The sequence below is a fragment of the Leguminivora glycinivorella genome, chromosome 5, assembly GCF_023078275.1.
Source record: "Leguminivora glycinivorella isolate SPB_JAAS2020 chromosome 5, LegGlyc_1.1, whole genome shotgun sequence".
Lineage (NCBI taxonomy): Eukaryota > Metazoa > Arthropoda > Insecta > Lepidoptera > Tortricidae > Leguminivora > Leguminivora glycinivorella.
This window is the reverse complement of record NC_062975.1, coordinates 23,570,094-23,858,451: the sequence shown is the minus strand read 5'-3', so window position 1 is coordinate 23,858,451 and position 288,358 is coordinate 23,570,094. Positions and strand designations below refer to the sequence as shown.

At 38.1% G+C, this 288,358-nt stretch overlaps 13 protein-coding genes and 1 long non-coding RNA gene across 26 annotated transcripts; 4 read left to right on the top strand and 10 right to left on the bottom strand.

The window, feature by feature from the left end:
* Positions 1-5,912: 5,912 nt before the first annotated feature.
* On the bottom strand, positions 5,913-22,433 carry LOC125226530 (antichymotrypsin-2-like). Of its 5 annotated transcripts, none has more exons than XM_048130517.1 (9): positions 22,264-22,433; positions 21,775-21,935; positions 21,161-21,304; positions 20,750-20,953; positions 20,355-20,453; positions 19,436-19,567; positions 17,944-18,156; positions 17,333-17,477; positions 5,913-6,075 (listed from the first exon to the last, which is right to left on the bottom strand). In XM_048130517.1, the coding sequence occupies exons 1-9, from the start codon at positions 22,283-22,285 to the stop codon at positions 5,948-5,950; spliced, it is 1,248 nt and encodes a 415-aa protein (XP_047986474.1). In that variant the 5' UTR covers positions 22,286-22,433; the 3' UTR covers positions 5,913-5,947. The 5 variants fall into 5 exon arrangements, with proteins under 5 accessions (XP_047986474.1, XP_047986473.1, XP_047986477.1 ...); XM_048130516.1 differs by lacking the exon at positions 5,913-6,075 and adding an exon at positions 10,991-11,145; XM_048130520.1 differs by lacking the exon at positions 5,913-6,075 and adding an exon at positions 12,174-12,368 and having other exon boundaries at positions 22,264-22,431.
* A 1,994-nt stretch (positions 22,434-24,427) lies between these two features.
* LOC125226080 (protein anon-73B1) lies at positions 24,428-30,318 on the top strand. 2 transcript variants are annotated; one of them, XM_048129931.1, is made up of 3 exons: positions 24,428-24,797; positions 25,092-25,192; positions 30,173-30,318. In XM_048129931.1, the coding sequence occupies exons 1-2, from the start codon at positions 24,651-24,653 to the stop codon at positions 25,185-25,187; spliced, it is 243 nt and encodes an 80-aa protein (XP_047985888.1). In that variant the 5' UTR covers positions 24,428-24,650; the 3' UTR covers positions 25,188-25,192; positions 30,173-30,318. The 2 variants fall into 2 exon arrangements, with proteins under 2 accessions (XP_047985888.1, XP_047985886.1); XM_048129929.1 differs by lacking the exon at positions 30,173-30,318 and having other exon boundaries at positions 24,430-24,797; positions 25,092-26,852.
* Positions 27,730-44,630, bottom strand: LOC125226078. 2 transcript variants are annotated; one of them, XM_048129926.1, is made up of 6 exons: positions 44,392-44,630; positions 39,822-39,967; positions 33,309-33,459; positions 31,080-31,211; positions 30,328-30,433; positions 27,730-29,821 (listed from the first exon to the last, which is right to left on the bottom strand). In XM_048129926.1, the coding sequence occupies exons 1-6, from the start codon at positions 44,613-44,615 to the stop codon at positions 28,190-28,192; spliced, it is 2,391 nt and encodes a 796-aa protein (XP_047985883.1). In that variant the 5' UTR covers positions 44,616-44,630; the 3' UTR covers positions 27,730-28,189. The 2 variants fall into 2 exon arrangements, with proteins under 2 accessions (XP_047985883.1, XP_047985884.1); XM_048129927.1 differs by having other exon boundaries at positions 39,822-39,963; positions 44,392-44,530.
* A 129-nt stretch (positions 44,631-44,759) lies between these two features.
* On the top strand, positions 44,760-63,810 carry LOC125226079. The gene is made up of 5 exons (XM_048129928.1): positions 44,760-45,002; positions 50,395-50,507; positions 60,898-61,058; positions 62,024-62,210; positions 63,291-63,810. Exons 1-5 carry the CDS (start codon positions 44,967-44,969, stop codon positions 63,436-63,438), a joined length of 645 nt encoding a protein of 214 aa, XP_047985885.1. The 5' UTR covers positions 44,760-44,966; the 3' UTR covers positions 63,439-63,810.
* A 2,825-nt stretch (positions 63,811-66,635) lies between these two features.
* On the bottom strand, positions 66,636-74,874 carry LOC125226401 (cuticle protein 19.8). The gene is made up of 5 exons (XM_048130378.1): positions 74,732-74,874; positions 72,274-72,372; positions 71,780-71,941; positions 69,052-69,231; positions 66,636-67,506 (listed from the first exon to the last, which is right to left on the bottom strand). Exons 1-5 carry the CDS (start codon positions 74,825-74,827, stop codon positions 67,375-67,377), a joined length of 669 nt encoding a protein of 222 aa, XP_047986335.1. The 5' UTR covers positions 74,828-74,874; the 3' UTR covers positions 66,636-67,374.
* A 14,017-nt stretch (positions 74,875-88,891) lies between these two features.
* On the bottom strand, positions 88,892-96,480 carry LOC125226686. The gene is made up of 3 exons (XM_048130747.1): positions 96,410-96,480; positions 91,648-91,780; positions 88,892-89,173 (listed from the first exon to the last, which is right to left on the bottom strand). The coding sequence occupies exons 1-3, from the start codon at positions 96,425-96,427 to the stop codon at positions 88,977-88,979; spliced, it is 348 nt and encodes a 115-aa protein (XP_047986704.1). The 5' UTR covers positions 96,428-96,480; the 3' UTR covers positions 88,892-88,976.
* Positions 96,481-105,805: 9,325 nt separating this feature from the next.
* LOC125226685 (putative mediator of RNA polymerase II transcription subunit 26) lies at positions 105,806-112,457 on the top strand. Of its 2 annotated transcripts, none has more exons than XM_048130746.1 (4): positions 105,806-105,900; positions 109,300-109,415; positions 110,738-110,855; positions 111,463-112,457. In XM_048130746.1, the coding sequence occupies exons 1-4, from the start codon at positions 105,877-105,879 to the stop codon at positions 112,387-112,389; spliced, it is 1,185 nt and encodes a 394-aa protein (XP_047986703.1). In that variant the 5' UTR covers positions 105,806-105,876; the 3' UTR covers positions 112,390-112,457. The 2 variants fall into 2 exon arrangements, with proteins under 2 accessions (XP_047986703.1, XP_047986702.1); XM_048130745.1 differs by lacking the exon at positions 110,738-110,855 and adding an exon at positions 110,177-110,300.
* An 8,655-nt stretch (positions 112,458-121,112) lies between these two features.
* On the bottom strand, positions 121,113-124,314 carry LOC125226383. The gene is made up of 4 exons (XR_007177079.1): positions 123,907-124,314; positions 123,307-123,444; positions 122,719-122,861; positions 121,113-121,979 (listed from the first exon to the last, which is right to left on the bottom strand). It is a non-coding gene; the product is annotated as an uncharacterized LOC125226383 (long non-coding RNA).
* Positions 124,315-155,624: 31,310 nt separating this feature from the next.
* Positions 155,625-158,673, bottom strand: LOC125226660 (arrestin homolog). The gene is given in 7 exon segments (XM_048130708.1): positions 155,625-156,144; positions 156,615-156,809; positions 157,123-157,221; positions 157,224-157,473; positions 157,666-157,797; positions 157,887-158,093; positions 158,434-158,673. Coding segments are annotated over 7 exon segments (1,197 nt in total). The 5' UTR covers positions 158,599-158,673; the 3' UTR covers positions 155,625-155,995.
* A 246-nt stretch (positions 158,674-158,919) lies between these two features.
* Positions 158,920-173,013, top strand: LOC125226661 (peroxisomal targeting signal 2 receptor). Of its 2 annotated transcripts, XM_048130710.1 has the most exons (9): positions 158,920-159,058; positions 159,133-159,346; positions 163,018-163,200; positions 165,034-165,216; positions 165,422-165,539; positions 167,817-167,901; positions 170,183-170,245; positions 170,379-170,476; positions 172,663-173,013. In XM_048130710.1, exons 2-8 carry the CDS (start codon positions 159,146-159,148, stop codon positions 170,473-170,475), a joined length of 930 nt encoding a protein of 309 aa, XP_047986667.1. In that variant the 5' UTR covers positions 158,920-159,058; positions 159,133-159,145; the 3' UTR covers position 170,476; positions 172,663-173,013. The 2 variants fall into 2 exon arrangements, with proteins under 2 accessions (XP_047986667.1, XP_047986666.1); XM_048130709.1 differs by lacking the exon at positions 170,379-170,476 and having other exon boundaries at positions 170,183-170,343.
* A 6,723-nt stretch (positions 173,014-179,736) lies between these two features.
* On the bottom strand, positions 179,737-227,299 carry LOC125225978 (titin-like). The gene is made up of 47 exons (XM_048129793.1): positions 227,220-227,299; positions 225,901-226,005; positions 224,926-225,045; positions 224,119-224,217; positions 223,144-223,221; positions 221,868-221,960; positions 221,373-221,447; positions 219,835-219,921; positions 218,312-219,088; positions 217,912-217,989; positions 216,418-216,501; positions 215,801-215,887; positions 214,771-214,887; positions 214,252-214,335; positions 213,893-213,976; positions 212,763-212,807; positions 204,274-204,357; positions 203,921-204,004; positions 203,568-203,651; positions 203,215-203,298; positions 202,869-202,940; positions 202,501-202,542; positions 201,619-201,675; positions 200,751-200,834; positions 200,136-200,222; positions 198,229-198,312; positions 197,150-197,236; positions 196,303-196,389; positions 195,242-195,328; positions 194,516-194,602; positions 193,868-193,960; positions 193,405-193,485; positions 193,188-193,271; positions 192,378-192,461; positions 191,537-191,620; positions 190,055-190,141; positions 189,339-189,449; positions 188,647-188,745; positions 188,161-188,235; positions 187,864-187,959; positions 187,577-187,696; positions 183,475-184,119; positions 182,768-183,016; positions 182,379-182,441; positions 182,109-182,174; positions 180,938-181,084; positions 179,737-180,153 (listed from the first exon to the last, which is right to left on the bottom strand). The coding sequence occupies exons 2-47, from the start codon at positions 225,983-225,985 to the stop codon at positions 179,846-179,848; spliced, it is 5,595 nt and encodes a 1,864-aa protein (XP_047985750.1). The 5' UTR covers positions 225,986-226,005; positions 227,220-227,299; the 3' UTR covers positions 179,737-179,845.
* Positions 227,300-229,407: 2,108 nt separating this feature from the next.
* LOC125225977 lies at positions 229,408-259,049 on the bottom strand. Its single transcript, XM_048129792.1, has 9 exons — positions 258,938-259,049; positions 251,657-251,710; positions 244,893-244,982; positions 244,406-244,459; positions 242,879-242,968; positions 236,290-236,403; positions 234,324-234,458; positions 229,972-230,073; positions 229,408-229,538 (listed from the first exon to the last, which is right to left on the bottom strand). Exons 1-9 carry the CDS (start codon positions 259,047-259,049, stop codon positions 229,408-229,410), a joined length of 882 nt encoding a protein of 293 aa, XP_047985749.1.
* A 10,564-nt stretch (positions 259,050-269,613) lies between these two features.
* Positions 269,614-272,625, bottom strand: LOC125226725. 3 transcript variants are annotated; one of them, XM_048130807.1, is made up of 5 exons: positions 272,472-272,625; positions 271,666-271,842; positions 270,842-270,961; positions 270,194-270,577; positions 269,614-269,826 (listed from the first exon to the last, which is right to left on the bottom strand). In XM_048130807.1, exons 2-5 carry the CDS (start codon positions 271,733-271,735, stop codon positions 269,684-269,686), a joined length of 717 nt encoding a protein of 238 aa, XP_047986764.1. In that variant the 5' UTR covers positions 271,736-271,842; positions 272,472-272,625; the 3' UTR covers positions 269,614-269,683. The 3 variants fall into 3 exon arrangements, with proteins under 3 accessions (XP_047986764.1, XP_047986766.1, XP_047986765.1); XM_048130809.1 differs by having other exon boundaries at positions 270,842-270,931; XM_048130808.1 differs by having other exon boundaries at positions 270,842-270,931; positions 271,765-271,842.
* A 1,791-nt stretch (positions 272,626-274,416) lies between these two features.
* Positions 274,417-279,302, bottom strand: LOC125226723 (mediator of DNA damage checkpoint protein 1-like). Of its 3 annotated transcripts, none has more exons than XM_048130803.1 (5): positions 279,124-279,302; positions 277,401-277,546; positions 275,939-276,122; positions 274,950-275,182; positions 274,417-274,545 (listed from the first exon to the last, which is right to left on the bottom strand). In XM_048130803.1, the coding sequence occupies exons 1-5, from the start codon at positions 279,170-279,172 to the stop codon at positions 274,516-274,518; spliced, it is 642 nt and encodes a 213-aa protein (XP_047986760.1). In that variant the 5' UTR covers positions 279,173-279,302; the 3' UTR covers positions 274,417-274,515. The 3 variants fall into 3 exon arrangements, with proteins under 3 accessions (XP_047986760.1, XP_047986761.1, XP_047986762.1); XM_048130804.1 differs by having other exon boundaries at positions 274,950-275,179; XM_048130805.1 differs by having other exon boundaries at positions 275,939-276,113.
* Positions 279,303-288,358: the final 9,056 nt, after the last annotated feature.

The window sequence follows — 288,358 nt, the reverse complement described above, 5'->3', positions numbered from 1 at the left end:
ACCATATCGGAACATCAACAAATATTCCAAAACCAAAATTATCCATGTTTGGTTACCGGTTTGCTCGTAAAGATAAATAATTGAGCAAACCGGAGTGAATCTAGTAGTGTTTAGTTTAGTAGGGGGTAGGGCATAGCGAATGATATTCCGCTTTGTGTGGTAGGGCACAGCACAGCGGATATCGTCTCGCTCGAATCTAGAGCAGAGCCCAACTGGGGAAGTACCTCCGCCTTACAGAAGACCGCAGCCAAATAGCACTAGACCCTACTCATAGTGTTGTGTTCCTGCCGGTGAGTAAGGCTGCCAGAGCTCAACGAGGGTGCGGTGTGCTGATGACGGGAGGACTTACGGAACTAACTTGTTCCGTCTATTGTCCTTTGAGTCGTCGGCAACCCGAACCCTCCTTGGAACTTGTACACTCCTTTTTGCTGTGTACTTAACACAACACACATTGTACTTAACACAGCAAAAGGGAGTGTACAAGTTTCTAATGGGGTGGCAACGCGCATGTGACACTGTTTGAGTTGCAGGCGTCCATAGGTTACGGTGACCGCTTTACATCAGGCGGACCGTATACTTGTTTGCCACCGACGTTGTATATAAAAAAAAAAAAAAAAAGTGTTGCTGCTCCCACTTACCTCGATAATATGAATCCGAGGATTTCATTTAGAGATTAATAGGGAAAATTCCACTTATAATGGCTTTAGACCTTTCAGTTTTTTAACTTAAGGGAATATTTAAGAGTAGGTACCTACCTTGTTATATTTTAAGTGTGTTCCACAAGATTTTACTAAATTAGATGCCACTCGCTCGCGGTTCAATATTGGGATCTTTGTTAATTGTATTTTCCCCTCACTAGCTCGGAAACACGTGTTTTGTCCTTTAATACCAGCGGGTAAAAACGCATTTTATCCACTAGTGGGTAAAGTAATTTGACCTTGAATAAAGTCAAATTAACTGCTTTAAAATTGATAAAAGTAGGTGAATATAGTAATAAAGATATAATATTGGCTTGGCACGTGCGGTTAAACAACAACTGCTTTAGCCCCCTTGTAGAACGAATGACCACTTACCATCTACGTACAAAGTGTACAAACCACTTTTATACTACAAAACTCTTTATATCATTTAAATTCATTTCTAAAAATTGAAAATCTCCAATATAAGTGCGTTTTCAAATTAGAGTCTCCCCAAACACATCGACGTGGAATCGGCTTTCGTCGTTTGCGAGCGGTTTGGGGTAACCCTTAATACCCTTATCCGATATCGGATGTAGGACGGATGTCAAAGATTTCCTTCCTCCTCCTTCCTTCCTCCTTTCCATCCTTTAATATATAGGATATCCGTCTTACTACATCCAAAATCGGATCGGATAATGTGAAAACGTACTAGGGGAAAATCTAACAAAAAGAAAACTTCATCATATTTGGAGCCTTTCACTACTTTATCCTCCATACACTGCCATTGTATTTTCATAAAGGAAACATCTTTAATGTTTCAATCTATCCCCAACATAAAATATTGTTATTGAATAGCCCACAACAATACAATACTGATTCATGTCCCACGCTTCTATAAATTGACAATCAGGTCGCAAGGGTTCTGTACTCAACGCTATATATGGCCCCTAAGGGAGCATTTTACTTAAATCAATGTTGTCTTAAATAGAGGGACTGCAGTTTGCATTTATTTTAGATGTTGACTAGTGAATTTAAGTAGGACATTTTTCGGCGCGATTCCTTTTTTTGGCTAAGCATATAATTTACCAATCTTATATCCTATACACCGTGTTTTTTTGTGTTTTCCGTCAAATTCGACACGCAGTTAGGTTCATCATTAGGAATCACCCTGTACCTGTATATCGCTTTTTGTTAAATTCGAAAAAAAATAAAAAATCCATACATAATAAATGGATTAATTAATGTGAGGGACCTTAATCATAACATTAAAGTCATTGTCAAGTGTTTGACGGCACATGTCAAAACAAAATAACATTAGGAAGTGGTAAGAGATGCCACACACGTGTTCAGTAATTAAATTTATTTTGTTAATAATTCGATAACCGTAAGTCCGTTTTCACATTATCCGATCCGATATCGGATGTCGGAAGATTTCGCGCACTAAGAGTTAAGTCTTATAGTTTCTTAGAAAATTGATTGTATTTGAACTAAAGCATCTTCCCTTAAAGTTAACGGAATTCAATAAAAACGGTGTATAATAATATTATAAATGGGAAAGTGCGTGTGTCTGTTTGTTTGTCCGTCTTTCACGGCAAAACGACGACGAATTGACATTTTTTCATTAGTAGTGACAGTGTTTCTATCAGTGACAGCTTTTATAATATTTCACCATAATCACCAAATGAAACGAACATCAAATCAGCGGCCCCGGCTCCGAAGCGATCTCATTTCGATGAATGGACCCCTCATTAGGTGCATTTTGATTGATGCGATGACGGGGGCTCGGACCCTAGGATTTTAGTCACAGCTAACACTGTACTACAGTAGCACCATCATACAATTATGGATTAAAAGCTCTTCATCTTAAATTTGTTTGACGAGAGTCTGAATTCAAACTATACGCTAGTGGTGCTCTCACACTGGCTGTTATTCATTTATTTATTTAATTTATTTGTAAAAACATGTTTACATGACATTACAGTAGGGATGTACCGACTAGTCGCCGACTAGTCGGGAAAGCCGACTATCCGGCCACATTTGTAGTCGGCGAATAGTCGGCAAAACAGGCCGATTAGTCGGCACTTTGTAAGTCATAGAAAAATAGTACAAAAATAAATTAACAGCTGATATAATTGTATCATTACAGCAAAACCAATGCGTCACGCCGTCACGAAACTTAGATAACAAAAAATTGTTCCAACACCATACACAAAGTTTGTCTTGTCTTAGTGGACCTAATGGACACAATTTATATTATAAGTACTATGACATCGATACCTCTGCCACATATTGCATTTTTTCTGTCATTTACTTTCACATCTCAGATAGGTACACAATATTTTTATAATCTTAGTGGACCTACTGCTACTGGTCTAAACAAACTATGATTATACCATAACAGGATACCTCCAGCATACCTATCCTCGTAAGACCCAATGTACATTACAATGTACATATTGTTGCAATCGAATTTGAATCTTTCATAACCCAAATAAAGTAGAATTTCTGTTGATACGTTGATTTTTGAAACAAACGAAATTCTTACCAATTTACTTATAGAACAAGGTTCAAAATTCAAAATGGAAAAACTAACTATGGTGGGCCTTACGAGGCTATAGCAATTTTCGTTATTTCAAAATTTGTAATATCGTAGTTGACCTACTGGACTCAAACTAAGTTTATACTGTGACACACCTCTACCTACATATTGCGATTTCATGTTTGTAATACGCGTCGGTTGATGAATGACTTTGAAGATCAAATAATATTCTAGTCACTATTTCTATGCGGATTGGCCGATTGCATTTCCTATCTGAGCATTTTTTTTTGCCAATAAAAAAATTTTGATTGTTTTAGGGAATTTTAGGTCAATTGTACTCAAAATCACGAGTACTTTTAATCTCACTGGGAGACAAAAAGTGTCCCAGAATTTCCATACATTTTTTTTACTTTCCTCTTTTGTTACCCCATACAACATGTACGGAAAATGGTAACAAAATAAGAAAATTGTATGGGACAATTTTTTTAACTATTAGGATTGAAAAAGCTAGTAATTCTGAGTAGAAATAGCATTTTTTTTTTCAAAAATATCACACTTCATAAAAGTGGCAAAAAAAAAAGAAATGCTCATCTCCGTCATAGACCTATTTAAACGAATGTGCAGTGTTGCCAGATTATAATTCTGTAAATCTGCGGCCAAAATATCCGTAGAATTCCGTAGATTGCAATTTAAAAAATCCGTAGTTCTACAGACTTTTCTTTTAAGTTTGTATGGCCGATTCCGTCTCTAGAAAAAGCGGAAAATTAAAAAAAAATTGGATATTAAAAGATACGAAGAATTAAAATTTCGCGCCTTTTTACTGTGACACACCTCTGTTTGACAGACTATATTGAAGCATAAATAATGAGTAATGAAAAGTAGAAGTGTATGTAGCACTTCTACTTTTTCGCCATATTATTACAGTGCGTACCTACCAAAGGTACGCTTCAATTCCGTTCCCTTTTACTACATTAGTGTAGCCTTAGAAAGTTAGATCTTGTACAGCGTGATAACGTGTACAACGAAAAACGAAACGAAACGCAAAAGTATAAATAGTCGCTATAGTCCGAATTGAGTCCGAAGCACATCCGAAGCGTGACAGACGGGAATCACGTTTCGTTATTAGCAATAACTCACAATATCTTTATTGCTTACATGTATAATTTAGTAAAAAATTGTGTTTATTGGAATTCCGTAGAAATTTCAAAAAAATCCGTAGGTCTGTGTTGAAGCCCCGAAATCCGTAGATCTACAGACTTTTCCGTAGATCTGGCTACGCTGCGAATGTGTACATTATTGGGCAATAGCAATATGCTGGAAGTAGACCTAATTATGTATATGTAGGTACTAATATGTCTACATGTAGTCAAGTAAAATTATATAAAATTATATTAATTAATAATTATACACGGTGAACCTGAGTAAGCCGACAAATAACTACGCATTTCTGAGGCGGTTAAACAACTACTTAGCGCCTTTGTAAAACAAATACCTGTTATTCAATTGGTATTAACACTATTAAATCTGAAACTAGGCGAAATCCAGAAAAGTTTATACGACATTTCAGTCTTGAAGTGGGATCAGGAATACGATGTTAAAACTTGTTGGGTTCACCGCGTATAATTTAAGCAGTTCGGTGCACCTCCTAATTAGTTGAGTTATAAAAATTATGTGTTTAAGGAAAAACATGAATTTATGGATGAGTATATTATAATATCATAACTCCACGCCATCTACACTGAAGTCCTTGGCTACTGAAACAACTTTACAAAGCTAACTACGCTGTTTGTTTGCAATGATGACGTTGAGCTTGCTACCTAGTTGCTGTGGTTTCACAGAGATGGCGCTGTTTTTATTTTAAAACTGCAAATAAGTACAAAATAAATATAATTCAGATTACCATAATAATTGCCATCGACACAAAAAAACTGCATACTTTAACAAAACAATAAAACGGTTTATTCATTTATTAAAATATCAAACAGCATGTATGTATTTTGAAACTTTGAAGGTACTGTAAACTGTAAGATAAAAGTACCAGTGTTCGACACACTAAAGACCAATAGATAACACTCGTCTAACAACACCTTGAAATTGGCATTGCACCAACGAAAATGGTGGGTTAGCCCGAGGGTTAACCCTCCATTTTATATGATATGGAAATTGACAGATGACAGCCCACTAACCCTGAGTTAAGTGGTTGGTGCAAGTGGGCCTAAGTGAGTACGGGGACTATTTATTACCATACCAATATCTGGGCGACCGAGCTTCGCTCGGTTCTATTTTAATATATCACGTCTTTAGATAAAAAAAAACTTATAAATACAAAAACAAAAAAAAAAGACAAAAAACAAAAACTTAATTTCTGACCGGGATTCGAAACCCTGACACCTACGATCTATCTGCGTACATTAGACCGACCTCGTGCGACTGAGCTAAGCGGAATCGATGCGCGCGCGGCGAAATTAAGGACCATATTTTACGTTTACAAATGCGAAAGAAAAACTCATGAAAACTCGAAAATTCGCGTTTTCCGGGATCTAAGGCTACGCTAGATCGATTTTTCACCCCGAAAACCCCCACAAAACAAATTTCAGCGAAATCGTTAGAGCGGTTTCCGAGATCGTCGGTATATATAAATAAATAAATAAATAAATATACAAGAATTGCTCGTTTAATAGTATAAGATATATCCTTCGCCAAACATTTTTTTTATTGTCAACTTCCCTTATACGTAAATACCGTTAAAAATAATCTCCTTTTTAGCTTTGACCATGTAAATAAAAGGTCGGTCGGCGGTGAAAATTATGCTCTGTATTTGAACGTGAACGCCCGCTGATCCGACCATCATTGTCACTGAAAAGACATTCTAAATTTTTTTGATTGCAAATGAATAGTCATTTCGGTCCCCCCTCCAACTGAGGGGGGACTGAAATCTTCTCAAGGCTGAGGCGTAGGGTTAGAGCCGGCGTAGCTTTATTTGACGTTCATAAGCGCATTGTAATATACCTACTTGGTAAATAAATATTTCATTTCATTTCAATACAAACACAAATTATCTACCGGCTGATTGAAACCTACGCTGACTTCAGTTCAGTGTGCGTAGCAATGTCCAAACGCTTCACGATTCGCTCACGATTCGTGAGCGTATCGTAAAGCGTTTGTGCGTTTGGCTACGCACACAGAACGCTAACAAAAAGATGTTTTTTGCTATCGTGCGTCTTACGCCGTGGCTTGCGTGGGTGACGGTCGCGCGATGTTCGCGCGACGGCGATGCGACGCATACGAAATCAAACCTTATCGATATGGAAGTATGAGACGCGACGGCGACGGTCGCGCGACCGTCGCCCACGCAAGACACGGCGTTACTCCCGCTAACATTAACTACGGGCAAGCGCGAGCGAAATCCACGATATTTGAAGATATTCTGAGATCAACTGGTTCTGAAATAAGTCACACACTAAAGAAAAAGCGATCTCACTACTGGCGAAGCCGGGAATCAAACCCGTGAATTCGGGGATCGGAACAATATTTCATAAAATAGTTCGGTATTCTATCTGAGATGTTTTAAAGATATTAGTGTAAGTTGGAATTGCTCCGCTTGTTGTTATTCTGTTTCGTAAGTTTGGGGCAGAGTACTGACTCCAGCACGGGAAGCATGGTCGCGCGATAGACGATAAAATAGCAGGCCGTCCCTATCGCACTATTTGTAAGTGCGAAAGGGACGGCCTGATATTTTATCGTCTATCGCGCGACCATGCTTCCCGTGCAGGGTTCTTAGTCATATTTATTACCTCTATAGTATTAATAGCTTTTATTCTTCTTCCTCCTACCCTTATCCCACGTTATGTGGGGTCGGTACAACACACCTTCCTCTTCCATTCTCCTCTATCTTTCGTCATCTCAACACTCACATCTTTCTTCTTCATATCCTCTTTCACACAATCCAAGAAGAGAAAATTTTCAAGGTTTTAGGTGACTTCAGACTACGTGCTTTGACGATGTGTCTTGTCAACCATAATAGTTATGAAATATTTAGATTCTCTGACTTAGGACCTGGCCACATATGTACACGGCGCGGCGTGACGACGTGAAACGGTGAGAAAATATAGGTATACTTTTTCATTAAGAGATTTTTATACGAATTTTGGCATGAGGAGTTATGGATTTATAGCCCAGGGTGCGTAGCCGAATGACACAAACGGTCACGAAACGCTTACGAAACGAAACGCTCGTAGATATCTATCTCTATCGCTCTAGCGTATTGGCGCGACAGAGCCAGACAACCTTTCGCGGCGTTTCCTTTTCGTTTCGCGTCGTAGAAATGCCATTCGGCTACAGGGCCAGAGCCGCCAGACCGTCCTCATTTTCTCAAGGATGAAGGAAGGACTGAAGGAAGGACTTTGGGATAATGTAGAGTTCGTATCGACGTTTAATGTCAGCATATAAAAACCGCCAATTATATTAGTTAAGTTTAGGTGAAAAATTAAAACCACATTATAATGTAATATAATATTATATTTTACTTGGCATATCAGTTGATTCTAACCATGAAAATTCACGGATTGCTTTAAACTTTTTAGTACACTGAGAGAAATTTGCATTGTGAATTTAACAAGTTCGACTTGTTGCGGTTTATCCGTTTGAATCAGCCAAACGTATGTTTAAAACAATATGTGTCAGGTTGTTTTTATAAAATCGACTTGTTGATTCAAATATATTGCCGATTCAAATGACAAGTAGCTTGTTGTTTGAACCAAAGAGCACGTAGGCGCTATTTTAACCAAAAAAACTTGTTGAACGAACATGAAAACTGGTTGTATTTTCTCTCAGTGTATGATTATATTCAGGTTATTACTTAAAGAACCAAGGGTTAGCACCCTTGGTGTAAAGCCTAATTGGACGCTTGGAGCGAAGCGTTCGTCTTGGATACATTTCGGTTGTTCTGAAGGAGAGATGCGGAGACAAAGGGTCTTAGTGGACTTTGTTCGCCGCGTCACAATAAGTAAACTTCTAAATTCATATAAACATGTATTAATTGTATACACCTGTGAAAATCTTCTCCTTCTTTACTTTAACGAAGTAATAAAAAGGTATGTTAGCTTCGAATTTTTTGTTGTACCTCTATATAATAGAAGCCCAGAATGCACCTTCCACCACTGGAACAAACGGCAGTTAGCAAATAAATACTAAATTTTCATTAATACTATTGATTTAAAAAAATAAGTAACACAGAAGACAGAAAAATGCTAATAAAAAAGTCGTCTTTTTAATTATTATTTCATTGTGTTTTAACATGAAAAACTTAACACATACAATGTCGTGATAAAATTGTTGCATGTATATTTACGACGTTAGTGATTTGAGTCAATAGAACATTAATATAACTTTCCTACTCCTAATTATTGTATTTTTAACCGTCGCCTCAAATCTCTCAAGAAGGACGGTTCTCAAGTCGTCTGTATGTTTTTTTTTATATTTGTTCCTCGATATCTCCGTCGTTACTGGACCGATTTTGAATTTTTTATTTTTATTGAATGTATATGCATACAGATTGGTCCCATTTTCTTTGTGATGTAGATCTGATGATGGGATCCTGGAGAAATCGAGGGAACTCCTCGAATCTGAAAGGCATATATGGTGATTTTTGTGTTTTTAAAGGATCAGCATGCATTTAGGTACGGAACAGTGACATTTGGTGCAGTGAAACTGCTGATGATGGCCAGAACGGAACTCTTCAAATCTGAACGGCACGCTTATAGTGACTTTGGTATTTTTATAAGAACAGCATGCACTTACGTCCAGAACAATGACATTTATTTAGTTATGTTTGTTAAGCATATTGAGTTTTCAAGTCAAATTTTGTCAAGATTTGATTTCTTATAATCGGATTCATGAGGAATTGAGGAAACTCCTCAAACCTTAACGTTATACGTATATATTCATTTGTGTTGCCATCAAATAATTAAAGCATTAAAAGCAGTTTTAAAAAATACCTACACATTTCTACCTAATCCAACATTTACAAGTAGCTTTCACCAGAAACTCAAAGGCGGCGGTTTTTTTTTCTTAAAAATTATTTTTAATTACCTATGTCTATTAATTTAAGTCAACGGGCCTCGTTAATGTACTTGTATAAACTCGTCCTTAAAATAAAGCTTTTCTAGAGGTAAATGTTAAGTAGTTTAAGTTATATTAAGTTTAGTTTATTATGTACTAGCTTTTGCCCGCGGCTTCGCTCGCGTTAGAAAGAGATAAAAAGTAGCCTATGTCACTTTCCATCCCTTCAACTATCTATAAAAAATCACGTCAATTCGTCGCTCCGTTTTGCCGTGAAGGACGGACAAACAAACAGACACACACACTTTCCCATTTATAATATTGGGTTGGTAAGAAAGTAATGAGCGAATCATAACCAATATTGTAATTTTTATTTAATTTATTATTTTAATCATTTATCAAAAATATAACGGCCTTCGTTATCTACTACTTGTCTCCATCGTTCTGGTAAAGAATGAATAGCATCGGCGAAGAAGTTCTTAGGTTTAGATTCAAAAAACTCAGCTATGTACTGTCGTAGATGGGCTTGATCATCGAACTTTTTTTCATTGAAGGCATTGCTTAGCGATCTGAACAATGTGTAATCCTTAGGTGCCAAGTCTGGAGAGTACGGTGGATGAGGTATCACTTTCCAACCTAGCTCCAATAGCTTTAGCCGAGTCACTTTTGCAATGTGTGGGCGAGCATTGTCGTGTAAGAAAAAAACTTTAGCATGCTGTGGACGATTCTGACAGATTTTTTGGTTTAAATTTTCAAGCTGATTACAGTATACTAATGCGATAACAGTCATTCCACTTGGTAGGAGTTCCCAGTGAATAATACCATGAATATCCCACCAAATTATACCCATCCCATAAAATATTTTTCGGGTGAGGCTCTGTTTTTGGTGCCTCTATTCCTTTTTCGTTTGGAGCTAGCCACTGACGTTTGCGTGTGTGATTTATATATAAGACCCATTTTTCATCTCCAGTGATAAGATGGTCCAACCAGTTGAATGTGCGGCGAAAAGACAGAAGTTGTATGCAGATATCGGCACGGCGGTTTAGTTGATCTCTATCAAGTTCATGCGGTATCCAAACACTGTATTTGTAGTTTTTTCCCAACTCGTGTAAATGTGTTTCTATGGTGACATGAGAGCAGCCTAACTCAGTAGCAAGAGTACGACTCGTTAGCCTCGGATCTCCTTCAATTAAGGTTTTTAATTTGGCTACATCAATCTTCACCGGTCGACCAGACTTAGGTTGATCTGATAATGAAAAGTCGCCACTACGAAACCGCTGGAACCATCGTTTCGCCGTGGCCTCAGACACAACTTCAGGAGCAACACGCTGACATATATTACGCACTGCTTCGGCGGCTGAATGGCCAGACTGAAATTCATATAGTAAGCAATGCCTTACATGCACTTTTAATTCGTCCATTTTCTTCCTTATATTAGCTCGGCGACAGCTAGTGAATGACTGACGAGAAACTGTGCGACTCGTCCTTTATATACTTTCGACCATAGAAGATTCTAGAACTCTCTCAAAATTTTTATGTGGAATTCAATCGATCGCTCATTACTTTCTTACCAACCCAATATTAGAATGAATGAATAAAATTAGACTACATTAAAAGGTACGGTACACAGTTCAAGGAGGTTCTTAGGACCATATCTATTATAGTATAGCGTTTGTATTATCTTACCTTACAAACTGCCCACAAATAATGTCTTCATAAAATGTCACTTCATTATTTATTCAACATAAATACCGCTAAAGAATAACTCCTTCTTAATTTTGACGCAGAACACGAATGACCGGTTGGCGTTGAATATAATTGGTTTTAATGGCGGAAGTGCCGGTAGTGCGCCTAATACGGTCACAACTAAAATCATGGACTACAATCAGTGTTTTGATACCATTTTTGAGGTTTTAGAATACGTTACTACTCGTTAGCAAAAATTTCACTTAATTTTATGAAGATGTGGAACTGCGCCCCGGGTTTCAATTTATAACCAAAAAATATTACATTATAGGCGGTCAACCAAATTTTGTCACTAAAAAGATGGCAAATATTAAAAATCGCGAGCTAGCAACACTGGGTTTTATATTGTTCAAAATCTTGTCATGTTTATTGAAAAATTTAAAGATTAAAATAAAAATTATTGCCATAACTACGAACACAAATATATGAGAAAAAATTAATTGCGCATGAGAATTTAATGCGCTTGTGCGTCTTTGAATAATACCTACCTTGGCAGGCATATTTAATGTTTCAGCGATGTGTAACTTTGATGATGATAATTATTGTGTTTGCGGCTTTTCTCTGTTTTATAAGGATACCATACTTTAGTTTGCTGTACATTGCTACTGTCATAATCCGATTAACAGACTATATATTTTCCGCGGTCACGGAGTGACCGATTTGTCGAATAACGTATTCAAAAACATCAAAAAGACTGGACTATCAAATAATTCTAGTTGTTATTCTGTCCCGTCATCCAGGGGACAATGATGTCATATTACTAAAAATGTTGTAGGTACTTAACACGTTTACTAACATAGTGCGTAGACAGGACATTATCAAAAGATAATATTACCACAAAAATGTGTATGATATACATTTAAGCCTTTAACTAGTTCTCTAGGTCCTAGGAGAACGAGTACCAACTTCGAGTACCAAGAAAAAGCCAATTTACTCTGAAATACAAGAAATCAGAATTTATGAGTCATAGTTATAAAAAGCTAAGGTAAGCTGCCCTAATTCTCACGTGAAGAATTTAAAAACGTCAGTTTTAACGAACCAAATAAGTAAATTAATCTAATCAATTAAAACAAGAAAAAATTATTACTTGAAAATCTCAATAAATCAGTACAGTTTTTAAGAAAAAAAAAACTACATTTTATAATGTAAATCAACATTTACTTGATATTAACTTCGGTCGTCACGTCATAATACGTAAGTTAATTGTACAGCTGCTTATACACATTAATTGTATACACCTGTGAAAATCTTCTCCTTCTTAACTTTGACAAAGTAATAAAAAGGTCTGTTAGCATAGAATTTTCTTTTGTATACAATATACGACAATAGTACACTTTCTATCGCTGGAACAAAAGGAACTTTATTAAAATTTTCAATGATATTAATTTAAAAGAAAGTTTTAAGTAACGCAGGAGACAGGAAAATGCTAAACTAAAATTGTCGCATTTTCAATAATTATTTCATCTTTTTTAACGTAAACAACAATGAAAATATACATTAAAATTAGCACATAAAATGACTTGCCATGTAAAAACATCTAGTTTGGAATTGGTTCATATCGCACCACTTTGTAAAACAAATAAAATTATAGAACAAAAATAAGTTTAGTAAGAATCTTGCTTTACTGAATCTATTATATTTAACCATGATTTTTTAGGCTGAGGCTACATAAAGTATGTTTAAAGAGTATACAGACTTGCACATACCTTATCCTATTATGTACAAGGTGCAGATCCATCAAACCAGTCGTTTCAAAAGAAGAGTGAAATTATTTTAAAGGAGAACTCGGCTTACTGTAGATCCTATATTTAATTCAATTATAGGAAACAGGAAAAGGTATTTGACAAATCAACTACCAAATGTTAAACAAAATTTCATTCGTGTTTTGTGTCAAACTCGCATATTAAAAAAAAGCATCAGTAAGATACCCTTTCATTTTATTAAAAGTATAAACGTATAACTACATGAAACGAAACTTATAGAAATTTATAATTTCTTTTTATTTTATTTAAAACAAAAACCTTTCAGGAGCTGTAAGTACCCGTAAAAATCTTTTCTTTCTTGACTTTAATAAAATAATAAAAAGGTCTGTTAGCCTCGAACTTTATATTGCCTATAATTAATGACAAGAATGTCATTTCCATTACTGAAACAAAAGATATTCAATAAAACAACTATTGATATATATTTTTTTTTCAAAGATCACCTAATGTAACGCAGGAGACAGGAAATGTTGCATATGTATTCCTTTAAGAGTAACATAAATACTAATACATAAAAACCTAAACCCTAAACAACGATATTAAACTCTTTTTAGTTTTCAATAATAAGGTTTTTGTATTTCAATTGAGAACGACGAGCCTTATCCAGCTGTAATATGCGATATGTTTTGGCAACTTTTGAAAAAATAAACAAACAATACATTTAATTACAATTTTTGGAAAATCAATCAGTAATAAACATACGTAAAAATTATTGTTCTTCACTTTCATAAAATAATAATTATTTAATTATTAAAAGGCTTGTTAGTATCGAACTTTACTTTTTTAAGAGTTATAAGAGACTCTTCATAATATGTATTTTATTTGATGTAAACAGTTTTATTGCCTAAAAATGCTGTATTTGAAAAATAACTCCAAAAGTAACGCAGAAGACAAAACAGAAAAAAACTAATTACAAGCGTGTTCAAAGCATTTTAACGTAAATTGTGTGGGTGAATCCACCTAAAAGTAACGTGAGTCACGACTCCATTGAGTAATTACTTTAACTACAGCTGCCAATGAAAGGATCTAATCTATGCATATATCGAAAAAAAACACTTATTTAGAGATACATTATCACTACTATGTTACTCTTGCCGCGGTTTGACCCGCGTGCAAGTTCTTGCTAGTCTAGCCACACTTAAGTCTCGATGTAAGTAGTTAAAATTATTGCAATAAATAAACTAATTGGTGGATTTATCGCCTGGGTCTGAAGATTTGGTGTGGGTTAGAATCTGACAATTCTGTCATTTTGTATATCCATAAAAGTTTTAGTTTTACTAGTTCAATCTTGAAATTTATGACTTACCTCTTACTCAGTAGTCTCAGTACTAAAGGAAACTCCAACTCATCTAAATAATCGCACTAAAAATTCCATAGAAAAATCAAGCATTTTTTAGTTTTAAAAATTGATCAATATTTATGTCATTATAAAAGCGGAACTTGTCATTAGCAGATCAAGCCTTGCACGCGCCGGCTGTGAACTCGTTAGCAGTAAATAAATGAAGTGCATATTTCGTTTTCCAATTTTTAATTACCCAGATATGTACCAGTAAAGATTTTTTCTTTCTTAACTTTAATAAAATAATAAAACGGTTTATTGGCGTTAAATATTTTTGTTGTTAAAATCTTCATTACTGATGCAAGTTCCATTACTGAAACAAAATAATAGTACATTACGATACAAGTGCGGGAAAGAGGAAATTCAAAACGAGTGGTGTTAAATTTAAACACGACTGACGAGAAAAACTACGAGTAACGCAGGAGACAGGAAAAATCAGGCTAAACCTATTGTTTAATGGATTAATCAACTTTTTGTTGCATGTTATTGACGTGGTTACGGTCCCCTGGGTCACGCTGGTTTTATGCAAAATTATGCTACTTAAACTATGCAAACATTCATTTTTCTCCTTAATTTGCCACCTACAAACATGGACTACATGCATGCTTGCATAATTTCAGTAGCATAATTTTGCATAAAACCAGCGTGACTCAGGGGACCGTAACCATGGCAATAACAGGCAAGAAAAAGTTGATTCACCTTAATACAATATTATTCAATTTTATCCCGTTCAGGCTCTGTCTGGGTGCCAAAATTTACAAATCATGGCTTTTTAATTATTTAACTTTATATGTTACTAAGTGACTCAATAATATATTTTTAAAATAATAAACCATGTTGAACAAAATTATGCACTTACCTTTTAAAGCGGGTAGTTAAAGACTATTAACTACAAAACAAAACACAATTTGAGCACTAATTTGAAACCGGGAAATATTTATCGATTAAAATATTTAAAGTCCTTAGTAAACTACTTTGTGAACCATGAACCAAGAACTCAATCAATACCTACACGCACAAGAAAAGAAAAAAACAGAAACAAGAACTGTTTTGCCACTTTACCGTTGAGTTTGCCTTCGAGTTTTATATAAATTGAGCTTAACGTAGTATGATTATAAACAAGATAAAGGAATAGTGTTAGATAGGCTATGTCATAGCTAGGTTTTCAAAGCGTCGCGATTTCATCTTTTTTAGTTTACGTAACTTAGCTACTCAGCAATTCTAATAATGCTAACCCGTTATACTTTACATACGTAGTTACGGGGTACCGAATGAGCTGTCTGAATTTAATGATTATTTGATTAGGCGTAGGTATTTATATTTAGGGTGTAAAAATAAATATGCCTAACCGTGTTAAGTATATTAGGCCTAATTTAGGCGGCGTTCGGACTCGCATGCGATTTTAGTTACTTTGCGGGCTGTTGAGGTTACTATAATTTTGCACAACCGACAAATACCGCAATATAATAAAACTCGTATATGCGTTGTCATTTTTAACTATAAAACTCCCGTGAGACTCATACGAACATGTCGAACGCTATATCGACTTAATACGTGAGTAACCCGCTTAAAATATTTTTAAATATGCGTTGCCATACCGTCTAAATGGGCCCTTATTTTTCGTTTGCGAACAAGTCACGAACGTGAAGCGGTGCGGCGCGAATAAAGCTAGGAACATACTACGCGGACGTCCGTCGTCGATCGACCGCGGACGGGGATCTGGACAATGAATATACACTTAACCGTGCAAACTATCGGTCGACGGACGTGGACGTGGCCTTGAGCGCATGGACGTCCGATCGAAATCTGGCTCGCTGGATGTTTTGTTCCGTGCACACTGATCGGTCGCGGTCGCGGTCGATTTACGACGGACGTCCGCGTAGTATGTTCCTAGCTTCAATCAGTTCTTTGATACCTGCACAAGTTGCTCTCATGACAAATCTCGTTGCGGGCGAGGTATAGTGACTGTGCGGTAAGAAGCAGGCGCAGTGCGGAATAATCAAAATGACGTTTTTCTACTCCCAAACTGTTTTCGTCATTTACAGGGTCGTACATAGATCTTTAAAACCCTACACTAAAATCAATTCCCCAAAGCCAGCGTCCGCCGGCTTTCCGCGCATGCGCGCAGTATCGAATAAACCGAAAACCGCATTGTTTGGCTCTGCAACCATGGCAACGCATTGTTATAACGATACTGCGCGCATGCGCGGGAAGAATTTGGGCAGCTGAGCTGACAGTGCAAACCTTTGCGTCAAAATACATCAGAAAACAGTGTGAATTTCACAAAAGTTATTTTAGTAAACTACCTATTAAAAACTAAGTGCATGGTCGTAGAAAAAGTATTGTATGCAACGGTGTTTAACTGAATCAAAAAATACTCGTGGCGTCTTAATAACAATTTTCGACTTCAAATTGTTACCCACGCCACTCGTCTTTTATGACCTCCTTTAAACGCCTGTTGTATAAAATAAATGAATATGGAATGTGAACGATTTTAACACTAACGACATCATGCGACCGCCGGTAGCGGCAGCGATTGACCATAACATAAGATAGAAATAAATTTACAACACACAAATACTATACAGAAGCATTCTGTTTGACATTTATACACACATTAGTTGCTATACACAATGTTTAAAATATATGAAAATGTCTCCTGCGTTACTTTACTGTAGACTGTTATGGTTTTAAGTAATTACGGACTCAGAATCAGCACAGACTTTTTGAAAAAAAAAATCTGTTGTCTCCTACGTTACGAGACAGAATAACAACATAAATGTAAAGACTGGCCAGAAACATAATTATGTTTCGGAATTTCATTAGTACTATTTTCTTCATACTGAACTGTCATCGCATGTACCAGAATAACAGCGACCTCTTGACAATACTTAGGACCAGTTGCATCAACCACATTTTACAGACACTTCATCGTCACGCAGCAGACGACTCCGAGCTTCTTATGCGATAAAATTTTACGAATGGTTTGGTGCAACCGACCCTTAGTCATATATTTCTGATCAGGCTTTATAATTTGTCTTTTACTTATTTTACACTTTCTATTCTTTTTGGACCAATATTTCGGCAATCGAAAGTCACATGCTTGCCTATTCCTTGGTCCACCCTGTATTACTATTCCCTGGTCCACCCTGTATAAATACTATTCCCTGGTCCACCCTGTATAAATAAACATAAAAGTACTCACCAGAAGCAGCGGCGGCTTCCGTACCATTCTCATTCACGTCTATAACTGCCTTTTGTATGGCTTTCGATACGTACAAGTGACTATCTCCGGACACTATTTTATTTAAACCGGATTTTTGAGTTTTTAACAATTGATTTAATCCCAGCTGAAATGAAAAAAATTTCAATTGGACAATGAAACAATAAAATCATTTGCATTTTTTTCACGATCGCTAGTCGGTAGAGTAAGGGCATTATTTGTGTGATCAACACCGATATTTGTTCCTGAGTCATGTTTTCTATATATCTATCTATATATTATATATATCGTTGTCTGAGTACCCACGTCACAAGCCTTCTTGAGCTCACCGTGAGACTCAGTCAATCTGTGTATATCGTAACGTATGATATTTATTTATTTATTAGCGGCTCCGCTCCCGTTACAAAGAGACAAAAAGTAGCCTATGTCACTCTCCATCCCTTCAACTATCTCCACTTAAAAAGTCACGTCAATTCGTCGCTCCGTTTTGCCGTGAAAGACGGGCAAACAAACAGACACACACTTTCCCATTTATAATATTAGTATGGATTTAATCATTTTGATTTCACCTTTTACGAAAAACACCTACTTACCTTTTCATATGAAACCTTCAGATCTAACTCCGTAGTAGTTTTAAATTTCGGAATAGACAATATTACATTCTCTTCTCGCATTTTATTAATAGCAGATTGCATCAAATCAGGGGCTAGTTTTAGTTTGTACAGCAGCATTGGTAAACCATCCCTTGTGTTTGGCAGGAAAATAATAAATGATGCGTGACCGCCGACGTACGGGATTTCTATCATCTGAAAAGTAAAATTTCATTTTCAACCGTTATCCAAAGTAAACAATTTATTGAAAATAACTCACACCCATTTTGTCAGAATCTGAAGACCAAAGGCAACCATTAGATTTTTTTTACATTTGCCGCTTTTTTTTCTACTGACATAGTTTCATTTTTATTATGGCCTGGCTACAAGACTTTTAAGTGTCTCCACACTCGTGCGCGTATCGCGGCTATTATACTACGCTTTGATCGCGGCGCGATGCCGTGAACGCGAGTGTGGAACTTTCTGTATCCACGACACGAACGTGCGCGAGGGTGGTGCGCTTTAAGCAAAAGTCCAGAAAAGAAATGTCACGTCGTTTGTGAGAAAGGCTATTTGTAATAGAATAAGTCAATTGTAAGACAAAAAAATGTATGTTGATTTTTACGGAGCGACATAATAATTCACTTCGGTGAAAAGCTCTTAAATAAAGCTAGGAACACACTACGCGGACGTCCGTCGTGAATCGACCGCGGACGGGAATCTGGACAATGACATTACATTACACATAACCGTGCAAACTATCGGTCGACGGACGCGGACGTGGCCTTGAGCGCACGGACGTCCGATCGAAATCTGGCTCTCTGGATGTTTTGTTCCGTGCACACTGATAAGTCGCGGTCGCGGTCGTTTTACGACGGACGTCCGCGTAGTATGTTCCTAGCTAGCAGATTGAAAAAAATGTCACATCGTGTGATGCCTGTTTTTGGAACGGTTAGTGTTGTGCTACAAACGTAAAAAACGATTAACTAATAGATTATATATAATTAACACTCCGCCACGGGTAGGCCACCCATATATTACATAAAATTGTACAATTAATTTGGAATTAAAAAAATTGGGAATTGGGATTGGGAATTTAAAAAAATAATAATTTATTGTTGCCAATTTTCAATATTTTACGTCATAAATGTAACAATTACCTATAATATGGCCCCACCTTTAATTTTCTTAGTTTTTATTTGGCACCAAGTATTACAAAGGCGTCTAATGTATAAAATTAAGCGTTAAGAGTTATGGAAGCGAAGGAGATGGCAGCACGATCTTGACGTCTTCCGAAAAGATTGCCCAAACATTACCTCAGACCGAGACGCGTGGAAGAAAGAGAGGGAGGCCTTAGCTCAACAGTGGGACACAAATTTCTAACAAATAAAATAATAAATAATAGTTATCCTCTCATAGCCAAATTGAATTATGTAACTTTTCCTACTGGCAGCGAGTATACAATATGAACAATATCTAATATTTTGATAGTTACCTGACAATCGAGTGCATCGTTTTTAGTGTATTTATATTTGCCCTCCCGTGTCATCATAGGAACCTTGCGGACGCTAGTAGCTGTGTAAAAGTCTCTCATTTGAATGTCGCGGAATTTGTGTTTCCAGTTACCCTGAAATTGAGAAAAATCACATGTTTCTGTTCATGTCACTAGCAGGAAAATGAAGATAAATAAATATACTGAGAACTAAAAATGAATAATACTATTATATTGTCTTCGGACACCGCGAGAGCGGGTGACTCATGAAATAAAACTATTTAGGTAAACGGATTATATCGCGAATATTAACTACGAACGAATGTTCACAGTACCTATCACATTGTTCGAAATGTCGAGACATATTGTAAATTAATTATATGAGTTATAATATATTTTCATACTTAAATGTATCTATTACAAGTACACTTAAATGACGTAGGTAGGTAGTACTAAGTTCCAACTGAAAACATGTGATTTTTTCACGCCTTGCCTTTACAGTGGCCATAAAGAAATTAAATTAACTGCGTCTAAGAAAATAACAGCTCTTAGGCAATTTTAATATCAAAGTTAAGGTAAGGTATGGAATTTAAATTTGAACCAATAAAAAAATTACCTATTTATTTCTGAAATCCTGATAAAAAGGAATTGTTGCTTATGAATAGTAAAGATCCTTTAGACGTAGAACTCCACAATTGTCTATGTCTACCTATGTCATTTTCGTAAATACACTTTTGTAACTTAATTATAAAATCTTTAAGGATATAATGACTAAATTGTGTAGGCACTAAATAAGAACCCCATTTAACCACCAAATTATATCAAATTTTGTTAAAAAGAAAAAGTGTTGTGTTTGAAAAAGAAAAAGTTATAAATTGCGATGCGATATTCCGATTATCAAAATTAATAAAATTATACAAACCGAAAAATAGACCGCGTTGACTAGGATAACCGAAGCTGCCGGGGATATACTATTAGGCGTTATTATTTCCTTTATCAGGTTTTTTGTTTTATCTCTAACCTGTAAATAAAGTCAGCGTTAAAACTATATATTATTATTTTATTTTGTTAATCACACAATGGTGCTACTTTTTAATTTCTGCTCTTTTTGTCAGACTGTTGTACAGCTTGGTAAAACGGAGTAAAAACTAAAAACCGTCGTCTAATTTTCTGACAGGTACTTATTGCCTTGAAATAAACGACACTATACCTACCTACTACGTGGAACTTTTTTTTAAAATTTCTATTTATGCAAGAGCATATAAGTTTTATTAAATAATGATATAATAACACTAAAGTAAAAAAGTGCTTATTTACCCATCTATTAATTCTGCGGGCCACTTTATCGGGTTTTTTCATGTTAATTCTTTTGATGGTGGATTTAAAAATTTCTCTAGCGTCGTTTTTGTAAGAGGTCCTTAGCGAGTACTGTTTGGAAACGTATATTCTGCTACAAACTGTTAATTTCACTCCCGACAATGATTTCAGACCACGCAGTAAGGATGTGAAGCTCTTTTTCAACTGAAAAACACACAATTTATTATAATTATGAACCAGTAAAATAAAAACCAGCGCACGATAGGTACTTGAATTGTAATTTAAAAAAAAAAACCATGTTCTTTTATTTGTTTACCGAACAAAAATATTCGGTTTCCTCATGATACACTTTGTATAGGTACTTAATATAGAATTGGACAGTACAAAAGAAAAGTCAATCAAAATAGTTACCTCTGACTTCGATCCTACGCCGATGGCCTCCTCCAACTGTGATTTACACGTGCCCGTTGCCCCTAAAGCCAACTTCCCTAATGGCATCAAGGCCGAGATGGGTGAACAGACAAAGCTGTTTCCTGGGTCTGCAATCGCACCATTCTGCAATATTTGTATAAATATTAGCCACTCTCCATTAATTTGTTGACAAATTATTTACATACATATATCGAAAAGCGTTCTGGGCCTATAATAACTTGATTCTGTTTTAAAATATACCTACATCTTGAAATGAACAGATCTGGAGGGCTACCAAACCTTCAATAATAGAGCGGATTCAACGTCAAAGGTCAGTGACGCACATTTCACTCTGCAGATGTCCATAGGCGATAGTAATTGTTTATCGTTAGGGGATCTGTCTTCTGGCGGCCTAGCTGAATGACAATCGTTGACGATAGACGCCATTCGAAACAATGTCTGGCTCTGTCGCGGCAATATGGAAGAGCAATACAGATAGCTATGATAACGATATTATCGTAAGCATTCATGCATTTGGCTACGTACCCAGGTATGAACTCGAACTCGTATGGCCTCGAAATCAATTCGCATAGATAAGGTTTTAAGTTACTCACCAAAGCCAAGCGTTGTCTTAAAGATCCATCCAAATTTAGAGGATAGTCTTTCGTGTCATACAAGGTATCCTGATAATTGATTTCATCCTCGTCTGAAGTACTTCCAAGATAGTCATCATCTTCATCACATATTACTCTACTTACAAGTACCAACAAAATACCTGAAATGATTATTTGTCAAGTAGTCATGTCTTCCTTTTAAGTAATTGGAATTTGGAAATGAAACTTATTGGGGCTACTTAGGTAATTCAATTACCTCGCGATCTTTTTATTTTCTTACTGAAAACTGTCTCTAATTCGCCATGGCCTGCACGGGTAGCCGAGCACATTGGGCAACTGCCGCGAATGCATAGGATACTGATTCGATGCCAGCCCTGGGCATTAGAAACCTTGATCATGGTCTTCTGATTCATGATCTCATTGTAGGTATGACTCTTTCAGTCAATAGAGAGTAGAAAAAAAGTATTTACAAAACAGTTTTTTCCTTACCGTTGATTAAAATGCGTATCATTTTACGCTGCAATTAATGTAATATTATGTCCAATAAAAAGTAATTACTTGACTACAATAAAAACCCCATACTATATTCTAAGTTGAAAAAACTAAGTTGAAAAAAAATCCTGGAGTTTTTTTTTCGTTACTTTCAGTTATTTATTGAGCAGTATACGATCAAGTAGGTAGGTAAGTTACAATTGGAAAACCATTTTATTATTCAATTAATTTGGCTGGTTATAGATTTTGCGTGATAAAAATAATTGAGTTTAACATCCAGTGAAAGTAACGGATATAATTGCATTAGGGACAAGTACTTTGTTGTACTTAGGTATAGTATTTTTCAAATTGGATGAGTTCTGTGACGCTTGAAAAAAATCCAAATTACAAAAGGCATAAACTAATTTAAATTAATTTATATTTTTAACGCAACATAAATAATTTTTTTTAAAACTATGTTTAGTTTTATATTTTTCCCATCACGGAACAATGGTGTTCCGGACCTTTGGTCCGGTCCGGAACACCATTGTTCCGGAACACCATTGTTCCGGACCTTTGGGAGGCGTGCGCGGGGCCGAAGCCAACGCGTAGAGGCCCTTTTGACACTTTAATGAAATGTAAGCGGGTATATCTTATCGTATCTTATACTTTTAAACGAGCAATTCTTGTATATTTATTTATTTATTTATATATACCGACGATCTCGGAAACCGCTCTAACGATTTCGCTGAAATTTGTTAGGTGGGGGTTTTCGGGGGTGAAAAATCGATCTAGCGTAGCCTTAGATCCCGGAAAACGCGAATTTTAGAGTTTTCATGAGTTTTTCTTTCGCGTTAGTAAACATAAAATATGGTCGTTAATTTCGCCGCGCGCGCATCGATTCCGTTTAGCTCAGTCGTACGAGGTCGGTCTAATGTACGCAGATAGATCGTAGGTGTCAGGGTTTCGAATCCCGGCCAGAAATTAAGTTTTTGTTTTTTGGCTTTTTTTTTGTTTTTGTATTACGTGTAAAATATTACTTTCTTTGATTTTTGTAATTTTTTTTTGTTTTTGTATTACGTGTAAAATATTACTTTCTTTGATTTGTCAGTGATTACATTGATCAGGCACAAAAATATAATTTATCTTACCTACTAACGGTAGAAAAAGACTGTAAATAAAAAATTTACAGGTCACTGTAGTCATATTAGATCCTATATTTTCAAATTTGCCGCTTTTTAGGGTTCCGTACCAAAAAGGTACAACAGGAATCCTTATGGTGCGACTCTGTCCGTCTGTCACATTCCTAAATATCTCGAGAACTACTAATGCTATCAACTTGAAATTTGGAATACTTATGAACATTGTAAACCTCTACAAATAGAAAGTATAATTTTTTTAAATATATTAATTTTAATTGTAGAAAATGGCCAAAATGAAAGGGGGGCAAACTGTAAATTTCAAGTTACTAGGTCAAGTGGGGTATCGTTGGAAAGAGCTCAAATTGAACGTAAATAAGCTATTTTTTATAATTTTTTTGTTGTGGAAAAAAAAAGAATTTTGAAGGAAAATGTAAAAAAAAATACCGTTCCCCCCCCCTTATCTCCGAAATTTACCAACGAAAAATTATGAAAATTTTAGTAAACATTGGTTTTATGCTATATATTACAGGAAAAATATAATCGTGTTTGTATTTTGAATACTTTTTTTTTTTAATTCACAAAAAACTTTTCAGATTTTTACTTTCAATTTACCCACCCTTGCGGATGTATATTGTACTTCAAATTAATACGAGATGTTACGTAAACCATCTTCTGTCCAATAAAGTAAAAACTGTTTAAATCGGTTAACATTATAAAGAATTATCCCTGAAAAACCAGGTCGCGCAAATTAGTTAGCAAATTGACCGGGAGATGGCGCTATACACTATAATACTCATTAGTGCCTATACTTTTGTCTTCTAGTCAAGTCATTAGAGTTATATGAAAATATGAGATTATTTTTACTAGGTAGTTTGAAAGAAAGTTTGTACGGAACCCTCGGTGGGCGAGTCCGACTCGCACTTGGCCGGTTTTTTATAGTGGCGGAAACAACATGACAGACTTTAGATCGACTTATCAAGCTTAATTTACCGGTTTACCGGTTGACAACACTATTTACTATTTTCGTTTGAAACGGCAACACTGCGGATATCCGCCATTGTCCCGGTTAATCAATGTCAAATTCGTAAAATAATAATTTGCGAGCAGAAAAAACAAAACAGCGAATCAAAAATAAAATTGATTTGATTATCTCTCTGAAGATAGTTATACTAATCAGGAACCTGAATTTCCCCTCAAGTGCCTAAGGCACTTCGTGCGATTTCGACAGTTTGTTTTTATTGATCGTTTCATTAAGAATCCACGATGATACCAAGCGAGATTTTTGCTGAAGATTTGATGAGTACGATGATAAGATATGGCTTGTACCTTGGTGCAGCTTTTCAGTTGATGTGTCTACTGGCCTGTGTTACTTTGACCGACGAACAGTGTGAGCCGATTGTTTATGAAAAGGTAAGAAATGTAATGCTGAAGGCTATCCCTTAAGACTGCCTTAAGGTTCGTTTTCTAAGATGACTCTATATTCAAAAAATGCTAATTAAAAAATGGAATAAAGTTATTACAGTCTTAGGTGTAAACTACTCACCCACTAACATAAAAAAGTTCAAGGCAGAAGTTCCCATACTGTGTTCCCATTCCAAATGAATATTGATAATTCTATATCCTAGAGCTCTATCATAGAGATATATAGGGCAGTAATTGTTGTTTTTGTCCACATTAATCTAATTTTAGGCATTTTCTTTACAGCCATACACAGACAGTGATGAGTGCAGCTCCGAACAGTCTTCACCAGGGCACCGAGCGAATCGCGCACGACGTCAAGACAAGAAGAAGCGACGCTAGTTTAGGTATAATGCTTAAAAGTTACTTAGTTTGTAGCTATTGCTTAGTACTATTAACATAAAAATACAGTGGAGCCTTGATAAACCGAACTTCACTACTTTTTACTAGCAGTTTTTCTTCATGATTTTTCTTAGTAAAGAAAGTAACAAATGACTGACTTCAGTCATTTATTACCTTTTGTTCATTTTACTAACTGTTCTTTGGATTACCATGACAGATTATCAAGGCCCTACTGTACTAGTATAATATAGACCCAGCTACTTTACATTCCATAAGTGCAACATTGTTAGATATTATGTAGATCCATCATATTGTAATACAAATATGCCCCATTATGATCACCAGAAGTTAGACAGGGTGAGCTATGTAATCAACTCAGTTGACTATTTAGCCAGGAGGAGGTTCAATGGTTTTTTTTTTATGTATGCTCACCAATTACGCTGACATTCGTAATCCGATTTCAACAATTATTTTTTAATTTATTTTATTTTACATGCCTTACGACATATTATAAGGCAAAATGCTCACCCTATCCGGAGCGTGAGAGATAAACACCAATTAGAGTAAGCAACTACTTATGTGATGCACCAAATGTTGGACAGTTTCTCCATTTGTTTAGATGAGCTTATATATAAGGAGATTTGTTCTAATTTCCAGTACCTCTCTTCAGTGACAGATGTCCAAATTATATACAAAGAAACAAAAAATTAAAATGAACTGGTGCATATTGGCTGGTGGCAGTAAGGTGGCATAGTGGGACAAAGTAGCAACATGCAATATTAACAATATCACAACCAAGACCCCCGATGGGCACTCGTGAACTTTGCTCAGATGCCAATCAAGGGTAATTTTATTCATTTTACATAACATTAACTAAATAATTAAGAATAAATATTGCTTTTTAGGTTTTTCTTTCCTTTATTATTCTGCACAAGTTAAATGCAGACAATCAATACTTGGTCTCTAATTTTATATTACATTACACATCACATGTTACAATACTGTACAAGAATTAAATTGAAGTATTATCAAAAAAATTGTTAAACATTACAATATGTATATGTACATATTTCCTTTAGAATTAATTTTTATGAAGTATGTTTGTTGTCATAGTATTGTGTAGAAAGATATATTTGTTATGTAAGTTATATTGTATTTAAACGTAATTGAAAAAGTTGTTATAAATAGTTTTGGCACACTATTTGGCATCCATTTTTTAAGTAAATATGTAAGTCTTCCAGTGTAAGAAGTATGGAAACAAAAATAATTTTCTTTAGCGGCATCTCCGATTTTGTTTCGTGTCTTGATTTTAATATGATATTTTTTGTTCTGTTTATTAGCATGTGTGTTGCCATATAACTGTTTTGGTTGTATTACACTAAGCTTATATGTGAAATAAATGGAATTTAAATCTCCAGTCAAAGCAAAACTGGCTAGTGGGTGCAAAAATGTGTGCATCTTATACATTAAGTATTACAAGTTTTGTGATGTGAGATATTTAATGTCATTTCATAATGTTGACTTAAAGTACAGTACAATAGTATTTACTAGAAAAAGAACATAGTGAATCTCATATTTATTTGATCTCTTAAGTTTTATTATAAATATATTGTAGTTGTAACTTTGTACTTCTTTATTCGTAAATAAAACACATATTTCTAAAAAGCGTTTATTTGCTACACAGACTAGAGTTATGGCATTATTATTGCTTGTTAAACTTAAATTATTAAAATCTCATAAATCCAACACAGTATATTTTTATACACAACAATTAAGTACAGTAACAACATTTAGAAGGCACCATTTTGTGGCATATATTGAGTACAAATATTTATATATGTCATAAAAAACTAGGTACAAATAATATATTATACAATAATATATTGTGTACTATAAATATATATTAAGGGCACGTATTTGGCATTCATATAATAGATACATATTTATTAAGGACTTTGACAAGGCATCTTTGGATATTATTGCACTTAATATCACACCATTCATGTATAAAAACCACAGTTTTTTTTTCTAACAAGTCATACAATACTAAGGCCAATACACATCGAAAAATAAACATATTTAAATAATAAAAATTAATAAAATCGTAATTTTAGGCCAATAATATTGGCCTAAAATTACGATTTTATTCTACCAAAAGTAAATACCAGTTACAATGATAGTGTATGACCCTATTTGCGGGATGATGGTTAAAAAAGCATAGTTTTACCTAAAATATATATTGCATTGTTAAACGTAAGCAATAATAACTGAAAAGGAGCCCACTGGCGATCAATTCACCATTTATTTCTAACCAAGGCTTTGGGAAAACACCTGTCCTTTTGCAATCATAATAAGCGAGACGACTAAAAAAACTAATTAGTCCGTCATTTAGATTATCAAATAATTTTAGACACGTATTTTTTCTTTTTTCTTCTAAACGAAAAATGACGACGGTACAGTTGATGTTTCGCGTGACGTCACGCCTAGGTACAATTTTTACTTAGAAGTGACTTCACAAGCCCCCTACTCCGGAACTTTGATGCTCTATATCTTTGTATTTTTTCATTAATTAGAAAAAGCGAAAAATATGTGTTCAGTATTCTTGGACGATCTAACTGACGGACTAAACAGAATGCCATTTTTTTATGTAGTCGTCATCCCTATTGTTAATTTGGATACATGATTCGAATTTGTTCATACAGTGTAAAGCCGTTATCGGGCATATTTAAATAGGAAGTCTAAGTTAAGGAACAGGATAAATTTTGTTCAGTGAAGCCAAGAGCATTCTTCCGAGGCTTGCTTCTAACTGACTGTCCCTTAGGGTTTCTCCAAACCTATCGACGCAAAACGGCTTTCGCCGAAATCGCCCCTTAGTATGAACATGCGTACGGATGCGTTCAGCGATAGAGCCGATTCTGCGTCGACAGGTTTGGGGAAACCTTTACCGTCCTGTGGACTGATCGTCAATGGCACGAACTGGTAACAATGTATAATTAAATGCATCACATTGAAGTCAAATCCAAATTATGTGCTTTCAAAGCACCCAAAAGTTCATGGTCTGACAAAAACTGCTTGAATGCTTCTAACTTCTTAATACATATTGTAACACAACACTTATCCTTGGAATCTTCTGAACAACATTTGCCTTTTGAAGATTCTTTGACACAAGAACATTTACTTTTAATATTAGAATCTTTCTTACCCTGGCAAGTAGATTCTTTCTTGCCTTGACAAGCAGATTCTGTCTTGCTTTCGCAAGTGGATTCTTTCTTACCTTGGCAAGTAGTATCTTTCTTTGCTTTGCATGTAGATTCTTTTTTACCGTGGCAAGTAAATTCTTTGTTATCTTGGCAAGTAGATTTTTTCCCTTGACATCCAGTTTCCCAATTGCTACTTTCTGAAAAGCCTTCAGATTCCTTATTAACGGAAGAAGTAGGTTCTTCACAAGAACAAGATAATTGCTCAACAAATGTTGATGTTGGTATATCTTCTTCGTGAACAGTGTACACTCCCAGTTCTTCCAAACTTGTGAGTTTGTGTCTCCGATGGTAGTCTAAGAAGGTATTATGGTTTGTGTCAGTAGCTTTACCGCAGCCAACGGCACATTTCATAGCTTCATGATCACATTGGCAATCTTCATCACAATCACACGTGTCTACTGGGCATTTACCTTTTTCTGGTGGTTTTGGCTCTGGTTCCTTGCTTTGACAGTCGCCCCTACATTCTCCAGATGTAGGATCACACTCGCATGTCATACAATTGCAAATTCCTGCGTCTGCTGCTAACTGTGCCAATGCATTTCGTTTTGCTATCTCTTTCCCGAATATGTTCTCAGTTCTTACAACATACATGTCTGATAAAGGCTCATTGTCAAATAGCAAAGTGTCTTCCAGATCTAAATCAGAATTGAAGAGTACTGAATTGGCTGGATTTATTTCGATATTCTGATGAACTCTGCAAGGTGGTGGAGTATTTAAAGATCTGTCATCAGTTTTTAAGAAATGTTCAATGTCTTCTTCAATTTTGGTCGAAGATAGATTGGAAACTAGCTCGCTATCATTAAATACTTTGTCAGCTACATCCAAAATGTTAGGTGAAGCTAAATCAAAGGCACTTTGAGTGATCACATTAGCAGTTTCAGGATTCAAGTCAATATAACTCTGCATATGAGTTGGTACAAAAGTTGCCATAGTGAAGATGCTTTCAGGAGTTTTTTCTTTAATGCTAACTGGAGTTTCTGAAATGGATGCTGCCAAAGCGCTCACATCGACCCATGGGGCTTGTACTTCGATTTCGTTCGCTAAAGCAAGTTGCATAGCTTTTCTTTTGCCGTCAATTCTTCCATCAATGAGCGTAGGTTGTAGATTAGTCCAGGAGTTTTCCTTCTTTTTGTCAAATTGTAAGTTAAGTTCGTAATCTAAAGTGTTAGGGTTGGCGTTGTCAAATAGTAAGTCAGTTATATCTACACTAGTGGTCGTGAGAGGGTCGACCGTGTTGATATCTTCGAGGCTGCCGTCGGTAGAGTTGGATTCGGTGGTGATTTTGCCGAAGGATTCGAGGAGGCCTTCCCAGTTCATAGCATCGGTAGTCGTTTGCGGTTTAGCGGGAAATTCTGGAAATGGCTCCGTAGCAATCTGTGGATAAATAGTTTATTACAAATTTTCATTGAAAACAAGGTAATACAATTTTTAGGAAACGTTTGGTAGTTTTTTATGGGTGGCGGTAAATTGTTCCAACCTTTTGTTGTAGCATATCGGAAGTCGCTATGAAAATCGACAGCATCGGGTCGAATTGGAATACATACTATTATTTCTAGGAAAGGTCAGTGAAGCTGACTCTATTATAGGAGATCGGACAATTGGGCGACATCTGTATGACCTTTTCAGAATAACGAACCTTATTTTGTTAGAAATGACGCCATGAGTCCGATCACTGTTTATTATAGATGGTGGCAGTCGGTTTCATTTTTAAACGTCATATTTCAGGCCGTCGCGCTAAACGAAGTTACCGCTCCAGTGAATAGCAACATAGAATACATATTTTGGCAAGTAAATAAGAAAGCATCCTTATGTTCGGCAAGCGGGGAACATAAAGAACAAACACTTGTGTGGCGAGAGGAGTGGTTATAAGAGTGCATCACCTGCGCCGGGCGCGGCGCGGGCGCGGGCGGGCGCGCGTGCGTGCGCGCGTGCGCCTTGAGGTGGTGCGACGCCGTGAACGACTTGCCGCAGCCGTCTCGCACGCATCTGCAACCATGTTACTCGGGTATGATGACACTTTACTAGCTAAGGGTCTCCCCAAACCTACTGGCGCGGAGTCGATTTTCGTTGACCAAAATTTGCTCGTTATTATAAACGATTGAACTTGCGTACCCATTGCGTTCAGTGCCGATGACGCGTAAACATCTTTTTTTTTTATTGAAAACATATGTACAGTTTCTAATGTTTTCGCCAAACTTACGTTTAATGGCGAAATGAAGCACTCTTTTTTAACCTTAAATGAAATTGAAAGACTTATTCTAGTGTTAATTCAAAATAACGAGTGATGTTTAGTCGACTAGAACCGATTCCGCGTCGATAGATTTGGGGAAACCCTAACTTGTCAATTTACCAAGTTAAAAAAAATATCCAACTATTCAAGAGACACAAATACTATTTGAATGACAACATTTCTTAAGCGTTCTTCCTAAACATCTTCATGCGGATTAAAATCAACAATTTGCCGACACCTGCACACTTGCACTAGGCTAAATTGACACCAAATATGTGACACCATAAGGCCTGACTGAGCCTAGAAATATTGAATGAAAAAGAAAACCCCCAAAAAACAAAACACCATATGAAGTGCTTAAAAGACGTGTGAAAAATACAACCCTAAATATTTGAAACTCACTTGTAGGGCCTTTCTTGAGTGTGCGTCCGTATGTGTTTCTTCAAATCGCTGAGTGTCGTGAAAAACTTCGTGCATCCTTCCGCTTGACAGTTGAACGTGTCGCCGCTGTGCAGACGTTGGTGAGCTCGCAATCTGAAATGTACACCGAATTAGCCATATTTTCCCATTAAAAAAAATAATGAAAAGGCTTGACATGCATGTAATCAAAAGTAGGGACCGCTCACTCCGCGATTCTTTCAGTGGTGACGGCCTCCGGCGGCGCAATAGAACTGAATGTCGGCTGCTCGCGTGTGGTCCGTTTGTTAATGTAAGTAAGAATTATGAGAGGCGGCATTTTGTGAACATCAAAGCAGTGAGTCTTCTGTATTTGTAGTATATATATCATGTGCTCTGCCAAAAGCTATAAAGATTAATATCGCCTTTGTACAGTCAAAGGTACTCAATATAAATGCGGACAGTGTCAAATGTATACGCGACTTTGTTGGCTTACGTTACACGTTAAGGTTGTGGATAGATATTTTTGGCACTTTGTCAGCATCTATATTTAATATCTTCACTCCACGATACGATGTCTACACCAACAGGCTTCACTTATCTTTTGCGTCGACTTTAGACCATGATTCTTTTACAGATTTCCATCGATTAATTTGATTTCTACTAGTTGTTTGTCTACCATCTATTTTCCTCTCTCAGTTATTCTAAGGTTAGCTGGAAGAGATCCCTTCCACAAAATATTATTAATTATTCTCTGTACATGTAATTTGTTCTGTACAATAAAGTGTTTACTACTACTACTACTATTTCTTCCACAAAATATTATTTCCGCTCTGTATAGCGAATATTAAAAAAAAACTGACCCATACCAAAGAAAGATTCAGAACGTAAACATATCGTTAACATTTGAGTCACAAACTAAAATAAAATATGATTCTGTCTCGTTCGAATGGTTAGTCAACAGGATAGACATATATATAATCTATTCGATATTATATATGAAATGAAATGAAATGAAATGAATGAAATGAAATGAAATGAAATGAAATGAAATGAAATGAAATGAAATCCAGAGTAAAATTCGTATCGTTGAGACATAAATCAACCTTCTTGACTATGAATAACATTGCATTGTGATCCGTATGTCAAAGGACATAAAGCGAAATAGGTACAGTAACGTCTAACGCCGTGTCTTGCGTGGGCGACGGTCGCGCGACCGTCGCCGTCGCGTCTCATCGCATCGTCTACTTCCATATCGATAAGGTTTGATTTCGTATGCGTCGCATCGCCGTCGCGCGACCATCGCGCGACCGTCGCGCGACCATCGCGCGACCGTCGCCCACGCAAGCCACGGCGTAAGAATATCGATACGAAGTGCCAAAATATGTTTACACGATCTCATTGCCAGTAATTAAGGTGTAGTACTTACTGTATACGTATTTTTGGCATTTTGTCATGTTTCTAACCAGTCTAAACCTTCAGAAATATTTTATTTTTAAAAGCCGCCGTTAAAAGGTGTAAGGCCTGAATGGACGGCTTGGCGTGCAGCGGGGCCCGCGTGCACGCTATGCAGCGTCGACTCAGGACACTTATATGAGCTTCAATAGTTTGACAAGCACGCCGCCGGCCCGCTCCGCTGCACGCCCAATATGAGCGTGCACTCAGGCCTTAACACTAATCAGAGCCTCTTAGGGGTGGGTACACTTATTAGGTAGGTACTATTAGCGTCTCAGAGGCGTGTAAATATATTTATGGAATGTTGGCTTTTAAAGATGTTTGTGGTTGTGAACTGGACTGTACGCATGCTTGGCCATGGTCCAAATGGACGTAAAATGTAGTGATTTGTGCGATTTACAGTTGTTTTGTCATTATCCCGATACTGTTGTGATACTATGGTAAGAACGTGATTAAGTGTGGATGATTTCATCAATTTTCTTTCTTCTGGTACATTTTCGTTATTTTGAGAATTCTCATTAGTCATTGGGTTAGTCTTGAGATAACTCAATAATTACCTAAACTAACTCGAAGTTAGAGCGATGGGGCGGCAGTAAAAAATGTCAAATAGTACATTATGATACAAGTGCCGAAAAAGGAGTTCGAAACGAGTGGCGATAAACTAAAACATGACCCTCAATCTGAATTGTCGACCTGACAAGTGTCGCACTAGTTTCAAACTTCTTTTTCTCCGCACTTGTATCGTAAATATCGTAATGTACTATAATGGAATATTCTTACCTGTACAGAGTGTTAAACGCCTTCCTGCAGGCGCTGATGTTGCATGCGAACGGCTTCGCCTGCGTGTGCGCACGCACGTGTATCTTCAGACTGTACGACGTGAGGAACGCCTTGTTGCACGACGGCATGGAACATTTGAATCGGTATTCACCTGGAAATTACAATACACTCTTTACGCACAGTACAAAGTACAATCCAATATACTGGAGCTGCAAAATTTCTCACAAATATCAAAACACAGTCTACCCGCTTGACAATAATGTGCCGTTACAATTCTGATATTTGCGAGAGTTTTGGCAGTTCCGATATATTTGGCGACAAAAGGAGACTGTACGACACTGAAAATGATATTCATTGCATTTAGCAGCACTCCCGAATGGTTACTATTAGAACCAAACATTACATAAATTTCGCGGTGGCTATTGAGTCACGTGAAACTCATGCTAGCCTCTGGCTACCATCTTCATGAAATTCTTCTTTCATCTTTGATGAAAGTATCCCTACTTTCATCAAAGATGGTAGATGTAGAAGGTTTTGGGTATTTTTAAGGCTACGAAGTTCTAATATGACATGAAGACTGGAGAATCATGATTTTCATGAATATCATGATTCAAACATTGTTGCACATCAACAATCTGGCAATTTAGTAGTTCATAAATGGCCCTAAGACCAGGGGCCTATTGCATAACAATTTACAACTTGTATTACAAGTGGAACTCTCTTTCTTATAAAATGAATTGGAGGGGGACTACCGCTTGTAATATGAGTTGTAAATTGTTATGCAATAGGCCCCAGACACTCATTATTCAAACGTTGAGAAAAGTACACTCCTGTCAACCACGTTTATATGTTAGGAGAAACAATATTCCATCTATGAAGTATAGGTAAAATAAACTAATATTTTAAGAAATGCATTATACCTACTATTTTTCATTTTAGATTAGTTCGGTGACACTTCCAGAAATTTTGAATTACGCATAATATGAAAAATAGTATAGAAAAATAAACACAACCATTATCTTCAAAGATTAATCATACGGGAAAATTACCATGATAAGAATTTGCTATAGCAATAGATCGATCGTTGAAAATTGGATTCGATTTTCGTAAAATCGTCAGTGGCTCTGGTAGAACACGAAGAAAATATATAAAATATTACATGTCATATATTAAATTCTCAACACATTTGGGCCTAAAACCGATTATTACCAGTTTACCAAATCAGATGCCATGAACCGAAACTGGTGATAACTGGTAAAACGCGCAACCTATGTCAAACATTACATGCCCACACCAAATAGTTTTGTATTTCAAATGCTAAATGCCAAATAGGTATTTTCAAAATACTTTTTGAAAATAAAATACCCTTTGACCAAATCTCAGATATTTTTATTTATTTTCTGTATTAATAATCATGAGAAATAGAGTCACAATGCCGAACAAAAACGTCTAATAACATGGCACCTAATGAAAGTAATGAATGACATTTTGGTCATATTTATCAGTAGGCAATCAATAATAGTTATTTGTTATACAAGGGGGCAAAGTTGTATTTGAACGTCGAGTGTGGAATTGAAAAACGAGCAAGTGAAAGGTTTCTATAGTTGAACCACGAGCGAAGCGAGTGGTTCGAGAATAGAATCCTGAACTAGCGAGTTTTTTAACACACGAGAAGTAAAATACATTTGCACCCGAGTGTAACACAAAACTTTTCCCCTCACTATAGCGAGGAAACTACAACGCAAAAAATGCGTTTGTCACTGCTTCCAGTAGTTCCACAGGTGGTAAATCATCTTTATTACTAGATTAGCCTACTTTTATCAATTTTAAAGCAGATAATTTGACTTTATTCAAGGTCGAATTACTTTACCCACTAGTGGATAAAATTCGTTTTTACCCGCTGGTATTAAAGGACAAAACACGTGTTTCCGAGCTAGTGAGGGGAAAATTATGTTATGTTATTTTATTTATTAATAACATAACAGAATTTATTGATCGCCTACTATTTTTAGGTACTATTATACCTATAATACCTATTATACCTACTCACTTAAATACATACATACATACATACATACAATCACGCCTGTATCCCATAAAGGGGTAGGCAGAACACATGAAACTACTGAAGCTTCAGTGCCACTCTTGGCAAATAAGGGGTTGAAAGAAAACGAAACTGTGACATTGCAGTGACAGGTTGCCAGCCTCTCGCCTACGCCACAATTTAACCCATATCCTATAGTCGCCTTCTACGACACCCACGGGAAGAAAGGGGGTGGTGAAATTCTTTACCCGTCACCACACAGGCTACTCACTTAAATAATGTAAAAAAACTAGACTAACGAAAAGAGAGCCATGGCTCCATTTTGTTGATTGTGCATCTAGTTCTTATATTTCACACCTGTATCACCTAAATGCTCTTTATTTATTTTCATTCTATAGCTTAGGATTTTTACAATAGGAATAATAACTCAACACTTAAAAGTAGGTAGGTAATTAAATCAAAATCAGTCATTAGCGCTCAGCACCAGCAGTCCAGCAAACAATACATCCGTTAAGGCGAGATGATCTGTCAAACTAACCAATCCAAGGGGGTGAGGTGCGCGGTGACCGGGCAGCCCCGCCCGCGCGGCTTTTTCATGAAATAGGAGGCAAATGAGTAGCTGTACCTATCGCCTGATCACCGCCCGATTACTGCCTTTATTTTCTTTATCAGGTTTCATCATTTGTGTAAGTAATACTAATGATTTATAGTTACAGTGTGTTTGGTGACGTACCTAAACTACAATCAATTTTATCGATTTTTTCGGATTCTCCAACTGCCATCATTCAAACTTTGCATAGTGACTTATGAGGTCATTATGAACAACTTTTATTAAGGGTCCAATGCTGAAACCACGAAAAAAATTGGATGTTCCATAGAAATGAGCTGTTCATGACAGTCAAAGATATTTTTTTTTGCGTTTTCAGCATTAGTCCCATAGTAAATAGGAGCACAATTTGAAAATTACGAGTTACAACTATTTACCTGCAAAGATGTGTGTAGAGAATTTTATGGAAATATACCTACTTCCCCTAAATATCATAACTGTAGCTTTTACGGTTTTCCTGAATATATAAAAAAACTGAAAATGAATATAATTATGAAAAACTGAAGGGAGGAGGGGAAAGATTAACATCTCGCCGAGTTTTCTACTTCATGTAGAAGTTTTTTCTTATTAACATATTGTTAACAGAACACAGTAACCGTCAGCTTCTTTGACCATAGACTTTATGTAAAAAGATTATTATGGCATGTCAGTGTTGTTTAAAAATACACATTAAATTTGTCAGTCGTGAATAAATAACGCTTTTTTCATTTTCATATTGAAAGCTCTTAAGCTGTATACATGCCAAAGTTTCGAATTGTATTATTGTTATTTATGAAACTACTAATAGCAGGTTACTTACTTGTATATTTTGATGACCATCATTCAAACATGATGAAATCACTCATCCAGTCACTGACGAAATCTATGCTATTTATATTAAGATATGAATAAAATCTAAAGTATGAAAACTATGCAAGTGAAACTTTGTCTATTTAATAAAGTTGCTATTGATATCATATCCTGACAATTATATTTATCTGGTTTAAACCAGACCCAAAATTCGAGGATTCAGAAGACCGACAAAATGCTTCAAGAAAACAGCTTTTCTCTTCGATTGACTCGTGTTGGCAAGGGCACTACCGCCACTCCCGTACCTCCAAATAAAATACAACCCAGCACAAGATAAAGTATCAATACCATTCTATGCCTACCTTGAATTCTTAAGTATATTCATATCAAGTATCAACTGTTGTCAAAGGAGTCAGACAGCTTGTTGAAGGATTTATATAATCTTGCAAATTAGACAAATATCTGTAAATATAAAGTACCGTAATCATAACCCAACAAATAAAAATAAAAAAAATTGTCCAGCTTTATCAATGTATGATTATGGACTATCATCAAAATTTATTGAGAAGTTAAAATACTGAAATCTCTTAACTATTGTGGAAAAATGTCGACAGTTGTCAAACAAAATTTCTGTAGCTGGCCACATGTTTGGCATAGCATAGACACAGGAAAAATATAGACTGAGGGTAGCACGATCTAATTAACCTTATACCAAAATTTGAAAGACAGAAATACCTACCCTACCTGATCTTCAATCAGTACTGTAGCTACCGCCGCCTTTTCTTTCGAACTACTCAATATTTTTATGAAAATTATACTTAAGTTTCTTCACTAGCTGGACATCAGTCATATATTTTCCAAGTAGAAAAGTTGTGCTGTAATGACGTCACAGACGCGTCATCTAGGGGTTTCATTAATCTATGATGTAAAGATATCATAAATGTCACTTGATAACATTATCATATGAAAATGAAATATTTACGAGTATATATAAATTATCATTTTCCTCCCTTTTCACAGTCTTTGATTAGAATTTTCTTTATTTATTTGTTTTCTAGCACGCAATTATTTTTTCTGCCTCCTCAAAGCTTTGTTTCCCATTGTTTCAATGACACGTGACCACGCGGAGAAAAATGACACAGGTCCGTCCTCTGAAAGCGCCGCCGCGCGACTGAAGAGGCCATAAGTGCCATCGAAAATGTTTTGAATTTCAAAAAATTTTTGAAAAATTTTTTTTTTTGCAAAAACAGGATTAGTAACAGGTCTTAAAATTGGGTTCATAGTTGTTCCATCTTTCCGTTGCGGATTTGGTAGTATTTGGTAAATATTATATTATTTTAATGACGCTACCGGCACAAACTCATCAGATTCGTCTAGATAATCTTATTAGCTATATATTGAAGTAAAAAACAAGTCAAAAAAGTTTTTATCCTAGCTATGGGAACGATTTATTGTTAAAAGAAGATGTAACTTTGGAGTCATTTTCTATCGAGCGAAGTTGTAACATTCATGTTGTTCAACTCCATAACATACTCACCAGATCCTGAAATTTAACATATATCGTTTTCAGATTTTTCCATTGCGATTTCCTATGTTTTTAACGGCTTCAAAAAACGAGTGCGCGCAGCGTCTACGGAAATATATCGCCTTAAATCGTCGGCGTCAGTGGCGTCGCTTTCCATAGATAATATTCGTTTTCGTTTGACATTGACAGTGTCAAATTGACACTAGTCAGTCAGGCGCGTATGGCTAGCAGGCGCCTCTATCGGTCAAATTCGGCAATACAAGCGTCATTTGTTCACATTTTGTTTGACTGGTAATGTTGGCTAAACTTAATCATAATAATATAAAGTATTTTGCATTTTGAAATGCATATTCAAAATGCAAAATACATCTCAAAAAGTATTTCAAATAAAATACAAAATGTTTTTTACTAAAAGGCATTTAAATGCAAAATACAAAATAGGTATTTTGCATTTTGTATTTGCATTTTAAATAGAAGTGTTTCAAATAAATCGCATCTCTGATGCCCACTCACGGCGCTGTTAGCATAATAAAATTATCTTATTCAAAACAATGTAATTCATAAACAATGTGACATTTTGTCACCTCTCATATCTCCGCAGAGACCAAAAATAGAATAAAAATACTGAGTTGTTTCAATGCCTGTTACTTAAAAAAACCACGGGTCTCAACTCAACTCCCCGATTTCCTGCGTCGCCAAATCAATTTTTTTTTGGATTTTGGGGTTTAGCCTTACTTTAAGAGTTGTTCCGACCAAATATGGCTACTATGTTAATCAGTACGGCTACTTGACACTAGATGTCGCGATCGCGAACGTGTCTGCCGTGCCAATACGGAAAAGCGATAGACAAAGTTAACTAAATATGCGCCTATGATCGGCTACGGAGCGTGAACGATCGTCACTTCAACTATGCCGACAGTGCTGCTACATCGCTACTTGCCGCTAGAAGTAGCCTATTTATGTATTAAGATAATAAGTTTATTGTATTGGTATGAAAACCGCGTGTCTGGAGTGAGCATTACGGTGAAGTCACATCTATGAGCACCGAGCCGCATTTTATGTATGAGAAATCGCTCGTTAGTATGACCGTTTTTTTTTCAAAGTTGGCCATCCCATATTTTTTAACATAGGTATTTTGTACGCTATTCATACTCAGAATCGCGCGGTCTTTCGATCTTGATAGGAGAAAAAAAAATGTCCCAAGATTTTCATACATTTTTCAAACCTTCCATTCCGTTAATGTATGAAAAAATGGTAACAGAATGGGAAAAAACCTTGGGACACTTTTTTTCTCCTATTAGGACTGAAAGAGCTCGCGATTGTAAGTGGAATCCACATAAATTAAAAATTTATAAATCGAAAAAAAGTGGGCTTTGAAAAAATGGCTCATTTATAGAGCTGTAGGGTAAATAAGTACTTTTTTAGGGATTTTATGCAGGCTGCAAGTAAAGAGCGTCACACTCCCATTTGTTAACAGATTTTCAGCCCGTTTGGTGCCGGTTAGTATGTTTTTTTGCCTTCGATACCCTAAAAAAGTTACAGGTTTACCTTTGTGCGTTTTCATGTGCGTGCGCAAATTCCCGACGGTGCTGTAAGTCCGCTCGCAGCCATCGTATTCGCACTTGTATCGAGCGTCGTCTGATTTCCTCTTCTTATCCGGGTCCATTTCGACTTTTTTCTCCGTCTCATTCTGGCTGTGAAGACAAAATGGTTAATATTATTATCAGGCCTCGGATTATTTTTCGCATGGTAAGATGAAAGAAAACTATGGAGTCGATATTAAAACTAAACTTTAATTCATATTCATACTCATACTCAATAATTATCTTAGTCCCGTAATACTTTTGTCCCTTGTGCAGGTTGACAGATCGAAAATGTTAATCGAAAATTAATCTTACTGAATGTAATTAAAATTATTTATGTGGTGTGATTTGGGAAGCCTTTTGCTTGGTAAAGGGTTACATTTACCCTGTAACTATATCAAATTAGTTACTATTTTGTTTGGTTCAGACTACTTTGTTGCGGTAAACGTAATGCTAAGTACTAGCTGATTTATCAAAAATCATTTGCATGTCAATGTCATGTCAATCATTCACGACGCGATGTGTCACTTAATTATTTATTGCAATCGGTGCGTGCAATAATTACGTAAACAATTATGTCTGATCCGCAAGTTTCTGCAATTTTATACTGGATAGAACCTTACAAAGATCTAAAATACGATCATGAGAAATGTGTTACTAGTACTTAGCATTACGTTTACCGCAACAAAGTAGTCTGAACCAAACAAAATAGTAACTAATTTGATATAGTTACAGGGTAAATGTAACCCTTCACCAAGCAAAAGGCTTCTCAAATCACACCACATAAATAATTTTAATTACATTCAGTAAGATTAATTTTCGATTAACATTTTCGATCTGTCAACCTGCACAAGGGACAAAAGTATTACGGGACTAAGAAAATTAGTGAGTATGAGTATGAATATGAATTAAAGTTTAGTTTTAATATCGACTCCATAGTTTTCTTTCATCTTACCGTGCGAAAAATAATCCGAGGCCTGATTATTATCTATGAGAAAATTTACACATTAAGTGCTAGTTCAATTCCGCGCGGTTTCCGCTGTGTCTGAACTAGCGTGGAACTAGCACTAAAACTAAGACTATGCAGTATAGTTCTAGACTTTTCGAGCGCCCCCTTGAGGAGGGGACTAAGAAATTACGAATTTGCCGTCCTTTGTATTTGTCGAAGTTCGAATTTGACGCCCGGGGCATGGTCCCCGACTCGCCCTAAATTCGGCTCTGATTAGTGTTAAGGCCTGAGTGCACGCTACTATTGGGCGTGCAGCAGGGGCGGAGCGTGCAGCGTGCATGCGGTGCATGTCAAACAATTGAAGCTCATAAAAGTGTCCTGAGTAGACGCCGCAAGGCTACTCGCAGCATTTGATCGCAGTATGGCAATTTCAGTAGGAAGCTGATTACATGATTTCATCATCATCGGCCTTCAAGTCTCTAACAGACTATTCAAGCAGTTTCAGGTAGGGCAACAACGTTTTTCGTGGCTGTGTAAGCCAATACGGGAGCGGCAAACACGACCACAACTCTGGCAGGTGTAGACATGATTTACATGTCATGATAAACTGTATTGTTATTGTATACAAAATAAAATATAAAAATGCACGAAGAGACCACTTCGTCAGCATGAGTAGCATGAAGATAAAATTAGACTACAAAAACTACTCAAATATGCACTCTACTGTCTTGACAATAGAGGCGTGTTCCGATATTTGTGAGCATTGGCAGATCCAATATTTTTTAATATAGGGAACTTGACTGTAATTAAAATAAAATATATTATACCATGCACGAAATAAAGCATCAGATAATTATAAGAAAAACATGGACAGAAGTTATTTTTAAATCCAATATCTATTTAATAAGTCAGGTAGAAATACAGGGTGGCCCATTCAAATCGGTCAGTATGGGAAAGTCTGAAACTATAAGACATACGAAGATTTGTTCTTAGGAACCATGTCACCGATTTTGATAAAAAGAAAAACTGCATTCATACAATTAAAAAAAAAAGTGTAACCAGCTGGGGAATCGAACCCGGTTGTTTTGAAAAAATAAACTTACACTATTTCTATTCAGATATCGTTTGTAGGTCTTAAGCAGTAAATATCTCTAAGAAACATAATGTCTAAAATGAATAAAATGCATTTTTTTCACATACTTTAATTTATCATAGTAGGTGTTAAAAGTGACCACCGTTACAATATTCAGCAAGTTCACTTCATCTTTACAACAGTGTACAAAAATAGCTATAACACCGTTGAAGACCTTAAGATCGTTACCTAGACGTGTTGACAAAACAAAACAAAATCATTTATTCAGCAAATAGGCCACGGGGGCACTTTTACATGTCAACATTACAGAGTATTCATTAAAGTTGAATATTGTATTGAAAAAGACGGTGGTCACTTTGAACACCTACTATGATAAATTAAAGTATGGGAAAAAAAATGCATTTTATTCATTTTAGACATTATGTTTCTTAGAGATATTTACTGCTTAAGACCTACACAAACGATATCTGAATAGAAATAGTTAGTTTCTGAATAGAAGTAGTTTATTTTTTCAAAACAACCGGGTTCGATTCCCCAGCTGGGTACACTTTTTTTTTTTAATTGTATGAATGCAGTTTTTCTTTTTATCAAAATCGGTGACATGGTTCCTAAGAACAAATCTTCGTATGTTAGTTTCAGACTTTCCCATACTGACCGATTTGAATGGGCCACCCAGTATACAAAGTAACTCACTTGACCGTGACGTCACTCAATTTGATTTCATATAAATTCCATATTAGCAAGTCATTCAAATTCGTTTTGACAGTTCTTAAAAAGAAGCTGATTTGACTAGGAGGCAAGTAGCTTATTGGAGGACCCTTACACTAGATCAGTGGTTCTCAAACTTATTTTCCCATGGAACCCTTTTGGAAAGCAGAATATTTGGAACCCTTAAATTAAATAAATCTTTTAATAAGTCTTAAACATAATACATAGTAAAGTCTAATCATTAGATTCTAATGTGAGGTATTACATGAAACTGTTTTTATTTTTACAATTGGGGAATCTTTGGTTTTATGGAAGAGAGTTGAAGTCGCATATCAGACAACCAAAATTCACACGGAACCCCCAGAGAGAGAAAGGCTGCACTAGATCAACCTAGCCCCAATTTAAGCAAATTTTGTACTATGGGTGCTAGGCGACGATATACTTACTTACATACATAAATACATACTTAAATACATAGATAACATCCATGACAGAGGAACAAATATCTGTGTTCATCACACAAATAAATGCCCTTTCCGGGTTTCAAACCTGGGACCGCAGCATAGCTGCAGGGTCACTATGCGCTAGGCCAAACTGGTTGTCATAATATTTGATGATGACTGTACTAGGACAGCCTTTACTAGTTCAATTGACTGTCCCTGGCCAATAAATACACAACTTGCCAAACAATAAAGCTAACTCCCTTTAAGCGTTTTTAAAAGGTATGTCATACTTTTAACTCCCTTCAATAAAATCAAATAATTCTCAGAATGGCAAAATACACTATATTGTTGCCATCTGAACAGAACTACTTTTATTTCAAATTTTAAGTATAAAGTTTTGTTCATCCAAACAATTTACACAGGCAATAAAAAAAGAAATATGTGTTAACATAAAGTACAGTTGGTATTTTTATGGCCCTGTTAGGTAATACATATTTTTAAATGTTACGCATAGGTCATTGTCACATAATTTGTGCCTTTAAATTTCAATCAATCAAGGTTTCAAGGTCAATTTTGTTTGGCAAGGTTGTATCCTTATATGAATTTCTTTTTATGTACATCCATATCATAAGTTCCCTATAATATGCTTAGGAGCAATGAACAAATGGCCTATATTAAGATATCTGTGTGAGTATCTGCTAGTACATTTCAATTTTTATCTTACAATATCAGCAACCAATACTTTACTTATTGCATTCATCAAATTCATTGATCAGTCATTTGTTTAGTTTCAAGTATTAATTGTTTTTAAAGTTTAAAGACTGCAACTGACAGTCAATTTTAACAATAAATAAATCATGAAGGTACAATACAAGTATATGCTTTAGATCAGTTATTTTGTTGTAAAAAGCTGCATTTCACCACATTATCTACAAGTACAAACCACAAGGATAATTATTTTATCAGTATTTGTGGCTAAGAGTATCAATTCAGTTGTAAAAACAAAGTTTTAGGTGAAAATAGCTAACTAACAAATTTTAATAGTTAGAACCCTGAATTGTATGCTAACAAGCCCAATATTACAAGTCTCTAACTCATACAACACTTTAGGATATTAGTATCATGTAGATGGTAATGGACCAAAATAGCATGCCCAAAATTGAAATTGTCGAAAAAGGTTAGATATACGCAAACGTACGAGTGCGAGCGAGACGAACACATATTGACAAACAGCTGATTGAATAATGAGGCACTCAAACAAAAGGCGGCAAAGCGGTAGAAATCAATCTTATTATGGGAAGACATTCGAACGGCTCTTAATAAAGTTTATAAAATAACTTACGGTAACAATCTATCATATTTCTCCGAATTCCCGTCCTTGGAAACTATTGCGCTTTCGGATGCCACATTGTTTTGAATCACTTTATCGTATTTTAACTCTGGCACTTCACACGCGTAGCTACCATTATTGTTACTTAAATTAAATTCTACGTTTATAAAACTTGTTAATTTATTGTTTTGAGTACGGTTATCGAATGCGATGCTGTCACCGGGCCATGCGGCCATGTTTGTTTCGAAAGTAGTGTTGTATTTCCGCCATAACAAAAACCGGTAATCGGTAATTTGAGTCGTGTCAGTTACCGCGGCTGTTGATAGATGGCGCTTTTATCAATTTAGTTTGAAGAGAGAGCGACCGCTTTGAAGGCGAAGTAGGCGCCCGCAGTGAAGACTCCTGGCCGAACTCCCGTTATAATGAACACCACACTTGTTGTCTTGTGCGGGCAGTGCGCCGACCGCACGCCCTTCCATACGCGCGAATGTGTCATACCACATTCAAACAATTTCGAATATAAGAAGTGTGCCACTGAATTTAATTATCATTATTGCCGGTGCAATTGTTATTAATTAATATTTAAAATGTGCTCAAAGAATTTATTAATATATTTGCAATTGGTAAGTTTTGGTATTTTATACATTTACTTTAATTTTAAGAAAATTGGTTTTGGTGGGTATTTAAAAGGAATTAATTGAACTACTCGATTAATTTAACTTTGACGTTAGTCTATCATACCAACTTCAACTTGTAAACAAACGGGTGGCTGTCAGCTATATGTGGGTAGTAAAACATTTTAAGTATTGCAATCAAATTTTAACTCGCATTATTATTTATTATATTTTATTTTAGCTATACCTAGAGGCACTCGGATAATTACCACATTCTCTAAAAAAAAAAAACTTAGGGTCCTCTTGGCAATCAAACATCAAGAATTCTCAATTAACAACATATTCACTAAGTATTAGGTACCTATAGGTACCGGTACCGGTAGGTACTATAGAACACAGTAGGTATGTAGATAAATAGTACCCTCTCCATATGGGTATTAATATAATTTTAAATGTTATACATATTCAGTATCAAGGAATTTTCTTAATTAATGTGCTTGATAGTAGCAAATTACCAACTCCTTTTTTATCCGACAGTTTCTAAACCAAAATGTAAAGAGCAATAAATAATTCTTCCAATATCCGTTCCGCTGACAAGAAAGTAGTGTAAAAAAAGTTAAATATAATCAATTTAACAACGTTGAAGATAAAATTATACTTAATAAGGCACTGGTTGACTGACTCATTGCCTATGCATTCGGAGTAAACGGACCGTTCAGAGAAAAAAGGTATGAAACAGTGGGCAAAGTTTTATCTGTATTTTACTGTTAGCCAAGGCACCCGTTGGTCGTCTAAGCGCATTAACGTGTCATTAGATGAAGGTTGCTGACCGACTCTTCCATATTCATGCGATCATACGCAGCCAGAAGCTATTTTGGTTGCAAATCCTTTAGCCTTACGAACAGCAACGCATCGAGCCGGCATGGAATCTACTAACTTCGTGATACGTTCGTAAGGGATCTTTGCCCACTCCATCTTAAGTGCTTCGAAAAAAGCCTCTTTGTTAGAGTAGTTTCTGCACCTTACTCTGCGGTCCAGTTCTTCCCATAAATGCTCTATAGGATTTAGATCAGCACTTTGGCTAGGCCACTCAAAAACCTTCACTTTTTTCCTTTTCAGGAAAGCCTGGATGTGCTTGGATTTGTGCTTAGGGTCGTTATCGTGCTGAAAAATCCAACGAGGTGGCATATTCTCTCTGGCATATGGTATCATGTGTGTATTAAGTATGTTTTCATACACGAAACGATCCATTACCCCGTCAATCCTTACGAGAGGGCCGACACCGTGGCGTGAGAAACATCCCCAAACCATCACACTACCACCACCGTGTTTTACTGTGGGTACCTGGTATCGCACATCGTGACGTTTATTGTGTGGACGACGTACATACTTAATACCATCCGAAGACATCAGATTGAATTTGCTTTCGTCACTCCATAAAATTTTTGACCATTCGGCACTTGTCCACGATTTGTGACGAACTGCGAACGCCAATCTCGAAGCTTTGTTCTTCGCCGAGATATGCGGCTTTTTAGATGGACGTCTACCGTGTAATCCTTGCTCTATCAGACGTCGTTTAACAGTGGAAACATGAACATTTACATTGTAGTGTTCTTTTAATTCATCGTTGATCGTTATCGCGGATTTCCGTGGGTCTTCAGCGGACAACTTTTTAATCAGGCGATCAGTTGTTAAAGTTGTTTTTCGAGGACGACCGCTTCTAGGCTTATTTTCGACACTGTTTCGAGCCTTGAATAATTTATTCCATATACTAATAAGCTGCCGTGATAGTCCAAACCTTCTTGCAACTTCAGCTTGCGATGTACCCTTCTTGAGTGCTGCTGCAACAGCTTCCTTTAAATCCTTCGAATATTCTTTTCGTTTTGGCATATTATTAGAGCACCTCTGCTAATTTATTTATAAATAAAATAGTGATCCTACGTTGGCCCGTTTGTAATTACAATGGAACGAAAAGTATTGTCAAAATAATTTTGAGCTTGTTGAATTGCTTTTTTTTGTGGCCAGTTTGATTAAGGCTTAGCAAGATAAAACTTTTTGCTTGTTTTGATAAGGTATTAGGCTGTTAATTACCTACGCATAAGTTTTATTTGGATAGCTAACAATTTATACTAAAATTTCAAAGTTATACTGTTGTTAAAATAATTTTGATCGCTACTGTATAAACATAACAGCACAGTACGAATTCGCAAGGCTTCAGTTAGCACTTAAATGTTTGCTTATTTCACTGGGTCTTTCACCGTTACGTTTCGACGTTTTGATGATAGGGACCAGTTATACGTATGGAAACAAGTGGAAAGAAATTAACATGTTTCCAAAAAGCAAAACTTTGTGAGAAATAAATTACAAATTTCTTTGTTATTACAATAGACTAGTAACAAAACAATTAAAATAAGTATGTAACTTCTGAAAGCGGGAGCGCTTTCCATATTCTTATAAGGCACCCATACCAATAGGTAGGTACCCAAATAATCTATTTTTAAGTCCTGTTTCATTGATGTGTTAAAAGTATCTGATGTTAATTTTGCGATATCGTAGCACTTGAAATTAACTTCATTATTAGAAGACTTAAATAAGTATGTAACTTAAACATTGCCTGATATGGCGTCTTGTGTTCCTGGTGGTAAATAAGGGGGTCACTGTTTCCTGTATTCCTAGGCTCCATTAGTCCCTCAGGTACCCATAATTGCATAACAAGCTTGGTTGATCAAGAGATTTAGGGCACATGTAGACGGTACGAGAACTCGCATACGAATTTTATTACACTGCGGTATTTAATAGATGTGCAAATTTGTATGTAACCTCAAGAGCCCGCAATGTAACTAAAATCGCATGCGAGTTCGCACGCCGTCTAAATCAGGCCTTATGCTTTACACACAAGCTTTCTTAAACTTACTATGGTACGGTAAATCTGTGTAAACAATGTCCTATATTTTTAGTCATATCATCATACTGCTATATTTCACGGTTTTATGGAGGTTTGAATTGCAATATCATAAAGTCCATATATTAGTAATAACGTCCTTTTGTAGTCTGTCTGGTTCAATAATTTAATATTTAAGTTTACAAAACCTCGATGAGACTCCCTTGTAGGGAGTCTGCGGGAGGTAATTTCTATTTGCGCTAATTTTAAGGTGTAATATGTGTGATCAGAAACAACCTCCTTAGTTGACTTCTTTCAAGCTTTTATTTTTGTAGCTAAAATTCTTTATCATATGAAGTATACAAAAATGGCATAACTTTCCTCGGATTCGTTATAAATTCGTGTTGCTATTGACCGTGACTTATATTCTCCGCTGTTATTGTTGTAAACAACAAAAGTTTTCTCCGTTTACCTAAAATCACGTACTATGTGATCATTGTACCTCGGAAATCGAGTATTTAAATGTCGTCCAAGAACGTGATGCTCATACAATGGACCTTTGAGACCACTGAACACTTTCGCTGCTTTTTCTTATACAATTTCACTTTTGTATTATTTCCTAGATAGACCTTGGAGACCAATGACTGGACAATGTAATTGTTAAATAATTTATGCATCCCTTAAGACGGTGTTGCGTCAAGTAATGATTGAATCATACCTACTATACTTTTATACAACATTGATAAATGACTATAATCTACTTATTGAAATTCCTTACCTAATAGGCATGTTTTAATTAATCGTAAATGAAGTGTACCAAGTGATAAATATTGCTGTTAAAGCGTTACAAAAACTTAAAATGCATTTTCCGCCTCATAAATATATGAAACTAGATAGCTCTTGCTTTAGTAGCTCTTTGTGTTGTCTCAACTAAAGTAAACTGGAAAAGCAAATGTTTTAGCTTAGTGGAAAGTAGCTTTCCCTCTATTTAGCCCGTATTGAGTATCCTATAATATAATAGAAAGCTTTAAAACAGATGACTAAATTACACCTGACGGCCTGACACCCATCTGTTTAAAGGTTCCTACAAAGTTCAATGACAGTTATGCGCGAATGACCCAGAAAGTTGATACTGACACTTTCTTGTTGAGGATCTTTCCGATTCTCCACACATCACTAAATTAGCTTTCCGTGTATATTTGACAAAGACCGGAAACAGAATAAATTATAGTTGAACCCGTAAATGACTTAGTATTTTCTTATCAGTTAAATAAAAAAATCACGCTACCCAAGATGTATGCAAAGAAGAGGTTAAACAAGTTTGTAAATATTCTAGTCCGGCTTATCTGTATTTATAACTGATTCGCCAGTTCGTGACCAGGGAATGCCGGATCAGGGGGACTAGATTCGTGCAAGAAAGGGGCCAGGTTTCGTTGTTGTAGTACCAGTGGCCACGGAAACTATGTCATTCGGCCACGCCGCGACACACATACCGCTCACGCATTCTATGAAGAGTGACAATCGATCATTTTTGTCGGTTTATTGTCCTACATAAAGCTTTATTATATTATATCTAATGCAATCATGATCGCTCGAAATCGATTATTGATCGGATCGATGTAGATTATTGGCAGACTGTGGTGAAGCTCAATAAGAGGATTATGTTCGTGTCTATTACTATGTTCTCTCGGGACGGGATTCTCGAGTCATTGGAGAGACTTGGTTTGGTTGGTTTTGATTTATGGTATACAATGTCACTGTTTTTTGACTGGATATTTGTATTTGAGAAATTGTTGAGATTTTAAATTGTATAAATGTCATATACTTAATACTTACAAAGAAATAGTGACCAGGGTCTCCAAATGTACCGAGCTGGATTTGAACCAGCGTCCTCCGTTTGCCGGACGAATACCTTAACCGCTCGACCATAGATTCAGGGACGTTAGGGTGGTACGGGTCGAAAATATCAAGTACATTATATGACACAATTCCTGAAAGTTTGTGGGAGGGTTTTTTTATTCGGAAGTTTTATTTTGATCCAGCTTGTTTGTGAAGTTTTTCAAATAATAGATCATGGAAATACGGACAGATAGATAATTAATAATGACGAACCTACCCCTACCTTAACCTACCTACGAACCTACGCCTTGTCGATTATAAATTCAGAAGACTAAAAACCGGAATCTGCGGGCGTAGCACACTAGTTGGATAAACTTTATCGCATCGGTGCGTCCCTATCGCATTTATAAAAAATAGTGCGAAAAGGACGGCCTGACGTTATATCGTTTATCACGCGACTGTGCTTGCCTGCCTTTAAGCACGGGAAGCATGGTCGCGCGATAGGCGATAAAATAGCAGGCCGTCCCTATCGCACTATTAGTAAGTGCGATAGGGACGGCCTGATATTTTATCGTCTATCGCGCGACCATGCTTCCCGTGAAGAACTATTTAGTACCTAACCTAGGTACTTGTTTTCTCATATCCTTATTTTAGTATAACAAACCCGTTCCCTTGTTTCAGGCTATATTGGCCGGGTTCGTGTCCGCTGATTGCGGGCCAAGATTAAAATACGCCTGGGGCGACGCTCTACAAGGCACAGAATGTCCGGGACCGGACGGCTCTCCTTATCCAAGGTAGGGATGTTAATGCTTCTAATAATAATCGGTTTACCGGTTTTTCATGCGAGGAAGATAAATTAGACTTCACTATTTTCATAATGTAATATTGATATTAACATGAATTTCGTGATTATGTTTGGACATATCGCTCCTTGAAAAACATAGTGTCATTAAATGAAAAACGTCTTTTTTGGGTACAATGGTTTAAAGTTTTGAAATTTTTGAATTGTCAAAAATTGCAATTTTTACAACAAACTTGTAATTTTTTGGCAGATCTTGTTAGTTTTGTGACTAAACCTGATAGATATAATAGTAAATTGTATATTTTTTATTTTGTTTCTAAGATAATTAAGCTTAAACAAAATGGTAGTGACACTTTTCCATTTATTTTTGTTTAGGGACACATGACAATTTTATATCTTCGTTTTACTTTGTGGAAAAATGACACTATAGCCATTTTTTTATGAAATTTACCTTTTATTTCAATGAATAATTAGCAATCAAACCACCTTTTATGTATATACATTAAAATTTATTGAATTAAATGACATTCGGTCTCAAACCCTGTATCTTTTTAGCATTACTGCCCTTAAAAACTAGTGTAAACACTCCTGGCTTGCCCTCTTAAACAATAAAATATGACTAAAAAAATATTAGAAACAAAAATCACTTTAAGTCTTGACATTTGCGTTAGTAATACAACATTTATTTTAATATCCATAAAATTCATGACATTTTATACAAAAAATTAAAATTGTCAGGAAAAAGTAACCAAAGTGCATTCAGGTTAAAATTTAAAAAAAAATCAAACGCAATAAAATCAACAAATATCGAAAAAAATTACTTAAAATTAACCTTAAAACCCAGTGTTCCTCCCTCTGGCCCTTCCTGTAGCTTCCATGCGATCAGTTATGGAATATGGACCTGATTAGTGTTACGATCAGTTTTTGAGGAATATTTTCCCATTCCTCAATAACTACGGCTTCCAGCTCGTTGACGGTGGCTGGAGCAGGATCCCGTGACGAAACAAGCCGTTTTAACTCATCCCAGAGATGTTCGATAGCGTTCAGGTCGGGGCTCGTTGCTGCCACTCCATTACGGTGCATTCCGACCTCATGCATCAGGGAGTCCCGCACTATCAAGGCAGTATGGCAACGGGCGTAGACGTGCATGAATTGGAAATCAGGTCCAAAAAACTCAGCGTACGAGACCATACGTTCTTCTAAGATCTCCATAATGTAACTGCCTGCAGTTAAGGATCCGTTTTGCCGTCGATGGAAATGCCGCCCCAGAACATGCACGAGCCGCTCCCGTAACTGACTGTTTCTTCGGTGAAGACTGGTGTAACCTGCTCTCCTTGACTCCTGTACACCCTTTTGCGTCTATAGTTGGTGTAAATGATCTCCTTCGTCTCGTTGGGGAACAAAACTTTCCTCTATTGCTGCAACGTCCAATCCTTAAGCCTTATAGCAATTCGATTGGCTCTGGCTTCAATTGGTAGCCTCTGTCAGCTCTTCGGGGTAACATTTTCTTCTCCCTCAATCTTCTTCTGATCATGGAGACACTCACTACAGTCCTTCGAGCTGTTCTAAGCAGTATCTGCAGCTCAGGAGCGATTAGAAAGCGGTTCCGCAAAGAGGCTGATAAAATGTACCGGTCGTCTCTAGCGGTGGTGCAGCGTCTTCTCTCAGATCCTGGCCTCCTGATGTAGCTACTGGTCTCCAGAAACCGCAACAAGACTCGTCGCACCCGGAAACGGATTATGCTTAGGCGTTCAGCAACTTGCTATTGCCGTAGTCCGTTTAGGAGCAGTACCACCACTTGAGCTGCTTTTTTCTGGTGTTTTACCCCTATTGCCTTCAAGGCTTTTTTTCTGCAGGCGTTCGTCCTCGGTGACTTTTGGAGTGCAAAAGATCCACATGACACCTTTACAGCTCCTTCTAAAACCGTCTGGGGTAGCACGCCTAGAGTCCCATTAAAATCGCATCAATACCTTTTTTTAAACCACGGCAGATTGGCGATTATTGTTTTTAAGAAAGTTGTACACCTTTTCTCTTAAAGGGCTTTAATTGTACTTTGAAATGATACAAATTGATAGATTACAGTCAATAAGATTAGAGATATTTTTGCTTGAAACGATTTTGCGCGAGGTGCGATTTTTTTTTGACGACGTGGTATTACCCTAACTTATGCGAAGTTTAGTCGGCCGCTTGAAATGTGCATGCTCGTGGCGATGTAGCAAATAGGTGATCTGTAGATGCTGGTGTGTTTATACTATTGATGATTGCTTTGAATTTTTGAGCCTTGAATATCGTTGAGCCATTTTTTACTGTAACAAACAAATATACTTATTTATGGCTAATAATTTAGTTATATTAATGCACAAGAAATTTATCCACTAGCAATCATAGTTTTTAAATTGTAGGTATCTTAAATTAGTAATTGTGTCTTGTAGATCACAAAAATAGCAATTACTTCGTAAAAAATAACCTTCATTTTTATTAGCGCTGTTTATAGGTATTTTACAAAAAAAATAGAGTAAAATGTCTTTTTCATAGAATTTCATCAAAATTGTGTAGGTTTATGTGCTAAACTTAAATGAAACAATGGTATTAAATGTAATATGTCTAGAAGGTAATTAATCATTAACTGTTTTGTAATTTTAATTACCGCAAAGCATGACATAAAACTTAAAGTGACAATAATCAGTCAACGCGCTTAAAGCTACCATTACCAGTTAAAGTGGCTTTAAACTCATAACAGCGGTAATCCATTTCTTTGCAAGCGTAATTATGGTAATTCATACAATCAAAAATGACACTAAACAGATAATGACGATTCATTCATGCAAATTCTTTTTAGCGAGTTAAGACCATAACGTCATTTTAAGTAAAAGTACAGTACAACTTTATTTTTAACCTGCATTAAGCCTAATAGTTTAAAGCCAAACCGTCATTACGTGCACAGTGTCACTATACCTATCTCAAAACGTTTAGAATTGTTAAAGTACTAGTGTCATTATAGCAAAAATGACACTGTTACTTTAAAATGAAACTCAATATTGAATAGTTATTACAAGTTCAAAGTGACACTTTAAGGATTGATACAATGTTCCATAAGAAAATTGTCATACTTACCATTCAATCCCGCGGAACACCGTCACTAAACACAAAACACAGAGAACCTCCTATAGAGTGGCAGTCTTGTCATGGCCGCTGTACACACATGGCCAACAGTTCCACCAACCCCCTTGGCCATGTGTGTAGAGGGCTACTTGGCCGTAAGTTTGCAGTTGGCGCTTGCGCTTGCCGGCCAACCGATTCGTGTCGGTTTTTTGTCCACACATCAAAGGATCTTGGCGCCAATGGCCAACTGCGTTTACACGTTGGCGCTTCATTCAGTTGGTCGTCAGCCGTCAGAGAGGACAGTAGTGATATATTTACGAAAATAATAAGTTTATCTATGCCAATAATAGTGTAGATTTTATGAAATAAAATAACCTTGCAAATGTTTAATATATTTCCTAAAAAAGATAAATGTTCTTATCAGAATATTCAAAAAATTGTTAATATTGCAAATAATTTAATTTTACTACGGGGTTATTATTTTTTAATATTTTTTTTCTGACAACGTCTATGACCAAGAATTTCCTAGATTTTTTCATTACACGTCCATCTTTCATGAAGAGCCAATGCCAAGTGATTGGTTCGCCAATGTGTAAACAGCGGCTCTTATCTTGGCCAAGGGGTTTCACAAAGGGCTGGTGGAACCGTTGGCCATGTGTGTACAGGGGCCATCATATTTGGTTCGCGATACGAGTCACCAGTGTTTGGGGTGCGAGGAGCGGGCGGGGAATGTGTTAAGCGCGCTGTGATTGGCCGTTTCAAGGACGGCGGGCAGTCGCGCCAGATGAAAAGGGACAGAAGTATGACTGTCCCTCTACTGACGCGTAAGTGGCCAATGTAAGTTGACCTATGCCGGCTCTGAATAAATTATAAATATGACTTATTTGTGGAATGTAATGCCGTCTGTTTTTAAATTTGAGCTTCTTGTTACCTTTTCACACCATTTCACACTACAGGTGGACATCTTTAAGGCATCAAAATACCCTTTTCCAATTTTTTTGTGCGAAAAACACGCGCTGCTTTCGGGTCTGTTACTTGGTCGATACTGATCGGGCACGGCGAGCGCCCGCGCTTATATCAGTGCAAATACTAGGAAGGCTGGCCACAGCGAGTCGTCTTGTAATAGATGTCTATAGGGGTTGGTCTGTGACACAAAATGACAACTTTCGTCTTACAGTTCACTACATTTTGATCGGCGTCCAGGTCATTAATGCAAACATGACATTGTTCCCGTCCGCCACGCGTCTATTCCCACTATTCGCCATAGTGACATTAGCGCCCCCTGTCGCTTCTAAGCGAGCTAAATCGATAGGTGTCTTTGCATTGCGTTCGTTATGAACGCGCGACCTAGATGGCGTTGTTAACTAAAAACCTATGTTTTTTGGATAGTGTCACTATGTTTTTCAAGGAGCGATATAGAATATTGGATAAGACGACAAATAAAGACAATATGTATACTGTGAAGCACAACTAACTTCTCGGGGGATAAATATTAAATAGGTGCCTAAAAGAAAAAAAAAGTATAAGGACATTAAGGACTCTCAACTTTTCGCGCCAATTTTTATTTTATTTACCATTTATTTTATTTTATTTAGCATCTTTCTACTGACAAGAGTGACAAGATCGGCTCGCTGGGCCAGAAGTATAAAAATATAAATCTCTCAGAAAGTATATAGAAGAAATGACATCAATAAATTATAATTTCATTTATTATTCATACATAGCCGATATGTAATTATTATAAGGGTTCTAAGAACAAATTAAATTATTTTTCATAGAAAATATTTTAACTTGTATTCTTTAAGTAGTAACACTACTATTATAAAAAAAAATAATAAAATAAATATTATAGGACATTCTTACACAGATTGACTGAGGCCCACGGTAAGCTCAAGAAGGCTTGTGTTGTGGGTACTCAGACAACGATATATATAATATATACATACTTATATACATAGGAAACATCCATGACTCAGGAACAAATATCTGTGCTCATCACACAAATAAATGCCCTTACCGGGATTCGAACCCGGGACCGCGGCGTAGCAGGCAGGGTCACTACCGACTGCGCCAGACCGGTCGTCATCATATTATGTTATTGGAAATTTCGACCTTTGCCTTCGTGCACCGATGGCCGAGTGGTTCAGGCATTCGCCCGGTAAGCGGAGTACGCTGGTTCGATTCCAGCTCGGAACACTGGAGGCCTTGGTCACTTTTTCTTTGTATATGACATTTATTTAATGTTTATTATAAGGGTTGTTTAAAAATTAATTAAAAAAAAAATCTTTTTCATCGTGGAATATTCATTGAACATTCATTGTATATGTTTGTATCGAGATTGTGAACACTTGACCTGCGTCCCCGAACGGTTACTTAGGTACTAGAATGAAAAACTCCATTATATTTTCTGTAACGTTAATTTATAACTTATTCTAAAAAAAGTCATAAACTCATTTGTGGAGGGCTCATTTAATCATCGATTTCTGTACCGTCATTTCCGTCTCCCATGTAGGTACAGCTACTACAGATAAGCAAAAAACAATTGAAAATAAAAAATGGCAACATCGTCGTCCCTTTCTTATTTTGGGAAAACGAGACGACACGAAGATGTTGCCACTGTTTAATTTCTACTTTTTTGCCAGGCTGTAAATTGATATCAACAGTAAATTAAATAGAGACTTCTTTGTTAAAGACAAGATATTCCTTTTATCGAGGTCGCCTCGTGGGAATGCATTTTTGTAAACAAAGACATCGTGTGTTTTAGTGAATTTGAAACTGTTCGTGATTTATTAATTATTGTTTTATTCTTATCTGAACTTCTTACAGCAACTCGTTGATTGTTTAAAAGTTTTTTTTAATAAAATAGTAAAACAAAGTAATACCCAAGTCGGTAACTATTTTTATAGGCCCGCCTGTGAAGGGTGAAGTATCTAAATTTTTATATTTTGGTAGAAGTTTGGCTTTAAAACTACACTTGTACCAACATAATTGTGTGAACCGTCTGCCAACTTAGCTTGGTATTACTTCTACAAAGAAATAAATAGGTGATGAATTGATGATTTTAAGATTTCATCTTGAGTTTATGGTACAAATGGCGCGTACATACGTACGGCGGAGCGAAATGAGGAAATTTTACAGCACTTACAGCAATTACTGTAGTTACTGATGACATAATAAATACAGGTGCTGAAGATACGATATATTTAAAAAATAAGAGGTTAGTTTACAGGTTAATTGCTACTAATCCTCTTCCACTTGAACGTTTAGTAAAATCAAGGTTTTTTATTCTATACACTATTAAGCTGCGACTCCACGGCGATGAAGGTGGCAAACAAGTATGCATCCCACCTAACAGCACAAACAACTTAAATTTGATTGTTTTTATTAAAGTTATATGTTTATATAACTACATATTATTAATATAGACCTATTAATTAGAAGAAATGCTAACTTTTATGTTCATCACAAATATCTCTTTCGATGAATTAGGTTAGGTGTAGTACATACCTATAGATAGTTTTATTTTACGCAAAAATCAATGAGGAAAGCAAAAAACATGAATGATAAAATTTACCGTTTACTTGTTATACATAAGTATTATTAATGTAATAATCCATAGCTATTTATATAACTACATGAAGGGTTACAAGATTAGTGATAAGCGTCGTTGACCTTAGTGCTCAACGTACTTCTATAGTTGAGTTAGGTTCAGGTTCGACATAATCGATAAAGTACGCGTCTATCGAGTTCGTAAACAAATACGGAATCGGCGAATCGGTAAATGTGACGAGAGCGCGGTTCAACCGGACAACCGGTTGGGCGACGACGCGACGCGGGCAATCTGCGCTTCGGCTGTAGCGGCTAGAGTGAGACGCGGCGATTATTCGGCTTTGTCCAATGCCCGTTCGGCCAACATCGGACATTTCCGTTACATCGTCGTCAGTTCTCGACGCCATATCTCTCCGGGCGTAGTGTAAAGTGTTTATTTGTGTAATACGTAGACGCATTATTGTTATTGTACATACGTATTTGTGTGTCATCATTTGTGAATAATGTCGGAAACCGAAGAAGATGTAAACAGAGAAGAATTTAATCGAAGAATTGAAGAAATGTTTGTATCCAAGCTGGCTTCAAATACATTTCTACTGTCACGTTCTAAATATGACACCCTTATCCAACAAGTTAAAGCGGCAAAATTAAACACGAAGAAGACGCCTGCGGACTACCGACGAGCGAAAAGATACGACGTGATCAAAACGCCAGAAGGAGAAAGGCTAATAATGGCCGCCCAGCCCGGTCAAACTACGCAACAGGTATTCGTTTCTATAGACGAAATATACGACATTGTACGTGTCAACCATTTGAAATTAAGCCACGGCGGCCGGACGAGGATGATGGACCTTATAAAACCTTTGTACAAAAACATTACAGCTGAGTGTGTATTAGTTTACTTATCTATGTGCAAGTTCTGTAAAAGGAAAGGTATTAAAAGAGGAGGAAGGCGGTTACCTAAAATTACTTCGGATGAGAATATGGAAACACAAGAAGCGTCTCAAAATTCTGACGAAGACGCAGAAACTGACCCTTTTAGAATGGGTAGTTCAGAAACATTGGTGGAGATTCCACTTGAAGAAACACAGTCAAATCCGATTGCAGAAGAAACTTATCCTGAACTTTATTCCAGAGGACAAATAGACATACTAGCGGTGACAGGAGAAGAAACTGAAGAATATAAGTACATGTTGGTTTATAGAGATTTCATAAGCAAGTTTACTCATCTAAGAGCATTGAAAACGACTTCTATCGAAGAGTCTGTTGATAACCTACTTGATATTTTCTTGGTATTTGGTGCACCGAATATTTTGCAGTCTAAAAACGGGACCGCTTTGACAGCTCCGATTTGCAAACGAATAACGGTATTATGCCCCGATATTATAATTCTCACCTCCGATTCTAATTTTAGAGAACAAGACTTTGAAGGAAAGACAAATGAAGATATTCTTAAAAAACTGAATGCGTGGTTGTCGAAAAATAAGAAAACTAAGTGGCAAAAGGGCTTGAAGTTTGTTCAGCATTCTTTGAATACGAGATTTCATACCACGTTATGTAGAACGCCTAGTGAATTAGTATTTGGCGTAGATCCGAGGAAAGGCATAGCGTCAGCATTGCCAATGGACGTATGCCAGGATTTGTCAACTGATACTGATTTGAAGAAAACTTTAGAAAAGAAAGAAGATCAAATAATGTCGGAAGAAGCGTTGATAGCGCCGTGCGATTTCATTAAAATTGAAATTATTAAGGACGAGGAAGATTATTAATTGACTGTACTGTAGGTGCAAGATGTATGACGATTGATAAAACTGAACAATAAATACTTATCACATGAAATTTTCTTTTATTACGTTAATTGAGTACTTCAAATGTTTATAAGACTTTCAAATAAGCTTAAATAAATGGTAAACAATGACATTTCTCTTTATTTTTCAATATTATATAATACGGCAGATTACAATGTCAAAATAGTAACAAGTACCTAAGTTATCGATGTCTCAAACGGTTCTCTCAAGCAATTAAGCTCGAATTATATGCAACCTGTCTGTATGTCTGTCTGTATGTCTGTTTGTATGTGTGTGTGTGTCTGTCTGTGGCATCGTAGCTCCCGAACAGACGAACCGATTTAGATTTCGTTTTTTTTTGTCTGAAACCTGAGTTAAGCTAGGAACACACTACGCGGACGTCCGTCGTGAATCGACCGCGGACGGGAATCTGGACAATGAAATTACACATAACCGTGCAAACTATCGGTCGACGGACGTGGACGTGGCCTTGAGCGCATGGACGTCCGTTCGAAATCTGGCTCGCTGGATGTTTTGTTCCGTGCACACTGTTCGGTCGCGGTCGCGGTCGTTTTACGACGGACGTCCGCGTAGTATGTTCCTAGCTTTAGTCGGGAGTGTTCTTAGCCATGTTTCATTGGTCTACTATGCCGCCGTGAGGGGTTTTTCAAAATTTTAATTTTGTGGTTAGGTTATTTACTACCACGTCGATGGCAAACAAGCACATCTACAGCCCATTTAACGGTATACTGTTACAGTAATTGTCTGGACGCCCGCGACACCAAGTTTTACTTTACCTGCGCCCTGCTGTTTGAGTATCCTCTATCATTGATATAACTACTTTTTTTCTGCTTTTGCCCCCGCTCCGAGCATTGACCCGTATCTCATAAGTAACCATAAACAACAGATTCCCGTTAATAATTCTAGTTATAAGCAAGACGTTTATCTATGGCACACCTACCATGAGAATTTTCCCACCGCTGGGACGTATGCAAGCAATTTTCTCTACGCTTGCAATGTAATTTCAAAATGATCATTATTATCTCTCATTACATTATAATAACGCACAACGGTATTATGGTGGTTTAATTTTATTTCACGCCATCTTCAAAGTCGTATTTCATTTTAATGGTGTGCGGAGTGGTGTTGTCGGCTGTTTGATTTTATTGTTGTCTGTGGTTTTTATTAGGTTATTGTTTTCTAGTAATTGAATAGATGGCGTTGTAGTCAATTGGCCGACTTCTAGTAGTAATAAGTTTAGCGAAGAATAGAGAAACGTAAATTAAATTAGTATTTAACGTGGTGAAAATCCATATTATAAGCGTTTATGGATTTTTTCCCTCACTAGCTCGGAAACACGTGTTTTGTCATTTAATACCAGTGGGTAAAAACGCATTTTATCCACTAGTGGGTAAAGTAATTTGACCTTGAATAAAGTCAAATTAACTGCTTTAAAATTGATAAAAGTAAGTAGATCTAGTAATAAAGATGATTTACCACCTGTGGAACTACTGGAAGCAGTGATAAACGCATTTTTTGCGTTGTAGTTTCCTCGCTATAGTAAGGGGAAAAGTTTTGTGTTACACTCGGGTGCAAATGTATTTTACTTCTCGTGTGTTAAAATAAAACTTTGCGTTGTATAACAAATAACTATTGGTAGTATTGATATGTACTATTGCCGTTGTATAACTTCTAAAAATAAAATTAGATAATAGTAGGCTTTTTAGAACACTGCGGAGCGATAAAAAAATCGTTTTCTTTGTTATATGTACCTATTGAGTTCTCTCTATTTTAAACAGGATGCAAATAAGAATAGAAACGTTATCTTGAAGACCTAGGTCTTCAGATGCAGCTGCATCGTACCCCTAAGTCTGATAGGTATTCACCATCAGGCGATCTATCCGATCGATTTTAATTTTAAACTATTATATCTACATTTTCCAGGCACCTGGTAAACCGAGCATTAAAATCCGGAGCATGGGGCCAATCTTCGCGTCAAGCAAGAAACATCCGGACGGTGGACCCAACTATCATGCGACGAGCGTTGCTTGACGCGCACGTTGGGTATTCAGAGGGATTGAGGACGCAGAATAGCAGTAGAACTGGTATGTTTCTTGTATACCTACTTATCCCTTTCAGGCGAGAGGCGAGCAACATCTGTAGACGGGTCCAAATTGGTTTCATCGTGGATTTAAAAAAGCATTGTTCACAAAATATATAATCCGTCCGAAGTTCGAACCTAGTTAAGTAATTTTAGTGTATCAACTATACCTACTACTCGTACCTATCAGTTTTTTTGTTATCTGAAATTTAAAAAAAATATTTTTTAATTACCTAAAAATACTTTGAAAAAATACGAAGTTTTTACTTTGGTAGTGTCTTATTTATCATATTTTATCAAAATCGCTCCTACCGTAGCTTGCTCAGACTACAAGAAATAGTTGAACCGCCCACTTTATCCCGCTTCTTTCCGATACTCATGCTGAATGACAATTAGGTGAAAAACGCTATTCTTGTAAAATATCCCACGCTCGCGCGATCCACTTCCCAAAGCCATCTCATGTGTCATATAAGGAGATTACGTTTTTAGTCCATTGTAGTTAAAGTTGACCGTGGTGTGGGTACATACTGCACAGCAATGTAAACAGCTGATTTTGTGCAAAATGTCACGCGAAGCGAGCAGTTTTCGCCGCTTTGCCGCGGTAAATGAACTTTACGAGTATTATCAGCTATTATTTGGCATTAACTTTGGTAAAATAAGTACTTATGTCGTAAATGAGACCGTGATGAGTAATTTTCTCAAAATGCTTTTTATGTAGGTATAATGGAGATTACTAGTAGAGGCTTTTGAATATAGGGTTCTACGAGTATCAGTCATCTCAGAAAGTTTTGTGCATATAGTTGAAATCTCATATTTTGTGTGATGATAGTGCAATAATAGTTTAATAATTGTTCACGGATTATGGGTTCAAAATTGTATGATTTTATATTAACGGTCTTGGGAATGCTGCTAATGATGGCATTTATCTTGGTATATTTCACTCACAAATTATTCTGCATTCAATTCCAGGTCGCGCCAGCAACCTGCCCGGTCTATCCCCGGCCAACACCAACTCGTGCGGTGGCGGGCGCCTGTGCCGGACGCGGTACAACACTACTGCACCCATGTACGGAGTCTCACTGACGTCCGGACAGCCGGTCACTATTGTACAAAAGTTCCCGGATTTGCTGCAGCAAGTCGTTTTTGAAGTTTGCGAGTAAGTATCGAAGTTTTTAAGAAATATCTCATAGCTAAGGCCGATTCCACTATCATATGTTTATCATAGAAATATGATCATAAGCAACATACCGTCCTTTTTCTTCACGTTGGAGAAAAAGGAGGCATACATGATCATATTTCTATGATAAACATATGATAGTGGACTATCGGCCTAATTGCCGGTCGCGGTACAACACTACCGCTCCGATGTGCGGAGTGTCACTCACGGCCGGACAGCCTGTTACTTTTGCGCATAAGTTTCCGGATAAGTTGTGTTTCAAGTTTGAGTGAACGAGTTACCATTACCAATGATTTAGTCTTGTCATTATTCGTTTTCTATTGCTATTTTAAACACACATAACATTCCTCACACAAAACGGAAACATTATTGCTGTGTAAAGTTAACACTGATTATAATTAGTTATTGACTTCGTATTACCTGTTATTGCACACTAAATATTCCTCTATTATTAAAGCTGTATTTTTTTCACAAAACTATTTTGTAACAGAGGATAATAGTAACTGTTATCCTGTTACTTCAATGTTTACATACAATTGTTAAGACTGACTTAAGTTGAAAAACTTGTAAATTGTGAAAGTGTAAGTGGCCTTTCGGGTCAAATATTTAGCTTTGTACCTGTTTAGCAAAAAAATCCGTCTAATTCTAAAATATATTAAAGTTAAAAAAAACCTGTGTTGTGTGTGTTAGCCTGTGTGGTGACGGGTTAAGAATTTCACCACCCCCTTTCTTCCCGTGGGTGTCGTAGAAGGCGACTATGGGATATGGGTTAAATTGTGGCGTAGGCGAGAGGCTGGCAACCTGTCACTGCAATGTCACAGTTTCGTTTTCTTTCAACCCCTTATTTGCCAAGAGTGGCACTGAAGCTTTAGTACAATAGTTTCAAGTCCATAAAATAAAGTTCAATTTCGCTTAAAATAATCGCGATGGCATATTTCTCCGCCGTCTGGTGGCGTGCAAAATGTTGAAATATCTATGGGCATTATACAAAATCTATTCGTTCTTTCAAGTACATTTTCGGTAGTACCAAGTTACTAATTGAACTATTTTACGTTACAGATCCAGCGAATGCTCAGTCATCCGTGGTTCGTGCACACAAACCTACGTGCCCTACTTGTTCCTAGTATTGCCGCTAGGGCCCGTCACATTGACAGGACAAGACTACGTACTGGTGGAATCCGGGTGTGTGTGTCGGCCGGATCCTTGAATCACGTTCCTGTAGTGTTATACTCTGGCAAACCACTGTCAGTGGGAAAAGCGTGAAATAATATTTTACTATTGTTTGACGATCATTGGCTTCGTGTTGAATTTTTTTAATTTTCCTCGTTTTTTCTACTGACGGAAATAGCCTGCCAAACTATAATCGTGTGACCCACTATATCGGTAGAAAAAGGTGCGAGATTCAAATTCATCCGCCTTTTTTTACCGACGAAATGGCTTACCAAACTTTAAAACATGGATTATTAAAGCTTTTAATTGTCAGAAACACAAACAGTCAAAGTGGTTTAGGTGTTTTTTGGTGGAGTGGATGAATTGATGGCATGTGTTTTCTTGAACGATTGTAGCTTCCTCTGCCTTAGTGCGTTTTCACACTATCCGATCCGATATCGGATGTCGGACCGATATCCCATACATCACAGGCGCCATCTTGTAATTTTTCCATTGAAATCCTTCCGACATCCGATATCGGATCGGATAATGTGAAAACGGACTTAAACAAACTAATCTCTGAGTTAATTTTCACATTATTTTGACAGCTTATTTGATAGGCAAGATACTCTATTAACCCTTTTTCCATGGTATCGTACTTATAGATTTCACTTGCAAAATGACTTGAGAAGAATTGAAATCTATGTCAATCTGAAACTTGATATAGTTGATATAATTATGTATATATTTTCGAGTTTCTTGCGACTTTGCGATACGTTCTGATACCTATTTTGTAGGTAATGAACAATATAATAATTTCAGTTTCATAAAATGTCAGCTTTGGTGAAATTGACACAATATCTATTGGTTGATATTAGGTTATATATATTTTTGTATTCAGTGAAAAAAAAACTCCTTGGATAATACTTTGACGATATTAAAATAATGAATTTGTATTCGTCATTGTGCATTGTATGTTACATTTTAGAAGAATTTGCATTTAATATTTATAAGAATGACTTCGGGATAATGTTTTAGAATACTGTAAAATTGCCGACGAATTTATATCAATATCATTAATTTGATTAAATTTTATTTTTCGGCCATTTTGCGGTTGAATGGTTGGATTTTATTTTTAATTTACTTTTTTACGTTTAATAGACTGAATTTATTAATGTTAATTTATAAAAAAATGTATTTATTATTTTTATTTTTTGTTGTGGTGCAAATGTGTTTGAAATTGAATGTATGTAGTTTATGAAAAAAATATTTTTAAGATTTTAAATTATTCTTGGTTTGTTACATTTTGTCAGAAATTTTCTGTAATATACCTACTTACGAATGATAACTGTATCAAAGATGAATAAATTGTAGAAATAAAGTATTCTCTTTTTATTATATTATTATGTTATGAAATAAGTATCTTTTAAAGCGTGCGAAAGCGTGAGAAAAAAAAACAATTTTTATAAAAAGTGTTAATAATAATCTCTATCAGCAGGAAAAACGGTTTTAGAATAGGCGATGTGAAGAAAGCTTTATGTAACATTTCTGGATATTTTCTTGGCGAAATATTCTGTTCCCTGATGATTATTTACTGGTAGTGTAGGTAAGTAAGGGAAGGATATTGCATGGCATTGTAAATGATTTATATTATTTTTTTATACAAGACCAGATGATGTCGATACAGTACAGTTCGGCATCAAGGTGGGCGGCCATAACATTACAAACCTATAATACGCAGACGACACTACTATTGTGGCTTCTAGTGAAGAGGAGATGGCGGCTCTGCTGAAAACAGTTGAAGCAGAGTGCTAAAGCTGGATTGAGAATAAATCACAGCAAAACCAAGATCATGGTAGTAGACCGAACAAGTGTTCTTCCTCAATTCAATGCCCTTGATAGCTACGAGAAAGTGGATACGTTTGTTTACCTGGGGTCGCTTATTTCTAATGGTGTTGGCAATACACAAGAGATATGACGTGCAGGAATGGCCAAAGGCGCAATGGCTCGATTAGAGAAGCTGTGGAAAAACCGTGGTATTCGTCGGGCAACCAAGGTACCGCTGGTACGAGCATTGGTCTTCTCCATCTTTATGGCGCTGAAACTTGGAGCTTAAAACCCTAGAGAGGAAAAAGACTGATGCTTTTGAGATGTGGTGCTGCCAACTATTTGTTGCACCAAACGACTCTCAACTATTAGTCAGGAGAGAATACTCAGGATCTTCAGGCATATCATGCGGTCTAACTAGCACACTCTCAAAGGAAAACTGTGTTTGGAAAAGTCGAAGGCCGACGCTCCAGAGGTGGAATACCGATAAGGTGATGGGCTGACACCGTGAAGAAAGCTTGTGGTTCCATGCAGATTGCAGTCCATATGGCCCTAGACCGCGTCAAGTGGAAGAAATCACTGTTGGTCACGATCCTCAGCCATGAGGGAACGACTGAGAAGAGAGAGATGATGTCTTCTTCAGGTTCAATCTTAAGAGCTAGGTTAGCTAGGTAGGTAGAGCTAGGTTTTACAGAATAAAAAAAGACCGGTGTTTTTTACTCCATTTCGTTACCGTTTCATACTCTGTATAATATCATGGTAACGGAACGGAAAGTGTATGTAAATTTGGGACACTTTTTAGGTTTCCGTAACTCGAAACGGAACCCTTATATGATCACTCGTTTGTCTGTCTGTCCGTCCGTCTGTCACCACAGCTGATTTTCTCCGAAACTAGGTATAATCAATTTTATATTTCGCACATATAAATGTAAGTTTGTAAAGAAAAGACGGATATATCGGATATGTATTTATGTAATGTAATGTAAATAAATCAATTTTAATTATAGTGACCATTATTGGGGGGTAAACGACATTGCGAAGGTGCTACCAACTATCGTCACATTTTGTAAGCATGGTTTTATATTTTTTGGAAATTGTTCATAATATACATATATACTCTGTCAAACAAGTCTGTCAGTAAATAAGAACTAAGAAAACTATAGGTATCATTTTCTCCAGCACCCTAAAGAAAAGGATGCATACAGTTTTCTTTGTTCTTGTTTACTGACAGAGTGTATCTATGACTCACTCAAAGAACTGAAGCCCCTTACTCTATATGTCTTAATATGTGATAAATTATCACTGACAAATGATAATCCAAGAAAGTATTAGGTACTTATGTATTAACAAATTGGTAAGCGGGAAGAGAGTTCTCAGTTCGGGCAGAATAACAGGTAGGTATAATATAAGGTAAATAATGAGACAAAAGAATTTTAAATATTTTATTAGGTAACAAATAATCACCTTCTACTTATCTATTTACAAAATAGTTTATTAAAGTATAAAAATAAAATATAGTTAACTAAAGTAAAGTTTAAAAGTTAACTAAAAGAGATAACATTTTAATAGTCACTTTGTATGCTACCAAAAAGTTGCAGTATCAAGTAGATATCAAAATATATTATGAGTTTTCTACATTTTGGCACAAATAGAAAATCGTCAGGGTTTTTAAAAATATTAACTATTTATTTAACGGTCGATCACAGTTACTAGATTTAAATAATTGCAAATATTAATAGAAGTAATTTAACGCTTTTAGTACTGCAGCTATACTTGTCAAATGTTTTCTTATGTACCATTTAAAATGCCAAATTAGACGAGAATTTACTTTATTAATATTATACGCTGCACTAAATCATAGGTTGGTAAGAATGGCAGTAATTTAAAACATATTCTTTTTGAGGAACGAAAATAATCTAGGCTTTTGATATTTAGGTACATCTAAGCATTTCTAAATAAATACACACCATGTATTACCGATCTAATTGAAAATACGACAAGTTTCCTATTTTATTACCATTGTTTCCTTTTTTTGATATTTAAATTATAATTTTTTGTTTTATAAAAACCTGGTAACAACATAGGAATTATTTTTTTAGAAATGCTCGTCCAATTTTTACCCTATAACTGTCAACTTTTTGTAACTCTTTGTCATTTCTACCTACAATTACTGCTGGTAACGGTAGTACTGCGGCTGCTGTTGTTGCTGGTGGTGTTGGGGTTGGGGTTGCGGCAGGCTCTGCAGCTGGGGTTTGGGTGTGGGGATCTTTACCACGATGTCGGTGGGCTGTCGGGATACCTGTGAGGAAATATGGGGTTAGTTTTAACCATTTTACATTTGTTTCTAGTTACTGGATGTTGAACTGTAATTCTTATTTTACAGATACGTTTTTGTTTTAAGTATGATGGCAAATATTTTGACGCTACCAATTAAAGGCTTAAAGGTTTATTTAATAAGATATTACGAGTATACAATTTTTTCCCCTCACTAGCTCGGAAACACGTGTTTTGTCCTTTAATACCAGCGGGTAAAAACGCATTTTATCCACTAGTGGGTAAAGTAATTTGACCTTGAATAAAGTCAAATTAACTGCTTTAAAATTGATAAAAGTAGGTGAATCTAGTAATTAAGATGATTTACCACCTGTAGAACTACTGGAAGCAATGATAAACGCATTTTTTGCGTTGTAGTTTCCTCGCTATAGTAAGGGGAAAAGTTTTGTGTTACACTCGGGTGCAAATGTATTTTACTTCTCGTGTGTTAAAAAACTCGCAAGTTCAGGATCCTATTCTCGAACCACTCGCTTCGCTCGTGGTTCAACTATAGAATCCTTTCACTTGCTCGTTTTTCAATTCCACACTCGGCGTTAAAATACAACTTTGCCCCCTTGTATAACAAATAACTATTCTTTACAGCAATCTTTTTTAACGTCTGTCGTACAGTCAACCAATTGAAACCCTTGGGCACTCTATAACCATGTCAAAATGACAAAACAGTAAGAGATTTCTTACAATCTGATTTATTACGTCACTACGTCACTATGACATAGTTCTACAGTGGCCTAGGGTTCCAATTGGTTGACTACCTCCGAAGTTTTCTGGCTTATGTAGTAGGTACATCAATAATGTCACCTTATCGACCTTGTCCTAAATAGATAGTAAAAACAAGAGAGCAACGCAATTTTTGCTCATCTCAGCCTTGAACCCTTCATACTTAGTGCGTTTTCACATTATCCGATCCGATGTCGGATGTAGGACCGGTATCCCATACATTGAAGCCGCCATTTTTGATTTACGCCTTTAAAATCCTTCTGGCACTTAGTATCATCAACTCATCATTATACGTGGCCATTCTGAAGAAATATTTTTTTCTCTGTACAAACTAGTACAAACCCTTTTGAAAAGACACTCCTCAAATTTCAAAACCGAGTCCGACCTATGATGACGTCACCTTCCACAAAAGTCACAAGTAAGTATTTAAAATAATAATACAAATAAATAAATCAATTTTAATTCAGGCAAAAAAAAAAACCCATATAAATGACAAAAAAAAACAAACTTCAAAGTAAAATAAAGTGACAATACCACTGTATAAAAGTGTAAAAATACAAAAATAATAATAAAATTAAAATACAATATAAAATAATTAAAAGCCATTTAGAATTAGGTACACCTTAACGTTTACTAACTTACTTCCGGTTCGCATCTCGATGCAAAGACAGCCAAAACCTACTAATTTGACAAGTCCTCATTACATGTGGCAAGGATACAGTTTTCAGAGCTGCGCAGCCTATTCCAAAAGGATGCCAGGTTTAAATAAATCTTAGTAAAGAGATGTTCTCACCTCAGCCTTGAATCCTTCCTTAGGGTCAGCGGTATACGTGACAGTCCTGACGAATCCATCGCTGTCGACGACGGAGTACGAGCCCTTGATGACGTCACCGTCCCTCTGTTCCTTCCTGTTCTGGTAGTTGGTGTACTGGTCGTCGTTCACGTCGAAACCGAACTGGTAGGATGGATGAGGCTGTGGAAAACGTAAGTGTTAATATAAACCAATGGTAATTTTAGTTTAGGTCTAGTTTACCCTTCGGGTTAGAAGGTCAGATGGCAGTCGCTTTCGTAAAAACTATTAGTGCCTACGCCAAATCTTGGGATTAGTTGTCAAAGCGGACCCCAGGATCCCATGAGCCGTGGCGAATGCCGGGATAACGCAAGGAGGATGATGATGATGGTAATTTTACAGCTATAACGATGGTCTTTTAATATTTTGGATTCAGATTCAGATTCTGAATCTGAATCTATGAATCTAAATATTTTGGAACGTTGATACAATTATAACTAGTGGCCTATTTATTATTGGGCGGGTATTGTGGGCCTTTTTGTGTCACGTCGACCAGTAGTGATCTATTGTGAGGGCCCTTCGTGATTAAATATCCTTACTTATGCCCGTTAAATCCAGGAAGTTCCAGATGTTTTGTTGTGTTTTGTAAGGTTTCGGTAAGAGCGAGCGACTTTCAATCCGGAGGTCGCGGGTTCTAACACTTCGAACCCCGGCTCGTACCAATGAGTTTTTCGGAAGTCATGTAGGAAATGTCGATATTTACCAGTCGCACAAAACATCTGGGGACTAATTTCAATAAATCCTAGTTACTCTTAGGGTTGGAAGGTCAGATGGCAGCCGCTTTCGTAAAACTAGTGCTTACGCCTACCCATGAGCCCGTGCAGGCTCCCATGAGCCGTCTCCAATGCCGGGATAACGCTAGGAGGATGATGATAGTGATACAATTATAACTTCAATAAGTATTGACAGGCATTGAAAAACGAATAAATGAAAAATTTGCCTACTAGGTAGGTACTCGTAGGTAGAAGTAGGCTAGATGCGATCCTGCTTTCCCGAAATCAAAAATTGTTTTCAAAAGTCCGTAAATGCAATTTTAGTGTATCTATACCTGCTATTGCTAGTATTAAAGAACTTCGTTGTTTTCTTATCATCTCATTACTCGTTATATACATGAACAATTCAACACTATTATTGTTTTAATTTCAACTTTCAACACCACCAATTAATGTGTCTACGTTCTTAACAGCTTAATCTTACCCAAGGAAGAAAAGTAGGAAGTATGTAGTTACCTTGCAACACAGCGCAATACAAACCGGGGTTACACAAATCACCTCAGATCCGATTCCATGTATCAACCGCGGTCATTGCCTCCAGATCGAGTTGCTTGGCCACCGGCGTTATTGCCCAACGAAAGCAGACTAGCGTTTAAAACCAGTATAGTTTGACATCATCTAATGTATTGTATTTTAATAATGTCCTGTTTTTATAATAATCCAAAGTATAAAGGAATTTTGAAATTCTTATTCAGGCTCCCGAGCTGTACAAGGAGCAAGAAAAGAAGCATATTTTTTCCATTCCGTAACCATCTCATATACACATTATGTGGCGGTGACGGAATGGAAGTACTGGAAAATGTATTTGTATAAAGTTAAGAACTTAATTATTTTCGAAAAAGCTCATTCGTTCTAAAGCTTTAAATTAATTCTAAAAATGTATCCTTTGACTAAATAGTATAAATACAGTAGTACCTAATTTAATTTTTTGAAACATTTTAAAAACTTTGTTATTACGTACAAAAACAAAATAAGTCTAAATCCAACTTGCTACCAGTCTCAATTTACTCTGGTGCCAAGAGTCTTGTCTTGTTTAGTTGGTAACACGACCGCTTTAGTCCGGTCCAGTGAAAGTTGTCCGTGATATGATATTACGTCTACATTGAAGGACTGTGGTTAGAAATGGAGCGGAAGGGCCTTAGGGAGATTATCAATTAAGTTACGTTGCGTTGATCTAATGAAATATTTATTATAGTGGTTTTGTATTAGATTATTGATTGGATTGACACGCGTGTGTTACATTAACTGTTAGTTGGAAGAAAGAAAGACCTCCTGGGGTCTCCACTTAAGTACTTGGTACAAATGGTACAATGTAATATGTGTTCAGTAAATGTATCTATATAATTATGCTTAACTATCCTAAACTGTGCTTGACAGTGCAAACATACACTGCAAAAAAAGAGTAGAAATTAAAAAGTGACAACATTGTATTGTTAATTTCTATACTTCTTTGCCAGACTGTAGTTCAGGATCAGGACATAGTATGTGTTCAGTAATTGTATATGCTAAACTGTGCGATATACTCGTAGCGATAACTTTAAACGTTCGATCTTAGAGGCAGCAACGTGAGCGTGACAGTACCTAGTACCTTGTTGCCGTTGTTGGGTTGTCCATAGTCGATGCTAAGAACCACCTCACACCAGCGTCTCTCGAATGACGTGACGGCGTCTAAAGAGTCTAAACGACTCTATAGCACTACTCGACGTTGCTGAGGATATAATTATAATACTGGACAAGACTGCGTCGTTGTCTTCAGGCTCGAGGCCGCGAGCGTCCTGTCTCGCAGGCTGGTACTGGACCAGTTGAGGTCAGTACTGTGGTTGATGTTGAGGTGTATCCTGCTGTTGAGGTCTGTACTCAGACAAAGCCTATGCTAATATTGCTAATACTGTACTTACGTCGTAGTCTTCAGGCTCGCGGGCGTCCTGTTGTCTCGCGGGCTGGTACTGGGCGGGTTGAGGTCGGTACTGCGGTTGAGGTTGAGGTTGAGGTGCGGGTCTGTACTGTTGAGGTACAGGCTGGTACTGTTGGTACTGGTGCTCGGCTTGTACTTGGTATGGCTGTGGAAATATTTAAGTTTTGGGTAAAAAAATAGAAGAAAGCTTGTGTAAACCTTTGGCCAAAGAAAAGGTAATTTAGGAAGAAGTGGTAAGAATAAAAACGGCTATAATAACATAGCATACCATTATTCGACATATCTTGTTGATCAACATTGTTAAAATATGTATTAATTTTATGATTTTAGGTACTTCCTAAACTTTTCGCCGTTGTTATGCTATGAATGTATTTAAAAAATACTTATTACCTGTAAGTTTCATAATGTACTTATATTTTTATTTTTGTAATAAAAATTAATTTTTGCAAAAAAGTTTTTTGGAAGTTAGGTACTTACCAGTCTAGCGGGGGCTGGTTGGGGGCGGGCGATTACTTGTGTCTGCGCAGGCGCCTGTTGTGCCAAGTACTGCCTTAGGAGGTGTGGTGGGATCTCTTGCTGTAAGATTAAAATTTAAACATAAATAAATATTCACACCAAATAATGCGTTCAGAATTAAAAACGTTGGGGTCTACATAAAGCTATGAATCCCTATGATGAGGTAGCTTGAGGTTCATGACATTAGCTAAATGTGCTGGTTCAAATCCGGCCTTGTTCTTCAATACTTTTTCAACTATACGTATACTCTATTTCAAATACGAAGGCCTTATAGTACTTGAAACTTACCAAAAGGCTTAGGGGCATTTTCAGAATTTGGGACCCCCTCACTGACTGCGAGTTAATTTTTGTTAACAACTTACGCTAAATGGGGGGTCCCAAATTCTGAAAATGCCCTTAGGTATAATGTTTGTTTTTGTTGTCTAATTAGGAGCACTTCAAAATTGGCACGCGTCGGTACAAACTACCTCGCCAGATATCTTTTGTTTCCACTAATTCTATTGTTAATGCTTAATGACCGTATCAAGTGACGGTATCGTAGGTATTTGTAATACATGAAAACTATTTCAGTTCACACCTAATAATATTAGGTAAATAGGAAGGATAAAATTTGATGATATTATCACTTATTATTTTGTGCTATTGTTCATAATTAGGTACTTTCATTAGGTTCATTAAACAAGTACATTTAAAACACTAGGTCACCTACATACGTAAACAAGAGCATGAAACAAGTTCCAAAACTAACCCATAACCAGACCATATAAGCACAACCATCGTTCAATTACGTTACATAACGCACTTGCAAAAGTAACACAGTGGACTCGGCTCATTTGGTTTTTGCCACACATGTTGTTGTGCAAATTAGCTTGTTGCATATTTTCCGGTCTATTTTCTCATGCCAATTGTAGTGAGGAAATGACTAACGCAGTTTAAGTTGACACGCGTTTTGTAGTGTGTTAATTGTTTATTATTTATGATATTGGCCAATCACTACAAATGGGGTGAATAGCGACAATTTTGAACTTAATTGAGATTTATTAGAATTATGTCCATGAGAGCCACAAATGTTATGTTCTAAAAACTTGTCTCTTATATTATTAAGTTAAAACGGGACTTAATCGCGTAAAACTTACTTTATATTTAGCCCAACGTTTAATAATATGAGTGCGATGAAGATCGTGTTAGTTTAAATCAATGTATTGTCCCTTATGTTTGAAATTGTATTTATTTTAAAATCATTTCTCAATTATTTAGTCAAAATATACCACGTTCGGGGTTAGTATGGTCGAGTAAGATGGTAACAAATGGTAAGGTTTGTAAAAACATTATAAACTTGGTAGATAAAGTAGGTACCTAATATATGGGCTAAGGTAGATGGAAATATGTAGACATTAATTGTAAAAGTTAAAACACAAATATGTAATTAAATAACATAATTTTCATTACTGGTGTCAAAAGGGCCTATAAAAGTTGGCTTTAGCTTCGCGCACACTTTCCAAAGGTCTGGAATGCCCAAATGGTTTCCGTAATAGAAAATACATACATTATAATTATATAATGTATCTCCTTATTATATTTTCTTTTCAATTATATATGTATTAGGTAAATGTCATTTTAGGTTGTCCCTATCCTCCCGGCGTCCCTAATAGGGACTCTCTATTCACCCCATGCGGCGGTAGATAAATTATGCTCAACCGGTAACAGTAGGTATTCTAAGAGTGGTCTCTTGCGTTCAAAGCAGTACCTACTGTTTCCAAATTTGGGAATTTTCTTATTGGAATCACACGATTCACATGCATCTTAGATCCTAATACGAGAAAAGAAGGGTGAGAATATTTACAATTTCTTTTCCGTAACGTACTATTTTTGGGCCATTTTTTTCAAAGTTGTTCTCCCCCACTTTTTTTGGATTTGGAAATGTTTACGTGGTTTCCACTCAGAATCGCGAGCACTTTTAATCCTTATAGGAAAAAGGTTTTTTTTTCCATTCCGTTACCATTTAATTCATACATTTTGTATGGCGGTAACGGAATGGAAGGTTTGAAAAATGTATGAAAATCTTGGGTTATTTTTTTTTCTCCTATCAAGATCGAAAAACCTCGTGATTCTGAGAAATACGAATCGCTTAAAAAATACCCATGTTCCAAAAAAACTCGGGTGGACTTTGAAAAAAATAAACATTATAATTACTACATTTTATATTTTTTACATTTTAAAATTCAACTTGCAGTCTGGCACACCCACATTGTCAGCAGATTTAAAATTCGCCTTCATTGTTAATCATTCCGCATTATTTCACTGACAAAGAGGACTAGTCCGAGTACCATTAGCACTTTGCACCTGTATTAATTGTATTTCTTGTCTCAAATTGTATTTCGACACGCACACAAATATAAAAAAAATATATAAAACCTACCTGTTCCTGTTGTTGAACTTGATACTGCGCCCTAATAGGCCCGGGTCCCGCCAAAACACACCCCAATGCCGCCAACGTCACGCACTTACGCAACATGTTCACACACTTTTTTAAAAGTAAAAAAATAAGGCCACAACACACGCGCGTCACGTATCGTATGGTGCGTGTGCAGTCTCTTTCACCTTATATAGAGGCACCCCTTCTAGTTGATGTGGCGGGAGCGATTTCAGTTTTGGAACGGGCGATTTGAAATTGGAACAGTCCGTGTGAGTTTTGAGGTTTAGGGAACTGTGGACTGGCTAGTTATGGTGAAAAAAAAAAAAGATTTAAAAAAATAGTGACATTATTGAAAATCAAAGAAGGTGGCATTGGTAAGTGATGTTTTACTTAAATCTAAATCTTGAGTCTTGTTTTTTTTTCTATTGTAATTTTATTACCATTTACCACAAATATTATAGTTAAAGTACACATTTTTTCCATTTAGGTAATACATTTTCAGCTGAAAACATTAGCGTAACTGCAATTTTTGGAAAATATTCTGAGTTCAGTCGGGGTTTTGTATTAAATTAGGTATTTAGGAATAGAGTACAATATTAGCGGATGGGCGTCCATAATTTGTAATAGTTAAGCAAAAAAATAAATAAAAACAAAATAAGAATATAAGAAGCTGCTCGGAAAAAGAAGACTCGTGGAATATATATGGGAACATTAGGAACCAATAAATTCAGTGGCTCTTCTCTTTCCGCACAGACTGCCTATAATACTTAATAAGTATATTATATGTCCGATCAGACGGGACAGTACGTTTTAACGCAAACTGTATAGTTGTGGTTACAACCCCTGAAGTTCTCAAATTGATGCATCTTTCTCTGTCAGCCTCATTAGTAAGTATCATTAAGCCTTACACACTTTTCACATTTTTTTTTTCTTTTTTTTTTTATTATATAATGTGCCAAAGGCAAAGACGTGGCTTACGATGGAGTGAGCTCGGTTCACTCTTGATTTGAAGGTTGAACATTATCCGATACGATATCGGATGTCGGACCGATATCCCATATATTTACGCCGCCATCTTTGATTTTTCCTTTGAAGTCCTTCCGACTTCCGATATCGGATCGGATAATGTCTAGTGTTTATGAGCAGCGGCCTGATTCGAACTTTATGCGTCATAAATTAGCTCCAGATACGACATACTTACATCGGACGTCAGTATCAAAAGTGACGCTGCTCAAATAAAGATTTGTTGTGCCAGCAGTGCCAAGCTTTGGTTGACCGTCCATAAAAAGGATTTGGGTCTGTTTGGTTCTCTACCAATGATGCTGAATTCAAGGACAATATAGACCTTTTGCAACCCAATATAAAAAATAATTAGCTTAGTGCATTGCATCCACGTAATATCGGCGCTCAAAGAATGCACCTGCAATGGCCTTTGCACAGAATGCTAGGTGGTTCGAAAGCGAAGATGCCCTTCTTTAAACTGCAGTATAATCTCAATAATCCGGAACTGTTGCAGACATGGAGGTGGCGGATTGGTGAAAAATAGAGCCATTCTTTATATAATTTTGACATATTTTTATTCACAAACTTCTTGGTGTCTGATGATCTTGCTCTTGACCTAAAGGTGCAAGTTCCGCAAATACATAATTGTTTTTAAACATCATATTTGCGGGGTATGTAGCACAATGTCGAAAATCAAATGTCCGAAGTACGAAATTCCGAAAGACATGATATCGAAAATCAACATTGCTATTGTACGAAATTCTTACAGATGCATGTCCTATGGTTAATTGGCCTATTTTTAGAACGTCGAAAGTACAATACTGATAATGTACGAAAATACTATCGACATTTTTCCTACGTTTAGTTGACCTATGTTTAAAATTTATTAATTATGAAATTTCGAAAAATGTTTGTCGTATGTCCAAGAAGTCTGTTGAAACATATTAAAAATACACCTTTATAAAGATTTTCAAGTTCATTCTAATCTTGTTATGTCTTATGGGAAACTATTACCGAACCCTACAAGTTCCTACACTGAACATGAAGTAGATATGGTAATTCTCTTTGAAAAATAATCATTAGTATTTTAGAAAGTAGCAATTTTAGGAACTAGATAATATCGACTTTCGAAGTATTGGTGTAAGGCATTTTGGACAAAGGAATAAGTATTGAATTTCGAAAATGAGATCGGTCGATTAAAAGTGTAGTAGGTCGCATCTTTAGGAATTTCGTACATTAGCAATTTTGAGTTTCGATATCATGTCTTTCGGAATTTCGTACTTCGGACATTTCATTTTCGAATTGTGCTACGTACCCAATTTGCGGCACTCCGGAGTTTTCGCACCGGTCCAACAGTTAAAATCGATACCTATTTAAAAATATTTTTGCGCCTCGCTCGCTCTCGACGAGTAAAGACGGGGTCGCTACTTTTTCAAAAAAGTCCTCGGAAATGGATCGAAACATGTCGGGCATTATATCGACTTTAATAGTTAGGTACGTGAGTAAACCGCTTAAAATAAAATATTTTTTATTTTATTTACTATGAATGGACTTACTCTTGGCCACGGACTAGCCAAGGGCAAAGACGTGGCCTACGATGGAGCTCTCCCAGAAGATGCCTGTTCACTCTTGATTTGAAGGTTGTCGGGTTATATGAGCTCGGAAATATAGCCGCCGGCAAGGAATTCCACTCCTTGGCAGTGCGCATAAGAAAAGAAGAAGCAAAGCGCTTCGTGCGAAATCGCGGAATATCTACCAAGTAAGGATGGAAACCGGCCGTGCGTCTAAGAGTCCGATGGTAGAATGGGGACGGTGGAATAAGCTCGTGTAGTTCTTGAGCACACTCCCCGAAGTGCAACCTGTAAAACACCGACAGACTGGCGACTTTCAGCCGATGGGCCAAAGACTGTAGCTTGGCCGTTAGCTTCTTGTCGCCAATCATTCTCCTGGCTCTGCGCTCCACCATAGAGGAATAAGTAAGGGAAGAGTTGTAACTCCATACATCAGTAAATGCGAGTTATTTGTAGTGACATCTATCGTCATTCACTCGTCAATCACGCGCCAACTAGCGTAAATTATCAGTACTGCTACTCGACACTAGGTGCCGACAGTGTTGCGTCTGCCAAAAATGTAATATTAAAACAGTTTATACCTTGTATTATAAGGTGAAGTAATTAAAAGCAAAGTACTGATTAATACTATTGTAATATTAGCTAAAAATTGTTGAGCAATAGACTTTTTGTTCGTCGTGACATCTATTGACAAGTAGCAGTACTGATAATTTACGCTAGTTGGCGCGTGATTGACGAGTGAATGACGATAGATGTCACTACAAATAACTCGCATTTACTGATGTATGGAGTTACAACTCTTCCCCTACTTATTCCTCTATGGCTCCACTGAGTCTAAAGACTCTAAAGCAGCGAGTTGAAAATATGTTTGAGTTTCACGGGAATTTTATAGTTAAAATAAAGTTAGATTCGACTTGATGCTCGATGCTCGACTCGATGATGGGATGCTCGACCGTGGGGCGCATCGTTGTCCGTGAGCCTATTCTCACAGGTGTGCCAATAATTATCGATAGCCCGAGATAACCCCACGACGGAGCAAAATGCCACACGATCGTACAGCTCGGGGTAATACGTAGCCAAATACACATACGCTCACGATAATAACAGTTTCGTATAGGGAACTTGACCGAAGATAAAATAATAGTACATTACATCAGAGGCCGGGAAAATGAGGATTTCCGGCCAAGTGGGTATATACGGATAGGGATACGACGCCGGGAATCCGTTTTCACGCCGAGGCATGTATAGTGCTTTTCTCAAACATACAATGAAATTAAAAAAAATGCTCTAAAGGACAATATTTTATAATAAAAAGTTACTTTGCAGGCCTAGGCCTAAAAAATAATATGAAATCCCTTTACAGTCCTCTCGAGTTGTTGCGCCCAAAAAGCATACTTCCCAGCCCATTTTAAGGAACGTAAAGACAATATTTCATTGCATGTTTGAGAAAAATATATTATACTATGCACGAAATAAAACATCAGATAATTATAAGAAAAACAAGGACAGAAGTTATTTTTAACTCCAATTTATATTTTATAAGTCAGATAGAAATATATAAAGTAAATCAGTTGACCGTGACGTCACTCAAGTCGATTTCATATTAGCAAGTCATTCAAAATCGTTTTGACAGTTCTTAAGAAGAAGCTGATTTGACTCGGGGGAAAGTAGCCTATAGCTATCTCTATAGGTCTTGCGTATTGGCGCGAGAGAGGCAGACTGCATTTCTGTCTGCGTCTGGCGTCGACGGTTGCCATTCGGCTACGCCAGCTGGTATCAAATATCGACAAAGGCAAAGCGCCAGAATATGTATACAAGTTTTTATCAATCACTACATCATATACAGGGTGTTTGGAAACCGGATGCAAAGCCGAAAGTAGGAGATAGTCTAGGCCATGTAGAACATTTTTAGCCATACTTGTCTTAGACAAATGTTATTAGTTTTTTTTTAATTTAAATTTTAAGATTTGTCGGAGAAAACTGCAAAACTTCAGACTAAATCGATAATTAGTACTTTTTTTACTGCAGGTAGATTTTTTTTTGTTTTATTTCGTATTGTGCAATGTCTATCAAACACTAGAAAAGTGATTTCAAACATCTTTGTCTAAAGAAAACAAGTTGACAGCGATTTAAAATTTTAGTTACATGAAAATGTAAATGATTTAAGTGATTTCAAAGTACGATAAAAAAAAAATTAAAAATAACATTTGTCTAAGACAAGTATGGCTAAAAATGTTCTACATGACCTAGACTATCTCCTACTTTCGGCTTTGCATCCGGTTACCAAACACCCTGTATAACCTAACCACAAAATAAAATTTAAAAAAAAACCCACACATAGTGGACCGATTTTCATGAACATGTTTCATGAAAATCGCTAAGAACACTTCCGACTAACTCAACTTTCAAACAAAAAAAAAACTAAATCTAAATCGGTTCATACAGACAAACACACAGACAGACAGACAGACAGACAAACAGACAGACACGTCAAACGTATAATAACACCCCGTCGTTTTTGCGTCGGGGGTTAAAAACAAAATCGCCCACCGCGTCTGTCTGTGTGTAATTACCTACTGAACGGGGTTTCATGCGGTTTTCACCTGTGAATTATAATGTACCTACCTTGAGAAAGATAAATTAATAGTTATTTGTTATACAAGGGGGCAAAGTTGTATTTTAACGCCGAGTGTGCCTGTAATTGAAAATATGAGCAAGTGAAAGGATTCTTGATAGTTGAACCACGAGCGAAGCGAGTGTTGTTGAGAATAGAATCCTGAACTAACGAGTTTTTTATGACACGAGGTAAAATACATTTGCAACTGTACAAAAATTTTCGCCCGAACTATAGCGAGGAAACTACAACGCAAAAAATGCGTTTTCACTGCTTCAGTAGTTCCACAGGTGGTAAATCATCTTTATTACTAGATTCACCTACTTTTATCAATTTTAAAGCAGTTAGTTTGACTTTATTCAAGGTCAAATTACTTTACCCACTAGTTGATAAAATGCGTTTTTACCCGCTGGTATTAAAGGACAAAACACGTGTTTCCGAGCTAGTGAGGGGAAAAAGATAAAAAAAACCTATAAAATTTTTCACCACACCAACTGGTAAAAGCTCTCTTGATACTTCAGAAACGGAAAAAATATGCATTTTAACCACAAGAGTGAAATAAATAAATAAATAAATAAATAAATAAATAAATATTGGGGACACTAAATATTAAAACTAAGTAAAGCTTGTATATTGTAAATATTAAATAAGTAGGTATATTGTAAATATATGGGACAGATTTATTTAAAAACATATTTGATATTGTAAATATGCATTTATAATATTTAAAAACTTACATTAAACTCACACTTATATTTCCAAAAGGGTCATGTAGAGCACATGGTAGATAGTACTATAATATTCAATTAAAATTCAGTGCCACTCTTAGCAAATATATAAGTTGTTATATCCATTTAGTAGAGAAATCATCAATTATTTGATTACCGTTTTCCTCGAATATTGTGTAAATAATTAAATTTACTAGAGGATGTAATGCTAGTAATAACAAAGTAAAGTAAAGTAAAGTAAAGTTTATTCATTGTTAACTGTGTACATAAGATGGTATGATATACAGGAAATACAGTATCAGTGACTGTGTGGTGACGGGTTAAGAATTTCACCACCCCCTTTCTTCCCGTGGGTGTCGTAGAAGGCGACTGTGGGATATGGGTTAAATTGTATCAGAGGCTGGCAACCTGTCACTGCAATGTTGCCGTTTTCTTTCAACCCCTTATTTGCCAAATAGTGGCACTGAAACTTTAGTAGTTTCTATGTGCTCTGCCTACCTTTATGGGATAATTTCGAGCGTGGATATTTTAGAAAAAACTTATTTAGGTAAACTCAACTCAAACGTAATTATATTAGTATTTTATCATGGAGCGATATTACATATTTTTAAATTATAGGAAAAATGGAAAAGTTCACACCTCCGGCAGGATCCCAACTCTGTGGCGCAGTTGGGAGCGCGGCTGGCTCCGGCAAAGTCAGAGGTCGCAGGTTCGAGTCCTGCCGGAGGTGTGAATTTTTCCAATTTTTTCTATAATTTAAAAATATGAAACGTAATTATGTTGTAATAATTTATATAACAGAACAATAAAGAATATTAAATTTTTGCATTACATAATCAAATACTCATAATTCAAATTCACAATTTCAAAATAGTTTGCAAGTTTCGATTAAACCAGTTCACCTTATATTGTATGTATGTAGGTACTTTCCACATGTAATACATAAGTAAATTTAAATTTTTTAATTTAGATCATTTTTAGGGTTCTGTATCTCGAAAGGAACCCAAGATAAAATCACTTTGTTGCCTGTTGTTTGTTGCAAATCGGGAGTATGTCGCCGCGAGATAGACTACCAGTCCTTATGTCATTAATACAGTTAGAAGAAGACGTAATCTATCTCGCGGCGACATACTCCCGCGGCCATCATGTGCTAGGCCTACTGTTGTTTGTTGCAAATCGATATGACGAAAGTTACCATATTTTTTTAAAAACACTAAGTAAAATGCTCTTTGTTTTTGCTATTCAGGAAATCAAACCTACAGGGTACTTCCCGTGAACTTGGAACCTTGAGCGTTGGTACGAAGCAACGTCTTATAGGACAGATAAATGAGAAACTGCGAAAACTTAAAATTCAGTACAACTTTATTAAATCTAAAATAAACTAAAAACAAAGATACATAATACATTGTTCCTTGGGTGGCCCTGAGTAGATAAAGATCGGGAGGCATCGAGAGCCCCCCTTAATTTAGGAGGGAGGAGGGGGGGAAGGCTGGCGCTCCGCGCTTCCTTTGAAACCATATTTCTCTAAAACTATACAAATAATATACATATATGCAACTGCCTGCCTGCCTGTGTGGTGACGGGTTAAGAATTTCACCACCCCCTTTCTTCCCGTGGGTGTCGTAGAAGGCGACTATGGGATATGGGTTAAATTGTGGCGTAGGCGAGAGGCTGGCAACCTGTCACCAATGTCGCAGTTTCGTTTTCTTTCAACCCCTTATTTGCCAAGAGTGGCACGTACTGAAGCTTTAGTAGTTTCATGTGTTCTGCCTACCCCTTTATGGGATACAGGCGTGATTGTGTGTATGTTGTATGTATGTATAATTGTATATGCAACTACCTGAGGTCCCCCAAGTCCATCCCCTGTGGAAGTGTGCCCATGAGGCTGGCTACATTAATTCAGTGTCCTACGTTAAAAATATTTTGAATGATTTTAAACTTTATACGGAACCCTCGGTGCGCGAGTCTGGCTCGCATTCGGCCGGTTTTTAATTCATAAAAATCACGTAACAGTATTGCTAAAAATACCCCAATACATACAGGGCTATTCTGTCACAATCGCTTCAAGTCATGTCGAGCGAACGATTTGAGAGCGCTTGGTAAATAATACCCTTTCACAAAGAGAAGTACATTACGATACAAGTGCGTAAAAAAGGAAGTTCGAAACGAGTGGCGATAAATTAAAACACGAGCGTTTAATATTGTTTAAGAGCCACCGTTAGGTGCGATTACGAGCGAAGCGAGGAGGAGTGTTAGGCATCTTGCATCCCTAACACGTCGGACTCGCTATCAAAAACGAAATTGAATGGAGAAGGACAACTATGCCGCCTAAATATTAATATTATACACAAATATGATCTGCGAAAGTACTATTCGACTAGACGACTATCTTTATGCTCATTAACATTATGCAAATATACCATTCGGTAGGTATTATAAAAATCTGCGAAATGATTTATGCCAAAGCATATTCTGCGTAAGGTGTTTCTGTCGAATGTGACTTCTGCCAATCAAATAAATTCGAAAAAAGTTTCTGCGAAACCTAGCAATACTATTAGTTTGCTTCAATATAAGTAGATAACAGATATCAGTGTGACAGAAAGGTCAAGAAACAAAAAGAATTTCGGCCTACACCTTACGCCCACCCGCCATTATCTCAGTGAAAGGACATTATTTCATAATGTGCTCCCAAACAGTCAGGTCAGCTTGCTCGACATTTGTGACCGGTTAACACAGACATGTAACTCCGTATAGACAGAAAAAGTTAAGAAAAAACGTACCTCGGAACCATAAAAAAAATGTATGGTCGCCTACACTTACACCTTTCGTTGATTCTTGCATGGCGGTAATTATATTATATTTGACAGTTACAGAAGAGTAGAAATAATGGAAAACATTTTTTTTATCATTTAATTAAATTTAAATTTTATTTATTAAGGTCTGTCAACAGCTACAATGGTACATTGTTAGGTATATTCATTAGTATTTTAAGCTTATTGCACATTTAATTATAGGCAAACACCACTTGTGTAATCTTAATAAGTTAAATTAACATTAAGTAGTTAAAAAAAAGAAACTGAAACATGCTGTAGTTTTACAATTTGAAAATATAAATTGCACTGAAGTACTGAGATACATTAGAGACATGAGACAAAAAAAAACTCATAGCAACACTTATGTAACTGTTGTCATAGAAAAGTAACAAAACCTGTAGGCATAACGGGAGTATGTCGCCGCGAGATAGATGAACGTCTTTGTCTAATTGTATTAATGACATAAGGACAGGTAGTCTATCTCGCGGCGACATACTCCCGCGGCCATCAAGTGCTAGGCCGACTGTCATAACCTAACCTAACAACAAAATTAAAATTTTGGAAAAACCCCCGACAGCGACATAGTAGACCGATTTTCATGAAACATGGCTGAACACTCCCGACTAACTCAGCTTTCAGACAAAAAAAAACTAAATCTAAATCGGTTTATCCATTCGGGAGCTATGATGCCACAGACAGACACACACAGACAGACAGACAAACAGTCAGAAAGACAGACATACAGGCAAACGGACGGACGGACAGACACGTCAAACTTATAACACCCCATCGTTTTTGCGTCGGGGGTTAAAAAAAACAGAGGTTCGTCAGGTTCAAAGTGTTAGTCCTGTGACGTGCACTGTGACTAAACATTTTACTTTGACAGTAATTCTCAATATAAGTTACTTTATCCTCTTTGAGTTCATTATGTAATAAATATGCATAACTGCAGTTGGCATTAAACACACCAGTTAATCAACAGCCGGATCCGAGCTAATAGTTCATTGCAACAAACAGTCGCCGTCAGAAATATCGGAGCGACTCATCATCATCCTCCTTGGGTTATCCCGGCCATCGCCACGGCTCATGAGAGGCTTTGATAACTAATCCCAAGATTTGGCGTAGGCATTAGTTTTACGAAAGAGACTGCAATCTGACCTTCCAGTCCGAAGGGTAACTAGGCCTTATTAGTCCGGTATCCTCACGATGTTTCCTTCACCGAAAGCAACTGGCAAATGTCAGATGACATTTCGCACATAAGTTCCGAAAAACTCATTCAACTCAACCCGCGACCTTCGCAGTGAAAGTCGCTGACTCCGCTAGGCTTCCAGCGCTATATATCGGAGTGACTAACGACCTCAAAAATATCTGAACGTCTTGATGATAGAGGCTGTGGAACCTCGATAAAGGGGAATCCTCTTAAGCACGGTTAAACCTTTGTAACATGGACTATTGGCGTTTGAACGGTGTGTAAAGTTCGAGTTTCCTTAAGGATGGCGATGCAGTTATATAGATGCCACCTCCATATTCCATCCATGCATTTTGTATGGAGACGGGCCCAATATTACGTCCCACCATTTTAGGAAACTAGCTTAATCGACTGCTGGGAATCTCTGTTTTTGACATTGTAACATGTCAGAAACTTGCTTCCATGTTTCATCATATGCAAGCATAATAATTATATTTTTTGTTTAGTTGATTAAATTCCTGTTTCGGTCTCACGATAATTAAAATTTTGTTTGTCTCAAGTAGATCGTATTTTAGAAATACGAGATGGAGAGCTTGGAGATTTATAGTGAACCAAAATATTTAGATGCTTATTTGTAGCCCAATTTGAGTCTTGTTTCAAAGTCATAAAGGTTTTGTAGTAGGGATTTTAAGAAATGCTGCCTGGTCAAATTCAAATCAACAGGAAGATGTGTCAAATTTCAAACTGTACAATTAAATGATACTAGCCAATAAAAACAAATTTAAGCCATATTGAACCATATTACAAAGAGCGTTGATTGAGACAATTTTTAAAGCATGTGCAAATGGAAAAAAGTCTAGTGAGCCAATCCTGTGTCCAAACATGTGGAAAAAAACTTAGTTCGGCCACGCCTTATGAGTAGATCAAATTGGACCTTATTCTGATCAGGAAATAAAACATATTTTATTTAAATATTGTATGAAATTATGAATTTCAGCGTTGATTAAGAAATACCAATCAGGAGTGAGGAAGTGGGAGCTAGTGGGGATTTCAGAGTCTTGGAAGGGATGTTTGAAATGGGATGCAAGGCATTCATTGGGGATTCATTCATTGGCATTCGGGGATTAGAGAGCCTGCTGCTCGACCGTCAGACTGGTTCTATTTAGGTGTATTTGGGTAAATCTAGATTACCTATATTATGTCCTAGCCTTGATTTTGCTAGTATTTCATGATACTGGTATAGTTTGGGTTGGAGGATAATATAGAGTATTTTGTTAATAAGCGTATATTTCAGTGTTTAATTGGTGTAAATTTAAGTGTCTTAATTGTTATTGTTTTGGAGCTCGATCACTGCTAGTATTATAAAGTGTACTAGTAGAGTTTAGAGTTGTAGAACAATAGTGTTGCTAAAGTTTTAAAGTTTGGTTAGATTTGTGAGTGTTTCTTATTAGTAAAAGAGTTAATTGTGTTTTAATGTGTGAAATGTTTTAGCTTGGATTGCTTTAGTGGTATTTTACGCTAGAATAATCTTTGTTGAAGGATTTCATATATTACTTAGTTCTGTTAGTTAATTAATAACTTTTGTAAATAATTATTGAGATAGATTATTTTAGTAGGATGAACTGGTCTGATATTTTGCTGTCTTTTGGAGGGATAGGGCGGGTAACCTAACGGTGTTCAACTACAGCCCTAGTCAACCAAGAGACATTTCTTGGGTTATTTTAGTAGAGTCCAAGTGAGCTCCTGGCAGTTTCCTGCGTTTATTAAGACAGGATTTTGCTCCTGGAATCTGGACGATTTGAGTTGTTATCTAAACTTCTTAAATTTGCCAGGTTCTTGTCCAACTTTCCTATTTTAATTTACCCGTCTGGCTGACTTCTTGCTGTCCCAATCCCTAGTGTGAGAACCAGCCCACGTGAAGAAATAGGGAGTCAGGTCAAAGGGTTATTCTTCGCCCGTCTTAGTTAGCTTTAGCTAGAGATTTTCCATTGCACTTTCGGAAAATCACGCGAGTAAATTAAATGTGCGATACGGATCGCTAGTTTGCTAATATGTCGGTAGAGTAGATGGTTAGTTTAGCTGTTAGGGCTAGGATTTTGTTTGGTATAGGAAATATTAGAATTAAAATTGTTTTCTCCTTTTCAAGTCTTTATTCATTTTCTAGAAAGTTCAATTATACATTTTTAACACGGGATTTGGTTACTTAATATGTTAGACTTTAACTGTGTGAGTGAATTTATAAATAAATAAATAAATGAATGTTGTACATTTGTACATAGATTGAGTGAATCCCATGGTAGGTTCAGGAAGGCTTGCGTATAATTATGTTCAATTATTTATTTATGTTCTATTTAACTATAACAATCTGATTATACTTGAATAAACCCCATCTTTGAATTACAACTTATTATTCTCTCTGAATTTTGTTGTGGACTTAATCCATTTATTTTGGTTATTGACATTTTAGGGTTATTAGGAGTAATAGGACATTACTGTTTCATAATATGCGAAAAGGACTGGTTACTATTTGCGGCTACAACAATGGGTTCTACATAGACACTAAACGATCACTAGGTCAAAATACTGATCCAATTCAAGATATTAACTTAATTGATTGATTTCGTTTCATGGTAATTAATTTTATTTAATACAATTTAGAGTTTTAATTTTTGTATGGTTACATGTAGATACTATTATTAGGTTAGGGCCATTTGCACAGTGCGACTGCGTGAATACGAATCGCCTGCAATTTTTATTAGTTTAGTTTATTTAATTACATTGAGGTATTTGATAGATGTGTCGATCGCTTGGTAATCTTAGCCCGCAATCTAAGATTTTTCAAACTGCCAGTTTTCGCGCCGTCTAAATGACCCTTTTAGAGTTTTGCTCAATTCAAAATATCTTTATTCATGTAGGCCTAATTACAAGCTCTTATGAATAGTTCATTACATATATATTATGATCTTAATTTAACCTAATTAGCAGATGCTGTCGCGCATTTTCGCCATATTAGCTTGGATAGCTCCATTACTTTATTCTATTACTATCACCTATAAAAGTGACACTCGCTAGTTATTAACGAAGTAATGCAACCCGCTGCATACGAGCATGTTTCATGTGTTGCAACTTGTCAACTTGTCACACCCGTGCACTGGGTCGGAACACCACACCCTTATGTTACACTTACTATAATATACACGCCTACGTAGGACTATAGGTACTTCTTAGTACGTTTCACATTTTCCGATACTTTATCGGATGTAGGACCGATATGCAATACATTTAAGCCGCCATCTTTGATTTTTGACTTTGAAATCCTTCCAATCACTGTGGTTACTTTAAAATATAGGGTAAAAAATTGTATTGTAAATATGGCCACAAACATCCCGTAGCCACGGCAACTACTTAGCTTGAGAAATTAGAGATAGAGAGGCTTTCCAGCAGAAATAGTCAGGAAATGATTATTAACATTATTATCAATTCCTAACGCCGTGGCTTGCGTGGGCGACGGCGATGCGACGCATACGAAATCAAACCTTATCGATATGGAAGTATGAGACGCGACGGCGACGGTCGCGCGACCGTCGCCCACGCAAGACACGGCGTAACACTAAATAAAATAAACCCTAGTCGTTCGCATGTACACACAGGAAACGATGCGCGTTTATTTGCGGAATAGCGCAATAGGAGCGTCTACAAGTATGTATGTATGGATACTAGGATTCAAGAACTTGCGACAGAGTCCTCGCAGAAGGAGGCAGCAGAGGGATTGCGCGAGGACGACGCGGATAGTCTTCCTCAGCGCCGCAAAAGGCTGGGAAGGCGGCGAAGAGCCTACGCAGGCAGAATGCTGCCGCCCTAAGGGGAACCTGCGGGTGGTGGGTCGAGAGTCCCATCACTCGCTTGAAGAAGTTCCGAGCTGGAAGGCCCTCCAGTATTCCAGGTGCCTTCAGCGGAGTAGGCTATCAGAATAGTCTGAAACGACGGGCCTCAAAGGCAACGCTGGCGGGGTATCGGAAGCCTACAATCGAGTGCCCGAAACCCTGCGCAAAAAGAGAGCGCCGTAACACCCCAGGGGGTTTAGTCCGTGGGAGTCGGACATACCCACTGGCTCTCCCGGGCCAGTGGCATCCATAATGGATTCCCAATGGAAAAAAAAGGATCTCAGGACTCTCAGGCGTGTTCAATACAAATCCGATCTCTTTCTATCCTTCCTATATTTGTGGGGATAAATAAAACAACACACTAACATTTAACACTCTTAATTCAACAAAACAACAATTAAATTAACCATAAAAACTAAATAAATACCAAACCCATATTCCCCCACATTACGAAGCGTACTTATTCCCCACATGGTGTCTAACCCCCCACTTGTAGTTGGCATTCTTGTCGGTCTTCACGAAAGTGTGGATCGGACCGGTCACGCCCCGGGTCGAGTCGTGGTCGTGGTCATGACCGTAGAAGTCCTCGTGACCGCGCTTCGGCCGTTGGTATTCTTCGGTGTCGGTCACTTCGTGAACTGGAACTGAGAGGGTCACGTTTTGATATCGAGAGCGTTTTGTGCAAAAAATTGAGAACTGCAAACGTGACTTGACTTGCTTTTTATAACAATAACAATCGTTTTGTCAACGGACGTGGCGCTGCTTGTCACAAATACACACAGTCTTAACACTCTTAATCCATATATGCTTATTGGGTCGTTTTCGACCCACTACTGAAAAACTCGTTACTACTCATTTAAATAAGTAGAAGAATGATATCACCTCAAGGAGTAGGGGAAAAATGTATTGGGTATGTATGGGTAGCCTTTGTTAAAATGTTTTTTATGATTGTTGGACTAATTTTCTTCTAGCGGGCCGATTTTTGAGTCTCACGCGTTCGAATTCAGAAAATTGTCACTGAAAATAATAGGCAAGTCACCGTTTTCAACCGGTATTTTAGTGACAAAATCCCGTATGCGAGATTCAAAAATCGCCCTCTGGGGGATTTTGTCACTAAAACACCGGTTGAGACGGTGACTTGCTTATTATTTTCAGTGTCAATTTTCTGAATTCGAATGCGTGAGACTCAAAAATCGGCCCCATTACAAGATGGCGTGAATATTTTCTCGATTACCTATTCTAAAGGCCGCTATGCGAGGGACTGTAGAATAGATTCAAAATTTTTGGGTTTGATCAAATAGGATATTGTAGACCAATTTTACACATCATCATAGAAGAATACTTAAGTAACGGAAGAGTTGTAACTCCATGTCCATATCAGTAAATGCGAGGGTTATTTGTAGTGACATCTAGCGACAATCACGCATCAATCACGCGTCAAATAGCGTAAATTATCAGTAGTGCTACTTGTCAATAGATGTCGCGAAGAAAGAAGAGTCTAATACTCACCAATTTTTAGCAAATATTACAATAGTATTAATCAGTATTGTGTTTTCAATTCCTTCTACTTGTAATATAAGTTGTAAACTGTTCTAATATTAAATATTTGGTAGACGAGACACTGTTGACATCTAGTATCGCGTAGTGGTACTGATAGTTTACGTTATTTGACGCGTGCTTGTCGCTGGATGTCACTACAAATAACCCGCATTTTATTTATTTATTTAAACTTTATTGCACAAAAGAACAACTTAATGTACAAAAAGGCGAACTTAATGCCATGAGGCATTCTCTACCAGTCAACCTTTGGGCAAAGCAGAGAAGATTGTAGGCGGTGCATTAAGAGACTAATTTTGAAATATCAATCAAAACCATATAGACATATAATATATTAATGTACAATGTACAAACAATTACATACTATTTTTACATAAATAACGATAGGTTATATAATATATACTCAATTACTCATTCTGCCTTAAACTGCCAGCAAAGATGTCGCGCACTGATTTTTTACAAACGTATTTGTTGGGTAATTTCCTAATGTTAGGTGGTAGACCGTTCCAGAGGTGGATGACCTGAATGGCGAAAGAGTACGACATGAAGCCCGTACGGTGAAGACAAATAGAAAGAGTGAGATTGCCGGCAGAGCGAAACTGACGGACCCGCGAAGCATCAGAAAAATTAAAAAGAGATTTTAGATATCCAGGGGAGTGTGGATCATAAAGAGTGCAGAGCATTTTACTGATGTATGGTGTTATAATTCTTCCCTTACTTTTTCCTTTATGCACATCATTAAAAAAATACATTACCTGGTCTATCTACCATTAGGAAATAGACAGTACAGTCGCCATCAGATATATCGAGCGGTCAAGGTGCTCATAAATATCTGAACAGGCCTCTATTGTCAAGGTATTAAGGCGTGTCCAGATACTTTCGCGTGCCTCTGCCACTCAGATATATGTGATGTCGAATGTAAATGAAACTAATGTACAGCTGGTGTTCCGGATACGATCCATTAATTTTACACCTATGTGTTATGCTCCATAACACATAGGTGCTAAATTTGTTTTAATTGACCTAGGCTGCCTACTTTTACCTAATGAAATTGTCATTGGCAACAAAGGTTTGTATAGATGGCTTCATTATGGCAATTTTAACTACTACTACAGTTTTTGCATTGTTAAATAGTGCCCACTGGTCACGAGCATTCAGCGGATACATATGAAGCTAAAGTAAAACATGGAGAAAACTGATCAGTTGATAAATAAATAAATAAATATTATAGGATGTTCTTTCACAGATTGACCGATTCCCACGGTAAAGCTCAAGAAGGCTTGTGTTGTATACATAGAAAACATCCATGACTCAGGAACAAATATCATTGTTCATCACACAAATAAATGTCCTTACCGGGATTCGAACCCCGGACCGCGGCTTAGCAGGCAGGGTCACTACACGCTAGGCCAGACCGGTATAAATAATAATAATAATTGAGGTAGGTGATAATTGCCCCTTCAGTCGAAATTGGCCCCCTGTATTTTCATCACTCTTTTTCTTGCAACTTTTTGCAGTGTTTTAGAAAAAGCCTTTCACAAGAAGTAATTTAGGTACTTACTAGGAATTCTGTGTGGTTTCGGTGGCGGTGGTGGGGGGGCGTATCTGGTGTACCTCATCCTCATCGGGACTCTCTGCACGGGATAGAATGGCAAGGACCAAGCGTGGCATGCCACTGCTAGGCATAGGAGAATCTGAAATAGTAAAAGATATTCAATAAATAGTAGATTAGATTGTGCTACAAGGCAGCAAAATTACCTACGTATTTCAGGAATTGTGACATCTTCTCCATAGGCTTGAAATAAGTTTTTCCCCTCACTAGCTCGGAAACACGTGTTTTGTCCTTTAATACCAGCGGGTAAAAACGTATTTTATCCACTAGTGGGTAAAGTAATTTGACCTTGAATAAAATCAAATTAACTGCTTTAAAATTGATAAAAGTAGGTGAATCTAGTAGTTAAGATGATTTACCACCTGTGGAACTACTGGAAGCAGTGATAAACGCATTTCTTTGCGTTGTAGTTTCCTTGCTATAGTGAGGGGAAAAGTTTTGTGTTACACTCGGGTGCAAATGTATTTTACTTCTCGTGTTTAAAAAACTCGCAAGTTCAGGATTCTATTCTAGAACCACTCTTCGCTCGTGGTTCAACTATAGAATCCTTTCACTTGCTCGTTTTTCAATTCCACACTCGGCGTTAAAATACAACTTTGCCCCCTTGTATAACAAATAACTATTAATATTAGGTAGAAACCCGTTTCAAGATGTGGCTGATCTTATCCGTGACCCCTCTAACAAAAGGCAGAATTGCAGGCTGGCGCTCGACTGTAGGGATCTTCAAGCGGGCCTTCTGCTTGACACGCGGTATCTTGAATTCTTGAGCTTGAGCTGTTGGCGAAGGAGCTCAAGATACCGCGTGTCAAGCAGAAGGCCCGCTTGAAGATCCCTACAGTCGAGCGCCGGCCTGCTATTCTGCCTTTTGTTAGTGGGGTCACGGATAGGATCAGCCATACCTACGTATTATTAACAGCGAGGGCGTAATGTGAATCCTTGACAAGGCGAAGGATTCCATAATTGAATCCTGAGCGTAGCGAGGAATGTCGAAAACTGGTGGTAAAAGCTCAGGTAAGCTTACCAGACAAACTGTTAATTATTCGATACCGAAAGTATGATAGATACAATTAAATTGAATACGTAACTCTTATACTTAATATAAATGTAAGAATAAGCTATCTATAATACGAATCTGATTGCGTTGCGTCATTAAATTTTTTGGACAAGTATATCAGGTCATGTTAACGATCTTATTGCTTACATTAAAATGGTGAATCGAGATCTACAGTTTAACATGATTACTAATTTTATTTCAAATTGAATATCTACTACATACATCACTACATAATTAAATAGTATAAAACAAAGTCGCTTCCGGTGTGTATAGATTCTTACGCCGTGTCTTGCGTGGGCGACGGTCGCGCGACCGTCGCCGTCGCGTCTCATCGCATCGTCTAATTCCATATCGATAAGGTTTGATTTCGTATGCGTCGCATCGCCGTCGCGCGACCATCGCGCGACCGTCGCCCGCGCAAGCCACGGCGTTAGCAAGCGCGGATCCAGCTTCGTGCTCAGGGAGGGGGGTCACGTGGTAAAGCCCCAGGCCCCACGAGGGGAGGGGGTCACGTGGTCTATTTGTATGGCCAACCTAGGATCCAGGATCCCCCCCCCTGGATGCGCGCATGATTCTTAGATCTTTAAAACTATTTTGATGCCGAGTGTTTGAAAAACGATTGATTCAACCACGAGCGAAGATTTTATATATACATATATATATATAATACACAAATACATTTTTTTTTTTTCCCCTCACTATATTATTATAAATGGGCTTTACTGCTTCCAGTAGTTTCACAGGTGGTAAATCACTTTATTACTAGATTCAACTACTTTTATCAATTTTAAATCAGACGACTTTATTCAAGGTCAAGTTACTTTACGATGGAGATAAAATGCTTTTTACTCACTGAAGATGCCACGTGTTCAGCTATTTTGATGCGGTTTTTTAAAGATTTGAAGGTTGCCGGTTGGCGGGTCGCAAGTAAAGAGACTCAGGCCAATGGCATTTCACACACAAACGACCAGCGATGGCGGGTCGCAATACGCAAGCGCGATAGAGATAGATATCTACCAGTAGGCATCGTAAGCCCATCGTGAGCGGACGCTCGGAGCGGAGCGATCGGCGTGGCGTGCAGCGGGGCGGGCGAGCGTGCGTCCACTCTACGCAGCGTCGGATACTTGTATGAGCATCAATTGTTTGACATGCACGCCGCACGCCCAATATGAGCCTTACACGTCAAATTGTATACCGGGTAATCTTGATTCCCATTTTAGTCATATTGATATAATTTATGGTTATAAACGCTATCATTGGTATCCAGTGGTAGTACCGTTTGCTAACTACTGTTTTGTAAATGTTTTCTTTTTATTTTGGAATCAAGATTCATTCGAGTTTGTACTTCACATATTGAAAATGTATTGAGCCAGCGTGGTACCGTTTGATAATATTCTTAGTTTTGAACTGGCTACATAACGGGCCTGCTACGCCGCGGTCCCGGTTTCCCGTAAGGGCAGTTACGTAGTGTGATGAGCCCGATTATTGATCGGAGTTTGTTTTCTACCAAATCGAAGCTTTATACGGTCTATATATCGGACAGACGGACAACGAAAGCTATAAGGGTTCCTAGTCAACCTAGTTGAATGGAACCCTAAAATTTATATTTATTCATATGTATTTATTATTTATTTATTAAATCATGTGTTCATGGCGGCAAAAAAAGTCCCATTTTGTAATACAATACGGGTTTTTTTCTTTAAAAAATCGGTAATTATTTAGTCGACCATGTTATATACACCGGGTGTTTCGAAGCTGGTTACAGTGGTTACCAATTTTTAATTACAAAACGGTACTAAAGGGGCCTTACACGTAGTAAATTGTACACCTATAGGTACTCGCGAAAATTCGACCCATGCGTTATATTATAAACCGGGTGGCCGAGCGGTTTAGGAACTTGCCACGATTGCAAAGGAGAGAATTATATCATTTCTTCTCTGAAAATATTTGTGGTACACTGTAAAATTATTTCAAGGTGAAAATAGCTAAGACCAAGATGGCACGATTTTACTTTTTTACAAACATCACGAGCTATCGCGACTATTGTATGCCAATAAGTTCACGACCTTATTGTATCGATCTAATGTAAATAAAACGTTAAAGGGAAAGTGGGTTATTATCGCAATGTCCCATTTTTTTTTCCACAACGCAATTGCCAAATAGTACATCCAATCTAATACTGGTTAATCCGATAACATTTAGAGACGTCTCCGAGCGATATTAAAATTTTTAAATTAAAGGAAAAATTCATTCCTCTGGCAGGATTTGAACCTACGACCTTCTGAACTGCCGGGGCTTCCGTGGCTCAGTTGGTCAGAGCGGCTACACCTACACTGGCACAGTAGCTGGCAAATGCATTTCCCTTTCAAATATTATAAACGCTGTTTGTTCCGACTTTCGCCGAGTAATGTGGGGATTTTGGAGAGTGACCCATTTCCTTTTCTAAAAATAAAAAATAAACCGAGATAATTAAGATTCAGATTAGATCTTTATAGCATAGGTAGAACATATTAACCGTTCATTGCGAACTTAGCTTGGTCAAACTTTATCTCTTCAAGCGATTAGAATTGTACTTAAGTTATACAAATTGCTCGACATAAAACTAATTACCAAGTGTATACTGCCACAATATCATTTCGATACAGTTTTACAATCGTATAAATTCTAATATGACAGGTTATGTATTAACTGATTGAAGCAGAAAATGAAGTCATTATCTCTGTTATGTAACAAATTGTAGGTATCGTCGACTTGAAATATACACCTTGTTTTTATTAATTCCGTTAACTTTAAGGGAAGGTTCTTTAGGTCAAATACAATTAATTTCTCTAAGAAACTAGCGTCCTAATTCTTTACGGTTATCGAATTATTTAAAAAATTAATTTAATTGCTGAACACGTGTGTGGCATCCCTTACCACTTCCTTATATTATTTGTTTTGACATTTGCCGTCAGACACTTGACACTGACTTTAATGTTATGATTAAGGTCCTCTCACATTAATTAATTCATTTATTATGTGTCGAAAGGGAAAAAAAAATTTATCATTTAACGAAAAGCGATATACAGGGTGGCTCCTGATGATGAACCTAACTTCGTGTCGAATTTAACGGAAAACAATAATAACACGGTGTATATTAGCGGTCAAGGCTCTCGAAAATGGGCCATTTTTTTCAAGTTGTGCTTTTTTTTGGATTTGGAATTTTTTATGTGGTTTCCACTTAGAATCGCGAGCTCTTTCAATTCTAATAGAAGAAAAAAGTGTCCCAAGGTTTTTTCCCATTCCGTTACCATTTGTTCATACATTTTGTATGGCGGTAACGTAGGCGACGGGTATTTTTTTACGTGATTCATACTCAGAATCGCGAGGTCTTTCGATCCTGATAGGAGAAAAAAATGTCCCAAGATTTCCATACATTTTTCAAACCTTCCATTCCGTTACCGCCATACAAAAAAAAAAAAATTGACAACGGAATGGGAAAAAACACACACTTGGGACACTTTTTTCTCCTATTAGGATTGAAAGAGCTCGCGATTCTGAGTGGAAACCACATAAATATTTCCAAATCTAAAAAAAAGTGGGGTGGGCAACTTTGAAAAAAATGGCCCAAACTACCATTTCACTATCTCTATCCCAATTTCCCGGTAAAGTACTTACAGTAATTGTTCTGCTCATTTCTATAAAATATGCTCCTACGTTGCACTGTCACAGTATCAATGGCGTCCAAACTATAGACCGATCTCTTATAAGGGAAGAAAACGATTTTAAACACTTTCTATAGACGATTTCATGCTCTGATGCCTCCGAGATCTATTCGGAAAGTATTTTGCTATTATTCAAATCTAGTATAAATGGAACCACAAAATTTTAAGAATCGTATACGTTTGATAGATATTTTTAGTCTGGTTAGTAGTGAAAGAAATGCTTAATGTCGGACTAAATGTGTATCGAACTGGTCGAATTATATCCGCTGGTGTTAGTTTACGTCAATGGTGTTTATTTTACCCTTTTAAACTCTTTCATAATGTCTTCTGCTTGGCTGTAACCTCATATTAGCCTCACGTGTCCCAGATTCAATTGTTTTGTACCTATATTTTAATTTAGGTCCCTTTAATCCGAATGTATCATAAAAGTTCAATATAAATTTAGGAATATGTAAAATCGTTGTCAGTAGAAATTGCCAACAATGTAAACAAACTATTATATAAAGTAGGTATCAATATTTTTTAACAATTTTATTATTTTAAAGGTTGAGGATCATAATGTGAGATGAATTGATTAAATAACACATGGATTTAGCCAGTATCCGATGAGTTGAATGGAAATTAAAGACATTTTGACTACAAGGTTTGTTTAGATACATACATACATACATACAATCACGCCTGTATCATATCATATCCCATAAAGGGGTAGGCAGAGCACATGAAACTACTAAAGCTTCAGTGCCACTCTTGGCAAGTAAGGGGTTGAAAGAAAATGAAACTGTGACATTGCAGTGACAGGTTGCCAGCCTCTCGCCTACGCCACAATTTAACCCATATCCCACAGTCGCCTTCTACGACACCCACGGGAAGAAAGGGGGTGGTGAAATTCTTAACCCGTCACCACACAGGCAGGTTTGTTTACATTGTTCACAAATTCTATTGACGGCGACTTTAGAGAAAATTACCCCTTGTGGTGACGGGTTAAGAATTTCACCACCCCCTTCCTTCCCGTGGGTGTCGTAGAAGTCGACTGTGACATGGGTTATGGGTTAAATTGTGGCGTAGGCGAGAGTCTGCCAACCTGTCACTGCAATGTCACAATTTGGATTTCTTTCAACCCCTTTTTCAATATCCAAGTGCATGTCTGTTTTTTTCCCCAATGAAAAAATAGTAGTTCATGTGCTCTGCCTACCCCTTTATGGGATACAGGCGTGATTATATTATAAGTATGTATGTAGAGATAATTTTACTATAATTATAGGTACACCACCGTAGAAGTCGACTGTGGGATATGAGTTCAACTGTGTTGTGTTGTGGACAATGGGCTAGCCTGTCGCTGCAAAAGGTACCTATCATAATTTAATTTACTTTTAAACCCTTAGAGATGTCTAAGTCAAAAATTGAAGATGGCGGTTTTATTTCATTTATTTCATATTTCATTTATTGCATAGCCGTGAACATATTTACATAATAAGGTGTTACAGGTACAAGTAGGCAATTCATGACACCCTGTTAGGGCACACAATATTTATTATATCAAACTTAATATCTAACAGAACTAATGAATATTAAAAATAAAATGTAATCATTGCAATAATATTTTAAAACTCGGTATAAAATATTACTTACATAACATTCCGCGCATACGTTTTGAATATTAAATTAACTAAACTTCGTGCAGTCATATTTATAAATTGTAACATTTAATTATTATTATTGTTGCATTGTTTTACTATTATAGCTTAGCTATGAGCTATAATAATAATATACCTACATATAGGATATCGGTATCTGATATCGCATCAGACAATGTGAAAATGAAAACGCACTTAAAGTGTGGTACTGAAACTTGACAGCTTCAAGGCCTTCAAGTTCTCTGCCTGCTTTTTTTGGGAAAAAAGGCGTGTTTGTGTATGTACAATATACATAATATATATGTCGCAGTAAGATAGATAAAGCCGTTATATAGTTATAACCCTAGGAATATAATTATACGTCTAACATAGCCTGCTTTTACTTATAACTATAATACTAAACTAGTTTAGAAAATATGACTGGCGTGAAATGTTTATGTATATAGTACAATATACATTCACATACATTGTATTACCCCGTGTTAATATTGTTGTTAATATGGATGTTTTGACGTTATTTATTTTGTATCGATCCGAACATAGTACAGTAGCAGAAACGAACATTTAAATATTAGTTAAAACCAACATCAAGGTTGCGCAATTTGTTATGACTTATGATAAACATTAAGATTAAACTGACAAACAACGTCAAACTCGTATAACGGCCATATTTATTGTATTTGTAATTGTGTATGCAATTGCTTTAGTTTTGAAACACGGTGTATAACTATATTACTTAACTAGAGACGTATTATAATTATATCCCTAGACTAAGTTTAACAATTAATAATGTAACTCGCATTTTTCGCCCGATGTTATCAAACGATACCTAATCGGCAATCGCGTTCTTGCCTAACCCCAGATTTAATAACTGACAGGCAATCTTCGCTATTGATCTGTTACGCTACCTACCTACATGCGCGGATCCAGGGGGGGGGGGGGGCGTGGGGGTCATGACCCCCATGCCGCCCCCCCCCAAATGGCCATACAAATAGACCACGTGACCCCCCCCCCGGGGCCTGGGCCTTTACCACGTGACCCCCCCTGGGTACGAAGCTGGATCCGCCCTTGCCTACCTAATTGAAATATTTGGAATACCATGTAGATAGATGTAGTGTAGGGATGCCTGTGTGCGTAGTCGAATGCACAAACGATCACGATAATATCTCTTTCGTAGCTATCTATCTCTATCGCTCTTGCGTATTGGCGCGACAGAGCCAGACTACGTTTCTGTTGCGTTTCGCATTGCAGAAATGCCATTCGGCTACGGGGCCTGGCCGGAAACAGGCGGGCTGTCGATCGCAGATCGCATTCATTCAGGCCTATTCCCGACTGCCCTCCCACACTTTTCTCCTCAAATCTTCTCGTTTCCCTGCAGAACAGAAGTAAATCTTTAAGTTCAACGTCCTTGAGTTCATCTCTCAAACTGTCTCTACCGAATGTATCATATCGCGGTGCCGCGTACATGGTACATTCTGCTAGCAGGCAAAGACCACCAATACCACCTGCTTGCATGCTTTTCTGTCCAAAAACCGTGTTAGAGGCCAAGGTCCACTTCGGATCGCTGCATCCACAGCAGCACAGTATAATAAAGAGTACTATCGTACAGCAGTAAGTTATATCTTACTATTAAAATTTTGATCCAATTAATACCCGTTTGAGCAATACGTCTTTGGTCTATTTTATGCACAATAGTGGCACTTAATGAAGTGCCTTCCTAACAGCTACCATACAAAAGCTATTATTTACATAATCCCAACATGTTACAGTTTGTTTGTATGCCTGACATACTTTCTCGCACACAATGAATTGCCCAACGCTTTGTCCCCAAATACAGAGTTATCATTAGGTGATAAATGTGTCTATAATGATCAGACAATAGGCTAGTTTCCTATACTTCAAATAAAATATTTCATGCAGTGGACGAAATAAAGCACAACCCAATTCGAAGAAAAATATGGACAGTAGTTATGTTTAAACATAATTTATATTTAATAAGTCAAAGAGAAAGATAAAAAGTAAATGAATTGACCGTGACGTCACTCCTTAGTATTTCATAGTAATTCCATATTAGCAAGTCGTTTTGACAATTCATAAAAAATAGCTGATTCGACTACTAAGAAACTAGCCTATTCAGATATCGTAACTTATCCAGAAATTTAGGTGTGGAGTGATAAAGAAGGCATACATGTGTTTTCTAGGTAGATGACCAATTAAGGCTCATTTTACTGTTATTAAATTTATTAATCCTAATTAAGTACTTATTCTGACTCTGACTCTGTCTCTGTGGTGAAACAGGCCACTGACAAGCTATATTAAAATAGATTTCCCTTATATTGTAAAAGTGCGTAATGGTTTCACCGCCTTTTAAAGCCAAGAACAAGACATTGTTACGAAAGAAGACCTACAATTTAATGATCAATACTTCTATAACGCCTTACCACGTTATTTTCAAACATATCATATTGAAATAAGAACCAAAATAACCTATCCACTGTTAAACTAAGTAGGTACTATTATTTCAGTAAACAAAGCTAGACTTCCGAGACATTGCAACACTTTAAGAAAACTAAATCACCTGTTGAGATTAGATAATTATATCGGAAATTAGATAACAAAAGGCTTGGGAAACTACCGATTAGATTTTCAATCGGCAGCCGCCTTAGCCGAAGTGACAATCATTGGTGTTCATTAATGGGACGACGTAGGTTCATGTCTTGAAGGTTTGACTGCAGCATAACTTGAAAGACCCGAATGGTTATGTGGGACTCCTCGTTAAAGGCTCATGAGACCCCAAGTCTACCCACTACAACAACCCCCCCGTGCGTCAGCCGCCATTGTGCTGTGGCGGTGGGTTGCAGGTACCCTCGTGCTTTACTTCTACAGTGCCACCAGCAGCAGACCACCGCCTCCGAAGGCCCTTGACAGCCCCATGTATTTTTTTTTATTGACTCTGGTCAGATATGGGTCCAGCCACGAGGAAAAATCCTGCATCAGACGACTGGGAATGGAGGGCCCAGACAGTGCCGGACTGTCTGACCGGTTAAAACCGGGCGGCTCTCGTATCTATAGCTGTTAACATCCTCTGACGTGGGTAAAATCAGAGACCTTCTCATTAAGACGCTACAGGAGCGAAAATGCTAAAATGGAAAGGAGCCCCCCTTTCAATTTGAGAATTATTGTTTAATATACTAAGACTGTTAAACTAGATTTATCGAAAAAAAATTTGTCGATTAAGACCCACTCAGTTAAAAATATTGCGGAAAAATCTTTAAAATCGAGGTTCCGCTCTCGACTGTTTCCTCCTTCAAAAATAATTAATCGTAACGAAATTTGAGAATCTCAATTACCTACAATGAAATAGTCTGTGTCGGATCGTTTAGTTTTTTGGCTAATTGTTACCTATTTTGAATACCACACCTTTTTTTGCGCCATAATCAATAAGGCCGTTTTCGGAAAAAATTTATGGGCTCTGGCGTCCTTAAAAATAAGCATATCAAAAAAATTAAAACGGTCCGATACAGATAAAAATAATAATAATCTGTGTTGAAAAAGAGCGTTTGTATGGAGAATTGAATCCTGTATCGTCTTAAAATTTTGGATTTATTTATTTTCTACCTACTTTGCTATATTTGTCAATAAACAATTATAATTTTTTTGCGGCCTACGGCCAGACAATGACACTGACTTGTCATTATGTAAATCTGATCTTACCGAGATTTAATTACTAATCATTATGTAACAAATAATTACACGGCATCTGCCCCGATACCACAGATCGCTTGTCGCAGAACGGGGTAGCTTTCAAATGGTGGGGACATGGTAGCTAAGTTAATTTGAGGATATCAAACTACAATTAAAAAACTAAACATAGGTACTATAATGTTAGGTGATCTATGAATTCTAACAGTATTTTTGTCCAGTGTCTTTTGGCAGTCTATACCTACTAAGTTTTCCCGGAAATATGTATATTATTACATTTTTATTTATACTCTCCAAGATATACATTATTACAAACTTATATCACAAAAGCAAAACATTTTTCTAATTATATTTAAGAGGAAAATCGTTTACAGTACGACTATCTCGATACATTTTTGACATTCGGATTCGGCACCGTGAGCTATAGGCGGCTAACCAAATTTCGGCCCTAAAAAGAGGTGGCAAATTTGAAAAATGTAGGGCTGCTGCCAATTGTCTTCATGAAGCGCGTGCCTTTTTAATCCTTGACGTTGGTGGATTCATCAACGAGCCGTAACACTTAAAAATTGATTGAAAATGTTGGGGCGAAGGTTTAATATGGAAAATATGAATTTCGCGTTTTTTTCTTAGTGGCAACATTTGCTACACGATTGTCGTAGTATATTAGTGGTATAAACGTTTCTCGTGGTCTATTAGGGGTGATCGTTGTCTCTTGTTTTCTCTCAAGTCGCAGGCCAGTGAGCCGCGATGCTCCATTTGCTATTACGTTCCGTTTTAATTGAGAACGTTATGAAATTCGCGTAATACTTAATTGGTGTTATCCTTATCTTATCATTAACAGATTAAATGATGTTGAAATTAATACAAACAGGTACAAATGGGCCATTTTTTTTCATAGTTGTCCAACCCATTTTTTTGTAACATGGGTATTTTTTACGCGATTAATGCTCAGAATCGCGAGATCTTTCGATCCTAATAGGAGAAAAAAAAATTGTAAAAAATTTATGAAAAAATGGTAACGGAATTGGAAAAAATCTTGGGACCCTTATTTTTTCCTATTAGAATTGAAAGAGCTCGCGATTCTGAGTGGAAACCACGTAAAAAATTCCAAATCCAAAAAAAGTGGGGGGGGGGGTAAATCCAAAAAACTTTGAAACAGATACAAATCATTTATTCAACAAATGGGTGATTCTAAGTTAAGAGGTACTTTCGACGGCACTGACAAAAAAATATATTTTTTCAAGATAATACTTCATAATAACATATTTATTTTATAAAACTAAATGTTTTCTACCTGGGCACTCAAAATTATTACAGAAATTCATGTAAATTAGTCACAATCAGCTCTAATGTAGGAAAAATGTCTCTCCCCTGGCCTGTCCCCCAACCGAATTTATTTGTCAACAAGTAATTATGACTTTGTTAAAATTCACTTATTATTTTAATAGCCTTAATTTTACAAACACAAATAACTAAGGAACAGTATTTTATGAGTGGAATTTCTTATATTACTGTATTTAACAACAATTATGAACTCCAAACTTTGTCCTACGTGTTTCGTGTCTCGTCCCCTGGCTTTTTAGTTTTCGTTCAAAAGTCGGTTTAATTTGTTAATCTGTGGAGGTTCTGTCCTCTAATACAGAGGGTGTTATGTGAAGTTACCGTCAAGAGGCGCGTAAGGCAACTATGCATCCGTTTTGTTGATTATTTCGGCCACGGCACTCGCTGGGTACAGAAATGTTGACTGAATGCAGTCTTTCCTCTGGTCACTTTTATTTCACAATCATTTGTTTAAATACTAATATATATAACAATATCCACTGTAAATGTTGAATATATTGTTACGTTTATTTATGAATTGCGTACGAGAAACACTTTTACAGCTATTTTTGATTTTCATCGAAAATGTATCTCCCCTGGCTTTTTTGATACGCCAGGGGAGATACATTTTCGATGAAACAAACTTTTGTACTAGTTTTGATTATTTTTATTTCCGTTTTCTCTTAACCTTTGTTTAGCGTTGTGCCTATTTTTATTTTAGCTTTACGATAGAAGGTTTTCTTTCCAGAAAAACGCAACTATTAAGAAAAAAAGAGGACACATTCACATTCAACTTCATATGAAATTTTCGTGAAGCTGTTTAATAAAAAGGTTTAATACTGATATTAATAGGATAGGTTTTTGTTTACTTGTTGCCTATTGATTGTACATTAAAATTATTTTTGTTTTAATGGATAATATGGAGAAGTGAAAAATAAGACAACTCATTAAGGAATTATCACTTTTCTTGCTGTAAGAATGTTATGAAATGTAAAGTCTGAGTATAAATAATCAATAATTATAATAAAAACAATAAATAGAGTTAATTCTTAAAAAATAAAACTAAATTTTTCATACAACTGTCTCTTCCCTGGTCACAAAGTATCCTCCCCTGTGCAACAGTATCTCCCCTGGACTGAGTATTTCCCCTGGTCGCTGATAAAACACGATAAAACAAATAAATTGACTGGTCCTCTTTGTAAACACTTCAAATTGGCAGTTTTAACTAATACAAATAAACAAATAGGTAAAAAACAACAAAAAAGTTCGCGCGGTCTCTCCATACAACGTATTACCTCTTAACTTAGAATCACCCAAATAGGCCTCAGGGGCAATTTCACATTCAAACCACAGTATAATAAAGAGTACTATCGTACAGTATGGCCACTTCCGCTCCCCGCTGAAAGCGCCGCCCACCCCCTCTCGGTTACCTCACAGTTACCGCCTGTCCAAAACGCGAACAGTCAACCTGTCATATCTCACTCATACAAGCATGGTACGCGTTCACCTACACGAGCTTAGAATGTGAGTTAAGAACGCGCCTCTTTCATATATTTGATCGCCAGTGTCCGAGATGTGTCTCAGTGCATACACCGCCATCTCTTGACACAAGCTTACAATTTTTAAACCTCAATTTTGACAATTTGGCCCGTATTCTTAAATTTATATGTGTTAAAATGTCATATTTTAATATTAGCGCCATCTAGGCGAGCGTGCCCCAAAGGTGTAATGCCATCTAGGCTAGCGCACCTTTTTCTATCTAATAAGAACATTTTCTAAATAAAGCTACTCTTCTTATGAAAACTACAAGAAATATTTTGTCTTGACTTGAGTTGTACGACGTACAATGTACCTACTTATTTGATTTTTTTGTCTTTTTAGATTCGAGGCGGCCAATTTTTTACCATTTCATCAAACAACACTCAGACAATGGATCATAATCATAACTCCACCACCATGTGAAAAATAATATTTTAACCTTGAAAGTTTGTCAATGGAAAGTAAATAATTATAAATTTAGGTACAGTCAAGTGTAAAAATATGGGTGCGTACAACTTATCAAAAATATGTCCCATAGCACTTTATGTCGGCGGAATAAGGTCTCGGTACATATTTTTGAGCGGATAAAATCGATACGTATTTTTGCACTTGACTGTACGATACAAGTGCGGAAAAGATTAAGTTTGAAATTTTGGTGTTGAAGTTTTGGTGTGAGCGCCATTTCTATTACATATACTGTTTTTTTTTCTACATAATTAGTGTTTTTTTCGCACTAATTCGCAAAGTAGAAAATTTCTTGTCAGATCAAAACTTTAAAAGGGCCGTATGTACTGAAACAAATCATGTATGACGAATTAATAAAATAATCGTGTTTTAATTTATAGCTACTCGAATTAGTGCGAAAAAAACACTAATTATGTAGAAAAAAAAACAGTATATGTAATAGAAATGGCGCTCACACCAAAACTTCAACAACTTTCCTCCAATCACCATAAAGTCCATTTCGAAAATGAACACAGAAGAGAGAATTCGCCATTCTATACTGTATTTTTTTATCATAACAACACTTACTTTTCCCATACAAGTGACGCCATTCTTGCCACATGCAAAACGGTTTACATAGACCTCTATTTTCTTCTCTTTTTTGTCAAACTGTAGATGAACCATTCGGTTCCGGGCACCTGATATTGTCCGCAACTTGTGTTTTCTATAAAAGAAGTTACTTGCTCCGTTCACTGACACCCATTGTCAATCCCTCAAGATGTCACAACGTCCGGCTTTTACGGTACTAAACATTTATTTATATAAATAACCTAATTTTACATAAAATCCTTGGATATCAAAATATTTGGGATGTAAATGTAAATTTGTAGTGAATGTGAAGTGTTAGTGAAAGTGATGAAAGTGTTTGCAAAAGTGATCTATTTTTAGGATCCAATTGTTTGTGACGAACGACTTGTTTGGATTCCTTGATTATTTGATTTTCAAATACCGCCGCGCCGATAAATAACAATTGAAGTAAAATTTATTAAAATTAATGTGTCATTTGTAAAAATTTAGTGATCTAATTTTAGGATCCAATTGTTTGTTTTGAATGACATTTTTGGGTTTCTTGATTGATAGGTATTCAAGTACTACCGTTTATTAATTATTGCAGTAAAATAGTGTTCATATAAATGCTGATGACTTTCGTTTATAGAATAGAATAGAATAAACATTTATTCGTGAACACAGAATTAGATTCAAGAATAATAAGAGAGTTTCTATAAAAAAAAAGAAATGGTGTCAGTGAATTCAGCAAATACCATTATTTAAGTTTATGTCCAAACATAGATGAGGGTTCCACCATAATTTTAGAACTGAACATAACTTTACCTAAAAACAAGCGTGTGTACGTCTACCATGAATATTTGACGTTTTAAAATACGTTTACTCGGTAAAGTAAGTAACCGTTTGAGAATTATAGACAGTCAAGCAAATATTGCCACCTAATAAAGCGCAAAATTCCAATTTTCTATGGACGATAACGTTAGCCCTTTACATTTGCATTTTTTTAAGTCTTGGTCGTCGATGATTCCGCCATAGACAAGGTTTAGGCAGACACGCGCTTTATGAAGATTATTGACCGGCGAGCACTATATTTTTTAAATTTGCCGCCTTTTTGACCGGTCTGGCTCAGTCGGTAGCGACCCTGCCTGCTGCGCCGCGGTCCTGGGTTCGAATCCCTGTAAGGGCATTTATTTGTGTGATGAGCACAGATATTTGTTCCTGAGTCATGGATGTTTTCTATGTATATAAGTATGTATTTATCTATTTAAGTATGTATATCGTCGCTTAGCACCCATAGTACAAGCTATGCTTAGTTTGGGGCTAAGTTGATCTGTGTAAGGTGTCCCCCAATATTTATATTATTTTTAACCGCCTTCCCAAATCTTAAGGGAGGAGGCTCTCAATTCGTCTGTATGTTTTTTAGTGACAAGATTTGCTTGATTGTTTTTGTTATCATTTCCTGGACGTTATCGTCTGACGCTATCAAGTAAAGTATTCTAAACAGTTAATTTTTTTTGAAAAAGAACCCCGATAGTGGACCGATTTTCATGAAACTACTAGAACACTCCCGACTAACTCAGCTTTCAAACCAAAAAAACTAAATCTAAATCGGTTCATCCGTTCGGGAGCTACGATGCCACAGACAGACACACACACACAGTCAGACAGACAGACACGTCAAACTTATAACGCCCCGTCATTTTTGCGTCGGGGGTTAAAAACCCATGGTAGCGGTTCTATTGTCAATTGAGAACACTACGTTTTTTAAACAGATTTACAAAAGCGAACAAACTAAAATAACGGACAAGTCTCTAATAACCTAGATTCACCTCAATACCTCAAAATCAAGGCCCGTTGTAAAACAAAACATTCTTGCGGTTTCTGTTTAAAAAATCTATCAAATATAAAAACAAAAACAGTCAAGAGCGAGTCGGACTCACCCACCAAAAGTTCCTTACAAATTTAACCTATAATTAATAAATAGTTTTTAGATTTTTCCTGTTTGCGCACGATATTTTCCAATTTTATGGTTCTAGGTCAAGGGGTAAACGTGAATTTTGATTCCCTGGAAGTAGGAAACTCGATACCATTTTCGAGCTAAAATATATTTCACCACACCAACTGGAAAAGGCTCTCTTGATACTTCAGAGGCGAATAGCAAAGTTGCATTTTATCAGCAAGAGTGCAAAGTAATTTCATCCAAATTTTAACTTGATGACCAAAAGCTATCCTGAAGAATTGGCGTTTAATTGATGATTATTTTACAGGTTGTTGTTCCTCGTGTTGTCGTGGTGAAAAACTTTGTGTTTCAAGTGCGGTGGCAATATTTGTACATGCGTACGATACAAACGCTCAAGCCATAAACAATATTGGAAGTTCGAAACGATGTGGCGATAAATTAAAACACGACCGAAGGTTATATAAGGGGGCAAAGTTGTTTTTAAATCGACACGAGTTACGAATTTCCGAAAGGATTCTACGCACGTGTATCGTACGACGTTTTTCAGTACAGATGAGCCTCCGAAGTTTCGACCTGGCATATAATGAACCACTTCTCGAACTAGTGCGTAAAAAAACGACCATCTGTACTGAAAAATTTGTTTTACCTACGTGTTCGAAATGATCTTCGCACGCTCAAGATTCCATATTCTGAACAATATTGGAATCTTTTGCTTGCTCGGATATCATAGGTGCGGTTTTAGAACAGCTTTACTTTTAAAACAAGTTAAATTTAAATTAATTTAACTATTGACGTACGGTACGGACAACAATGTAAACACATTTTAATGGTTTTTATCCTGTTACGTACAGAACCCTAAAAATCCATTAGTCCAAAAAACGCCACCATAATGACGATTTGTGAAACCAGTGTGTCAAGGGCAACGTTCCGCCAACTATTTGTTATAATATCTTCATTAGTTTTAGCATTGTCTTTGTGGGAATTCTAAGCAGTGTTGGCTAAAGATGTTGTAGTGCAATAATGAGCCATTATAACACTGTTGTGTCTGTTGAGCAAGTTTTTAACAGGTGCTTTGAAATAAAACGTTTACGTACGGTTATGAATGTGTAGGTAAATATTTGAAGACGGCTTAATTACTTAGTCTAATAATTATTTTGGTAGAATTTATAGTGATGTAATTTTGCGTTGATTAGTAGTGTTTCATCATGGAAACTAATACAATTTGTCACGGGAAAATTTCTACTTACTACGATATTATATTAGTCTACGAGCTGTCAAATCGTATGAGTTTCTAATTTAACACGCTAAAAATATTAGACTAAAATCTTTTGTTACGTTATGAGTGTTCTTACCAAATAGTTCGGGCTGTAAATTTTAGTCTATTAAAATCAGATTTTCTAGCACTGCTGATTCTTAAACCATATTCTATTGAATAGGTTTATACACTTCACTTCGTAGGTGTATTGTATTAATAGAAGTAACAATGTGAAAATACATAGTAACTAATTACTAACAAAATATATACAAGTACCTAATTAATTTCAAAATAAAATGCATTCCTCATACGATTTTATCAGTAGGTTTTACTTTTATGTTTTACACGATACCAAGTCTAAATTATTTATTATGTCCAAGCATAGCAAGTTTTTTCACTAGTATTCAATGTATTTTCAGAAATGGCTATGGTGCCTGTTTGCCGTCTACGCAGGACCGGGCTGGGGCCGGGCCGTATCCGTCCGGACCCCACCTAAGAACCCTACCACCATCGAGGCTCAGGCGAAATTCTTTCAGTACGTATCTAATTTATAGTAACAATAAACCTACGCCACACCTCGGACAATGGCGATCACATATAATATGAAAGAGGTGCGTTCCTATTACGTACACAGTTTAAGCTCGTGTAGGTGAACGCGTACCATGCTTGTGTAAGTGAGATATGACAGGTCGACTGGTCGCGTTTTTGACAGGTGGTAATTTTACTGTGAGGGAACCCACCCGGCACTTTTCGCGGGGAAAGGGAAAGGTCATGCTGTACGATAGTACTTACTCTTTATTATACTGTGCCTACGCTTAGATTCTTGTGATGAGATGAGTCTTGTCATATTTGACGACCTGTCTGGCGTAGCGGGTAGTGACCCTGACCGCGGTTCTGGGTTCGAATCCCGGTAAATGCATTTATTTGTGTGATGAGCACAGATAATAAAATGTCATAATCACAAAACCAAGTTTTTTGTCGCGATTTCGGGGTTGTATTGGTCCCACTTATACCTACTACGTAATATTTCAGGTTTTCAATGGCTGAAGTAACAAAAAAATTAAGAAATATTTTACATCTTAAGAGAATTATCGCACTACGTCCTATCCGAATAAGATCTGAGCCCGTGAAAAAAAGATTCGTCATAGCTAACTAACTATTTGTATGGTAGTTTAAGCACTAGATCCGAAAAATGACGGAAAGAGATCGGATGACGAAGATCGGACGTAGTGCAAACCGCTCTAAGTTAAAAAAAATAGTGAAACCATATTGTTGAACAAAACCTTATGTTTATAGGGATTTTTTCTCAGTACAGTTGAGTCCGTACAAGATAGAGTTTGGGCACGTGTGTGAGGACCCCGATACATGGCAGCAGCGTTACGAGAGGAAGGACTTTAAGAACCACAGGGACATGGGGAAAGTAATGGGCCTTATTAACTGGGACAAGTTCAATATCTCAATCTGTCTGTCTTATAACTTTCTTCTCTCTCTCTCTGTCCTATGATAATTTATACTTGCTTCTTTTTTAACTTTCCCTAGCTTGCATGAAGGTATAAGGTAGGCCTAAACTACCCACGCATGGACTACATTACATTATGTGTGTCCTTGACTAAAATGACAAAGTATAAGTGAATAAAAAGTTCAAATGAATACCTACAAGGTTTATTGAACAACCAAGGTCAACTCGTTATCGTATTTTCTTGTTCTTGCTTCTTCTGTCTAACTTTCGCTTAATTGTATGAGGCACACCTGCCCACACATTAGGACTACGAACGACTTTGACAAAAGAAAAACAAAGAATGAGTCGTAGAAAAAAAAACCTCTTCCTTCTTCTAACTTTCGCTTGCTTGCATGAAGGTATAGGCACCTGCCTACGCATGAGGACTACGAGCAGGGGCACAGGCAAGGCAGCGAGCGCCATTTCACCGAAAGACATGAGCGAGCCAAGCCTTCTGACGGACTGTTCTCTGCTAAAGTATGCTTTGCTTTAATAATAAAAAGTTATGCTGAGATTTAGAACATTTGGGTAGCAGCAGCACTGCAGCAGTAATCGTAAATGTTTTTCTTAGGGTCACTTGCACCACCGAAAATGAAGGTAACCCGAGGTTAACCCACCATTTTATATGGAATTTGACAGTTGACAGCCCACTAACCTTGAGTTAAGCACCCGCTTAAGGCAAGTGTTAGTTAGTGGCAAGTTCTGAATTATTACTGTCACCTAAAATATAAGCTTTTAAATCTTAGCATGACCTTGTTTACAAAAAAAATCAGTCAAACGTTTATCACGGTTTTTTTCTGCATTAAGGTATTAATGTTTTCATAGAATAAAAAGAATATTTCACGTGTGACCTTAAAAAATATAAGATATACCTAAATATTTACTAATTCTAATGACTAACACGCTGCGGGAAAGCGAGTTTAACAACTTAGCGTCTTAAGTGTTCGTTCCGTTCTTAATTTTCTCATTTCTTTTAACTATACTCTTCTCCTGATGTTTAATTAACCTATTAATTGTTTAACAAAAGTACTAACCTCACTGTTAAAAATAACTATTTCGTAGTCTAACCGATTCTCTAATCCAGGTACGTTGGGGTGACAAACATGGGGGATACGGAGAGCATTACTGGGACTTGAACCATGCTGGTCACGCCGCCAACCATGGCAATGACGAATATGATGGTTCAGATGATGACGGCTCATATAACCACGAGTTAGACCATGCCCATGATGATCACGATACTTATGATGAACCCAGTGAACAAGTACCCTCGTATGGAACAGAAGAATACGATTCAGAACAGGCAGCGAAGTATGATGAAAACAACAGAGCTAAACGGGCTCATCCTAGAATCAAAACTGAAAGAAAATTTGTACGGCATGAAGAAAATGATGAAGAAACGCCAAAAGAAAAGTTCTACCGGAAAATTAAACAAAGACAAGCTCCTCAAGAAGACGCAGTAAAGGAAGCTGAACAAAAACAACAACCTAAACGTAAAAGAAGGCAAAGGAAACCAGAAAACGAAGAAGACTCCACAAAACAGGCTCTTAGTCAAAAGGGAGAACAAAAACCAGAACACAAGTATTTCGTGAATGAAAATGAAGAACAAAACGAATCGGAAAAGGAGCCGCAATATTACGTAAAGAAAAACGAAGGTCCAAATAAACAACCACAATATTACGTGAAGAATAAAAATGAGGAACCAAAGGAACAGCAACCACAGTATTATGTAAAGAAAAATGAGGAGCCAAAGGAACAACCACCACAATATTATGTAAAGAAAAATGAGGAGCCAAAAGAACAGCAACCGCAGTATTACGCGACAAGGGCAGAAAACCAGTTTGTTCCTTATGAACAGGGTGCGGGAGTGAGACAACATCAGCATCCTGAGCTGACGCCGGCAGCTTCAGCCCCCAGGCTTTTCTTAGAGCCCACCACTGGACACGTTGTAGACAGAGCTACAGGCCAAGCCTATGTATTACAGCCGATAGCTGTCAATAATTATAATTAAGTAGATTATTTAGTGATAGTTTTACTAATAGGTAATTTATTTTGTTAATAAAACGACTGTTGAAATAACCTGCCATTTCTTTTTAAAATATTTTATTTTTCATTAAATAATATGTACCACGACGTAGTTACGCGAAATGCTCCAATGCACAATAAAATGTCATTCAAATGATTTAGACAAAAGTCTCAAAATTTTAAGGCATTATGCAAGTAGGTCTGCACTTACTAGAATCGTGTTACATAAAAATATTTCCTAACCTCCCTTTTTGTCTACACTTCATAAATTACAAACATTTATTGCTTCATTAACGTTGTACTAAAATTCCACCGCAGAGAAAACGTGTAATAAAACGATAGAATTAGAAAATGATGGTCGTTAGCATAGCTACATCCTTATAAGAAGCAAGTGGCTAGAACCAGTCTGACGTACATGATTTCAAATAGGATTAAATTCCTACACAGTGCCTCGCTGTGAACATTCTAACTAGATTATGCTAACCGGCCAAACTACCTATTCAAAACATACATTTGTGTTCTGCATCATATTAAAATTTATTCCTATACTACAGTTTTGACCTCTCATAAAATTTTCGGTTTCACCCATACAAGATAACATATCAAGTAAAACTACAAAACGAGTAGGTAGACTCATCATAGGTACACGAATTGTAATAATATATTAGTCTAATATAGTTGTTGTCACGGCAACTATTAGTCTAATAGCGCTCTATAAATAAAACTACACACTAATACAATTTTAGCCTAAAACCCCCCCTGAAGAATGCCCTAATTGTGAGAAAAAGGTAGAAATAAAATGAGAAAAGACTAAATAATTATGAGAAAGACTAATAAGAGTGTAATTATTAATTTTAGGCCTGTGTTTAAAAAGAGTTGTAAGTATGTATATAAAAGACTGGTTTTGAAAGCGCAGAACGAACTCTTGTGAATTGCCTACGCAATATGTTCTGATGAAAACTCAAGTAGTGGCAATGCACTTGGCAGTTTGCTTTAGTTCCTTGAAACGATTTCGCTCAATTGCTTATTACAGCTAAAGGGCTTAGAATTTTCTGCTTATTTTGAATGTTATGGCATTCGTGTACGGTATTATTTGATTTAAAGTAAACGTTTTAGTTGTAACGGTCAATTTAATGGTGTATTGAAGTATTGTTCCTTTGATATTACTCATGATGCCTTATTGATTGTGTAAATGAGTACCTACTCCTATGTAGCTATGTGTACGGATACGTCGTTTAAAGTTAAAAAACAGTTAAAATTGTAATTTGGAGATGTTTTCCCTAGGTAATTAGGTACTACATAAGTACTTACTATTATTTTCGTAAACATGTTACGAAGATCAAACTTACCCCTTTTCCCACAATATTCTATGGAAACAGACTTTGGTCTTTGAATAGGGTGCTAAATTTGAATTTGTCTTTATCTAATTGTTCTACAACACTGCAAAAGCGACGTACGAGGGACGTACAGAGTTATCTGTGGTCAATCTGTAATAACCGTTACTGATTCAAGATAATAGTCGACAGAAAGAGATTGACTTCCTGTGATCACATTGAAATAGGCAGTAAATGAAGTGTGTACCTTCACCTTTATTGTTTGTTTACTGTAGAGAATCCTGGATAGTGCAGTTAGTACAGTAACTTTGTCGCCTGAATGTATGGGGCGGTATGCGTCAAATCCGGTAGTTCTTAATTTTTGCAGACTTGAAAAAGAAACGATTTTTTAACCGACTTCAAAAAAGGAGGAGGTTCTCAATTCGACTGAATGTTTTTTTTTAATTTTTTTTTTATTTTTTTTTTGTATGTATGTTACTCGATATCTCCGAGAATCGTGGGCCGATTTTCAAAAATTTTTTTTTTGATCGAACGGGTATAACCCCGAGATGGTCCCATTGGCACCAAGTCAGGGTCTGATGATGGGATCTTGGAGAAATCGAGGGAACTCTTCAAATGTTATAGGCACATGTAATGTTTTTAGTGTATTTTTCAAAGGTACACCAGTATTTACGCCTGACGGTAGTAATTTTATGTGGCTGAGCTGATGATGGAAGGTCAACTCCTCAATGGTTAGGAGTTAAAGGATAATTCTTTCACTACTGTACATATATTCGGACTGATACATATAATATCACTAGGAGCCACTAAAAATCAACAAATAAATTAACTTTTTAACAAAAAATAAAACCGCCTTCAAAAATAAGCGCGTTACAAAACACGGAAAAACTAAAAAGCAAAAAATAATAAACCTTTGAATTCAGATTTCTTATCGTATTGCAATAATCTAAACATCCAAATTATAAACAAATCAATTATTTTTGGAGTCGGTACCAGCCTGTGTATGGTTGGGTGGGGCAATAGCAAGGCGACGAACAGGTCTGGTACCGACCACAAAAATAATTGATTTGTTTATAATTTGGATGTTTAGATTATTGCAATACGATAAGAAATCTGAATTCAAAGGTTTATTATTTTTTGCTTTTTAGTTTTTCCGTGTTTTGTAACGCGCTTATTTTTGAAGGCGGTTTTTTCAAGATTTTTTTTCGATTTTTGACAAATTTGCGTTCGGCGCTCGAGGTCACAAACTTGGATTAGGTATTCATTAGGCCAACATCATAAACAAGTCTGAAAAAAATCATAACTACCGGATTTGATACTACAGATGTGTAAAGTTACTGGATTAAGTAACAAAGATAAAGATAAGATAGACAAACCCGTTAAGCAAGCAGAACTTGCGGTAACATTGCTCAATGCTACATCTGGGAGCTTGAAACTTACAATTGCAAGCTTGCAACGTTTGGGCAATGTTTGAGCCATATTGATGTTAAACGCTTTCGGCCGCGCTGTAGATAAACCCTGTAAGTTTCCCAGATCGGATTTTTACAACTTTCTATAACTTTGAATAGCAATGTTGCTGATACATTGAAATATAAACTTACTAGAAAGTTATGACGAAAACTTTTAAGAAGTTCATTTTTGTACATTGCAACAATAGCACATATGCAACTTGTGCGTAACTTACACGCTATTCATTACGGCAAGGTTACATTTGTAATAAACCAAAAAGTTTGAAATTGTATGTTATATAATTTTTTCACTGGCACCTTTTAATAAGTTACAAATGTAACATTGCTTTAACAACTCTAGTGAAGTTCCTTGCAAGTTACACTTGTAATGTACCTAAAAGTAGCGCTCATAATGTTTCTGGTATATAACCATTTGGTATGTTGTGTCAATATATCACTGGCAACTTACTAGTTTAGTCAAAAAATAATATTGCTAGAACTTGCTAATTGCACGTCATGAGTAAGTAACTCGTGAATCGTTCGCACAACATTTCATAGGGATATTGCAGGGAAATTAATTTTTGTGGTTGATAGGACGTCGCAAATACAAATGCACGCAAGGTGCTCTGCGAGCTGCGTGCGGACCGCAGCGAGCCTGGGCGGGCGGGCGGGCTCGCCCAGGCTCGCTGCTGTTCGTGTGCAGCTTAATAACTAGAAACAAATAAAGTCAAACTTTAAAAATACCACACACAAAAATCATTGATGTTTATAAAACAAAAACATGGATATACAGCCAACATAATTTATTTCATTTTTTTTCTTTTAACCCTTCAGACCAGAAAACCAGCACCATGCTAATGTACAATGATAATACTTATTTATACTAATGGTGTTACATATTTGAATTGACAATGACATCTCTATTATAATACACACAAACACATTTTAAAACAGTGTGCGTGAATACTACTACTATTATTTAGTGCCTAAAAAATCGAAAAAATCAAGGTTTTGTTCTCCAAAACCTAACCAATCGTAATCAAATGTTTAAATCTGGATGATAATGATTGTCTGTGTCGGACTGTTTAGTTTTTTGGATAGTCGATGTCAGATTTGAATAGGTACCACGCCTATCTTTGCAGCTGTGTCAAAATAAAATCAAAAGAAGCAAAACAGTCAGACACAATATGAAGTATTGGTAAAAGGGGCATTCCACGAGAATGTCCTTTACAAAATACAATTATTCTAATACTTCTGACAACGCTAAGAAAGCGATTTTGTGCCTGACCATCTTTCATGACTTAAGAGTATTTTCTCGAGCTTCACTGACTTGATTGGAGTTGTATGTATACGATATATGTATACGTATTTCGTAAAGGATATTCTCGTGGAATGCACTAAAAACCAAGCTCTAACTTAAAAAAAACAATGAAAGATACAGTCGAGAATATTTGTATGAAGAAATGACTATTCCTGTTTCCTCTTAACTAATACGCACATAAGTTTTCATGAAAACATGTTTTTTAAATCATAAATACAAAATACAAACATTTATTCAGCAAGTAGGCCACAAGGGCTCTTATACACGTCACTAGCCACAGCACATGAAATATACATAATAATATGTTTAAACTTTCAGACTGAAATACATGATAAACATTTACATTACATTACATGAAAAACATTCAGATATAAATAAATACAACAGTCAATACCTGGGTACACTTTAAATTTATAATAATCTTCAAAAATAAACAAAAAACAGAAATGTAGTCTCTGTACTTAATAATACTAATAAAAAAGGAGAGGTTGTAAATTCAGAAAATTTACAACTTTCTGAGACGATGTCGTTCATATCTATCTCTGAATCAGAAACCTATAAGTACCTTGGTATGTCACAGTCGTTGGGTATTGAGGATTTTGGCATTAGACAGTCGGTGAAGGAGCGCTTTTTCAGTCAGCTCACAAAAGTCCTTAACAGTCTTTTGTCAGGAGGAAACAAAGTGCGCGCCTTTAACGCCTGAGTAATGCCTCTACTCACTTACTCCTTTGGCATACTAAGGTGGACACAGACTGAGCTGGACGCCCTGGATCAGAGGGTCCGCTCACTGCTTATAGTGCTTATCACACACCGTATGTTACACCCGCGCTCGTCTGTTATGAGATTGTACATCCCACGGAAGTGCGGAGGTCGAGGCTTCCTAAACGCCAAAGATCTCCACAACCGTGAGGTGTACAATCTCAGGGATTACTTCCTTAACAACGAGTGCGGGATGCATCGTGATGTGGTGGCAGTAAACGGAAACCTCACGCCGCTCTCCTTGGCGAAAGAGAACTGGCGCAAACCTGTGGTACTAAGTACTGCGGACCGCAAGGCGGTATGGGAGAGAAAGCAGCTACACGGGCGATTCTACAAGGCCCTCACGGGACCCGATCCCGAATCTGCTCGCATCGGTGAACTGGTTACGATTCGGGGACCTCTTCGGAGAAACCGAGGGTTTTGCCTGTGCAATTGCGAACGAAGTTATGATGACGAACAACTACCGGAAATATATCCTGAAGGACGGTACGGTCGACATTTGTCGGGCACGCCGCCGTCCCGGAGAGTCGCTCAGGCATATCATTTCCGGTTGTTCTCATCTTGCTAACGGCGAGTACTTGCACAAACATAATCTCGTAGCCAGGATTATTCACCAGCAACTTGCTCTTCAATACGGCCTTGTGAACCGCGAAGTACCGTACTACAAGTACTTACCTGCGCCAGTTCTCGAAAATGGTCGTGCCACGCTCTATTGGGATCGATCTATTATCACTGACAGGACTATAGTAGCCAATAAGCCTGACATTGTGATAATAGATCGACCGCAACGCCGGGCCGTGCTCGTTGACATCACCATCCCCCATGATGAGAATCTCGTCAAAGCCGAGAAGGACAAGTCCAGTAAGTACCTAGACTTGGCTCACGAGATAACCGCCATGTGGGATGTTGATTCAACGATCATTGTTCCGATAGTCGTTTCAGCGAACGGTCTCATAGCGAAGAGTCTCGACCAACATCTTAAGAGACTCTCGCTAGGTGGCTGGATCAAGGGCCAGATGCAGAAGGCGGTGATCTTGGACAGAACACGGATAGTTCGACGGTTCCTCTCTCTGCGGCCCTAACCACCGGCAGCTTGGGCCCTGCCCCGCTGCTGGCGGCACCCTAGGTTAGGTTTTTTATAATATGTTTATATGTTTTTATTGTATATTGTTTTGTAAATGTTTTTATATTTTATTTTTATATACTTACATATTGTAAAACACCTAACCTAAGAAAGAAAATAAATACTGAGAATAATAATAAAAATTAAATTGTTATGGGATGTGACAAGGGAAGGAAAACTTTGATCGTTACATGCTTATATCACAAAAGTGACGATTACAAGCTTATTAAATCGTAATAACCTAATAAGTATTGGCAACGTGCGTGACAGAGTGGCGCTGATTGTTATAAATACACGTCATCATGGGCATGTCCAACATCAATGCCAGCAGCGGCCGTTGGATTGAAACTAACTTTAAACCATAGAATTTAATTTAATATGGAAAAGCCCACAAATTGAGAACAGCACCAGTCATGCACCTAGCGAATAGCTTTTTATACTACTTATAAGCTGCTCCTCCTTTGCTTACAAAAAAGTCTGCCGAAATTCACGGGGGTGAGAAAATAACACACGCAGAATAGTACATTACGATACAAGTGCGTAAAAAAGGAAGTTCGAAACGAGTGGCGATAAATTAAAACACGACCGAAGGGAGTATTTTAAATCGACACGAGTTACGAATTTCCTTTTGGCACGTGTATCGTGCGACGTTTTTCAGTACAGATGGCCATCCGAAGTTTCGACCTGACATACAATGAACCACTTCTCGCACTAGTGCGTATAAAAACACCATCTGTACTGAAAAAGATTTTTGTCAGTACACACGCACATTTTGATAAAAATATGACACATTATCCTGGTGAATGTTATTAGTATAAACTCTATTATAATCGCAATTAAGTTAATTCTTACAAATGATTGAAGTCTAGTCTCGATGGAGTTTTAATAAGCTTTATAGTCAGTGATCGGAATAGGCAGAGTACATTTACCTACACTTGGTAGAACATATAAAAAGTAGACTTCCTTCCTTACTTTTTTTTGCGTAACTAACGTCCCGGGAACCTACCGTAATTAATATAGTTCTAATTTCTAAATAGGTCAAAATACACTGCAAACTGACCTAACTCGAAAATAAAATATCAAAAAAAAACGTTGTTAAACTAATGTCCACTAACTTTTAAACAGATAAATAAAAAACCGTGGAAGAAATTTAAAAACCGTGACGAGTGGCGGAAAACAGGGTAGCACGCCCAACTTTTAACTGCCTGTCGGGGGAAATAATTCGTTTATAAGCGAATTTTGGCATAGTTGTAGAGAATGGTGTCTTAATTCACATACTCAAAGTACTCTTGGGTCGGGGTGGTAATGGTGGTATGGAGGGGAAAAGACGGACAATAATAGTACATTGTACTAACGAGAGTAAGTTGGCTTGCTGGAGCGATTTAAAGAGTCGAGTTAGTAATATTCATACTTCCCGAGTTACGCACAATGTAAAAACATTCACACTTGCATTATAAAAAAAAAATCTTCTCTGTCCATCTTTTCCTCTCCATATTTCATGATCCCAGATAAAAAGTGAACATATTTTTTTTGTAGAGAATTTTCTGAAGATTACTTGTGTCTTGAAACATTTTTTGCTACGTGACACAGTTTAAGAAGTATTCACGAAAAACTAAAAAAAAAAAGGACTTTTTCCACCCCCCCTCTACCCGTTATCTCCACCCAAACCCCCGAGTACTTTGAGAATGTGGATTAAGACACCATTCCCTACAATTATACCAAAATTCGCTTATACACGAATTAGGAGGTAGGCTTCGTTGAGTGTGCTAGGGGAGGCCTTTGCCCAGCTGTGGGACACAATATAGGCTGTTAAAATAGTATATTATGATACAAGTGCGTAAAAAAGGAAGATCGAAACGAGTGGCGATAAATTAAAACACGACCGAAGGGAGTGTTTTAAATCGACACGAGTTACGAATTTCCTTTTCGCACTTGTATCTTACGACGTTTTTCAGTACAGGTGAGCCTCCGAACGAAACTTCGGAGTCCGAAGTTTCGACCTGGCATATAATGAACCACTTCTCGCACTAGTGCGTAAAAAAACCACCATCTGTACTGAAAAAATAGTTAATTGTTTTACAAGGGGGCAAAGTTATTGTTTAACTGCACGTGCCAATATTGATACTCGAGCAAGCGAAAGATTCCAATATGGCAAAATAGTACATTACGATACAAGTGCGTAAAAAGGAAGTTCGAAACGAGTAGCGATAAATTAAAACACGACCGAAGGGAGTGTTTTAAATCGACACGAGTTACGAATTTCCTTTTCGCACGTGTATCGTACGACGTTTTTCAGTACAGATGAGCCTCCGAAGTTTCGACCTGGCGTATAATGAACCACTTCTCGCACTAGTGCGTAAAAAAAACACCATCTGTACTGAAAAAATACTATCGCAAGGAAGTCATTTCGTTTAAAAATAAATATATCTACTCTGCCTATTCCGATCACTGCTTATAGTACAAGAACTTATTTAGTTAAAAATAGAATAACTAAGGAACTTATAAATTTGGTCTTCTAGAAAAATTTACCGTGTAACAACATGCACTGTCTAACACAGTCCGTTCTCTATTGGGAAAAGGTGAATTTTTGAGTAGAGCATTGGCGTTTAGTATGGGTATTATACACGTCCTCCCGAGTCAAACAAGACCGGTAGCCACTTTGAACTCCGTGTCCGAAGGGGGGAGAGGGGGTCAAAGTATGGAGCTCCTGCTGCTCAGAAAAAATTCTGGCCGATTAGTTTGAGCTTTTGAGTCAATTTTAGTGTCATTTTTATGTAACTACTTTTTTAGGGTTCCATAGCAAAATATAGCACAATATTTAATAATTTAAATGAATTTTTAGTAGCCACGAAATGCAAACAAATCCTCATATTTCCGTATTTTTATACTAATCATGATTTTTAAAAAATATTTCTAAAAAGCCTATTTTATTAGTAATCTTTGATGATTCTAATATTTGATGTAAAAAAAATATTGAAAGTACTGCAACGATCGCCATCGCAGCATAGGGGACAGCATAAAGATTTTTAATAATCATTATACTGCGCCCCGAGTGGTACCCACGATCAAGAAGAAGTGACGTGTTAACTTAGGGTATATCGTACTTCCTCCATACTTAATTTTATAAATAATATTTGTTAAGGCACTTGGGCGTGGCGTGAGGAAGTAACAAACACAGTATGCTCACAAACTTTTGCCTTTATAATATTACTGTGATTTTTAATCTTCTTCAATTTAAAAACGAAACGAATAGTTTACATAAAAATGACACCAAACTTGACTCGAAAGTTCAAAACTAATAGGCCAGAATTTTTTTCTGAGTACCGGGAGCTCCATACTTTGACCCTTTCGGACACGGAGTTCAAAGTGGCTACCGGTCCTATTTGACTCAAGAGGATGTATATAATACTCATACCAAACACCATGTCTGTACTCCAATATATATACCTCTCAATACAAGCATGCCCAATAGAGAATGGACTAAACAGTACAAACTGACGTCTCTTGAGTTGGGTCTCAGCAGCGTGTTGAAACCATTACATGTCTCGAAACTTTCCTCCGTTACATTTGGAAATGTCTGCCTTACAGCACCTGTAAAATTTATAAAATGTTAGAAAACCTTTAGATATATTATCTTAAATCAACATTAAATAAATGTCATATACAAAGAAAAAGTGACCAAGGCCTCCAGTGTTCCGAGCTGGAATCGAACCAGCGTACTCCGCTTACCGGGCGAATGCCTGAACCACTCGGCCATCGGTGCACGAAGGCAAGGGTCGAAATTTCCAAGTATATAACATTCCCGAAGGCTCGTGGCGCCCTCTGCCATCCCTGAGGTAGAACAGTATGGTTCGACCTCCACAAGTTCAAGTTCAAGTTAAAATATTTTCTATGAAAATAATTTAATTTGTTCTTAGAGTATTTTAAATCAATTTGTACTAAACGCATATGAATAAGTCTTTTGCAAAAACGTCATTTTTGGCACAAGCTTTTTTTATCGCCGACTGTACCTTTCTTTCAACAGTTGTCTACTGCTCTCCGAGATGTTTCTAAAAACCCCTTTTACTCAATGGGGATACGACGTTTCATAACAAAGTTCCTATGACCACCTTTCTGCTCCATCATCAGATTAGCGCCATGATACCATAATATTGCATTGTCACATGATTTACATATGCATGCAAAATTTCAGCTCAATCGGAAACCGGGAAGTGGGTTAAATTTAGCTTCTACGTTTTGACCCAAACTAACACACTAACAAGGCAAGTTGAATAAAAGCTTGTAATAAAAGATGGACATTGCCCTTTATGAAAGGTTCATAAGTACTTACGTTTTAGAACATTCGTCAGTATTAGGGTAGATGATGAAATTGTTTTTTCCCTGTCCAGAAGTCATCCCACAAGATTGGTTCCAGACAGCAATTGATGCAGTCCCGTCCCGTTCCTTGCCTCCTTCTGTTTGCCTTAGCATATCCTAAAAAGAGAAAAGAGAGTCAGTGTTATTCAATCCATAATTACTTCAGCAGAAACGGGCGATTTACTACAGCAGGGGTTAATTCTCCATACAAAAGCTCTCGACTATTTCCTCCCTGGTTTTTTCAACACAGATTATTATATTTATTATCATTTATATATGTGTCGGACTGTCGTAGGATAGTCAAAATGGGTCAACAATTAGCCAAAAAAACCAAACGGTACGACACAGATTATTTCATTATTATTCAAATCCTCAAATTTCATCCTGATTGATTAAGTTTTAGAGGAGGAAACAGTTGAGAGTGGAACCTCAATTTTTATACTATAAATCTAGTTAATAACACAAACTAGTAAGAGATTTTTGCTATACCCTTTTCAGGGTCCAAATATGTACATATTGTAAAAATTATATGGTATGCAAATAAAGAACAATAGTATATTACCTAAGATTCCCTAATTGAAAGGGGGAGCTCCTTTCCATTTTAACATTTTCGCTCCTGTTGCCCCTCAATGCAGCCCGTGGAGCAGCTGTGACATACTCCATGTTATTATGAGCAAAAGTAACAAACTCATACCTAAAGCTGAAAATATAAAATTAGTTGAATAAATCAGCATCATTAATATATTTACACAAGTAGAAGTAGTTAGTTTCAATTAGATTTGAATGGTTTTCTCCTCATACCATAAAATTTATTCTATCTAATCTATCTCATATAATCTAATTAACAGGATAACGTTAGAGCGGGCAACATGTCCCGCTGCTGCTGGCTTGATTAGGCCTAGATCAGCATACCTAGGGCATTTTATTTTTTAAATAACTAAAAACTAAACCAAACAAACAAACTCGACCTAAATCAATAAATAACCAGAACTGGCAGGCAAGCATGGTCGTGCGATAAATGATAAAACATTAGGCCATCCCATGCTTGCCTGCCTGGCACTAAGAATAAAACACATGGACGCCTAACGCAAAGTGCAGTTAACTCGATAGAACTCATTTCATTCAAAGAATCCATACAAAACTTAAGAAACAAAATACTTACTATATAATCCTGGTCTGCATTCCGTGGGTTTCCACTCCGTTCTATATGTGACGGTTCTGTGCCAGGTGGGCCCTGCCCTTTTTTGATGTCATCCGACCATCTGCTCGTGGTTTCCCGCCACCTCGGCCACCCAGGCTAGGTCTCCACAGCAATACTAGGCGACCCCATTGATCGTCATCTCTGCGAAAAATATAGCCGGTCCATTCCCACTTGAGTTAATCCTTTTTGCAATGTCGGTAACTTTATTGCGTTGGCGAATATCCTCATTTCGAATTCTGTCTCGCAATGAAATTCCTGGCATCGCGCCCTGATAGCTCTTTGCGCCAGTCTGAATTGACGAATTCTTCCAACAGTCAGCGTCCATGTCTCCACGTGTCCACTAAAGTAACACAATTTGTAAAATACCAAAAATTACAAAAAACGGCACGGTGGACGTCGGCAAAAACTAATTACAAAATTTACAAGTCATGAAGTCAACAATCAAAAAGGTAAGAAAGATGGCGGACTGGTGTGCGTGCGGCTGTTCGTGGCGTCACAAGGGGCGTCAGGTTACCAACTTAAATGTTTTACCACTACTTTTTCGTTTTCGCTACAATCCTTACAAAATTGTATAAAAGCAATACTTTGAGAACGAGGTATTTATTTCATTTATTTGTGTGGTATTTAATACGAAATTGCCTATTTTGATTTGATTTCCTAGTAATTAGTCTCATTTATTAGTAAGTATATTTAAAGAAGTATTCATTTACGTAAAATATGCATGCAATGCAATTAAGAAATAACTGACAAATAGTTTTGATACTTTTAATTTTTTCATATTTATTCAATTTTTTTTAACACGGAGTTTGTACTAACGGTATCTCGAATAAAAGATAACATATTAAATGATAATGAAAGTTGGAATGCACTGCACTGCACATATTATGTGCTGAGCTGTGCAACAATAATAATTATATCAAATTCAAGCACATCTTATAAGACTGGGGCGCTTGCCGCTTGGTATGAGCAACTGATGGGAAGGCTATACGAGTACATTACATTTAGTTAGAAATTGAAACTTTCTGCCCGTACATGGAATATAATACAATCTTATACTTTTAAACGAGCAATTCTTGTATATTTATTTATACTGACGATCTCGGAAACCGCTCTAACGATTTCGCTGAAATTTGTTATGTGGGGGTTTTTGGGGGTGAAAAATCGGTCTAACTTATCCTTAGGTCCCGGAAAACGCGAATTTTCGAGTTTTCATGCGTTTTTCTTCGCGCGCCATCTCATGTGCAGTAGTTGTACTGTTAAGACAGTATTCTTTCGGTCGATGTAAGTACTATTTATTGCAAACACTAGATGGCGACACAGGTCAAGGCTAAAATGAATAGAAAAATACACTATTTGAGTTTTAGTGGCGAAACGCGCGCAATCTCGTGTGGAGTAGTTGTGTTGTTAAGGCTGTTTGAACTAGATGGCGACACATGTCAATGATACGATACAGAACCGAGCGAAGCTCGGTCACCCAGATATTTATATTAATAAGTGACACATTTACACTTTGCTACACCCGTATCAGGATCCATGTATGTACATATGTATGTGGGCCCATGGGTGTACAGAATGAATGAGGTATGCAAATAAATTCTCTATTCTCTATAATATTTTCAAGTTCCTATGGGTACAAATGTTATTCTTCACATAATAAAAAATTGTAACCGGTTATGAAATTTGGTCGGTTATTGCATTCCCTAGTCTTAGGCACGCCATAGACAGTCTGAGAAATTCATAATCTTAAAAAAGATTTGCATCCAACCTGTCAGCTCATACTGACAGAATTTTCAGATTGAACTGACAGGTTGCATACAAAAAAAAGGTTGCATAAAAACCTTTTTTTTCCACACTGTGGCGTGGTGTGCCTTAATTAATACGTGCAGCTGAATAGGCAGATTTCTAGCAAGTAGTTTTTTTAAGCTGTCACTGTAGTATCTAAGTCATAAAAATAATGAGTTCAAGTTTAATTGGTTTTACATGAAAACTAGTGCCTGTGCTATGAATGCGTCACCTACAGAGCTGAATTTCTATATAATATAAAGCTACAACCCGACTGACATTTTTCAAAAAATGGGCAGAGGGAGTTTTTGCAGGTGGCAGTGTTTGGTGTTGTCGTATAGAGGTTGGTCCTGCGACCCCGGATAGATCAGACCGTCGGTCTACCGGTTCCGGGTAAAAAAATGTTGGACGGCCTGGCCAAACGGCTGGAGTTAGCCGGGGAGTGTTCGACCAAATGTCATAGAGAACCCTGGGCCTGGAAAATGGCCGACTTTTTTTTTTGACGATTTTTCAAGTTTGTCGTAGAGAGCTCAAATTTTGGTCATAGAATCTCCAAGCGGCCTTGATTCGAATGAAATAAAAAAAATTGAAAAATGCTCAAATGTGGGAAAACTGGCCACTTTTATTTTGTATGGCAACTTTTAAACCGTAAGAGATAGCCGGGGGGTGCTCGACCAAATGTCATACAGGTATCCGAGTATAAAAAAGTTGCATTAAAAAAAAATTCAAAATGGCCGACTTTTTTTTTGAAAAATTTCAAAATGGTCCTAGCGCGCTGAGATTTGGCACACGGGTGGAAGGTCGCCCCAAGATTAGTATTCAAAAAGAAAATTTTGAAAAATTCAAAATGGCGGCCTTTGAGGGCCAATTGAAATTTGAATGCAGGTTTTTCTTTTAATTTCTATAGCTCCGTAACGGTACAAAAAAGTGAAAAGTGCTCAAACAAATGTTATACAGTCACCCGAGGTCCATCGAATGGCATTAAAAAAAAACAAAATGGCCGACTTTTTTTTTTTTTAATTTCAAAATGGTCCGAGCGCGCTGAAATTTTGCACACGGGTGGACAGCTGCCCTAAGATTAGTATACAAAAAGAAAATTTTGAAAAATTCAAAATGGCGCCCTTTGAAGGCCAATTGAAATTTGTATGGAGGTCTTTTTTTTTAATCCCCATAGCTCCGTAACGGTAGGGAAAAGGTTAAAAGTTCTTGAACTAATGTTGTACACTTATCTGAGGTCCATCGAATGGCATTTATAAAATTTCAAAATGGCCGACTTTGAAATTTTTTATTTTTATTTTCGGTCCGAGCGCGTTCAAATTTGGCACGTGGTAAAAACGGGGGCCAAAAATAGAATTGAGAAAAAAAAATTTGGAAAAGTCAAAAACGGTGGCGAGAGGGGACAAAGTCAAATTTCCCTACCAGTTTGTATGGAGGTTTTTTTTTAAAATCCCCATAGCTCCGTAACGGTATAAAAAAGGTTAAATGTGCTTGAACTAATGTTGTACAATTATCTGAGGTCCATCGAATGGCATTTACAAAATTTCAAAATGGCCGACTTTGAAATTTTTTTTTTTATTTTCTGTCCGAGCGCGTTCAAGTTTGGGACTTGGTAAGAACGGGGGCCAAAAATAGAAATGAGAAAAAAAAATTTTTGGAAAAGTCAAAAACGACGGCGAGAGGGGACAAAGTCAAATTTCCCTACCAGCCTGAGGGAGCGTTCTACAGCCCGACGGTCATTGCTCCGGTCCAAGTTCCGAGCTGCGTACAGACAGTGCTCCCAAGCAACTCAAGCAAGAAAATATAAGTAAAGGTGTCTAAAAAGCGGCGCGGCGGGCCGGAGGTCCAACTTCCCTACAAATCTTACAATCCCCACAGTAACTAAGCGGAGGGCCGAAGGCCCGGAGCGTGTCTAACAGGCTCCCAAGTACGCGAAGGTCGCAGGCCGAGCTGCGTGCAGACTGTGCTCCCAAGAAAACAATAACAAAAAGTATCTAAATAAGCGAAGCGGCGGGCCAAAGGCCCGACGCGGAGCTTCGAAACCCAGCGAAGGCCGAAGGCCGAGCTCCGCGTAGGGCCGAAGGCCCGGAGCGTCCCTGACCGGCTCGCCGGCGGACCGGGAAGTTGGAGTTTAAACACGACCCAATAGTAAAAGTGTCTTAGAGAAGCGAAACGACGGGCCGGAGGCCGCAGGCCGCATGCCTGAGAGGCTTCCAAGCACGCGAAGGCCGCAGGCCGAGCTGCGGGCAGAGTGCTCCCAAGCACGCGAAGGCCGCAGGCCGAGCTGCGTACCGACTGTGCTCCTAAGCAGAACGATAATCAAAGTGTCTAAAAAGCGACGCGGCGGGCCGAAGGCCCGACGAGGAGCTTCGAAACGAAACCCAGCGAAGGCCGAAGGTCGAGCTCCGCGTAGGGCCGAAGGCCCGGAGCGTCCCTGATCGGCTCTCTGGCGGACCGGCTTAGAGAAGCGAAACGACGGGCCGGAGGCCGCAGGCTGAAGACACTTTTACTATTGGGTCGTGTTTAAGCTCCAACTTCCCTACAACGCCCACTATAACTACGCGGAGGGCCGAAGGCCTGGAGCGTGTCTGACAGGCTCCCAAGCACGCGAGGCCGTAGGCCGAGCTGCGGGCAGAGAGTGCTCCCAAGCACGCAAAGGCTAAAGCAAAAAAGCAAACAAGCAAAGCAATAAATCAAACAAGCAAAGCAAAAAAACATAAAGCAAAGCAAAAAACAATAAAGCAAAGCACAAAAGAACACCGCGGGGCCCTCGGGCCCCGCGCACCTTTAAAAACTAGTTTTTATTTTTATTTACAACATATCTGTTAAGGGTGCGCAGCTCGCCCACGGTCGTCGAAGTTGCTCGGCAACTTACGTATTTGTATGAAAAGTTGCGTTGCTTCGTGAGCGATCTCTCATCTGCATTTCTTATTAAACAGCGTCCATCAGCGACGCGTCGAATCGCATATGAGAACTCGATTCGACACAGTTCGATTCCGCCTTAAGCCTGGCATCCACTAAGGGCACTAAGAACGGCAACAGAGTCTGAAAGAGACAGTCTGAAAAAATCATAATCTGAAAAAAGATTTGTATGCTGACACTGACAAATCTGTCAGTGTACGTTTGAACTGTCAGTTATGCATACAGTCTTCATTTCATAATCTTAAAAAATCATAATATTATCGCTAGGAGGTAGGGCATAGCGAATGATATTCCGCTTTCTGTGGTAGGGCACACGGATATCGTCTCGCTCGAATCTAGAGCAGAGCCCAACTGGGGAAGTACCTCCGCCTTACAGAAGACCGCAGCCAAATAGCCATAGCTGGGCATTAACTCGTTAATCCGTTAATCGTTAATTAACGAAGTTAACATTTCGATTAACGGATTAACTTTTAAGTTAACTTGATGTTAACGGACTCGTTAACTTCCGTTAAATTTCTCCGAGTCCGTTAATCGTTAATCTAGTAGGGCACTGGCGCCATCTGCGCTGCGAAAAACACGTTCTGAACGCTACTATAAAAGCCTGAAGTACGGCAAATCCTATGATTTGCCGGTAAATCCTAGGTTTTACCGATGTCGATTGCTAAAAGTTCGAAATATTACCTAAAAAAGTATTCTTCACGTGGATTTGCTTTTACTAACTTTGATTCGGTGAATCCTAAGCTTTACCATGGCTACTGTTGTAGTGATAGGGCAGCAAATTCGAGCCCTATTTACGACCACATTCGCTTCCCTAGCCTCTACCGCCCAAAGTGCCACAACAGTCCCGTCACCGCCAGCATCTCTCCTGACACAGCTCTTGGCAGTATCTCAGGCGATCACTGCCTTCCACGTGCAGCCTAGAGTTTAATAGGCTAGCTGTACTTCGGCCTTTTACAGAAATATAATACTAACTAACTAACTAACTAGTATGGCACTGTGATCCAAAGAGGATCTTGGCCTCCAAAACGAGAGCACGCCACTTATCCCGATCCTGCGCAGCTTCCTGCCAATTATCGGCTTGTAGCTGACACAGATCCGCCATCACGCTGTCTCCCCAGCGGTATCTGGGCCGACCCGCCGGGCGGCCACCAGTTGGTCTTCCCAGATACGCCCTCTTGGCAGCCCGATCCTCTCCCATTCTGAGTAAGTGGCCGAACCAGCGAAGTCTGTGGGATTTGGTTACGCCGATGATGTTCGCTTCGCCCACCAACTCCTCTATTTCGGTATTCCTCCTTATCCTCCACGTGCCGTCATCTCTCTTGACAGGTCCCAGGATTTTCCGGTATATCTTCCTTTCCGCTACAAGGAGCCGACTTTCCTCTTTTTGTGTTAGTGTCCAGGCCTCACAGCCATACATTAAGATTGGTCGAATTACGGTGTTATATATTCTCAGCTTAGTATTTCTACTGAGAAGCCTGGACACCAACACTTTATGGAGGGCTGCACTGCACCGCAGCGCACTCTGGATGCGAATTATAATTTCCTCCTCCCTGGTGTTTGTGTCGGTGATGGTGCATCCAAGATACCGGAATTTGTCAGTTCCATGGTAGACGGTACCCCCAACATGAAGACTTGCGCGCTTGACTCGCGTATTTTTATAGCGCTTCATGTGAAGGTATTCAGTTTTGGAATGGTTAATCCTGAGACCTATCCGAGAGGCCTCTCGTTCGAGGACACTAGCTGCCAGCTCTACTTCCCCTCGACTTTTCCCTAATAAAGCAAATAATACAATACTGGCAATATAATACTGATGCAACTAAATAATTAAAGAAAAGTTCAATTTTTTTCACGTGTTAACGGATTAACGATTAACTTTAACTTACGTTAAATTTGTCGAAATGTATCGCTTTAACGATTAACGAAGTTAACTTTTTTAGTAACGGATTAGCGATTAACGAAGTTAACTATTTGATTAACGGTGCCCAGCTATGCAAATAGCACTAGACCCTACTCATAGTGTTGTGTTCCTGCCGGTGAGTAAGGCTCCCAGAGCTCAACGAGGGTGCGGGGTGCTGACGACGGGAGGACTTAAGGAAATAATTTGTTCCGTCTATTGTCCTTTGAGTCGTTGGCAACCCAAACCCTCCTTTGAACTTGTGCACTCCTTTTTGCTGTGTACTTATACTTAACACAGCAAAGGGGAGTGTACAAGTTTCTAATGGGGTGGCAACGCGCATGTGACACTCTTTGAGTTGCAGGCATCCATAGGTTACGGTAACCACTTTCCATCAGGCGGACCGTATGCTTGTTTGCCACAGACGTAGTGTAAAAAAAATGAAATCAGATCGAGTGCAATGAAAATTCAGATTATTCGCAATCTGTCAGATCGATCTGAAAAAAAAACATAATATTAAAAAATAACACGGAAAGTTGCGAATTGTATGGAAATCTGTGCACTAGATCTGTCATACAAATCCAAATTCAGATTATGAATTTTTCAGACGGTGGACGCCAGCAGGCTTTCGAGACGGTCAATGTTAAGTGTTATGGCTCCTCGATGATTCCGTTCATCCAACTTCAATGTTTAGGATACATTTTTCTAATTTGCCGGCTTTTTTACTGCCGAGATTTGGTTGACCGTCTTTAAACAAAAAAAAATGTTTATAGTGAATTAATACTTTTAATTACTTAACGCTTTTATATCAGAAATGTACAGAACATTGAGAATATTTTGATATCTTTAATTCATGCATTCAGGTTTACCGAGCGGTTTAAGTTCAAAAAATTAGAGACCTTTTCATAATCTCCGAAATTCTCCGATTGTATCTGATCTCCGCCAGAGGCTCAAATTCTCCGCAAATCGGAGAAAAATCTCTGAACTGACAACACTGGTCGTGCTATAATTACGTTACAGTGCTGTCAGCATAACAAAAACTCCTTGACGTTTCGTTTCGATTGACGGAATATGTGAAACCATATAACTCATTTTCAGATTTTACACTCTAGAATGTTAAAAAGTATTTAAAGTGCATATTTTACCATCACATTGTATTTAGTATCGATTCACTTTAAATGTATATTCTTTCTACAACAATTATTAATGACACAAAAATAATTTTTAAAATATATTATGAAATTTTATGTGGATCAAAACGTAACTCAAAATGTAGTGATTATACAGATCTGTCAGTGTCAGTTTGAATTGTCAGTTTGCATACAAATCTTTTCTAAGATTATGCATTTTTATGACTGTCTGTTGCCGGCCTATAAATTCTCTTTGATGTCCTGAGAGGAAAACCTGCCCGACCCGACAACCCAGAACAGAGCGTCCTGGCGCCGTAGAATTAGGATAGCCGACCCTACATGAAGTGGAAAGAATCAAAGAACAAGAAGAAGACTTGTTTCAGTATTGGTAAATTCACCATTCTGGAAAGCTAAAGAAACACCTGTTTGTCCACCAAAGAAAACCTTATGTAAGTATAAACCATATTCTTTCTTTTAGTATGAATTGTTTATATTGCTAAATACCAGGGGCCCGTTTCTCGAAAGACGGGCCACAGGTCTAATAATATAATAATTATTTATTGTTAGTTAATCTACCTTTTCTATTTTGCAGTGGATCCTCCCATCATTTGAAGGAAGCAAGTTCTGAGACAGAAGCAAGAGCACATAATTATAAAAGTACAAGTACAGAAGGCTCTGCACTGTCATCAACCTGTCAACGGACTGCATGCAACTTTGAGTTCTATTGTGCAGGGAGACGGTCATCAAACTCTAAGCCAGGACTTGCGGCTGCCGGAATGTATGAAAGAAAAGTTGAGTGAGCCTCCCCTGGCAAGAGTATATTTGTAATAATCAGGTAGAACCATCACAAACAGAAGACTTCAAATTCAGTACCATCATTGTTCAACCACAGGATCTATATAAATTCTAAATATTTTATTAAATATATTTTAGTTTTATTTGTATAAAGGATTGCATCTCTAACATCTCTTTTAAAAGTTCTAAATATACTGACTACTTTATGATTAAATGGCTTTCAATATCATTAAAAGCAACCTTATTTTCAACCTTATTGCACAAGTCGGGGACAGCCAGATCTAAAAAATAAATATAGGACATTCTTACTCAGACTCACTGAGTCCCATGATAAGCTCAAGAAGGCTTGTGTTGTAGTGTAGGTACTTATATACAACTCTTATACACTTGGAAGACATCCAAGACTCAGGAACAAATATCTGTGCTTATCACACAAATAAATGCCCTTACCAGGATTCAAACCCAGGACTGTGGCTTAGCAGTCTAAGTTACTACCGACACAGTATTATAAAGAGTATTACCGACTAGGCCAGACAGGTTGGTTGTTATTGTTACTTATGAGAATAAGGACATGTCGCAATATAGTTGGCTTTCACCAACAACTTGATAATGCTGTATTTAACCATGAATCTTGTCTCGGTTTTCTCTTTTTCTTTAATTTTTGAATCATAAATAACTTAGTCAATGAAGGACATGTGTTAGAAGGCCTTTATTTGTACATATAAAATATTTAGAAGAGGGAATTAAAGTAAAGTAGTAGTCATATATTATGTTGCCTATCCTAAGGACACCCCAGAGGTGCAGAGCCCCCACAAGATTCTTTCACGCCATTCTGTCTTGAGCAACCATCTGCTGCTGGGTGATGACGAAATATTAGTTGAATACTGGAATAGTATTTATAATACCTAAGAAAATTTCAAATAAATAGTAGTTGAAACAAAATTACTCGAACTAAATTTTCGATGATTTGTTGTCGATGAAAAGTTTATCGGCGAAACAAGGGTACACTATGTGTGCCATGCCTAGGAATACCGCCTTTTCCATCTGACCTATTCATCAGGGTCTACAGAACCTAACTTCAAGTTGGGGAGTAGTACTCCCCAGTCGGACCCCTTTTAAACCCATATCTCTGGTAAACTACATGTACAGTACATTTAATTTCCGACGAGGTACAAGAGGTACGTCAGAGGTACATTCCACCATGGTAATCTGAGCACAATAAAGCGAGGTGGTACGGCTGCAGAGTATCACGCCGTGGCTTCGGCTGATGAAAACATCCAGCGAGCCCGATTTCGATCGAACGTCCATGCGCTCAAGGCCACGTCCACGACCTTCGACCGCTAGTTTGCACGGTTAAGTGCATATATACCTCAATGGTTAAGTGTATATTCATTATCCAGATCCGCGTCCACGGTCGCGCGACGACGGACGTCCGCGTAGTATGTTCCTAGCTTTAATCTCAGAACAGAAAACTATTACAGCTAGGAACATACTACGCGGACGTCCGCCGTCGAGCGACCGCGACCGCGACCGATCAGTGTGCACGGTCTTCGGGACGTGGCTTCGGCTGACCAAAACATCCAGCGAGCCAGATTTCGATCGGACGTCCATGCGCTCAAGGCCACGTCTGCGACCGTCGACCGATAATTTGCACGGTTAAGTGTATAGGTATTCATTGTCCAGATCTGCGTCCGCCGTCTAGCGACCGCACCTAAAGAATAGGATGAACCAAAAGAGGAGTAGAAAAACAATGTAAAAAAATCTAGCTTAAACATTTACACTGTTTATAATTTACCGTAATGTTATGCCCTTATAAATAGACTCATTGAAAGAATGCTAATTTTGTGATATCGCAGCAAAATCATCAAACGTATATTTAAAACGGTCAATGACTGTAATGTTGATGTTAAATGTTCAATAAACGTAAATATTACAAATTGGTGCAACATTGAGAAATGAATTCTTTAAAAAAAGCAATTGCTGTGACATTGTATTTATAATTATCTGTAATGTTACAAAAAAAATATACCGGTTATATCAAAAGGTTTTATTGAAGTAAATCTTAATTTGTGATATTGCAGCAACTGCATAAAACCAATATTTCAAGTGGTCAGTTGCAGTAATATTGATTTTGAACATTTGGGAAACTTTAAGTTTAGACATTGAAGTAACATTGAAAACTTGATGTTTAAAAGTTAATGTTGCTGTAACGTTGCATATGTAATATAGCTAATACCTTGTTGCAGCAATGTAATAAATGAACATTTAAATAACTTGTAATCAAAACATCCTTGCAATATTATAATATTAGTTTTCATTTGTCATGTTACAATAATATAGCACTACTAATTTTCTGAAAGTTTCAAATTACCAATAAGTTGAATGTTGTTGTCATATTTCTCCGACCTTACATTCTAAACTTACAAATGTGAGGTATGTAAACTTACTGCAAGTTATTGTAAGTTTCATGCTCAGTGGGAAGATATGAAAGCAGCCAAAGTGCAAAAAATATGTACCTATACACAAGCTACATTTTTGGCAAATCAAACGTACGTGTATTTTTATTCTACATTAAACAAATTTCATCGTAAAAAGAGTTCCCTACACTGGGTCTCCAAACCAAGGTCCTCGGACCAAATTCCTACCAATCGTTCCAATAAATAAATTATAGAGTAGGTACTTATAACAAAGTTGCTAATAAGATCATAATGTATTTAATTACAGTACATTATGTAAACGAAGACAATGCACCAATAGCATTATGTATCGGTTCAGATACATAAGAAGTGAAAGGAGGATCTGTTAGGCAACGAGTTCTGATTCCCACAAAATTTTATGGCCTGTTTATATCTGCTGTTCTCAAAGTGTGCAATGGAGCTTTAAACTAAGTAAAATCGTTTCAAGGACTTCTAAAAACAATAATATTTGTGTGGGGTCTGAGTTATGACATGACATAACGAAACAGAGTCACTAAAACGAGAATAGTACATACAAGTGCGTAAAAAAGGAAGTTCGAAACGAGTGGCGATAAATTAAAACACGACCGAAGGGAGTGTTTTAAATCGACACGAGTTACTAATTTTCTTTTCGCACGTATATCGTACGACGTTTTTCAATACAGATGAGCCTCCGAAGTTTCGACCTGGCATAATGAACCACTTCTCGCACTAGTGCGTAAAAAAACACCATCTGTAAGTACTGAAAAGTTCTTTAAGTTAAGTTATATTGGAATGCCATAACATAAAAAATCGAATAATCTTCCAACAAAAAATATCAAATTTGGTCAGATGTCTGTTGTTTGTGTTTTGGGTTTTAGACTAATAATGCGTATCAGTTCGCCTGAATCTAACGGCAATGTTTGTCAAGTATCATAATCATCCTCTTGCGTTATCCCTGGCATTTGCCACGCCTCATGGGAGCCTGGGGTCCGCTTTGACAACTAATCCCAAGATTTGGCGTAGGCACTAGTTTTTACGAAAGCGACAGCCATCTGACCTTCTAACCCGAAGGGTAAACTATATAGACCTTATTGGAATTAGTCCGGTTTCCTCACGATGTTTTCCTTCACCGAAAAGCGACTGGCAAATATCAAATGGCATTTTGCACATAAATTCCGAAAAACTCGTTGGTGCGAGCCGGGGTTCGAACCCGCGACCTGTTTGTCAAGTATCATAAATTCAGTCTAAGTAATAATATTAAACATATTAGTCTAAATAGGTATGTGACATTTGATTTCAATTGGTAGATTGCATCGTCAACGAGTTTGGAAGACACTGGCTTAAGTAGACTAGTGTTCAGTCACATCTCGGACACTGGTGATCAAATATATGAAAGAGGCGCGTTCCTAGCACACATTCTAAGCTCGTGTAAGTAAACGCGTACCATGCTTGTATGAGTGAGATATGACAGGTCGACTGCTCGCATTTTTGACAGGCGGTAACTGTGAAGTAACCGAGAGGGGGTGCGCGGCACTTTCAGCGGGGAGCGGGAGTGGCTATACTGTACGATAGTACTCTTTGTTATACTGTGGTTTAGTGCTGATGACTGGCTGATGATAATAAATTATGTTCCTCTATCATCTATCTTATTGTTAATTTCATAATAAAACGACCAACGGCCTTTGACCCTATAAAATATTTGACTTTGTTCCATTTTCCTGTAATATTTCTACAGAGTCTACAAATTACTACCTACCTAGACTGGTTTGTAAGCTCTAAATCTAAGTTCTCACCTTCAGTTTTCTCTCAGTACTTTCACCAGATGCCGTCACGTTGTTAGACCGAGCAAGGCAATAAAACGACAAAAAGTTGAAGCAACAAATGTAACATAATAATATATAAAATACAAATAACTAATCACAAAGAGCATAATATTAGAAAGTAAAAAACGCTTGGATGAGAAAAAAATTAGAATAGAGTCAGACTAAACGAAGTCTGAACGGCATTTAAACGCCACCGCAAACGGCAAAAACGTTATTTTATTAAAAGATATCTTAAACTAAATCTAATGGTACCTAATTGTAAATAGTTAAGAAAATAAATAAAGTTAGGTGCTCTCAAATTTATAGTAAGTGTCTAAGGAATGAAATGTTTTTTTTTTTTATAGCTAAGTCTCGCATATTACACAAATTTTGAACAAAATAGCTAAAGATATGTAATAAAACTATGGTGACCCGTTGACCACGAATGCTGTAAAGTGTTCGAAACGTCGGGATGAATTGTAAATTCATTATACGCGATTTAATCCGTTTCCATAGTTTTATTTCATGAGTAACTAACTATCGCGGTAACCGAAGACAACATTAAAGGTAGGTATGTACCTAATAATGTGTGAAAAATTAACGACAAATTATACAAACAGAGACAGGTCCAAAATTATAGGGGAGATGACAATAGAATGGACCCCGGGTCCAAATGGGACCCATAGAGATGCAAATATGGCACGCGACGTGAAAAAAAACAGGTAAAGATGCTGGTGATGCCAATGTTTTCATCGGTGTATTGAGAAAGAGTACGAATGCGTAAAAATAGGGTAAGTATGAAGTTATTGAATGTTGTCAAGCTAAAGAAGGAACGGTGTCGAATCCCTCCTCGCGCTATCCCGGCATTTGCCACGGCTCATGGGAGCCTGGGGTCCGCTTTGACAACTAATCCCAAGATTTGGCGTAGGCACTAGTTTTTACGAAAGCGACTGCCATCTGATTCGACCTTCCAACCCGAAGGGTAAACTAGGCCTTATTGGAATTAGTCCGGTTTCCTCACGATGTTTTCCTTCCTTTCGAGCCGGGTTCGAACCCGCGACCTCCGGATCGAAAGTCTTACGCTCTTACCGCTAGGCCACCAGGAACGGTGTCGAATATCTACTGAATTTAAGTAACGTCCTATTTGGTTATGCAACATCGTCGAATTAAAAGTAGCGAATGTGGGAAGAAGCAGAAAATAGAAAGGCATTTTTATGTGATACTTGGCAAACGAGTAGAATTTCCTCCTGTTGGGAAGCGCTCATTGTGTCGCCCATGGACATAAGCAATATCATAATAGGAGCCACTTAAGCATTGCTAATTCTTGAGAGCCCTAAATACCTGCTTCTTGAAATACCCCATGTTGAACCCAAAGAAAGAAGGTAAGTAATTTACATTTTTTGAATTTATAGGTACTGAGGTAAGTGCGAAAATGTACGAGCAGCATACCATTTTGTCTCAGGCCAACTGATTTAGCCCTGTGGCTACGAGAAGTTACAGTCAACAACACAGCTGTGAATACAAAGTGTCAAAAATATGTAAGTATAGAGAACTTAAATGCCTGGTACATTAAGGTGTCTATACATATTTTGGGCACTTTGTCTGTATTCACAGCTGAGTTTTTGACTGTACAAACGAAGTGGTTGCCGTACATTCCTATCTAACGAATGCCCAAGAGTGAATGAAGCAGACATTGCTTTCCCTTTGACCCTTTTTGCAACGTAGGTATTATGCTGGCTACCCGTTTGACCCGGTGAGCCGTTGTTAACCCCTAGGAACCAGTTTGACCGGGTCGTCCGTGGGAACTGTTGTCCACTGTCTGTCTGTCACCCTTGAGGGTTGGAAATGTTGGAATACACTTGTTAGGGCTACAATACAATGGGTTACGTGTCCTGTTCCGGGTTAGGGTTATACGGGTGCAATGGATGACGGATTTGGGTGTAAAAAGAAAAACTATGAACGTTTTGTAGATACTTAAGTATGAGAAGTTTGAATATACTTATACTGAAACATTGGTAGTCCGTAGAAAAATGTGTAAAAAACTAATTTTCGATATACAAAGTTAGGGTGCCTTGCGAAACAAATTCAATGTAGGTAATATAGCTAAGAAGCCTACAACTGTAGGTACATGACGCAGTTTATCCAGGCAAAGCCAGTAAGACTAACTAATCTTGTAGCGCATGTCCTTAACTTCAACAACATTAGACAATAATTAATTTAATAATTTTTAAGAAAAAAAAACCGCCTTCCTTTGGGGTTCTGGTGATAAATACTTTCAAATGTTGGATTATGTTATCAATTCGTCTGTATATTTTTTAATGTTTGTTATTCAATATCTCCGTCATTTCTGAACCAATTTTGAAATTTGATGATTCTGAAGTGCTTACAGATGAGAATGATTATCAGAACGGAACTCTAACCAGGGGCGGCTCATTTCATCAGCAGTTCCACTGCACCAAATGTCACTGTTCTGGACAGTGCATGCTGTTCTTATAAAAATACCAAAGTCACTATAAGTGTGCCGTTCAGATTTGAGGAGTTCCGTTCTGACCATCATCAGCAGTTCCACTGCACCAAATGTCACTGTTCTGGACGTAAGTGTATGCTGTTCTTATAAAAATACCAAAGTCCCCGTTCAGATTTGAGGAGTTCCATTCTGACCATCATCAGGAGTTCCACTGCACCAAATGTTACTGTTCCGTACGTAAATGCATGCTGTTCCTTTAAAAACACAAAAATCACCATATGTATGCCTTTCAGATTTGAGGAGTTCCCCACCACCAGAACTGGGTTCTGAGAAAAATGGGACCAATCTGTATGCATATACATTCAATCAAAAAAAAATTTCAAAATCGGTCCAGTAACGACGGATATATCGAGGAACAAACATTAAAAAAAAAAAAAACATACAGACGAATTGAGAACCCCTTACCTTGAGATTTGGAAGGCGGTTAAAAAACAAGAACAAACTTTGTTATGATTCTCTCAGTAACATATGAGCGCAGATTCGCAGAACAATATTAACTGAACACCTCGCCCCTGTGTCCCCTTTTCTGCACATGCAAATAAAGGGTCACTCCTTAGCCCTACTGTCCTTTCTCACGAGGAAGCGGTCAAACCTGTTTTTGGACCCTTTTCGCAACGGACAGGACAATGTCTTCCGGGCCCTTTGTCCAAAGTTGCCTGACCAGTTTTCGGTCATGAGAATCTTGGGAATTTAATTGACATTTTTAAAGACGGTTAGAAAGATAATAGCGGTTAGGATTAGCCGAAATCTCAACTGTGGAAAAGTAGTAATATTAGACGACCGATCTGGCGCAGTCGGTAGGTAGTGACCCTGCCTGCTGCGCCGCGGTCCCGGGTTCGAATCCCGGTAAGGGCATTTATTTATGTGATGAGCACAGATATTTGTTCCTGAGTCATGGATGTTTTCTATGTATATAAGTATTTATATGCATACTAATCCATACTAATATTATAAATGGGAAAGTGTGTGTGTCTGTTTGTTTGTCCGTCTTTCACGGCTAAACGGAGCGACGAATTGACGTGATTTTTAAAGTGGAGTTAGTTGAAGGGATGGAGAGTGACATAGGCTACTTTTTGTCTCTTTCTAACGCGAGCGAAGCCGCGGGCAAAAGCTAGTATTATATATATCGTTGTCTGAGTACCCACAACACAAGTCTTCTTGAGCTTACCGTGGGCCTCAGCCAATCTGTTTTTATTTATTTATTAGCAAATTTAAAACAAATGTTATTCGCAGTTTTTAATGTAATGTCCACGACCCAACACTAAACACTGCGAGATATTAGACTAACATTTTTAGTAGGTATGTATATTAGACTAAAATTATTATTTGTGTGCTGTCAAAAAAACTTATAAAGCTGTGTGTTTGACCTACTAACTGTAATTAGACTAATATGAATGTAAGTAACCTAATTTATTTTTAATTATTAATGTCGAATTTCCTTTAAAAAAAATAGGTAGGTAATTTGAGTTTTGAATGATTCACGGTTATTTTCATTAGACTTATATTGACCGGGATATAGACCGTGATTACCTTTTTGATTTTTGTCGAGCTCCCAAAAATCACGTAATGTAATCACGGTCTATATCCTGGTCAATATAAGTCTAAGGTAGGTAATTTCATTTTACATTCTTAAACAATATAAACTTACCTTAAGATATAAATTATTATAATAAAACATTATGCAGATTTTAAACAAACGCATACGGGTGGACCCTCAATCCATGACAATAGAACTCAAAGGACCCACGGGTCCATACTCCATACAGATGCAAAAATGGCACGCGACGAAAGAAAGAACAGGTAGGGAAGCTGGTAGACATTGTTTTTTTTTTATTGTTAATGTTTTTATCGGTTTATTGAGATAGAAGTGTGAAAATGCAAAAGGTTTTGGTATCAAATTACTTACTTAAAATGTCAATAACAGCGTGCAGTAAGTAGATGTTGCGGTTTCAAAGTTAGTTAAACATGTTCGTACTAAGTAGGCCCAGAGGGACGTATAGACGGAGAGCTGGCAGGATTTTGGAGTAGGTCCTTGAGGCAACCTGGAAACGTGCTCAGATGCTTCTCTGATCATAGCCAACATCAGGTCTGCAAGTCTGGCAGCTGGGGAGCGGGGCTTTATCGAGCTATGAATTTTTGAAGATTTAATTTTTTGAGGCCCAAAAAAGGTGTTTGAGGCAACCTGGAATTATTAAAAAGTGAAAATAGAGTTCCTCAGAAGTCGCATAGTATTTATGCCAGATCATTTGGCCGGGTCCTTCACCGTGCCAGAACGGTACAAAGTGGTAAAAAAAAAAATTCCAAAAAAGGTTCTTGAGGCAGTCTGTCATTTTTATCAGTGAAAGATGAGGGTCTAAATAGCCATGGAAAAATAATGCCATGACATGAGGTGGGGTCCGTACCCTGCCATTCGATCTTGAAAGTCAATTTTTTAGTTTTTCGTAAATAACTCGTAAACGGTGGCCCGCAGCAAAAAAATATGTTAAACAGAAAATATCTACATAAAATTTCCTACAAGAAAGGTTATGTACGTTTTTTCGATAGGATCAATATATAAATGGATAATTAAGTAAGAAAGTTTTTTTAATCGATTACATGCTCCGTTTTTCGTCAATACCTCGTAAACGGTGGCCCACAGCAAAAAAATATGTTAAACAGAAAATATCTACATAAAATTTCCTATAAGAAAGGTTATGTAAGTTTTTTCGCTAGGGTCAATTTTTTAGTTGGAAAGTATTTTTAAATAGATATTTGGGCCGTTTTTTGTTGATAACTCAAAAACGGTGGCTCACAGCCAAAAATAATGTTAGACAGAATTAATCTACATAATATTTCCTACAAGAAAGGTTCTATAAGATTTTTCGCTAGGATCAATATTTTAGTTGGAAAGTATTTTTAAATAGATTTCATGGGCAGTTTTTTGTTGATAACTCAAAATCGGTGGATCACAGCCAAAAATAATGTTATACAAAATTAATCTACATAATATTTTCCACAAGAAAGGTTCTATTATATTTTTCGCTAGAATCAATATTTTAGTTAGAAAGTATTTTTAAATAGATTACATGGGCCGTTCTTTGTTAATAACTCGAAATCGGTGGCTCACAGCCAAAACTAATGTTACACAGAATTTATCTACATAATATTTCCTACAAGAAAGGTTCTATAACATTTTTCGCTAGAATCAATATTTTAGTTGGAAATTATTTTTAAATAGATTTCATGGGCCGTTCTTTGTTAATAACTCGAAATCGGTGGCTCACAGCCAAAACTAATGTTACACAGAATTTATCTACATAATATTTCCTACAAGAAAGGTTCTATAACATTTTTCGCTAGAATCAATATTTTAGTTGGAAATTATTTTTAAATAGATTTCATGGGCCGTTTTTTGTTAATAACTCGAAATCGGTGGCTCACAGCCAAAACTAATGTTACACAGAATTTATCTACATAATATTTCCTACAAGAAAGGTTCTATAACATTTTTCGCTAGAATCAATATTTTAGTTGGAAATTATTTTTAAATAGATTTCATGGGCCGTTCTTTGTTAATAACTCGAAATCGGTGGCTCACAGCCAAAACTAATGTTACACAGAATTTATCTACATAATATTTCCTACAAGAAAGGTTCTATAACATTTTTCGCTAGAATCAATATTTTAGTTGGAAATTATTTTTAAATAGATTTCATGGGCCGTTTTTTGTTAATAACTCGAAATCGGTGGCTCACAGCCAAAACTAATGTTACACAGAATTAATCTTCATAATATTTCCTACAAGAAAGGTTCTATAATATTTTTCGCTAGGATCAATATTTTAATTGGAAAGTATATTTAAATAGATTTCATGGGCCGTTTTTTTTAATACCTCGTAAACGGTGGCCTACAGCTAAATAAAATGTTGACGACAAAAAAATCTACATAAGATTCCCTACAAGAAAAGTTCTATACGATTTTTCGCTAGAATCAATATTTTAGTTGGAAAGTATTTTTAAATGGGCCGCTTTTTGTTGATAACTCAAAAACGGTGGCTCACAGCAAAAATTAATGTTAAACAGAATTAATCGTCATAATATTTCCTACAAGAAAGGTTCTATAAAATTTTTCGCTAGGATCAATATTTTAGTTGGAAAATATTTTTAAATAGATTTCATGGGCCGTTTTTTGTAAATGCCTCGTAAACGGTGGCCCACAGCTAAATAAAATGTTCACGAGAATAAAATCTTCATAATATTTCCTACAAGAAAGGTTCTATAATATTTTTCGCTAGGATCAATATTTTAGTTGGAAAGTATATTTAAATAGATTTCATGGGCCGTTTTTTTAATACCTCGTAAACGGTGGCCTACAGCTAAATAAAATGTTGACGAGAAAAAATCTACATAAGATTCCCTACAAGAAAAGTTCTATACGATTTTTCGCTAGAATCAATATTTTAGTTGGAAAGTATTTTTAAATGGGCCGCTTTTTGTTGATAACTCAAAAACGGTGGCTCACAGCAAAAACTAATGTTATACAGAATTAATCGTCATAATATTTCCTACAAGAAAGGTTCTATAAGATTTTTCGCTAGGATCAATATTTTAGTTGGAAAATATTTTTAAATAGATTTCATGGGCCGTTTTTTGTAAATGCCTCGTAAACGGTGGCCCACAGCTAAATAAAATGTTCACGAGAATAAAATCTACATAGAATTTCCTATAAGAAAGGTTGTATACGTTTTTTCGCTAGGATCAGAAATTATTACCAGAAATAATATTAAACAGAAATAATCTATATAATATTTGCTACAAGAAACGTTATGTAAGATTTTTCGTTAGGATCAATATTTTAGTAGGACAGTATTTTAAATAGATTACACGAGCCGTTTTTTGCAAATAACTCGAAAACGGTGGTCCACAGCTAAATAAATCTTCAACGGGAATAACAAACATAAAATTTTCTACAATAAAAGTTTTGTACGTTTTTTCGCTAGGATCAATAATATTTAAATAGATTTATTTATTTATTTACACAAAGAAAATTACACAGTATGACAGTATACAAAACTAAAGCACCGTGAATTTTAAATAAACATTACAACAAGTAACACAAAATTAAATATTAAATAAACAGCAAAATCAAAACATTACATACCAAAACATAACTAATAAATAACAGATGAAGGCCTAGCATCCAATCCCACACAAAACCTCATGCATTCGTCACGTATAAACGCCCATCTGCTCGCAAGAATATCAACATTAGGTGCCACGTCTAAAAACTCATTCACTATTTGCAGTGCACGAACTAGCGGTGACTTGCGGCAAAACACGGTTCGAGCGGCCGGCACCACCAGTAGGGGGTGCCTACATTCACGAAAAGCATATTTCGTCACAGGGGGAACAAATAGACGTACCAGCTGGGATACTAAAACCAGGCAATCTGACTCCCCCTTCAAAATACCACATGCATCAGACATCAGCACGACATTACGCCTAACTTCTAACGAGAAGAAACCCTACGTCCCCAAAAGGAATTTTGTTGGGTACAAGAATCGGTAATACCCGTACATTTTTTTATAAAAGAAACGCAAAAATGTTTTTTGGACCTTTTCGAGCAGCAGGATGTAGGGCGCTTCATGGGGATTCCAAACGGCTGAGGCTGTCTCGAGCTTACTTCTCACGAGGGCAGTATAAAGAAGCTTTATGTCCCTGGGATCGTCAAATTCTTTGGCGTTGCGGACAACAAACCCAAGCCTGCGGTAACAGTCTGCAGCAAGCATTGTCATGTGCTCATGAAAGTTAAGGTGGGAACCTAAAACAACCCCCAAGTCCCGTATCGATGTCACACGGGCGATGGGTTTCCACCCCAGGAGATACTGCCTACACAGGGAACTACGCGCTTTACAAAAAGTAATAACCGCACAGTTGTCAACATTGAACTGAAGTTTCAGAAGTTTGTTTACAAGACTCAATTCATAAATTTATTTATTTAATCTTTAAGAAACAAACCCGTGTGGGCCGTGTGGTGACGGGTTAAGAATTTCACCACCCCCTTTCTTCCCGTGGGTGTCGTAGAAGGCGACTATGGGATATGGGTTAAATTGTGGCGTAGGCGAGAGGCTGGCAACCTGTCACTGCAATGTCACAGTTTCGTTTTCTTTCAACCCCTTATTTGCCAAAAGTAGCACTGAAACCTGAGTAGTTTCATGTGCTCTGCCTACCCCTTCATGGGACACAGGCGTGATTGTATGTATGTATGTAAGAAACAAACGGTCATATACAAAAATGTCTACAATGATACTGTCTACGCTAAAGACCTACAGTTTCCTTAATTAATTATAGATGTGCTAATTTAGATATTACCTATATGTATATTAATATTAAAAAAATTACAAATCAACAAAGGAGAAAACTATGACAGTTAAACATGGTTTTATAAAATGTAATACTTAATTGTAAGTAAGTATATGGAATCTAGTGGTTTTAAGTAACAATGGCAAATCGTAATACTAATCATTGGAACAATCTCTTCAAAGATGTTATACTCCCGTTAAAAATATCAAAGTCTGTTAGTGTATCACATTTATTAAAAAAGTTGCAAGCGCGTCTAATAAATATATTACGGGCATAACATGTTTAATTATTAGAAAACAATAATTAAAATAAATGTAATTATATTAAATTAAATGTAATTATATTACATTTATCATTATTTAAAAATAAATTATTGTCCAATCAATACCTTTCAAAATTTAGTAAATCCTGTTGCAATAGGTCACAGTCAGAAACATTTTTGATTACTCTAAAAATTTTAGTATCATCAGCATACAGTAATATGTTTGAATATTGTATATACTCTGTGATATCGTTTATATATAACATAAATAGTAAGGGGCCCAAGTGAGAGCCCTATGGTACCCCAGAAGTTATAGATTTGTATTGTGATGTATATCCAGACAAAACAACAGCCTGAGTCCTATTTTCTACATAGGATTTTATCTAGCGAAACAGATCGCCATGTATACCGAGTCGCCGAGTCGCATAAACCCGATCAATATCACTTTGTAAAGATTGTAAGTCAGAATCTTCCTAGACTCTGTAAATTAGTTTCAGGTCGTCAGCATAGAGTAGGCATTGCGCATGCTTAGGCACCAAGGCCAGATCATTGACCATAATACCAAAGAGCAGAGGACCCAGAATAGAGCCCTGACTGACCCTGGAACGGGTGGGGTAGGCACTCGACACAAAGCATCCGTGCTGCACATATTTCCGTCTATCACGTCACGTAGATAACTAGCAAAAAGGCAAAGCTGTTTTGGCGAGAAACCAATGCTGCATAATTTGCTTAAGAGTACGTCGTTATCTACGCGATCAAAGGCTTTTTTGAAATCAAAGTACAGCACGTCCACCTGCATCCCTCTATCTAAGTAGCGCGAAACGGAATCAACCAAGGTTAAGTTAAGAGGCCTTATTCCTAAAGAAGAGCGTTTTTTGCAAAATGTAACATTTTTCATTCAAAACTATAAAGAAACTATACTACTATATTATTAAAAAAACTGATAATGTTCCTAAAAGAACATATCTTAAGCTAGTTAATCATAAGATAATATTTTAAAATATGTCTTTTTATACTTTAAAAAAATCAGTTTTTTCGGAAGACGTTTTCAAATTTTGTAGTGGGATAACTCGTTTAGAATCGTGATTGTGCTGTTAAATATGTTATTTGGGGTAATAAATGATCACAATCCTATTTGTTATATCCAGCACGGGAAGCATGGTCGCGCGATAGACGATAAAATATCAGGCCGTCCCTATCGCACCTACAAATAGTGCGATAGGGACGGCCTGCTATTTTATCGTCTATCGCGCGACCACGTTTTCAAATTTTGTAGTGGGATAACTCGTTTAGAATCGTGATTGTGCTGTTAAATATGTTATTTGGGGTAATAAATGATCACAATCCTATTTGTTATATCCAGCACGGGAAGCATGGTCGCGCGATAGACGATAAAATATCAGGCCGTCCCTATCGCACCTACAAATAGTGCGATAGGGACGGCCTGCTATTTTATCGTCTATCGCGCGACCATGCTTCCCGTGCTGTACGACGTAATCATAGTTTGACATTTTAAGATTTATTTGAAATGGTGGATAAATAACCTTCCGTATCTTCCCCATTTTTTCGATAAAAGAGGTTTTGCATTATGTATTTTTCCTTTGATTCCTGCCTTTATTGTAATTCTTAAATAATATTATCCTAAAGTAGAACTTCTTGTTGACATGTAAGAAAAAAATTATACATACCTTTCTGTCAACAGACATTTTGGCAACGCGTATGTGCCGCTGTTTGAATTGCAAGCGTCCATAGGTTACGGTGACCGCTTCACATCAGGCGGACCGTAAGCTTGTTTGCCACCGACGTAGTATAAAAAAAAATCAGATTTTCAAATTTGGTTCCGATTGATTAAGTTTTAGAGGACGAAATAGTCGAGAGTGGCACCTCGATTGTTTTCTATAAACCTAGTTAATAAATAACAAGAGTATATTTAACAAATATTCCCTATTCTAAAGGGGGACATTTCCATTTTAGGATTTTCGCTCCTGTTGTCTCTTAACAAACTACGTAAAGAAGAAATTTTTGTATTCAAATTTGAAGATCATTTGTTTGGATTCTGTTCTGAATTTAAATATATTGGATACATTTCTTTTTAACATTAGGAGTTTACCTTTATTTGTCAATACACAGAGATAGGTAATAAAAAAGGTTTGTATGTGTAAATTAAGAGGAAACGTAGTGGGATACATCATTGCTGCATATTAAACGAGTCGATGATAATGTAAGGTTTGATGGCTACTAGAAATGTCACGAACCAAGGGTAATTCATTAATGCAAATGAAAATTTACTTTTGTAAGACTAACATGGACACATCTCTTTGTAGTTGACTGTACATTGCAGACCTTACGCGAGCATTTCTTTTTTTTTTGACAACAAAAAAATTTTGATTGTTTTAGAAATTTTAGGTCAATTGTACTCAGAATCACGAGTACTTTCAATCTCACTGGGAGACAAAAAGTGTCCCAGAATTTCCATACATTTTTGTTACTTTCCTCTTTTGTTACCCTATACAACATGTACGGAAAAGATGAAGAAGATTTCAAAAAAAGTTAAAGCGCGGAAATTTAAAAAATTATACCTATATTTGCTCGGATTTATCAAATACCTATGCTTTTCAAATTTCAAAATGAGTTCAGACAAAAGTGATGTGGATGTGGATTTAAACTGTAGTAACCTATAACAGCAGTAACCTTTTCTTATAGGAAATTTTGTGTAGATTTTTTCTCGTGGAGATTTTATTTAGCTGTGGGCCACCGTTTACGAGGTATTTACAAACACGGCCCATGAAATCTATTTAAAAATAATTTCCACCTATAATATTGCTCCTAGCGAAAAATCTTATAGAACCTTTCTTGTAGGAAATATTATGTAGATTAATTCTGTATAACATTATTTTTGGCTGTGAGCCACCGCTTTTGAGTTATCAGCAAAAAGCGGCCCATGTAATTTATTTAAAAATACTTTCCAACTAAAATATTGATTCTAACGAAAAAACGTATAGAACCTTTCTTGTAGGAAATCTTATGTAGATTTTTTCTTGTGAACCTTTTATTTAGCTGTGGACCACCGTTTACGAGGTATTTACAAAAAACGGCCCATGAAATCTATTTAAAAATACTTTCCAACTAAAATATTGATCCTAGCGAAAAATATTATAGTACCTTTCTTGTCGAAAATATTATGTAGATTAATTCTGTGTAACATTATTTTCGGCTGTGAGCCACCGTTTTTGAGTTATCAACAAAAAACGGCCCAAATATCTATTTAAAAATACTTTCCAACTAAAAAATTGATCCTAACGAAAAAACTTATATAACCTTTCTTATAGGAAATTTTATGTAGATATTTTCTGTTTAACATAATTTTTTGCTGTGGGCTACCGTTTACGAGGTATTGACGAAAAACGGAGCATGTAATCGATTTTAAAAAACTTTCTTACTAAATTATCCATTTATATATTGATCCTATCGAAAAAACGTACATAACCTTTCTTGTAGAAAATATTATGAAGATTAATTCTGTGTAACATTAGTTTTGGCTGTGAGCCACCGATTTCGAGTTATTAACAAAAAACGGCACATGAAATCTATTTAAAAATAATTTCCAACTAAAATATTGATTCTAGCGAAAAATGTTATAGAACCTTTCTTGTAGGAAATATTATGTAGATAAATTCTGTGTAACATTAGTTTTGGCTGTGAGCCACCGATTTCGAGTTATTAACAAAGAACGGTCCATGTAATCTATTTAAAAATACTTTCTAACTAAAATATTGATTCTAGCGAAAAATGTTATAGAACCTTTCTTGTGGGAAATATTATGTAGATTAATTCTGTATAACATTATTTTTGGCTGTGATCCACCGATTTCGAGTTATCAACAAAAAACTGCCCATGAAATCTATTTAAAAATACTTTCCAACTAAAATATTGATCCTAGCGAAAAATCTTATAGAACCTTTCTTGTAGGAAATTTTTTGTAGATTAATTCTGTCTAACATTATTTTTGGCTGTGAGTCACCGTTTTTGAGTTATCAACAAAAAACGGCCCAAATATCTATTTAAAAATACTTTCCAACTAAAAAATTGACCCTAGCGAAAAAACTTATATAACCTTTCTTATAGAAAATTTTATGTAGATATTTTCTGTTTAACATAATTTTTTGCTGTGGGCCACCGTTTACGAGGTATTGACGAAAAACGGAGCATGTAATCGATTAAAAAAAACTTTCTTACTAAATTATCCATTTATATATTGATCCTATCGAAAAAACGTACATAACCTTTCTTGTAGGAAATTTTATGTAGATATTTTCTGTTTAACATATTTTTTTGCTGCGGTGGCCCGTTTACGAGTTATTTACGAAAAACTAAAAAATTGACTTTCAAGATCGAATGGCAGGGTACGGACCCCACCTCATGTCATGGCATTATTTTTCCATGGCTATTTAGACCCTCATCTTTCACTGGTAAAAATGACAGACTGCCTCAAGAACCTTTTTTGGAATTTTTTTTTTTACCACTTTGTACCGTTCTGGCACGGTGAAGGACCCGGCCAAATGATCTGGCATAAATACTATGCGACTTCTGAGGAACTCTATTTTCACTTTTTAATAATTCCAGGTTGCCTCAAACACCTTTTTTGGGCCTCAAAAAATTAAATCTTCAAAAATTCATAGCTCCATAAAGCCCCGCTCCCCAGCTGCCAGACTTGCAGACCTGATGTTGGCTATGATCAGAGAAGCATCTGAGTACCTTTCCAGGTTGCCTCAAGGACCTACTCCAAAATCCTGCCAGCTCTTGGACCAGTATATAAGGGGGGAGGGGGATTCAGAGAGTAACTTCCCCTCCACTTCCCCTCCCTTCCTCTCTTAGCACTCGACCGAGTCATCAAACTCCATGCGACGCTGATTGGAAAAATTTGCTTACAAATTAAGACTTTTGCTGTCCGAAACATGTCACGGTGTCGGTAAACTAAATACAGAACACCTTTTTTAAATTAACCGTCCGTTACTCCATGTCTTCACCGTTACTTGCAAATTCCCACCCGTAATCCTTGCAAGACAACCGTCCTCACGTTTCGCGCATCGCAATACCACAGATTATGCAATCGCCAAGGGCAAGGGTCACACTGTAAACCTGTCTGACAGGTTTCATGGGAATTATTGTCCACTGAACCCTTTGCGCGGTTATGCACTTGTTGGAAGGGCTTGTACAATGGGATGTGTTCCGGGTTCGTTCAGGATATAGGTACCTACTGATGTTAGGGATGGCAAGCTTTATGTTATAATGTTAACTTATAGGAGTTATAGGTTTAGCATAGGAAAGTCTACCGTCTTCAATTTTATTATCCCTTAATTGTTTTAAGGTTTACTGGAAGAAATCTTAGAAATCCCTAAAAGGGAAATGTTCGCCTTTGTATATGTGCTATATTTGTTTTAACCACAGACGCAAAAACGACTGGGTGTTATAAGTTTGACGTGTCTGTCTGTCTGTCTTTGTGTGTGTCTGTCTGTGGCATCGTAGCTCCCGAACGGATGAACCAATTTAGATTTAGCTTTTTCTGTTTGAAAGTTGAATTAGTCTGGAGTGAAGAACACTCCATCAAACATTCTAAGAAGCCATGTTTAATGGAAATTAGTCAACTATGTCGGGGGTTTTTTCAACATTTAAATTTTGTATCGTGGTTTCTTTGGTACGATAATAGTTATTTGTTATACAAGGGGGCAAAGTTGTATTTTAACGCCGAGTGTGGAATTGAAAACGAGCAAGTGAAAGGATTCTATAGTTGAACCACGAGCGAAGCGAGTGGTTCGAGAATATAATCCTGAACTTGCGAGTTTTTTAACACACGAGAAGTAAAATACATTTGCACCCGAGTGTAACACAAAACTTTTCCCCTCACTATAGCGAGGAAACTACAACGCAAAAAAATCGTTTATCACTGGTTCCAGTAGTTCCACAGGTGGTAAACCATCTTTATTACTAGATTCACCTACTTTTGTCAATTTTAAAGCAGTTAATTTGACTTTATTCAAGGTCAAATTACTTTACCCACTAGTGGATAAAATGCGTTTTTACCCGCTGGTATTAAAGGACAAAACACGTGTTTCCGAGCTAGTGAGGGGAAAAGTGTTTTATTTACTGCTACTATTATTCTCTAAACGCACCAACCGTGTGTCCCCTTCTGCGCATGCAAATAAAGGGTCATCAAATAAACTGTCCTTCTCACGAGGAACTGGTCAGACCTGTTTTTGGACGAACCCTTTTCGCAAAGACAGGACAATGGTAGTGTCTTTTGCGTCCTTTGTCCAAAGTGGTATGACCAGTTTTGGGTCATGAGAATCTTGGTTTTAATTGTTTTTTTTAGGATGGATAGTTTAAGATTTGGATAAGCGCTGGTAGCCTAGCGGTAAGTACGTGCGACTTTCGTTCCGGAGGTCAAGGGTTCGAATTCGAACCCTGGCTCGCACCAATGAGTTTTTCGGAATTTATGTGCAAAATGTTATTTGATATTTGCCAGTCGAAAGTTGAATTTTCAGGTAAGTATGAGATTTTCAAAATTTCAAACCTAATGCGGAGGCGGAAGATGATTTATAAAGCTGAAAATTTGCACAAACGTTTCATAGACTAAGGACTATTGATTGATAACTATTAGGTTGGCTAATTCCAGAAATGTGGTTTTTCGCTCCACCCTATTGAAGGCCCCATTCATTCCACGACTCTTTCCGAACCGATCCTAAAATTTTAGGTACAACAAAGTCAACAGACTGATTGTGATGACACAACAGGTCATCATCATCATCATCATCATTATCAGCCTATCCTCGTCCACTGCTGGACATAGGCCTCTCCTAATGCACGCCACTGCTCCCGATCTTCAGCTAATCTCATCCAGCCAATACCAGCCAACTTGCGGATGTCGTCACTCCATCTTGTCACAGGGCGTCCTGCACCACGTTTACCGAGTCGCAGTCTCCACTCAAGAACCTTTCGGCTCCACCGACCGTCTGTCCTGCGAGTAACGTGACCAGCCCACTGCCACTTCAATTTGCTAATCCGGTGAGCTATGTCGGTAACTTTGGTTCTGTGACGGATCACATCATTTCTGATGTGATCCCTCAGAGTATCCCGAGCATAGCCCTCTCCATAGCTCGTGCCGTACACAACAGGTGCCGTAGCCGAATGGCATTTCTGCGACGCGAAACGAAAACGAAACGCCGCGAAAGGTAGTCTGGCTCAGTCGCGCCAATACGCAAGAGTGATAGAGAATTAGAGATAGATATCTACGCGCGTTTCGTTTCGTGAGCGTTTGTGCCATTCGGCTATTACGTACCCAGGTAGATGAGATGTCCCACCCAAATTGTTTTAATTACGGTAAGGATTTTTCTTTTAATATGAAATGTCTGACGTCACAACTGTTTAAAACCCCTTCTGAGCCCTGTTGGGTATTAGTGGTATTACGCTTAGAAAGGCACTTAACTTTGTGGTCTTACGATTAACCAAGTAAGTCTTAAGGGTCATTGACGCGATACAGTAGGTAAGCTTTCCCTTATACCTGCCGATATTTTATCTTTTGTACAGGAAGCACTATACCTAAGTAGATTCTAAGGTAGAGTCAGACTAAACTACTCGGAAGTCGTTAACCTGTCAGCGTGAATTGCGCAAGGGTTGGAGTTGATGGTTTGAAGATTTTCCAAGCCCTATTTTCTCTTCTTATTCCTGAATCTTAATGTTTTTATTTTCAAAGAAAATGCATTTTTTTTTAGTATGAATAGGTAGACTTTTGACCACGATCACACCTGATGGTAAGTGATGATGCGGTCTACGGTGGAGCACGCTTACCTATGAGATAGGTACCTATTTACTCTTGCTTTAAAGAGACCTGGATTGTACTCATGTGGAAACACAGACTCAGGCAGGGCATTCCACTCCTTGGCGGTTCGCAAAATAGATGTTGAAGCGAAACGCTTAGTGCGTATTTTTGGAATACTAACCGTGAAGCGATGCCGCATTGCCGATTGTCTGGTGGTCCTAAGGTGAAATGGGGACGGAGAAACAATGTTGTACAGTTCCTCAGCGCATTCTCCGAAATGTATCCTGTAAAATACCGATAAGCTGGCAACCTTCCGACGATGCTCCAGGCTATGTAGTCGAGAATTGGTTAGCTCGTCGGCATTGATGATTCTCTTGGCCCTCCTCTCGACTGACTCGAGCGCCGCAAGCTGGTATTTCGCTGACCCATCGCACAGGTGAGAACAATATTCTACACACGACCGGACTTGTGCTTGGTAGAGGTCGAGCAGCTGCCTAGGTGTAAAATAATGCCTCACCTTGTTGAGAATGCCCAGATTTTTTGCAGCTAACTGAGCTTTCGACTCAATGTGCGGGCCGAAGTTAAGTTTCGAAGTCAGTGAGATTCCGAGAAGCTCAAGATGGTCGGTAATCTGAAGGAATACATCTCGGAACGTAGGAGTAAGGTGGAATGGACTCCTTTTAGCAGAGATAAGACACGCCTGAGTCTTACTAGCACATGGCAAGGCACAAGGCACCTTTCTGCTCCTAGGCACCTATTTACTTATCAAACTGTGGAGCGGGCTTTGAGAGCAGGATTATTTTTGAATTCAAGTTGAAACCACATGGAATACTAGGACAGAGACTGCAAAATCTACATGTACCGTGTACCATTGTGGCCTTAGTTCCTCTGTAAAGATAGATTATTGAAGTATTTTATTTTTTGAAGTATTTTAACAAATCTAGCGTTAGACTTAGGTTATAATTCTAGACCTAAGTTGAGCTTATAGCACTCACCTGTACTTTATTGTAACGTGTTATGCATACAACTCTAAAAATATAACGGATTAGTACCTAATTAATTATCTTAAGAAAATGAAAAATTACTTCATCTCTAAAGTCAAAAAAATGCAAGACGCTTCCGAAATCTCCCTCGTCAAAACTGCTTTCATGGCCCCTGTACACACATGGCCAACGGTTCCACCAGCCCTTTGTGAAACCCCTTGGCCAAGATAAGAGCCGCTGTTTACACATTGGCGAACCAATCACTTGGCATTGGCTCTTCATGAAAGATGGACGTGTAATGAAAAATCTAGGAAATTCTTGGTCATAGACGTTGTCAGAAAAAAAAAATATTAAAAAATAATAACCCCGTAGTAAAATTAAATTATTTGCAATATTAACAATTTTTTGAATATTCTGATAAGAACATTTATCTTTTTTAGGAAATACATTAAACATTTGTCAAAATCTACACTATTATTGGCATAGATAAACTTATTATTTTCGTAAATATATCACTACTGTCCTCTCTGACGGCTGACGACCAACTGAATGAAGCGCCAACGTGTAAACGCAGTTGGCCATTGGCGCCAAGATCCTTTGATGTGTGGACAAAAAACCGACACGAATCGGTTGGCCGGCAAGCGCAAGCGCCAACTGCAAACTTACGGCCAAGTAGCCCTCTACACACATGGCCAAGGGGGTTGGTGGAACTGTTGGCCATGTGTGTACAGCGGCCATTATATCTGTGGGTCAGTGCGTAGCACTCACAATGAGACGCCATGACAGTCGAACGCCGCCACCGTATGAAGGAACGCAAATAGGGCGGGGAAAGAGCCCTTTCGCTACCTGTGTACCCTTATAATCGAATACAATAGACTATGCAAATTGCGACATGACTTATAGAGCATCTTTATTTTGATGTCAGTACAGCACAGGTCCTTCAACCGTGTACTTCGAATCAAATTTGAATGAGTTAAGTGAAATACAGTGTCTTTCTGGTGATGTTTATTTTTAAATAAAATAGAGGAACAATAACTTTAGTAAAGGTAAGTGGTTATAATTTTTCCAAAATATATATTTGCCTAATGATAGTAGACAATTAAATAATTCTTAATACAATTTTATTAATTTGCCTAAATATTATCTCAAGATGTAGTTACAATACATTAAATATTGAGATGATTACCTAGCATATAAAGCCACATCAATAGGGTAAACTCATAAATAATTTGGTTACAAATAAAAAATACGTAAGTAGGTACACAATTGAGGGTAGGTTCCATGGTCGACACTTGCTTAGTTACGATATTTTTGTGTTTTTTGTACATTTTGCTATTTTTTTGTAAGTTTTTCAAGTGTGTTTATTCCGGCTCGTTCATTCGGAGGCGAGCGAAGTCTTCGAAGACGATGTTGTCCTCTTCCTCGTTGGTGTAGAGAGAGTTCTCGTAACGGTGTCTCTCGATGCTCTGCATCTTCTTCATTGCATTGAAACGCTGGCGTTCAACGCTGCCTATAACATAGATATATTATGTCGAATTTTAACTACATACTTTGATGGAAACATTCAAATTTAGTTTAATCAGAATAAAATAAACAAAGCAAGAATCATTATTTTTTGTTCTTTCATTATATTTTTATGAAAAAAAAACTGGATGAAGATTACGTAATGTATTAAAAAAGACTTTACGGCAACGTTATTGTGAAGGTTTTTTTAACTTGTATATTAACCTAACTCTACCTCTAAATTATTTAAATCTTTAAGAGACTGCACTAGGCAATTTAGTGAGACAGAGTCAATGTCAGATATACAGTTATTCGCTAGTAATTTTGATAAAAAAACAGGTTGACTGACGCCATACCCCATCAGCCTAAAAAATCAGTGGGTCCTATGAATAAACTCCCACCTCGGACTTGTGCACTTCTTCACCGAGTCATTTTGAGTTATGCCCTTATTCACAGGACCCACTGAAATATTCTTACCTTCAGCGGGATGCAGGAGCTTGAAAGGTACATCAGTGACCAGCTCGCCACCCAGAGTTCCACAGTTCAGCTTCACACGTACAGAGTAGGAAACCACGATACCAATAGCCTCAGTCGGGCACTTTCCGTCGGCCACCAGGGTCGAGCTAGCCAAGTTGACGTCATCTTCCTTCAGGTGACCGTCCAAAGCCACACCTGTGTACAAATTAATATGATTTTATTTTTCTATTTACCAAGTATAAAGAGTAATAAAAGCGTCCCTGTTATGGCCGATTTTTTTTCTACACGCCACAAATATCCACTTGTGTAAATTTCTAAGGTCGCCAATTAATTGTATGTTTTTCAAAATATCGATAGTTGTTTGCTACAAAATTTGGTGCACAGCACTCAAAGCCACTAGTTTAATTTAATGTCTATATTTTTATGTGCTGATACATATATGCAGAATCGTTAAACAGAAATGTGATAATCTAAAAAGTTAATCGTTACTACGAGTATGTTCTTTTACCGCGAATGTCCTTGTTGGTACGCGCCAATGGCACTAGATAGAAAGTCTTTGACAGACTAGCGCCGGGGGTGATAGGGCATCCTTCACGGCTCTCCAGGAAGCAACGTGGCGGCTGAACTGAGAATTAATCATCGTAATCTCAACATGCTGGACAACCATGCAGCGGATGTTGCGGACCGACTTCCGGGAGTTGTTGGATACAATGACGTTGGCGGCTAGCTTCTCGCCATGGTAGTAGATTTCCTTGTCTAGAGTTACTTCCAGATTGATCTTTCCGTTGCTAAAAGTGAAGCCCTTGCTCACGAGAGAGCTTGGAAGACGACGGCCGCGGTTAGCAGGGGCATGCTGCAGCTGTAGACGAAAAATTGAAGAAATTAATAAATTAGAAATTAATCATACAACTATTTGATAACCTATAATGACACCGACTTTTTTTGCCCATAGATAAAATACTCAAAAAAGTATACATTAGAAGTCTCAGGTCTTTGTTCAGTAAACGACTCATAATTAAAATAATTAGTTAATTTCAGTTCTTTTCCTTACCTTCTTGATAGCAAGAGTCACTGAGCTCCTCTTGTGGCTTTTCTGGTCTTCAGTCTCAGCCACATAGGTTCGAACACAGTAATCCACTCCCATGGGCTTGCCCTGATCTTCTTCAGAAGGTTGGAGAGTGATCTGAATTATTAATGAACATTATTAACTCTGGCAACACTACTCCTAATAGCTACCTCTATGGACTAATATTCAAATTCAGTTTTATTTACCGAGCTAGGTGCCATATCAGGGAAGTTGAAGGTGAATGGATAGGCATTAGGGCCCAGCTTCTTAATAAGTTTCTCCTGGACCGAAGTAAGCTCCATTTTCGAGTTGATCATGGGCACAACTTGCTCTTGACCGATCACCATTTCCTTGGAAAACTTCACTCCCATCACTTCATCTTCTTCCCTACCATAGCGGTACGTTGTCACGAGCTAGACAAAAAGTAACAAGCTTATAGTAAGACGGTAGAAAACTTTTGTAAACAGTAATACCCTAGCATAAAAGAAATTTTAGTCGGATAATATCGATGATCCAATCTCGAACACAAATCATCACTTTTTTTTTGTTGTTTTTTTTTTCGTTTCGTCGCTGATCAAAATCATCGTAAGAATATGCTTTGTTGAATAATTTGTAGCTCAAAATGTTAAAGACAAAACACATTGCAAGCAGCTTAGCTAAAAAAGATCACGGACACGTCAAAAAGTTCGAAAAACATCACATTTAATCAATGCTACACTTCACTGTATTCACTATAGCACTTCACTTATGTACCTGACAGTAGACCTTCCTTCCTTTCAGGTAATCATTGTCAACAACCACGACTCCATCAACGGGATCGCAGTAATCCATATGATCAATGAAGTCCCGCTTGCCGAGGTAAACCGTAACTTTGCCATTTGGTGTAGTTTTCTTAAATACTTTAACAGCGACGACCATTCTTAGTAAGGTATTTGGATGTAACGGACTAGGGTTAAATATGAGATTCTTTCTCCTTATGGAGTTGTGATGTCTCTGTGAGGATTGACCAGAAATGATTAGCAGCTGGAAAATTTTCTTTTATATAGGAACATGTGAGGTTTCTTGCGGAACGTATTCTAATAAGATTATGTATGTGGGTGTTCTAATAGGATTAAAATCGTGTGACGCATTGCAATATCGATTTTGATGTCACACCACTAGCTGAAACTGAGCAAAATGTCGTAGTGAAACGAAACGTCACACTGACGTTTTGTTTTGACAGAAAAACTAGGTTAGGCTCCGATTTTATCTGATTCTTTTGATTGCTGTCGTTTTAAGCTTTGTTTATGCTGATAAACAATGAAATTAGCTTATAAGTATCTTATTAGGCTCATTCTAATATGCACTGATAAGTTGCCTTTGTCTGCTACGTAACTAGGTGCGTTTATACTCAAGTGTTTCATTTCATTTTGAATCATAGTATCGTAGTTTCACAGATTTGTTTTGTTTCAGCTATACGATCAGTATGCCGACGTTTCTGACGCCGGGCCGGCACGGTTATGCCGTCCGGTTCTCGCGAACTCGGCCGGACGCTCTGGCGGTGGCGACGAGTCAGTACTACGGGCTGGCTGGCGGAGGCACTCTATTCTTTTTGGAACTTGCTCCCGATGGAGCTACGATAGTGGAAGTACAGAAATTGGAATGGAATGACGGGCTGTTTGATGTGGTAACTATATTTATCTATTCAGATTTACTTTAGACTTTATTCATTGTTTGTGATGTTTTACCAGTATAAGGTACTAGGTATTTTTACTTGACTGTTATAAGTAGGAAATGCCTTCACTTTAGGAAACCATACTGCAACCCTTGAACTAAATTAGTAAACACCAATTGGATTTTATTTTCTTAAGCTGGATTTGGCCTTTTTACATAAATTAAAGTAAAGATATTCAAAAATTCGCTATACTTTAATACAAAGAGTATGAGCTCTTAGAATAGTACATTACGATACAAGTGCGTAAAAAAGGAAGTTCGAAACGAGTGGCGATAAATTAAAACACGACTGAAGGGAGTGTTTTAAATCGACACGAGTTACTAATTTCCTTTTCGCACGTGTATCGTACGACGTTTTTCAGTACAGATGAGCCTCCGAAGTTTCGACCTGGCATATAATGAACCACTTCTCGCACTAGTGCGTAAAAAAAAACACCATCTGTACTGAAAAATACTTTATTTAAGATATTCAAAGTTTTCAAAGTAAGCGTGCTATAAGTTACATATATCTTTCTAATCAAATTAAGAGATTTAAGTGTTAACCTGTCACTCGTAAGTGGCTTACAATCTGACATAGCGTTTACACTCTTTTGTAAGTATCGTGGGACCTAATTGGTGGCCCATTGTATGGTTAACCATTTGCCTAATTTTGTACAGTTAGTATCAAAATTATCGGATCAAGCAAAGCTACAGAAGTAACTATCATTCTGTAACCGAAAAGTAAAAAGAGATGTTAAGGGCATTCATGATAAGCATGAATGTTTGTTCCTGAGTAATATTTTCTATAGTATTTATAAGTAGTACCCACAAAACTAGCCTTTGAACTTATCGTGGTATTAATTCAATCAATGTTCATTATAATATCCTATAATATTTACATCAGAACAAGAAAACCCCATAAAAGATATTGGACAAATTATCAAAACTGAGGTTTTAAATTTTTGAACCCTGTGTGCATTGCAATGCAGTGTGACTACAAATTTATTTTAAAGGTCCTCTATATCAATTTTCTTTGCTTGAACATGCTTTCACACGGCCGGTTTCCACCCTCACATGGTAGATATTCCACCAATTGGCAGAAAATGCTTTGCTTTTTCTTTTCTTATATGTACTGCCAAGAAGTGGAATTCCTTGCCGGCCTCTATATTTCCTAGCTCATATGACCCAACCTTCAAATCTTGGGTGAACAAGCACCTGTTGGCCAATTTTTCGTCTCCACTAGTCTGTGCCCATTTTCAATAAAATAAAAAAGTAGGGTAGGTACCTATAGTTTTGCATGTTTATAATTAAGTAATGGCCACACCTACAACCTTGAACCATAACTTGGCATACTGATTCAAATGTGCTCCGAAGCCTTACAACCGAGCGACGTCACTAACGAGATTATATCTAGTTGGATCTGTTTATTTAAAGGCTGACTTAAGAACGGCGTGTGGATGTTTGTTTATGTAAGTGCAGCGGTGGGTCTTGGTTTGCATAATGTATTTTTCCTCAAACATGGTATGAAATATTGATGTTATGTGCCTAATAATTGGCCGCGAAGTTTCAGGTACAGTTAGGACAAGGGGTGATAATGAAATTTCATACAAACATTGCAGGCCCAGATGTTTGTGAAATAAAATCTAGGTATGTAACCATAAAAAATAAAAGCTATAAGGGTCTTTACAGACGTGTCGACTGCAATTGGTACAGGGCCTAGGCAATATTTGAAAATTGCAATTTGAATCAACAATTTTTTTTCCATTTTTTTTTATTGATATGTATTAGGGGCTGTTTAAAAAGGAACGAAAATTTGATTATTTTTGCGCTACGACGCACCGTTTAGGAGATACAGCCATTCAGTTTTTATTTTTAGTACTTAATTATTTCATACTCATGTCTGAGAAAAGCACTATATTACATACACACCTCGGCTGGAAATACAGGGATGCCCGCCTCAGAACTATCCGGCCTCAAATCTGTATATATGTTTCGGCCAGCAACCCCTTTGGTCCCAGACTCAAGTAGTAATGTACTAATGTTTAATGTTACAGTGCATATTAGCAACATGCAAATATATGTTGATGACATCTAGTGACCCTGCCTGGCATCCGTCCCGGTCATTTATTTGTGTGATGAGCATTCCTGAGTCATGGATGTTTTGTATGTATATAAGTATTTTATATATTATATATATCGTTGTCTGACCCACAACACAAGCCTTCTTGAGCTTACTGTGGGCCTCAAATCTGTTGAAATAATTTTTTTTTTTATTATTATTTATATGTCATCTTAATTTCAACATTCATGCTACTGGCGGAAGTTGAAACTAATTTGGCAGCATACAATTTAATATAAAATGTTACTTTTTTGCATATTTTCTTAAATTAGGTACTTGACTAAAAATATTTTTTTTTTTTCAAATAATTATAAAAAGCTCTTTCATTTGATGTGTTACATATCAAATTAAAGGTCAAATCGTGGCTCCGTTTTGCCGAAAGACGGACAAACAAACAAACACAAACTTTCCATTAATTAGTATGGATTATCTGGCTGACAGTCTTGCAGCTCGGGTGTAGGGGCATTTAGTTTTATTATGTTGAATCTATGAAGTATTTGTTCTGTCATAAATTCTTGGTAAGAAAAAATAGGTGTTTCCTATCGTGGCTCAAAGCGCGGATCCAGTCTTGGGGAAGCTCGGCTGTAGGGGCATTTAGTTTTTTGTTGAATCAATGGATTTCGTTACAGGTTGGCCATACATTCCAACTAGACTTTTCATTGACAGACGAAGATACAAGTTTTTTTAAAGTAGTGACAATTTGTTCCTAAATCATAGGTGTTTCCTATTGTCAATCGTGAAGAAAGCTTGTGGTTGCATGCAGATGGCAGTCCATATGACCCTAGACCGCGTCAAGTGGAAGAGATCACTGTTGGTCACGAACCTCAGCCATGAGGGAACGACTGAGAAGAGATTGACAATCTGCGTAGCTTAGGAATCCCATTAGGCGTCATCCATATATTACGTCACAGTGTAAGGGGGGGGGGGGTCATACTAAATGTGACAATGCCTGTTAAAAGGATACAAAAAAAGCGTGACATAGGGGGGGGGGTCCAAAAACCTGAAATTTGGTGTGACGTAATATGTGGATGATCCCTTATCTGTATTGTCCCTAATTCTTGTATTTACTTATGATATTGAAAACCAGCCTGAAAACCAGCGCCATGGCTAACTTAGTCATCGGCATATAATGTGTATAAAGTGTTATTAGACTAAGAAGTAATAGGTTAAGTTTTCATTTTTTTTTATACACCAAATAAACGTTATAAGACATACAATAAGACAACATACAATCACACCTGTTTCCCACAAAGGGGTAGGCAGAGCACATGCAACTGCTAAAGTTACAGTGCCCCACTCTTGGCAAATAAGGGGTTGAAAGAAAACGAAACTGTGACATTGCAGTGACAGGTTGCCAGCCTCTCGCCTACGCCACAATTTACCCCATATCCCACAGTCGCCTTCTACGACCCGTCACCACACGGGCGATACAAGCCGTTACGCCGTCACGTTAACCGATACGTTACGTTGCGTTAGCCGATACGTTATAAGACGTTATAAAAAAATATTTTTTTATATATTTTCAGACGTGGTCAGGCACGACAGATGGCGCTGCAGCCTGCGGGGCGGGGGACGGGGCCGTCATAGTATTCAGAGTGGGATGTGCGGCGCCCTTACGGGTACTAAGGGCACATACCAGTGAAGTGTGCTCCGTCGATTGGCCTAGGGCTCATTTACTTAGTGCCAGCTGGGATACCACTGTTAAACTGGTAAGTTTTAAAATAAGACTACACGATATCGTCACTACTTTGAAAAAATCTCGTATCTCACGCTGCTTCTCAAAGTTAAAACGCAGTAAGTCTATATGCATTCCTTACACACTTACTACAATTTTCTTTTCATTGACAGACGAAGATACAAGTTTTTTTTAAAGTAGTGACGATATGTAAAAAAGGACTACGAAAATATAAAAACAGAGAACAGACAGCGCACTACGAACTGGATCCAGCTCAGAATGCTATGGAGCCAGTGCTGACCTTCATAGAGCCCATTTACACAGAGGCACGACAGATATACATGTATTAAAGTAAAAAAAAATGCGATATAGTATTCTGTATGGGATCTGTGGCGCCCTTACGTACAAAGGGCAATTGCCATTTTGTATTGTAAGATTTGTAAGTGTAAGGCTTAGAAGTGAACGCTCATATCGAGCGTGCAGCGAGGTGGGGCGAGTGGCGTGCATGTCAAACAATTGAACCGACGCTGCATAGGGTGTCCCGCTGCTCGCGTCGAGCGAGCGTCCATACAGAACCTATCTCTATCGCTCTTGCGTATTGGATCAGAGCCAGACTGCTTGCGGCGTTTCGCATCGCAGTAATGCCATTCGGCTACGGGGTCAGGCCTTAGTGCGTTTTCAGATTATCCGATCCGATGTCGGATGTAGGACCCACGTCCCACATTACAGGCGCAATCTTGGATTTTTCCATTGAAATCCTTCCGACATCCGTTATCGGATCGGATAATGTGAAAACGCACTTACACTAACTCTTATTAATGATCTCAGGCCTCACACTAACTCTTATTAATGATCATTTCTCAGGCCTCACACTAACTCTTATTAATGATCATTTCTCAGGCCTCACACTAACTCTTCTTAATGATCATTTCATTTGAGTATATCTTATAGAGTATATGTGTAAGTTCATCCCCTCATTATAGTATTTAATGATAATAGTTTTAATTTGTAAATAGTAGAATAGAAAGTGATATCTGATTATTGTTTTCTGTCACGATGCCTGCACGTACCAAATGTTTCTTTTTAACCCAGTGGTTGACTGGTAGAGAATGCCTTAAGGCATTATGTCCACCATTTGTACTTATTTTTTTATGTGCAATAAAGAATAAATAAATAAATTTCTCAGGCCTCACACTAACTCTTATTACTGATCATTTCTCAGGCCTCACACTAACTCTTATTACTGATCATTTCTCAGGCCTCACACTAACTCTTATTAATGATCATTTCTCAGGCCTCACACTAACTCTTATTAATGATCATTTCTCAGGCCTCACACTAACTCTTATTAATGATCATTTCTCAGGCCTCACACTAACTCTTATTAATGATCATTTCTCAGGCCTCACACTAACTCTTATTAATGATTTTCTTAAGGCTCACACTAACTCTTATTAATACAAATACAAATAATTTATTAATAATCAAACATAATTTACAGTGATTGTTCTTAGGCCTCACACTAACTCTGTTATACATATGATCATTTATACAAATGCCTGAGCCTACACTAACTCTTATTACTGATCATTTCTCAGGCCTCACACTAACTCTTATTAGTGATCATTTCTCAGGCCTCACACACTAAAATAAAACTTATTAGAAAATAAACACAAGATCATTTCTCAGGCCTCACACTAACTCTTATTAATGATCATTTCTCAGGCCTCACACTAACTCTTATTAATGATCATTTCTCAGGCCTCACACTAACTCTTATTAATGATCATTTCTCAGGCCTCACACTAACTCTAATTACTGATCATTTCTCAGGCCTCACACTAACTCTTATTAATGATAATTTCAGTGGGACCCGGAATCCGAGACGTGCATAAGCACGTTCTCCGGGCACTCGGCGCTGGTGTACACGGCCGCGTTCTCGCCGCACTCCCCCGCCACGTTCGCGTCGGTCTCCGGAGACGGCCACCTCAAGCTGTGGACGTGCGCGGACCCGGAGCCCAAGGCCGTCGTCAAGGCGCATGACGCTGAGGTCAGTTCTGCACAAGCGAATAATTCCAATTTAGAACCGCGAGCGTCGCGAGTGGTTCGAAAATTCGATTCTTGAGCGTTGCGAGGCTTTCAAGGCACGAAGGTTAAACAGGTTAAACAAACTTTGCCACCGAGTGAAAGACTACATTTCCAATAAATAAAAGACCTTGTCTCTGCACGTTCATAACGGAATATTGTTGTTTCAGGTGTTATCGTGCGATTGGAGCAGGATAGAGACACACGCCATCGCGACCGCAGGGTCCGATGGCCTGGTCAAGGGCTGGGACCTTAGGAGGCTCACATCGCCCATGTTTACTTTAAAAGGTAATATAAAGTCGCCCGTTTGCCTGTGCGTATGTGTTCGCGATAAACTCAAAAACTACTCAACGAATAAATTAAAAAAGCGGAAAAGTCTGCCTTGGGTGAGACTCGAACTCACGGCCACTGGATCGATACTCCGCGCTCTGCCAACTGAGCCACCAAGACACCAAGCAGACGTTTCTGCTAATCAACAGTTAAAATTTACTCAACGGATTTTCATGCTTATGATTCTTGAGGATGGTTTAGGTGGGTGAATCGACTTTTTCTTTTCATTTCAACCAACTTTTAATTTTGTATAAAACCAGCGTGACTCAGGGGACCGTAACCATGGCAATAACAGGCAAGAAGAAGTTGACTCACCCAGGTATATAATTTGTTAAGGTTTTCTTTTAAGTTGATTGAAATATGTCAATTTTTGTTAATCGAGTCGGTGAAAATGGCGCTGCTCAGGGACTTCAAGCGAATGCGCCGCCCATACCGATTTAGATATAATAAAACAATGTATGGTGGAATTGTACCTCTTATAAAGGTCTACAAAAAAGTCTTCGATGGTATATCGTATCTTTTACGGATAACTTACTACAAAGACTTATGTAACTCCGTGTGGACAGCTACAGTCTAAGAAAAAAACGTACCTAGGACAGCTACAGTCTAAGAAAAAAACGTACCTCAAAGCCCTAGAGAAAAAGGTACGGTGGCCTAGATGGCGTTACACCTTTAGGGAACGCTCGGCTAGATGGCGCTAATATTAATATTTGACCAAAGAGGATCGAGTATTATAGAGAGTTACTGTCGAAGTAAAATGTGTAATCACAGTGCATAGACTGCCATCTCTTGACACAGGCTTACAACTTTTGAACCTCAGTTTTGACAATTTGGCCCATATTCTTAGCTTGATATGTTTTAAAATGTCAAATATTAATATTAGCGCCATCTAGCTGAGCGTACCTACCCCACAGGTGTAATGCCATCTAGGCCACCGTACCTTTTTCTGTATGGTACTGAGGTACGTTTTTTTCTTAGACTTTATCTGTCTTTACGGAGTTATATACGTCTTTGTATTTGACATTTTCTCACATATCAAGCTAACAATATGGGCCAAATTGTCAAAAATGAGGTTCAAAAGTTTTAAGCTTGTGTCGAGAGATGGCAGTCTATGCACTGTGATTACACATTTTACTTTGACAGTAACTCTCTATAATACTCGATCCTTTGCTTACTATCGGGGTTTTTTGTTTGATTTAATCCCCGTGCATGGCGAGCCGCTAGTGGATCAATAAACGATTGTTGGTGGATATCAAACACCACACCACATATTTCGTGGAAAAGCACCCTAACACCGTGCTTTCTCTTGTACAGGGTGGCCCAAAAATACGTTGACAAACGTTTGTATAATTATTTTTCTCTCCTTACACGAATGATCGAGCCAAAGGAGGATATTTTGAAGACGATTCAATTTATTTGGTCAAAAATAAATTGAATATCCTCCTTTGGCTTTGAAGTACAAACGCAAATATTAGAACAAAAACTTAAGCAGCTGCACCTCTAATATGACTTTATTCTAACTTATTGCACGTATAGCTTGTAAAATATCCTAATTTTTGTAATCAAAAAACGGGCTAGGGTTTTAAGATTGATTACAAACTATAATTTATAGTTTTAACTCAGGTGAATTTACGTAAGTAGGCTGAAACGTATCGAGCTTATGAATCGGGAAAACATGTCTTTACACAATTGGTCTACATTGCAAACCTTGCGAAATGGACATGATTGCTGTTGAAATATCCATGGTGAATGTAGAAATATACAATATATATATAGGCCCAAAAATATTTTCGGTAATTTCGATATTTTGGTTTATTTCAACATTTCCCTATTCTTAGTCAACGTAATTTTGGGCCACCCTGTACAAAAAAGGTAAATATAAATAAATAAATAAATAAATATTATAGGACATTCTTACACAGATTGACTGAGCCCCACGGTAAGCTCAAGAAGGCTTGTATTGTGGGTACTCGGACAACGATATACATATATAATATACAAATACTTATATACATAGAAAACATCCATGACTCAGGAACAAATATCTGTGCTCATCACACAGATAAATGCCCTTACCGGGATTCGAACCTAGGACCGCGGCAAAGGCAGGGTCACTACTAATTGTCGTGATATTTTAAGTGGAAATAGTTGAAGGGATGGAGAGTGACATAGGCTACTCTTTGTCTCTTTCTAACGCGAGCTAGTAGAATATAAATCTTGAATTATATGTTCCAGGGTGCGAATGTGCAGTGAGAAGAGTGCAGTTTTCCCCCCACGCACCCTCCGTCATAGCGGGAGTGTCCTATGACTTTACCACAAGGTTTGTATTTTATATTCTCTCAAACAAGTCTGTCAGTAAATAAGAACTAAGAAAACTATAGGTATCCTTTTCTATAGCACCCTAAAGAAAAGGATGCATATAGTTTTCTTTGTTCTTATTTACTGATAGACTTGGTTGACAGAGTATAGTTTATATCTGGTTTTAAACTTTCATGATTATTACACACTTTTAAATTGGGACTTAATCTTGAGTCTTTTCCGAGACCACGGGGACAATGCCGTCCCTGAAACGTTTGAGGTCAGTTTAATATGTAGTCATACGCGAGAATCTATTTAAAGAGTTCTTATAGTTTATCTCCCTTAGGCCCACTTGCACCAACTACTTAACTCAGGGTTAGTGGGCTGTCAACTGTCAAATTCCATATAAAATGGTGGGTTAATCCTCGGGTTAACCCTCCATTTTTATTGGCCGTTAGGGCCACTTGCACCAACGAAAACGGGTTAACCCACCATTTAATATGGAATTTGACAAATGACAGCCCACCTAGTCCCACATAACCACTAGGGTCCCCCCTCGCACCCTTTTTTTTTTTAAGGGGGGGAAAATGCGTTCCGCATACCACTAGGGTGCGAGGGGGGACCCTAGTGGTTATGTGGGACTCCCGTATTGGCTAATGAGGCCACGGTATACCCACTAAAAACCCTCCCACATGCCACCTCGCCGCTTTGTTGGCGGGGTTACCGGAACGCTTGCGCTCACAACGGCGACCCCGCCGGCGGCAGCCGCCCACGTGCAGCTTCTCCGCGGATGCCCAAAGGCCCTCCACAGTGAGTGCGCCGGATGACAGGGCGCACCTTCCTGCTCGGCCGCTTATAGGCTCGTACAGTGACGGACCCCCTCGAGTCCGCCACAAAGAGGCCATAGGCGCCAGAATGTTCCGGCGCCCAGCGGTGGAAATGGTCTTTGGTTCCACCGCTAACCAAGTCGGCCGCAAAGGATAGGGAAAACGGCGCACCGTAATACCGGCACTCCTCTTCCCTTGCGGCCCCACCAATGCCGCTACAGCGGAGCGGCCGCGCCAAGGTCGCAGGGGGTAGGGAGAGTGGCGCACCGCTATACCATCACGCCTCTCCCCCTGCGATCCCACCTCGGCTACCGTGGGAGGGCACAGAGCGGCATCCCATACTGCCGGATCTTCTCTCCCACCGCAGTCCTCCCAGACGCGTCTTAAGTGGGCTTTACAAGCCCACTTAGAGCGACCGCCTCGGGCCAGCCAGCTCCCCAAACCGGCCGGCCCTGGGTACCTCTTAGCTTCACCGTGGGTGACCAGTCCACGGTTACTAAGCCCCCCCACCACGGCAAGGTGGGCACCCTAGGGGGGGAGCCCACTAACCCTGAGTTAAGTGGTTGGTGCAAGTGGGCCTTATTCATAAACGTTCACTAAAGTTATCAAACCGATAGAGTTCGTTTGTCCCTTTCCGACGTATTGGTGTGATAGAAAGGGACAAACGAACTTTATCGGCTTGATAACTTTAGTGAACGTTTATGAATAAGGGGATCTATCTATTACACCACTTTAGGGTTCCGTACCTCGAAACAAAATAACAAAACCCTGAGGGCCACCTGCAGCAAGGAAAATGGAGGGTTAACCCGAGTGTTAACCCACCATTTTATATGGAATTTGACAGTTGACAGCCCACTAACCCTGAGTTAAGTGGTTGGTGCAAGTGGGCCTTATAGGATCAATTTGTAGGCCGACCGTCCGTTTGTCAAAGAAAAATGACGCTATTATTAGATTAATTATCAGAAAAGTTATACTATTTATTCAAGTCTTGACTACTTTCTAGGTATATATATATATACAGTATTTATATATTTTTGTTTAAGCCTTCAGCATCACAAGCCTTATTGAACATTTACGTGGGACTTAATCAATAAGATATGTGTAAGATTGTCCTATTTTATTCATAATGTCTATTTAACTGAGCATTATTAGCCATTCCACACGTGGACATCGCATATGAACCTTAAAAGAACTCGCGACGTAAAGTAACAATAGAAAGTGCGAACGTGCGTTCCGTGAGAACGCGCGCCACCCCTGATTAGGCCGCGAACTCGCGGCCGCTAGCATGTACTTGTAGCGCGGCGATAGAATCGCGGAGTGAGCCGCCCCTGCTATTATTAAGATAGCGCGAGGAATTTTCGTCGTCGAGCGATCGGATTTCAGGGAGCGACAATCTTTTGTTCGTTTCGTCGTTAGCTTATTGCTTATTTCGCTTCTTGTGAGACCAGTGCCTAACTCTAACTTTCTATATTAAAGGATATGGGACCTAAAGAGAGGTTGCGAGCCGCTAGAAACGATCCGCCACCACTCGGAGTTCACATACGGCCTGGACTGGAGCGCGCTCAGACCGCACCAGCTGGCCGACTGCGGGTGGGACTCGCTGGTGCACGTGTTCACGGCCCGGTGTCTCTTGTGAGGTGGGTATACTCTGGCACGGCTACACGGTCAGTACATACGGGCTGGACTGGAGCGCGCTCAGACCGCACCAGCTGGCCGACTGCGGGTGGGACTCGCTGGTGCACGTGTTCACGGCCCGGTGTCTCTTGTGAGGTGGGTATACTCTGGCACGGCTACACAGTCAGTACATACGGGCTGGACTAGAGCCAGCTCAGACCGCACCAGCTGGCCGACTGCGGGTGGGACTCGCTGGTGCACGTGTTCACGGCCCGGTGTCTCTTGTGAGGTGGGTATACTCTGGCACGGCTACACAGTCAGTACATACGGGCTGGACTAGAGCCAGCTCAGACCGCACCAGCTGGCCGACTGCGGGTGGGACTCGCTGGTGCACGTGTTCACGGCCCGGTGTCTCTTGTGAGGTGGGTATACTCTGGCACGGCTACACAGTCAGTACATACGGGCTGGACTAGAGCCAGCTCAGACCGCACCAGCTGGCCGACTGCGGGTGGGACTCGCTGGTGCACGTGTTCACGGCCCGGTGTCTCTTGTGAGGTGGGTATACTCCGGCACGGCTACACAGTCAGTACATACGGGCTGGACTAGAGCCAGCTCAGATCGCACCAGCTGGCCGACTGCGGGTGGGACTCGCTGGTGCACGTGTTCACGGCCCGGTGTCTCTTGTGAGGTGGGTATACTCTGGCACGGCTACACAGTCAGTACATACGGGCTGGACTAGAGCCAGCTCAGACCGCACCAGCTGGCCGATTGCGGGTGGGACTCGCTGGTGCACGTGTTCACGGCCCGGTGTCTCTTGTGAGGTGGGTATACTCCGGCACGGCTACACAGTCAGTACATACGGGCTGGACTAGAGCCAGCTCAGACCGCACCAGCTGGCCGACTGCGGGTGGGACTCGCTGGTGCACGTGTTCACGGCCCGGTGTCTCTTGTGAGGTGGGTATACTCCGGCACGGCTACACAGTCAGTACATACGGGCTGGACTAGAGCCAGCTCAGACCGCACCAGCTGGCCGACTGCGGGTGGGACTCGCTGGTGCACGTGTTCACGGCCCGGTGTCTCTTGTGAGGTGGGTATACTCCGGCACGGCTACACAGTCAGTACATACGGGCTGGACTAGAGCCAGCTCAGACCGCACCAGCTGGCCGACTGCGGGTGGGACTCGCTGGTGCACGTGTTCACGGCCCGGTGTCTCTTGTGAGGTGGGTATACTCCGGCACGGCTACACAGTCAGTACATACGGGCTGGACTGGAGCCAGCTCAGACCGCACCAGCTGGCCGACTGCGGGTGGGACTCGCTGGTGCACGTGTTCACGGCCCGGTGTCTCTTGTGAGGTGGGTATACTCCGGCACGGCTACACAGTCAGTACATACGGGCTGGACTGGAGCCAGCTCAGACCGCACCAGCTGGCCGACTGCGGGTGGGACTCGCTGGTGCACGTGTTCACGGCCCGGTGTCTCTTGTGAGGTGGGTATACTCCGGCACGGCTACACAGTCAGTACATACGGGCTGGACTAGAGCCAGCTCAGACCGCACCAGCTGGCCGACTGCGGGTGGGACTCGCTGGTGCACGTGTTCACGGCCCGGTGTCTCTTGTGAGGTGGGTATACTCTGGCACGGCTACACAGTCAGTACATACGGGCTGGACTGCAGCGCGCTCAGACCGCACCAGCTGGCCGACTGCGGGTGGGACTCAATGGTGCACGTGTTCACGGCCTGGTGTCTCTTGTGAGGTGGGTATACTCCGGCACGGCTACACAGTCAGTACATACAGGCTGGACTAGAGCCAGCTCAGACCGCACCAGCTGGCCGACTGCGGGTGGGACTCGCTGGTGCACGTGTTCACGGCCCGGTGTCTCTTGTGAGGTGGGTATACTCTGGCACGGCTACACAGTCAGTACATACGGGCTGGACTGGAGCGCGCTCAGACCGCACCAGCTGGCCGACTGCGGGTGGGACTCGCTGGTGCACGTGTTCACGACCCGGTGTCTCTTGTGAGGTGGGTATACTCTGGCACGGCTACACAGTCAGTACATGCGGGCTGGACTGGAACGCGCTCAGACATGGCCACTCCCGCTCCCCGCTGAAAGTGCCGCCCACCCCCTCTCGGTTACCTCACAGTTACCGCCTGTCAAAAACGCGACCAGTCGACCTGTCATATTTCACTCATACAAGCATAGTACGTGTTCACGTTCACCTACACGAGCTTAGACAGTGTGCTAGGAACGCACCTCTTTCATATATTTGATCGCCAGTGTCCGAGGTGTGCCTATGGGGTGGCGTATAGTGACATCTATTTATAGGAATCCATTTTTTGTTTCAGATAAAGTGGACTAGTCAATACAAGGATACCTCTTGGTGAAGGTGGGATTTTTTTTCCCGAGACAATGGCTTTCAAGAGGATACCGTAGCATATGAAAGCTTGCAACTATAACTAAAGGGTGTACCGGAAATAAACTGTAAATTTCATTACATTTCTGATGGCGACTGTACTGCTATCAAACTGATGTGTATGTTTTTATATCCCAGATATTATTCCGCCTCATATAATTTAAAAAAGCATGTTTTTTTATCATTTAAAATATCTGGGATTTAAAAACAACGGTTAAGGCACTGGTCCCAGCGCGAGCTAGTAAGCTATGAGCTATCGGCTATAAAAACGAACAAAAGATAAGCACTCCCGTGCAAAAAAAAAAACACGGCGATTTTGATAGCTCAGCATTTCTTTTTTTTGTCACTTTTATGAACTGTGATATTTTTGAAAAAAAAAATGCTATTTCTACTTAGAATTACTAGCTTTTTCAATTCTAGTAGTTAAAAAAAATTACCCATACGATATTTGCTTATTTTGTTACCATTTTCCGTACATGTTGTATGGGGTAACAAAAGGGGAAAGTAACAAAAATGTATGGAAATTCTGGGACACTTTGTCTCCCAGTGAGATCGAAAATACTCGTGATTCTGAGTACAATTGACCTAAAATTCCCTAAAAGAATCAAAATTTTTTATTGGCAAAAAAAAAAAGAAATGCTCAGCTGACCGCTGGGCGAGTAAACTATGAACATCGCCGTGTCTCTTCCACGGGGGTGATTATCTTTTGTTCGTTTTTATAGCCGATAGTTCATAGCTTACTAGCTCCCGGTGGAAGCAGTGCCGAGGCAATCAAATATTTATTCATTACTATTGATAATTGATAGATATGACTGTAAAATGATTGTTACAACGCAATATATTTATTTCTAGATATTAAGTATTGTCAAGCGCGGATCCAGCTTCGTGCCCAGGGAGGGGGGGGGGGGCGGTCACGTGGTAATGGCCCGGGGCCCCAGGGGGGGGGGGGGGTCACGTGGTCTATTTGTATGGCCAATTTAGGCTCCAGGGGGGGGTCATGACCCCCATGACGCCCCCCCACCTGGATACCGCGCATGAGTATTGTAATCTTTAAATAGTCAAAAAAAGACATTAACAACGAATGAAGAATATTCGGGTAGTTCAGATTACTTCAAGATATCAGGTAGTTACTGTAATATATCATCCATACTAATATTATAAATGGGAAAGTGTGTGTGTCTGTTTGTTTGTCCGTCTTTCACAGCAAACGGGAGCTACGAATTGACGTGATTTTTAAAGTGGAGATTGTTAAAAGAACGGAGAGTGACATAGGCTATTCTTTGTCTCTTTCTAACCCCCCAATTCCCTAAAATGGGGGGGGTGGAATTTTGTATGGAGCATTCTTTAATTTTCGAATTTAACACGAGCGAAGGCGCGGGCAAATGTTAGTATCCATATTATCGATACTAATATTATAAATGGGAAAGTGTGTGTGTCTGTTTGTTTGTCCGTCTTTCACGGCAAAACGGATGGACGGATTGTCGTGATTTTTTAAGTGGCGATAGTTGAAGGGATGGAGAGTGACATAGGTTACTTTTTGTCTCTTTCTAACGCGAGCGAAGCCGCGGGCAAATGCTAGTATATTATATAATCATTCCACAGTATTAGGCACTGGTCCTACCAAAAACTAGTAAGCGATGAGCTATTGGCGATTGAGACGAACGAAATACATATAATCGTTCCCGTGTAAATGGGCCATTTTTTTCGAAGTTGTCCACCCCACTTTTTTTTTAGATTTGGAAATTTTTATGTGTTTGACACTCGAAATCGCGAGCTCTTTCAATCCTAATAGGAGAAAAAAAGTGTCCCAAGGTTTTTTTCCCATTCCGTTACCACTTTTTCATACACTGTATGGCGGTAACGGAATGGAAGGTTCGAAAAAATGTATGGAAATCTTGGGACATTTTTTTTCTCCTATCAGGATCGAAAGAGCTCTCGATTCTGAGTATGAATCGCGTAAAAAATACCCATGTTACAAAAAAAGTGGGGTGGACAACTTTGAAAAAAATGGCCCAAATAGAAGACGATTAGAGCGCGAGCGAGTTATAGTTGAACTAACTCGCTCGCTCTATCTTTTACGCGGGAGCGACTAGTTTTTGGAGTCCCAAAAAGATGACTTCTAAATTATGTATAAATATAACTATGGGAAATTGCATTATCATTATCTCAGTAACTGGCAATTTACCCTACATCTTATAAAGAGGAGGCACACTGACATTTTATCCCGCTAGGCGGCGCCTGTGCAAGTCATTCATCAAGGAGGATCGAGTATTATAGAGAGTTACTGTCGAAGTAAAATGTGTAATCACAGGGCATAGACTGCCATCTCTCGACACAAGGTTAAAACTTATGAACGTTCAGTTTTGACATTTTGGTCCATATTCTTAGCTCGATATGTGTTAAAATGTCAAATATTAATATTAGCGGCATCTAGCTGAGCGTACCCCAAAGGTGTAATGCCATCTAGCCCATCGTACCTTTTTCTGTATGGTACTGAGGTACGTTTTTTTCTTAGACTTTATCTGTCTATACGGAGTTATATGTTACATTCATAGGTGAGAGAAAAAAAAAATCATCTTCTAGCTCTCATATATGAAATTCTTTATCTGTGCAGTGGACTAAGAGGTGGCGGCATCTGTCATAACCAGTGTGCCTCCTCATTATGCATCATCTTTAGTATATATAGGGTGGCCAATTACTGAAGCGCTGGTAGCCTAGCGGTAAGTGCGTGCGACTTTCGTTTCGGAGGTCGCGGGTTCGAACCCCGGCTCTCACCAATGAGTCTTTCGGAACTTATGTGCGAAATGTCATTTGATATTTGCCAGTCGCTTTTCGATGAAGGAAAACATCGTGAGGAAACCGGACTAATTCCAATAAGGTTTAGTTACCCTTCGGGTTGGAAGGTCAGATGGCAGTCGCTTTCGTAAAACTAGTGCTTACGCCAAATCTTGGGATTAGTTGTCAAAGCGGACCCCAGGCTCCCATGAGCCGTGGCAAATGCCGGGATAACGCAAGGAGGATGATGACGAGGATGGCCAATTACTGTAAATTTACCCGATCTGCTACTGACAGTACTGACTGATTTATTTATTGAAATGTAACGTTTTGTTATTTTAGTTGTAAGAACCAATTTTTATTATTTTGTACATAGGTATGTTTATATATGTTGTATTCTACGATGTAAAATATTTTAACTGTGTAAAATAAATAGGTGCATAGAAATTGTAATCGGATCCCTTTCTTTGGCATAATGATTGAAAGTCATGATTGCCATATTATAATTAATCATCAGGGCCCGTAACTTTCATGCCGATAACATAAATTTGACGTCACGCTGCATATAGGTGATTCAAGAGTTTTATTTAATAATTAATCATGATTCATCAATCATTTTAATCATGACTTCAAAACTAGTCTATTCATACGTGAAATAATTAATACCTACAAAAAACGTGAAAAGTAAATTAAATTAATTGTTTATTTTTATACATAGGTACATATTATTAAATAGGTTTGTTACCACATTTCAATAAATTATAAAAACAAAACAAAATGTTTCCTTTTCGTTTCACGTATCAAGTAGGTATTAATTATTCCACGTATGAATAGCTTTACTTTTGAAGTCATTTGTACATGATTAAATTGATTAATGAATAATGATTAATTATTACAATCGTTTTATTGTATTTGCATCATCCTATATGCAGCGTGACGTCAAATTGATGTCATCGGCATGAAAGTTACGGGCCCTGTTAATCATAATAGGCTACTAGACTCATATCTAATATGGCACAATAAATGATTGTCTTCTGTAATATTTGACATAAGAAACCAATATTTAATGATTTTGGGTATTAAATGTGTACGATGACTACGTATTTTTAATTCAAAATGTGAGTATTTTTTTTAATTTTGGCCACCGAAAACGCTATTGGCCGTGTAGTGACGTCATAGAATTCATGTCAAATCAATCACTTCATTCACAGAAAATCTATAGATGACATGACTGATGTTGTTTTTGCCTGATAACGTAAAAGTATTCTTTAAAAATATTTTTTGCGGTTTATAAGTCATAATAAAATATAGTGATATGTTTTTTCGGTTAATTAGACAGTAAGTAATAATCAGGGAGCGTACTTTTCATGCCGATGACATTAATCTGACGTCACGCTCCGTATAGGGTGATCCCAAATAGTTTTATTGTAAATTATTAATTATTAGTCGTCAATCATTTTAATCGTGTACAAATTACTTTAAATACAGTAGTCCATTTACATGTGGCATAAATAATACCTACCTACTTGAAATGTGAAACGTGAATATATATTTTTTTTTATATGTACACAAATTTAATTAAATAGTATTGTTAACAACACATTACAATAAATACGTAGAAAAGAGAATTCATCTCTAACGTAAAGCACACCATCCTTCTTGCATTCATTACCATGCAAAGAAATTCATAACTTAAAATGATTAATGACTAATGATTAACAATTTACAATAAAACAATTTGTGATCACCCTATATGGAGCGTGACGTCAAATTGATGTCATCGGCATGAAAAGTACGCTCCCTGGTAATAATATAAGACAAACTTTAAAAAAGGGTCAAGTAGCCTATTCTGAAATGATTAACTTTTCAGGGTTTTCATTAAGGACATATGGACATTAGGTGAACTATTCCCTGTAGTCTTACCGCGTAGTTTTACCAGTTGAACCATTGGCAATTTTCTTCCCAATAGACTTACTGATTGTAAGACTGCTTTTTGTACGAAACCAGACGCGACAACTGTTTCGACGTTACTAGACCTATTTCTAGATTGTTTGCCCTTCGGACATCCTATAGGTACCTAACAAGCTTAACCTACCTATTGCCTAGCCCTTACTATCAGTAAGTATATTGGGAAGAAAATTCCCAGTGGTTCAACTGAAAAAACATTAAAACATTTATTTATCTACACAAATTCAACATTCATCATAAAAGGAAGAAATTAAGCTAAATAATACAGAATTTAAGAGAACATCGCTTGTGCTTTCCCTTATAACGTTGACCTGGTTCCTACACTAGGCGAGGTCTGTGCTGTAGGTAACCAGCTTACATCCGAGTTACAAATTTGGCCCAAAATTGATACAGATAAGTTGACAATTATATTTATGTAAAGGCATGTTAAAGATTATGAACTTAAACGAAGTATAGTAACTGGTAACACTACGCGGTAAGACTAGAAGGAATAGCCTCATTAGGTTAGGTTAGCTTTGTTTTATAGCAATGCTAAACAGTTACGCATGTCTGAGAAAAACCAAATGATGAGTAACGAAAATGTGGACAAACAATACATTATGAGTACAATTCCCGAAAAGTTACATTTGGATCACGTCTCCGATTTTGATAAAAATTGCATTTGGATCACGTCCCCGATTTTGATAAAAATTGCTAGGCTGATAGAGTCCATGATGCTGAGCAAGATCCACTAGGTTTCCCAAAATGTCCTATGTAGTTTGTACGAGACCTTCCTTTTTTGTTACCAGATTTCTATACATTTTCGGTAACTTAAAAGGAAAGTTTTATACAATCAACCTAGGACCTTTTGGGAAACCTAGTCATAGTGGATCTTGCTCAGCATCATGGACTCTATCAGCCTACCAATTTTTATCAAAATCGGAGACCTGATCCAAATGTACCAACTTTTCGGGAATTGCTGATGACTTAAAACTTTATGGGAACCAATAGAGACCCAATTGTAGTTTATTTCACCCTTTGATCGCTGAATCTTAAACAAAAACCTTACTTGTGTCAAACAAGTGTCAAAGCTATATATCTATACGGGTGTAACACGAGAAACCTATTAATTTTAAACACTCATTTCTGATGCCACGAAAGAAAAAATGTTAAGTAAATAAAAGTTTGCTAAATTTTTTTAAATGTATTTTAACATTATGGACCGGTATGACTAGTTACAACGAGTAAGATGTTTTAGGCGTTTAAAGGGTTAGCAGCCATAGGTATTGTAGGTACTTGGCAGTTAATAATATAGTTTTTTATGCTTCATCATGTGAATACAAAAATACTGTTATTAAATGATTGTATCAAATATCCACCGTCATTTAATTTTCATGTGAAATAAGGGCCTAGAAAAAAGGATTTTTTGATAAATTTTATGTAATTTATACTCAGAATCACTAGCTCTTTCAATCCTTCGAGTAACAGGACAACATAAAAAAACTCATATAAGTGAAACTAGTTTAATAAACATTATCTTTACAATGTTACCTTAACTATTATTGCATATATTCACTAAAGAAAATACATTATTTACGCAGACTGAATCAAATTGAAACTATTACCTTAACAATACTTCAGCGGCAGGACTTTTCACACAGTTTACAAAATTTCATCAGAAACAAATTTAAAAAACCTAAGGTGAGATTAAATAACTGAAACTGGATTCAGTAACTGGATCCCTTTTAATGGCCACCTTGTGTCAAAAATGAACTAAAGTCAATACGTGTAATAAGGGAGAGTGCCTGGTCTGAAAGGCTGTTTAAACATAACCAGTGTTTATTAAGAGTTCAATACGACAACACTAATAGTGAGAAGCAAGTATCAAAAGTAGGAACTCACAAAAACCACCTGTTGACAATGAGTAAAAAGGCCAAATGTGAAGATACACACCCTTATAGCTGGTTTTAGTGTCACGCGGAGCGCTCCGCACTGGACTTATATGTGTTAACTTCAGTGAGCGTTTTAGAGTGGTGCGGACGACAAATCAACTTCATACAAATTGGTCGCGCGAATCGCTCCGCGCGGACGGTCCGCGTGTCACGAAACCAGCCTAAAGCGCTAGTTTAGACACAGCGGAACCGCGCGGATGCCAACCTCGCGGATATTATTTTAATAGCATAGTACTAGACCGTTCACACTGCACCCGCACAGTGTAGATTAAAATAAGATCCGCGCGGTTTCCGCTGTGTCTGAACTAGCACTAAAACCAGCCTCAAACCAGCCTATGATACACATACCCGTATTGACCATATATACATAACCTGGACGGTTACTAAGTTCACAACATTAATATTATTATAAACTTTTCTGTTTATAGAAATACATTAATCTTAGCGTAACGTGGCCAAATAATTTACTCGTGGATAATTAACTTTGTTCAAATTAACCCTTCTAATTCTCCCTTCCATGGCCGACAACAAAAAGTACGCTAATCTTAGCTTTTCCATCTCTTCTCCACTACAAATGTTGGTCACACTGAATACGCGGTTCAATCTGCTCTGTCCCATGACACATAAGGTTTGAGAGGAGTCGGTACAGGTGTAGTTGATATTTGATTCTTCTGTGGTGCAGAGAGTGGTCCGCCATATTGATATTGCATTGGGTAAGTGTTTGTATGTGTTTGCTTCAGGTAGGGTAACTGGAAACAAACCACATTCAATTAAAATCGTTTTGCCTGATACTCTCTATCCTTTTTCTATTCAGTGTGCGTAGACGAATGCACAAACGCTCACGAAACGCTTTCGTAGTTATCTATCTCTATCGCTCTTGCGTATTGGCGCGACAGAGCCAGACTACCTTTCGCGGCGTTTCGTTTTTGTTTCGCGTCGCATAAATTCCTTTCGGCTACGGGGCCAGGATAGCAAGATTAAGAAAGGTACTTATATTGTAGGTATATAGATTCAAACAATAGAGCACATTATACTAGTATCTTCAAAATCCATGTACCTACTCGTAGTCCAACCGGTTCTGAGTAAAATGAGTTAGAAAAAAAAAATATTTTGATACCTTCAAGTGAAAAGGGCTCAGGTTTACGCGCAGATATGGAGAAGTGTTAGAGATGTCTGCGGTATGTTACGGTTCATGATCGGTTGGCATCTTCGTTAGGAACCCTGCGTATCCAGCCAACGTCAACATTGCTTACGTTTCGTAAGCGTATACTCGTAGTAGCTAGTTCTCCCTCTTGCTCTTTTGTAGTGGCGTAACAGAGCCGAGCTGCGTTGCCATATCCACATAGCGTCAACGATTCTCAAACAATGTATAAAAAGAAAGTATCTACTTACTCAATGCCAGACGTGCTCAGGGTAGGGCACCCATGGGATGGTCAGATGCTGCGAAGAGAGCGGCTGTTGGTGTGGCTGTGGAGACACTGCAAGTTTGCATACATGGTCGTGATCCTCAGCAATGAAGGACCGAGAACTTACCCAAAAGTCGGCTAACTTGGACTGGAGGCTTCGGGTCAGGTTGGTGCTCCGTTAGAGACTTCTGGCGGATTATTTCGTCAATCTCGTCATCTTCTGAATCGGAATCCGAGGCCCGCAAGAAGGTCAATAGTGGCGGAAGCTCGAAAGCTGCGGTAACAGAAAATGAGATAGAATAAGTTAAAACATTGACTTATTTCACTACCTTTAAGAAAAATAAGGTAAAATAGATTTTGGTCATCACACATCATCATCAATGAACAGGTGCTGTCACAATAGTTATCGCTAGATGTGCGACTCAATCACGTATGCTTATTGATTATGTTACGCCTTAGTGGCCTTACCTTAATTACAACTCAAACCCGTATAATAATACTAATACTTACGTGCGCGTTACTATGGGCCATTTTTTTTTCAAAGTTGTACGCCCCACTTTTTTTTTGGATTTGGAAATTTTTTGTGTGGTTTGCACTCAGAATCGCGAGCTTTTTTAATCCTAATACAAGAAAAAAAATGTCTCGAGGTTTTTTCCCATCCCGTTACCATTATTTCGTACATTTTGTATGGCGGTAACGGTATGGAGAATTTCAGAAATGGACGGAAATCTTGAGACATTTTTTTTCTCCTATCAGGATCGAAAGACGTCGCGATGAATGAATCGCGTAAAAAATACCCATGTTACATAAAAAGTGGGGTGGATCACTTTGAAAAAAAAAATGGCCCAAGTATGCAGATTGGTCTGCGATGTGAGGTTGAATCTCACGATGTCACCTCATGTTTGAATCACACAACACTCGTTATGTTTTTTAAGGGATTTCCGGGTTAAAATCTATCTTATTTCTTTCCCATGGACTCTAAGCTTGATAGATACTTTGAGTCTTCATATAATTTAAAGTTTTTGTTGGTCTTTACAGTTTACTAGGGCTCAAGGTAGCGTCCGGGTTTCGTGTACCTCTCATCCGGGTAGCCGTTCTCGTGTTACACGAATCTGGATTTGGGGCTCGTTCGCAATGGGTAGTTATGGTCCGTGTAACGTGTCCGTGAACGCACATCCGGACCGAGCGCACTACACGGACACGGATTTAGTCGGGTTCGTGTAGTTCGGACGCGGACTCAAAGGTTGGCGTGCAGGACGGATATCGGGAGCCCTAGTTGTAACGTGGTTTTAACTTACTGTAATTCACTCTTCTGCCTAATAAACCTCTGAGGTATTGGAGACATGAAAACTTCCGTGGCTCTTCTGAAAAGAAATGGACAAATAAATACAACAAAAAATATACTATGGAAAATTGGACACTAGTATACATATAAATAAAAATAACTATTCGCGTCTCTTCTCATTCGAGACGAAAAATGGGTGTCATGTCAAAACATTAAAGATCGCTTGGTGATACTAACTTCGTCACCGAATTAAAATGAATGAATTTAATTAAGATTTAAGTACCTTCTTCCATGGTATCTGTGGTAGCGTCTTGGGTCTGTGGGCTCTGTGTGGTAGGTATGGGCCCTGTGGTAGAAGTGACCACTGTGATAAAACACCTTGTGGGTTTTGGTAGTACCTTTATGGGTTCTATCTCTTCGGTGTACATAAAGCTATGCATAATTAAAACGTGCTTATACCTACTGGTTCCCGTAGCCAAGGCCTCGCTTATAAAAAATAACTATTTAATTTACTTTGACGGTGGTACCAACTACCATCTGATGTTGAGTAGCGGGTTTAGCCGAACTCAAAGTGATCTTTTATGACATAATAATAAATAAATAAATTTTATAGACTGTGAATCGGCCTCGTGATACTAACTCTTTAGTTACAGAATTCAAATGAATGAATACCTTCTTCGATGGGATCTGTGGTAGCATCCTTGGTCTGTGGGCTCAGTGTGGTCCCTGTGGTAGAAGTGGCCACTGTGATTAAACACCATGTGAGTTTTGGGACCTCTATTGGTTCTATCTCTGTGGTTAGTGGGGCCTTTGAGGGTTCTGAACAATCCTTGATACATGGGGCCTCTGTTGGTTGGGACTGTATGACTATTGTAGGATCTGAGGTTTTCGTCAAGGATGATTCAATTATTGTTTCTGGCGCTGAGAAACAAAGACAATCCTTTATTATGTACAAAACTAAAGATATTAACTAAAATATAGATAATAAGGTGACCAGATAAACTAGATTTGTATCTGCATAAAACAAGAAAGAGCTCGTAATTTTCACTAGAAATATTTAAATTTCGCAAGTTTTCTTTTGATTTTTCTAAATATAGATTTACAAAGGTTATTTAGGATGGCAGATGCATGTCAATTTACAAGGGTTGGCACGAATGGAGATTAAGCAATAAAAGAGTGGCTCTTGACAGTCACGACTGCATACTGATTCATGTGTCACTTACTAATTAAAAGCTTCATTCATTCCATTTGTGCCAACTGTTATGAATTGACCTGTACTTTTGGAGCATTATTTCATCCGCTACTATTGATGCTGACTGTACTAACTCTGTCGTTATTGTATGAACATGATACAAAAGAAGATTAATTGAGTTATCTACCTTCTGCTCTGGTCTCATCCTTGGACTGTGGGTTTTCTGTGGTAGGTATGAGCTCTTTGGTAGATGATATCACTGTGGTAGGTCCGCACACTGTGGCCAGAGTGACTTCTGTGAGTCTTTTGACCTTGTAGGTAGGTGGGCACTCTGTAGGCAGTATAGCCTCTGTGGGTTTTGGGATCTTTATAGGTTCTGCCTCTTTGGTTGGTGGGCACTCTGTGGGCACTTTAACTTCTGTGTGCTTTGGGACTTTTATGGATTCTGCCTCTTTGGTAGGTCCGCACACTGTGGGAAGTGTGACCTCTGTAGGTTTTGGATCCTTTATTGGTTCTGCTTCATCAGTTGGTGGGCACTCTGTGGGTTTTGCGACCTTTATAGATTCTGCCTCTTTGATAGGGTCGTACTTTGTGGTCAGTGTGACCTCTGTAGGTTTTGGGTCCTTTATAGGTTCTGCTTCTTCGGTTGGTGGGCGCTCTGTGGGGAGTGTGACCTTTATGAGTTCTGTCTTTTTGGCTGGTGGGCACTCTGTAGTTATTGGTGCTTCTGTTGGAGAATCATTGACAGATGGATCATTTGTTGTTTGGGGCTGTGTGTCTTTTATGGGATCTGTGGTTTTCTTCGAGGAGGATTTGGGCGTTATTTTAGACGCTGAGGAATTAATCTTACTGTCAATACACTGGTACATGTCCATATCTAAAGGTTATGACATATGATTGCGATAACAAGGTGAAAATCAAGTCTAAATGGAAAGATCTTATGAAGCTTATTATTATGAAGAATATTCATACATGAACTAGGATGATACATGAAATTTTAAATATGTAGAATTTTTAATTATTGATAGTTTGATAATCGATCTACAATTTTTTCGAATTATATATTCTTTCTTTTTATTATTTTAGTAGAGGAGTGGAATGAAAATTTGTATGGGGGGGGGGGGGGGGTCATAATAATTCCCACAGAACCGAAGTTTGGTTTTTTTAGTTCTTTGTGTGTGTCTTTTTGACATACTAAAAATATAGTAAAATATATTTATGCAAAATGCGTTTTTTCGACCGCCAAAAGTTGTATGAAAAATTAATATGGAAAAAAAATCCTAAAATTTAAAAATCGTCTCTGGTATCAACTTATGGGGAATTAGGCGGCAAATTTTTTTATAGCGTTGATGTTTAGCAAAAATATAAATATTTTTCACTATTTTGGTAAAATAAAAAATGATAAAAATCATAAATTTGATGAAAGGAAGTAATTAAAACATAAATTTCAGCAATGTAATTTTTTTCATATGTCCCACACCATGGTAAATACGGGTACGATCCGCCTGGTGATTAGCAGTTACGGTAGCCTATGACGCCTGCCAATCTAGAGCCTCCACATGCGCGTTGCTGGCCCTTTAGGGTACCTTTCCACTAGAGATGCGCAACGTGATAGTGTTTGATATCCACCAATCATGTTCACTGTTCACAAAGCGTAGCGCTACGGGAACGGGTTCGACTAAGCTGATTGTGGATATCAGAAGCATCCATAACACATCTCTGGTGGAAAGGCACCCTTAACAGTCCTCAGCTAGCTCGCAGGATAACGCGCGTCCGCGGGAGAAAAATCCTCCTATTGGGTAACCGTATTTACCATGAACTTGTATTTTGGTGGGGTTCAATATAAGTATATAAATTGTCGCATCCCATAAAAAAAAGATTGGCAGGCGTCATAGGCTACCGTAACTGCTAATCACCAGGCGGATCGTACCCGTATTTACCATGGTGTGGGACATATGAAAAAAATTACATTGCTGAAATTTATGTTTTAATTACTTCCTTTCATCAAATTTATGATTTTTATCATTTTTTATTTTACCAAAATAGTGAAAAATATTTATATTTTTGCTAAACATCAACGCTATAAAAAAATTTGCCGCCTAATTCCCCATAAGTTGAAACCAGAGACGATTTTTAAATTTTAGGATTTTTTTTCCATAGTAATTTTTCATACAACTTTTGGCGGTCGAAAAAACGCATTTTGCATAAATATATTTTACTATATTTTAGTATGTCAAAAAGACACACACAAAGAACTAAAAAAACCAAACTTCGGTTCTGTGGTAATTATTAGGGACGAACTGGCACGTATCACAATGTGAGCTAAAGTTAAAAAAAAACCTAACGTTAAATGACCTACGTTCAAAATACCTAAAATCAAAATACATAATGGTGTTTCGACCGAAATTCAAAATACCTAAAGTTTAAAAAGGTGCATATTATAATGTCTAAAATAAAAAAACTAACGTTAAATGACCTACGTTCAAAATACCTAAAATTAAAAAAAGTAACGTTAAATGACCTACGTTCAAAATACCTAAAATCGAAATACCTAATGATTAAATCCGAAAAGCAAAAATGTCTAATAAATGGGGCTTAAACAACCGGTTTACCCTTGAATCGTCGACAGACAATTAATCGAATATTATTTCAAAGACAACGTTTCAAATAATTTCATTTCATCGACAGTTCATATCGTAGAATGATCGATACAAGTCAAATTAAACCGTGGACTTTTACTTCGTAGATAACTTATTCCGAGTATACTTTATATTGTGGTATTTTGTTTTGTGTTTTGTCATTTCATTTTGTTTTACATTAAATAAAATTTATTACGCATAATATTATTTCAATTTTGTATACCTATTTCAATTGTTATTTATTCTAAAATTTTACAATTTGTAAATTATTTGTTTTTATGTTTGGTCACAACTAACCTAACCTTCTTCTAACCTAACCTAAACCTATTTTAAAGGTCGTGCGTTGATGTGTAGGGTCGCAGTTCTAACCTAACCTAAACCTACTCTGTAAGCCGTTCTTTTCTGTGTGATCGCAGTTCTAACCTAACCTAAACCTACTCTGTAAACTGTTTGTTTTTTTGTGTGGTCACGGTACTAACCTAACCTAAACCTAATCTGTAAACTGTTTTTGCGCGTGGTCACGGTTCTAACCTAACCTAAACCTACTTTAAAAGCGGTTCGTTGTTGTGTAAGGGCGGAGTTCTAACACTTCTAACCTAACCTAAACCTACTCTAATATCGGATTTAAACCTATCGGGTTCCTATTTGGCATACCTTTAATTGTCCGGAACGATTTTCACATAACAGACTTCGCATAATCGATTTTCGACGAATGTTAATTTGGCAGAAAACTTATTTGACATAATCTAAAATAATACTAATATTACTTTGTCCGAAAATAAGTTCGCATAATACTTTTTACGCCGATTGTTTTTTTATGAATAGCAGTGATTTGCATAATTGTATTTGGCATATTTCTTAAAATCAGAATAACCACCCATACTAAATGCAGTGAGGAGAGTCGGTTAGGTTAGGTTAGAACTGCAACATCAATATAGTAGTATTAGCTATGATAAAAATTCTGCGTGATAAATTTCGACTAAACCATGTTATGCATAAAAACCATTCGACGAAAAACTTTTATGCACAACATATATTCGAACAAACAAAAATATGCCTAGATAAATTATGCGTAACTATACTATGCTTAAAATTAATACTTCAATACCCTCTTTTACGCTCGCGGAACCTACCCTACTACTTCGGTATTTTGACCGGTTAATCATTTTAGGTATTTTGACCATAGGGTATTTCAAATGTTGGTGTATAAAATTTAGGTGACATTGTTTTTGGTATTTCAAACATTAGGTATTTAGTCCAATAGGTATTTTAAATTTCGGTAATTCGTGCGTAGGTGTAACTTGCTTAGGTATTTAAAATCATTAGGTATTTTGATTTTAGGTATTTTAAACGTAGGTCATTTAACGTTAGGTTTTTTCATTTTAGACATTGTGATACGTACCCAAATGAGCACACCGATCAAATACCGCAATGCAATGACACTCGCATGAAAGGTTCTCGCATCGTGAAAATGGGCCCTAGGTTTTTTTTATTGTAGATCGGCGATTGACCCTAGTCACATCTGATGGAAAGTGAAGACAGTCTAAGATCGCTCACCGATTCAGTAATAGTTTATTTACTCTTGATTTAAATAGACCGAGGTCGTATTTTAATATTTAAGGCATATAAGCGAACAAGTCTCTCTCATACCTTTCATCTCAATAATTTCAATAGCAGAAGTTGAGTTCTTCGTTTTTGAGTCTGTCTGATCGACGCCGCCGTACGTATTATACAAATACAAATATTCTTCACCTATGACGATGGTCTTACCTGCAAACAATTTTATATACCAATATTCTACATAGGTACATAATAAATAAATAAATATTACAGCACATTTTTACACAGATTAACTGAGTCCCACGATAAACTAAGGGTTGTATACAATATTTGTTGTAGAATTATAGAGCCACAATCATAAAAACTACAATACATACGGTTAGTCTTTAAGATGGGTTCCTGGTTTTCGTTATACCCATACGGGAATGAGTCAGCGTAAATTGATTTATCTTCTTCAACACAAGGACATAAACCTGGGAAAAATATAATGGTTTCAGCTGAGCCAAAGATATTAATGGCAAAAGGATGTTGGCGAGTAACGGCATATTTACACGGTGCGAGTTTCATTACATTGAGGAATTTATCTACCGGCTTTATAAAATGTTACATATCATTTAAACAAATTAAAAGATATAGGCAACATGTAGTATACATTTCAGTTTATATTCGTTTACCTTTGCATTCGTCTTTATGGGTTCGAGTTATTTCGTAACTTGATATGTCTTCTACAACAGCACATATACAGCAAGCTAGAATAAATCAAATTATTTAAGCTATCACAAGGATTGCTTTTCAATATTTGAACTCAATGAAAAAATAAAATTTTCACACACCCAGCAGGACTCGAACCTGCTACTTCCTAGAACAGCAGCAGCTTTTGAGAACCATACACACGCATACTATACCTACGCAGGTCTGCGTCAGGATACATCGGCATCGCGCGTGCTCAATGAAAATGCTCCTCGTTACGGAGCGAAACATGTCGAGCGATCTTCGAAAATTTCACGTGAGTTACCCGATTTTAATATGTCGAATTCCTATATTCGAATAAGTACAAAGTTTATGTCTTTAATACTATGATTAGACGAACGAAATATTTTAATTTTGCGTTTTCTTAAAATAGGGTCTAAAGCTGACAGAGTAATAATAATTTTATTTACCTTTGTCTGTGATTATTTTAAGCTTTTTCGGCTTAATTTTAGGCCCAGGCTCAGGCTCTTCAGTAAATAGTAGTTCTTGCTTAGGACACACACAGTTAACTAGAACAAATCAAATTACGGCTTAGGGTTTTCCTTAATAACCCTTAAAGTATAGGTACTAAAATTATTAAACTATTATTATTTTTATACGCAAATTTATGTTGCTAATACTTATGTACCTACTACACTAAGTCAACGATAGATATTATTGAAATTGAATCCATCTAAATAAGATATATTTCTCGTAGTAAGTACCTAATATTCTGTTTTTTTATTTAACCTAAAAAAGGGCGCTAGCTAATGTATGCCTTGCTAAGTTATTCTGAGAGCGTTCTCTATAAAACCTACAGTTCACTCTAAGAACAAATTAAATTACTTTCATAGAAAATATTTTAACTTGTTATTTTAAGTAGTAACACTACTATTATGTTCTAAACATTAAATAAATGTCATATACAAAGAAAAAGTGACCAAAGCCTCCAGTGCAGCTCGGAGCACTGGAGGCTTTGGTCACTTTTTCTTTGTATATGACATTTATTTAATGTTTAAACCTACAGTTGTCTTTCAAAATGTAAACAATATCAAATATGTCTTTATTAGTTTAATAATATAACTTAAATTACTGAGTTTTATTTGTAGCTTGCTGTACTAACCTCCTTTGTCTTCGGAACTTCTAACTTTTTGTGGATTCCATTTGGCCTCCGCCTCAGGTGATAGATCAAAAATTGACCATTTATCTTCTTTACCAGGACAAACCGCACAAGCTAGAAAAAAATGTTTTTCACAAATTGAACTTGATGCCCATAGCTCGCCGTCGGTAGAAATGGTAGAATTGAAGTTTCAATGATGAATAATGAATCTCCTATTCTCCTCCTCAAGTCAGTCCTCGTGTAAAATTCCAAAATTTATTTTGAACTTTTGTTAAGTACTAACTTTAAATTGAAAACAATTGCTTCTATGACTCAGGAGGCCATAGAATGTTTATGAAAACAATACAAAAGGTATCTCATATTGTGTCCCTAATAAATGCTAGAGAATCATACCAAGCTAAGTATCGAAAGGTAACTTTGTATTCATTTGGATATAGGAACTGTAGTCTGTAGTCTTATTTAGAAGTAAATGCATCCAAGATTCAAGGAGACCTAATGATAAAGGTCTGTTGTCTTTTCAATCAGTCTGACCATTTGAATGCTTAGATCTTTAAAACTACGTAAAGGATTTCGATGCGGTTGTTTAATAGGTATATATATTATACTTATTCATCAAGAAGGTTTATATGTATAATACCCAGTCGAGGAGGCGGATCGCTAGTTAAGGTACATAAAAACGTAGATTTCGTACGCGACTGATATGTGCACATTTTGTTTACCTGGGCAAGAACTTTTGTTATCTGGCTTCGACATTACTTCAGGCTTTGCTAAGTTGGTAGGTGATCTTATTACTTGGGCAGGGCGACCTGAGAAAAATTAATATTTTATACAACATCATGAAGAGAGCACTACCACTCTGGCTTTACTCGGTGCGAGAACTGGTATGCGAGTTTCATTGCATTGCGGTATTTGATCGGTGTGCACAATTGTATTTTCATACAATCAACATCAACAGTGCGCAATGGACTATATTTAAAATTGCACGCGAGTTCACGGGCCGTCTTAGAGTCAAATACAAGGCGTTCTCAAAAACAGCATAAGTACACGAGAAATTTGGGACGGATTCCGCAGCGGTTATATAAATTGTTCGCATTGAGACACTTCGTTTAGACAACTATTATAACCCTTTTTTGACGCCAGGTGCAATAAATAATAAAATGTCATTAATGGTATGTCAAAAATTGCACGTAAACCCGCCGTTAACCAATCAATGTCATATCAATCAAGTCGTAGCGTATCGGGTACACAAAAAGGCTTCCGATATCCATTCTAAACGCCAACCCGTACTTCCGTGTTCTTAGCCTCAGCGGTGCGAAGCGTCCAAAATACACGAACCCGCTAAAGTCCCCGCCCATGTAGCCCGTTCGAGTATTGATAGCGTGGTCCCGGAACATTCCTTAAATATTTAATTTTGTTGGGACTAATTTTCATTTTTCTCTTTTTCGTCCGATGGTCACTATACGTCGAGAACAAACCGGACCCACGTGTAATTAGAATTCGTGGACACGGACACACAGATCACACGCACCTCGATTACAGGGACCTCGATTCGAACGTGCCACAAATCTGGATCCGTGTAACACGAGAACGGGCACCCGGCATACACGAAACCGGACGCGGCCGAGAGCTCTTGTGGAAAATCTATTGACTCCCTATACTAGCTGCGTTTTCACTTAGTGTTTTGAACAGTTCTGAGAGTGCATTCGTTTGTTCGTGCACCGTTAAACGTATGGAAGTAAAGTATTTTCATCTGCGCACCAACGAACGAATGCTCGCTCAGAACTGTTCAGAACGCTCACCTTAGCTCATTGGCGGCAAAGAGGTTAACGAATTGTAATATGCATTACTCGTAGCCGTGTTGGTTTTGGTGCCAAACTTCGTAGAAAGCTGTTGTCGGTGTACCAAACCTTTGTTTAAGGGCCACTTGCACCAACGGAGGGTTAACCCACCATTTTGTATGGAATTTGACAGTTGACAGCCCACTAACCCTGAGTTAAGTGGTTGGTGCAAGTGGGCCTAAGAGTTCAGAATGATTCACGGTAATCACGGTTATTTTCATTAGACTTATATTGGCCGGGATAGGTATAGCGTGATTGCCTTTTGATTTTTTTAGTTTTACTTGGTCATGATATATATCAGCGTCGAAATATCGGCAAAAAAAAAGTTCAACAAAAACCAAAAAAAATTTTTTATGTAAGTACCTTTGGGTTCGCTTTTTTCATTGATCGGGTTTACGACAGGAATTTGGCTAGTTGGTCTCCCTTTTTCCGGATTATAACAGCAAACTGGAAAAAGAAATATTTCTAGGTCAAACAAGAAGCTGTTGTCAAAAAATAAGACAATTTATTACAGTCTCATTCAGTTTAAAATATGTTAAGTTTAGTTTCTTTTCGAGAAGCACAGAAATGCTTTGGTAATTTCGAAAGGGGAATCTTGATATGATGGAAATAATATTGGTTATGATTAAGTATTATGATTTTTATGTGACTTTCGTAATTAGACGACTTTCGTAATTAGCCTAATGAACTCTACTTCAGGTCATTTCACAAGAATTTGCACGAATGGAATGAATGACTCTTGTTTCTTTTATTCCAGTGAGATGACATGCTAGTTGGCATAACTATGTTTTAATCCATAAATATTCTAAAAATGGGAAAGCGTGTGTGTCTGTTTGTTTGTCCGTCTTTCATGGCAAGACGGAGCGACGAATTGACGTGATTTTTTAAGTGGAGATAGTTGACGGGATGGAGAGTGTCATAGGCTACTTTTTGTCTCTTTCTAACCCTCCACTTTCCTAAAATGGGGAGTGGAAGTTTGTATGGAGCATTCAGCGATTTTCGAATTTAACGCGAGCGAAGCCGCGGGCAAAAGCTAGTTTTCTGTAATACTCAAAAAAGTATGGTATCGTGTTTGCCTACACGATCTTAGACTGTAAGCGTGAACCCGTTACGTAATGTCTAACAAGTAACAACGTTTCAATGCAATGGGTAGGGAATTGAATTCTTTGACTGTACGTACAAACATCCCCATGATTCTGTTTACCTGGAGGTTCGGATTTTTGGTCGATTATGTTGACGGCAGACTTTTGGGGAGTTCGTTTCCCTTTTATCGGAGAATAACAGCAAACTGAAAATAAAACAAATATTTTCAGCTCATACCAGTCATACCCTCATAAGGCCCACCATAGATAATTTCCCCGTTTTGAATTTGACCCTTGTTCTAAAAGTACATTCATGAGAATTTCGTTTGTTTCAAAAAGCAATGTAACAATGGGAATTCTACTTTATTTGGTTCCTGGAAGATTCAAATTTGATTGCAACAAAAATGTACATTGTAATGTACATTGGGCCTTACAAGGGTAAATGATTGCAGTTGTCTATAAATTCGGGTAATTAGGCTGCGTTCAGAGACCCGCAATGGTTGACGTTAAACATGGTGGGAACTACCGCTATCGAGAAAGTCGTGCCGAAACACAGAATAAGTGCGTTTTCATTTCACTTTATCCGATCCGATAGCGGATGTCGGAAGGATTTGAAAGAAAAATCAAAGATGGCGGCGTAAATATACCTATGGGCTATCGGTCCGACATCCGATATCGGATCGGATAATGTGAAAACGCACTGACAGTGTCTAAAATTGTGGCCTTATGGCGGAGGCTTGAATGGCGGGCTGTGCCCGATCCTACAGGGTCAAGCGTACTGGTAAATGTAAAATCAGCCTTACCACTGTGTGTAAAAGTAAGCTATGCTTGAATGTCGGGCTGCGCCTGATGTCGCCCGTCGTTTCAACGAAATAGATAGGGAATTCAAATTACTTGACGATACATACAAAAATCCCTCGATTCCTGTTTACCTGTGGAATCGCATTTTAGGTCGATCATGCTAATGGCAGACTTTTCGTGAGTTGGTTTTCCTTCTTCCGGAGAAGTACAGCAAACTGAAAAAAAAAAAACAAATATTTTCAGCTTAAATAAGACTGCTGTTGTCAAGAAATGAGAGAATTCAACATGGGTAGGTATTTAAATTCCTTGACTGTACCTACGTACAAAAATGCCCTAAATTATGTTTACCTGCGGGTTCGTATGTTTGGTCGATCGCATTGATGGGAGACATTTGGACTGGTTCTTCTTTTTCCGGAGAATAACAGCAAACTGAGAAAAAATCAAATATTTTGAGGTCACACAAGATTGCTGTTGTCATAATACCTTAATTCTGAAAAAAAAGGAAATGGCGGGATGGCTTGAATGTATTTTTTCTAAAATGGTAGGAACTTTCCGATGACAGGGTCGAGTGAAGAAAACTTGGGGAGGCCTTTGGTCAGCAGTGGGACACAGTAATAAGTCACTCAACATTTTTTTATTTTATATTCTTACCCCCTTATTCATAAAACGTTCACTAAAGTTATCAAGCCGATAAAAATCTTCCGTTTCCGACGTATTGGTGTGATAGAAAGGGACAAACGATATCACGTTTATAACGTTCATGTTATGAATAAGGGGGTTAGTATAAAGTAAAAAAAATGATTCTGTTTACCTTCGTTTGGGGGTTCACAGGATTGGTCGACCGGGTTTACGACAGGCAGGTTTTGGCAAGTCGGTGGTCTTTTTTTCGAAGTATGGCGGCCCTCTGGAAAAATGTTAAATATTTTCAGCTCACACAAAATTGTCGTTGTTGAAAAATGATGGGACAATCCAATACAGCCTCATTCAAATTATAGTTATTTAAATAATAAATATTATAGGACGTTCTCACACAGATTGACCGAGTCCCACGGTAAGCTCAAGAAGGCTTGTGTTGTGGGTACTCAGACAACGATATATATAATATACAAATACTTATATACATAGAAATCATCCATGACTCAGGAACAAATATCTGTCCACATCACACAAATAAATGCCCTTACCGGGATTCGAACCCGGGACCACGGCTTAGTAGGCAGGGAGGCCAGACCGGTCGTAAATTTTAAAGTACCTAGGACAACTTTACTATCTATCTTTCGTGTAGGTATACATTTAAGTACCTAGGTAAACTATTTTTCTGGAAAAGAAAACTTGGAGAGGCATTTGATCACCAGTGAGACACTTCAATAATAAGGTGGCCCATAATTATTAGGAACGAAATGGGTAGGGAATTAAATTTCTCGACTATACATACAAAATTCCCCTTAATTCTGGTTACCTGGGCGTTCGCCGGTTTGGTCGTTCGGGTTTACGACACGCAGTTTTTGGCAAGTTGGTTCCCCATTTACCGAAGAATAACAGCAATCTGGGAAAAATCATATATTTTCAGCGCACACAAGATTGCCATTGTCTATAAATGATTATTAAGTACTACATGTCAATTCACAAGAATTGGCACGCAAATAAATCAATAAAAGTGTTTCTTGACAGTTACGACTATATACCGACGAAGGTTACACAATAAAAAATTCGTTCATTCCATTCGTGCAAACTCTTGAGAAATACATACTTTTTCCTGAAAACAAAGAAAAATGGCGGGGCGATTTGGTCGTTTTTTTCTCAAAGTGATAGGAAAATGCCGATAACAGGGTTGAGTGAAGGAAAATTAGGGAGGCCTTTGTTCAGCAGTGGGACACTACAGTAATAAGGTGCCCAAATATTTTTTACATACATACATACATACAATCACGCCTGTATCCCATAAAGGGGTAGGCAGAACACATGAAACTACTAAAGCTTCAGTGCCACTCTTGGCAAATAAGGGGTTGAAAGAAAACGAAACTGTGACATTGCAGTGACAGGTTGCCAGCCTCTCGCCTACGCCACAATTTAATCCATGTCCCATAGTCGCCTTCTACGACACCCACGGGAAGAAAGGGGGTGGTGAAATTCTTAACCCGTCACCACACAGGCTTTGAGTATAAAGTAAAAAAAATCTGTTTACCTGGGGGTTCGTGTGTTTGGTCGATCGGGATTACGACAGGCAGGTTTTGGCAACTTGGTTCCCCTTTTACCGAAGAAAAGCAGCAAACTAGAAAAAAAAATCAGATCACACAAGATTGATGTTGTCAAAAAATGATGTGAAAATTCAATACAGCCTCATTCAAACTTTAAAGCACCTTGGCTGCTGCGATAGATCTGATGGCGATTGTACGTACTATTACATAGTAACATGAATTTTATGTAATATTACATTGAGGCACTTTGTTTGGTTCTTGTTTGTTTATTTTCTTTAGTTAATATTTAAATTATAATAGGATCCTGACTCTTGGAGACCATATACATCTCTAAGGAAAATTTAGATTAAGAAGAGGATTAACTTTAGTTGTGACATTTGGAGTCTGTGTACATGCGAACGACCAGCGAGTCGCGTCATCACCAGTGATCGGAAATTCGGGAGCTTCTATACCTAAACTTCGACCTCAGTCTTTTGTTTTGCGTGATGTTGACTAGTATGGAGGCGGACTCAATTTGGTTTTACTAATAAATTTCCCGGGACTTCCCGTAATACCAATACCTAAATTAAGGCCTTAAATGGACTAACACGTGTCCTTTTTGTACATGCTGCCGACATATCGTTAAAACGGCTTGTACATATGTTGACGAAATTCGCTAAAAAAGGCATAACCCAACGACAATTGATACACATTAACAATTTTCTGATGTTGCATACAATCCCGGGATCCCGGGATTTAAATCATAAATAATATTATTTTTAAGAAGCCGACTCCATACTTGCTCAGCTTAGCTCCCGAATTTCCGAACCCTGGTCATCACGCACGCACACAACGACATCTGTATATTCAACGAGCTAACAGCTGCGACAGCTCTGCCGACGGATTATCCGCTCTCTAGTATTATACTCTGAGGTGGCCCCGATATTTCTTTATGTTATACTAGGTATTTATTTTTTATATATTTTTTTTCTTTCTAATGAATTTACTTAAATTACCTATTTTTAAGAAATATGTTCGTACAAATACAAATATCCCCTTGACTGTTTACCTGGTGGTTCGCATGTTTCGTCGACCGGGTTTACAACAGGCATTTTTTGGCAAATTGTTTCCACTTTTTCCGGCGAAGAACCGCAATCTTGGAAAAAAATGTTTTCGACTTAAATAATTGACTTATTTATTATAAAGCCTCATACAAACTTGAAAGTAGGCACTTTAAAGTCAAGGTATTAAATATAACCACAATATTAAAATTTTGAAAGAAAAAACACGACAAAGTGGTCGATTTTCATGAAACATGACTAAAAACACTCCCGACTAATTTAACTTTCAAACAAAAAAAAAAACGAAATATAAATCGGTTCTTACGTTAGGAGCTACGATGCCACTACTATAATAATAAACAGACAGACAGGTCAACCTTATAACACCCCGTCGTTTTTGTATCGGGGTTAATAAATACGGATAAAGTGCCAAAAACTGTATATACATTCCACAACCTTGACGCATAAGCAATAAAGTCGTGTATACATATTTGTGGCACTTCCACCGCATCTATATTTATTACCTTGACTGTACTATCTTTCTATGCGTCACGTTAAGTGTCACCTTCTTCCTGAAGAAAAGGAAATGACGGGACGACTAGGAAGCATTTTTTTCCAAAATGGTAGGGACATGCCGATGACAGGTTCGAGTGGGACACCACGGTACTAAGTTATACTGTAGTGTCCCACTCGCAAGCGACCCTGTTAATTATTACTAATAAGGTGGCGCCAATATTATTTACCTTATACTATTTATTTTTTATCTTTTTATTATTCGCTTTTGCTTCTTTATTTACTTAATTCACCTATTTTTAAGAGAATATGTACGAACAAATACCCCGTGAGTATGCTTACCTAGAGGTTCACTTTTTTGGTCGACCGGGTTTACGACAGGTATTTTTTGGCAAATTGTTTCCTCTTTTTCCGGTGAAGAACCGCAATCTTGAAAAAAAATGTTTTCGACTTTAATAATTGATTGATTTATACAGCTAGACAAGGTATTAAATATAACCACAAAAAACATTTTGAAAAAGATCCCCGACATAGTGGACCGATTTTCATGAAACAAGGCTAAGAACACATTCGACTAATTCAGCTTTCAAACAAAAAAACTAAATCTAAATCGGTTCAAACGTTCGGGAGCTACGATGCCACTACGATGACAAACAGACAGACACCTCAAACTTATAACAACCCGTCGTTTTAAGGATAAAGTGCCAAAAACTGTATGGATAAATTCCAGAACCTAGACGTGTAAGCAATAAAGTCGTGTAGGTATACATATTTGTGGCACTTCCTCCGCATCTATATTTAAAGCCTAACTAGTAATATATTTATATGACTAGGTATGCGTTTTCATATCATTGTGGAATTTCATTCGAACTATTTTCTTCATACTAAGACCCCGTAGCCGAATGGCATTTTTGCGACGCGAAACGCCACCGAAACGCCGCAGAATTGCAATCTATCTCTATCACTCTTGCGTATTGGCGCGACAGAGCCAGCGGCCTTTCTATCGGCGCAGGCCCGAATTGTCATCGCGTACATAAGAATAACAGCGCCCTCTTGGCAATAGTCATATATACTTATTTCTGGTCAGGCTTTAATAACTTGACTGTACTATCTTTCTACGCGTCACGTTAACTGTATGTTTTACCTTCATCCCGAAGAAAAGAAAATGGCGGGACGACTTGGAAGCATTTTTTTCCAAAACGGTAAGGACAGGCCGATCACAGGGTCGAGTGGGACACCACGGTAATAAGTTATTATTGTAGTGTCCTACTCGCACTCGACTCTGTTAAATATTACTAATAAGGTGGCCCTTTATTTTTTATCTTTTTATTTTTCGCTTTTGCTTCTTTATAGGTTAATTCACCTATTTTTAAGAAAATATTTACGAACGTAATAAATACCTATCGCTTGATTATGCTTACCTAGAGGTTCGCTTTTTTGGTCGACCGGGTTTACGACAGGCATTTTTTGGCGAATTGTTTCCTCTTTTTCTGGAGAACCGTGATCTTGGAAAAAACAATGTTGTTGATTGATTGATACAGCCTCATACAAACAAAAGCAGGTATAGTCAAGGTATCAAATATAAATACCGATAAAGTGCCAAAAAATGTATGGAAATATTCCACAACTTTGACGTATATGCAATATTAAAGTCGTGTATACATATTTGGGGCACTTCCTCCGCATCTATATTTAAAGCCTGACTAGAAATATATAACTACTTAGGTACGCGTTTTCGTATCGTTGTGGAATTTCATTCAAACTATTTTCTTCATACTGAGGCCCGGTAGCCGAATGGCATTTTTGCGACGCGAAACGCCACCGAAACGCCGCAGAATTGCAATCTATCTCTATCGCTCTTGCGTATTGGCGCGACAGAGCCAGCGCCTTTCGATCGACGTCTGGCGTCGCAGAAATGCCATTCGACTAGCAGGCCCGAATTGTCATCGCGTATATGAGAATAACAGCGCCCTCTTGGCAATAGTCATATACTTATTTCTGGTCAGGCTTTAATAACTTGACTGTACTATCTACGCGTCACGTTAACTATCTATAGGTATATTCACCTTCATCCCGAAGAAAAGAAAATGGTGGGATGACTTGGAAGCATTTTTTCCAAAATGGTAGGGATATGCCGGTGACAGGGTTGAGTGGGATACCACGGTAATAAGTTATTACTGTAGTGTCCCACTCGCAATCGACCCTGTTAATTATTACTAATAATGTGGCGCCAATGTTTTTTAATTTATACTATTTATTAATATTGTCTTCGGTTACCGCGACAGTTACTCATGAAATAAAACTATGGAAACGGATTAAATCGCGTATAATGCATTTAAAATACATCCCGACAAAATGCGGGAGTGTACAGGCTAGACTGTGAGTGCGGCCTGTCATGTGGGACAGACGAAACGAAGCATTTCCACACGGGTGAAGGAACACATAGCGGATGTCAAGCACCGTCGGCAAAGGTCTGCAGTGTCTGAACATGTCATGGATAAAGTCAATCATGCTATAAAGTTTGACAAGCCTCTGGTTCTTGCTAAGGAGAAGCGATATATATACCCAGAATGTTGCGAGAGGCCATTGAGATCAAAAAATATCCAAACTTTAATAGAGAGGATGGCTTTACTTTACCACCGGCTTGGGATCCAGTAGTACCTACATCTGATAATGGAACAAGCACGACGAAGGCTGTGAGGCATTTGTGGTGTATGGTGTTGGATATTTGCAGTTTGTTCTTTGTCAATTTTGTGTAGATTACTTGGTTAATTATTTTTTAACATAGTAATGGTAAATTTTTTGAATATTGTATAACTAGCTTTATTAATAGTGTGTGAACCTGCCTTAGAAATTTATATTATTTGTGGTCATGGTTCGTTAATATTTCTTGTATGTGGGTAGCTTTTGCACATTTTAATTTTTCCTCAGTCACCCGTTGACCACGAACGCTTAAAGAGTTCGAAACGTCGGGATGTGTTTTAAATTCATTATACGCGATTTAATCCGTTTCCATAGTTTTATTTCATTATACTATTTATTTTTTATCTTTTTATTATTCGCTTTTGCTTCTTTATTTACTTAATTCACCTATTTTAAAAAAATATGTACGAACAAATATCCCTTGAGTAGGCTTACCTAGAGGTTCGCTTTTTTGACCGGGTTTACGACAGGCATTTTTTGGCGGATTATTTCCTCTTTTTCTGGAGAACCGGAATCTGGGAAAAAATTTTTTCTAGTTAATTAATTGATTGATTGTTACAGCCTCATACAACAACAAAAGCAGCAAGGAAATATGTACGAACAAATATCCCTTGATTATGTTTACCTAGAGGTTCGTTTTTTTGGTCGACCGGGTTTACGACAGGCATTTTTTGGCAAATTGTTTCCTCTTTTTCCGGAGAAGAACAGCAAACTAGAAAAAAATCAAACATTATCATCGCAAGCAAGGATGTCCAATAAATCTTGAGTCAATTCGCTTATTAAAAACAGGACAACGGCAACGCATAGGTGACTCCCCTGATGTTGCTTATGTCCATGGGCGGCGATGACTGCTTTCCATCAGGCGGCTCGTCTGCTCGTTTGCTGCCTATTTCATAAAAAAAGGATGCGTGTCCCGTGTTCGTATTTTCATGCAATGAAAGGTTAGATTTTCCCGGAAAACTGGGCCAAAATGGTTATTTAGTGAGACCTAGAAGGCCTGAGTTCAGGCAGACCGAAACGATGTTGGGACGACTTGGACTCATTCTATCCAACGGGAAAAAATCGAGTATAGAAAGCGAAGGGTGCCCTCTGCTAAAAAATAAGTTAAATTTGCAAATAAATTACTTATGACAACTTTTATTGTCATTGTGAATTATTAGAAGGAATATAAAATATCGCTTACATTACTTAAATATAGGTTAAGAAATATGCGTACAGACTTCCGCACGATTTTGTTTACCTGAGGGTTCGCATTTTTGGTTGTCCGGGATTACAGCAGGCGTCTGGCTAGTTGGTGGCTCAATTTCACTTGAAGAACAGCAAGCTAAAAAAAATCGTTTTCAGCTTAAGTAAGATTTTTGTGGCCCAAAATTATTACTGAGGAACAAAGACATACCTACCTATATTATTAACGTATATGAATAAAGTCTAAGCAGAAAACATAAATAATCATTCACTGGTTCAGATGCTCCACATCTTTGAAAAGATGGCGGGGCGCTCGGACAAATTTAATCCTAATACATATATACAATCACGCCTGTTTCCCAGAGGGGTAGGCAAAGATCACGGATTTCCAATTACTACCGATCCCACAGAACTAAATCATTTAGTTCTGTGACCGATCCTGACAAACCACTTTCGCTTCACACACTTTCATAACGTTTCTTATACACGTTCGTTGGTTTAGAGTACTTCTGACCTAGATTTTTTGCAATATTTCCCCGATTTGGTCGAGAAATGTTCGCCTAGGTCTTCCACTTCCAACCGACCCTTCCACTCTTTTTTCATACACTTTCTTCGTTAATCTTCTCTCATTCATCCTCTCTACATGCCCGAACCACCTTAACATACCCATCTCAATCTTTGTCACCCCATCTACATTCACTCCACATATATCCTAAATGGTGGGAAAATATCGATCACAGAGTCGAAAGGAGAAAACGAGTGGAGGTTTAAACAAGCAGTGGGACAATAAAGTAGGCTTATTAAAAAAAGTTAAATTTCAATGTTCCTTATCGTAAGTGTTAAATACGATTACTACCTACTAGGTATGTTCGGTTAAATCACCTATTTTGTAAGGAAATATGGCATCCCTTAATTCTGTTTACCTGGAGGTTTGCATTTTCGTTTGCTCGGTTTTTTGGTTTTTGAGGTTTTCGGAGAAACTGTAATAAATGTTTTTAACATTAATAAGATTGCTGTTGGCCAAAATTATTACTGAGCAATAAGGGTGTAGACCGGACTGGTAGATGGAAAGGATGGCGGGACAACTTGGACGGATTTAATTCAAAATGATGGGAAAATTCCGATGGTCATAATAAAGGGAAGGGCAGCGTCTAGCATTGAGACACTAGGGTAGTAGTAATTTGAAAAAAAATTTTCTTAAACTTGCTAGAAAAAGGCCGCATTTTATTCGTAAATTTGACCCACTTCACGGTTTCCGATTCAGCTGTGCACGCATATGTAAATCACGTGACAATGCAATATTATGGTATCATGGAGCTGGTCTGATGATGGAGCAGAAAGGTGGTCATAGGAATTCTGTTATGAAACTTCGTATCCCCATCGAATAAGGGGTTTTTAGAAATGTATCGGAGAGCAGTTAGATGACTGTTGAAAGAAAGGCACAGTCAGCGATAAAAGCTTGTGCCAAAAATTAAATTTTTGCAAAAAAAACTTATTTTAAATTAAAAAAGTTAAAACAGCTGCTTCCGCTGCGTTAAATTAAACTTTTAAAATGCTCAAAATTGCATACAATTCGAAAGGGCCAAGGGATAAACCCAATCAGCCAACCAAAGCCAATCATTTAAACATGCGCATGTACGTAGTTACTTTATGGCCATGGTTAAAAATAAAAATAAATACAAAAGACGCTAAAGTTAGTTGATTACGAAAATGTATACATTGCTTTGATTTTTTGTGTTGCGTAAAACGATATCGTTTAAAAATGAGGTCGAGTGATGAAAGTATGGAAATAGACTGCACCTCACCTGATTTGAAAGCAGAAGCAAACTTGGAGACAAACTTGCTCCCTGCGAAGTCAAAAAAGTATGAAATTTCTTCATATTTTTATTTTATTTGCTCGTTTTACAAAAGCACTATAATATAGAGCTTTATACACGGTGAAATACAAAGGTGAACGGTCCTTTGTATAGTGACTTTTGAGGTCATAATGAACAAACTTTTATTATGGGACCAATGCTGAATTTGTAAAAATTTGGCTGTTACATAGATTGTTACTGTCATGATACCGCTTCTTTCTATAGAACAGTCAATTTTTTTGAACGGTCCTTTTTTCACCCTGTATATTATATTCCTTTATACATATACGTATAAATATCCCTATGATTACGAGTACCTGGGAGTTCAGATTTCTGGTTGATCAGGTTTTGGCCAACTGTTTTCTTTGCTTCCTTAGAAGCACAGCAAACTAGAAAAGAAAAAACCTACAGTGAAGGACTTTGAGAAGTCTTTAAAAATATGCTAATATATCGGCAAGGCACGTTAGTAGGGGCAATAATCTACTATATAGATTTTATAAGTTTCCGCGTCACTGTGAATGGAATGATACTACATAAAGTTTTACTTTAGCTGCAAAAGTGGGTGGCGAATTTATCAATCAAATTCATTCATAATTTCTCCATGGACTTTTGCAGCTGATAAATAGTACGTCTACGTATAAATATTCCTATGATTCCGAGTACCTGGGGGTTCAGATTTCTGGTTGATCACGTTTACGTCAGGAGTTTGGCCAACTGTTGTCTTTGCTACCTTTGGAGGACAGCAAACTAAAAAAGGAAAAATGCTACAGTCAAAAACTTTGACAAGTCACTTAAAAAATATGCTAATATCAATTCCATGTAATTTCCCGGAAAAGTGGGACAAAGTGATTACTGAGTGGGATGCACTGAACAAAGGCGCAGGCCGAAAAAGGGAACTATCAGCTGCAAAAGTGGGTGGCGAATTTATCAATCAAATTCATTCATAATTTCTCCATGTACTTTTGCAGCTGATAAATAGTACGTCTACGTATAAATATTCCTATGATTCCGAGTACCTGGGGGTTCAGATTTCTGGTTGATCACGTTTACGTCAGGAGTTTGGCCAACTGTTTTCTTTGCTTCCTTTGGAGGACAGCAAACTAAAAAAGGAAAAATGCTACAGTCAAAAACTTTGACAAGTCACTTAAAAAATATGGTAATATCAATTCCATGTCATTTCCCGGAAAAGTGGGATAAAGTGATTACTGAGTGGGATGCACTGAACAAAGGCGCAGGCCGAAAAAGGGAACTATCAGCTGCAAAAGTGGGTGGCGAATTTATCAATCAAATTCATTCAAAATTTCTCCATGGACTTTTGCAGCTGATAAATAGTACGTCTACGTATAAATATTCCTATGATTCCGAGTACCTGGGGGTTCAGATTTCTGGTTGATCACGTTTACGTCAGTAGTTTGGCCAACTGTTGTCTTTGCTTCCTTTGGAGGACAGCAAACTAAAAAAGGAAAAATGCTACAGTCAAAAACTTTGACAAGTCACTTAAAAAATATGCTAATATCAATTCCATGTCATTTCCCGGAAAAGTGGGACAAAGTGATTACTGAGTGGGATGCACTGAACAAAGGCGCAGGCCGAAAAAGGGAACTATCAGCTGCAAAAGTGGGTGGCGAATTTATCAATCAAATTCATTCATAATTTCTCCATGGAATTTTGCAGCTGATAAATAGTACGTCTACGTATAAATATTCCTATGATTCCGAGTACCTGGGGGTTCAGATTTCTGGTTGATCACGTTTACGTCAGGAGTTTGGCCAACTGTTTTCTTTGCTTCCTTTGGAGGACAGCAAACTAAAAAAGGAAAAATGCTACAGTCAAAAACTTTGACAAGTCACTTAAAAAATATGCTAATATCAATTCCATGTCATTTCCCGGAAAAGTGGGACAAAGTGATTACTAAGTGGGATGTACTGAACAAAGGCGCAGGCCGAAAAAGGGAAGGCGCGACGACTTGGACGCATTCTATTCAAAATGGTGGGTGACTGTCCAGGAACATGACGGTAGGTATTTACCACCAGTGGGACTCTAGAGTACTAGGTTATAAGTACGAGTATGTTATCCATACTTTAATATTATAAATGGGAAAGTGTGTGTGTCTGTTTGTTTGTCCGTCTTTCACGGCAAAACGGAGCGACGAGTTGACGTAATTTTTTAAGTGGAAATAGTTGAAGTGATGGAGAGTGACATAGGCTACTTTTTGTCTCTTTCTAACGCGAGCGAAGTCGCGGGCAAAAGCTAGTATTTGATAAATTGGCGCGTCATCGTGAATTATACTATCAAAACTTTCACTTACACTATGTATTTTTAAAGAAATATATACATGTCGGAGCCGGTAGCTCTACGAAAGCATCAGGGGCCTGGCACCAGCTCCATGGTGGGCGGAAACGGTGGGCATATCACACACACAAGTCCAGTAAATGTTTATGCAATAAATTATGTAACGAATATTACTAAATCACAACGACAGTTAATTAAGTTCCAAATCACAAAGAAATCACACCAAGTCAATCAAAGCTTTAACATCACTAAGTTATCAGAAACGGAAACGAATCCGTGGGTCAAGTGGTACAAGTCGGTACTTAAAGCGCACACGTAATCTCACGGCACGGTTCTGGGATAGCGCGCGGTCGCGCGTCTATATTCAACCATGTCCCAAATCTTAATGCCCTCTTGGCTCCTCAAGGAATGCTTATAATAAACAACTAATTTCATTACGTACCACATCGGACCCACGGCTACGTTCGGCGGTGTTTATAATATCCGCCCCGTCTCAAAGAACAAAGATATCACTGTGACAATTCCGCTAATGCTGTTAATGTAAACATTGGACCAGGAATGTGGCCCACCTTCACGGGCCTCAGCCACTATAGGGTTACAGGTGCCTTGCGCCGACACGGCGATCCTGACTGTCACACGTCCCAGTGTGCCCAATAAAATCGCAGGCTTTCAAAAGAAGTACAATTTTAATCACTCAATCTGCTCGGCTATCCTGCCATCAAGTCACAACTATGACAGAAAGTTAAGTTCCCAAAATCCATGCCACAACTTATAATCAAGTTGTCAATAGTATCAAAACCAATATTCACATAAAACACAGATCAGAAACAGCCCAAAATCGAATTTCACAAATTCGACCCAAATCAATTGTCTCAACATCAGTTCATCACGCATATGTGATATTAATAGCCACACGCCAAAACAAACCATAAAGCAACCGTAATCCTCCTGCTTGTCACTACCACCGCGCAGTCTCCGTACCAGCTACACTGGGTTAGGAATATGACCTACGGCTACGGCCAGCAACCAAGGCAGTAGATAACGTTGCAAAACACAATGCCAACCATGTGACATCAAAACTCAGAAACTCGGCATCCATGTGTATCGTCACACCTCGCCGACACGGGCTGATCCTGACTGTTCACTAATTTCATCAACAGATGATCATTAACCATATTTCATGAGAACGTAACAATCTGACATCGTAGCGCCACATCGCACGCACCTATTAGTGCATATTTTGTTGTTATCAATGCACAAAAATCAATTTGTGTCGAAGAATCGAAGAAATCAACAAGAAGTATCAATTTGTATCGAAGGAAATTAATAAGGTATCTTAAATTGACTTTAAAACTTCAAATAGACTTAAGTTGATTTCCTTTGTGATTTCGTAAATGCATTCAATATCAATTCACAGCGTAGATTTCCTCACAATTGCTATACTCACAAATAACTATCTACGCTTCTTCATAATTTGTTTTTACACTGCTGCTTAAATAGCCTTCATACTGCTGTTCAGTGCTATTCATCCACACAATTTTTTATATATTTTTTTAACATTTAGCATGACTAGGTTATCATAATCACCAAATGAATGTCACGATGGTCAGTAGTATTCTTCAATATGCTATAAACAATTCACTGGGATTATAATTCTATAACAATAACCTTAATTACTGTATTAAAAGAGCTCATCATCATACCCCATTTCTCTTCATTGCTTCCTTGCTCTTCATTGCTATCTTGAATAGAATTCTTAATTTTGAGCATTATGCGCTCAATCATACTATGCCAGTGCTATATTATACCATATATACGGGGAAAATTTGTCTCCGTGACTCAATTTAAGTTTATTTGCTAGCCATCGGCCATAAACTAATATTGTGATAGTAAAGCTTCTACAGTCCCACATGACCAATATTCAAGTAATACCTAAGTAGTAGGTAATAACGTTCTTTTTTTTTTTTTTGTCATTTTGTGCATCATTGGTTAATTCGCATATGACGACGAAACATATCCGGAGTAAATCTTCTTGTTCAATTTCAATTTAAATATACCTACAGCTTCCAATTAAGAATACATTATCATGGTTTATTCAGGAAACGGCAAAAACTTATTATGTCCAAGAATCATGTTTAGGTAGGTACTTTATTGCTTCAGCCAAAATGTGAAGTAATCGAATGTGCTTTATCAAAAAAAATATCTAAATGAACTGAAATGAAATGGTCAACACTGTCAACAGTGTATCTAATTCATTTTTGATAAGAAACATAAGATTTCGAAGTATATTTAGAAGATATGTACTGTACAAGTACAGTACTGTAACTTATTTTTTTTTATTTTTTTTTTTATTTTTAGATTATGAATGTTCAGTTCAGGGTCTCCTAATTAATTGTTAAAAATCTCTGGCTCTTGTATTTTGCTTCAACAGAAATACTAACAGGACCCATTCGTGTACCGTTTCTATAAACAATAACATAAGTGCTCGATTATACTTTACTTGTACAGAAGCCTCATCAGCTACGAACTCTTACAACAACAACATTTGTAGCTCGTGATAGTCGTGATGTAAAATGTCGGCATTGTAAGAAAAGCTGTAAATAACTGGCTTTTCTTCTTTCATCATATTTTCTTCCTGTGGTTGTGGTCTAAAACGACGTATTTTGTTGCTTTTACAAAAACAACACTGCTGCTTAAATAGCCTTCATACTGCTGTTCAGTGCTATTCATCCACACAATTTTTTATATATTTTTTTAACATTTAGCATGACTAGGTTATCATAATCACCAAATGAATGTCACGATGGTCAGTAGTATTCTTCAATATGCTATAAACAATTCACTGGGATTATAATTCTATAACAATAACCTTAATTACTGTATTAAAAGAGCTCATCATCATACCCCATTTCTCTTCATTGCTTCCTTGCTCTTCATTGCTATCTTGAATAGAATTCTTAATTTTGAGCATTATGCGCTCAATCATACTATGCCAGTGCTATATTATACCATATATACGGGGAAAATTTGTCTCCGTGACTCAATTTAAGTTTATTTGCTAGCCATCGGCCATAAACTAATATTGTGATAGTAAAGCTTCTACAGTCCCACATGACCAATATTCAAGTAATACCTAAGTAGTAGGTAATAACGTTCTTTTTTTTTTTTTTTTGTCATTTTGTGCATCATTGGTTAATTCGCATATGACGACGAAACATATCCGGAGTAAATCTTCTTGTTCAATTTCAATTTAAATATACCTACAGCTTCCAATTAAGAATACATTATCATGGTTTATTCAGGAAACGGCAAAAACTTATTATGTCCAAGAATCATGTTTAGGTAGGTACTTTATTGCTTCAGCCAAAATGTGAAGTAATCGAATGTGCTTTATCAAAAAAATAACTAAATGAACTGAAATGAAATGGTCAACACTGTCAACAGTGTATCTAATTCATTTTTGATAAGAAACATAAGATTTCGAAGTATATTTAGAAGATATGTACTGTACAAGTACAGTACTGTAACTTATTTTTTTTTTTTTTTTTTTTTTTTTTAGATTATGAATGTTCAGTTCAGGGTCTCCTAATTAATTGTTAAAAATCTCTGGCTCTTGTATTTTGCTTCAACAGAAATACTAACAGGACCCATTCGTGTACCGTTTCTATAAACAATAACATAAGTGCTCGATTATACTTTACTTGTACAGAAGCCTCATCAGCTACGAACTCTTACAACAACAACATTTGTAGCTCGTGATAGTCGTGATGTAAAATGTCGGCATTGTAAGAAAAGCTGTAAATAACTGGCTTTTCTTCTTTCATCATATTTTCTTCCTGTGGTTGTGGTCTAAAACGACGTATTTTGTTGCTTTTACAAAAACAACCATCACACTATAAAGTTACTGATCCAACCAGTACAGTAGCAATATTCTCCAGCAACATAAATGTCTAAAGGACAAGGGCTTGCTAAACCCAACAGACGTTATTTGATGACGCCATTAGAATAAATAGCTCTTTGTTCGTTAACAGATAGGTTCATTATAATTTTGTCATTTTTTTTTCAACTCTCCAGAAACGCATCACTGTACCTTAATATTGTTGTTTCAAGTTTATTGTCTTCTTTAACAGAACTGACAGTGAAATTAAAAGCTTAAAGACTTGCAATAACTTTTAGGTAAACCAGGACATGTTATTAGTTTCGTAAACCTTGTTTAAAGTTTCTAAACTTTAAATTATTTATTTAGCAATTAAATAGGCCACATGGGGCACTTTACAACGTCATACGTCAAAACTGACCACGTCTATAATTCATCAAACATCAACCAGTTCATTCAAATTAGGTTTCATTTCACCAAAAATTGTTTCACTTTTCCCAACATATTATAATTTGTTCAGCCAACTCTGGTCTACCAGTTATTAAGGCAATAAACCAATCCAACGGATATCTTAAAAACGACGCAGTAACCCAACAAAATGATTAAAGATGCATTGACAAACTATTCATTCTCAAAATTATATTCAGTTTTAATCAAAATTCAAATGCGTATACCTACTACGCTAACGCTCTGCATTCTCTGCTCAATGGTTGTACCTATTTACTCGCAATCTACCCAAGATTGCCACTTTTTTTTTAAATGTTACTTGAGATTATCACGCTTGCCATCACACTACAGGCTGGCCGACTCGGTCGCCATCTCATACAGACTGGACAACTCTGTCGCCACCTGAGCCGAGACTAGCCAAGCGACTCTGTCACATATACGACTCACCAACCGGAGTCAAACACAATTAACACAACCAAATCTGGCAACAACGACACCACAAATGCCAATGCCAACACATATCATAAAGAATGCAAGCCTTCTATATTATGTGGACTATATAATGTCCCTTTCTCTAAAAATTATCGAAACAAAGTTTGTCATTGTCTCCTTAATAAATGAAATAGTTCTTAAATCAAACCTCAGTTGATCCTGTTTCATGGTTTTAATAATTGCCACATCTTTATAAATCAAAAGATAAGAATCCATTTCTTTTCATTGAGCATTTAGCAAATTGCATGAAACTAACCATAACCAAAATGATCTATCGATGATTCATGAATATCTTGATACTACTTAATTTTTTTTTTTTTTAATGAAAATGTTATCAAAGAAGTTCAACTAAATATGTCACGTCACTTGATGACCCGATAATCAAATCAAACAAATTCTCATCACGACAGCACAGTGGGTGCTTCACTGAACATCAGGTACTATCATGTGGTAATGTCTTTTCCACCGAGATGTAGATAACACATTAGACTGCATCATTTTCGCTGTTAATTTATAACCATACAAAAGCTTGATACCTTTAATCAAGTATTCAACGTAAGCAATTATGATTTGGCTCAAGATTTCGCTATCCAGATTACTTGACAAAAAAAAAACACATTTTCTTAATAGTGGTTTCTCACCGGCTAGGCTCTTCTAATTACAACACTAAACAATGTTTAGTTCAAATACAGTAAACTTTAATTACCTCTTATAGTAATTAATACTCAGTATCTCTCTCAGAAATCTTCAAAAAAAAACTTCTCAAAATCAGGTCAACAAAATATCGTTGAAACCATTTAAATGACATGGTCAAGGTTCTGATAAAACATACATTAATCTCTATGGTATCTAAAACAAAAACAAATGAATAATCCGTTCATGTAATAAAATCTCAGTCATAAAACATTATTCCGTAGGTTCGTCGCATAATGTAATCGACATCAAATAATTACGTTCGATGCTATATCGACTTTCTGTTAACATAAGAGTTAACACTTCATATCATATTATCAAAAACATTGAAACTCAACAAAACAACACACAAAAGTGTATAAAGGCTTAATGTCTATTACTTATCTTGTCATCCCAATAGATAAACGATTGCTGTGCAGTCTGGATAAATTCGTACTGCACCACAGTGTCCGCAGTCAAAGTTGCTGCACTCTGCAACCATCGCGCGACTAAATATCGCAGCACTTATTCCGCTTCCGGGAAGTAATCAAACCAATTGCAGGTGTAATATTTCCAACATATAACATTTCAACAGGTATTTTTCTTATTTTAGAGAATTCCCATCTTAATAGGTTGCATCTTCCATACGGTAGATCCTCAAATGACGAACAAAACAACCTCCAATCGATTTTCAATCAAATTCCAATACATTGTTGATTTCGGAATTTCCACAACTTTCCAGAATTTTCCTCTTTTACGATCCCACTTCTGATGTCGGAGCCGGTAGCTCTACGAAAGCATCAGGGGCCTGGCACCAGCTCCATGGTGGGCGGAAACGGTGGGCATATCACACACACAAGTCCAGTAAATGTTTATGCAATAAATTATGTAACGAATATTACTAAATCACAACGACAGTTAATTAAGTTCCAAATCACAAAGAAATCACACCAAGTCAATCAAAGCTTTAACATCACTAAGTTATCAGAAACGGAAACGAATCCGTGGGTCAAGTGGTACAAGTCGGTACTTAAAGCGCACACGTAATCTCACGGCACGGTTCTGGGATAGCGCGCGGTCGCGCGTCTATATTCAACCATGTCCCAAATCTTAATGCCCTCTTGGCTCCTCAAGGAATGCTTATAATAAACAACTAATTTCATTACGTACCACATCGGACCCACGGCTACGTTCGGCGGTGTTTATAATATCCGCCCCGTCTCAAAGAACAAAGATATCACTGTGACAATTCCGCTAATGCTGTTAATGTAAACATTGGACCAGGAATGTGGCCCACCTTCACGGGCCTCAGCCACTATAGGGTTACAGGTGCCTTGCGCCGACATACATAATATTCATATCTCGGTATAATTCTGTTTACCTGCTGGGAGATCGCCTTTTGGGCAGATTGGCTTTGAGACAGGCGTTTGGCAAGTTGATTCCCCTTTTTCAGAAGGATTAACTAGAAAAAAAATATGTAAAAAATGATGAAATAAATCAAATATGTAAATCATTATAGAAACATATTATAAATTATAATTTTAAAATATGTAGAAGTTTTCAGTAGAAGGTTAGCAGAAAAAAAAGTTTTCAGTTCAAAGAAGATAATGTCCCAAAAATTATGAAATAAATTCCAATAAAAAATAAGACAATTCAATACATCCTCACACACACTCTCAAATAGACCGAGGACGTTTGACCTGTCACGTCATGTGCGTATAATTTCGACATCAATGTATCCACAAATTATTTTCTTTTTACGAAGACGCGTAATGAAGCTATTAATAAATATTTTAACCGCTGTGAATTTTTCATTGAGCGTGCTCGTGTCACTGAAGACAAATCTTAAGATTGTATTTTTTAATAAATATAGGTATGTATCTTATAGGTACCTATTGGTCTTTTTTATCAGACTTGTAATAAGTTACATATGTCTCGTATATCGAAAAACAGTGGATAGAGGTTTTAGATAAAAAAAGAGATGGCGGGACCACCTGGGGGGCGATTTTTGAATCTCGCATACGGGATTTTGTCACTAAAATACCGGTTGAAAACGGTGACTTGCTTATTATTTTCAGTGACAATTTTCTGAATTCGAACACGTGAGACTCAAAAATCGGCCCCCTGATCGTATTCTATCCTAAATACTTAGGGCCAGTTGTATCAACCACATTTGACAGACACATCATCGTCACGTGGCAGATGACTATGGGACCTCCCATACAATAAAATTTAACGAACGCTTTAACGGCGACAGACGGTTTGATGCAACCGGCCCTTAGTGGAAAATGCCAGATTATAATCAGGTGTGTTGTTTTGTGGACATTTCTTAATTCGTCGATCAAATGAATTAAAGGTTGGATTTCACTTAAATTAACCATCTTGTAAGAAATATTTAGGTACGTTCAAACTTTCCTTTGATTCTGCTTACCTGGGGGTTCGCTAGTTGGTTCCCCTTTTTCAGAAGTACTGTCATCTAGAAAAAATGTTTACAGCTTAAAAATCAATGCTCCGAAAAATTACGAGTCGATTTAGTCCATTTTTAGGGTTCCGTAGTCAACTAGGAACCCTTATAGTTTCGCCATGTCTGTCTGTCCGTCCGTCCGTCCGTCCGTCCGCGGATAATCTCAGTAACCGTTAGCACTAGAAAGCTGAAATTTGGTACCAATATGTATATCAATCACGCGAACAATATGCAAAAATAAAAAATGGAAAAAAATGTTTTATTAGGGTACCCCCCTACATGTAAAGTGGGGGCTGATATTTTTTTTCATTCCTTTTTTCCAGACTATTTTTGTGTCCCACTGCTGGGCAAAGGTCTCCCCTTTCGTCCGCCACTTATCACGACTTGCCGCCTGCTCCGGGCAGTCGCTGCAAAATGCGTCAAGGTCTGCCTTTAGTCTGCCTCTGCCCCAGATAATCGACGCTATAAATAAGTATTTTTGCAAAAAAAAACATTTTTGGCACAAGCTTTTATCGCCGACTGTACCTTTCAACAGTCATATCTACTGCTCTCCGGAAGTTTCTAAAGACCCCTTACTCGATGGGGATACGACGTTTCATAACAAAGTTTCTATGACCACTTTTCTGCTCCATCATCAGATCAGAAACCGAAAAGTGGATCAAATTTAGCTTCTAAGTTTTGACCCAAACTAACATACTAACAAGGCAAGTTAAATATATATAAGCTTGTAAAAACTTTGAAAAAAGGATCAAGAATATTTGGATGAGTCAAACGTCGCCTGATGGTAAGCGATCACCGCCGTCCATGGACACCCGAAACACCAGAGGTGTTGGAGGTGCGTGGCCGGCCTTTAAGATGGGTGTATGCCCAGAAGGAAAGAAAATGGCGGGATGATTTTCATTCTGTTATTTCAATCCAAAATGGGGTCGAGTGGAGAACATTTGGACAGGCCTATAACCAGCAGTGAGACACCAAAGTAGGCTATTTAAAAGAAGCAAGAATGATTAGGTAATTGAATGATTTCAGTTAACTACGTCTAGTTTTAAAGATTTGAGTAGGAATGGTACGTACAAGTAAGTGTCTTTGATTCTGTTTACCTGGGGGTCCTGATGTTTGGTTGATTGTGTCTACAGCAGGTGTTTGCAACATTGATTTCTCTGTTACTTGAGAAGAGCGGTGAACTAGAAAAAAAATATATTTTTCAGCTAAACAATATTTCTACGAGTCTACAAACCCTGAAGGAAGGGAACTGATAAGATGACTTTTCTGCCATTTCTGGCCAAAATGGTGGGAAAATGCCGATGCGGAATCAAGTGGGGAAAATTTGGAGAGGCCTATAACCAGCAGTAGTACCTACACTAAAAAAGGCTATTAAATATTATTAATGATTTTACCCAAAAGGTAGTTTTAAAGATACGGGTATGGTACGTAAAAACTTCCTTTTGATTCTGTTTACCTGGGGGTTCAGGTGCTTGGTTGATTGTGTCTGCAGCAGGTGCTTGCAAAGTTGGTTTCTCTGTTACTTGAGAAGCGCGGCGAACTAGAAAAAAAAATCTGTTTTTTAAAAATAGTTTGACGAGTCACTCGTCATTGAAAAGATGTGGCGTGACATTTTCTGTCATTTTATGTCCAAAATGGTGTGAAAGCCGAGTGGAGAAAAGAAGAATAGCAGGATAACCTAAGAAAAATGACCCCAGCCTCAGCCTCAGCCCCAGGAAATGGCGGGATGACTTTTTCTGTAATTTCTGACAAAATGACATGAAAACGGCCATGCAGGATCGAGTGGAGAAAATTTGGAGAGGCAGTGGGGTATTTCACCACAGTGACGTTGACACTTTGACACTGACAATTCTGTGCCTATTTCTGGGTTGGTGAGTAACAGGTGGTGGGTTGTTAGTCAGCGTCAATATTTCCTTGTTGATCAGGCAATGAACGACGAAATGTCACAGGAGAAAGGAGGAGGAAGAGTACGTACAAGTCGTATAATCTTGTCTATGATTCTGTTTATCTGGTGGTTCGTATGTTTGGTTGATTGTGTCCACAGCAGGTGTTTGCCAAGTTGGTTTCTCTGTTACTTGAGAAGCGCGGCGAACTAGAAAATAGTTATTTGTTTTACAAGGGGGCAATATCGTTGTTAAACCGCACGTGCCAATATTGATACCCCAGCAAGCGATTTTCCAATAAGTGGAATCTTGAGCGTTACGAGGGTTTCAAGGCACGAAGGTTAAACAAACTTTGCCACCGAGTGAAACAACATTTTTCACCACACCAACACGAACAAAATACTAGCTATAAAACATCAAACTAAATCGAATTCATCAATCTATTAAATATTTTCAAAATCATCATTTATAGGTACTTACCAGCTTAAGACATCACAAGTTAAAATTTGTAAGAAATTACTTCGCACTCTTGTGGATAAAATGCAATTTTGCTATCTGTTTTCGAATAGCAAAGAGAGCCTATACCAGTTGGTGTGGTGAAAAATATATTTTTCATCTCAAACAATATTTCCATGTGTAGCGTCAGGCACGCCTCGGACAATGGCGACCAAATATCAAAGAGGCGCGTTCCTGCGTAGGAACGCACCTAGTATACACAGTCTAAGCTCGTGTAGGTAGGTGAACGCGTACTATGCTTGTATGAGTAAGATATGACAGGTCAACTGGTCGAGTTTTTGACAGACGGTAACTGTTAGGTAACCGAGAGCAGGTAGGCGGCACTTTCAGCGGGTAGCGGGAGTGGCCATACTGTACGATAGTACTCTTTATTATACTGTGCCTGAAGGAAGGGAAATGGTAATATGACTTTCTACCATTTTTGGCCAATATGGTGGAAAAATGCCGATGCGGGATCGAGTGGGGAAAATTTGGACTATAACCAGCAGTGGGAGAAAAAAAATCTGACTATTTAAAAAGAAATAAAAATTTCCATTCAACTAAGTTGGTAGTTTTAAACATACAAGTAGGTATGGTACGCAAACAATTCCTTTTGATTCTGTTTACCTGGGGGTTCATATGTTTGGTTGATTGTGTCTACAGCAGCAGGTGTTTGCCAAGTTGGTTTCTCTGTTACTTGAGAAGAGCGGCGAACTAGAAAAAAAAATCTGTTTAAACAATAGTTTGACGAGTCACGTCAAGGAAAAGATGTGGCGTGACTTTTTCTGTAATTTTATGTCCAAAATGGTATGAAAGCAGAGTGGAGAAAAGAAGAATAGCAGGATAACCTAAGAAAAAATGACCCTAATCTTTTTGGGTCAAAACTATTATCAAATGATGCTTTTTATTAATGAAACTAAAGAGTCTACCCGTGCGTGACCAAGAAGTCAATGTGATGTTCGAAACGTTGGGTCAAAAAATTATTATAAATGTAAGTGTTTACGTGATTAAGTTCCGTTTAGTTCTAAAAATATGACCCTCCTAGAGGGATGAAACTTTGGGCAGAATACTACCTCCTCAAAAGGCATCATTTGATAATATTATCGACCCAAAAATCCAGCATTTAAAAAGAAGTGAGAATGATTTCGAAGTCAGTGTTAAATTATTTTATCTAAACTTTCATTTAGTAGGTAGTTTTAATGATACGAGTACCTACGTACAAGCTTGTCTTTGATTCTGTTTACCTGGTGGTTCGTATGCTTGGTTGATTGTGTCCACAGCAGGTGTTTGCCAAGTTGGTTTCTCTGTTACTTGCGAAGCGCGGCGAACTAGAAAATAGTTATTTGCTTTACAGTGTCGTTGTTTAACCACACTTGCCAATATCGATACCCCAGCAAGCGAAAGATTCCAATAAGTGGAATCTTGAGCGTTGCGAGGGTTTTAATTTAAGGCACGAAGGTTAAACGAACTTTGCCACCGAGTGAAACAACATTTTTCACCACACTAACACGAATAAAATACTGATTATCAAAGCAAATCAAATCCAATTAATTTATTTTATACAAATTTTAACTAGACATCAAGTTAAAATTTGTATGAAATTACTTTGCATTCTTGTGGATAAAATGCAATTTTGCTATCTGTTTTCGAATAGCAAAGAGAGCCTATACCAGTTGGTGTGGTGAAAAAAATATTTTTCATCTCAAACAATATTTCCATGAGTCGCGTCAGGCACGCCTCGGACAATGGCGACCAAATATGAAAAGGCGCGTTCCTGCGTAGGAACGCACCTAGTATAGGTACACAGTCTAAGCTCGTGTAGGTGAACGCGGACCATGCTTGTATGAGTGAAATATGACAGGTCGACGGGTCGCGTTTTTGACAGACGGTAACTGTTAGGTAACCGAGAGCAGGTAGGCGGCACTTTCAGCGGGGAGCGGGAGTGGCCATACTGTACGATAGTACTCTTTATTATACTGTGTCAGGTGAAGTCTTCCCTGAAGGAAAGGAAATGGCGGGATGACTTTCATTCTGTCATTTTTGTCCAAAATGGTGTAAATGGTGATGGTTTCTGCGAAAATTAAAAAGAAGTAAGAATTGTTAATTTTCGCGTTATATGTAGTTGGTAGTTTTAGATACGAGTATGGTACAGTCAGCAACACACTTGAATACAGTCAAAATGGCAAAAATATATATGTATACACGACCTTAATGTACAAGCAATAAAGTCCTGTACCTATACATCATTTTAGCACTTTGGCTGTATTCATAGGTGTGTAGGGCGCCCGGCGATAGGGTTGCCTATGAATTAAAACGAATTAATACTCATATAAAATGTTATACCTTGGTTATACGATTATATTCAAGTCTTGGGTACTTTCTAGGTATATATATATATAGTATTTATATATTTTTGTTTAAGTTCCAACATGACAAGCCTTATTGAATCTTTTCGGGGGACTTAATCAATAGTAGATCTGTGTAAAAATGTCCTATGGTATTTATTTTATTCAAGATATCTATTTAACTAAGCATTATTAGCCATTCCACACATGGACATCGCATATGAACCTTAAAAAAAACTCGCGACGTACACATACACGGACAAAAATATATATGTATACACGACCTTAATGTACAAGCAATAAAGTCCTGTACCTATACATCATTTTAGCACTTTGGCTGTATTCATAGGTGTTGCTGACTGTGCGTAAAAACTTCCTTTTGATTCTGTTTACCTGGTAGTTCGTATGTTTGGCTGATTGTATCTGAAGCAGGTGTTTGCCAAGTTGGTTTCTCTGTTACTTGAGAAGAAACTAGAAAGAAAAAAATTCAGCTCACCAATATTTCGACGAGCCACGTCACTATACTCACCTTTTCTCTCGAAGGAAAGGCTGGATGACTTTTTCTGTCATTTCTGTCCAAAATTGTGTTAAAATGATGGGTCGAGTGGAAAAAATTTGGAGAGGCTTCTAACTAGCAGTGGGTCACTAAAGAAAGGCTATTAAAAAGAAGTAAGACTGACTAATTTTCACATCATTGTGAATGATTTTACCTTAACCTTCATTAAGCTGGTCTAAAATTTCATTTATTACGAGTACCAATGGTACCTGAAAACTTCCCTGTAATTCTGTTTACCTGGGGGTTCCCATGTTTGTTTCATCGGGTTTTCAGTGCGTTCGTATGTTTGCTTGATCAGGTTTTCAGCGCGTTCGTATTTGTGGTCGATCGGGTTTTCAGCGCGTTCGTATTTGTGGTCGATCAGGTTTTCAGCGCGTTCATATTTTTGGTCTATCGGGTTTTCAGCGCGTTCGTACGTTTGGTTGATCGCTTTTCCAGCGCGTTCGTATGTTTGTTTGATCGGGTTTTCAGCGTGTTCGTATGTTTGTTTGATCGGGTTTTCAGCGTGTTCGTATGTTTGGTTGATCGCGTTTCCAGCGCGTTCGTATGTTTGTTTGATAGGGTTTTCAGCGCGTTCGTAGTTTTGGTTGATCGCGTTTCCAGCGCGTTCGTATGTTTGTTTGATCGGGTTTTCAGCGCGTTCGTATTTTTGGTTGATCGCGTTTCCAGCGCGTTCATATGTTTGTTTGATCGGGTTTTCAGCGCGTTCGTATTTTTGGTTGATCGCGTTTCCAGCGCATTCATATGTTTGGTTGATCGGGTTTTCAGCGTGTTTGTATGTTTGGTTGATCGGGTTTTCAGCGCGTTTGTATGTTTGGTTGATTGGGTTTTCAGCGCGTTTGTATGTTTGGTTGATCAGGTTTCCAGCGCGTTCGTATGTTTGGTTGATTGGGTTTTCAGCGCGTTCGTATTTTTGATTGAACGCTTTTCCAGCGCGTTCGTATGTTTGGTTGATCGGGTTATGTACAGTTGTTTGGGATGTTGATTTCTGTCTCACTAGAAAAGAGCGGCGAACTAGAAAATAAAATATTAGAAAGAAGTAAGAATGATTGCTAAGTAATTTTGAATGATTCTATCTAAACTTTCATTTAACTACATTTTATTTGGTATTTCATTTTATTTGGTAGTTTTGAAGATACGAGTAAGGTACGTAAAACCTTCTTTTGATTCTGTTTACCTGGGGGTTCCCATGTTTGGTTGATCGGGTTTTCAGCGTGTTCGTAATATGTTTGGTTATTCGGGTTTTGTAGAGTTGTTTGGGAAGTTGATTTCCTTCTTCCTACAGAAGTTCCTACAGAAGAAGCGCGGCGAGCTAGAAAAAAAAACAGCTCAAAACAGATTGCTATTGTCCAAAACATTATTCTTCACTGTATTCACTTTCATTCTCTAGGCTAGGATTCTTACAAATATGTACATAAAAAAATATATATAAAAACGTACAAACCAATACACAAAAATATAAACATAGTATTATAATTATGAAAAACCTAACTTAGGGTGCCGCCAGCAGCGGGGCAGGGCACAAGCTGCCGATGGTTAAGGCTGCAGAGAGAGAAACCATCGGACTATACGCGCACCTTCTGCATCTGACCCTTGATCCAGCCACCTAGCGAGAGTCTCTCAAGATGATTTTTAGGGTTCCGTACAAAAGGGCACCCTTATAGTGCCACTCTGTCCGTCTGTCTGTCTCACCGTCTGTCACATTAATATTATTATTATTCTGTCTTATTTGACAGACTTCGGCGAAATAAGTCAGTTACCTTTACGTTGGCTGTTTTTGTAGAAATTGCCCGCAATAGGCGTTCGGCTATCTGAGAAGCTAACCCTTTCAGTAGAAGGGTAGCTAACTAAAACAAAACAAATTATTCATACCAATGTTGATTGATAATACAATAATTAATAAACAAGGATTGCTCTGGACGGTTGAGCACTTAATCAATAGACTATAAGGGCGGGTTTTTTTTGTCTGTTTTACTTTTTTTTAATGTTTACTTTCTTACTACTTTTTGTACTTAGAATGGTCATGAGCTCTATCATAGATTAAATATGAGAAGACCATACCACATCTCGGACAATGGCGATCAAATATATGAAAGAGGTGCGTTCCTAGCACACATTCTAAGCTCGTGTAGGTGAACGTGTACCATGCTTGTATGAGTGAAATATGACAGGTAGACTGTTCGCGTTTTTGACAGGCGGTAACTGTGAGGTAACCGAGAGGGGGTGGGCGGCACTTTCAGCGGGGAGTGGGAGTGGCAATACTACGATAGTACTCTTTATTATACTGTGACCATTACCATCCCATACGCGCATAAGAACTCGCATACACTACACCACACATAAATGGCGCCACAAAAAAATGTAGCTTTATTCGATTATACTTGTAGATTAGAGGCGTTAAGTGTCACTTTTGACATAGATTTGTGGCTCGAAAGTGACACTTAACGCCAATCTACAAATAATCGATGGCAACAAGGCATTTTTTGTGGCGCCATCTATGTGTGGTGTAGTGTATGCGCGTTCTTAGGCGGTCGCATTTTAATGTATGGGATGGTATGATCCTCTTATATTTAATCTATGGCTCTATCAATTCCGCAGGAGAAAGAAAATGAGTTAATTTTTTTTCACTGTGTTACAATTTGTCATACAACGTGTATACCTCAGGCACACCTCAGAGGAATATGAAAATTTGTAATGAAAATTTTAGGACATTTTTTGTCTCCTATCAGGATCGAAAGAGCTCATGATTCTGTGTAAAAAAAGTACAATCATTTCCAAAAAGAAGAAAATGGTGAAATAGTCAACAAAATAAAAATCTATTTTTGGCTGTATTCATGATATATCTTTGCTTGTACAGTACAGTCGATATCAGACATATCGGAGCGGTCAAGGTGCTCACAAATATTTGAACACGGCCTCTATCAAAGACATAAATGTAACTCCGTATAGACGGATAAAGTCTAAGAAAAAAACGTACCTCAAAACCATAATGAAAAAGGTACGGTCGGTAGCCAAGATGGCGTTACACCTTTGGGGAACGCTCGGCTAGATGACGCTAACAAAAATATTTGACATTTTAACACATATCAAGCTAAGAATATGGGCCAAATTGTCAAAGCTGAGGTTCAAAAAAGTTTTAAGCCTGTGTCTGTGAGATGGCAGTCTATGCACTGTGATTACACATTTTACTTTGACAGTAACTCTCTATAATACTCAATCCTCTTTGACTCTATTGTCAAGGCGATAAGCCGTGTCCAGTTATTTTTGCGTGGCGACTGCTTAGTTTGTTTCAGTTTACCTTGATATTGATGGTTTGATTTTACTTCAGCTGGTCCGTTCATGTAGTTAGCTTCACAGTAACAGGCAGCGGCAGCTAGAAACAATCAAATCTTATAATAGGTACAGTCATAAATTAAATATAACAAGACCATACCATCCCATACATTAAAATGCGACCGCCTACGAACGCGCTTACACTCCACCACACATAGATGGCGCCACAAAAAATGCCTTGTTGCCACCGATTATTTGTAGATTGGCATTAAGTGTCAATTCCGAGCCGTAAATCTATGTCAAAAGTGACACTTCCGAGGGTTAATCCGAGGGTTAACCCACCGTTTTATATGGAATTTGACAGATAACTGCCCACTAACCCTGAGTTAGGTGGTTCGTGCAAGTGGGCCTTAGTGATATAGAGGGACAGAATATTTTAGCTGTCGTAGCGTAAGCGACTGTCATATTGGCCAGTGGCTGATACGCGTAAATAGACAAATAAAAGTATTTCAATACATACATTTTTGACTCATGTTAGTTTTCAGGATAGACGGCGGCATCAGCTGTTTCAGTGGTTCGTCTTTCAGAGGTTCGGGGCAATTGCAACCTATAACTAATTAAACAAATAAAGAAATAAATATTATAGGACATGTTTACACAGCTCTCTTATGCTAAAGATGGCTTGTGTTGTGGGTACTCAGACAACGATATATACAACGTGTTTCCGGTATCACTCAAAACCTCAGACACCCCAACTGATTTTTATTTTTTTAAACTCATCTAGAGTATTCATCTTTTAATCTGATCGTTACTTTTTTTTAAATTGAATTTTTAATTTTCTGTACAGATCTACTTGACTTTTAGCTCTACACTCAATAAAATAATTGCTAACTACCATCATAAACCATAAGACTATTTATTTGTGTACGTTACTGCAACGACATAAGGTTTATAATAGACAGCTAAGATGTCACTGTAAAACACTTTAAAGCTTTATCACAGTAAACTTCAAATTGGACAGGTAATCGCAGTAAGCTAATTTAAACCCAATATTCAAAATGACAAGGTTGTAATTAGGTACGAGTTCAATTTGTTATGACTTATGATAAACATTAAGATTAAAATGACAAACAACGTCAAACTAGTAGCGGAAAAAATAATCGTCCAAGTAACCAGCCAGTATTAATACCCCTAAATACTGAAAAAGGTAAACAACCTCTAGCAATGCGATATACACAATGTTGTATTACCCGTGTGGTGATGGGTTAAGAATTTCACCACCCCCTTTCTTCCCGTGGGTGTCGTAGAAGGCGACTGTGGGATATGGGTTAAATTGTGGCGTAGGCGAGAGGCTGGCAACCTGTCACTGCAATGTCACAGTTTCGTTTTCTTTCGACCCCTTATTTGCCAAGAGTGGCACTGAAACCTGAGTAGTTTCATGTGCTCTGCCTACCCCTTCATGGGACACAGGCGTGATTGTATGTATGTATGTATGTATGTATTACGAGTACAATAGAATGGGCACGTAAAAAATAACTAATAATATTAATTTAAATAAAAATATTACCCCCATCAAGATATAGCTCAATCGATTCTACTCTCGATTCTGAACAAACAGTTTTCAGGTTTTTAGTGTTAAGTGAAACACGGTGTATATGACAAGTATACAAATACATAGAAAACATCTATGACTCGCCTCTCTCTAGATCTCTTTTTTCTTTAATATAAAATCTTGAAGTATCCTAAGCGGAAATTTCCGCTTAAAATTTTACTAAAATAAATAATAATATACGTACATTTTGTTTTGTCGGTAATTTCCTGTATTCTGGTATCTGGTTTGGGTGCAACCGTGATTTTGAATGTTACATTGCAAGCTAGAAAAAAAATGTTGATTATTTTAATGAATCTAGGAGCAACCAAAAGGGAATAGGTACGCACCCATTACATGGGAAACTGGCGGCATTATCACAGTAAAGGGAACTTGCCTGTCCTTGAAATAATATAATTTGTATTTAAAGCCTGAAAAGAAATATATCGTCACTACTTTTAAAAAAAATTGTAACTTCGTCTGTCAATGAAAAGAAAATTGTAGTAAGTATGTATAGAATGCATATAGACTTACTGCGTTTTAACTTTGAGGAGCAGCGTGAGATACGAGATTGTTTCAAAGTAGTGACGATATGACTAATATTGTCAAGAGGGCGCTGTTATTCTGACGTATGCGGTGACAGTTCAGTATAGTATGAAAAAAATAGTTATAACATGGCGCGTAGTCATTACTGGCCAGGCTTTATAGTAGAACAGACACTATGTTACCGCACTAGTTAGGTAATGAGTTCAAAAATTGAAATGGCCATGTGTTTTGTAAAACGTCGTCGTACCTACTTCACGTGCGCAGACGGAATTCGTTACTATGTCGATTATCTTTGTCCTAATGGAAAGCATAATTTCTATTGTTTTATTCGCAGTCAGCGGACGGAGTCGGATAACTTTATCACATCGGTGCGTCCCTATCGCACAAGTACAAATAGTGCGAAAAGGCGGCCAGGGCGACGACGTAGCTAACGCTAACGCTCACGAAACGCTCGTAGATATATATCTTTATCACTCTTGTGTATTGGCGCGACAGAGCCAGACGAAACCTTTCGCGGCTTCGTTTTCGTTTCGCGTCGCAGAATTGCCATTCCTTATAATCGTTTATCACGCGACCGTGTTTGCCTGCCAGGATGTTACTCAGTGGGGTAGATCAAAAGGGAAAGTAATGAATTTACCAGTTGGACTGTTTTCTTTTCTGAACTCGCCCACAATTTCATCCTTCCCGTCCGGTGTTTCCGTGATGGATATTATAAATTTGTCGCACTCCGCCCACTCTAGAAAACAACAATATAATCATAAATAATAAACTTAATAAGTATACTCTACAGTACATTACAGGAATAACACAAATTATAATAACCTAACAACAAAATTAAAATTATGAAAAGAACCCCGACATGGACCGATTGCCACCAAACATGGCTAACAACAATCCCGACTAATTCAGCTTTCAAACAAAGAAACTTAATCTAAATCGGTCCATCTGTTCGGGCGATGCCACAGACAGACACACACATAAACAGACAGACAGGCAAACAGTCAGACACGTCAAACTTATAACACCCCGTCGTTTTGCGTCGGGGGTTAAAAACCAGGTTTAAACGTAGTGGGAAAGGTGTACGAAGGTGTCATGCTAGTTCGTTCAACGTTAGTACCTACTTCTTGTACCGAGACTGACTGAAATACCATGGTACGTTCAAGTTGGCGTCAAAATACGAAGGAACAATATTTCGCAATACATCTGTAACAACAGGTGGTCTTATCGCATAAAAGCAATCTCTTCCAGATAACAGACGTGACTATACGTGAAAACGGCCCACTTGGTCGATTGCTACGAGTATAAAGCCGCTTTGTCAGTTTATTCATATAAAGTATATCTCGCCTTAATGGTAACCGGCAAAGTGGGACGTTTTACTAAACACACTCACATATGTATGTAAGTAAAACTGAAACGTAAAACTAAAATGTAAAGTAAGACTTACTTTGATTTTGATTATAACTTTGTTTCAATTCTGAGTATTTCTGAGAAAACGCTTTTAACTTATCCACTTCGGTCGAAATTTGTGTCGCTAACTGCTCTATCAACGCACCAAATTCTGGAACTAAAAATACTTTTATGTGAAATCTACGGACATTCAGAAACTTACAAAAGCCCAAAGTTACAAGTTACAAGCGGAAGTCTCACGGGGCCCATCTCTCGAAGCTACAAGTTACAATATACAAGTGGTAGTCAATGTCTAATATGACAAGTTGGAAAGATACTTCAGCTTGAGACTTTCAGTATTGAGAAATAGGCCACTGGTCTGTAGTCTTTAGGTATTTAAATTAATTTAAACAAAATATAACCCCAAATAGATTCTTAAAGCAGTTGAAGGGTAAATCAAAAGAATACATGATCAAATAAGGAGATTGAAATAGGTGACAGATCCACTTGTTTTTGTATTTTGGTTGGTTAAACAACAAATCTTGTGTACTTACTCAATACACAAGTACCGGGATTTAAACCAAGGACACTTGCAAATAGGGTAATTAAGGTAATTAGGGTCGTCAAAAGTATCATAAAAACCTCGGCGTCGCGGAAAGCTGGCGCGATACCACTCAAGAGCGATCGAAGTGTGCAAGGGCACACTTCGCTCGGTCAGATTTACTCGAGCACAAGAGTGAGGCCAAACTTATTACTCGAGGCCAAAACTCATCTTGGGTTATCGCGCCAGCCAATTCATCATTGGCTCTTATCCCAATTACTTGCGGTTGGCGCAGCATGAATTTTTCTTCTATACATCTCTATCAGACGTCATCGTCATCTCGTCATTCACTTGTATTCGTTTCATATCATCTCTCACACAGTCCATCCACCTTTTCTTCGGCTTTCCCCTCCCGCTTCCACCTTCCACATTCATCCGTAATACTTGTCTCGTAACCTAACTTTCATATCTACAAGTAAGTATCATAAGAACCTGGGACAGTCTCACTAAAGCTTGTGCGTTTAGGCGTGCTGTTCGAACCTTCAGAAATCGCTGGCCACAAAGCCTCTGGCTTCATGACGTGATAATTCTTGATATCTGTGAAACGAAAGTACCTATCTGTGGCTCTAGTGAAAAAGGGTACAAGTCTCGCGGAGCGCAGGTGGAAAACGGCATAAGTCATGGGACATACACCCTTTTTCACCTGCGCTCCGCGAGACTTGCACCCTTTTACACTAGAGCCTCAGCTATATAATTAATAAAAACGTTATAATTAATAATGTAAACCTACAAACAGTAAGTATTTTTAACCGCTTGTACGCTTTATGTCATAAAAATGACACTCAATGACCAGGCCACGGGCGCAAGTGACTAATGTAAACCTTACTTGAAAATGTCTCGCCAGAGTCACCAGCGACCGGCATAAGTGAAGGAGCCGAAGAGGGCTTACAAATAGAGCGAGAAGAACGGCCTGACGTGATAGGCTTTATCAAACGACCGTGCCTGCGGCCCGTTTCTCGAAAGGTACAAGCCTTGTATTACAAGTGTGTTTCCATGACAACCCATATGATTTGACAGTTCGCGCACTTGTAATACAAGGCTTGTACCTTTCGAGAAACGGGCCCCTCGAAAGGTACTAGCACATTGATGGCCGCGGGTGTTGTCGCCGCGAGATAGACTACCTGTCCTTATGTCATTAATACAATTAGACAAAGACGTGTGATCTATCTCGCGGCGACATACTCCCGCGGCCATCATGTGCTAGGCCTACTGGTCTTATACACTGAGAGAAAATACAACCAGTTTTCATGTTCGTTCAACAAGTTTTTTGGTTAAAATAGCGCCTACGTGCTCTTTGGTTCAAACAACAAGCTACTTGTCATTTGAATCGGCAATATATTTGAATCAACAAGTCGATTTTATAAAACAACCTGACACATATATTGTTTTAAACATACGTTTGTCTGATTCAAACGGATAAACCGCAACAAGTCGAACTTGTTAAATTCACAATGCAAATTTCTCTCAGTGTACCATAAGCATAATAAAGAGCACTATCGTACAGTGTGGCCATTGGCCACTCCCTGCTTTCCGCTGAAAGTGCCGCCCGCCCGCTCTCGGTTAGGTACCTTATCGTTACCGCCTGTCAAGAACGCGACCAGTCGACCTGTCACTCATACAAGCATGGTACGCGTTCGCCTACACGAGCTTACACTGATGTGTGCGTAGGAACGCGCTTCTTGCATATATTTGATCGCCAGTGTCCGAGGTGTGCTTATACTGTGGTATAGGCTAGGGGTGGCTCTGCTCACCGGAATCCAGTTTTGTTTCGAGTGTGGGCAAAGACTTTGAGCGTATAACCTCTTCTGACGAGGACTCGCCAGCGAGGAACTTCAAGATAGCTTGCTTGGTTAGGCGAAGTTTTTCACGACATACATCTTCTGAAAAAAACTTTGAATGAGCTATCGGCGATAGAAATTTTTGTTCCATTTTCCAAAATTTATGTTCCATTCTATTCTTATCTCTATTTACTTATTTTTTTTCACTAAGAACATGCATTATATTTGAATATTATAATTATATCTTACAATCCTCATGAACATGAAACATAAAATATAATATTTACAACTAAAATAAAGTAGGTACGTACTAAATAAAAAATAATCAATTTACATACTTGTTTCATTTTTTGAAGTCTGTGCATCATGCGCAATAGATTTATTTGAGGTATTAGAACTCTTTGCTCCTTGTTCAGATAATAGACAATCTGTGAAACAAAGAAAACATGTTTTATACATACACATTACACGTGTATAAGACACTGGTCCCACCAAATGTGAGACATCGGCGATAAAAGCGAACAAAAAATTCATATTTAGTCGCTCCCGTGTACATAAAAGAGACGCGATGATAGTGCGAGCAAGTTATACCTAGGGTTGCAAAAAAACGGTTTTTTCTGGCTTGAAAAAAAAAAGCATGAAAAAAAAACCGTGAAGAAAAAAAGTTTTTTTTTCTGGAGTACGTTTTTTTATCAAGGACGAAGTCTCAAAATTTGCAAAACAGTCAATATGGCCTGCCTGCGTATGGTTGGGTGGGGCAAACAGAAAATAGCAAGGCGACGAACAGGTCTGGTACCGACTACAAAAATAATTGATTTGTTTATAATTTGGATGTTTAGATTATTGCAATCCGATAAGAAATCTGAATTCAAAGGTTTATTAGTTTTTATTGCTTTTTAGTTTCTCCGTATTTTGTAACGAGCTTATTTTTATTTTAACTACAGTCAAGTTCCCTATTGTTTTTTTTATTATTATTATAAACTGGCCAGTGATTGTACTGTATGGATATGAATCATAGGAACAGCACTGGACTAAATGTGGTAACATTTATGCATAACGATAAGTCAATGAGGCGGCACACTGAAAGGTTGTGACAGATGGCGCCACCTTAAGACGACTTTTGCACAGATAAAGAATAAATCTATCTTTTACTCTAGATTTTGAGAAGTGTCATAACTCGTTACCGGACCACGCTGCCAATGTCATTTCATACGTGAGAGCGAGAAGAAGATATTTGTCTCCCTCTTACATATGAAATAACGTTTACCGGTTATGTGACTGGTTGTGAATGACAGTGACATACCTACGCACTTGCACAGGCGCCGCCTGGCGGAATAAAATGTCAGTGTGCCTCCTCGTTTAGTTCTTCTGATTTTGGAGCCAACTTCAGTTGTCTTACCTGTGCCCTGTTCCACGACGGCGTTGCTATTACTATCGTTGCTGGTTGTGTTCTCGATTTTTCTTAGAATTTTTTCGCTACCTATGAAGCAAAGTAAATAATATGTATTTAAGCGATAAAAACGAACAAAAGTTAGGCTCTGCCATGTATATAAAAAAGTCGGTTACCTCACAGTTACCGCCTGTCAAACACGCGAACAGTCGACCTGTCATATTTCACTCACATAAGCATAGTACGCGTTCACCTACACGAGCTTTGACTGTGCTAAGAACGCGCCTCTTTCATTTATTCGATCGCCAGTGTCTGAGATGTGATAATATAGAGTACTATCGTACAGTACACTGAGAGAAAATACAACCAGTTTTCATGTTCGTTCAACAAGTTTTTTGGTTAAAATAGCGCCTACGTGCTCTTTGGTTCAAACAACAAGCTACTTGTCATTTGAATCGGCAATATATTTGAATCAACAAGTCGATTTTATAAAAACAACCTGACACATATTGTTTTAAACATACGTTTGGCTGATTCAAACGGATAAACCGCAACATGTCGAACTTGTTAAATTCACAATGCAAATTTCTCTCAGTGTATGGCCACTCCCGCTCCCCGCTGAAATTGCCGCCCACCCGCTCTCGCTTACCTCTCAGTTGCCTGTCCAGAACGCGACCAGTCGACCTGTCTTCTCACTCATACACGCATGGTTCACCTAAGCACACCAAGTGTGTGCGTAGGAACGCGTTTCTTTCATACATTTGATCGCCATTATCCGAGGTGTGGCTTACCCGTGCCTTGCTCCAGGGTACTGATGCCGACGAGGACGTTATTCTTACCATCGTGACTGATTGGGTGCGAGTTTTCCGAGTTCTCAATAGTTTTTTGGATCTTTTCACTACCTGAGAATCAAATTAAGAATTGAATTTTAGAATTTTATGAACAACATATAGGTGAAAAGCTTAAGAAACACTAATTTAAACTTTCACGATTATTACACCTATACTACATCGCAAATTATCATGCCATCAAAGGTTGGAATTAAAAAATCTAACAATGTCTCAAAAATCTCTCTATTCTAGACGCAGCAGGGAAGTTTATTTTCTAAGGTGTAGTTATAATTTGTGAGTGTGTTTAGTAAAGCGTTCCACTTTATCGCTTACCATAAAGATGAAATTTGCTATCTTTATATTAATAAACTGACAAAGCGGCTTTATAGCAATCGACAAAATGAGACGTTTTACTAAAAACACTCAATTTTAATTTTGGCTCTGTGAGCAAATCTACGTCACCTATGGGAGTTCTTGGCGTTAAAAGGGTTAAATAGAAAATTACCTGCATCCTCGTCTATCATACATTCCTTCGGAGATTGGTTTGAGCCCTCGGAGGCGGTTTTGCACACCCGATGACAGGGGGAGAGTTGGTACAAAGAACATTCTGAGGAAGCTAACGTATCAATTAAACACACGAAAGCCGTAGCCATAATGTTTGAGGGGAGAAATGGGACGTCATTGGCAGTCAGGAAGATTAGACACCAGTGACAATTTTGTAGCTATTTATGGGTTGATAAGTAACATTACTCAGCGTCAATATTTCCTTGTTGCACAGGCAATGAGCGGCTAAGTGTCACTGTCGGGCGACAATTGTCACTATTGAAATGAAACAGGCCACAGCTCCCAGTGGTAATTTGGTGATTTTTGGATAATAATTACTATTAAAACTACTGGATCTTTTTCAAACATAGCTTACAACATCACAAAGAAATCCCCCGTCGTGTAAAAAACGCATTAAAATAGTAAACGGTTTTGTTTTGATACAGTTAAACATAGTCATAATGATGTCTGTTTTTCTGAGGGTCTAGAAAGTAGAAAATAAAGCATAAATAATAATTATAATGAAGCAAGAGTGAATAGGTTATTACTGAGTCGGTGAGCTCCATCTTAAAATCTGTCTTCACTTTCCATCAGGTGTGACTAGAGTCAATCGCCGATCAGTCTATGACGCCGTGGCTTGCATGGACGACGGGCACACGTGACAGAGGTGCGACGGACTCAAATCTTTGATCTCTATGAAAGTGTCATTGGTAGACGTCGTCGATGAACTAGGATGATGGGCGATGCGATGCGACCCGACGGCCACTCAAGTCACGGCGTAATAAAAAAAAAGTTTTTTCGCAAAAATTTAATTTTTGCACAAGCTTTTATCGTCGAATGTACCTTTTCTTTTAGCAGACACCTAACCTAATGCTCTCCGAGACGTTTCTAAAAACCCCTTACTCGATGGGGATACGACTTTTCATGTTACACAGTTCTTCTGCCTACCTTTCTGCTTCATCATCAGATCAGCTTTATGATACATACCATAATATTACACTGCCACGTGATTTACATACGTGTGCAATATTTCAGCTCAATCGGAAATCGGGAAGTGGGTTAAATTTAACTTGCATGATTTGATTACAGACAGACAAAGGGACAGCAGGGTCAGCACATAATTGCCGCGAGAGTATGTCGCCGCGAGATAGACTACCCGTCCTTATGTCATTAATACAGTTAGAAGAAGACGTGTCATCTATCTCGCGGCGACATACTCCCGCTGCAATCATGTGCTAGGCCTACTGGTGAAAGTAAATAAAAGCTTTTAAAAAATACCTACCGATCCCCTCGTCAACAAAGCATTCATTGTTCGGAAACCCCATGACCTTGAACCCCGTGTGTTTCCGAGTAATATGTAGTATGATTTTCTCTGCGACTTTCTCAGCCAATTCTGAAGAGCAATACGGCAGACTGGCATTGTCTATAAAATTAAATATTTGTTAAGTAAATTGCAATTGGTTTCGTGGTTGTTACAATTGTTGTGTTGTTGTTGTGTGTTCGCGTTGTGTGTTGTTGTGTGTGTATTTATTGTAAAGGTTTTAATCAGTTTATAAGTTTAATTGCCGTGTGGTGGTGGGTTAAGAATTTCACTACCCTCTTTCTTCCTGTGGGTGTCGTAGAAGGCGACTGTGGGATATGGGTTAAATTGTGGCGTAGGCGAGAGGCTGGCAACCTGTCACTGCAATGTCAGAGTTTCGATTTCTTTTAACCCTTTATTTGCCAAGAGTGCCACCGAAATTTTAGTAGTGTCATAAGCTCTGCCTACCCCTATATGTATATTTATAGTTTTGGACGACATTTTGTCAAATGTAGCATTCCAGTACTAGCGAGTGGGTATGAAAGAACTACCATATACAATTTTAAGCACAGAAGAAAAAACGCTGAAGTCAAACCCCACTTGTATAATTTTACACCGTTAATAGATAAACCAAAAATACTGACAAATCAAAACAAAATCATGTAGCCGAGAAACAACAATAATTAATGATACAGTGCTAAAAGTTTTCACATCTTTGTATGGTGACTGAAAAAAATCCATTGGAAGTGTATGAACTGTTCACAGGTGGATTACTGGGTTTAAAAGATCTCCCTTCTACTCTGCGAACTATATGAATTGAATCACTGTGTGATATGAAGGAACCCAAACTATTTTCACCACGGTGCCAGAAGATTTTTTGTTTCTGAGGTCAATAGAAGGAAAAAATGTTATATGAGTAAACATGTATAATGGCTGACCCTACATATACCTCTACAATCTCTGTTTAAAGGTTTGGCGTCCCGTTTGGTAGATGTGACGGGTGACAAAAGGGCTGGCCAGTATTTTGCTCAGAGAATAAGCATCGCCATTCAGCGAGGCACTGCGGCCAGCCTTTTGGGCACGCTGAAGTACCTCTATAATCAGACGGAACTTTTTGGTAACATTTATAGCTCACCAGATGTTTCCAAATCGTTGAAAGTATTGGTGTTGCAATCCTTACTGTGCTTGGAGGGTATTAATACTGATCTGCGTTTGTGCTCGTTTGTCCAAAACAAGCTTTTCGTGTCGGTTGCGAGAGAATGGGCTGTAACTGAAACCGAGGGTGAATCAGTAGAAATACAGTTTGGCAGGCTATTTCCGATAGTAGAAAAAGGAAAAAAAGGAGTCGTAAAACCATCTTCATCATCTTCCTTGCGTTATCCCGGCATTTGCCATGGTTCATGTGAGCCTGGGGTCCGCTTTGACAACTAATCCCAAGATTCGGCGTAGGCACTAGTTTTTACAAAAGCGACTGCCATCTGACCTTTCAACCTAAAGGGTAACTAGGCCTTATTGGAATTAGTCCGGTTTCCTCACGATGTTTTCCTTCACCGAAAAGCGACTGGCAAATATCAAACGACCGGCTTCCTCGCATAAAGTCATTGTGATATTTGTGATCAAAGACATAATAATATATAACTCCGTATAGATAGATAAAGTCTAAGGAAAAAACGTACCTCAGTACCATACAGAAAAAGGTACGGTGGCCTAGATGGCATTACACCTTTGGGGTACGCTCAGCTAGATAGCGCTACTATTAATATTTGACATTTTAACATATATCAAGCTAAAAATATGGGCCAAATTGTCAAAACTGTGGTTCAAAAGTTTTAAGCCTGTGTCAAGAGATGGCAGTCTATGCACTGTGATGTTACTTCGACAGTAACTCTCTACACCGTGTTTCACTTAACACTAAAAACCTGAAAACTGTTTGTTCAGAATCGAGAGTAGAATCGATTGAGGTATATCTTGATGGGGGTAATATTTTTTGTTTTAATTTGTATTATTAGTTATTGTTTACGTGCCCATTCTACAAATTCGTAATACAACATTGTGCATATCATATTGTTAGAGGTTGTATACCTTTTTCAGTATTTAAGGGTATTAATACTGGCTGGTTACTTGGACGATTTTTTTTTCTGCTACGAAATAGACGTTGTGCGTCAGTTTAAATTTAAAGTTTATCATAAGTCATAACAAACTGAACTCGTACCTAATTACAACCTTGTCATTTTGAATTTTAGGTTTAAATTTTCTTACTGAGTCACCTGTCCAATTTGAAGTTTACTGTGAGACAGGTTAAAGTGCTTTACATTGCCATAGCTGTCTATTGGTAAACCTTGTGTCGTTGCAGTAACGTACACAATTAAACAGTTTGAAGGTTTATGATGGTAGGTAGCAATTATTTTATTGAGTGTAGAGTTAAAAGCCGAGTAGAGCTGCACAGAAAATTAAAAATTCAATTTAAACAAATAATAATCATCAGATTAAAAAATGAACATTCTAGATACGTTTAAAAAAATAAAAATCAGTTGGGGTGTCTGAGGTTTTGAGTGATACCGGAAACACGGTGTATAATACTCGATCCTCTTTGTTGTGATATAGTGAGTCCATGTCAGTCAGCATCGTTGGTACAATGCCCCATGGCCAAAGGGTCTATTTTAGATTGAAACAATTAAACTGTTAAGTTAAGCCTTAGTAAGCCTAAGGGCATTTGACAGACACATCATCGTCACGCAGCAGACGTCTATGGAACTTCCCATACAATAAAATTTAACGAACTCTTTAACGGTGACAGTTTGATGCAACCGGCCCTTAGTTTATATTATGTAAAATGGACGTAGTTACGCAATAACGTTCCAATCCACATGAGATTGTCATTTTAGACCTTGTATAAAACACAAAAGTCTTTCATTTCAATGACAATTTCAGATGGATTGGAACGTTTCTGCGTAACTACGTCCAAATCGTCGTGACTATAGTCAATGCGTGCATAAGCTACATTGATTGCTTACCATCGGTTGAAGTCCCACGGGATTCGGTGATCTGTTTCTTTTCACAATTCGTCGAGATGTGCCTCATAATCTTGTTGACAACGATGTCGGCCCATTTAGACGGGCAACTTGGAGGTAGATCAAGATTTACTTTTTCTGAAAATCATATTTTTTATAATAATTCGGCCTTCCACTACATATTAAAAACCGACCAAGAGCGTGTCGGGCCACGCTCAGTGTAGGGTGTAGGGTTCCGTAGTTTTCCGTATTTTTCTCAAAAACTACTAAACCTATCAAGTTCAAAACAATTTTCCTAGAAAGACTTTATAAAGTTCTACTTTTGTGATTTTTTTTCATATTTTTTAAACATATGGTTCAAAAGTTGGAGGGGGGGGCGCCCTTTTTTTCCTTTCGGAGCGATTATTTCCGAAAATATTAATATTATCAAAAAACGATCTTAGTACCCTTATTTCATTTTTAAATACCTATCCAACAATATATCACACGTTGGGGTTGGAATGAAAAAAAATATCAGCCCCCACTTTACGTGTAGGGGGGGTACCCTAATAAAACATTTTTTTCCATTTTTTATTTTTGCACTTTGTGCAATATGGCGTGATTGATATACATATTGGTACCAAATTTCAGCTTTCTAGTACTAACGGTTACAGAGATTATCCGCGGACGGACGGACGGACGGACGGACAGACAGACAGACATGGCGAAACTATAAGGGTTCCTAGTTGACTACGGAACCCTAAAAATGCTCCAAATAAGTTCGCTTTTAAGAAATCTGTACGTTCTTTCTTTGCTGGTAGAATGAAGGATTCCTAGTTGTTTTTATATATGTATGTATGTATGTATTTTTGGAAATATATATTTAGGTTTATGTATATTTACTATGTAACTTCTTATGTAGGTAATTATGTAAAGTTTTAGTAATATCACCGCCCACAATATCTCTGCTTTGCCTAAAGGTTGACTGGTAGAGAATGCTGTCTGGCATTAAGTCCGCCTTTTGTACTATAAGTTTTTCTTTCTTTGTGTACAATAAAGATTAAATAAATAAATAATTTCTCCCTGCTGATCAAAGGCCTCCTCTCACATTTCAGTCTTTCCGATCTTGGGCAGACTCATTCTTTACGAAGAAATCTAAGCGTAGGTCTGAATGCGCGCTCTTGGGTGTGCAGCGGAGCGGGGCGTACGGCGTGCATGTCAAAACATTGAAACTCAATACAAGTGTCCTGAGTCGACGCTGAATAAGGTGCACACACGCTCACCCGTCCCGCTGTGCTCTGAGCGTTCATCCAGGCGTTACACTAGTCATCTCGCCGAAACCATAAGGCCATTTGTAGGGTTCCGTAGTCAACTAGGAACCCTTATAGTTTAGCCATGTCTGTCCGTCCGTCCGTCCGTCTGTCCGCGGATAATCTCAGTGACCGTTAGCAGTAGAAAGCTAAAATTTGGTACCGATATGTATATAAATCACGCCGACAAAGTGGTAAAATAAAAAGTGGAAAAAAATGTTTTTTTAGGGTACCCCCCCCCATACATGTAAAGTGGGGACTGATTTTTTTTCATTCCAACCCCAACGTGTGATATATTGTTGGATAGGTATATAAAAATGAATAGGGGTTTACTAAAATCTTTTTTTGATAATATTCATATTTTCGGAAATAATCTCTCCTAAAGGAAAAAAAAGCGCGTCCCCCCCTTTAACTTTTGAACCATACGTTTAAAAAATATGAAAAAAATCACAAAAGTAGAACTTTATAAAGACTTTCTAGGAAAATTAGTTTGAGCTTGATAGGTTAAGTAGTTTTTGAGAAAAATACGGAACCTACGGAACCCTACACTGAGCGTGGCCCGACACGCTCTTGGCCGGTTTTTATTCTAGAATTTTATTGTGGAATGCAGCATTTTGTGAACATCAAAGCAATGAACCTTATGTACTTTGTACTAATATATATTTTGTAGTACAGCTTACTTGGTTGGACTCCCTGGGAAAGAGGGTATGGTTGGAAAGGGGCATCTCCGGGTGGGCTGGTCTCGTTCATTACCGTGCAGTCCCGTTTCAGCCTTCCGTTTAGCGTACCCTGTCCTGAAACAATATTAAATTATGTTAATGTACTCGTAGGCGCGATTATCATCCGATACGTTGAGACGGTCGAGAAGCTCCTGAATAGCTGAAGGATCTTAGGATCGTAGGGGGTAATTGCATAAAAGATCCCGATGCCTCGAAGTGTATCCGTAAGGGCATAAGACAAGTGTAACAGTTCGGGCCGCGGGTGAAGAAAATTATGAACACGACAGGTTCTATATATTTACAGTTTATTTAAAAGTCCAACGTTAGGCGCATTTCACAAAATATATTTACACAGATTTACAATATGGAATAACTATTTTACAAGACGAAAACTAAACAAAAATCAACATAAAGCGCTGCGCAGCAGTATATCGCTAGAACAGATTTTTTACACAAAAACTTTTTACAAAACAAAAGAAAAGCGATAACCGGCCGCCGCGCACACGGCCAGTGCGCGCGCTGCCAACGAACTTCCCTGGTGCTCTACAGACCAAGGAGGCCGACGCTGAGTTTGTCGCTTACGACAAGATAAGTTAGGCGCGAAGGTTTATCGTATATTATGAGCCTATGTGTCCCATTGCTGGGCAAAGGCCTCCCCCTTCTTCCTCCATTCTTCTCGATCTTGAGCTAAAACTGGCCAGTCTGTCAAAAAGGAGTCCAAGTTATCCCGCCATCGCCGGCGAGATCTGCCGGATCCTCTGTTCGACTCATGGGGCTCCTACTCCGTGGCTATCTTGGCCCACAAGTCATTCGGCATACGGCAGACATGTCCAGCCCAGTCCCACTTTAAATTGGCTGCTTTTCGAGCTACATCAATTATCCGAGTTTATCGTCTCATTCCAAATTAAAATTTCGTCTTTTTATAGTACTTAACAAGATTGGATTGACAGTCTATAGTTTTTTAGGTTCCTGTCGGCGGGCCTGTGGTTTGCTCCAAGTGCTTACCTAGCTATTTTTACGAAAAACTGTTTCATCTGTACATGCCCCGTAGCCGAATGGCATTTCTGTGACACGAAACGCCACCGAAATGCCGCAGAAATGTAGTCTTGCTCTGTCGCGCCAATGCGCAAGAGCGATAGAGATAGACAAACTTTGAAAGAGATTTTTATTGTGAGCGTTTCGTGAGCGTTTGTGCATTCGGCTACGCACACAGTGCCGAACGTTTTTTATTTTACTAATAATAGTGTAGGTACTTTTACAGAATGTACATGTTTAAAGGGTCACATTTCACAACATTTCCTAGGAACCCGATTCCTTATAAAATAAACGGAAAACAGCGCAAGGAAGATGAGAAATCACTTTCGAAACCCACAGCGAGCGTATAATCTCCATCATTCCGTACCATTACACGCAAATTGTAAAAAAGATGCGGTGTGGAGTGAAAAATCGACCTCAAACGGTAAAAACTGGTCTATTTTTAAAAGCATTGAGTTGATTTTATAAATGTTGCAAAAGAGAGATAAGAGGTTTTCAAAGTAGGAGTGAGAATCGCGCTGGGCTCTAGTGTTTGAGGTTATAATTTTTTTAGATTATGAAAATGTAACCTTCTTTTTATTAAGTATACGGTTGATGTTTCGAATGTCGTGTAGTGTGAGATAAGAGGATTTTGAAATAGCAGTCGCGAGTCTTGATTTGAGGTTATAATTTTTAAGACGTCGATTTTATTAGGCGTTTTTTTGTTCATTTACGGTTTATGATTTTGAGCTTCTTTGCTTAAAAAATATGATTTGTAACGTAAAACATGGAAGTAGGTAAATACTGACCAATATAAATATTGGTAGTCATATGACTGTGACTACGCGCCATTTTGCGGAATTTCATTAGAACTATTTTAACTACCCGACGCAAAAACGACGGGGTGTTATAAGTTTGACGTGTCTGTCTGTTTGTCTGTCTGTGTGTGTGTCTGTCTGTGGCATCGTAACTCCCGAACGGATGAACCGATTTCAATTTAGTTTTTTTTTGTCTGAAAGCTGAGTAAGTCGGGAGTGTTCTTAGCCATGTTTCATAAAAATAGGTCTACTATGTCTCGGTCGGGGGTTTTTTCACATTTTTAATTTTGTGGTTAGGTTATTAAATAAATTTTATACAATACTGAACTGCCACCGCATATAATTAGATTCAGTTTCAGTTTATTTATTCAAGAACAATTTTTACATCGTGTTTGAATTTGTACCAGAATAAGTAATTACCTATGTATGCTAGACTTTCAATAGGTATAGGGTATTTAAACTACCACACCTCGGATACTGGCGATCAAATATATGAAAGAGGCGCGTTCCTAGCACACAGTCTAAGCTCGTGTAGCTGAACGAGTACTATGCTTGTATGTGTGAAATATGACAGGTTCACTGTTCGCGTTTTTGACAGGCGGTAACTGTGAGATAACCGAGGGGCGGGCGGCACGGCGCGGGAGCGGCAGTGGCCATACTGTACGATAGGTAGGTACTCTTTTTTATACTGTGACACTACCGCTGAGTTTATTATGGTGAGTCGGCTAACTTGAGTACGGTCATATCATAACTCATCTGGCATATGACAATGTGCGAAACGCCCAATACTCGGGAGAGTCAGTAAATATATGTACATTACGAGTAAAATATGAATCCTCGACTTCAGAAAAATGTGTACAAAATAAATGTTATCGAACTACGCTTACGTTATATACGTACTACGTTTTTGCACGCGGCTTCGCTCGCGTTAGAAAGAGACAAAAAATAGCCTATGTCACTCTCCATCCTTTCAACTATCTCCACTTAAAAAATCACGACAATTCGTCGCTCCGTTTTGCCGTGAAAGACGGACAAACAAACAGACACACACACTTTCCCATTTATAATATTAGTATATGGATTATTAGCAAAAAAGGAATGCTAACCCATGTAAGGTATTTTTAACCCCCGCGTCGTCGATTCAATGGTCGCAGCGAGCAGTCTCAATGAAAATGCTCCTCGTTACGAAGCGAAACGTGTTCAGCGATCTTATTATTTTAACAATTTTGTTTTCGTTTTCCTAAAATTCATAGCTTTATTTTTGTGTTGAAATGAGTCTGGGATTTAAGAGGGAATTCGAATAGGCTAACAAAAAAAACAAACCTTGAGTTTCACTTGCTCCATCTTTTCTATTTGGTATACCTGAAACAGACGAACAAAACGTACATACTGTGGCGCCACATTTGTATGTTACGTATTAACCAAAGACATATATCAATCCATATGCATTAGGGTGGTCCTTATTTTGTCGATGTTATATTTTTATACGGGGCACCCGCTTAATGTAAAATCTAACCCTAAAAAACCAATGTATTTTTTTTTTCAGAATTTTTAAATACATTTTAGGGGTCGCTACCTCACTTTGTAAATTTGGATCCTCCATACAAAATGCAATTTTTTTTATCTATTTTTTTAGATTTTTCGTTGTGGGGCGAAAAGTCATGGTGTATTAAAACCATTGTAATTTGTTTTCAGAATTTTTAAATACATTTTAGGGGTCGCTACCGCACTTTGAAAATGTGGACCCTCTATACAAAATGCTATTTTTTATTTTTTTTTCCGATTTTTCGTTGTGGGGCAAAGAGTCAGGGTGTATTAAAGTGCAACTTAACATAAAATAACGCCGCTGATTTTTTTAAAATTATTTATTCATATTTTAGGGGTTCTAAGACTTCTAAAGTAAGTTCTTCCAAATTTTGAAAAGTGCGGTAGCGACCCCTAATTAATGTATTTAAAAATTCTGAAAACAAATTACATTGGTTTTAATACACCCTGACTCTTTGCCACACAACGGAAATTCGAAAAAAAAAAAAAAAAAAAAACATTTTGTATGGAGGGTCCAAATTTTAAAAGTGCGGTAGCGACCTCTAAAATGTATTTAAAAATTCTGAAAAAAAAAATACATTGGTTTTTTAGGGTTAGATTTTACATTAAGCGGGTGCCCCGTATAAAAATATAACATCGACAAAATAAGGACCACCCTAATATGCATACTATAATATTATAAATGGGAAAGAGTGCGTGTCTGTTTGTTTGTCCGTCCGTCGTGGCAAAACGGAGTGACGAATTGACGTGATTTTTTAAGTGGATATAGTAGAAGGGATGGAGAGGCCATAGGCTACTTTTTGTCTCTTTCACAAAAGCTAGTAAACATTTAAAGCCAAATGGCCGCTGTACACATGTGGCCAACGGTTCCACCAACCCTTGGTGGCCAAGATAAGAGCCGCTGTTTACACATTGGCGAACCAATCACTTGGCATTGGCTCTTCATGAAAGATGGACGTGGGATGAAAAAGGCTAGGAAATTCTAGGTCATTAACGTTGTCAGCAAAATTTGATTAAAAAATATTAACCCCGTAGTAAAATTAAATTATTTGAAATATTAACAATTTTTTTAATATTTTGTTAAGCACATTTATCTTTTTTAGGCAATACATTAAACATTTAAAAATAAAAAGAAATAAATAAATATTATAGGACATTCTTACACAGATTGACTGAGGCCCACGGTAAGCTCAAGAAGGCTTGTGTTGTGGGTGGGTGGGACATTTGCAAGGTTATTTTATTTCCTAAAATCAACACTATTATTTTTTTATTTATTTATTTATATGAGCCTAGAGTGTCCCACTGCTGGGCAAAGGCCTCCCTCTTCCCTTTCCACGTATCCCGGTCCTGACCCGTTTCCCACCAGTTCTCATCAAAAGCGTCAAGGTCATCTCGCCAACGCCGTCGAGGCTTTCCGCGACCCCGGGTTCGATTTGGCTATTATTAGCATAGATAAACTTATTATTTTCGTAAATATTTCACTACTGTCCTCTCTGACGGCTGACGACAAACTGAATGAAGCGCCAACGTGTAAACGCAGTTGGCCATTGGCGCCAAGATACTTTGATGTGTGGACAAAAAACCGACACCAATCGGTTGGCCGGCCAGCGCAAGCGCCAACTGCCAACTTACGGCCAAGTAGCCCTCTACACGCTTGGCCAAGGGGGTTGGTGGAACCGTTGGCCATATGTGTACAGCGGCTATAAGACAAAAATGTACCCTTGTACCTTGGAACCATCATCAAGAAAAATATATAGTTGTCTAGACAATTACGCTACTCGAGTTGCTACAACACTGGGCTTGTTATACTTATAAATTTTATATAGCGATAGCGTGCTGTCCCTGTCACACCGTATTGTATAACATTTATAACAGCTAGTATGGCCGCGTGGTAAAAGCGATGGTAGCCTAGCGGTAAGTACGTGCGACTTTCGTTCCGGAGGTCGCGGGTTCGAACCCCGGCTCGCACCAATGAGTTTTTCGAAATTTATGTGCGAAATGTCATTTGATATTGATTGCCAGTCGCTTTTCGATGTAGGAAAACATCGTCAGGAAACCGGACTAATTCCAATAAGGTCTAGTTTACCCTTCGGGTTGGAAGGTCAGATGGCAGTCGCTTTCGTAAAAACTAGTGCCTACGCCAAATCTTGGGGTTAGTTGTCAAAGTGGACCCCAGGCTCCCATGAGCCGTGGCAAATGTCGGGATAACGCAAGGAGGATGATAACAGCCAGTGTGGGAGAACCATAACACATATATCAAATTAGGAATATAGGCCAAATTGTCAAAACTGAGGTTCAAAAGTTTTAAGCCTGTGTCGATAGATGGCAGTCTACACACTGTAACTACATTTTGACAGTAATTTCCCACATACTTGATCTTTTTTGCTATCATATATAATAATAAGCTTACAAAAATTAAGTTTACTTTATTAGTTATTACGCAACAATAGGAACAAATTAATTATTTTTTTCTGCTCCCGAACTGTTATTCGTCATTTACAGGGCCGTGCATAGATCTTTAAAACCCTACATAAAAGCCTATTCCTCAAAGCCAGCGTCCGCCGGCTTTCCGCGCATGCGCGCAGTATCGAAAAAACTGAAAACGCATTGTTTGGCTCTGTAACCATGGTAACGCATTGTTATAACGATACTGCGTGCGTTTGCGGAACTTTTGGCAGCTGGGAGTGCAAACCTGTGCGTCAAAATACAGGAAACAGTGTGAATTTCACGAAAGTTATTCAAGAAAATTAAGTGCATGGTCGTAGAAAAAGTATTGTATGCAACGGTGTTTAACTGAGTCAAAAAATACTCGTGGCGTCTTAATAACAATTTAAGGCTTCGCCTCAAATTGTTACCCACGCCACTCGTCTTTTTTGACCTCCTTTAAACGCCTGTTGCATAAAATAGGTACTATTAACAAATATTTTGATTTGTTTTTTTAAGTAGTCACACTACTATTATATATAAATTAAAAATCGAAATAAGATGTCATATATTAAAGAAAAAAATAACGGACACCACCAGTGGCAAAGGCTGGATTCGAACCGGCGCGGCGTCTTTATTAGCAATCCGGGCTAAGCTAGGCCACCCCGTCACCGTCCCCGTCGTTTTTTTTTAAATATATTACATCTTATTTCGATTTTTACTTTATTAAGTAAATGTTAAGTCTTTACCTTCCCCAGAAAAAGGAGTTTTGACAGTATGATTCGTATTTGTTTGGTGGTTGGTGGTCATAATGTCGGGTACCATTTGCTTCATATCACCTAAAAAAAAACAATAAAATATACTTAGGAGTGACAACTTACACAGATCAACCAAGCCCCAAACGAAGTACACTTGTAATACTTAATAAAATACCCACAGATGTCATATAATACCATAGATCAAGCAAACGTAGGTATCTACTTAGCGTGTCAAACGAACAGTAAAATCCACTGAGTTATCCGTCTTTCATCGCAGCTTGCAGCTTTCAGGCGTAAATTTTTGTAAGTTAAAGTCAACACAAACATTAAAAATGCTTCGCTACCTACCTACGTGATATTTAAATGCAAAAATCTGAAGGGCCTGAGACATATTTAAAATCACAGGCAAGTAACAACTTTAGTACTACATCTGACACGCTCGGCCCCTGGTTAATAGATGAACTTGTTTCTTCTAAATTAGTTTTTTATCATGCAGAACCGTCTGCGAACGATATTACACACATTTTTTCTATTCTTACGGGTAGATGTTTGCTATAACGCCACCCTGAGGCGGTTGAGAATTGAGGGAAGGCATGGATAAATTCACACACATCCAGCAGGCCTTCGTGGCGCAGTTGGTAGCGTGATGGCCCCGGCATACTGATGTGCCGACGGAAAGTTTCCAAATTTCTGAAATGTTCACATAGGAAAACTTCGGAAACTTTCCATTCTTTGTATGGACAATTGTATGGATGGAAACTTTCCATTTCATAAATTTAAATTCACTTTATTTTTCGTGAAACTTTCGTGAATTTTTCATGAAATTTAAGATTTTTTTGGTAAATTCCCGCAACTTGCACATCACTACCCCGGCAAGGCCAAAGGTCGCAGGTTCGAGTCCTGCCGGAGGTGTGAATTTTTCCATTTTTCCTTCAATTTAAAAATTTGTTTCTTCTATCTAAATCAACCTGTGTATGTTGCCAGAAAGGTAAAGTCTCAGTGTAACGCCGTGGTTTGCGTGGGCGACGGTCGCGCGATGGTCGCGCGACGGCGAAGCGACGCATACGAAATCAAACCTTATCGATATGGAAGTATGAGACGCGACGGCGACGGTCGCGCGACCGTCGCCCACGCAAGACACGGCGTAACGCGTGGACGACGGGCACGCGGCGGCGATGCGACGCGACGCGGCGCGACGAAATCAAACTTTCGATCTCTATGGAAGTGTCTTAGGTGGGCGACGTCCATGAACTATGGATGATAGGCGATGCGATCCGACGCGACAGCGACGATCGCGCGATTGTCGTTCACGCAAGCCACGGCGTAATTTCAGGTGCAGTTCTATATGTACATACCTCTATATTTGATCTACAATGTAACCAGTTTCTCATATACAGTAAAGAACTTTAAACTTTACCTTTTAAAGACATGTCCAGGCTAAGGAAATGTATACAGCCGATGTAAAGCGTAAAAAAACATAACGCAAGGTGTTATTTAAACACAAGTGAAATCACTTACCGATGGCACTTGTGTTGGCAGAGGCATACGTCTTCCATCGAACTGTTGACGTCGCTGAAAGAAGAATCATTGAAATTAAAAGGTTTCACGCACTCTTCTTTCGGTCAAAAATATGGCTTACTTAAAATACAATGCGTGCAACCAGTGGTAGCAACTGGCCGAAAATCGACCCATGTGGCGTCGTGCTGTCCACGACGGGCAATCCAAGCACGACAATGCCTAGTTTTCCTATTTGAAAGATAAACGCATGAGGCGCCACGAGCAGGCCTTCACCCCCGCCCACCTGGGGTCCCAATACACTTGCCGCGTATGTGGACGCGGGATTCTCTCTCGAATTGGGCTACACAGCCACGAACGCAAGTGTCGTTCGAAATTGTTCGGATGCTGCTTAAATCAACTGTCACAGATGTAAAGGCCTATTATTATTATTATTATGGCGCCCAGTGGCGTCTTTTTTCGTTGGTTTGATAATAATCATGTAACAGACCTGCAGATGTCCCTTTTAATGTGTTATGACGATTGGTGTTCAGGTTCGAGGTGAGTGTCGACACGGCGGTCCTGTTTTTCATTTCTGTGCCTAAAAGTTAAACAGAAAGAAATATTTACGGCTCATTTTTACACTGGATTCAGGCAAAAGTAAATTAGGTACGATGAAATATCTTTTTCAGTACAGATGGTCGTTTTTTTACGCACTAGTGCGAGAAGTGGTTCATTATATGCCAGGTCGAAATTTCGGATGGCCATCTGTACTGAAAAACGTCGTACGATACTCGTGCGAAAAGGAAATTCGAAACTCGTGTACTCCCTTCGGTCGTGTTTTAATTTATCGCCACTCGTTTCCAACTTCCTTTTTTACGCACTTGTATCGTAATGTACTAATTTCCCCTCACTAGCTCGGAAACACGTGTTTTGTCCTTTAATACCAGCGGGTAAAAACGCATTTTATCCACTAGTGGGTAAAGTAATTTGACCTTAAATAAAGTCAAATTAACTGCTTTAAGATTGATAAAAGTAGGTGATTCTAGTAATAAAGATGATTTACCACCTGCGGAACTACGTACTGGAAGCAGTGATAAACGCATTTTTTGCGTTGTACTTTCCTCGCTATAGTGAGGGGAAAAGTTTTGTGTTACACTCGGGTGCAAATGTATTTTACTTCTCGTGTGTTAAAAAACTCGCAAGTTCAGGATTCTATTCTCGAACCACTCGCTTCGCTCGTGGTTCAACTATAGAATCCTTTCACTTGCTCGTTTTTCAATTCCACACTCGGCGTTAAAATACAACTTTGCCCCCTTGTATAACAAATAACGCGAGTATAACTATTGTCGTAATTCTATATTAGCGAATCGTTTCGACAGTTTTTAAAAAGAAGCTGATTTGACTAGTAGGAAACTAGCCCATTGTAAAGCTGAGTTTAGACCAGCAAGTTATTGCTGCAAGTTTTGAGACGAAACTATAGGTAAGAGTGAGTGGCAAGTATCTGCATCTCTTTCTTGCATATACTTCTGTCTCAAAACTTGCAGCAATAACTTGCTCGTCTAAATTCAGCTTTATGACATAAGGACACAATCTCAAGCCAATCATGTGCTAGTACCGCTAATTTATATCTTTCATATTCAAAAGAATAACGCAGAAATATGCACAGAAAATTATTTTGTTAATTCTCCCATTTTCTCTGGTTTATTAAAAATATTAAAAACCTAAAACCTCTCTGGCACTTGCAGATGTTTGCATTTCATAAACTGTTGTGAAGTGAAACTCTTTGTTTTACAAAATACGTGTTTTTTTATGAAAATTATTTTAAATTAAAAGAGTTCTTTGCGGTTTCATAAGCACTTGATAGGTGAACAACTTTGTGTAGTCAAGTTCTTGTTTTAAGTTCTCGTAGGTACCTTTTTTTTTGAGATTTGAGAGTTTTCATAAGTATAAAACATAATTAACTGTCTTTGTTATGTTAAAATAGTTATTTGTTATACAAGGGGGCAAAGTTGTATTTTAACGCCGAGTGCGGAATTGAAAAACGAGCAAGTGAAAGGATTCTATAGTTGAACCACGAGCGAAGCGAGTGGTTCTAAAATAGAATCCTGAACTTGCGAGTTTTTTAACACACGAGAAGTAAAATACATTTGCACCCGAGTGTAACACAAAACTTTTCGCCTCACTATAGCGAGGAAACTACAACGCAAAAACTGCGTTTATCACTGCTTCCAGAAGTTCCACAGGTGGTAAATCATCTTTATTACTAGATTAACCTACTTTTATCAATTTTAAAGCAGTTAATTTGACTTTATTCAAGGTCAAATTACTTTACCCACTAGTGGATAAAATGCGGTTTTACCCGCTGATATTAAAGGACAAAACACGTGTTTCCGAGCTAGTGAGGGGAAAACAATATTGTTATTAATGACAACCAATTTCCGGTTAATCATTTTTTTGTTAGTAAAATATAACCGAAATATTGTTGTTTGATGTCGCTATATACACTGGTCAAAAAGAGAAATAAAAAAACAAAGTGTGATGTAAAGCTGCATTTTTGGTATGTTATTTGGGGTCCTTGGGGGAATGTAGGACTATATTTTGCAAGCAAAAAAATGGTGTGCTAACTTCGTAATTTAAAAAAAAAAGTAAAAAAATCAGACTTTTTTTAGTTTTTGCCGTTTTATGAAAAAACTATGCATTTTTGGTCAAAAGTTGCTATGTAATGTTGAAAGCGGATTAAATTCCAAACAGTTTGACATCTTTTTTATCAATGTCCGTCAAATATTTTTTGAGATATGAAACGTCAAAAAAAGAGCATTTTTCCCCTTTCTATGAAAATATTCGTTTTGCTAATATTTTGAGACAGATATCAGCAAAACAACTCAGGCTATTACATAAATTGTCAAATAAAAATGTAGAAAATTTCACTAGCTTTCAGTTAAGACCAAAAGAGTGCCAGTTATTTAAAAAAATAGGATTAGTCTAGTATAACTGGATCAGAAATAATCGATGGATGGTAATGGCCAAATGGGATAGTTTACATATATTTACAGGAGGCGTAGCGGAGAACGAATTATTATTATTTGGGGGCTGTTCAAGTATTACTCAGACACATATTTGCGTATATCAAATCAACATTTATTTTTGACTTTAAATTTTACTGTAAGTGAATATAAATGAATATATTTACATAATTATATAAGAAACTAAGACTAAACTTAAAAGCTAGATAATGTCTAAAATAGGCCCTTGAGGCATTGTACCAAGGATACTGGCGACATTTCCTCGCTGTATCGCAATGCTGATACGTTGTGCGAGGAAGTCGCCAGCTCTTCGGTCACCAGTTACCTCAACCAGACGCTTCGCGATTTCTGTGAACAACTTGTTCGCGCTGGGGCCCCATGGACCTAGAGTTTCTACACCAAAGGGTACAAAAAGGTATTCTTTGCCAAGACTTTTGTATTTATTACGTTTCAAATTATTTATATACTATTACGTTACATTTATTTAGTAAGTTAAGTTTACGGTCAGAAAGACCTCAGGATCGCCGCTTGGCGGAAAAAAAAATTACGAGTAGAAAACCCTCATTAATTGAATCAGATTGTTCCGAAATTGTTCTTGTACGGACTGGTTTTTAAAGCATATCACTGAGGGTCAAAAACATCGATGCAATCTCACAAGCGTTGTCGTGGACGTGCCCGAATCATAGTATTCTCCGTTTAACGAAATATCAGTACATAGTATGTGTTGTATTGCACGCGCAGGTCTCTCACCGCCGCGCAGGTGTAGTCGGACCATAACTCGACAGTATACACGCTTGTACAAAAACTGAGGAACAGCTGTCTTTTTACGCTGTCACTACATTTGGCGAATTTTCTAGCCAACATGTTTGCCCTTACTGCGGTGGCTCGCCTCTGCCTTTCTATGTCCTCCTGGTCTTTTAAACTGGACAACAAGTTGTGGCCAAGATATTTGACTTCGTGTACTCTCCGCAATTGAACTCCATCAAGCAAAAGAGGTGGTACATGTGTGGGCATATGTGCTGCCTCCATGAGCATAAATTCAGACTTGTCCGGAATTTATCTCATGTTATGCTGGCTGGCGTATCTCTCGCATTCTGCAAGTAACTTACGCATAGCTCCCACAGATGGTGCTAGTAGGACCATATCGTCTGCATATGCGATGTGATTTATTATTTGCCCATTGATGGAGCAGCCAACCTCGGTACTGGTCAAAGCCTGCGACAGCCCATCCATGTACACGCTGAAGAGAGCCGGAGACGGCGGAGACATACTGCCTCCTTGTCTCACGCCACAGTTTAGCCCGCTGGCTGTAGACAGAGTTGAATTCCATCTTACTACGTTCTTCTGCTGGGAATACCACTTCTTCGGTACCTTAATAATTGGCGTGGGCGCTTTCCGTTCCCGTAGTTTATTCCACAGCAATTGGTGGTCAAATACAACTCAAGTGGACTTTCTATCACTACAGGAGTTGTGCCATCAAGATGCAGAACCAGGACCCTCAAAAAGGAAAAAGTATAATGTAACTAATTCTGTTTTATTTTTCTAATTTACTAAACTTCAAAATTTTACTGTATTTTATTTCTTCATTAGTAATAGTCAAATCGATGCAAAGTTAGCTTAGACAATTTTTTCAGATAAACGGATATCAAAGAAAGTAAGATCGAATAGATAGCACTTTCAACCTAAAACTTATAGCGTAAACTATTTTACCTTAACCAATCTACCAGACTCTTGGCTTCTCTATTTATAGATTTTTTTTTTGTTTATCAAAGTAACTATTCGTCTTACTGACCTTTATTTGCACTAAAACTAAAGCAAAATAAATTTTATACAATGTTATATTGCAATATATATCATATCATGAAGTATTTTGCAGATATTTGACTAAAAATATTGGCAAAACGCTACATTTTATAAATGCGTCAAAAATTTACCTTTTTTGACGCTTCATATCTCGAAAACCATTTGACGGACATTGATAAAAAAGAAGTCAAACTGTTTGAAATTTAATGCGCTTTTAACATTACACAGCAACTTTTGACCAAAAACGCATAGTTTTTTAATAAAAAAATAAAAACTAAAAAAAGTCTGATTTTTTTACTTTTTTTTTTAAATTACGAAGTTAGCACACCATTTTTTTGCTTGCAAAATATAGTCTTACATTCCCCCAAGGACTCCAAATAACATACCAAAAATCCAGCTTTACATCAGACTTTGTTTTTTTAGCCGATTTTCATGTAAGATTTGACCGGTGTAATAGCCACTTGCCGCCCAATGTGCAATGAGATGTACATTTTGGTTCAATGGAATTTTAACTTTCATGTGCATAAATAAAGTAGCATTTCTTTTGTCTCTAAAATTTTTGGAACAAATGAAACTCGACTCTATTTAAAATGTAACTAGAATCAAAATTCTCTAGCAAATTTTTTGTATGGTGGGCGTTACGAGGATAGAGTCTATGTCGCCGTATTTGCAGAAGTTTACCAATATGTACCAGTGGCATATTTCACCATAGTGACATTGATAGGTACTTGGCACTGACAATAGGCTAGATTCCTATACTTAAAAAAAAAATCAGTGCACGAAATAATACAGCACCACATAATTAGAAGAAAAATATGGACAGTAGTTATGTTTAGACAACAACAACAACAACATACAATCACGCCTGTATCCCATAAAGGGGTAGGCAGAACACATGAAACTACGTAAAGCTTCAGTGCCACTCTTGGCAAATAAGGGGTTGAAAGAAAACGAAACTGTGACATTGCAGTGACAGGTTGCCAGCCTCTCGCCGACGCCACAATTTAACCCATATCCCATAGTCGCCTTCTACGACACCCACGGGAAGAAAGGGGGTGGTGAAATTCTTAACCCGTCACCACACAGGCTAGACAGGATGTTTAGACATAATTTCTATTTAATAAATCAAAAAGAAAGATATAAAGTAAATGAATTGACCGTGACGTTACTCCACAGTATTTCATAGTAATTCCATATTAGCAAATCGTTTTATCGTTTAGTCGTACCGGAAGGCGAAGCGTGGGTAGGCCCCCCACAAGGTGGACTGATGACCTGGTGAAGGTCGCAGACGTCCGCTGGATGCGGGTGGCGCAGGACAGGTCATTGTGGCAATCTTTGGGGGAGGCCTATGTCCAGCAGTGGACGTCTTTCGGCTGATATGATGATGATGATGGTGAAATCGTTTTGACAGTTCTTAAAAAGAAGCTGATTTGACTAGTAGGGAACTAGCCTATTCTGTGTCTATTTTTGGATCGAGTAATAACATTGTTACTCAGCGTCAATATTTCCTTGTTAAGAACAGGCACCGTAACCGAATGGCATTTCTACGACGCGAAAGATGATTGATGAGAAGATAGATTAGATTCTATCTCTATCGCTCGTGCGTATTGGCGCGACAGAGCCAGACTACCTTTCGCGGCGTTTCGTTTTCGTTTCGTGTCGCAGAAATGCCATTCGGCTACGTACACTGAGACAACCAGTTTTCATGTTCGTTCAACAAGTTTTTTGGTTAAAGTAGCGCCTACGTGCTCTTTGGTTCAATCAACAAGCTACTTGTCATTTGAATCGGCAATATATTTGAATCAAAAAGTCGATTTTATAAAAACAACCTGACACATATTGTTTTAAACATACGTTTGGCTGATTCAAACAAATAAACCGCAACAAGTCGAACTTGTTAAATTCACAATGCAAATTTCTCTCAGTGTACCCAGGTACTGAACGGCGATTTGTCGTCGGCTAGGTCGGCTGGATAAATTCGCAGATACGCTAGTTACAAGTAAGGGGCGGCGAGGCCCACGTTAAGCACTTTTTATTACGGTTCTACAAGTGTGTAAAATCAAATTATCCCTCACTCGAAGTGGCTGAAATGTGATTTGGAGACCCAAAGATACATTAGTAAAGTAAAAGTCACACGTTGAGTTTTTAAATTTAATTGTTAAAGCAGTTTTCTTTTATAATATCATCACACCTTATGAATTTTTAACAGACTTTCAGGCGATGAACTATGTGCTGGCGGCAGCCTGGCTGTATGGATGTGATTATGAACTGGTAGTATAGGTACGTCTGTCGGATACATCCGGAGAGATGGGCTAAAATAGCGACCGAATGGGCACCACTAAGATGGCGGAAAGACCTGCACTCATTTTTATGCTGCTGGCGGGACCATGCACAAGGCCGTGACGAGGGTTGGCTATTAAAAAAACTCAAAGAAATGTGTACTCACCAGCTTCAACGAGTATAGGTTCAAAACAGCTAGTTTCCGATTCCTTCGGTGTAACTAGAACAATATAATAGTTATTTGTTATACAAGGGGGCAAAGTTGTATTTTAACGCCGAGTGTGGAATTGAAAAACGAGCAAGTGAAAGGATTCTATAGTTGAACCACGAGCGAAGCGAGTGGTTCGAGAATAGAATCCTGAACTTAGCGAGTTTTTCAATACACGAGAAGTAAAATACATTTGCACCCGTGTGTAACACAAAACTTTTCCCCTCACTATAGCGAGGAAACTACAACGCAAAAAATGCATTTATCACTGCTTCCAGTAGTTCCACAGGTGGTAAATCATCTTCATTACTAGATTCACCTACTATTATAAACTTTAAAGCAGTTAATTTGACTATATTTAAGGTCAAATTACTTTACCCACTAGTGGATAAAATGCGTTTTTACCCGCTGACATTAAAGGATAAAACACGTGTTTCCGAGGTAGTGAGGGGAAAAAAAATATTTAGCTTGCAACTATTGCTGTTTCTTGATGTGCTATTTCTTCAAAAGTCTTTATTTAACAATCGAAATAAGATGTCATATATTAAAGAAAAAATGAAGGACACCACCAGTGGCGAAGGCTGGTTTCGTACGCCCGTCTTTAGCAATCTGGGCTAACGCCATGAACCCCTAGGCCACCCCGTCACAGCGGAAGCCTTCGAAATTTCTCTTCTATTTGCAATCTTCGTAAGACTAGGCGTCTTTGACCAAGGGCAACCAGTAAGGTGCTTACACCTCCTATATGAAACCCCTACAGGTTTACGTTATAGCTAGAGAGACTAGTGCTGCCATCTATAGGTACGCAACTATGGGAATAACCCAAATCAAAATATTTGTTAAAATAATTTGATTTATTCTCATAGTTGCGTCTTTATTGACGACCGGTCTGGCGCAGTCGGTAGTGACCCTGCCTGCTACGCCGCGGTCCCGGGTTCGAATCCCGGTAAGGGCATTTATTTGTGTAATGAGCACAGATATTTGTTCCTGAGTCATGGATGTTTTCTATGTATATAAGTATTTATATATTATATATATCGTTGCTGAGTACCCACAACACAAGCCTTCTTGAGCTTACCGTGGGCCTCAGTCAATCTGTGTAAGAATGTCCTATAATATTTATTTATTATTATTATTTATTTATTTATTTATCAGTTCAAAAATACCCAACACAATCAAGTAACAGCGTATTGCTAAAATTCTAACCGTGTCCAAAAAGGTAAATAACATTACACCTCTTTTAGACGAAATCGTGCTCGGACTAACACGAACAATCGAATAATTGCATGACATGAATAATACAGTAGCCTCGTGGCGCCCAATGTACTTTCTAAAGTACATAATGGTTTGAATGGAATTTTAACTTTCATGCAAACTAATAAAATATAATTTCTTTTGTTTCTAAAATTTTTCGAACAAATGAAATTGAATTCAATATCAAGTACTATAAGAATCAAAATTCCCTAGCAAAAATTTTGTATGGTGGGCGCTACGAGGGTAGAGTTGAAAAATTATGGTGTTGGTAAAAATTGAGAATCATGATCTTCATGGTATTTTTCAAATTCTTTTATCTTTAAAACTTTTTGTAAAAGCAAAAACGTGTGCTACCGATTCCTACAAGCACAGTATAATAAAGAGTACTATCGTACAGTATGGCCACTCCCGCTCCTTGGTGAAAGTGCCGCCCACCCCCTCTCGGTTACCTCACAGTTACCACCTGTCAAAAACGCGAACAGTCGACGTGTCATATTTCGCTCATACAAGCATGGTACGCGTTCACCTACACGAGATTAGACTGTGTGCTAGGAACACGCCTCTTTCATAATATATTTGATTGCCAGTGTCCGAGGTGTGCCTATAGGCTAATGATCCCACACTGGGCTGTTGTTACAAGTGTTTATAACATGGTGTGACAGGGACGGCGCGATGGCGATTTTGACAGGCGGTAACTGTGAGGTAACCGAGAGCGTGTCGCACTTTCAGCGGGAAGCGGGAGTACCCATACTGTTCGATAGTAAGTACTCTTTATTATGTTGTTGTTTAAGTCCTAAGGCAGAAGAGGTGCAAAGGGCATTTACAAGCTCGCGCCACGCCTTCCTATCTTCAGCGACCCTCGTGGCATCGCTCCCTCAGCTTAAACCAGCCGCTCGTAGCTCATTTTCGACGGACCGCTTCCATGACGCTTCCATAGGGCGCCCGGGGCCACGGCCTGCATTTTGCGGTTTCCAGCCGAAAGCAATGCGTTATTTTCTTTGCCCTCTCCGAAGAGAGACTTTTTATTATACTGTGGTATAACTGAGTACCTGAAGGCCCCCGGCTCGCACCAAAGCGCTGGTAGCCTAGCGGTAAGTACCTACGTGCGACATTCGTTCCGGAGGAACCCCGGCTCGCATGGCGAAGGACAAGTTTGACAGTGGCACCACTCTGATTATACACCTCGGCGATAGTGTGGGTGTGAAGAGATCTCACGTGGGATCCCTCATACGCACGCTGTCCGACATTGAGCGAAATGGAATTTATAAAATTATTTTATGCTCTTTTCCGTATTCCGACTCTGTTTCCCATGAGCACAACGTTAGAGTGTCGGAGTTAAATTCCATGTTGTACAATGCGACTTGTTACGAAAGCGCTTACCATTTTATTGATCTGAACATTATGTATAAAAGAAATAATTACCGTTTTAGACTAAGAGATAATTATTTGAATGTACCACGCAATTGTAAAGTGACGACAGCGAAATTACTAGCTTACAACGTAGAACCGGGGTTTTTTGACATTTCGGCCAGTGGCAACGGTGCCGGCCGCGCGGCGAGCGCCGGCGCGTGCGCAGCCTCCCCGCGGGCCGCCCACAGCATTTAAACTGACGGCTGAGACAGCGGAGAGGCCCCGTGAGCTTAGGTTAGTTCACCAAAACCTACAGGGCTTCTCCAGCAAAGAGTTAGAGGTGGTTCTTTTCTTAGAATCACAAGATATTGATGTCATGTGCGTTACGGAGCACTGGCTCAAAGAATATGAATTATTAGTATTTAATATCTGTAATTATGACATAATTAGCTCGTTCAGTAGAAAGTCCGCCATTCACGGGGGATCATTGATTATAGTAAAAAATAAATTTAAATGTAAAGAAAGAAATGACATAGTTAAACTTTCTACTGAGCGAACTATAGAAATATCATGTATAGAATTGGAGGATCACATTATAATGTGCGTCTACAGACCACCTTCGGCGGATTTTAGCGTTTTTGAGTCTATCATGGAAGATGCGTTGAGACGAGTGTTTGTTAGCAGTAAGAAGATAATAATTTGTGGGGACTTTAATGTTAATATACTAGATCCCACGCATGGACACACAGTTAGATTCTTAAATCTTTTTCAGTCTTTTGACTTGTTTCCGCTTTTCCACGAGCCCACAAGAATTACAGCCAGTACGGCGACTTGTTTGGATAATATATTCTGTAATTGTGAAGTTGAAAAGAAAGATGTCTTTAGTTGTTTCAGCTCTGATCACTGTGGTCAGAAAGCTTATTTCCAAGTCAATATTGTAAAACAACAGCAAGCGATTACGTATAGGCCTATCACTGCTAGCCGAATGGATAAATTTAGAGAATCTATTATATCGCAGGTACCTACTTTGACAGGTATAAGCAAGCAAGATCCTGATACATTATACGGGGAACTGTCGAGTGTCATCCACGACGTCCACAAGAATATTTTTAAGACGAAGACTGTACAGCAAGGCCAATTGAAGTCAAAGTTTAGTGACTGGGCCACCGTCGGTATCCACAGAAGCAGGAAGAGATTGTATGACCTGTATGAATTGAGGAATTTTAACCATGATGAAAATTTCACTGAATATGTAAGGAGGTATTCAAAAGTGTTTAAGAAAGTTTGCGCCGCGGCTAAGTCTGCATTCTTAAGCAAGAAGGTCAGGTCGGCAGACAATAAAATAAAAGCTACCTGGAATATGATAAACGCTGAAACCGGGAAGACGAAACCCCGTGATGGCCATTACACACTAAAAGTTCAAGACCAAGTATTGTCTGCAGACGACGATGTTGCTGGCGCCTTTCAACACTTTTTCACCAACATAGCCACTGATACTACACGGAATTTAAACTCCTCTGTAGTTAAGGCAGGTCTCTACTTGGACAATTACAATGTTAAGAAATGCAGCATGGAATTATATTTCCAATTTACTGACCCCGAAGAGATTATTAAAACTTTCAAGTCCTTAAAAGTTAAAAACAGTGAGGACATTTGGGGGATATCTGTGAAAGTCGTGTATTCAATTATTGACGTCGTGGCACCTTATCTAGCCGATGTGTTTAACGCTTGTGTTAGGGAATGTGTGTTTCCCAATCTGATGAAGTATAGTAAGGTTATTCCTCTGTTTAAATCAGGCAGCAAGGATGACCTTGGAAATTTTAGACCAATTTCAATACTTCCAGTTCTCAGCAAAGTGTTTGAGAAAATTATATTGAACCAGTTGCTTCGACATTTTAACACGAATGGATTACTTCAGCATCAGCAATTTGGTTTTACACGAGGTCGTTCGACGACAGATGCTGCTTCTGTGCTAATCAAGCACATATACGATGCCTGGGAACTCTCGTTAGATGCTATCGATATTTTCTGCGATCTCTCCAAAGCTTTCGATTGTGTGGAGCACGACACACTACTACACAAGCTGAAGCACTACGGTCTATCCTCTAAAGCTTTACAGCTTGTTGAATCTTACTTAAACGAAAGAACCCAGAAAGTGGTTGTAAATGGTACTGAATCTAACGGTACAACTGTAAAGCTTGGAGTACCACAGGGTTCTATTCTGGGACCTTTTCTTTTCCTTGTGTATATAAATGATTTGCCATGTCTTGTAAAGAACAAATGTGAGATAGTCTTATTTGCTGATGATACTTCACTAATTTTCAAAGTTGATAGGCAACTGAGTGACTATAGCCATGTGAATGAAACTTTGAAGGAGGTGCTAGAATGGTTTACAGCAAATAACTTGCTCCTTAATGCCAAGAAGACGAAATGTGTTAAATTCTCTTTACCCAATGTAAGGAAGACAGATACTACCATCACGCTGAATGGCGAAAACCTGGACCTTGTCGAGAATACGCTCTTTCTTGGTCTTACTTTAGATTGCAATCTGCAATGGGGTCCTCATATATCTGCCCTAGCAAAAAGGTTGAGCTCTGCCGCGTATGCCGTAAGGAGAATTAGGCAATTAACTGATGTGGAGACAGCTCGCCTAGTTTATTTCAGTTACTTTCATAGTGTTATGTCTTACGGCATATTGGCCTGGGGAAAAGCAGCAGATATTCAAACCATCTTCGTTCTCCAGAAACGGGCAATACGATCTATCTACAACATGGCGTCACGTGACTCACTGAAGGAACGCTTTAAGGAGATAGACATCCTTACAGTAGCTTCACAATACATACTAGATGTGATAATGTATACTCATAAGAATATAGAGTCCTTTAAGAAACTGTCAGATATTCATAGTTATAATACACGGAACAAACATAAGCTAGCGGTTTCCAAGTTTCGTCTACAGAAAGTGAAGAAATCGTTCCTGGGAAACTGTGTAACATTTTATAATAAAGTACCCTTAGAGGCATGGGATCTGCCCTTTACTTCATTCAAGAAGTACATAAAAAGTGCACTTCTCAAAAGGGGTACTACAAAATTGATGATTACCTGGGAGATACTACACCATGGCCGACTATCCAGGCTCAAAATCTGTCATAGTTTTGCTAGCAGTGTCCCGGGAGACATTGTGTCATGCTTAAGGCGCTGTTGCTACTGGCTGTTTAAATTATTGATCCTTATTATTGTATAATTATAATTTGGTATATATATATATTGACTTGATGAGTACATACTAGTTATGTATTCTGTAGAATTAGTTGGAGATTGCTAGCTTAACAGTCTCTTGACGTGAAATTTGTATTTCATACGCATTTTTTTTTCTATTTCTAGTTCTTTTGACACTTGGAGAACCTTTACACCTCCAAATTTTCATTTTTTATTATATCCCATTAATTATAATTGACTGTGGGGACCTTTTACATCTCCCAAGATCTTGTTTTCAATTAAGTCAATTTAAACTATGTAACGTACAAGCACGGAATGTTGTGTCTTACATCTAGGTATACCGTATTCACTTATTATTGGAATATTTAATACAGCCCGGACAGCTTGAACATGTCATGCTCGCTAAAAAGTCTTTGCTTACGGTGACGTCGTTGATCGGGTCGCCACCTTCCCGAATGAAGGTTGAGGGAGGCGATGGCTGAGATGCGCGCCATATTCGTGAACGGGTGCTGTTTGTGAAGACCGGTCTGTTTCAGCTAATAGGGGCTATGCTATTCTATGTAACATTAATTTTGAATGAGATTACGTTGAGGCACTCTGTTCGGTCCTTGTTTGTTTATTTTTCTTTCTGACTCTTGGAGACCATATACATCTCCAAGGAAAAAAGTAGATTAAGTATATATATATTTTTTTTTTCCTTTGCTTAAGACAACAAGAGTCTTTTACAACTCTAAAGTTATTTTAGTTATTCGTTTTTTTTCTTCATGTATAATTTTTTTAGATGTACTTTGACACTTAGAGACTCTATACATCTCTAACATCTCTTATTAATAATCATAATAGCTTTGTACTTTGAATAATTTCTTGTGTTAATATTTTTTTTTTTATGAATACTTTTGCTTATTAAATTGTATCTTGTTTTTTTTTTTTTTAATGCATGTTAATTATAAGATGTAATGTTTTGAAAAGAAGTGGCCCGCCGAGTTTCTTGCCGGTCCCATAGTGGATACCCTCCTCAAACTGAGGGGGGACTGAAATCTTCTCGAGGCTGAGGCGTAGGGTTAGAGCCGGCGTAGTTTTATTTGACGTTCATAAGCGCATTGTAATATGCCTACTTGGAAAATAAATATTTCATTTCATTTCATTTCATTTCATCAATGAGTTTTTCGGAATTTATCTACGAAATGTCATTTGATATTTGCCAGTCGCTTTTCGTTGAAGAAAAACATCGTGAGGACACCGGACTAATTCCAATAAGGCCTAGTTACCCTTCGGGTTGGAAGGTCAGATGGCAGTCGCTTTCGTAAAAACTAGTGCCCACGCCAAATCTTGGGATTAGTTGTCAATGCGGACCCCAGGTTCCCATGAGCTGTGGTAAATGCCGGGATAACGGAGGAGGATGATGATAAAACTAAGTACCTGAAGCATTCCGTGTCCTGCGAATGGTCGACTTCTTGATGAGGTCCCAGCGGCGAATGAACATGCGCCGTAGCGCCACCACGCGCACGCGGGCTGTCTTGTGCACTGCCATCACAAACATACCTACTTGTATATATTATTGAAAGTACACATCGTGTTTTAATGAATTCCGTTAACTTCGGCATATAGTTAGGTCCATTATAGGAAACAGAATAGCATAGTCAGTTTTTTTTAATTCGTAACTTTTTTCTGAAAAATCCTATACACCTATGATAGATGTTACATCAATTTCTATTAAGAAACGGTCTTTGTGTGTTCGATATGCGATTGACATGTCACAGTTTTGACACTTACTTAGTGTGAGTTAATTGTAAAGGCAGTTTCTCGACAGCAATTGAAGTTAACATCTATCGCAGGCGTATGGTTTTTTTAATAAAAAAATACAAATTTAAGAAAACTAACAATGCCATTCTGTTTCCTATAATGGACCTAACTATATGCCAAAGTTAATGGAATTCGTTAAAAACACGGTGTATAAAATAAGTGAGGGCGCGAGTACACTGTGCCGCCTTTGCGCCGAGATCCCCGCTCTATCATAGATTAAGGTGGCTCGCTTAGGTTACCCGAAGCTCAGGCTGCGTTAGATGGCGTTAATCTGCAAATTACCAGTCTTATTTTTTTTGTGGAGTCGTACAGGCATTTATATACTTTCAATTATGCTTCGCGAACATTTAATATTAAAATTGACGTATTACAACAAACATTCAACTTCTCATTGTAACGTTAATCCCCTTAATGTAGATAAATTTACTATTTTACACTATTTTTAAGTACCACTCACACATACAAACAGTGTTTTTGTATTCCTTCTAGTCGATAATTTCACGCGGCGACAGCTTGTTTAAATAGCCTTGCGGTAAATATGTGCCATCGCATGATTTGCATGGAAGTACTGGGTTCGAATCCAGGACTTTTTCTCTTTTTTTTTTTAATACTACGTCGGTGGCAAACAAGCATACGGTCCGCCTGATGGAAAGCGGTCACCGTAACCTATGGACGCCTGCAACTCAAAGAGTGTCGCATGCGCGTTGCCGCCCCATTAGAAACTTGTACACTCCCCTTTGCTGCGTGTGCACAGCAAAAAGGAGTGTACAAGTTCAAAGGAGGGTTTGGGTTGCCGACGACTCAAAGGACAATAGACGGAACAAATTAGTTCCGTAAGTCCTCCCGTCGTCAGCACCCCACACCCTCGTTGAGCTCTGGCAGCCTTACTCACCGGCAGGAACACAACACTATGAGACACTATTTTGTGTTTTATTATTATACATAAACTAGACGTGCCCGCGCGGCTTCGCTCGCGCAAGTGATCGATATCCTAATAAGGCCCTGGTTTCTCTGGCTCGTCACACGCGACCGGCGGCGTCTGGATGTGCGCCGCACGCCGTCGGTGGTCGCGGGTGCGTGGGTTTTCTGAGCCTTGGTCACCCGTCGCCGGCGACGGAACTCAGAAGCTCTGGTAGACTGCTTTTTGAACTGTTGTGTTGTGCTCTGAGCAAAATAAATACAAAAAACTTACATTCTTAGAAGAAGACGTTCATGAAATAGGTAGGTACGTAAGTACCTATTGATATTATCCAAAAAAAGAGACAGTCGAACGATATTTGTATAAAACCGGCAAAAAGAAAGTGCCTACAATTTTTTTACTTGGTGCTTAAACACTTGTAATGCAGTAAAACTTGGTGCTTAAACACTTGTAATGCAGTAAAGTTTTAGCTTATTCCACCGTCCCCATTCTGCAGCTTATTCCACCGTGCACCGTCCCCATTCTACCATCGGACTCTTAGACGCATGGCAGGTCTCCATCCTTACTTGGTGGATATTCCACGAATCCGCACGAAGCGCTTTGCTTCTTCTTTTCTTATGCGCACTGCCAAGGAGTGGAATTCCTTGCCGGCGGCTATATTTCCGAGCTCATATAACCCGGCAACCTTCAAATCAATAGTGAACAGGCATCTTCTGGGCAAGCTCACTCCATCGTATGCCACGTATTTGCCTTTGGCTAGTCTGTGGTCAAGAGTAAGCCCATTTATAATAATAAAAAAAAGTACAATTCATCATTATCTTTAGTGAAATCATTTCATTTTCCATATCAAGACGCCACCCGCTGTCCGTTGCTATTCTACAAATCGAATACAGACCGTCGCAAGCGGCGTGTGACCTTCGCCCGTCGACCTACCCGCCGCCGGCGACGTTTCTCAGACCCTCAAACATTTCCGAACAATATATTCGAACGTCGTCGGTTGCCTACCCGCGTCGGTTGCCGGCCGCCGGCGGCGGGTGGTCAGAGAAACCAGGGCCTAACACTTTCACTGTCCTTGCACCCAATGTGGTATCACGATTTAAATCCTCAATTTCAATTAGGGAATGCAATCGGTAAATAGTTTGTATGAAAATAACTTGTTATTTACCGATGTCTCGGTAATTCCCATACAATTATTTACCTGTTTACATGCCCTAATTTCAATGCCTATTTTTTACACTTTTCAGTTAAGAACCGTGAACGTGATTTATCTACTTACAATTCAAGGCAATCTAGGCATCGCCAAACCAAAATTCGTCACATAAATTTTCGGCTTTAGCCATGTTTATTCCACAGTTGACACATGACTTGACAGTAACGACACGACAGAACAATATAGGCCTTTTATTTCCTGTCACTTAGAACAAAATAAACAGCTATACTACTGCAGGTGTACCAACATAACAAACTCACAAAACATAGGTAATAAACTTTCATCAACTTGAACCACTTGAACTTACACGCGAAACGAAAGACCGAGTAAGTGCCGATTGGATCCCGAATACAGCCGAAGTCTTGAAATGGTGAAGTGGATGAAGTTTATGAAATTTTCGTTAGCTAATTGTAAAATAAATACGCAGCGTAAGCGGCAGTTTTCATATACATTTTCTATTCCTATATTCAGACAATAGATTTAAATAGTTTTCTATTACGATACTTGCGTTGTATCCGAGAAACGTGGTCCAAAAGTTCTTAAAATTTGTAAGGCGCTATCTCGTTTCTTCCCTCGTTTTTTATCCCTTTCTGGTTTTTCGTTTTTATATAAGTAGATGTATATGTACTCGTACAGTAGTTACTGAGCGTTTTCCACAAAAAAGATTAAAAACCTATTTCTCTTACATGGTAATAATTTTTGGGTTCGTCGAACTCAGAATTTCTAACATAATTATCCTAATCTGATATTTTTAAAAATTCCAAAAAAGTATAAGTACCTAGATAAATTTTAGTTTCTTCTAAACTACGATTCGAATGATTTTTTTTTCTAATTGTTTATTTTCGATGGAGCAAGGGTATTCAAATCGCTTTTGAAATCTTAAATTAGTAAATGAAAATGCAATAGTTAACTGAGTAACGTAATGCTTTAAAAACTCAAGTAGACTTTTTTTATCTAAGGAGTAATTTCGATAAAATATTATATTTAGCGAGGGTATTAAAAGTTGTGTTTTATATCTCAACTTAATAAATAGAACATCAAAATGACAATAAAAATATCAATAGGTTCTCTAAGATAAAATTGATACCTTCGGCTCTCCATTCTTGCTCGGTCAATAAAAAATACGAAATTTATATCCAAAAAAATACAAAAAGTTTATATAATCCTGGGAATCGAACGCACCTTCACGGCGTGACAGACGACTGTACACCAACGACGCCATTACATAACACGCTGTTCCCGACGAAATTGGGCTATACATGTATAATTATTTAAATATAAATAATAATGTCAAATCCATACTAATATTACAAATGGGAAAGGGTGTGTGTCTGTTTGTTTGTCCGTCTTTCACGGCAAAACCGGAGCGACGAATTGACGTGATTTTTAAGGGGATTTAGTTGAAGGGATGGAGAGTGACATAGGCTACTTTTTGTCTCTTTCTTACGCGAGCGAAGCCGCGGTCAAAAGCTAGTTTATTATAAATGGGAAAAGCTGGTTACTCTATAATCTGAAGTGGAAGAATTCATTGTTTCACCAAAGATAATGTGTGTTTGTTTGTTTGTCCGTCTTTCACGGCCAAACGGAGCGACGGATTGACATGTTTTTTAAGTGGAGATAGTTGAAGGGATGGAGAGTGACATATGCTACTTTTGTCTCTTTCTAACGCAAGCGAAGCCGCGGGCAAAAGCTAGTACATCACGAGTAGCATGGTCGCGCGATAGACGATAAAATATCAGGCCGTCCCTGTCGCACTATTAGTAAGTGCGATTATAGGGACGGCCAGATGTTTTATCATTTATCGCGCGACCATAATTGCCTGCCTGGACCAGATTATATTGATGATAATTATTATTTGTAACCATTTAGTTAATATTGTCTTCAGTTACCGCGATAGTTACTCATGAAATAAAAACTATGAAAACGGATTAAATCGCGTATAATGAGTTTAAAATTCATCCCGATGTTTCAAACACTTTACAGCGTTCGTGGTCAACGGGTGACTGAGGAAAAATTACAATGTGCAAAAGCTACCCATATTCTTGTATATTTAGTTGTTGAAGAAAAACATTCACACAACAATAACATAGGTCAACCAGCTCAGTAAATGCAATACTTTACTAATACTATGCCCACACTATGACCTATGTATAATGTATTATACCAGACGTGTAATATTTTATTTTATCAACAAAGGCATAATAAAGGATTGTATTGTATTTTTGTATAAAAATAAAAAATAGGAAAGCAATATAGTAATAGTCAAATATTCCATTAAAAAAATAAAAAATACTTAATAAATCCATAAAAGTTCAAATGATTAAAAAAAACTTCGGACTCGAACCCACGATCTTCTGCATCATAGTCGGTCGTTTGACCGAGACGCCATTTCGATTTACATTAGCAGTGTCGAAATACACGATATGTATCTTTGTTGACAAAATGCGTCATTATTTCTGAGTCTGCTTGAGTTAACCATCGACCTACAATAGGGACTGAGCTCACACTTTTTTTGCCATACTAAATTGAACCTTATCACCTGCGCATAAAGGCGTTCTTGACAGACTAGCACAAGTGTGTCCACATGAGAGGGTCAAAGTTGGGGCTGGTGTCCCTCTCGCACGTGTGACCAGTGTTAAAAAATTACTATAGTAGTAGTATTTTTACCTGTATGATAACTAAGTTTGTAAACTTCTTAAATTATTTTCGTATTATATTGAGGCAAGGGTATTAATACCTTGTAACGAATTGGTAAGTCATTATTATGAAGCCATAAAACCAAAAAATTGCGCAATTATTAAAAACCTTTAATTGGGTATTAGTAGATTTGGTAGTAACTTTGAATATTGACTGGTATCCCCAAATGATGACAGTGATGACGTCATTCAAATGATTTTGATAGTGGTAATAAGTGCGAGAGGGACACCAGCCCCAACTTTAACCTCTCATGTGGACACACTTTTTGGGCTAACAACTCATTCTGGTTTAATTATAATTCTGTGGAGTTAACTAAACCAATATCTTTAAATAATTACTTGTCAAGAGCCAAATGTCACTGATGACAATGTCAACTAAAAATGCGCGAAATATGACGGCTCTGTGTCTGTACACAAAATTTGGCACGCACATTTACGTAAAATTAATAAAAAATTCACAAGGATTTGTCCATGATTTCTGTATGAAACAATGTATTTCATTCACTACCGCGACGACGAATAATGTATAGTAGATGTATGCGCATATTTTTATTTAGTTGTAGTATGCGGTGACTAAATAAATGGTAGATGTTTTTTGTATGGAAAGCGAGCCACCTTAAATATAAGAAGATCATACCATCCCATACATTAATATGTGACCGCCCAAGAACGCGCATACACTACACCACAAATAGATGGCGCCACAAAAAAGTATTGTAGCTTTCGATTATACTTGTAGATGGCTTTAAATGTCACTTTTGACATAGATTTATGGCTCGAAAGTGACACTTAACGCCATCTACAAGTATAATCGAAAGCTACAAGAGTTTTTTGTGGCGCTATCTAATATGTATGGTGTAGTGTATGAGCGTTCTTAGGTAGTCGAATTTTAATGTATGGGACGGTATGATCTTCTTATATTTAATCTATGGCTCTATCTAGGCGGCCTTTACGCGTCTCAAAGTGCATGGAGAAATTATGAATGAATTCATTGATAAATTCGCCATGCACTTTTGCAGCGGCACCGCGCGCTGATGCTTAGTATAAGTATTTGGAAATAGAAAAGTAGTCGGGTCAACTCCGATTTTTTTATAAACAGACTTACTTACTTCATTTTGATGACATTTACATATTATAATATGACGCACAAAAATGCGATCTTTGTTTAAAAAAATAATAATAAATATTATAGGACGTTCTTACACAGATTGACTGAGTCCCACGGTAAGCTCAAGAAGGCTTGTGTTGTGGATACTCAGGCAACGATATATATAATACCTATACAAATACTATGCATAGAAAAGATCCATGACTCAGGAACAAATATCTGTGCTCATCACACAAATAAGTGCCCTTACCGAGATTAGAACCCAAGACCGCGGCTTAGCAGGCTGGCAGGGTCACTACGCGCTAGGCCAGACCGGTCGTCAATGCTATAAAACTCCCTGGCTCTGGTTAAAAATGATAATAATATATCTAAGTATGTGTGTTACCTCTTTTTTCATTGTTGGTGAAGTTGCAGATGGACCGACTGCACGGTTTCAATGTCATTGTTTCTTTGGACGGCATGTCGTCTGCAATATGTAAAATAGAAAAATAACATAGGAACTGCAAAATCGTAATCGTAAGAAAACGCATGGCCGAGTCGCGATGTTCGCTGATGATGACGACGCGACGCGGCGCGACGAAATAAAACATTCGATTCACATCTCGGACACTGGCGTCACTGGCGATCAAATATATGAAAGAGGCGCGTTCCTAGCTCACATTTTAAGCTCGTGTGACATTGCCAGGCTCGATATGACAGGTCGACTGTTGCATTTTTGACAGGTGGTGAGGTAGCCGAGAGGGGGTGGACAGGATAGTACTCTTTATTATACTGTGGCGACGTGATAAACTATCGATGATAGGCGATGCGACGTGTCGGCGACGGTCGCCACGGCGTAAGGTCAATGAGGTGAAGAGTGAATACATAAGTATTCAACTCACCAAAAATTGGTCTGCACACCAGACGCTCATTTATCAGCAACAAGCGACGGAGAACGGTCCTACAGAGAGGCTGACTCGGTGTGTTAAATTTAGTCAGAATAAATAGGTACTCACAAAAAGTTCGGTTACCCTCAGAGATGGTCGGGCTATTAGTATTCGTACCATCGTACTTGACCGGGCAGGCGGGACACCAGACGCTCTTGTCAGCAACAAGCGACGGAGACCGGTCCTACAGAGAGTCTGACTCGGTGTGTTAAATGTAGTCAGAATAAATAGGTACTCACCAAAAATTTGGTTACCCTCAGAGATGGTGGGGCTGTTGGTACTCGTACCATCGTACTTGACCGGGCAGGCTGGACACCAAACACTTTTGTCGGCGACCAATGATGGACAGCGCAGTCCTACAGAGTGGCTGACTAGGATTTTTTGGGGTTGGGGCACCGTGCTGCCGCCGGAGCGTTTAGAAATTGACGACCGAACTGAGAGGAAAAAAGGAATTAGTTAATAGACTTTTTCACAGTGCTCTCTCAGATATATGATCAGGCCCCGTAGCCGAATGGCATTTCTGCGACGTGAAACGAAAACGAAACGCCGCGAAAGATAGTCTGGCTCTGTCGCGCCAATACGCAAGAGCGATAGAAATCGATAGCTACGAGCGTTTGGTTTCGTGAGCATTTATACCATTCGGTTACGTACAGTCACCGGCATAAAGAAGTGATGATTGTTGTACCTTGTCGCTTTTAATCGTTTGACAATTTCGTATGACATTTCAAACAAGAGGATAATATGACAAGGTACAGAAATCATCACTTATTTATGCCGGTGACTGTACCCTGGGATATCTTTAAAGGTGAGTAGGCTATATAAATATACTATTTTAGACCCTATCCTGTCTTTTCATGTGTTTTTAAAATTTGCTAATTGATGTTACTCGCAAAGACGCAAAGAAGTTAAAATTATTACTATTATTAGTTAGTTTCGTAGACAATGTTGGAAGAAACTCGTAAAGTCGTAAATTATGAAACTAGCTTCGGTTGTTGGATGGAAAAACACTCACATTTTAAGGTTCCATTATGTACTATCAGCTGCAAAAGTGGAGATATTATGAATGAATTCATTGATAAACTCGCCATGCACTTTTACAGCTGATAGTACAGCAGTAACAGTTGCTTAAGTTTTAGGCCTGAAGTGCACGCTCATATTGGGCGTGCAGCGGAGCGGGGCGTACGGCGTGCATATCAAACAATTGAAGCTCATACAAGTGTCCTGAGTCGACGCTACATAGCGTGGACGCACGCTCGCTCGCCCCGCTGCACGCCACGCTTTACGCTCCGCTCTGAGCGTCCACTAAGACCTTACACTAACATTTTGTGTTAATGTCTTCGGGAACTTAAAAATTTCTTACCAGCTCCATAGTCTATTGTTTGTTGTACGATCTCGGATGAGCAGTAATACCTTGCAGCATTTGAATACATAGACGATCTTGGATAGCACTGCCACGGTTTTTTTATTTATTTCTGAAACAGGTATCATCACATTCATCACATCTTAAACATTTGTAACTCATATTTTTTTATGAAATAGGCAACAAACGAGCAGGCGAGCCGCCTGGTGGGAAGCAGTCAACGCCGCCCATTGACATAAGCAACATCAGGCGAGCCACTTATGCGTTGCCGACCTTTGAGAACCCTAAATATCTGCTTCTTGAAGCACCCCATAGGATAGCGCAAGGGAAACACCTCAGAAAGTAGCTCATTCCACAACTTGCACGTTCTGGGCAAACACGAGCGAGAGACCGTTTGTTCTTGGTTATGGCTTGGGATATTGTTTGTTTCGGTTCGTCATACTATGCCATAGCCTTCTTAGTAACGGTGTTGGCGCTAGATGTACCTACAGTATAATAGTGCGAAGTAAAAGTAATAGTTTTCACCAGAAAGTTATAACCCCATGGACATATTGGTAATTAGCGGCCTGCCCCGGCCACGCACGGGGATTATCATAAAAATGACTATAGTAAGTTATTTGTAAAAGATAGACATTATGCAATCGCAGATTTTTTTGTAGACCTATTAGAGAGACACAATTTTGAATTACATTGTTTTGATATAGCTCAAACGGTTAGGGCAGGTCCACGGCGACTCGATTAGCAAATATCGTCATATTTCAACCAATTTTAACAACATTGCAGCAAATTATATACCTAAACCTTCCTCAAGAATCTCTTTATTCATAGGTGAAAACCGCATGAAAATCCTTTCAGTAGTTTTTGAGTTTATCGCGAACACATACACAGAAAGACGCGGCGGGGGACTTTGTCTTATAAGGTGTAGAGATTACTTATCATACCTAGCCTATTGTCAATTTTACCGCAAAAAATACCCTGAATATGTTTGAGAAAGAACCAACGTTCATTGTGCTACGTCTGTTACTGATAAAAGCAATTAATGCAGTAGCTATTACATTCAAATAAACCTGTTATTTCAATAGCAAACGAATTCATTCCAATGTTTGGATTTAATCGGTACTAAAACCCTAAAACAATATGAAACTGAATCTATCTTTTTGCCCTCTGTCAATAATAGATCGTGCGCATTTTGAGCGCCTCTTTGTCGCCTGAACTGAGACTTTGGACTTGATATTTGATACTTTAATCAGTTGGACTTAACACACTATTCATAGCACAGAGGACATGCCGGTCGATTTCAAGGCAAGTTCTTGGACCCACACAGACTTGTAGCCCTTACGGGCTATCGAACAATACGCGAGCATCATTTGTGTCCGTTAGGATGGCGTGAGAGATGTCTGAATAGTCACAAAATTTGCACCAAAAAACTGTACTTAAACTGTACCTATAGCGAAGAAAACTGTACCTCAAGCAATCAAACATTAAATAGATAGTTACATAGAACCCTGGGTTCGAATCCCGGTGAGGGCATTTATTGTGTGATGAGCACAGTATTTGTTAACTAGTCATGGATATTTTCTATGTATTATGTCTGAGTACCCACAACAAGCCTTGTTGAGTTTACCGTGGTACTCACTCAACATGTTTAAGAATGTCCTTTTGACTCTCGCCGGCGCGATGGAAATGTACATACAATAATTGATAAATTAACATTATTTTTACCTTTTTTCCGACGTTTCGGCCAAGTTACACCACTGGCCGTGGTCACGGAAGACTGCTCCTCTAGCACAACTTGCCCTGTCGCGCGCGAGTCCATACTATCAAGTCGCGCTTGATATTATGGACCCGCGCGCGAGAAGGCAATTTGTGCTAAAGGGGCTTATACGAATGATACCTACGATAATCTCTGTATCATATTTTACTACTCACTTGGGTGTGGCTTTGGTTCCATAAGCTAATGTTGACGTGAAGAAAACATTTAAACCATGTACACTTTTCTGAGTTTTCAATTTTTTTTGTATTTTTTTTTGATCTATTTCATTTTATAATAATGAAATAAAACAATTTTTTTACGTTGGAATTTTTAATGTTTCACATGTTGACATAAAATTTTGACATAAAATGTTACATGTCAAAGTTATTTTTAAGAAATTTCGGTTTGAATATCTTCTTGAACGACCTGCATGGGTTGGTCCACTTTAGGAACTTTTTGTTCGTGAACTAGTTCTTCCAGCTTTACTTGTAGATCTTCTTGTACGCTGTCCACTATTTCTTTCAGGTTTTTAGCTAAATGAAAATAAAGTTTAATTAGTTGATTGGCGTTTTTAATAAAATATGATTGAAAAGGTTCTTAATTCCAGAAAATTTGAAGAGAACACATAGAAAAAATATAAGCCTTTTAAAACGACAACTCGCATTTCCACTATACATCTTATCAAGAATATATCACTATAAAAAGCACAAGATCTAAATTCGATCTAACTTGTATTTATCATAATTATCATAAATTATAAATAAGTTCGCGCCAGGTTGAAGGCTTCGGGAGATCCAGACTGATAGAGACAAATAACAGGAGCTGCTAAGCCAAGGTGGTCACAAATCCTCATTATAATGCTGGAACCGAAAAAAGAGAAACATTAAAACCACTTTTTACCTGTCTTTTGATTAAACTCCTCAGCAATAAGTGATATTTTCTTCAAAGTGTCCACATATTTTGCTAAACTGGACGCCATGTCATGGGTACTACTGGTGTTAACTGCCACATCTTCCGTTGTCACATGTATCTTCTGCTTAAACACATCGCTACTAATCACTGGCATTTTAGGCATTTTGAATTTTTTCTTCACTTCTCTTCCTACATCGATGTTGGTGAGTTCTGGGTCTTTAGATGCTATTTCTACTTCTAGGACATTGTTCGGTTGCAGTTCTGGGGCGATGGATTGCAAAGTCTCGATTTTCACAGGAGACTGATTTCTGACTGGTGAGCCTTTGCTCACTGTGACAGGCAAAGCGTTGGTTAGGCTGTTGAGAATACTACCTGTAAATAATAGTTTGGATGAAGGTTGCTTCAGGGAAAATATAACATAAATGTTGCAAACCCGATTGCAAATTATATTGGAAACTGCATGAAATCATTGTGGTTAGTGTTTTGTAAAAGAACAGTCACTGACAAAAGGAATTCGGGCAAAAACACTTTCCAATTTCCATTTTAAACGATTTCATAATATTTCTGTTTAAAAACTGAGAAAATGTTTCTTCGCTACTTAGATTAAAAACAAAGTTATCTCCATTTAGTTCTCACCTACAATATTTATAGGAGCATCTTGTTCATCTCTCTTCTTCTGCGCCAATTTTCTTGATAGTTCAACGAGAAACATCGAACATGCTGGACCTACAAAATGCCAGTTAATTATATACGAAACTGTATTTCAACATAATTTCTGATTCAGATAAGGGATAGTCAGCAATAGAAGTATCCGCATTCGTAAAAAACTTTTCATGTAAAAATTTGTGATTAAGATTGTAAGTATTGCATCAACATTTTCATATCACTATGATGCCACAGGTTGTTGTACATAGTGTAGTTAGTACCTAATATGATATTAATACGGTCAAGCAAATACTGTAACTAAAAAGGCCATATGAAAACTGGTGAGATCTACATTTTTCAATTTTTTGTCTCTTTTAGTATTTGCTTGACCATCTATTCATGGATAGCTATTACTAATTACCAGAATGGAATTTGACAGCTAATTCTGTTGCTGACCTTGGAGCCTAGCCAAATAAGTGACGATCGTTGATCGAAAACTCGAATCGAAACACACAAAATATGGAATCGGCAATTAACGATAGTCGATAAAGGTTAGCTTCAGGGTGAATGTAAAAGTAACGAGAGTCACGACTTATTTATTTGAACTAAAGCTGCAGATGAAAGGATCTATGCATCTATCGGGAAAGTGACACTTATTTAGAGATATTGCATCGTAAATAAATGGAATACCATAAAATTGTGACTCATGTTACTCTTGCCACGGATTGACCATTTACATATTTATTTTTCGCCGAAGTTTGTCGATGCACGATTGTCACCGTGACTAGGCACCTGTATATGAGCATTATCTTCACCTTGCTTAAGACTTGGAGACTTGACAGACAGATAAGTATACTTGGAAAGCTTAATCGGGACATCAGACATGTTTTGGAAATATATTACCAATTTCTAACCTTCGCTTGTCCTCTTTTTACCAGATCTCGGTTTTGTTGGCGCTTTCCTTTTGGTTTTGCGATCCTTTTTATCCATGTCTGTAAGAAAAATAACTAGATTTACTTATCATTTTTTTGTAGTAGTATTCATTTTTTTTAAATATAAGCAGCTAACGAGCAGATGAGCCGTCTGATAGGAAGCAGTGATCGCCACCTATAAGCAATATCAGAGGAGCCACTTATGCGTTGCGATCTTTAAGAACCCTTAGTACAGTACCCGGCGATACTGATTGCACATCGTTTTTTCGTCTTCGTAGAGAATTGTCTCTTTCTCGCTTATGTGACGTTAATTGTCTCTTTCCAAAGACCGATGTGAATTCTTTATCGCACCACAGAAGGTAACTCATTGATTTTGATTGATTGTATCTTTGGCGGGAGGTGCGTTGATAAAAGCGCGACCGTGGCATTAAATATATTTTTTTGGTCAAAAATGAATTAGACTTTCAAAGCAACTTTGCTTTATTGTTCTTAATAGGATTAGGTAGCTTTTAAAATTGAGTAGTTTTGGCTTTGTCTGTAGGCATATCGTCACTACTTTGAAAAAACTTGTATTTCTGTCATAAAAAAAAATCTAATGTCTGCAAAATAGCAAACTGCGAAATAGTCATATTTTTTTCATATTTCATATTATACATCGGCATGTATACATATACAAACAGACAACATACCTTTGTATTTGGATACTAAACCAGCGGAATGGTTTAGTTGACATTATAGTCCTATACCTTATAAGACTAAATTGAAACTATTCACTTTTTTAAAGTAAGCTGTAAAAAAGCTAATCGAAATAATAAAAAAACATAAATAATAAAATACACTAAAATTTACAAGTCAGTGACAAGAAATTGACAGTGACTTGACAACCACAGACTTACCATAAATTGAAATTAATAAATACAATCTCTTTTCGCACAATTAACGGTTCCTCACAAAGGTTAATTATACTCCGACACGGCGAAATTTCTAGTAGAAAAAGGCGTCAACGCATGTGATATTGGAAGATCTTGGAAACAATGCGGATAGTCCAATGGTTCCAACTCTCTGCAGACCTAACCACCGGCAGCTTGGGCCCTGAACTGCTTCTGGCGGCACCCTACGTTATTTTTTCTACTTGTCGACTGTAATCTGTCAATTAGGGCACCACAGACTAAACTATAAGTGCTAACTTTTCAGTGTTGGATACTCTATGGCAGTTCCGACTCAATTATAATAAGCTCATTATAGTTGACTTTAGTTAACTGTAATAATTTCAAAAATAGAACTTCATACAATTTCTATACTAATTTGCGATACCTGGCAAATTTTCCTGCATCTGAAACACATTTTTTTATCTGTCGCGTTATCGGCCAATCAGAGACGGTTATTACAAACAATTGGTTGCTAGGTAATTCGATGTTGATACAACGGTGAACGACTCTATTAACATTAATTTTAACTTGCATGAATGATGATATTTCCGTCCTTTGATGATGAAGATGATGACTTGTAGAAAAAATATTGTATACAATAGTGATATAATTAAGCTTTTCACTCTCGTACCGTACTATTAGGCCACTCAGCAAGCTTCATGGCCTAAACATGGTACTCGACTGAAAAGCTTTGTATTATATCACGATTGTATAAAATACTATTTGAATGATTCACGGTTATTTTCATTAGACTTATATTGACCGGGATATAGACCGTGATTACCTTTTTAGGGTTCCGTAGTCAACTAGGAACCCTTATAGTTTCGCCATGTCTGTCTGTCCGTCCGTCCGTCCGTCCGTCCGCGGATAATCTCAGTAACCGTAAGCACTAGAAAGCTGAAATTTGGTACCAATATGTATATCAATCACGCCAACAAAGTGCAAAAATAAAAAATGGAAAAAAATGTTTTATTAGGGTATCCCCCTACATGTAAAGTGGGGGCTGATTTTTTTTTTCATTCCAAGCCCAACGTGTGATATATTGTTGGATAGGTATTCAAAAACGAATAAGGGTTTACTAATATCGTTTTTTGATAATATCAATATTTTAGGAAATAATCGCTCCTAAAGGAAAAAAAGTGCGTCCCCCCTCTAACTTTTGAACCATATGTTTAAAAAATTTGAAAAAAATCACAAAAGTAGAACTTTATAAAAACTTTCTAGGAAAATTGTTTTGAACTTGATAGGTTCAGTAGTTTTTGAGAAAAATACGGAAAACTACGGAACCCTACACTGAGCGTGGCCCGACACGCTCTTGGCCGGTTTTTATTTTTGTCGAGCTCTAAAATTAGAAGGATAATAAGTAGCTCTACAAAGGGTAGGCTCGGTTCTATTGGGATTAGTCCAGTTTCCTCACGATATGAACATATAAAAGACTAGATTTTTCCGCGACTTCGCTCGCGTTATAAAGAGACAAAGTAGCCTATGTCACTCTCCGTCCCTTCAACTATCTCCATCTAAAAATCACGTCAATTCGTCGCTCCGTTTTGCCGTGAAAGAAGGACAAACAAACAGACACACACTTTCCCATTTATAATATTAGTATGGATATTCGCTCGCTTCCGCTCTTTGCGATCACGGCATTTTATTGGACTCCCTAATCCTCACCTCAATCACCATCGTGTTGAAATAAAACCAAAAACTTCTGTTTCAATTTTTATTGTGATATTTTTTGTGTCAAATTTAAACGGTGGTCATTTTATCTGTAGTTATGGGTTTCCTGTATCCGATAGCTGGCGTAGAATTACTCTGGATTGCTCGGGCGTATAGGTTTCTGTAATAATTAAGCATATTTTAACAAATTTAAAAATTAAAATATTGGGGACACCTTACACAGATCAACTTAGCCCCAAACTAAGCAAAGCTTGTACTATGGGTGCTAAGGGACGATATACATACTTAAATAGATAAATACATCATATTTATGACATTGATTTTTTGTTATAGTGGCAGCTCTAAATCAGCTATTTGACGTCACTTCCCCTTTAAACTATTTTTAAGATTTTTTATACTAAAAATACGGAAAAAAAAATAAAAAAAACTATTTATGTGATCTACAAGCGTATATCTCGAAATGGTTTTCGATTTAGGGACATTGAAAATTTTGAAACGTTGTCATGGGCGGCGGTTAAAAAAGAAGCAAAGCGTTTCATGCGAATATGCTTAAGCGCCACTTACAGCGCTCGTGAGAGGAGTCTGCCCAGTCGCGGTGTCTTGAGTAGTAGCGACCGGAGCAACCTCCGGGGCCGCTGCTACTACAGTGGTCTCGGGCGCTCGCTTGTCCTGTGGGGAGTTCTGTGGCGTGGCCAGGCGTAGGGCTTCGGGGTTCACTGGTTGTTTTGAGGTAACGGTGACAGGTAGGGGAGGATTGGTAGGGATGGAAGCGTTGGGCGTTGTACTTGCTTGATCTTCTGAAATTGGTTAACATGTTTATTCCGAGAATCGTTTTTTTTTTCTCTCGGGAACAGCGTGCAGCGAGTAAATCAGCATGAAGACTTTATTGGCAAGGCAGGTTAAAGGAGTGGCGATGGTTGTCACAAATAAAGTTAGCCATAAGGAATGTCAAACAGTTGTGCTAACAAAAACAGTTGGAACTAATTTTATTTCATAAGATTTAACAGAATGAGTGGAACACCAGTCGTTCACCTAGCGAATGAAGTGTTCGTTTTCTGTAGCTTCAAAGCATCATCCTCCTCCTTGCGTTATCCCGGCATTTGCCACGGCTCATGGGAGCCTGGACCCCAAGACAACTAATCCCAAGACTAATGCCTACTAGTTTTTACGGAAGCGACCGCCATATGACCTTCCAATCCGAAGGGTAAATAGACGTTATTGAAATTAGTTTCCTCACGATGTTTTCCTTCGCCGAAAAGCGACTGCCAAATATCAAAGGACATTTCGAGCATAAATTCTAAAAAGTCATTGATGCGACCCGGGGTTCGAACCCGCGACCTCCAGACGAAAGTGGCACTCTCAAACACACTATAACAAACGATATTATTAAAATGAATTGTCACCCTGACCTTTGATCTCATTCACACCTTGTCCACATGCTGGGGAAGTTAAGATATTTCATATTTCCGTAGAAAAACTGTCAAATTTCTACACTTCCAAAGCACGTGGACAAAATCAAACGCATTATCATCAATAAGATTAGCCTACTTTACCTTGAATATTGTAATAGCTCTCATGGGCATCGAAGAACTCCTCCTGTTTCTCAGGCGCTGGTGGCACGACGGAGCTTTCTGAACTGCTGGTCAAGCTGCCTGCACTCGGGTCCTGCCCCGGTTGAGCTGGATCAGGTCTGGTCCGCTTCTTCTTTAGAAGTTTCCGGGTCTTCACCTGGACATGCTAAGTTATGGTCTCATCATCATTCATACATATGCATATATAATATACATGTAATCATGCCTGAATTCCATAAAGGGGTAGGCAGAGCACATGAAACTAATTAAGTTTCTCTGCCTTAAGTTAACGTAGGCAAAAAAAGTATCAAAATTGATGGTGCTCTTTTATTAGTTACTAGCTTTCAACCAAGTCTGTCAGTAAATAAGAACAAAGAAAACTATATGCATCCTTTTCTTTAGGGTGCTAGAGAAAAGGTTACCTATAGTTTTCTTAGTTCTTATTTACTGACAGACTTGTTTGACAGAATATAGCTTTTGCCCGCGGCTTCGCTCGCGTTAAATTCGAAAATTGCGGAATGCTCCATACAAATTTCCACCCTCCGCCCACCCATTTTAGAAAAGTGGAGGGGGGGGGGTTAAAAAGAGACAAAAAGTAGCCTATGTCACTCATCCCTTCGACTATCTCCATTGAAAAAATCACGTCAATACGTCGCTCCGTTTTGCCGTGAAAGACGGACAAACAAACAGACACACACACTTTCCCATTTACAATATTAGTATGGATTTCATTCATTACTTACACTGAGCCTTAAATACAAGTGGGTAAGGTTTTCCCCAAATATATCGACGCAGAAACGGCTCTAGCTGACCAATAAAAAAAAAAACGCTTGTTGGTATGAAGACGCTTACGGCCCAGTCACGACATTGGTCTAAGCGCGACAGCGGTGAGCCGCAGCCATACGTGCGAATGAAAAGTCCCATCGCTGTGTCTCGCTCCAATGTATGGCCGCCGCTCACCGCTGTCGCGCTTAGACCAATGTCGTGGCTGAAGGTGGACTTCCGAGCAAAGCGGCTCTATCGCAATGGCCGCAGCGTCAGAGCCGCTGCTTCAGTGTCGCAGCGGTAACATACGCAGGTTCGCTTCCGAGCGACGCGACTCTGGCGACAGTCGCCATTGTTTTTCCATAGAATTCAGGTCCAGGCATATAGAAGACATGAAGCAATCTAGGATGATGAACTTTATTAAGGTTCTGTCGCCGCGTCAGTGTCGCTGCGTTAGTGACGCCGGAGCCGCTTTGCTCGGAAGTCCAGCTTGAGCCGTTACGCGTCATCGTCGCTGAACGCATCCGTACGCGTGTTCTTGCCAACGAGCGAGTTTTGGTCGGCGAAAGCAGATTCCGTGTCGATTTGTTTGAGGAGAGCCTTAGGGGTCATTTAGCAATTCTGGCAAAGAACCAAAGTTCTATAACATCCTAATATAGATTAGTATGGCAGCCCTTACCTCAGGAAGCGGATTGTCAGGCAGTTCATCCCGCTGCGTTCCGTGCATATCCATCACCAAAGTCTGGCTCTTGAAGACTTGGTCGTTGGACATAACAGAGTTGTCAGAGTCCGTTTCATTGAGAAGCCCGTGTTCTGGAGCCACCACTGTAATTTTATAAACAATTTTAACATTAAATTAATTAGAATTTGAAACTCTCTCTCATTGCTCTGTCATCAAAGTTACCAAAAACAAGAGTGTTTGAGGTAGACCATTTTTTAATAATGGATGTAAGAGTTCCAACGCTTCAAATAAATAATTAAAGGAACAGGAATGACAGAATAAATAATATTGGGACCCCTTCAAAACTGGGGCAATTCAAACTTCAAACCATGTAAATGGCGTGCCTCATAGTACGCAGTTACAGTAGCCTTTGGACCCCTGTAACTCCAGAGGTTTTAAATCCGGGTTGCTTTCCCTTGGCGTCGTTACTCATTATACGTACCCATAAGGGCTGTGCAGCAACATTGAACACGGATGCCTAAGTACAATTTTATTTATCGATCGTTTGCTTCTGTTTCTAAAAATATTTTTAAAAGTATCCTGCTGTTTACGTATTCCAATAGGCTAGTTTCCTAGTAGTCAAATCAGCTTCTTTTTAAGAACTGTCAAAACGATTTGCTAATATGGAATTACTATAAAATACTGAGGAGTGACGTCACGGTCAATTCATTTACTTTATAATTATCTTTCTCTTTGACTTATTAAATATAAATTATGTTTAAACATGATTGCTGTCCACATTTTTCTTCTAATTAGGTGGTGCTTTATTTCATGCACTGCATAAAATATTTTATTTTAAGTATAGGAAACTAGCCTATTACTCTATGTAGATAAATAATTGATGGAATATTCTCTAAATACTATTTTAGCGATTCTTGAAAAGTTTGTACATGTGGATCACGTCTCCGATTTTGATAAAAATTGGTAGCCTGATAGAGTCCATGATTTTGAGCAAGATCCTAGTGGATTTTGCTCAAAATGGAACATTAGGGAAACCTAGTGGTTTCCCAGGTAGTTTGTATGAAATTTTCCTTTTTTGTTACCAAAAATGTATAGAAATCTGGAAACAAAAAAAGGTTTCATACAAACTACCTAGAACATTTTGGAAACCTAATAGTGGATCTTGCTTAGCATCATGGACTCTATCAGCTTACCAATTTTTATAAAAATCGGAGACGTGATCCACATGTACAACCTTTTCGGGAATTATTCATAATCCATACTTAATATTTTAAATGGGAAAGTTTGTGTCTGTTTGTTAGTCCGTCTTTCACGGCAAAACAGAGCGACAAATTGACGTGATTTTTTTAAGTGGAAATAGTGGAAGGAATGGAGAGGGACATAGGTAAAATTTTATCTCTTTCTAACCCCCCACTTCCCTAAAATGGTGGGTCATGGGTGGAAGTTTGTATGGAGCAATGCGCAATTTTCAAAAGTAACGCGAGCGAAGCCGCGGGCAAAAGCTAGTAATCCATACTAATCCATACTAATATTATAAATGGGAAAGTGTGTGTGTCTGTTTGTTTGTCCGTCCTTCACGGCAAAACGGAGCGACGAATTGTCGTGATTTTTTAATTGAAGATAGTTGAAGGGATGGAGAGTGACATAGGCTACTTTTTGTCTCTTTCTAACGCGAGCGAAGCCGCGGACAAAAGCTAGTAATATATTTATTTATACTCACATAAGCTTTTTCCTTTCAAGTTCAGTTTTTTATTATTTCTCCTACTCATGATTGAATTTGGTAAGTAGCTATATGGTACTGAAGGCCCAAATATTAAACAGTTTTTGAGGTAAGATGGTTTTTGGTCTATTGAATCATATTTTTATTGTGGAATTGCAGACATTGTGGATTTTGTTGAATAATTGTCAAAATATTTTCGAACGGTTTGTCTTTATGACATAAAACTTTGCAACTTTTTTTTTATTGAGTGCAGTACCTAAATTTTATTTTCTATTTCGCAGGAAGGAGGTTACACTAAAATATTGAAATATACTCTGTTAAACAAGTCTGTCAGTAAATAAGAACAAAGAATACTATAATTATGCATCCTTTTCTTTAGGGTGTTAGAGAAAAGGATACCTATAGTTTTCTTAGTTCTTGACAGACAGACAGATTTGTTTGTCAGAGTATAACACCGGTTCCCTGTGACACGAAGTAACATTTTATACTACTCATTCCTCAAATGAAGATATATTATGTTTGTTCAGTGACTTTTAGGGCCCACATCTACCGTCGGGCCAATTGTATGGAAAAAGACGCTGCGTCGACGTCGCGCTGACGCAGGGTCAGGCTTTGCTATACAGTTGGCCCGACGCTACGCTCGCGAGACGCTAAAAGATGCAAATGAAGATGGGTTTGCAAAATTATTGCAAAATGAGTCAGTGAGTGAGAGAATCAGACTTCATTAATTTTAAAGCGCAATGATTTTTTTAGTGATTTTTTATAAATGTCTATGGTTAGACAGCAGCATTGACAGTTCTGACTTAGTTTTGACGACTACGGCTATGTGATTGTGCGAAGGTGGAAAAATAGTCAATATTATTTATAATATGTAATTTAGTTTAAACTGTTCAACTTTAATATAACCGAATAATGTGCACAAATGACTCAACATCAACTCATCAGTGTTTAATTACGATACAAGTTATGAACTTGCAAAGGTAAACAATAAGATTAGTTTTAATAGCATTTTGGCAGTAGCCGTAATTTAATTATTTAAGTGTAACACATCAACCTACTATCATATTTTGTTTATTAAATGCCAATGGATGACGATTCTTACCTCACCGTGATACAGTTTATAACTAGTACGGGAGGTAAAGGACATCATTCTACATAAAGAATGTAAATTACAAACAAATAATGTAAGTGACATATCAAAGTGATTTGTTAAGCTTGTTTAACGTTGACACATTCGATATTAGATAATCTATTTGCCAAACTACCTACTAAAATAATACCTACGCATAAAAATAACGTTAACCCTTAACACGGCAAGACATGAAGTAATGTAACCATGTATCTCTTTGCATGTTTTTAGGTATAGTTATGGGTCAAAACGAACCATTTTTCAGAAAAAATAAATGAAAGTATTTTGAAAGTAGGATTTTCAGAACGTCCGTTAAAACGGACATTGCCAGGAATCTCACTGAGTGATGGCTCCAAAGGTTGTCCTAAAAAACGGACAACGCCGTCATAAGGTGTCCAAGAACAAAAATTAAATTACGTATTATAAAGTGAAAAAACCTTAAATTATTAAAATAACACACTACTAAATAATTAAAAACACTTAAACAATCATCAGAAGATTAAAAAAGACATGACAATCCAAAAAACTATTAAGTATATAAATGTTATTATGGTATACAATCAAAACATATTCATCCCTTAGCCTAAACCCCAATATTCTTATCTAATTTATAATTTCTACAGACCAGAGCATAATTCTTCTCGTTTAGTTTACTTACAAATGAGTTTCAATATTATAACTATTGAAAAAGTAAGGTAGGTACTAGGTAGTCAATACATACCTTCCCTTCCTGAAATACACGTTTTTTATTTGGTGATTCAAAATGACACCTTTTATGAAAATGTTAACTCAAACATAATTATTTTTACGCTGTTATGCCGATAGTAATATAGTAATTAACATTTAAGACATATTATGTATATCGGTAGGTATACGGAATTAAAAATAATCTCGTTTCGAACTCTGTACAACATCTGTCTGAACAAGAAATTATGTTTTCACGTCTGTCCCAATTGTAACGTGTAAAACTACCCACATTCAAAAATATTTAATAAATCTGTAAGTTTCTAAGCTACGGCTAGTTATAAATTACAGTTGTTGTAAGTATTAAGACTAAATACGTAAATATTTAAACCATTCATTGTGGTCTCACAGTCTTGTCTTTCTTGTTTCTTTATTAGATTGACAACTGAATTCTGAGCACAGGAAAAGTTAACTTTCACATTAAAAATTACATATTTCTTGATCATATTGGCATCTGGCAACATAGTGGTATCATATTGATTATCCTAAGCCAAAAATAGAAGCTGATATATAATTTTATTGCGTATCTTCATAACATACTCCATGACTGCAGACTCTTGGTCCTTGGTGTTTGACATTAGGTATGGAAAGTTTTGCCAGAATATAAATGATTTCCTTTGTCTCTACACATGAGCAACTTTACTTTTGTTACGAAACCGTTCAAAAATCACCCTGATTTTTGATCCTGTATTCGTTAGACTAAGTTAATTATTTTTGTAATTAAAAATCAATTTTCAATTTTATAAATTTAATAATAATAATTCATTTTAATTCTAATTCATTATCATGCAACTTTTGACATTTCAATTTGTATATTCTTTCATTAAAATATTCAATATTGTATTCAAGTTGACATTACGCATTGCAAATCATCAGTTTTAATTTATTCAATTTTTATTTAATGTTCATTTATAATTCTATTATTCATTAATACTACTTGCATATTTTTTAACTAAAATATTCATTGGAGTGTATAAAATCATACTTGAAATCACTATTTACAATTCGCATTTATTCACATTTTTTACAATTTGGAATCCATATCCACGCAATTTGGATTTTACATGGTCCTTACGAAGCCTCTGGATTGTGAGAGGACAGGACTGTGGCACCGAGTCAGGCTCCACCTATGCAACGGGTCTTCATCATCGAAGCCGTGGGTCGACCAGGTTGGCGCAGGGCGTATTCAGCTGCGTGCAGGTTCCAGGGCTTCCACTCATCGAGTCCCATCCCATCAGCCAGGATCCAGGACGGGTGAAAGTCGCGACGAGCACACGCAGCATCCCATTGCAGTGGGCATCCATCCGTGACCAGCAGTCAGTCGCGGGATCCAGCCAATTCAGCGCCAACTAGACCAGTCCAGGAGTATTCAGTGGAGATCAGCGGGAGCCAGCATTCAAAACCAAGCAGCAGCCAGCACAGGAGGGAAAACGAACAAAGTGAGATCGTTCCATTCCTTTCTTTTTTTATCCACATTCCTTTGTTTTCTTCATTTTCTGTGTAGCTGCAATATTCATTAGGTATTATTCAGTCATACCTATTCAAATACCAAATTCATTGCTTTCCCATTCAGTGCAGAAAGTTAATTCATTGCCATAGTTTGGATTAGAAGCCACTAGGCATTTCGATAGGATTATTCACTAGAGATATTCATTTTAGTAGGTATAACCTCTTGACCCAGTTCACAGTAATAATATTTAAGATTTTAATATAAACTATCACTTTCACATAATTCCTATATAATACGATAACAATAATTCAATAATTTTGTAACTTTATTACGCTAATTTCAATTAAAAACTTCAAAACAATAGGCAAACACGTTCTTAAAACAATCTTGATAACTAACTGCAGTGCAAATAAGTCGTAAACAAGGTTACGTAATACAAGTGCATACCTTTGATTCGCATAGCAAATAGTTTTAGCGCCTGGAGATTTTTTAAGAGCAAAGTTTTTATTTAAGGTCATAATTTGTACCAATATTTATAGGCTCATTTTTTAGCATTTTATTATGCCACAATGTCATCGGAACATGATTTTCATAAACTTAATTACAAGCTTGGACTTATTAAAGGTAAACTTACTGTTTTTCACAATTTTGTGTCGCAACTAGCTGTTGAACCGCAAGTAAACGAGTTACAGCTTGCAGAGCTGCAGCTTCGATTTGACAAAATAGGGCTTTTATACAATGAGTTCGATACATTGCTGCTAGACATAGACATATTGTCAGAATTCACAAGCGGAGAGTATATAGAGGATGAGCGGGCACTCTTCGAAGACATTTACTTCGCTAGCATGTCGAATGCACAAGTGCTGATTCATAAGTATTCAAAACTTAATTCAACAGTGAAAGTGTCCACTCAGGCTATCAAAAATATGTTAGATAGCACGATAAACACACAAGTATCCATATCCGCACATAAAACTCCCTCAAATACAAATATTCAGTTTATGGTTAGGGAATTAGATTCAAATGTTCCGAGAGACAGTTGTACGATACAATGTCAATGTTCAAAAGCTGATCCTGACGAGCAATCCGTCGAGTTGTATGAACCGCCGACAGATGGCTATATAATTCACGTATGCAATCCCAATCGTGTGGCGGGAGCACCGATCAACTCCATCCATAATCATATTCTTGCAAGTCCGGAGTTGCTCAGTTTCATGTGTCATCAATTATACATCATGATATTCAAATATTACCGCCTCACGTTCTTACATGCAGGGCCTCTTTTGAATAACGAAACGGTACAGCTCTTGTTGTGTGACTTAACAAGAGAGCGTGAAGCGCTAGAGGATTCACCTATTCATTTACACATTTACACATTTTTCACACATTTTATGCACATACATATAGGTACATTGCACAATGCACATATACCTACTGATCCAACTTAGGGCAGTTCAATCCAATTTAATTTCAGTCCCTAAAGTCCTTTCCTCCCTTTCCACTTCCTGATGGGCGATCCACACATTTCGTTCCACATGCACAGATTGCAGCCTCCAAGACATCACCGGTTCGTGGCACTCATCTGCAGGACAACTTGGAAGGCATCCATGGCAGCGACGGTATCTCACGGCCTGCACCATCATCTACCCTCCCCCTCGGCATACAGTTGAAGTCACAGACTTCAAGGCGGGAGCATGTTACGAAACCGTTCAAAAATCACCCTGATTTTTGATCCTGTATTCGTTAGACTAAGTTAATTATTTTTGTAATTAAAAATCAATTTTCAATTTTATAAATTTAATAATAATAATTCATTTTAATTCTAATTCATTATCATGCAACTTTTGACATTTCAATTTGTATATTCTTTCATTAAAATATTCAATATTGTATTCAAGTTGACATTACGCATTGCAAATCATCAGTTTTAATTTATTCAATTTTTATTTAATGTTCATTTATAATTCTATTATTCATTAATACTACTTGCATATTTTTTAACTAAAATATTCATTGGAGTGTATAAAATCATACTTGAAATCACTATTTACAATTGGCAATATTCACATTCAAATCTGACAGCTTTTAGAGCTTTTTAAAAACTTACGGTTATTCCGCCTCCAACGACATTCACTGTACCACTTTCTTTGTCTTCCACAATTCGGATTAAAACCAGCACCAAACTACAGTCCGCTTATTATTTCTACCACCACTACGAAGACCTGAGACCAGCGAAGATTTTACAACTTTTTTAAGTCTGTTCTGAATTTTGTGGTGAGTCATCCAGCATTTTAAAGACCTAAAGGATCATAATATCTTTTTCATCAGCTTGAAGAGGTTTCATGAGTGAAAATTGTTTATACTGCTAATTAAAGGCGGATTTTGCATTTGTTAATAAAAACCCACGTTATGTAAATTTAGTATTAAAGCATAGTTTGTATTTAGGCCCAGTAATTATAAAAACAATTAAGAATTTAATAAAAAACTTATTTAACCCATTTATGGCAATGTCCGTTTTCTGTCCCTATTTTGATTGCCCATAAGTCGGCACTGTCCGTTTTTTAGGACATGCTAGATGGTTACTTGGTTACCAGTAATATCGGCAATGTCACAAAATTGTGACACGAAATATTTCACAATTTCTGAATATGAAAAAATAAATTATTGCATCAACTTTATACACGAAACTAAAGTTTAACTCGTCTAGTAACAAAATCAACATAAACAGTACACCTGAATGAATTAGTTCATATTTATTCCGAAAATTATTATTTCCTTTATTTATTTTGCTTCTTAGGTTAAGCTTTTTATAATATGAATATAAAAGTAAAATACAAAAACACATACAAAACAATATAAAAAACATATAAACACATTATAAAAAACCTAACCTAGGGTGCTTTTTATAATATGCCAGCAGCGGGGCAGGGCCCAAGCTGCCGGTGGTTAGGGCTGCAGAGAGAGGAACCGTCGGACTATCCGCGCCGTGTCCAAGATCACCGCCTTCTGCATCTGGCCCTTGATCCAGCCACCTAGCGAGAGTCTCTTAAGATGTTGATCGAGACTCTTCGCTATGAGACCGTTCGCTGAAACGACTATCGGAACAATGATCGTTGAATCAACATCCCACATGGCGGTTATCTCGTGAGCCAAGTCTAGGTACTTACTGGACTTGTCCTTCTCGGCTTTCACGAGATTCTCATCATGGGGGATGGTGATGTCAACGAGCACGGCCCGGCGTTGCGGTCGATCTATTATCACAATGTCAGGCTTATTGGCTACAATAGTCCTGTCAGTGATAATAGATCGATCCCAATAGAGCGTGGCACGACCATTTTCAAGAACTGGCGCAGGCAAGTACTTGTAGTACGGTACTTCGCGGTCCACAAGGCCGTATTGAAGAGCAAGTTGCTGGTGAATAATCCTGGCTACGAGATTATGTCTGTGCAGGTACTCGCCGTTAGCAAGATGAGAACAACCGGAAATGATATGCCTGAGTGACTCTCCGGGACGGCGGCATGCCCGACAAATGTCGACCGTACCGTCCTTCAGGATATATTTCCGGTAGTTGTTCGTCATCATAACTTCGTCCGCAATTGCACAGGCAAAACCCTCGGTTTCTCCGAAGAGGTCCCCGAATCGTAACCAGTTCACCGATGCGAGCAGGTCTACATCGGGTCCCGTGAGGGCCTTGTAGAACCGCCCGTGTAGCTGCTTGCTCTCCCATACCGCCTTGCGGTCCGCAGTACTTAGTACCACAGGTTTGCGCCAGTTCTCTTTCGCCAAGGAGAGCGGCGTGAGGTTTCCGTCAACTGCCACCACATCACGATGCATCCCACACTCGTTGTTAAGGAAGTAATTCCTGAGATTGTACACCTCACGGTTGTGGAGATCTTTGGCGTTTAGGAAGCCTCGACCTCCGCACTTCCGTGGGATGTACAATCTCATAACAGACGAGCGCGGGTGTAACATACGATGTGTGGTAAGCAGTGAACGGACCCTCCGATCCAGGGCGTCCAGCTCAGTCTGGGTCCACCGTAGTATGCCAAAGGAGTATGTGAGTAGAGGCATTACCCAGGCGTTAAAGGCGCGCACTTTGTTGCCTCCTGACAAAAGACTGTTAAGGACTTTTGTGAGCCGACTGAAAAAGCGCTCCTTCACCGACCGTCTAATGCCAACATCCTCAATACCCAACGACTGTGACATACCAAGGTACTTATAGGTTTCTGATTCAGAGATAGATCTGAACGACATCGTCTCAGAAAGTTGTAAATTTTCTGAATTTACAACCTCCCCCCGCTGTACATGCATAACCGCACACTTATCGACACCAAACTCCATTCTGATGGCGGTACTGAAAACTTCTGTGGTTTTCAATAGCACCATCAGGTCTTGGGCGTTCGGTGCAAATAGTTTGAGATCGTCCATGTACAGAAGGTGAGAGATGACTTCACCCTCTCTCCGAAGCCGGCAACCTAGCCCAGAATCCTTCAGCAGCGTGCTGAGGGGATTCAGAGCTAGGCAGAACCATAATGGACTCAAACTGTCACCCTGGAATATTCCTCGCTCAATCCTTATGAAGTCCTGCGGGCCAGGGGGTCATCCCTGCCTCCTGGTTGACGAAGGACTGTGGTCCACTGCCTCATACATGCAGCCAGGAAGGATATTAAAGCTGCATCAAGTTTATACAGCTCCAATACCCTTCTCAGCCATGAATGAGGCACCGAATCATAGGCCTTCTTATAGTCAATCCAAGCGGCCGAGATGGCTCCCCTGTTCCGCCGAACTTGTTGGCAGATGGTCATGTCTATGAGGAGGAGCTCTTTAGTACCACGGGACCCAACCCTACATCCATTTTGAGCGGGAGCCAGAATGTTGTTAGCGACAATATGCGCGTTAATTTTTGCTCTCAAAATGGATGTAAGGAGCTTGTAAAGTGTAGGCAAGCACGTAATGGGTCTGTAGTTTTTTGCTTCCGTGGTACTACCGGACTTATAGAGCAGGAAAGTAACACCAGTTGTTAGGGAAGGTGGGAGAGAACCAAGATCGAGGGCTTGTTGAAATTGCGTTGCCAAACGCGAGTGCGAGCATCGAAACCATTTTAGCCAGAAGTTGTGCAATCCGTCCGGTCCAGGACTTTTCCAGTTCTGGGCCGTACGGGTAGCACAACTTACGTCGTCGGGGCTGATGGTGATAGCCCCCATAGGCTCGATGTTCTCGCACTCACGTTCGACAACGGCCATCCACTCGCCCTCCGTGTGCTCAACGGGCACCGACCAGATGCTACGCCAGAAATCAGACATGGCAGTAGCATCCGGTAGCCGCACGTCGGACACACGAGGGTCGGCTTCCTCCCACCTTCGGTATACTTTCCTTTGGTCGCTTTGAAAAAGACGATTCTGCTGGAATCGGTCCACACGCTTTCTGTAGCGGCGAATACGGCTTGCCCATGCATAGACTTTCTGCTTCAGGAAGTCGATGCGCTCTGTGACATTGGCCAAATAGTCGCGGGGCCTGATGCCCGTCCCCGCGAACGCCTGGTTCACAAAGCGCATTACTCGGGGGCGATTATTACCCCTCTGAAGCAGATCAGCTTTGCAATGAGAGTCCTAAACGAGTTGATACGACGCTCGATCCGTACTTGCCATGCAGGGACACCTCCGGCGGTCCTAGTTGCACGGTCAGCGTCCGGAAACTTGACTCGAGCAACACGGCACGCCGCGATGGCCCCGCAGTACATGATCGAGTGTGTATCATCTAGATCTTTACTAGTCCGCATATATGGATCTAGTAAAGCATTTAAGGCTCCTATTAGCGCTAGATTGCGTCTATTCATGGGCAGACGTGGTAATCGTGGCCTAGGGTTGTTTGTGGAGCGATACTGCGTAATCGCCTCTTCCAAAGACCTCCTC

Bases quoted from the DNA above. Each gene is read 5' to 3' on its own strand.
- LOC125226530 (XM_048130516.1), bottom strand. From the start codon at position 22,285: ATGATACGCATTTTAATCAACG. The intron at 21,305-21,774 runs GTGAGTAACTTA...CAAATATTGCAG, and splicing joins TAAGACAACGCTTGGCTTTG to AATGGTGCGATTGCAGACCC. The intron at 18,157-19,435 runs GTAACTATCAAA...TTTACTTTTCAG, and splicing joins ACGATGCACTCGATTGTCAG to ATGATAGAAATCCCGTACGT.
- LOC125226080 (XM_048129931.1), top strand. From the start codon at position 24,651: ATGATACCAAGCGAGATTTTTGCTGAAGATTTGATGAGTACGATGATA. The intron at 24,798-25,091 runs GTAAGAAATGTA...TTTTCTTTACAG, and splicing joins AGCCGATTGTTTATGAAAAG to CCATACACAGACAGTGATGA.
- LOC125226078 (XM_048129926.1), bottom strand. From the start codon at position 44,615: ATGGCCGCATGGCCCGGTGACAGCATCGCATTCGATAACCGTACTCAA. The intron at 39,968-44,391 runs GTAAGTTATTTT...TTGTCTTCACAG, and splicing joins AAATATGATAGATTGTTACC to CCAGAATGAGACGGAGAAAA. The intron at 33,460-39,821 runs GTAAACCTGTAA...TGTAATTTCCAG, and splicing joins GCACATGAAAACGCACAAAG to GTGAATACCGATTCAAATGT.
- LOC125226079 (XM_048129928.1), top strand. From the start codon at position 44,967: ATGTGCTCAAAGAATTTATTAATATATTTGCAATTG. The intron at 50,508-60,897 runs GTAGGGATGTTA...TACATTTTCCAG, and splicing joins GACGGCTCTCCTTATCCAAG to GCACCTGGTAAACCGAGCAT. The intron at 62,211-63,290 runs GTAAGTATCGAA...TTTACGTTACAG, and splicing joins GTCGTTTTTGAAGTTTGCGA to ATCCAGCGAATGCTCAGTCA.
- LOC125226401 (XM_048130378.1), bottom strand. From the start codon at position 74,827: ATGTTGCGTAAGTGCGTGACGTTGGCGGCATTGGGGTGTGTTTTGGCG. The intron at 71,942-72,273 runs GTAAGTACCTAA...ATATTTCCACAG, and splicing joins AACCAGCCCCCGCTAGACTG to CCATACCAAGTACAAGCCGA. The intron at 69,232-71,779 runs GTAAGTACAGTA...CGTTTTCCACAG, and splicing joins GCGAGCCTGAAGACTACGAC to CCTCATCCATCCTACCAGTT.
- LOC125226686 (XM_048130747.1), bottom strand. The intron at 89,174-91,647 runs GTAAGTACCTAA...TGACCCTCTCAG, and splicing joins GAAACCACACAGAATTCCTA to TTCCAGTTCACGAAGTGACC.
- LOC125226685 (XM_048130745.1), top strand. From the start codon at position 105,877: ATGTCACAACGTCCGGCTTTTACG. The intron at 109,416-110,176 runs GTACGTATCTAA...TTATGTTTATAG, and splicing joins GCTCAGGCGAAATTCTTTCA to GGATTTTTTCTCAGTACAGT. The intron at 110,301-111,462 runs GTAATGGGCCTT...TCTCTAATCCAG, and splicing joins ACCACAGGGACATGGGGAAA to GTACGTTGGGGTGACAAACA.
- LOC125226661 (XM_048130710.1), top strand. From the start codon at position 159,146: ATGCCGACGTTTCTGACGCCGGGCCGGCACGGTTATGCCGTCCGGTTC. The intron at 159,347-163,017 runs GTAACTATATTT...ATATATTTTCAG, and splicing joins ATGACGGGCTGTTTGATGTG to ACGTGGTCAGGCACGACAGA. The intron at 165,217-165,421 runs GTCAGTTCTGCA...TTGTTGTTTCAG, and splicing joins TCAAGGCGCATGACGCTGAG to GTGTTATCGTGCGATTGGAG.
- LOC125225978 (XM_048129793.1), bottom strand. From the start codon at position 225,985: ATGAAGCCAGAGGCTTTGTGGCCAGCGATTTCTGAAGGTTCGAACAGC. The intron at 216,502-217,911 runs GTAAACAGAATC...ACTATTTTCTAG, and splicing joins CCAAACATACGAACTACCAG to TTCGCCGCGCTTCGCAAGTA. The intron at 193,272-193,404 runs GTAAACATAATT...TTTTTTTTTCAG, and splicing joins CCAAACATACGAACCCGCAG to TTTGCTGTACTTCTCCGGAA.
- LOC125225977 (XM_048129792.1), bottom strand. From the start codon at position 259,049: ATGGCAGTGCACAAGACAGCCCGCGTGCGCGTGGTGGCGCTACGGCGC. The intron at 251,711-258,937 runs GTACTTAGTTTT...ATATTGTTCTAG, and splicing joins CAGGACACGGAATGCTTCAG to TTACACCGAAGGAATCGGAA. The intron at 236,404-242,878 runs GTAAAGACTTAA...ATATTGTTTCAG, and splicing joins AACTCCTTTTTCTGGGGAAG to GACAGGGTACGCTAAACGGA.
- LOC125226725 (XM_048130807.1), bottom strand. From the start codon at position 271,735: ATGTCTGATGTCCCGATTAAGCTTTCCAAGTATACTTATCTGTCTGTC. The intron at 270,578-270,841 runs GTGAGAACTAAA...TATTATTTACAG, and splicing joins TGCTCCTATAAATATTGTAG to GTAGTATTCTCAACAGCCTA. The intron at 269,827-270,193 runs GTAAAAAGTGGT...ATTTTCATTTAG, and splicing joins GGAGTTTAATCAAAAGACAG to CTAAAAACCTGAAAGAAATA.
- LOC125226723 (XM_048130803.1), bottom strand. From the start codon at position 279,172: ATGAGTAGGAGAAATAATAAAAAACTGAACTTGAAAGGAAAAAGCTTA. The intron at 276,123-277,400 runs GTAAGGGCTGCC...ACCATAACTTAG, and splicing joins CTGACAATCCGCTTCCTGAG to CATGTCCAGGTGAAGACCCG. The intron at 275,183-275,938 runs GTAAAGTAGGCT...AACCAATTTCAG, and splicing joins GAGCTATTACAATATTCAAG to AAGATCAAGCAAGTACAACG.